The sequence below is a fragment of the Melozone crissalis genome, unplaced genomic scaffold, assembly GCF_028551555.1.
Source record: "Melozone crissalis strain CALT ecotype California unplaced genomic scaffold, PUWL_Pcris_2 ptg000041l_1, whole genome shotgun sequence".
In the NCBI taxonomy this organism is placed as follows: domain Eukaryota; kingdom Metazoa; phylum Chordata; class Aves; order Passeriformes; family Passerellidae; genus Melozone; species Melozone crissalis.
Genome location: NW_026535819.1, coordinates 5,970,989 through 6,242,894, shown reverse-complemented (window position 1 = coordinate 6,242,894; position 271,906 = coordinate 5,970,989). Strand labels below are relative to the sequence as shown.

Genomic DNA, 271,906 nt, shown 5'->3' with positions numbered 1-271,906 from the left:
AGGGAGGTCTTGGATGACAGTTTCCCAGTGTGGTTTTGCTGCTCTGTCTGCTGTGATCATTTCAGTTTTCATTGTTGCTGATGGGTTTCCAGATAAGCGTTGTCACCATTGGCTGTTACATTTCACTTCCCTCAGATTTGTTTTTCCCAGACACCCAGTGTTTGTAACATGCATGGAAGCAGGCAGGAGAGGACAGCATCCTCTCCCTTTCTTCTTCTTCTCTGTCTCTTGAGCTCTCAGATATTCCAGAAGATGCCCATGTTGTCCTGGTGAGCAGAGAAGGGGATAAAGCACTTTTACTTGGACTCCCAGTTCGAGCTCTTTCTGAGAGAGACCAAGCATGGCAGGACAGGGAAGAGAAATCTGCTTTGGGATCTGCTTGTGGCTGGGAATTGGGGGCTTAGAGGAGCACAGGCTCTGTCCAAGAGTGAGGGAGAACGTGTCCCAGCACCGTGTTCTGGCTCTGGCTCAGCACCTCCCCTCCCTTCTCTACAATTGTCTGAAGTCTTCCAAACTTGTCTCGGATATAATGAGATGAAGTCTTCTTTTGTGGTGACTTTTTCCTGTAGTAAACATGGCCTTTCACAGCCCTGGGGTGTGGGCTGGAATGAGTTTGGAAGGATTTGCTCCTCTGGCAAGCTGAAAGGGAGTGAATTCACCAGGCATCTCCCATCAGCTCCATTGAGCATCTGCATGGGCTCCAAGAGGCTTTGTGCTGTCCAGCTCTCCTGAGAGGAGGGGGTGCTCCTCAAAGGGTCCTGTTAGCAGACAGCACTAAATAATTCAGATTGACAATCCATTTTTAATATAGTCCCTGCAGTGAGTTTGTGAATCAGGGGTTTTGGCCTTGCTGAGCTGTGCTGATGTGGCAGGAGTGGTTTGGATGAGGACAGGCAGGCTGATTGTCCCACATGTCCCCGTGTTCTGCTGCTCCCCAAAGTGCTGCACAGGTGCAAGGGGAGTGGTTGTAACTGGGTGACTGCACCAGGGAGCCTCAATAACTGACATTCATGTTTACCTCCTCTCCTCAGGGTTTTCCTGGGAATTTTGGAGAACGAGGACCTCCAGGCATTGATGGGAACCCTGTAAGTCATAACATTTTCCTTTCCTTCCTTGTTTTTTTTTTTTTTTCTTTTGCAGTAGACAGCACACTGTACTGCATCATGCTAGTTTGGTTTTTTTTTAAGCTTGGTGGCACCTGCTGGTTGGTTTTGTCCCTCCTGAAAAAAAAAAAAGTACATCCCTGCCCTGCTGAAAATTCCTGTGTTTGGTTCCTGTAACTGTCAGGTCATTTGCCATCAGTTTTCTGTCTCCATCTCTTGCCTTCCCAGCACCTCATTCATGACAGGTACTTTCTTATCCAGAATGCGTGGCTAGGAGAAAATAAAGAGGAAAAGGGCAAGGATGTTGCTCTGGCAGAGTAGGCAGTGTTGGACCATGTTGTCCACACCACAGGGCACAGATTCCCTGCTCCAGTGTCTGGGAGCACTGAGGGACAGATCCACAGCCCAAGCTGCTTCCTGCCCCATTCCTCAGCCAGCCCTGGGACTGCCTGGGGAGTAAAGTCTCCAGTCTCCTGAGTTCTTGCCCTTCAGTCTTCATCTGACCCCTGCTGGCTTCCTAAGAGTGGGATGTGTCTCCTGGGAATTGGGTCAGGATGGTCACCGAGGTCATTTAAGCAGCTGGGTGCTGATAAAGTTCAATTTGCTCTGCTCTTGTAGCACTAAACTGTGGGGATGTGCTGTGTCTGCCACTGCTCACAGAACATGTCCTCGTGGTCTGCAGCAGTTCTCAGATGTATTAATTATCCTAAATTATTTTCTGAATGACTTTGTTGGTTCTCCCCGAATTAGCATGTGAGCAGCACTGATTCATCTCTGAAATTCCTGCTGCCTTGGTTATTCACACATAATCACCGTGCTGCTCTGGGGTTTGAGGGGATGATTTGTGTGAAGTAACCCAACTCCACATGTGCCTGCAAGCTCCCATTCGTCATGTATGCAGCATAAAAGTTATTTTCACAACAGACTCCAATCACCAAGCCAAGCTCAGCTACAGCTCCAGCCTTTGTGGGAATTCAGCACAAGAATCATAAATGCAGTGAACTGAAAGAATGATGTTCCCAAGTAACACTTCTGCAGGACTTTTCCCATCCTTCAGTCAACTTAAGCCATGGGTCAGAGTGGAATCAGCAGTCCCAAAGTGGAAAACTTTCTGATTGTACTGCTATTTCCAGCCAGCCCACCAGGAAGGGCAGGAACCCTGCAGGACAGGAAGACTTTTTTTTTTGTTTTCCCTAAATAACTTATTTTGTTTTCTTTTGAATATGCAAGTTGTCTAAGCCCCATTCAGAAGATGTTCTCAATGCCAGTCAGCTGAATGGCTGTTCCCAGAGCCTGGGAGAGCAGCAAATGTCCCGTTAATTCATCCAGAAGGATCGCTCCTCTTTCATCTTATCAACGGCTCTTAAATATTAATGTGCCTTGGCCATGGCAGAATGAAAACAGACTGTTTGGGCTGACTTAAAGGGAGGTTCACAGGGTCACAAGTGGAGTCACAGACGCAGAAAAATGCCAGAAAGTCTGTTTGTGGAGCACAGAAATATGCTAGGTTTGGTAGGTTTGGGGTGTGCAGCTGAGCTGTCAGGGGCAGGATGGCCTCGGGCCCGGCTGCCACATCCTCTGTTTGATCCCCTGCTGGCTGGGAAGGCTCAGCCACAGCCTCTGATGTGCTCTGCAGCCCCTCCGGGCACAGCTCCTCCAGCCCAGGGCCATTCCTCCCTGCTGCCAGCTGATGAGAACTGTCAGCCATGGCATTCCAGATCCCACGTTCCCCCAGAGTGCTTCACCACTCCAATTAGGCTCCTAATCACAGGAATTAGACGTGGGAAAGGGCTGTTGGTTCATCTCCTTCTCTCTTGTCCCAGTGCCCGCTCCATGTGCTGCAAAAAGGAGAATGGAGCCTGATTTCCCTCACAGGTCAGGGACTGATAGCCAGGAAAGGCCACTTGTAAATCCTCCATTTCCTAGAGCAGGGAATGGCTCAAATTAACAACTAGTCCTGTCCTCATCTCTCAGGGGAGTCCACCCCCTCCTCTTCCAAGAGGAAATCCTCTTCTGTTAGCTGTGAGCTCATGCATTTCCACAGACAGCCGTTCTCCTGAGGGATAGCAATACGACACAAGTCAGAAAATCTGGGAAATGCCTCTTGGAGCTGTGGGACCAAGAGCTGAGCATCCCCCCAGCCTGCAGCCCAGCCACCCTTCCTGGGGAACCCAGGCCACCGTGCAGCTCCAGTGCTCAGCATTCCTGGGATGCTCCCTCTCCTTCCTGAGCCAGGAATGCCAGGCCTTGGCTGAAGGCTTGAAGCCGACCTTATAACAGTAGCTCTGAGGACACAGAAATCCCACCCATGAGGAACAATTGCTCCACAGATGTCCCAAGTATGCAGGAAAGGAACTGGCCATAAAATAAAAAAAAAAAAAAAAAAAAAGACAATTTTAGGCTGGTTGAGATTATGAAACGCTTTTTTGTGTGTGTGCTTGCCCAATAGTCCTTTACTCCACTTCCCATAAAATAAACACACGTAACCCTTTAGCCAAGGAGCCCTGAGCACATTCAGTCACGTTGCATCCCCTTCTCTCTCCTTCTCCACCAGGCAAATCTTTCCATAAAAGGGGAGCTCTATTGCACTGGAGGGGGCTCCACCAGATGTGCACCATAAACTGAGCAGGGCTGTCAGAGGAAGTGGCCAGCATGATCCAGAGCAGGGCAGGACTGGCTGAGTGAAAGGGAAGTTCAGCATTTCCAATGCACTTGTTCTGAGAGGCCCTGCTGGAGATGGAGGTGTGTCAGAGCAGGTCCTTGCCCTGGCCAGCAGCTCACTGTTAGCATGGCCAGGGAGGCCACCAAAGGGGACACAGGACAGGCTGAGCACCCCATGGTTGCTGAACTGCTCAGGGACCTGGGTAGGTGAGGGTCTGGCAGAGCTTCTCTGCTGTGCTTCACTTGGAGATGTCAGCAGGTACATCCAGTGCTTCTGCATCTCTTTGGAGAGCTCACACAGAGAAAGTTTGTGGTGAAGCTGAGGAGCCAAACCAGCTCCACAAGCCTCATCAGCAGTCTGGCTTGGAATGATGGGCTCCAAGGTGCCAAATACATTCCCAGGACACATTTGCCAGCACCAAAACCTGCAAATTACCCAATTTCATTTTTATGCAGGTCTTCCTTTTCCTATGAGTTTTATTATTGCATAACCACTCCCAAAACTCACTTTTCCCAATGTTTAAGCAGTAGCTTTCCTCTCCTTCCCACCTTAGCCTTGCTCTCCCCATGTGCCCTGCTCCCTCTCCCTGCCAGTGGCTGGGTCTCACCTGGGGCAGACTCCCACCTCTCCCCTGAAATGTTCCTTTCATCCAGCCTGCCCCTGGGAGGGGACTCAGCCCTGGGAATGACTGCCAAAAACAAGCAGCCTGTGTCTTCCCAGGATGTGCTCTCCTGAAAATGGAAGTTCTGGATTGCTTTGGAGGGGAAAGGGGCTGGGGATGGAAGGGGGTGGGATCGTCTTTTCCCTTCTTTTCCCTTCCCTCAAACCCCTGAAACACTGAGCTGCCTTTCAGTCTCTCCTTGTCTATAAAGTGTTCTGTAACCTTGTGGGTTTGTCTTTCCTTTTAGGGAGAATTGGGAGCCCCAGGTCCTCCTGGAGTCCTTGGACTCATTGTAAGTACAAAAACAAATGGAGATCTGGCTTGTCGGGCTTTAACCCTTTCAACCTGCCTGACTGCACACAGATTTTGTTCTTCCTGTGAGCAGGATGACTGTGTGCATGGGGGAGCTGTGGCATCTGGGGAGAGAGGGGGTCTCCTGGTGGATTCAGAGGTGGAGGAGGACAAATCCTTTCCAAGCAAAAGGAAACAGATTAGAAGTCTGTTGTTAGTGTCTTTTTTTTCATGGTAACTTGCCCTTTTGATAGCATTTGCCAGGGTATTTCTTCAAAGATGTAGCATTCTTTCCACACCAGGATCTCTTAAAAAGTAAGTCCCTGTCAGCAGTGACCTCAGGGACACACAGTTCTTGTTCACTGGAGAGTCTGAGGGCAGGAACAGTCTGTCCTCTGGGTAGACAGGAATTTTAAAAGCCCTTTCACCATCCCATCACTAATCCAGGTAATTTTACTCAGCCAAATTCCACCCTTCATTACACTTTTCCTCCAGCAGGAGATAAATGGCTGTAAGGATGGGTGGCAGCTCCTCCTCTGGCAGCTGTGCTGGGGGTTAGTTAATGCCCAACTGGTTTATTTTTAGGTCTCAGCACTTGTTTTAGGTTATTCCCTTCCATGCACATAAATTGGTAGGCTCTGTTACTACTACAGCATTCTTTCATAATGATTCCTCCTCAGCTGTGACAAACCATGGAAACTTGACTTGCAAGGAATGGTTAAAACCTTCCCCTTTGGCCTTTCCATAACTTAAATTACAGGAGTGTGTGTCAGCTTAGATCAAGGCCTCCATTGCACTAGGCATTGCACAAACCCAGAAACCTCACATTCCTGGAAGGAACAGCAGGGAATCTGGTGGAGCACCCATCTTGGAGATGGAGGATTGGGGCAGAGGTGGATTCACAGGAAGGCTTTCCATGGAACCACTAATTAGCTCTGCTTCCCTTCATCAGTTGAGATGAAAGTAGCTACTTTAGCCATAGCAGCAGAAAGGATGTGCTCCTGTCAAAAAACTGGAAGATGAAGATTGCTATTTAAAACAATACCATTGAAGGCATCCTTGCTTTTGGAAAGATTTCTTTTTTCCTTGCTGCTGTTATTTCACAGATATTGTGTTTGTTAGAAAGTGTAAGGTCAGAGATAGCAAACATGATCATGGTCCTCCTAGAGATGATGGAGTCAGAAGCTGCCTGTCCTCCCCTCCACACTGGCCCAGCCAAACTTCAAACTGAGATTCAGGTCAAGCTGAGTCAGATCTTGTGTCCCAGGGTAAGCTGCAGCTCCTGAATTGAGGCTACTGAAGCATCTCCAGTGGGATAGACTGACAGTGACCTCCTCCGTCCTCCTGGGGAGAAGGGAGCACATCCATCCTGCCCTGTCCTCCCTGTGGAGGACAACTGCAGCTGCTTCCCCAGGGTGTGCACACACTGCAGGGCATGGAGAAGGTGACACATTGTCCCCTTTCAGTCTCCTCCTTGCCACCTGCAGCCACCCCAGGCCCAGCCAGGCTCTGCTCACGCACCCTGCGGAGTTTGGTTCGCGCTGTAAGAGAGGCTGAAGAGCAGAATTAGGTGTAACTAAAGCCTCTTGCTCTCCTAATTAGCCATGTGGGCAGAGCTCTGAGCAAATGCATTTCCACAAGCAGCCTTTATGCTGGGAGGTATGAAAAGGGCTCTGTTGGGGTGGCTGCGGCCCAGCTCTCTCTGCGTGACCGCAGGCCTGAGGCTGAGGTTGGAGAATTGCTCCTTCAGGGAGCCTGCCCTGTTTATTTACACACTGAGGCCAGGCCAGGCACCCTGTCACTGCCTCTCTTCATGGCAGGGAGAGCCAGAGCCTGTTTCAACAGCAGCACTGAAGGGTTTCTGTTGTACATCACACATGGGTGCCCACAGCAGGCAGAGCTCTGCTGTCCTCCTGTGTTAGACTGAGTCCAACACACAGTGCCGCTCTGACTTCTCACTGCAGCTGGATGGGACCTCTCTGTCCCCACCTCCTGCCCCCACTCTCTTTTCTTAGAATGCTGCATTTATTTAGGGGCTGTGAGCACATTCAAAGGGCCTTGACTCATGCCGGGATGCTGCTGTTGATATCAGTAGTGCATTTCTTCAGGGACACTGAGGCTAGATATCAGAGGAATTTCACACCACATGCAGGGATCTGTTGGGTTTGCACCTAATGACTGTGGTAATTTTCTTTCTCTCACTAGGGTGACATGGGCCCTGTTGGACCAATTGGCTTTCCAGGACCAAAAGGATTAAAGGTGAGGGAATCTCTGAGCTCTCATCCCTCCATAGCTGTGCTGAAGGTTGTTCTGTTCCTCCCTGGGGCAGAGGTGACTGTCCTGAGAGAAAGGATGGGCAGCAGTTGTGTTGAACACAGCATCCCACTGGTGCTCTCAGTGGAGAATTCCAGAAGCATTTTCCCACATGAAGAATGTGTGATGGAGCACACTTTGGGAGCAGCCTGGCATTGGACCTTGGGACTGTCCCAGACCGGTGCTGTGGGACTGAGCCACCAGCCCCATCAGCAAACAGCAATGTCACAGACCTGAGCAAGTCTCCACCATGGCTCAACCTCACTCTGAACTTTCTTTTCTTTCAGGGGCTGATGGGGAACCCTGGAGAACATGGACTGAAAGGTGATAAGGTGATCTGAATACTCCCTTATTGCACTGTGTTTTAATTTTGCATGTGAAACCCTCTTTCTAGTTTCTTATTCAGCATTGTAGTGCTGGTTCCACTTTAGCCATCTATACCCAATCCTCTCACTCTCCTTCCATTCATGACACTCTAGTTTTGATTTTTCTTTCTTTGATATCTGCCCCATCCCCTTTTCCATGGGGTATAGATAAGTTATGCTCAGATCCTCTTTGGAGCTCCCATCTCCCACTGATGATGACAGTAATGTACAATTACCTGGTGTTCCACTGTTTTTATGCTGTTTATGTGATGGGATGGGGAGGACATGATCCAACACTGACAGTGAATTTGCATTATTGTATTTAGGGGAGAGATGTGGTGTGAAAAAGCAGCTCTGTATCAAGCAAACCAGGTGGATCCCCTGGAAAAACTGTTGTGTGTTGGATACCTCTGCTCCTGTTCAAGGAGCCTCACCTCAGTTCAGCTTCCTACTGAGAGGAAATTGCCTTGTCCCAAACTGATATAAATCACCAGAGAAAAAGCAAAATGGAGAGGGGCCTTGATTGCAGTGATTTAGTGGTGCTGGCACAAAACCACACAGCCCCTGCTAAATCAGCATGAAGCTGTGTGTGTAAATGTCTCACTGTCACGAGAACCCTCCTCCTGCAGATATTCAGCTGGAGGATTTATTTAGTCTGAAGGAGTGGGAGGTGCAGTTATTTATTGCTGCCTCTGATTGCTCAGGAGGGCAGTGGAAAATGACCATTAAGTGTATTCTCCTCCTCCTGTCGAATGTTTTATTCTCTTCTTAGATGTTTGCTTTTAGAGAATGATTTAGCAGCCCAAAACTGCACAGGGGGGAAGTAGTGTCAAACCAGTGATTCAACTTTCCTTATACTATAGCAGCTCTTTGCCTGGAGTCCTGTGTCTGCAATTTCCATTTCTCCCTTGTGCTGCTTTCCCACTTCTGTTGAGAGCAATGACAAGGCAAGAGAAGGGCTTTTTCTTTAGGACAAGCTTAAGACATTGTAGCTGGTTTCTGGACTTAAACCCCAGATCCTGGAGTCCACAGACTCCTCCATCCACTCCTTCGGAGAAATGGTTAAATATCTTAAAAATCACCAAGATCTAAATCATTGTTTAGCAAAATTAACCTTCCTGAACAGTTCAGTCTCCATCACTGCTCTGTTTATGCCCAGTGTTTCCCCAGCCACTGCTGTCACAGTACCCAGATGGTTTGTGGTTCTCTCTGGAGTTATCCTTATAATACTCCCAAGTGCAGAATTATCCATCCTCCCAACAATCTCACACTCCTGAGGTACAGGAAACCTTTCCTTCCCCCCCAGCTGTCTCCCCTGCAAGCTCCAGGCTGCAGTCATCCTGCCTTCATGGGTTGATGAAGATTTAATTGGATGTCTGCAAGCTCCTATTAATCCCATCTGTCTTGGTCACATCCAAAACACGTGGCCTTGTACAGGTTGGGTTTTTTGTAGCTGAGGAAAAATCCCTTCAGTCAGCAGCAGTCAGATGGATGCTGGTAAAACCTGAGAACAGTGACAAGGTGGCTGGATGATTGTGTAGGCAGCAGGAATGTCACTGGATCTGCCACCTCAATCCACCTGGGAGAACTTCCTCACACCACATGGCCAGGTGTGAACCAGAATAAGGGACAGCATCTCACTCCTCCAGCTAAAATCACATCCTTTTATCCAGAATCTAGACAGGCAGACCCAGGTCATCCTTCTGTTTGCATTCCTGTGTTTTCATGGAGGCAAGGAGAGGGGGAAGAGAGGGAGAAGTGGAATTACTGTGTGACTCTGAAATCAAGAGGGGCCTTGAGAAGGCCACGTGGGGTGATGAGTGCAGGGGAAAGGTGGAGGAAGCAGAGGAAATCCCAGCTCCTTGTTCTCACAAAAGAGTTTTATGAATCAGGACATCTGTAACTTGTGGAGGACATGGCTCAGGCAAATACCTCTGGAGCTGTGTGGTGTTAGCTCCCTTTGCATTGCTGAGCAGGAAGTCTTGGGAGCAGAGACTCCACTTGAGGAAAATTGAGGGGATTTTGCACAACAACCTCCTCTGCATCCCCCAGATGCAAACACATCACACAGCTGTGCATTTGGTCCCTTCCCTTGCAGCCCCTCTCTGTTTGTGTTGGGTTACACAAGCCCTGGGGGTGTCTGAAGCTGCATTTCTTTTTATAGGTGAAACATGAAGCACAGGCAACATCCCATGGGCAGGGGCTGTTTGTAATTTCAGATCCTGCATTCCTTTTCCTGCCCTGTGAACCAAGTCCTTGCAGGCTCATTTCGTCATCTCAGCATCTCAGTTTTTAATAACAAACATGCCTGACCTCTTTCCTCTGTAATTTTCCCCTCATATTAAGGACACAGATCCCAAGTCCCAGTTCCAGGGCAGGTAAAAGGTGATGCCCCAGTGCTCAGTTCTGGTTTAAGAGATTGACAGCCATGGATGGACTGTTCATGCCCTGACATTTTGCTATCACAATAACATGTGAACATCTGGTGTGAAGTCCAGCTCAGGTTAAGAGATGAGTTTTGTTTCCCTGCTTCCTTCTTACCCTCCCTAATGCCCATTTCTCAGAGTTGTTTAAAAACTGGCTTCGCTGTAATGCCCCACTTTTCCTAAAGGTTGGAAACAAAAGTTTGTTCCTGTGTTTTGCTATGCTCAGGAAACTCTTTTATTTTAGTAGTTATTACTTAGTGTCCAAGTATTTCTTGTGAAACAGTATTTCAATGGCTACTTGTACTCTCTGGGTAGAAAATTGCTTAATAAAAAATGCAATCTTTCTTCTTTGACCCTCAGAATTGATGATAAAGCCAAATCTCAGAGCCAACCTGTCACTTCCAGAAAAGCTGTTTTCATGCTGCCTTCAGTCAGGAGCCAGAATTAAGTAGATTTCAGTGTTTTAAGCCTTGGACTACATAAAATAAGTAGAAAATTCAGAGAAGATGAGAGGAATCTGTGAAGGAGCTGGGTCACACAGTAGCTTTTTTACCATTTCTGTTCTCTCTAATACTTGGGTTTCTTCCGAACTGAAGCTGTGTAAAGAGCTGATTGTTTCCATTTTGCATTGCCAAAGGAAAAAAATATGGAAAATAGTTCAGATGAAACAAAATGTTGGTTATTTGACTCAAATTAAAATATTTTAGGTTGAAAACCAAATGAGTAAAATCAATTTAACATTTTTAAGAGCAACATTTTAATTTTGCTACGTAAAAGATTTGTTTTGAAGATGGTTCAGTGAAATGTTCTGGGAACATTTGCCAAAACATTTAAGCAAATTTAGCACAAATCCATGAAATGTTTCCATCATTGAATCTGCATAGTTCTTAATTATTTTTCTTCTGAAAAATTGTCTTTGAAAAGTTTTTGCTAACTCAAACCTGAACCGTCCACAATTTGATTATCCCCTGCATGTTACTGAGGTAGTTGCAATTATTTCAGCTCTCTGATGGGTGAGAGTGGGTGGTTTTTCTGGAGTGAAGTGGACTTTCTCTGACATCTCTCTGTGGACTTTGGCTCTGTTGCAGGACTCCATATGTCTTCCATGTGGGCTGTGTTTAAACATATAGCCCTGGAGTGGCTCATTCCCTTGCTGGGGAGCCAAGTTCATGGGACAGAGTTCCTCCAGCAGTTATTTTTGTTGGGTCTTGTCATTGTACCAAGTTATTGTAGTCATTCCTCCCTTGACTTCCCAAGTAGAATTTTCCTTTCTCTGCCCCATCATTGACTCATCCTTTGTTTAAGTAAATCACTAAACACATGAGGCTGGAAGGGGCATCAGGAGGTGATTTGGTCCAGAGCTGCCCATAGCAGGGCTGAGAGCCAAAGCAAGGTAGCCCACTGCTCCTTGGAAAACCTTCAGGGATATTTGGCTTCTGCCCAGGGAGGCAGAATCTGTTATGTTGGTCCAATGAGGGACAGACAGACAGCTTGGTGAGGAAATACTGTCGGTGATGGGCTTCCCATCCCAGTGAGCACCAGCTGACCCCTCCCAGGGAATCTCAGCTCAGAGATTGGCAGGGAGGTACTACTAAAGCATTACCAGAAGTTGCTCTTGTTTTCTTATGGAAGAGGATTGATGTTTGATGTCAGGACTAGGATATGCTCACAGAAACCCTGAGGATTGTTTGCTTTTCTATAGAGCCTTGTGAGAGAAAAGGTTCATTCATTGAAAACTGAGCTCTTCTGTTCAGCTGAATTTAACACTTCACCACCATCATGGTCCCTGTTAGCCAGAGGAATGTGCTCTCTCTTCTTGCAGCTCCTATAGACACACAATGCTGGGGAAATCCTGGTTTTTGCTCTCCTGCAGTTTCCTTCCTCACCTTAGAATCAAGCTGGGCAATCCACACTTTGTTCAGGGTTATTGCTGTGTTCAGTGTGATCTGCAGCTTGCCAGCAGCTCAGTTCTGAGTGAAGCTGCTGTTGAGCCTTTTGCACCTTCTGAGCACCAACCTGGGCATTTTGGCTGTTGCTGTTGCCTGTTTTAACTCTCTGGTGATGTGTACCCAGGGTGATCAGGGAAGAGCAGGTGTTCCAGGAGATATTGGCTTCCAAGGAGACAAGGTAATTGTTTTTCTTTTCTCCTTTGTTCTTTTCCCCTCACATAGCAGTGGCCACCAGTTATCTCAGTTCCTCCACTAGGAGCTGGAATTGGCTGTCAGGTTCCCCTGCTTGGATAGTTCCCACTTGGGGTATGCTGTGCCTTTCTAAAATCCACGTCAGAATATGGATTTTATAGTTACCATAGTAAAAGCAGTTCTGCAGGGGTTTTTGTAGGGACTGTGTCTCCTAGCAGAGGCTGGAAGGGATGGGATTGATGGGGATGTGTGTGAATGTGTGTGGTCCAGAGGCTGCAGACTCAGGAGATTTTGTCTGCTCAATGCAGCAACTTAAACCCTGACCCAGGGAACCACTTAATGCTCTGTATAACTTCTGATCAAATGACTTCTCCCCTGTGATTTAATGTGATACTGCCTGTGGCTGACAAATGTTGCACATGGCCCTGTGCTGGAGCCTGCGTGGCTCTGAGCCACAGCCAACTGCAGCAGTTTGTGTTCTCTGGGGCTAAATTCAGGACTGTCCTCAGGAACATCTCCCTGACATCAGTGCAGCTGTCCCAGCTCCATGCAGGGCTGAGCTCAGCCTTTAGGAGATGCTCCTCATTCTGCAGCAAAGCTGGACCCTGGGGAATTGGAATTTTTTTTTGATGATGCCTCGATGTGTTCTGAAAGAAATGTGTCTCTCTCAGGGCAGCCAGGGTTTGCCTGGGGTCCCTGGGGCACGAGGGAAGGCAGGCCCCCTGGTAAGTGACCAAGCACCCTGTGCTCCCTCACCTCCCTTCCTGAGGTTCTGTGCCCAGCTGGACGGACAGGAAACCTGACAGCCAGCAGCCAGATCACTTCTCCCCATGTTTTTCCAATTTCTGCAGGGAAAAGTTGGTGACAAAGGACCAGTTGGCTTTCCAGGACCACCTGGCCCTGAGGTATGTCCCACCACCTCCTTCTCACATGCTCCCAGCCTCAGGCTTCACTTCTCCGCTGGGATACGAGGGCACATGAGTGGTGATGGGGTGGGAAGAATCAAGATGGGCTCATGACCTATTCTACATCTCATGAAGATGAGATCCTGGTTTTTCCTTCCCCTTTTTGTCATAGATAAAATGAAGGAGTTTTTTCAGTTTTTCCCCCTGAAAACACCATTTAAGGTAGAAAGTCCTCTTATTTCCCTTAACAAAAAAAGGTCACAGTGATATCTTAGATGCAGGATGAGCTTCCCCCAGCACACCATCATTTTTTCTCCTCCCTAAGTGACCAGACGAGGTCTGTAAGATGCTGGAGAGCCCCTTCCAGCACAGCTGATGTCTGTTTTCCCCTCATCAGCGTTCTGGTATTTCACAGGGTCTGGAAGGGCTCTCAGCTGAGTGCTGCCACTTAGCAATCGTTCCTCTTTGTTGCTATTGGATATAAGCAGGGATTCCTTTGTTTCCTGCTCCATGGGTGGGTGGCTGGGTGGGAAGGAGCCCTGCCAGGCTGACGGCAGCTAACGAGGGTGTCAGCACCTTTCCTAATTCCTCGCCTGCTTCCCTTTGTCGCCGAGGCTGCAGCTCCTTTCTGGGAGCACAGAGGTTATGGGCTGCCTCAGAAAGATTAATTAAAACCCAAATGGCTGCTTTTAGCTGTGTGATGACGGGGAGGCATTCACTGCAATAAATCTTGTAAGAAGATGGACCTAAAGGGAGTTAGGGAAAGGCTGCTCTTCCATCAAACTGATGGAGCTGCTCCTTTGTGTCCCCTTCACTCTCAAAGCTGTGGTGACCCCCAACAGCATATAACACACCTTGTCCTTTAGCTTCTGACTAAACCTCTGATAGAGGCTTCACCTCTGCAGAGTTCCACCTTTGCACCCTGACTGTTCCTCATTTCCTCCAGGGCTTCCCAGGTGACATTGGCCCACCAGGAGAAAACGGTCCTGAAGGTCTGAAGGTGAGTGGAGCAGAGACTGCAGCTCTGTGTGGGGTTGGGAGCAGCCAGGGAAAACAAAGTAGTGGGAAGGGGGGAAGAGAGAAAGCCCAGGAGATTCCTAAAGATTGTCCTGGCCAGCATCTCAGCTTGGTCTGTTTGGCTTGAGGTGCCTCCAAGTGCAGCGTTTTCTTTTCTTCAGATTTTTTTTTTTCTGTAACCAAATTGACATTGGATAATGTCCCATGGCTGTGAAAGAGACTTTCTCATTTTAATTGCCCTTCTGAGCTTATGTTTCTATTTTCTGAGTATCTTTTCCTTTGGCTCTTTCTCAGGGAAAGCCAGGAGCACGAGGTTTACCTGGGCCAAGAGGACTGCCTGGACAAGAGGTGAGTGTCCTCAGCTCAGAGGGGGTTTGATTTAAAGAATAATGCTGAATTTTCTAAATTAATGTATGGTGAAACGGTGTTTGTGGTTTGAAATGCTCTGGTCCCTCTGAATTTGGAAGCAGATGCTTATAGTGAGTGATGAGAGACCTGCAGAAGAGGAGCTTCCCCTGAGCTGTGTGATCTCCAAGGCCTGTGATCTTGTGATCTTTGCTTCCAGCCACTGCTGGCATCTGCTGACCCTAAATTCTGCCTTGGCTTTGCTTTTAAAGCCTGTTCCCCACCCCCAGATGGGTGTCAGAGCCCTTTTCCCTGCACATCCCCTTGCACAGACATGCCCTGGCCTGGCATCTGCTTTCTGCTCCTTTTAAGTGTGTTCCTTTTCAACCATGAGACCTGCAGACTCTGCCCTCTCACACAGAGAAACATCCCTCTGTAAAAAGAGAGGGAAATGGGAATTGCTGCTCTGCAGAACTTCATTTGCCCAGCACCACAATTTCACCTCAGAACCTGAAGCATCATTGCCCTTGCAGTCATTAGGAAGGGAACAATTGTCACTGATTTAATTGTACATGATGGGAGCAGCAGAGAATGTCTGGGTTCCCTGTTTATCCTGTTGGAACTCCAGTGACATTGGTGTAATTTCCTCTCACTCAGGCCAGTGTAAGCTGTTTGTCCAGAGTCACGAGACATTGTGTAAATAATACTGAGCACACGCATGGGCAGGAGCTCGTTTTAATAGCACTAATAATTCTTAACTTTTTCTGGGAACTCTTCTGCTTGTTCTCTAAATGGGATTAATGCAAATTAGCTCATTTATTTGCAGTGAAATAGGGGGGAAGAAAAAAATATTCCAGCCAAAATACAAAGGGAATCGAAGCCCTGCATTCCAGGTTCAGGCAGGCGTGACCAAGCTGCCTTCAATTTGCTCTAGTTATTGAGTGTAAAAGTGAGCCCAAAGACATAGACATGGAGTTTGGTGTGAGCTGTGCTGCAGGGCTCAGCGTGTGCAGCAGAGCACAGCACTGTTCTCTCACCACCGCGCTCACCCAGGGCACTGGGTCAGGGCTCTGAATTGAATTGGATCCCTCTGGAAATGGGGCATATTGTGGGTGGCTTGTCTGTGCCCTTGGAGCTGGGTTCCTGACCCCCAGTCCCACCCTCAGCCTGCCAGTGCCCCTTCATTACCAGGGCTGCCCACCCAAATGAGAGCAGCCAGGCTGGGGCTGCCAAGGGCGCTTTTAATTCCTCTCTTGGCAGTTGGGTTTGGACACTTGAGATGATTTTTGTGAAGCTTAATTGAAGGTCTCTTAGAAACTGTAGATCTGATCCTATCACATTAGAAATTGGCGTGGAGCCAAGGGAGAGGAGCGAGTCCAATTGCTGTGTGAGATTTTGTGATAGCTCCATTCTGCAGCATGTGTAGTCTCAGCTGAAAGCAAAAGGGAAACGTTCACACAGTTGCCAAGTGGTTCTGTGGGAAATTTTGGAGCATGCTTTTTTGGGGGGGAAGAGAGAAAAAGTGAACTCTATAGCATTCACATCCCTGCCAAATCAAATGAAGCAGAGTTATGGCAACATGTCCAGGGTACCCCAGTGGCCAAGTCCAGCTCATCACAGACCAAATCAACTGGTGTTCCCTTGGTCACATTTTGGATGGCTTTTACTGGCAGGGCTTGACTTGAGATCTTTTTTCCCTGAGAAACCTCAGAGGCTGCTCTAAGATAGAGAAGGGCTCAGCTGTTAAAATGTGACAGCTGAACACACAGCCTGTGTTTAGCTGCTGCTCATACTGCAGGCATTTCATTCTTGCTGCATGGTGAGTCCAAATTTTGTCACTGCTTTGCCTTTTATTTTAATTTCTTTTCACCTCAGGGAGATGAAGGCCCTTTAGGACCACCAGGAGTCCCTGGTCCAGAGGTAGGTTCCATTCATTTATTCACTCAGTTATTGACAGCACTGATGACCTTGCAATGGAATTGTAGTTAAATTCTCCAAAAGCTTCCACCCTCCTGGTTTGGGAAGTTAATCTGCCCTGCTATGAATTATTGTCTTGTCCAGGGCTTGATTGATTGCTTGATCCAGGATGGCTGAAAGTCCAGGAAGTGCCTTGCACAGGGTGTTGAGTTTATGACTTTCCTGGAGTCTCAAACCTTGAAAAACTCTCTAATGTTTAAACAGTTCATCCTCAAGATAAATGACATTGATTGGAAACCATCTCCATAACCAGCCCTTGTGTTTCTTCCTTAATTTATAGTATTTTTCAATGAGTAGAGGAAAAAGTAAAAAAAAAAAAAACAAACTGAACAGTCAGAGAGAGTCCTTTTGACCTCTGTGATGTATCACAGAAACACAGCTAGAAGAAGCAAAAAGAATATTTTCATATCTGTAAGCTTGCCAGCTCAGGACTTTGTAATGGGTCTGTACATAATTGTCACCTCAGGATAGTAAAATATCCCAAAAATTGGTAGTAGGTAGATCAGAAAATGAATGGTTTATGTTTCTATTTTATTTTACAAGCATGTAAGCAGCACCTGTGAGCAAAGCAGCTGCAAGCTTTTGATGTTTATGGTTTTTCCATGTATTTCAGGGTCGGTCTGGTCGGAAGGGATTTCCAGGAACTCCTGGTCCCAATGGTCCAAAGGTAAGAAAAGAGTTTGTTCCTGATCAGGAAAGCACTGGGTAGAAGGGAGGAAAGGAAGAGGGAAATGTCTTTTCTCACCTTGACCACTCTCCCAAGTATTCATTCCAAAGAGAGCAAGAGAACTGAGGGTTCCTCTTTTTCTCAGAATTTTGGGGTCTCAGCTTCTGCTTCTTTCTTCAAAAAGAATGATGGTGCATTTTTTAAGCTATTATAAACAAATGTTTTCCTCTTTTAATATTAACCAACTTCTCCCTCCATCATCACTTCATTTTCCGTTGCTTCTCCATGGTTTTGTTCTAAAACAATGCACATCATTCCTATCTTTGCTGCCTAATTATCAGCAGGAGCCATCCCAGGGCAATGCAGTCCACAAACCCACACTCGAAAGGGAAGAGAAAACCCAACAAAAACAACCTCTTCAAACAGTCAATAGCAAAAATGTGCTCTGGCAGCACATCTGGAGTGTCTGCCTAGTGAGAAAATACAGCTGCTGTCCTGGAGACAGTGCTGGTTGCTGGTGAGCCTGGCTGGCCCATGCAGGGCACTGTGATTGCCTGCCACAGCTGCCCTGGGCCCTGCTGGGTGTGCAATTCTTCTCCTCCTGCTTTCTCCTTCATCATTTTCATGCTCTGAACTCCTTCTTCCTGCACTAGGAGTTATCTCACATGGGTTCTTGCTGTGGTTTTCCTGTGGGTGCTCCATGTGACAGTAACGTGTGCCCGTCTGAGGTTTTACAACAGAATCAGGGTGCAGCATTGCCTGGGAATATTTGGGTTGTCTTTCCTTCTTATGCTTTGTAAAACTTTGGGATAAAGTAGCCAGGACTAGGCTGGGCCTATACCATAGATATCTTATGTTTCAATGTGGTTCCCTGAAGGTTATTTTACTACAGCAGGACCAGCTTTTGGGGCATTTCACTCCAGAACAGCAAATGTTTGTTCCATGTTTGTGTCAATAGTGTTCTTACTTTGCCTAAGTAAGAAAGTCCTTTCTTCCTCCAAGTCACAGTTGGCTTTATAAGATGTTGTTTCTCACTGATTTTCCCCAATTCACACTTTGCAGCCCAAATAATGGGTACAAAGAGCCAGGCTGTGCCCAGGGTCTGGTTGGCAGCACCCAGTAACCCGTGTGCCTTTGTCTCCTTGTCCTGCAGGGTGAGCCAGGAAACCGTGGCCGACCTGGGAAAGTTGGTGAGCAGGTAAATCTCTCATTTTCCTTGTCTCCTTGATGATCTCCTCTGTACAACATGTCCTGGATGCTCAGAGAGCAGTGACCAGACATTTGTGGCCACCTCAAATCTGCCCACAGCCCTGGTGCTCCAGGTTCCAGGTTTTAATGATAGGATTCTCTGCTTTGGGTGCTATGTTGCTTTCACTTCCCCCACATTTTCTGGGCAGTAGAGGAGATAGCAGCTGAAGAAACCAGACCCTGGGAAGAGAGGCACTGAGCTGCATTTTGTTGCAATCCCATGGAAAGCATTCTGCTGGCATAACCCAGGACATGCACAATCCCTGTAGGCTTTGGGGGAACCACAGGCATCAAGGAAAAAGCAACCATTTTTCCCACATCTCTGTGATTGAAACCAACAAACTTGTCCACCAACAGCCCTGAAAATGAAGCCACAGAGCCTCCAACCAATTCTGTGTGTTCCTGCATGACCACACCAAAGTGGCTGTGGCAGCTGGCCCTGGCACTGTGGGTGCTGCTTCCCACCACTGCTGTCCTTCCCAACACTTTCCCTGCTGGATGGTCAGCTTGGTTTGCTTTGGTTTAGCTTGTCAGCCTCTCTGGTTCTTCTTTGGGTCACTTCTTCAAAGGGTTTCTGACCAAGCAAGTCTACAAAAGTCAAGGTGGATCCTTTTCAGTACCAGCAGTCTGATACCAGCCTCTGTATCTATCAAAGGTGGTTACTTCTCTTTGGAAATTAGAGCCATTTCTGTGACATGGTTGTTAATTTGCTCCTTGAAGAGCAACTACTGAAGGAGCAAAGTTCCCCACATCTGAGTTCTACTTGCAGCTTTATCAGATTCTGCACAAAACACTTCCCAGTGCTTTGTGCCTCAGTTTCCCCTTCTGTGGGAGGTGTGAGACAGCCCTGAGCAGACCTCAGCCCAGTGCCTCCTGTTCTGAAGTGGCACCTGTGGACCTGTGTTAAAAATGAGTATTTAGAAGTGCTTTGAGATCCTTCACCAGACATTGTCCTTGAAGGGCAAAGCATCATTAGGATTATTATTCTTTAACTTCCCTCAGGACTGACCTTGGATGAGAACTGTAGGCACTGTTCATCGAAAAGAAAACACAGCTGGCCTCTGCTGACACTGAAACCAGCACAGTGGTAGGAAAGCTGCCTGTGTTATTCTTAGGCAATTAGTCTCTGTCTAGAAATATCTCCCAGAAAATTTCCATTTCTGAACCAGTCAAGTAATTAGAGCAAAAATGTCTCACCAGAGTAATGAGAAATAACTTCCTCTGCCCTCACATCTCCACTGGACGATGCTGGAGCATTGGGGTTTCCTTCCTCCCTCCCTCCACTTAAACTTCAGCAGTTGGTGTTGGGGCTGGGTTGGATTTTTGCTGAGCCCTTGGCACTGAAGACACCACCACCTCACCCTGTTTTCTCTTGTGGAGACCCTGATGTTTTCTATTCCACAGCAAGGGTGGAAAACATCACACTTCTCAGTCCTGCTGCTCTGCCTGACAAATGGTTTTTCTCAGAGCAGAAAATCTCAGCATAACAGCATAAGAAGAGAGCAGCCATCCATCTCACTGGAGATTTCTCCCCTTTCTTAGGGACATCTGTTTAGGAAAACACGGGAGTTTCTGTGAGGTTTCCGGTGATACTTGAGCTCTCCTTGAAAAATGAGGTTTTAAGGCATAGGGCAGCCCCTGATGTGTTGTTTTTCCATTGCAAGGACACAGACTGGGGAAGATCATTCATGAGATGCTTGTTGTCTCCCTGTGCTGGAAGGATTCCAGCTGCCAGGCGCCCCAGTACCCTGGAAATGTGTGGGTTAACCCTTCCTTGCCTGGAGATGGAGTCAGAAGGATATGAAGAGGAATGCAAGGCCCTTGGCCAGGGAAGCCACCACCCTTTGTGTCCCTGAGCTAGGGAATGCATAGCGGGAGAATGTCACCAAAATGTCCATGCTGAAGGTCAGAGAGCCCTGTGGGAGAAGCAACAGCCTGGAGCAGGCAGGAAGGTGCTGCCATCCCAGGGAGCCCCTGCTTGGTGCTAGAAAATCCCAGTGAAGAGTTGTGCCAGCTGAAAGAGGCTCCAATTGCCTCATGTCTTTAATGGGATTGGGAGGTCCTGTCCCAGCACGAGCAGCTGTTTGAGTCCCTTCCCCTGGACAAAAGTGACAGCTCTGCTCACTCACAGGGCTGTGTCAGGGTCAGCCATGTACCCATCACTCTGTGCCGGGAGGAGCAGCCAAGGCCCTTCTCTTCTCCTTTAAATCAAAGTATTTTGTCTCAATATCGGTATTCTAAGATCATTTGTCAAAGGACAATGGATTCTGATCACCAAATCAGTCTCCCCATCTCTCCCCATTGCCGACACAATGGCACCATGTCTTTCATGCCTTTCCCCTTCCAAAGGAGAGGGGCTGCAATGTCAGGTTTGCAGGTGAGGATGTCCTGATTTTCTTGGCCAAGGTCAAGAGGGTCACCAAGAATGGAACAGGAACTGCTCTGGTGTTTCCCACATGTTAGCACTGCTCCTTTCCAACCCTTCACCTTCTCCTCCAGGGCGTCTCTGACCTCCAGACATCTCACTCAGGGATTTTCAGGCACTGTGGTGTTTCCACAGCACCTCTCCACCTTCCCTCCCCTCACTCCCAGGATGGTGGAAACCCAACCCAGCCCCAGGGCCGGGCTGAGCCCGGTGCACAGAGGGTTAAACCACATGGCTGTTCTTTGCGGGTCAGAGCGTCCTCCTGTCTATAAACCGCGATATTTACTGTTTTACTTTCCCTTTCTTTCATCTGAATGGGAGGATTGTACATTTACTCCCTCCCGTCCCTTCCCTTTGTGCGTGGTTTGTTTTGTTTTGAGTTCTGGTGAACCAGTCACACACAGAGGTTCCCGCTGGGAGCCACCAGCGGGCCTGTCCCTGGGAGACCCTGCTCATGCTGGGCTGCTTCTCCCTCCCAAATGGGCTCTGATTTATGCAAGCCCTCAGTGCTGACTTGCTCTCTGTTGGTGCAGCCAAGAGGGGGGGCTTAATTATGACAGGGCTGGACAATAAATGGGGAAAGCGAGACAGGAGTTAGGAATTACAACCCACCAGTCCCCCCTCCTTTCCTTGCCTCCCCCCCTCCACAAGCCTCCAGCAACTTTTTAACAATCTCCATCCCTTTTCCGCCATGCCCTTGGCTGGGGAGTACAGCAGAGTGAATCACGAGCGACATGGTGAACTCCTGTCTAATATAAATGTTTTACATTCTTTCCTGTATAGTGTGGGCCTTTATCCGGGCAGCCACTGCTGCTGGGACTTCACGTGCATCCTTACACACACTGCCCAGAGCCCTGCTTGGTGCAGGCCCTCTTTTCAACCCTGAGAAAAATATGTTGTGCCGCAGCCATTTTAGTGTAATGACCACAATTCATGTCTGCTTTGATTAAACATTTGCCATTGGCAGCTCTTCTGGTTCTTAAAACCTAAATCTTTCTGTCTTAAAACCTAAATCTCCTCGCCTTTAGTATCTATCCCATTTTGGCCAGTGAGGAACATCATTACCCAATCTTCCCCTGTTTTTTCTTATACTCCTGATAAATTACTGAGATTTATTTGGCGTAGACATATCTATCTCGATTTGTGTCTGCTTGCAGACACAGCAATGTCGGTTAATTTAGCCCAGAGCAGACAGTGCTGGCTGCAAACACTGCAGAGCTACTGTGCTGGAAGCTCCAGGGTCCTAGCTCCGCATCTCACGTTCACACCATGGGATGCTCCTTTGTCGTGGGGAGCAGTGACATCTTCCCCTGCGCATCCCACAGTGCACCAGCACAGGCAGAATTCTCCCTGGGTTTGGGCTGAAATGTTGGCTGTGTTCTCCTTCCCTCCCATCTGTACAGCAGGACCAGTGTTGGCCATGCCAGCAGGTTTCTCCACCAGCTGCCATAACAAGCAGCACATCTGTGACAGCAAGGGAGGTCTACAGGAGGGTGTTGGGGGCTCTTGGTGTGCTCAGATCCCTGCAAACCCCTCTGCAAAGCAGCAACTTGAGAAGCATCACCAGTACACCTGGCTTCAGGACCCAGATTCCTGAGAGGCTTTTTAGGGTGGATGCTGCCATGAACAGTGGGTTTGAAGATTGGGCTTCAAGCCTGAACTTGGATATGCTGAACCCCCTGGAAGGGAGTTTGAAACAGTCTTGTTCTGAATGGGACCAACACTTTCTGCAGAGAAAGGATCCCTCTTCTGCAGGGACTGGCCTAAGGAACCAGAAATTTTTTAAAGACCATATTCCCAGGAGAGTGAGAAAGAGTTTTGTGGTTTTCCAAGAAATTGGAAATGAACAAGAGATGTATTTCTTCTTCCTTTATTGTCTATTTTTGCCTAGCAATGCATTTCCCTGTTGCATCTCATTGCTTTGCCATTCTCTGCCATAACCTTTGCCTTCTTCGTGGCTTTGGGCTGTTGGAAAAATTCAGGAACTGGATGCAGTTGTGTACCTGCACTTGTGTCTTATTGAAAGGACCATTGATCCAGCAGCCTTCAGCAATGCCACCCAGTGGCAACCTTGCACAGGCAGATGTTGCACAGTTTTCTGCTCTCCAGTTGATTCCTGCACTGGGCAATCTGTGCTGAGTCCAGCTCTGCTTGCCGTGGATGTCTGGTCAGTGCAGCCTGGCCGCGATGACAATCCTGTGCTCCAGGACTGCCTCAGCTTCTGACACAAAGGCCATTTCAAAGCACAGACCACTTCAGAAAGGTTGGTGACACCCCCACAGGATAGTGGAGCTTTTCTCTTTGTAGCTGTCGTCCCATGGCTGGTTGGTATTTCCACCATGGCACAGAGGAGACGAGTGCCTGCAGTGGCAGAGGGGACAGCCCCTTGCATCTCCAGAGCCAGAAACCACTGGGGCTGGTAGGGAGGTTGCTTTATCTTAATTCTCAGGAATCTTCTCTTGAGATTGCATCTGTTTCCATCTTCCTAATTAAAAGCAGCTCTGTTTGCCTCTTCATTATCCTGAACATTGTTAAACCCTGAGCTTAGGCTGGAGGTTTGTTCCAAGATGGTTTCTGAGTGGTGTGCGAGATCCACTGCCCTGCTGGCCTCTCTGGCTGCAGGAACCTTTATTTCCTACTGGCATCCCACCAGCACAACACTATCCAGGGCAAAATTAGTCTGCACAAAGGGCTGAGACAGCTTGGATTAACCCAGAAGAAGCTTTCCCAGTCCAGCTGCTAAAATGATGCTGAGTCTCTGTCTCTGTGCAACCCAGGAGCTCCTGGGGAAGCTTTTTTGGGGAAAGCTCACAGAACAAAGCCTCACTATGGACTCAGCCTTCCTTCCTTCACTCATCCACTTCTCTGTGTGTTGTGGTTCTTGCAGATCCTGGTGCTGCTGTTCCAGCTGGCCCCTAAAGCAGAACCAGCTGTGGAGTTAGACATTCCCATGGCCGGGAGCAACTCCATCCGCTCTGGTAGCCAGTAGGAATTACTGAGCATTAGATGAGGGATGCTGTGCTATTGCAATCAGCAAGGTGGACCAAAGGAACTGTTTACTTTCTCAGCAAATAAAACCTGAAAATTAGCTGTGCTCTTCTCTTTCCTCAGGGTCTCATGGGTTTCATTGGTCCAGTGGGGGAGCCTGGAATAGCAGGAGAAAAGGTAAGATTGCTTGCAATGAAATTGTTGTAATTTTTGCAGGATACGGAGGCTGGGGTGGGAGAAGGGTTGTGGAGATTTAAGTTGTGATGTGAGTGCAACACCCAGCTGGGAATGAAGCACGTCCAGGGTGTCTGAGCTAGACTAAGACCAGGCCAAAATCATCCACTTCTCATTCAGGAATTAATATGTGCTGCCCTCCAGGGAGATGCTGTCAAATATTCTTTGAAAAATTAACTTTCCTCATTCATAATATGCCAGGGAATTTGTATTTAACGGTCAGCTCTGGTTTTTATGGGAATGAGGGATCCATCAGCCCTGTGTTGCTGGTCATGGGAGGAGTCCATGGGATTGAGGTTACAGATTTCTGCAGAGGTGTCCTCTGGGTTCCCAGGGGGGTCACACAGGACCAGGGCTGAGCCTGCATTGAACAGGAGGTCTCAGCAATTTCTCAGGTGTGCAAGAGTGCAGACATCCATGAAAGCTGGTCCAAATATTTCCCTTTTTATCTGGTGAGGACCATCCCATCTGGCTGCCCTGGTTGCTTTGGGCGCAGTCATGGCTGGTGCCCTCTTGTGTACACTACAGACACAAACCTCTTCCAGGGGAATGAAAAGGGCTTTATTTCACATTAAAAACGTAAAAGGACGTTAATTTGTTTTCTATTAGAGTGTAAACTTTTATTCAGAGGCAGCTCCCAAAGACAAATCATGTGTGTCACTCATTGTACCTCACTCGCACGCTGCTGGTTTTCATTGGTGCTTTAATTATTCGCAGCGCGGCTGTAAAGATAGCGAGGAGCATAAAACGATGCATTCCACACATCAGTGCTCTCTTTCTCACTTTTATTGCTTCAAGCCCTGTCCTCTGGGTAATGATGTAAAGACTCTGTGACAGTTATACTGTGTTTGCTGCAGATCCATTTTATTGTCTGTCCACAGCAGCCTTTGGAAAGGCCTTTCTGTCCTGTGGGCCCTGGTGGGGCAGTAGCAGAGTCAGTCTCAGTCCAAGCTGTCAAAGCTCACAAGAACTGAAAAGAGTGACATGATGTGGGCTGTGTTTTAGAGAATAAAGAGTGATGTGTCCAGGGTGGTTACACAGAAAATTGGTGCCTGAGTGAGCTGTCTCATTGGCAGCTGCAGCCCTGAATTGAATGAAGAATAAGGTGTTTGCCATGCAGGAGACATGGGAAGATCTTTTCCTCCATTCAATGAAATTCACATTTGTCCCTGTGCTTTCCATGCCAAAACCTTGACCACATGAAGTCTCCTCAACTTCCAGATCAGCTCTGTAATGTGATGATGTTACATCAGTGTCAAGGCAAACCCAGGCTGTCCTTTGAAAATTTGCCCTTGGAGATCCTAAGCACAGCTGGGATTTCCATCAGGCTTCTCTACCAGGACAAATTTAGGGATGATAGAAATAGCTATCATCAAATCAAAACCTCAACCAGGCCTCCAGTTGGCATAGTATCCTACAGCTTACTACGCTCTTGTGAGCTAAATGAAGTGGGAAATATGCTTTCATTAGACATAGCTGAGTCAGCAATCTCCATCCTGAGAGCTGCAAAAGTTAAGACTGTAGCCAGTAGAATCCAAAGATTATCAAAGAGAACAATACAGTTAATACACATTTAATAAAATCCATCCATTCAGGGAGAAAAAAAATCTGTACATTGGTTTACCAGGGCCAACTGGTGACAACACAAACTCTGGGGTTTGTTTTTAATAAGCTCCTTAGGGCCCAGAAAATATTTCCCCTTACACTTTGTGCTGTTGGAAGGTAGGTCAGATTTTGGGCGTAAACTAATTGGCAGCATTTGCTAATTCCTCCTTCCTCATCCCAAACCTAACACACCTAATTCCCAGCGCACCCCTCGGGCTGCAGGGAGACTACAGACAGTTGTGTGGGAATTGCCACCATCTCCCAAAGGAGCTGTTGATGTCCCAGTGCTAAAGCCACAGCTTTGTGTCATCACCTCACATCAGCAGGTTGTGGTGGTGCTGGTGGGGCTTGACCCTCTTGTCTTCTACCAAGGAAATACTCATGGAAAGTGAGATGGTCTGCATGAGGGGATAAGGAAGACTTTAGCAATGAATAAGTGATGTTTTGGTACATTAAGTTCTTTAACTGCTTGTTTTAGAAGGGATCCTATCTTTAGGGTGGGCTGGGGAGTCATCCAGCTCCAAGCCTCTCATAAATCAGACCTCCAGGTCATTGCTGCTGGCACTGTGGTCTCAGTAAGAGCCACAGGACAGGGAGTTACCCCAAACACCCACAGTCTCCTCTGCAAGCACCAGGCAGCATCTCTGGTTTTTTCCAGCTGGATTCCCTGCTCTCAGCAGGGCCTTGTGACAGCAGACTTCAAATCCATGGCTCTGAAAATGCCAGCACGTGTAGGGATTGTGGTACTGCAGAGCAGACATGTCGTGCCTTGGGCGGGCAGGGCTGGAGATTTCCTTGGGTTTGGAATTGAAGGTGATCTGCCTGTTTCCTCCATACCTTGGTGCTTTTGATGGCAACAGTAAAGTCCCCTCTCTTGGAATGTGGAGAATTAGTTAATCCTTATTCTCCCATTACTCTGATGAGATGGATGGAAAGAGAGCAATACTGGAACCATTTCTGGTAGAAAGCTGATGGCATAGACGTGAATTTGTGGATTGTTTTAGCTGTTTCATTGCTCTAGATCACTCTCCCTGTGTCTCTCTCCTAGGGTGACCGTGGCCCAGTGGGACCTCCAGGCCCTCCAGGAGTCAAGGGGTCGATGGTAAGGAGTAAGTCTGCATCCTCTCACTCTTGCTGCCCCCTCTCTGTCTGTCCTAGCCAAGGGTGCAGCTTCTCCTGTCTTTGAGTTTCATGGCAACAGCTGCAATTTCCTCCCCTGTCTGTGGGGATGGGAATGGGCATTTGAGTGAGTGGATATTGAGGTGTCTCCCCAGCAGCTGAGTCCAGCAGTTTTCCCAGCAGTTTGAGGTGTGTTCTGTGGCTCCATCAGCTGAGGGCCTGCAGTGTCAAATGGGGACAACCAGGAGCTGAAGGGCTGCCTGTTCCCAACCATCCTGGCTCTAGAACAGACAGTGCCCACCAACAAGGATCTGTCCAAACTGACCAGGGCAGCTGGAAATGCTTGGGCAGCACAGTCACTGTGCCTTGCTGTGCTCTGCCTTTTAGAGAACTACATTTAGGAATTTCACAGTGGGGGCCTCAGCTGGATCTTGTCTTCTCTGACACTTGTTTCCTGTCTACTACAGTACAAGACCCAAAGATATATTTTTGTATTAATTCAGCCCATTCTCTTCTGGGCTGTTCAGAAAATCTTGCTGCTGATATCACTGGCTGGGTTGGAGCTGGGCTAGTGACAGCCTGGCCATTTCCTTCTGCCCCTGAGCAATTTTACCCTGACAAATATCAGCTCTGCCTGACCTTGCCAGCAGCCAACAATGCCATTTTTCCTGTCTTCCCACTGGGAGGAAGAAAGTCTGTGCAGATTGTGGACATTCACAGCAGGCATGTTGTTCTGCCTTCCCTTTTAGGGGCACCCTGGGATGCCAGGAGGAGTGGGATTTCCTGGGATCCCTGGACCAACAGTAAGTAACACCACATCCTGGGCATGCATGGGCTAAGCCAAGCAACTGTATTCCAGTTTACTTGAGTTTGATACAAACCAGAGATATGGGGAGAGGGATGGGACATGGAAAGAGACACAAAAAAACCACAGTGCTTACTTAAAAATTTTATATTCCTAAGGAGGGATGCAAAAGTCACAATCCAGCCTCAATCTTTTGGCAGGACACAAGCTCCCTAGTTCAAGGTGTTCTTTGCTGGGAATGGCTGGCAGTGTGGTGCTATGTGATCTAGTGATGTATCACAGTGATTTATCATGGTGATTTATCACAGTGACCACAGCATGCAGCGTGACCATCCTGCCTGGTCAAAGCCCTGCTGGCATGAGAGGAGCAGCAGAGCAGCTCCCCCAGACAGCCCCTCCATCTGGCCAGGCTCATCTGGCACACTGCAGCTGTGGCTGGAGCGTGCAATGGCCATGGAGGCAGATTCCAGCCTGGCTCCAGTTTCCCACAGATGTTCCTTAGATGTAGTTCAGGCTCTCCCGGCAGCACAAGAGCTGCTGGAGCCAACAAAAAGGCAGCCCTGGGTGGGTGCAGGGAATGGATTTTGCTCAGTGTGTGAATTCCCACAGTGCTGGTAGCAGGGAGGAAGATCACAGCAGTGAAATGCCCAGAAGTGCCAAAGGTGTGGCCTCCAAATCAGGGTCAGCTGTGCCACTGCCAGGAGCTCCAGGATGCTCTGGGTGCACTGGCTGCAGGCAGCTGGGCACTGACTGTGCAGTAACAAGTGAGTGCAGGTGAGGAATAGAGAAAATCTGAGCTCAAGCAGCACCTCAGGGTGGCCCATCTCTGCCTGGAGAGCAGGAATGTGGCACCAGCCAGGTCCTTGCAATAAAAGCCGCACAATACCACCCACAGCCCCCAGCTCTGAGCTGCTCTGTGACCCCTCATGGCAGCACTTGCTGTTGACAGAAGCCTAGAGGCAGCTGCATATCTGTAGATGTCTCATTTTTAACAATTCCCATCATTAGCTGCCACATTATTTGGGGACAGCTGGAGCTCTGGGCTCCCTCCTGCTCCAGGCCTGTGAGCACCCGTGGCTGAGGCTGTTTCTGCCCTGAGCACCATCCCATGCACCACTAAATGTACCTTCAAGTGAAGCCAAATTTTGTCTGTCTCCACTGGGGCATAACAATAGAAAGAGCTGAGGCATCAGATGCAGGTGGAGATACCAAAACCTCTCAGCAAAGCTCTGGGAGCTGAGGCCATCCCCAGGTCCTTCTGCTTCCTTCAGTTCCCTCCTCTCCTGCAGGCAAATAACAATTTCGTCCAAGCAAAATGTTTGCTCCACAAATGCATTTTAAAAAGTCATAATTCAATAAGCCAAACTTCCCCACAGAGCCAGTAAATCAAATAATCTCCTAATATCAAATCCCCACTCATTAACTCCAGCTGTTTTTCCACCAAACATTCCTTGCTTGCCTTTCAAGCCAGACCTGAGGCATGCAGTTGTTGTTTGTCCTAAACTGTTAAAATCTTTGAATGAGCCTTAGCAATGATGGCTGATAATTTCAAAAATGACTGGAAATGGGGAGCAAAGTCAATGGTAGGAAACTTTGCCCTTTGCCTGGTTTCAGCTTCCTGAGGTTTGTGAATTCCTTTTTCCTCTTCTTACTCACCATTATGGTGCATTTTTTCTGTTTATATACAGTTTTGGAAATAATGTCTATATATAGGAATATTTAAGGTCACTTATCTCATCCTAAACAGTTCATTGGAATTCCAGCAGGGTATCTAGCTATTGCCATCACAATGAATGTTTCTGTCCTTGGACTTTCATAAGCTGTTTGGGATAGGCTGAGACTTCCATAGGAGATTCCAAATACCAGCTAAGGATTTCATTTCAGCACATGGTTATCATAAAAATCTCTATAAAACAGGCCTGTGACACATGCACTGCCTGTGCCAGTCACCACTGTCCTCACTACCCAAACTGAGATGTTCTGTGATCACAAACACAGTTACACTCAGCTGCCTTTTCCATCCTGAGTGAGAACAGCTCAGCATTTGTGTCCTGAACTTACACACCATGCACAAAAGCAGAATCCTCATAAATGGCAGTTGTAGGAGCAGCAGGAAGATCACAGTCCAGTTCTGTTCTGATCTGTGGTGGAGTTTGCAGGGCTGACAGTTGGTAAAAGCTATTAACATGTAAAAGCCAAACTGATGTGGAATGTTTGAGAGCAAGGAGTGAATGTGTCATTTTGAGGTTTTCTTTTCTGACAGCAGAAAGGCACTAACTTTAATATCAGGTTTAAAAGCTGTGATACAGAACTAAATACTGTTAAATAAATATATCCTTTAATTTTTTACTCTGATAAACATTCTAGCAGGGAAAAAAAACTGGCTTTCTGCATTTTCTGTATGCACATCAATGAATCATGTGTGTACAAATCCAGATTAAAAGAAAACCTGAAATTCTTCTGTAATTGTAAGAACAGGATCACCCACAACACCAACATCACATTAAATTAGTATCTATCTGCCAGTATCAATATTTATGCAGCATTAACAGGGCAACAGTTACTTAAAGATAAAGTCAGTATTTGGCTGAAAAGATCAAACTTGGATACTCAAGATGAGGTGTCTGATTTTGTATTTGGACATCTAAAAACCAGATCCTGGTTATTATTATTATTTTTGAACAGATGCTGAGAAACAGCTGCTTTTAATAGATTCAGAAAGGATTCTGGATGTTCAACTTCTCTTCACATCACACCACTGACACAGATAACAGCCTGCAGGTCATTAAGCATGCAAACCTCAGCCAGGATCTTTGGCCTAAATATTCACAATCCAAAGACAAAAAAAAAGCCATTTATAGGCAAGTGAAAATGGTGATGTTTTTAGCGAGTGTTTAATGAACCAATCTGCTGATCAAGGGTCTGCATCTGAGCCCCCTGCAGATCATATGGGAATGTAGGGTCCTACCAAAGCTGCTGCCTTCCTCATTTTGTGTCCTTTTCCCCTTGCAGGGTCCAGCAGGAGCCCGGGGTGCACCAGGGGTCCGAGGGATGAAAGGTCGCAGGGTAAGCACTGAGCTTTCTCCTCTTCCAAAAATTGGAAAAATAATCTGCTGGTTTGGTCTGGGGGTGTGAAGATGAGCAGAAGTTGGACAGCACCTCCCCAGACACGTTTCTGCTGCTGATCATAAAGGTCCTTGAACAAATCTTACCAGGGAAGAGGATGTAAAAGATGTGTAAGGGCAGAGGGGTGCCCAGAGTAGAGGTTATCATGGACGTGGTCCAGACTGTCTTTTCCAGCTATCTGCCATATCAAAACACAGTTTATGGATGCTTCTGGTGATGATTTAGTTGTCTGAAATTGTGGGAAAGGGTGCAGGTAGAAAAGCAGAAAAGGTGCCTTTGTTGCTGTGGGAGAAAAAGTAGCTGAGATATGAAGTGTTGTGATATAACCAGAGGCAGATGAAGGAGAAAATGTTATGTCATGACATAGAATTGAGAGGCAAGGCTGACAGAAATAGAGCTGGGCTGTTCTACCCATGTGTTCCCCTGCAGTCCCACAGGACTGACACCTCCAGCAGGGCTCCACAGGCATGTGAGGAAGGTGTGCCTTGCATTGTCAGTAGATCAAATTATAAATGTGTCCTGTGCCTTTCTAAGGACTTTTTTCCAGCCCTGATTTGATGTGTACACACCTCAGAGTACCACCCTGTGAGCACAGGTGACTCCTCACCCTCCTGGCAAGAACAGCCCATGCTGGGTGCCACTGCCTGGCACCCCTGGCAGGGCTGTGAGTTCCCATTTCCCTCCATAAAGAGCTCACAGACACCCACAGTCAGTTCCTGTGTGGCTCTCCCTGCTCTCTCTGGGTGACAGCTGACAGGACAGTGACCTCCAGACCTGCCAAAGCTGCTTGTTTTCCTGCCTGTGACATCCAGCCCCCTTCCCACTGAGTTCTTCAGTCTTTCTTCTCCAATGGGATATTTATTGCAGCAGCATCCCTGCTTTGGGTTGTTTTTCCTTGTCCAGCTGCTTTACAAAGTATTAATAGCCAGCACACATGAGTTCTGCTGAAGGCCCCAACAACAACATATTTTGCATTTCTCCCCCAAGGATCTGTTTCCTTGTTTCATTTTCAAAGGCACACACTGGAGTAAACTATACGTTTTACCTACTCCCACTCTCTGCTTCTCCTGCAACTTCTGCTTGGGGGATTCAGGACAGCCAACAATTTTGTGTTTCCCCATGCCAGAGTGAATGTTTTCTTCAAATAGGGACCAGCAAAAGAAAATGGAATAACCAGCTGGGAAGCTTTATAACCATAGAGTTATGTACCCTGGAACTGCTCTAAACTTTAAAATCACATCTAGAAGGATGCCAGTAACATCCAAACTTGGCAGATGTTTAGCAGGGTTCATCTTTTAAGGAAAATCTCCCATTCCTCTGTGCTCCTTGGTGGGAAGGGCCATGGAGTTCCCTGCCCAGGTCACTTGCAAAGGGAGTGTAGTTCCTCTGTTCTGCCCAGCAGGATTAACTGGGCTCTCTGGGACATCCATGATCATGTTGGATGAGAAACTGGAGGTGTTCCTTCATGGCAGGCTCTGAATGGATGGTGGAAAATACCCCAAGGTAAAACTGCAGCCCAGGGCTGAGCAGGAAACGCCTTCTGATGGATCCAGGCTGAACAGAAAACACCTACTGATGTGAGGGCTGTGGAGAGGTAGGTCCTCTCAGGGGATCAGGTGCTTTTGCCAGTGCCTTTAATGTTTGCACTGACAGAGAAGGAGTCTAGGAACTGCCTCCTCCCAGCTGCCAGCCAGGGATCCATCCCCATCCTTGTCCTTCTCCTTCCAGCAGGCACAGGCACTGCAGTGTCTGGCTCTGGGGTTGTCCAAGGTTCCCTCACATAAACCTTCTTCAGCTTCTGACATCCATGCTGGCCTCCAGTCCCCAGCCCACAAGGACAGCTGGATTCAGCTCCCGGGACAGGAGGTTGCCTGGTGTCAAACCCTCCAGAGAAATCCTGTGGACCATCAGCTGCCACCAGCACTGTCCATGCTCAGAATGGCACATCCTGCAGCAGAGACCTTCAGCTGCATGGCCTGGCTTTACATTTCCTCTCCAGATGTTCACCCAGCAGGTCCTGTGCCACTCCCTCCCTCTGGAGATGCCTCCACAGACCTCAGAGTGCATCCCAGCCCTGCAAACAGGAATGCAGCAGTGGCTGTACCCTGACAGGCTGCAGTGCCTGCAAAAGTCACCTCAGGATGTGCAGAGCATTGAGGCAGGAAGGAGGCAGTTCCTGGGGAAAAGGGAGCATTAAGGAGTTGGTCTTGCCCTAAGGACACCAGTACTGGGCAAAACTCTGCCTGAAGCTCGACCAGCAAGGACTGAGCCTCTGGATCTGCTGCTGGAGCTCCTGCTCTCAGCTCCCCTTGCTGGGCTGGGCTCTGGTGGAGATCTGGTGGTGTTTGAGCACTGCAGTGATTTCATCCATGCAGAATTTGTGAGGCAGAGAGATGTGCTTTCTGAGATCCCCAGCAGGAAGGACAAACCTGGGCTTTGCTGTGAAATTTTACAGATTTCAGTGGATCTGATGCAGGAAAGTCAGTATTGTAAGAACAAGCAGATCTCCTGCCTGGAGGATTTCTGGTTCAAATCTCTCTCATTCACATTTTCCTTCTCTTCCTACTGTCAGAAGATATTCCAGGCACACAGCATCCTATGTTTGCTTACTTGCTCCTGTGATTCAGGCTCTTGCTTTACTCAGGATGGGGAAATGATCCCCCAACTGTAATTTCAGCCATTACCCTCTGTCTATCCCAGCTCACAGAAGGGATGTAATTCAATTCAGAGTGGAAACATGAATGCAACCCCTGCCAGATGTTTGTGGATTCCATGAGCTCTGTTTGTGGATGCTTCATTAAAGTTATTCTGCTTTTGAAGGAAACGTAAATAGCAAATATGGTTTTGATTGTTAAGAACAATGGAGACTTTTTGGGGTCTGCATTTATGTTGTGATAGCTTTCACAGTGTCAAGATATGTATATTGTAGAAAGAAAAGCTTTTTAGAAATTGCAACCTTCTTTTTAGTCCTGACAGAGCTATTGTTCTTTCACAAGTCTTTGTTTATTCCACCAAACTGATACTGAACAATCTTCCTCAAATGTTATTTCCTTTCTAGTCTTCCCTAAGGAGAAACTTGGTTATGTGAGCCCAGGCTCATTTCCCTTCATCTGTACTCAGTGTAGCACTTGGATATGTGCTTAACATCCAGCTAGTGACAGCTATGTATTAAGCTATGCTAAAACCTAATTATTTAACCAAATCAAGGTTTAAATTTGGAGGCAGTTGGTTCAGCAAGCCCCTTGTCCTATGTCACTTAAATCCTAAAGCACATTTCAGCATAACCAGCTCCTCACAGCAGGAAAATGTGTGGTCTCCTAAGGATAATGTCATCAAAAAGACTGGGAATCTCCATGAAAAGCTGAATATCAACCAGAGCCATGATTTCGTAACCCACATTCCAAAGCTGCACCTGAAATCCTGCTGTAAAGTGCCTTTCCCTGCCCTGTTCTCCTGGCCAAGGTGCCTGCCAATATTTCTAGAATTTTATCCTCTCGCTGCTGGGTTCTGGCTCAGGTGGTACAGGGGAGCTTTCAAATCCCAAAGCCCATTTCTCTTTTCCACTGTGCCATTCCTTCATCCACTCCTGTAAATCCAAGATAAGGGGAGCACACCTGCACTCCAGGCCCTTTGCTGCCACATGGACCCAGTGATCTCCAGCATCACCAACTGCAGGAATTTATAAATGCCAGGCATTTGTAAAGTGGTGTTATCTAAGCAAACCTGAAAATATTTGCCTTTCCAAGCCCAGCTGAGTTGTTGTTCATGGAGAAGTGGAGGGTATTGTTCTGCTTCCAGGGATCTTTCTGGTTGACTGAGAAAGCCTTAGAAGTGTTTGAGGAAAAGCTCTTTTCCAGATCCATGGCCAGGGATGTCTCCCTTTGGCTTCACTCAAGGCATCTGCTTGCTTTTTTGTTTGGCCAGGCTGTGATAGCAAAATGTCAATATTTGGATAACTGGGTAAGGAAGGAGCTCTGGGTTTCTGGAAAGGAGCTACTGCCTGCTGCTTCATGCTGCTGTGGAGAGGCTGCTCACTCTCTGTCTGAGCTCTGAGTAGGGGTTTAACAGCAGGAAATGCAGCACTGCTCTGCAGAAACACCTTGCTGAGTTCTGCAGGAGCACTGTGTGCTTCAGCAGCAGATATATCCCTATTGCCTCACCTGGCCAAAGGCTGGAGAGTTCCCCTGCCTTCCTTTGTGAGCTGTCACCTCCAGCCACTGTGGGAGCCCCTTGTTTAGCCTGGGATTTCTGATAGTGCTTCTTGGTGTGGCTCAGCACAGGGAAATGCTGAAATGCTGTCCTGGCCTGCATTGAGGGTCCCAGGGGAGCCCAGGGGCTGTGCTCAGCCCAGCTGCCAGGCCTGCAGGGGAAGGCACTTTGAGGTCCTTTCAGGAGCCTTGAGGCTCTTGGCTTTGGGATGCACCCTGGACAGCTGCCAAGACCTCACTCTCTCATCTCTAACCAGTATTGTCAGTAAAACAGAATTTTAAAAATTTAGCTAATTGACCAAATGTAGCTTTTCCTGTCAGGGTGGATTAGGGGAAGCCTTTATCCCAGGTTTCAGCCCAGGAGGCTGCAGAAGATGAAGTTGCCACATGCATTTGAGAACAGAGTGTCACTGTCTCCTTCTTCAGGTCAGATGCCAATGGGGTGTGCTGTGGCGGAATTAGGCAGGTGACTGCTGGGAAGGGAGATTGCCCTGGCAGATCCTGCCATGCTCTGACAGGGCTCTGCTGGAAGAGATGAGGATCCTGTAAAAGCCTCCCCAGCCGGCCCTGGTGAGAGCCACAGCCACCACTGAGGGTACCCAGCAGCATCCACCAGGCTCAGAGCAGCTCCTGCACTGGCAAAGGGCTGGACAGGGCAGGACAGGCTACAGAAGATGGGCCTGGAGAGCCCAGACTCATTCCAGTTCCCTTCCCACTCTAACCTGGGTCATCACTGTAATTTCCATGTCCCTCTTGCTTCCTGTTCCCTCTTTCAGACCTGAGCTAAGGAATCTTTGCCCTCTGCACATCCTCCCCCTGCTTCTCTAGCAGCTCACCACATCCTCTCAGACAGTAGAGATGTAATTGCACAAAATATCCAAGTGGCTGCTCAAAGAAGAGGGGAACAGTTTGTTTTCCAGGGAGGATGAGCATTTGTTTGTTGAGGGTGCTTTGCCAGAGTGCCAACACCACACCCATGCTGCCACCTCCCTCCCCAGTGCAGGTCTGGGTGTTTGCTGGCTGTCCCGTCACCCCAGGCAGCCCCAAGCTGCCTCCAGGCCCTGCTCCCCCACCACCCCACAGTAGCAGGGCTGTCTGACTCCTGCTGTCATTTACCCAGCTTTTAAGTGACCTTCTGGTCTTTGTCATTGTGCTTTGAGGTTTACAGGGACAGGGATTAATAAAACTTTTGGTCTTTACTGCTCTCTGATCTAGGGGCCAGCATCAGCCACAGCACTTGGGATGCTGGGCTGGTGAGAGGTGCTGTGACATTTGTGCAGCACAGCCCCAGCTGTGAAACACCCCTTTGGTTGTGGGGGTCCCATCTGGGGCACAGCCCTCTGTCTGTCTGTCTGTCTGTCTGTCCTGGAGGCCAGGCTGAGCACTCTTCAGAGCTGTGCCATACTGGCAGTGCAATGCAGGCTCTTGGTTATTCAGTCTCTGCTCCTCTGAGCAGCACAGGGCTTTGCCAAGCTCAGTAGGAGTTTTTGCATTATTTTATATTGACAATGTTTGTCTGCTGTAATAATTTGGCTGGGGTTCCTATACATTTCTGCTGTACACTGCTTTTCTTTGTGAGTCTCTCTCTTTGCCTGTCATCCTGGAGTTGCTTTTCTAACACACTGGCTCCCTAGCCCTGTTATTACTTTTGGCACTGCCTTTGCATCCCGATTAAGCACATTGGCTCCTGTTTTCTCTTTCTGCATTGGCCAGCTCTCAGAATTCCTCTTACCACTACGTCCTAGCACTGCTCTGTGCTTATATTTATTATTTATATTGCAGTAGTGCCTAAGAGTCCTAACTGAGCTCATGAACTGATTATGAACATGATGTCTGTTCATAGAATCTCTTCATACACCCTTTTTTAACTCTTATTTTCTCTCGCTGTGGCTCTTTATTATCTGTCTGTGTGACACACTGGTCTCTGAGGGTCAAATGGTGCAGAAGGTTGTGTGCTCAGCTTTCCTGAAATAAGCTTGAAAGATAGATGGTCTTTAAAATCCCTTTCAACCCAAATGAATTTTTCTGTGATTCTCTGATCATATCCTTACCCTTTTCCCAGGGCTCTCCTCACTTGGAACCCTCTGAAAGAACAAGGATGCCCCTTCCTCAGTGATGCCCAAGCTGTACCATGAATTGTTTGTTTAATTTTAGCTACTCACACCTGCTCATTTGCAGCAGGGTGTGTGTCCCACACACCTCCTGAGGCCCCTGTGCCCATCTCACACTCACACACCCAGGCATGGCACTGGACCCTCCCCACCTCCATATCCATGAGCACCTGCCTGGTCCTTAACAGCAGCCAGATCTTTAAATATCACTCAGCTGTAGCTGAGGGCTTGGAGTTCAGCTGCCAGCAAATACACCTTTCCCTTTGGGAGGAATTTGGGGCCCAATGTGAAGGTGCTGGGGGTTGTGCACCTCTATACCACCACTGGGACCATGTGACAGTGTGGTGTGGCAAGGGTTAAGGGCAAGGGTGTTGGAAAAGCAAAGTTTCTAGTAAGGAAAAGGTTTGGTGTCAATAATGCTGGAACTGCAAGTTTGTGCACTACAAAACTGTTGTGATGTAACCATTGTCTGAAAATAAGGTTGTTCCTGGCCTGCTTTTCTCCTCTGGCTTGGGTTAGTGGTTGGTAGTTGGTTTAACAGGAATAAAAAGTGCTGTGTGCTGGTAACAGTGAGGCAACAAAAACACAGAAAGAGGCAACAAAACACAGAAAGAATCCTTTTAGTCCTGGGCTCTGAGCTGCTGTGCTCAACCCAAGCAGGTACAAGTTGGCTAAGCCAGGGTTGATCTCATGGCCTGTCCTGGTGGCCAAGGCCAAAGTGACAGCTGGATTTTCCAGTGAGCCATATCCTCTGTGTTCTTATTTCTGCCTCTCTTTTGCCTCCTCCTAGGGTGCCAGAGGGCCTGATGGCCCCGTGGGCGAGCCAGGGCCACGAGGTGCCAAGGTGAGTGCCAAGGCTGCTCCCAGCCCTGCTGTGAATGCTCTGGGCAGGATCAAGGCCACATCCTGCCCCAGGAACAGGGATGTTCAATTGCTCCATGAGGATCAGCCTGTAGGGATGAGTCTCTTACAACCAGAGTGAAATCTAGCCAGCATTGGTGTCAGGGCCTTTGCCCACACTCCCAGCTGGTTGGGTGTTCCTTGGGGCATTATCCCAGGTATTTGGCCTCTCAAAAGCTACAGGGATCTGGAAGGGAAACGATGCATAAAAATGCAAGGGGAGATGGGCTGGGGCAGAAGAGCATCACCCACAGCTCGTGCTCCTGCTGGATGTGTTTTTGTCTCTTTGTTTTGCAGGGCAGAGCAGGGGAGCCAGGCAGGGTGGGCCCAGATGGGCTGCAGGTATGTCCTGTGTGAGAGCCACAGCTGCCAGCCCTGGGCACAGCCACGTGTCCTCAGAGCACCTCAGGTGTGCCAGCACATCCCCAGGTGATAACTGCTGTAACTGTGTGTTCACAGGGCAAGATGGGAGACACTGGGGAAACTGGAGCACGCGGCTTCCCAGTAAGTGTCCATCCCTTCTGCTTCCTTTCACAACCTCAAATCCCTAATTTTCAGTCCTGGTCCAGGTGGAAGAATTTGGACCCTGTCTCACACTTGCAGGGCCACCTCTCCCCTCCTGTCACTGCAGCACTTTTGAGGTGCAATTTCTGCTGAGAAATGTGGTGGATTGCTGCTGGGTAGGAGCTGACCCTGGTGTTTTTAATTTTTCTAGGGTATCCAAGGACCTTCTGGACCTCCAGGAGCAAAAGGGGCTCCAGGAGACCCGGCAAGTGTCTTATCACTCTCTCTCCATCTGTCTTTCCTTGCACACAGAGACATTTCATTTCTTTCTCGGTCCCTTCCCACCACTTATCCCATCCCCAGCTTCTCTGTCCTTGCCAACTCCAGCATGGTCAGAGATGGGAAAGGTGTGGCTAGAGTCCTAGGAGCCAGAAGGAAAGACAAGATCAGACCCCTGGAAAGCCAAAGGGAGCCATGGATCTAGCAGGGAGAGTGTAGGATCCAGCCTGGGGTGGGTTTTGGAAGGGAAGGTAGGAAAGAAGGGCAAGGTTGGGTCTGGGACAGGGTCAGATGTAACAGGAGGAGTTGGAGTGGAAGCAGGAGCAGGAGGGAGTCTGATGGTGTCAGAACTGAGCCCACAGCTTTGGGGGAGTCACTGGGGACAGACAGAGCTCAAGGAGGGCCAGCAGTGCTGGACTGTGAAGGGAGAGAGTAAACCAGACACTTTCAGATGAGCCACTGCAGTTGTTTCAGATGGGAGCCAGGAAGAGGAAGGTCTTCTGAGCTCTTTGCCTGTTAAGGTGCCTCAGCACACCTACTGCTGGTCTCCCCATCCCTCTAGCCAAATCTTGCACAGTGAGAGCTCCTCTGAGATGTGGGAGGGAACTGAAGCTTTACCTTACAGACCATGGAAGTGATGGCCCTTCAGAAACAAAAACATTTGTGTGAAAAGAGCCTTGTGTCTCTATTTTGCAGGGTCCCCAAGGACCACAGGGGCCACCCGGGCCTTTGGGAGAAATGGGGCAGAAGGTAGGTCTGAGCTTTGCTGCTTTTTGCTTTCCCCTTCCCTCAGGAGTGCAGGACTGAGGGAGCAGTGACCATGCAGGGGAACTTCCCTCCACACCTTGCAAGGAAGGATTTCCCTGAAATCTGACACTCAGCTTCCAAAACAAACAGTGAAAATCAGGAATTTGAGCACCCTTTCCACCACAGTCCACAGACACCCAGCTGGTCAAAGTGCAGACCCATCTTCCCAACAGAAGATGCATTTCAAAGGTGACCACAGCAGGGACCAACTTTTGCTCCAAGGGGCAGAGCCAGGGAGCCAATACAAGCACAAATCAGACTGAGTGCCAGTCCTTCCCTCTCCCTGGTGCTGTTGCTGACACACCCAGGTTTGCCCAGGTGGCCGAGGCAGCCCCAGCAGGAAGCTCAGAGACGCCTTTGCTGCTGACAGTGCTGCTGCTGGGCTGGGGTTGCCATGAAGCACTGACACAAACACACCAAAGCCAACCAGCAGCTGCCAAACACTGCCCCAAAGGGGTGCAGGGGATGCCTCCATGGTTTCCCCCAACTCCCCTGCACTTTTGGGTTTATTTTACTCCTCTTAAAATTACACAGTCTTGGCTCTTTTATCACGTGTGCCAGTGCCCCTTGCACAGCTCCTTTCTGTAGGTCCTGAGCTGTAACACAGACATGAAGGTGGCTTTGAATGCAGTCTATGCAAAGTGTGTGAGTCATGAAAGTTTCCATTCTCATGGCTGCTGGACTGGATAGAGCGAGCTCTCAGCATGGTAAACCACACTGGGGAGCTGGAAAGCTGCTCTGAGCCACTCTGGATGCTGCCAACCAAGAAAGTACAGACCTTCATTCAAATCTGTAACTTTTCCAGGAGCCTTTCTCTGCACTGGCACCTTTGGAGAAACCAAAGCAGGATTTTTGCTTTCATTGGAGCTTGAATTTTCTCATTGCGTGACACGAGCGTTTGTTCACAAACTCAACACACACCCTGCTCCCTCCTCTGCTTGAATCCACTCAGCAAGCCAGGAACTGGCTTTATTCCCTGGGTAGCTCCCTTGACTATGTGCTCTTTTTTCCTTTATTCCCAACTGTAAAGAGAAGGGAGATTGTTGTCTGGAATGCAAATATCATAAGTAAATAAACCACTCAAATCCTTTAAAGAGAAGCTTTACTGTCCCATCTTTGGGCTGGTTTCACAGGCTCTCATTCCCCATGCTTCTCAGAGGTAGGAGTAAATGTACAGAGATGAAAGCTCCCAATAGATCTTGGGACTAAAGATAGTGAATGACTGTGACCCCACTGTCAGGGGCTGCACATGGAGCTGGACTCAGTGAGAACAGTTTGCAAGGTCATTCTCACATCTTCCATCTTTCCATCTTAATTCCTATTTTTTTCCAGGTCAAGCACTCATTTTTGGCTCTTTGAGGGGTGCCAAACCCCTCTACCAGAGTCTGTGCTCACACAAGAGGGAGAAACTTTCTCTCAGCCAGTCCAGCCTGGGCTGTGGATTTCAAGTCTGAGCCCCGGTGTTGGTCTTTGGATATTTGCTGGCCCTGTACAGCCAGAGACAGCTTGCTGATGGATGTCAAGGCTAATCTGGCCAAAATTTGTGCTGGAGGGCTCAGTGTCACCTTGCTCCCTTTAGCAGCAGCACCATGGTGCCCCTGCCTCTCTGGGAATGTGGGCAAAGCTCATCTGGAAGATGTGGGGCAGCTTTCCCCTCATCAGGAGGAGCTTGTTGGTGCAGAGCATGTGCTCACACAGGTGGGAATGGAGAGGTGGAGCTGCAGGGAGCAAGAGCAAGAGCACAGCCAAACGTTCCTGCTACCCCCTGCACCAGCCCAGCCTGCTGGACCCTTGCAAAGAGCACCCAAATCCAGTTCTGGACCTTTTCCCTTCCATCCCAGCTGGTTCCAGTGCTGCTCCCTGCTGGGGTACAAACCTCAGAGAGCAGAGGGACTGCAAGGAGCAGAGAAAGGCTGGGGAGAGGGGAGGTGTGAGAGCTGCCCAGAGCCCTCCCAGGCACCAGGGGCCTCTTTGATGCTCTGGACCCTGAGCCAGCTCCAGGGAGGTAATTGCATTGCAACCAGGGCTTGGCTGTCCCAGGAGAGCTCTGCTAAAGGAGTTATGGCTTTGATCTTGCTTTCTGCTTTGTTACAATGGCTTTTTTCATTATCTTGTTGGGTTTTTTTTGTTCCCAGGGACCGCCAGGCTCAATGGGACAACCTGGTCTTGCAGGTGAACCTGGCATGAAGGTAAGGAAAACCCTGAGTGTGGTTTCTCTGTCAGACTGGGGGGATAAATGTAATTTGTGTTCCTGAGGGACTGAGTGACATTGCAGGTTTACCCTCCAACATATCCATATCTGCTGGATATCCCAGCATCCCAAAGCAGATAGTGCATTCAATAAAAGATACAGGTAAAAAAAACTAAAACTGGGTTAATTTTAGCCATTTTTACAAATTCCTGAGCCCCATCCTCAGGGACAGGCTGTCAGTGCTGGGGAGATGCCCCATCCCAGGGATCTTGTGCCTCAAGAGCTGTGAAGGGCCTGGGAAATGAAGCTCAGCTCTTTGCAGATCCCAAATCTCAATGGAGAGAGGAGTCCTTGAGACTCAGAGATCCAGGCAGCCTTTAATTCAAAACCAGAAGGGTCTCAGGAAGGTCTCAGGCTTAAAAATACCCTCAGACAAGGTCCTGCCACAGTTTCCAAGGCTCAGCTCTCTGGGGACTGAGCTCCTCTGATGGTTAAGGGGGAAGGGTGCCCTGCTGCAGACCATGAATGCACCTTCTTGTCCACATAAAAGCCATCTCTTTGTTTGAGCAAAATCCCAGTGCTGGGCAGCTCAGAGGGGATTTTATTTCATCCTAACCCACTTGCTCTGAACATTTGCTCGTGTGAGCAGAGCTTTTGAACAAACTCTGTGTGGGGATTAAATGCAATTTCCTCTGTGCTGCTCTTCCCTCCCACCCCCCAGCCCATCCTTTGCCATGTTTTCCTTGGCAAATCTTCTGACACTTCACTGGAGCTACCGTGCCTTTGGCATCCTGACACTGCAGGAGTGTTTGAGCGTTTGAGCTCCAGTGCTCCTGGCTGGCCCTCCTTGGAGCAGGACATGATGATTTGCACAGACACCCCCTGACCTGCTGGCCTTGCTGGGAAGCTGTGGAGTGAGAGTCCTGTCCTGCTCCTTCTCCAGGCTGGAAGGAGCTGGACCAGGACTGGTCTGTGAAGGGCAGTTTGCTGGGGGATGAGGTTTATGGATACCCCAAACCTTTTTCCCTTGAACTTATGGATATTATGGAATTTATGATTTATGGTTTATGGATATCTCAAACCTTTTTCCCTTGAATTTATGGTTATTATGGTTATTATGGTTATTTTGGTTATGGAATTTATGGATATTATGGTTATGGAATTTATGGATATTATGGTTATGGAGTTGATAGTTTATGGATATCTCAAACCTTTTCTTCCCTTGAATTTATGACCATTATGGTTATGGAAGTTATGGTTATTATGGTTATGGAATGTATGGTTTATGGATATCTCAATCCTTTTTTCCTTGAATTTCTGGATATTATGGTTATGGAATTTATGGTTTACAAATGTCTCAAACCTTTCTCCCCTGAATGCTCTGCATTTCCTGAGCTCTCCTCCATGCAGGGCAGGTGGCTTGGATGAGCACACATGGGAGAGAGCTGGCCTGTGGCCATCCTACCCCAGTGCCACGTTGGCAAGATCCATTTGTTTGCTAGCTCCTTCTGTTCCCTCTTTTAACTGCTATCAAAGATTCTGATTCTTCTGGAACTGAGTGAACTGCTATCAAAGATTCTGATTCTTCTGGAACTAAGTGAAAAGAGCTGCTGGGTTTTGTCCTCCCTCACTCTGGTCATGTCTGCCACCACACCACATTGCACCCACCCTGGTACTTGTCTGTGAAGTGCCATGCCAAGAATTCCTTCTGGATCTGCAGCTTCAGGCAGCTCAGACCCTCTGTGACCCCTGTCCTGTCCATCTTTGCACCATTGCAACAGAGCCTGTGAGATGTGTCCTTCTTTGCTGTGTTGGGCCTTTGAAGCCCCTTTGAAACCTCAGCTGAAGGTGTTTGTGTGGGAGAAGGAAAGAAAGAGACAAAATTAGGAGTGCAATGGGAAGCACTTCACACTCCCTCGGTGTCAGTAACCAGCTCATCCCCCTGTCTGTGCTTCCTTCCTTTAGGGTGATCCTGGCCAGCTGGGGATCCCTGGAGAGCAAGGCCTCATTGGCCAAAGAGTGAGTATGGACACCTCCTGTGCCTCATCATTTCCTGGCCACTTTCTGTGCCTCACCACCTCCCCAGGGTTCTGTCCTTGCTGTCCCCAGCCTGTTCTCTGCATCCCTCCCTGTCGGAGCCCAGGGAATTCCTCTAGCTGCCCTGGAGGACTCAGGACCCTGACAGGGGGCTCAGAGACCTTGGCACACAGCACAAGACCCCTGTGCCTTTGATCTTGACCCATGGAAAAAATTACCAACCTTATATGAGGATTTACAAACCATGAAAGTTTAAGTAGAATGACAGTGAATTTATCACAGGGTGAAAAATAGATTTTTGAGGTTTTTAGAATGGGGGCTCTGGGTCCCAAGATGAAGGGATTTGGATGTACCTTGTCCTTTTTCCCTCTTCTTCTTGGCCTCCATCTTCTGGGTGATGTTGGCATTTTTAGATTGGTTTAGAGTAGAAGCTCACTGTCTAACATGAGTGATAGGTATTGGGAAGTTATGGTAAATAGTGTACAGGTAGTTTTTAGTATAAAAAGACAACACCAGAGTGCCTCAACCCAACCTGCCAGACAGACCTTGGCGGGCCAGGAGGAAGAATTTTATAGATAAGAAACAATGAACAACCTTGAGAAGGAGAACAGAAGAATCCTGACTCCTTCTTTGACAGCCAGGCTGGGGAAAAGAGGCTTTGTAGCTATCTCAGAGTCACTGTGAGATTTGAGACCTGCCCCTGTTCCTTCCCCCCAGAGCCCATCAGCCCGAGCCCAGCAGGGTCTGTGAGCCCCTGAGATGCCCAGTGAGTGTGAAAGGGGCAGTGTGGGAGCACAGGGGGAACAGACCCCTCCTGTTTGCCAGGGGCTGTGCAGGCTGGAGCGGAGGCAGCTCAGCAGGGAAACACTGCACACACTGTGTGGGCATCAGGGGGATGAATGCATGGATTGAGGCTGGCAGGGGCTCTGTCCCTTCCCAGGACTGAGGTCAGTTGTTGGAGCAGGAGGAGGAGAGCCCAGGTTAAATGAATTCAGCCTGAGCTGACTGTGGGTCCATGGAGGAGAAGCTGGCTCAGAATAGAGCAGGAGGCTGAATTCCTGCTCCTGCTCCTTGTTCAGCATCAGGACATGAAGCAGGACATGTGTTAGAGTGCAGGGCTGGGCTCCCATCACTACTACAAAGCACATTTGGGCACAGCCTTATGGTGTTTGCTCTGTCCACAGGGAGAGCCGGGGCTGGAAGGGGACAGCGGGCAGCTGGGGCCAGATGGGATCAAGGTAAGCCTCACCCCATGGAGCTCCAGCTCTCACACACACCTCTCTGCACTCAGGTCCCTGTGATTCCCAGAGCCAGCATGAGGCTGAGGGATTATTGGGTCCTCTCTGGAATAAACCTTTGCCCTGCAATCTCTCTAAGGATTTTTTTCTGCGAGCGCACATAACAAACCCCTCCTGTTTCACTCCTCTGCCCACGTTTTTTGGCGTCTGATCAGATCTCCAAAAAGGTCAAGTTCTTCAAAATCTGGTTTCCAACAATTTGTCTGTTTTATTTGAGTCTTTACAGATCAAATTTCCAGCTAATCAGGAATTCCTGGGCCTGGCAAGGGAAATCAAGGATTGTCCTTCACTCTCCCCCTGCACCACTGACCAGAACAATGTTAGAGAGTAAAGAAACCAGATCCTCTTGCCTTGGCAGAGCCCCAGGATCCCAGGATGCTCTGTCTCTCACTGCTGGGAGTTTGCTACCTTGCCTTTGGAACAGGGCTCTGATTCCTGCCCTGCACAGCCAGCCTTTCCAAACAGGCCAACAATTTTGTTCCATGGAAAGAAAGAGCAGCCCATCCCACAACAATGCACTTTATTGCTTCTTTCTAGTTAAACTATTTGCCATGTGTCTCTGCTTCTGCTTATCTCTGAATGTTGGACCAAAAATCTCTTCCTTGAGGACAATCAAGGTTTCTGTATTCCCTTGCACTGCTGGCTGTGCCCAGGAGCTCTTGAACCAAACCAGCTCTTTCCACCCCAAATGTGTCTCTGGACACTCCAGCAGATGTGTCTGTGCTCTTTAACCAGATGGGATCTTGTTCAGCTCTCCCAGCACAGGTGCAAGAGGAAAATCGTTCAGTTCAAGGCTGCTTGGCTGCACATGTTGCTCTCAGTATAAAACTGCCCTTTATCATTGTCTCCCTATAATTTTGAGTGGTAGTAATGAATAATACAAAATATTTACAATATTGTATTTATTTTGATAAAAGAAAAGCAGCTATAAATTTGCTTCTTACGCTTCTATTATTATATTTCTGGTCTGTGTTCCAGCTGGTTGATGTTGCCAAATACTGAAATTTTATCATCTGCTAGATTTTTTCATAAATTTCAACGACTGGTTTCACTAGGGGAGGTTTAAATGGGTATTGGGAAAATTTCTCCACTGAAAGGGTGGCCAGGCATTATAGCAGGAAGTGGTGGAGTCACTGTCCCTACAAGTGGCACTTGGGGACATGGTTCAGTGGTGGCCTTGTCAGTGCTGGCTTGAAGTTTGCATTAATTCATCTTAAACATCTTTTCCAACCCAAACGATTCTTTGATTCTGTGATTCTGCAATTGCCAGAGCAGTGATTTGACAGCATACCCACTGCTCAGGCCATGGATGCTTTGCAGGGCACAGTGACACAGTTCCAGAGTGTTTATTGGAGCCCTGGGCTGATTTCTGTTTGGCAGCAGGAGCTGAGCAGCTGTTCCAGACAAACCCATCCCATTTAAAGTCTTTCAGCATCCCAAGCTCAGGGCTTCTGGATGAGGCAAGGGAGACTTTCACATCTTGTCTGCCTGCCTCATTCACGTGGGAGGTTCAGGAGAAGCAAAGGGGTTCAGGTTACTCTGTGTAATGGGGGAGTTCTTTCTCCTTCAGCCAAGAGATTTTAAAGAAAAGAAACCTGGGTTTGCTCCTTTTTTTTAAATGTCAAGTGTATTATGACTCATCCTCATTCATCCCTTTTCTTGCAGGCTCTTTTCCTCTCAGACTCCTGAAATATTAATTATGTGCTGGGGTTTTCCCTCACAAGACCTTTGCACCCACGTATTGTGTGGATATAAAAACCTCCCACCCTCCTCTCTTCCACAGGGAGACAAAGGAGAGCAAGGCCCAGAAGGAGAGAAAGGAGAGAAGGGCAGTGAAGGGCTGAAGGGGAAGGAAGGAGCTCCTGGATATCCCGGCATCCCAGGTGTCCGAGTGAGTCTGTGAACCAGCCCTGGGCACCCTGGGCTCCTGCTCTGATGGGTTTGTGACCCAGGGCACTGCTCAGGAACTCAGATGTAACTTGTCCTAAACATGATGGTAAAGTGTGCTGTTTTTAATGAAAAACTATGTCCAGGAGATGGTTTGGTTTTTGAGCTAGGATTCACACTTGAGAATGGGAATCTGATCTGCCACAGGCTTTGAGAAATGAGGGATGTGCCTCCCTCTCACACCTCTGTGAGATGTGTACAGGGGGAGGTCCAGAGGACTGAGAGGAGTTGATTTTTCCCTGGTTCCCACATCTGGCTTGAGCCTGGAGCTTGGAATTGGCCACCTTGTGTCTTCATTGATGGTTACTTGCTTGCTTCTGGGGATTTCCCCATTAAATATAGAAAACAACTAGAAGAAATCAGGAGGATATAACTCCTGAATCCTCAATTAATATCCTGGGCATGTCTGGTTCATTTGGAGGTCTGATCTTGGTGCTGTAGACAGAAAAAGTTTGATTCTGGCTCTGAGCTGAGAGGAAGCAGGGCAGTGCCAGGTGGAGGAAGGCTCTGCCCAGTGCCCCAGAGGGCTGCTCTGCAAGTCAAAGCATTTCTGCTTGAGATGTGGAGTTTGTCAGGTTGCTGGCATGGTGTATTCATTGTGATTGTTGTCTTGGATCAGAGTTACCAGCAGTGATGGCTTTGCAAGGCTCACAGAGCAAAGGGGCAGCCCAGCTCAGAGGGATGCTCTGCTCCCCTGTGGCACATGGTTTACCCCTCATGAACACCCCAGCTCCAACCCCACACTCTGTGGAGAAGGAACAAGAAGCTCAAGTGTAAAAGCAGCCCTGAAATCCCATCCTGGGCTGGGTGTGCAGCAGCAGGGCCAGCAGGTACTGCCGAGCCCTGGGTGGATGCTCCATGGTGAAACGTTGATTTTCCTCTTGGTGCTGTTGTGGCTGGCTAAAAGGAGGGCAGGGAGAAGGGTGTGAGGGGATGGAAGCAGCAAAAGAAATGGATTTATGTTATTTTTGGGCTGAGGTTGGGATTTGAGCACTGACTCAACTAGAAAGTGGAAACATTGGCTTAATACTGTAGTGCAGCACCATAAATGTACAGAAGTATCCCTGCCCCAAATTAGGCCACCCTTGGCCACAGGCCCCTGTCCCCAACAGGGAGCCCTTTCAGGATTGGGATCAAGCCACAGGCAAGGGTGGTCCCCAACAGCCCAGCTCCTTCCCAGCTGCAGGCTGGCACAGCTGGACAGTACCTCCATGTGCTGTACTTCTGGCTGCTTCACGTGTTTATTTTGTGTATGTTTGAAGAACCAATAAAAATACTAAAATCATGCAAAAGCCATATTAAGTTATAAAGTATAAAATACAGATTCTGTCAGACTCTATCCCTGCTGTTTGCCAGCATGTCCCTGGGAACATGATGGTGTTTTCTGTTTTATTAAAAAAAAAAAAAAGGCAGTCAATAGAGCCAAGATTCCTGCTCATAATCACTCCCTTTCGGTTTGTTGGGTTTTTTTAACTGCAAATTGCTATATTTCCATCTACTGTTTTAATATACTTCTTTGTATTTCCTTGTGCCTAAGCTCAGGCAGACTTTCAGACTTGCACAGCCTCCAGATAGTGCTGCCTGCCCTGCCAGACACTGTTACCTAATGCACAGCCTGCTGTTCCTGTGCTCACTGAGCTCATTTAAATATGGAAGTCCTCTGACAGAAGCACAAATTATTTTCCTCTTCCCATTACTGAGAATTTCATTCTACATTCCCATGGGGAGTAAAAATATCAGTGGGATCTTCCTTAGATTTCTGTCAAGATAAGGTTTACAACTCAGATGGAGATAACTGCAGGCCCCTCTGAGGGTCAGAAGCTGGAATATCCAGCCAAGCCATGCCCTGGAGGACGTGCTGCAAAGGCCAGCACAAACTGCACAATGCTCAGAAGTCTTTGAGGCTGCTGGAATAAGATAACAAAAAATCTGCCATGGGGAGGTAGTTAAGGTTGTTCACCCAAGGGCAGATATCAAGGTGACAAACTCCTGTCCAGGATTTGTGTGGTGGCACAGAAATTGGTTGGGGAAGGTGTCGGAGGTGCTTGGATTGCAGGGAGAGGGAGCATGTTGGGTTTGGATCTTCAGGTACTGAGTGATTCCACACCACCCTGTTGTGAATGGTTCTAACACTTCTGATGTGGCAATGTTCTGCTGTCCAATAATCAGTTTAGATGGTGGTAAGAACTTCATCTTTGGCTGTTGCATCTCCATTTGTTCTCTCCTGGCATCTGTGCTTCACCACATTCCTGCCTGCATCCAGTGATGCTTTCCTGGGCTTTTCCTCAGCTCCAGCACTTGTTGGGATATCCTGCTCAGTTACAAAGGGCACAGGGAAGGTGTTGATGCTTCTGTGCCCTTAGGAGAGATGCACACACAAGGATCTGTGCAGTTACCTGTGCCAACAAACTCCAGCTCCATTTGGGGTGTGAAGCTCATCTTCTGCTTCTGGAAGTCAGTTTGAGGAAACTGATGCCCATCTGGAATTGTGGACACCTAAAATGTTCTCCTAAACCTTGGCTTGTCCCTGTGTTACTCCAGAGGGAGCACCCACAGGGATATTCTCTCCATGGACAGCAACAACCTCTGGAAAAACCCCTTTTCATCACAGGGTTCTGCAGCCACACCATGTCCTGAAGGTTTGTCCTTAATGCCAAGGAAATGTTTAGTCTTAATCTTTATTTTGCTTATGTCTGCAGGAATGTGACACTTCACTATCAAGTGTCCTTGTGACAGATGTAGGAAATGAGGTGCCAGATTGCTCTGACAGGATCTGACTTCACTGCTGGTACATTTTCAGCCTGATTTGTGTATCCTGGCTGCAGCACAGGCTGGTGCTGGCAGAGCAGGCAGAGGGCTGGGGAATTTGGCAGCACCAGCTCACACCTAACATGGCAACAGGCCAGCGTGAAGGATGGTAGGAGATTAGAGGCTCTGCAGTGCTGGAGCTCCCTGGAGATGGCAGATGAAGGGATGGACCCCAGAGCAACTTGGAAAGCTGGAGGAAGCTGTGTCTGTGCTGCTTTTTTGGGTCCTGCACAAGAGAGACGCTCACCTGGTGATTGATGGGTCAGCACAGGCACATCTGGCTTTCCTGAGCAAGGTTTCATTTTCCAGAGGCTCATCCTGATGCTGATAGCACATGAGCACAACCAAACTTCCCTCAGTGCTCAGGGAAGGTTTTTCAGAGCTCTTTACTTTCACTTGGCTCAGCCATTTCCAGCATTAACATATCTGCAAACCAGTTTCCACTGTGGTTTTGAGTCTCAAACAAAAAGCAGCAGGGAGGCCCCAGTCGAGTCTCCAGGGGTGGTTTGTACGTGTTTCAGCACAAGTGGATTTCAGCAAACAAACCTGGCAGCTGGGATGGTCCATGAGCTTCACAGCTGGGGCTGGCAGGGCTTGAGGCAGCTGGAGCTGAGATAAATGAGTATCCTCTATCTTTTGGTCACTTTGTCCAAGTTCACACTGCTCCTTTCAGTGGAGGAATGGGCCAATTGTCCCTCTGGCCATAAGAGAGAAATCAGAGCACCAATGCAAGATGCAGTTGGAATTTCCAGAGATGTGCACCTTTCCTGAGCTTCTTGGCCACGAATTATCTCCTCCCAGTGGTTTCTGTCTTCTAACACAAACTCACTGCCTTCACCTGACCTTGATTCTCCTCTGAGCATGGCCATTTGCCCTCTGGTTTGAACAACAGAAGGCTGAAAATCCCTTTCTCTTGCAGAGCACCAGGGGCAGTTTGGGCACCTGCGTTCAGAGAAATTGGTGGAAATCCAGACTTTTGTATGGGCAAGGCAGAGCAAGGATATTTTCCTCACTGTGTGTGGACACTGGAAAGTACAAGAGCCTGGTGAACTCTGGCAAAGCATCCCTCAGCAGTGCAAGTGTCATGGAGCGGTTTGCCAAAATAAAAAGATCATTTGTCTGCTCATCTGTAAGGCTGTGAGGGAATAGTGCCACAGAGCCTGAAACACCCAGAGAATATCCCTGGAGAGTAACCTGCCCTCACAAAGGATCTGACTGCCCATCAGAGGATGAAGTCACTGGTGTGCCACCAACAACCTGGTCACAGACAAGTGGATTCTGAGAACAACCTCTTCCCCCAAAAAGTGCTTCCTTCCTGTGCTTCTCCTCTGCAGTGACAGCAAATGTGGCATTTCAGCCCTTCCCTGGGAGGATGGCAGACGCAGCAGTGGCTGAGGAAGGCCCAGGCCAGTTGGAGGAGGGAGGTGATGGGTTTCCAGCTGCGCTCTGTGGCTCTGCACTGTGGTTTGTGTAATGTGCTGGTTGCCATACATGGCAGACATCTGATAGCAAGGGGTTTACAGTTCCAGGAAAGCAATTGGAGAGCCTGGAAGTACTGAAATACAACATGCTCTGAAACAAGAAATTCCCTCATTGTTCAGCAAAACTGGGAGTCGAGTTCTTTCCACTTCAATTTCAACCTGAAATCCTATCTGCAGTGTCATTTGAGCCATGTCAGGACTCTGAAAGCTTCGAGCCAGACACTCCAGTGCTCTGAATTGCCATAAACAATTACATCAGAGCAGATCTTGCTGCCTTTGCCGGCCCTGTTGTGGCATGCAGATGTGCACCATCAGCCCAGAAGAGCTGGAAGGGCTGTAAATCCTTTTGCTCTGGTGCAACAAGATCCAAAGTCCTTTCGTTTGCTCTTCAGGAGGGTAGACTGATAGGGCTGGGCTGGGCTGGGCTGGAGAGCTGAGAAGGTTTTTTGAGGGAACTCACAAGATCAAGCCGCTCTCCAGCCCAGTGCAGAGCGTGGAGTGAACTCGTGGCTCTTGGCTCTGGGCTCTGGATGGTGTCCTGAGGATCCTTCCCACCACATTTCTGTCCCTCTCCCATCTCCAGGCTATAATCCCAAGTGGAAGGATGACTTGCTGGCCAGGATGGACAAGTTGCTCTGCAATGCCAGGCTGCCCTTTGGGCTCTGCAGTGCCAGGACAGAGCAGCAGCATCTTCTCATCCAACACATTACTCTTGTACAATGCTGTCCAAACACCACTTACAGCAGAATTTGTCCCAGAGTGGTTTTTGCTCTTTGTTCTTTTCTGTTTCCTGCCACTGAAAACATGATTCAAAGGTTTTCTGCAACAAAGGCCCTCGCTCTGCTGCTGCTGCTGCTGAATCCAGCCATTCTCTGCATGCACATGAGCTCAGCCACAGCTGGCAGCACCACTTCCATGGCATCCAGCTCCCTGAAAACACCGAGGACAATCCTGGAGTCACCCCTGGTTTTAATCTCTGCTCTCCATGCAGAAATTTTATGGGGGTTTTTTTGATAATGTACTGAGCTGTTGTTTCCTGGAAAAGCTGGTTTTTGTGCCCTGGACCATGGGCTGTCTGTGCAGTAATTACTTGAATGAAATTTCTTAAAATCCACCAGTAGAGAGAGTGGGGTGACCCTCTGACTGAGCAGAGGAAGGAATGAAGAGCACCAGGCTGGGTGTGCAGGGGAGGGCAGTGTGTCTGTGGTACCAGCGAGGTCCTCACACCCTAAATCTTATGAAATGAGTGTGTTACTCCAAATTCTGCCTTGAATAATGTGTTAGGAGCAGATGCACAGGACAGTGAAGTGGCTTGCCCAGGGTGATGCAGGAGGTCACTTGATGGCAGAGAGGGTCACAGCAGGCCACCCCCCTGCCCTACAGCCTGTCCTTTCCAGTATCAGGGGGCCAGTTCCTATCCTGGAGCCCATTTCCCAGGCCTGAAGGTGTTTGCACTTGGCCTTGGTGTGTCCTTGAGTTACAGCCCTGGAGTATCATTGCTTGTGCAAACCAACACTCAGGAAAGCCATAAGCAGGTATTTGTCCTGCATCAAAAACCAAAGGTGAATGAAGTTGCTCAGAAATGCAGTCAAATATGCTGAAAACTTCTGCCTTGAAGAGTTTGAGACCAGGAGTCAGGGCAATGCCTCTCTGTGGAGCTGCAGGCCTGGGTCTCTCTGCTTCCCCTCCTGGACCCAAGGTGAGCATCCCTGGGCACCTCTGCCCAGAGCTGTAATCAGCTTCTCCTCTTTCTTTAATAATCAGTGCTGGTGGCCCCAGGGTCAGCCTTTCCTGAGCACCCACTTAATGCAGAGCTACATGCTGGATTTTGTTGTTTGGGTAATATTTGGATATTATTGTGTGGGACTTTTCCCCCCTTTTTTGCCATTCTGCTCTCTGTGGCTCAGCCCAGCAAATCCTCTGACACCTTTGGAGCAGAGCAGGGTTGCCTGTGAGCCCTGAGCATCCTGCAGGGAATCACAGAGCTTTCCCAATCCCCAGGGAACTGCTGCTTGCAGCAACTGAGGCTGCTCTCCAGCAGCTGAGGGGCCATTTGGCCCTCGCAGGCTCTGCTGCTGGGGAAGGCAGCCTGATCCCAGCTGGTCTTAGTTTAGAGTTAATAGGAATCAAAATGAGCCAGAATTTGAAATAAATCCCATTGGCTTGGCAGGGTTTCTTTCCTGACTCAGACGAAGGAGACACACTTTTTTGGGCAGTTGCTCCAAGATTCCCCTCCTTATTGCAAGAGAGGATTTCATTCCCCTCCTCTTCCACAACCCCAGGGCATCTGTGTCCTTCAAAAGGAAGATATTAACCCTTAGTGTTTGGGGGAGTGTCAGTCAGAGCTGTGCTGCTCAGGTGCTCTCTCTATTCTTTTTTTTTGTCCCATTGTCAGATTCCAACACTAATTTTTTGGAGCATTTTGGTTTCATTGTGTATGAAAGCTTCACAGCTCAGTGGGGATGGGGCCTTGCACTTTTCCTACACTTCCCACTCATCCATCAAGCATTTTAGTGGCATCTTGTCTCCTGTGCTTTCTTAGAGATGAGGAAGTAGAGGCAAAGAGAGTGGGGGGAAAAAAGGATTATCCCAGGAACAACTTAGTGGCAGTTCAGGGCTGTCAGACTGAACCAGAGCAGCTCAGAGCACACAGCACTGCCCTGTGCATGACTCTTTGCTGCCTTACACTGTGGCTGCTCAGAAAAATCAAGTTAAATAGACCTCCTCCTCCTCCACAAAACTGAAAGCAGCAAGTTTCAGAGCAACAGCTGCATGCAGATAAGAGTTTGCTCTTAAGCTGTTCAGGATACACAACTTTGGGTTGGATTCCCATTTTGAGCCGAGGAGCTCAGCTGAAAGGTAAGTCACAGCAACTCTGGCTACAGCCTTGCCATCCAAGACCTTTTTATAGGATTTCCCCAATTTGCTGATTCTTTGAGCACAGCCAGCTCTACCTGTACTCCCCACTCGGGTTTCCACAGGCAGGCCAAGGGCCCATTGCTTCCCAGTGCTCCCAGTGAAACCCTCACAGCACAATCAGGTCTTTCTTCTCGAGAACAGTTGAGTCTTTCTTCTTTCCCCATACTCATTCAGGAGCTGCTGCCCTGTCTCCTCCCCTTCCAGACTACTGCTAGGCAGAGTGATTATGAAATGTGTTTCTTATAAATCCAAAACATTTATGTCTTCAAATGCCCGGCCTAAATAATCCCACTAATTTCCTGAGTGCTTGTGAACTGTCCTCCATGGGGGAAGGCTTCTCTCCATCAAAGTTTATTAAGTGGAGGTTCTCATATGGAGACATTGCTGAGCAGTAGGAAATTATATGGGGCTTTTTCATTTCCCTTTAAATGAGCTCACTGGCTGGACAATATGGGCATGGTCATCCTATGGTTCATGCTTCCTACCTTTATTGCTGCTTTTAGTTTTCCTGCCCTTTTTACATCCAGTGCCTCAAACCATCTTATCTTTTTTTTTCCCTGTCACCATGTCACATTTCTCCTTTGCTCAGTAGCTTTATTGTGGTGGTTCTGTTTCTTCCTGCCTTATTTTTGGGAGGGAGGAGTGACCTCAGACCTTCACTCAATGACACACCAAAAAAACAAAAAAAATAGTTTGAAAATAAGCTCCTGCTCCACAGCAGTCCTGAGCAATCCTGAAGCAACCTGAGGCAAGCTTTGTGAAGCTCTCCCAGCAGTTCTGTGCCCTGAGAGCTTCCTTCCTGTGCTGCAAGGAAGGCAGGAACACATTTGCCCTCTGGAATGCCAGCAGCCAGAGCAGGATGGTGAGTCACATCTCTGTTACCACTTCCCCGACCCATTGCCTGCAGCAAGAGCATCACTGGCTGTGGGGAAGTTTGGGTCAGGATTTGAGCCCTGTTTGTTGTTTGGCTCTGCTCAGGGCATATCTCTCTGCAGTTCATTCAACTTCCTTGTTTTGTTTTTCTGGATGCTGTTGTCAGAACATAGATTTCAACTGTTGTTGTCTGGAGAATTTAAAGCTGAGCTGCTCATCTCTTTGCTCCCACTAAACATTGCTGTTGTGCTGGGCAATAGATCTGACTTTTCTGTCAAGGCCATCAGCAGCTGGAAGTCTCTTTTTCTTTTTCTTTAAAAATTAACCAATTTGCATTGGAAAATAAACCATTCTTCTTTCCCTTAGGGGAATATCTAAGGCTATACTAAAAAAAATCCTTGTAAATCTGTATCCTTACTGAAGATGACGATGAAATTTTAAACATGCTAGACCTAAGACTATAATTTTTTTTTGCTTTCCTTGGATATTTTGGCATAGCTGAAGGCATGTAACTTAATAAAACTGCTGCTTTTCACTGTCCCTGGTCACAAATACCATCATCATCTGGAGGTACTGATATGCTTCTCTAGTGAACACTGCAGCATATAAAGAGAAATCACCATTTAAAAATAGCCCCACTGATGGAAGAAGCTTGGAAAGAAGATATATTTTCTCAGCAAACCAGTAACCCAAGGCATACAACAAAATGTGTACAAACCTTGGGAACAAAAGCACCGAGTGTTCAGTGCCTTGGCACAGTGACCCAACTGATGTGAGTCCAGCAAAGGGAGCTTGGATTTCATTATTTGGATGTGCAGGCTTTGGTACATCTTCTGCCCTCACTCCTATCTCTGCTAAAGAGAGAAGAAGTCTTAGGAACCTGAGGAACTTCACACTGCAGTAAAAGAGGTACCAAAAGGTGCTGCATTCCCAATGTGCCTTGGGGAGAGCCTGGATGAAGATACCATCTCATTGAATTTTATTTTTATCCTTTCTTGTTTTCTTCCTTTTCTGGCCCTGATGTTTTTTTTATCCCTGGACAGATGAGTCAGAAGAATGGAGAGAAAAAGGACGGGACTATTTTTGCAGGCTACCAAAGTTGTTGCTGGGTTTTTCCTTCCCTGTGCAATGTGTGGAGTGGGGCAGTGCAGTGATTTCTGGGAACTGTGCAAACCCCTGCATATCTGCCCTGGGAACATCTGGGATTGCAACAGCAACCACATCTGGATCATCACAAGCAGAGATATCACATATCTGGGAACCCCAGACAAGTGCTGAACTGCCTCTAAATTCATCTGGGCAGGATTCCTGTGCAGTTGGAGAAAGCATATCCAGGAAAATCAGACACATGGTAGGCTTCCCACTCACCAGCACAGCTTGCTGGCCAAAGTCCTAGAAAGCGTGCTGGGAGAGCAGGGAAATGTCCCTGACTGATAGAGCTCATTCCTCTCGAGGAGGTGACTCAGGAACTCAGAATCTCAGCCACGTCTCTGCTCGTGCCGTCGCCAGCGTGGTCTGACCCATTTTCTCACACCAGCCAAGCTTTTAGGCAGTGGATGAGAGTCAAGAACAGCAAGGGAGGCTTGGAACGAGGTCTCCATGGCTTCTGTGAGTGACAGCTCCTCTCCCTGGCACTGACAGGAGATGGTGATGCTGCCAATGTTGGGGGTTTTTTTCTCCATTAATGGAGAGAGAGCTGCACCCCAGCTGGAGGACCCAGGAGAACCTTCTGGAGCAGATGAACATCCCTGCTCCCCGAGGCTGATGTGTCATAAGGGGAAGATGGTACAAGGAGTTTGCTGGAGCCCATATCTCTGTTCACACCCACCACCAAGGGAAAAGACAAGCTGAAGGAGGCCTGAGAAAGTCTGAAAAGCTGTTTGTACACAGCACAGTCTCACTGTGGGTTGAGCTCAATTTTGTGAGCAGGACTTGGGCTGTCAGAGTTTGGTTTTTATTGTTTACCCTCTCCCAGATGATTCTATCTGTACTCTGTGATGGTGAGTGCAAGCAGGAACTTGAATGCTGGCAGATTTCAGGAGCAGTGTGGAAATTTTGTTTCTCAGATGGGAAAATTTAAAGCCTAAACTTGTCTTCTCGAAAAACAAAGACATTTTCCAAGGCAGGGTAGAATTCAAGTTTCAATCTTGAAACACCCATGGGAGATGTATCCTGGTGGAGGGAGCCAGGCTGTACCTCAGACTCTTCTGAAGTATCCTGAGATCCTCATGACCTCCCCATGAACAGGGTCCACCTGCTCTGCCCAGTGATAAAGAGTGTGTCTCACCTGCTATCTGCATTCTTTACGGACAATATAACACTTTATCAGCCTGGGAATGGAACCTTTGCATGGAAATCTTTGTTTTATGAGCTGCCACAGCACTGCAGTTCCAGGAGCACATCTGAGTGTGCAAAACGGCTCTGCTGGAGAAGACCAAGGCCTTGTCCATCACTGGGTTAGAAACAGATCTGGCTTAAAATGGGCTTTGTCCCATCTGCAGGAAGCATCTACTGCTTGTGCTTCCACATGCTCTCAAAGCACAGTCCAGGGAGACTGATGGAAAAACACTGTGCAGCTGATTAAAAACCCCAGTTGTCTCATTATTCAGTCACATCTTGTTTGACAGCAAAGCTTTTTGACTGATCCCACCATTCCCTCTCCAAATGTTTAAGCCATGATGTGCCAGGGCACTGCTGCAGAGCAGGGGCTGTGGAGTTACTTCAGGTGCTGAGTACCAGTGAGCTGCTGTGGAGCTGGAAGGGTCTGGCCATTTCTGATGCCTTCATTAGTGAAATCAGTGCTTTCATTCTCTGCACTCCTGTCAGAAGTGTAAATCTTGTGGGTGATGCTGGAGGCTTGGCACCCTCATCTGCTGCGGCTGCTCGGCATCTGTGGGAAAGCAGCTCCAAAAGTGATCTCTTGGAAAGGGGCAGCAAAAAATAGCACACACACAAAAAAAAACCAACCCTGAGCAGTATGGAAGGGACACAGAACAAGGCTCATGTGCTCCTCTGCAGGGATCTGTGCTTTGTGAGGCCTAATGGTGTTGGCAAGGTGGACTCCTGAAATGTTTGACTTGGGTAAAATGGAGCTATTCCCTCTGGGGAAGTGAACTGGCACAATCCTTTAGGGCTGGAATGAGGCTGAATTGCTCCTTTGTGTTCAGAGCAGGCACTTCTGAGGCCCATGTTTCAGATCAGAGTGAAAACCCCCCGATATGTCTCACTTTAAAAGTTGCTTTTATTCAGCTGAGACTGCAACACCAACCATGATGAAAATTATACCTTCCTAGCTGGGAGGAAGGGAGCAGAGGGTGAGAGGTGGTGCTGGTGTGGAGATGCTGTTGAAAAGTTTGTCACAATTGCCAAAAAGCATGAGTTATTTTCTTCAGTAATACTTTTTGCTTCTTTCTGTCAAATTCAAAAATATTCTGTCTCCCTTGCAGCCAACAGGGTCAAACACTGGAAAAAATGAGTTCCCTGAGGTCCCTGAGGAGAGGCTGCTGTATTTAGCTGCTCATGGTAGCACATGCGTGTGGTGTGGGTGCGAGGAGGGGCAGCAGGTTCTGCACCCACACTGGGTTCTGAAAGCAGCTCAGCATTCCTGCCTCTGCTTGCCATGGCTCCCACCCCAAGTTTTGCATCCCACTGCATTTCTAGAAGCCTGATCAGTAGATTGTGGTTTCTGTGTGTGGCAGTAGTAACACAAATAGAGGGAGGGGGTTTCACTGGGAGCAGGAGGTTGTATGTGGTAGGTGCATAGAGAATGAAACCATTGCCTTTTTCACAAGGTAAAAAATTAGGACAACTGGTATGGAATCAATGGTTCCATTGATAGGGTCCTAAAACTATATTAAAAGTTTTGACACCTAATTTAGTGCCAAAGTTGAGGATACAACTGTTGGTAGAGTCGTGGTGCAGAGATGGCAGCTCAGGGTCAAACCAGAGGAATCCTTTTGTGGTTTTCCACATTTCAGCCCATTCTGTAGCAGAGGCTGGGTAGGTGCGCTTCTGGAGATCCTTCTTTTGCACCCTTGGAGACAGATGGACACAATTTTCCATGACCCACCTGTCTTCAAGGAGTCATTTCAAAGTCATCATCATCATCAAAATTATCACAGTATCACCTTTCAGCTGTGCCACCTGAGCACAAAGAGCTTTCCACCTTTAAGCAATGAGTTTTCCTCCATCTGTAGCACCTGTGGATTGTGATCTGACCTTCATAACCTTCTGACCTCCTTGTTGGCCCCCAGGTGTGGGTGAGGATGCTCTCAGGTTTGTGTGTGCTAGGGAAACGGCTTGGGAGTGCTGGTTGGGATGTGACTCCTTTGCTTTCCCATTCCAACAGCCTTTTATTTTTTTTCTCCTTCCAGGGACCGGAAGGGAAACCAGGAAAACAGGGGGAAAAGGGCAAGCCTGGCCAGAAGGTAGGAACATCTTCTTGATGCCATCACAGCCTGTGGTTCTCCCTCCCCTTCCTCGTCTCTGATGTTTTCCTGCAGAAGGAGTTTTGTCCCACACTGATGTCAGTGCCTTTGCTCTGCAGGGCAGCAAAGGCTACCAGGGGCAGCTTGGAGAGATGGGATCCCCAGGGAAGCAGGGGCCGAAGGGGAACCAAGGCCCCAAAGGATCCCGAGGTACCCTGGGACCGATGGTGAGAAGAGCTCTGCAAACGGCTGAACACAACCCACAGAAACCTGGCACTGGTGGGCACGGGCCTGGCTGGGGCACAGAGCCCAGCAGAGCCTGAAAAATGCACTGAAAAATGCTTTAGATGGGTTTAATTGGCCAAAACAACTTAACCCCTGTCCCAAGCAGCACAGAGGAGAGTCCATAGGGGTGGCTGGGTTGGTGCCCCGTGAGCCCAGCTCACGTTGCATGGAGGCAGCTCTTCACAACTCCCCAGATGGGCTGAAATTGCTGAAATATTGGGGATTTTTCCTCAGCTGAGTGAGCTGATAAGCTATTTTTTGCTAAGATCTTCCCCTTTGAGACTGCACACTCATGGCAAGAGCAGCTTCCAAGTCAAGCTGTGTTGTTATAAGGAACTCTGCCTTGGATTTCTGCCCTGTTTCTACACCCACTCTTGATCTACTTATCTAAAACACTTGGAGCAAGAAGAAGCATGGGAAAGGGTTTGAACTGGGTACTGAAGGTGAGGCTTCCAGAGAGAGCAGCCATAGGATGGCAGAGAGGGGAGAAATTAATTTGCTTTAGGCACAAGAGATGAATGCATCAGGACAGCAGGGGTACATAAAAGTGCCTCTCGTGCATTGCAGACTGGGTAGGAAACTTCTTGCACTCTATTTGATAGAACTTAGTGCAAAATTATTTATGAACTAGGATTAGTGGTGATACTTCAGAACAGTAGCAAATGAGTGATGGAGTGATGGTTTTGATGATAGTGTTTTCCTGCACTAAAAATTGTGGCCTCACCACATATCCTCCCTTAATAGTCTTTGGCAAAGCCTCCGTGGATTATTTCACAAGGAAGCAAAGCAACATCTGAGCAACAGTCTATTGGAGTGGACATGTCTTTGTCTTGTGGAAAGGTCTTTATTCCATGCTAAATGGGATTATATGGAAATTCTGTGGCTCACTTTAATGTGATGATCTGATTTAAACCCCTTTGTTCACTCTGCTAAGGGTGTGAGTCTGGTCTGTGGAAGTCTGGCGGACCTCCTAGCACAACACTAATTTGGATATTTGGATATAGGGGCGTGCAGGAGGGCAGGTGAAGAGCACAGAAATGCAGCCATTTCTGACAGCAAATCTGAGTGAGGAGGGGAATCTGTTGCTGCAGGCAGGCAGAGGCAGGGAAAGGCCTCCTGGCACAGCCCTCTGCATGTGTAAAAGGTTAAAGCCAAGGAGAAGCCATCAGGTGCTGCAGCAGAGCTCAGGGGTGGCCAGGACAAGGACTGGCCACACTCCCACATGTGCAGAGCTTTGCTTTGCACAGCCCAGTGCCTCCTCCCCTCATGCCAACACCACTGGCTGCTCTCTCAGTGCCTCTGTCTCTGCCTCTCCAGGGAGCTCCAGGAAGGATGGGTGCTCAAGGGGACCCAGGCTTGAAGGGCTACCAGGTAAGGGTTTATTTTCACCTCCCAGCTTTTACCTGTTCTTAAACACAGCAAAACTGCCACTCCAGGGTGCAAATTGTTCTTAAACCGTGATTTATTTCTGACCTCGAGTTTAGTTCTCTTCCAAGTCCCCATTTGCACCACCTGCATTTGGTTCATCTCTGGATGTATCCCTCCAAAGCTGGCATGCACCACCCAGGGCTCGTGGGATCAGGGAACCAGGGAGGGCTTTCGGTCCCACAGCTCTTTCCTGGCTCCTCACGTGCTCTCTGCTCCCCACAGGGACATGCAGGACCACCAGGGCCAATTGGACCACCAGGGCCAAAGGGGGAAAAGGTAAGCTCAGGGGGTTTGGCCATCTCATTTCCCCTTCAATGAGACAATTGCTATAACTCCCATGCATCTGCACTCTGCTCACCCTGAGCTGAGGGAGAGGTGCCTCCTTGACCCCACAGCCTCTCATACACACACATAACCCTTCAAAGCTGCAACCTTGCCTGTGCCAGCCCATGCCAGGACCCCCATGCCACCAGCACGTCCTTCCCAGACACCACGTGCCCTGTGCCAGGGCTGAGCCAGCCAGCATGGGGCTGAGGATGTGCTCTCCCTGCATCCCCAGGAATTCAGCTCCATCCCTAAGCCTAAAGGACTCAGACTCGTGCCTTTCTGTGCTCAGGTCACAGTAACTCCCTGCACAAAGGAGCAGATCTGCAGCTGCTGGAGATTCCCCTCTCCATGGCCCTTGCTCCACGTTCCCTGTGCCCCACCTTCCCACAGCCCCTGGCTGCAGCTGCCCTGACTCAGAGCCCTCTTTCCACGGTGGCTTTTCCCGGGAGTTTTCCCCCTTTTGCTGAGTCAGCAGAGCCATAACCAGTCCAGGCTGGAGCAGTGAGTCACTCCTCAGTGGTTTCCTGTCGGCTCCAGGGCTGCTTGGCTCTCCCAGGGCTCATGGTGTCCTTCACATGCCTTCTGCAGCACGGCTCCCTCCCTCCTGAGAGCTCTCTGCAGAAGGCCCTGGGGAGAGCGCCTTGTGACCTTCCAGTGCTTAAAGGGGGCTGTCTAAAAGAGGGGAGCAGCCTCCTACAATGGACAGGGAGAATGCTTTTAAAACAAAAGTGTAAAGATTTTGGTCAGGAAGTTCTCTACTCAGAGGGTGGTAAAGCAGTGGCTCAGGTCTGGGCTGCCCTGTCCCTGGCAGTGTCCCAAGGCCAGGTTGGATTGGAGCACCCTGGTGTGGTGGAAGGTGTCCCTGCCCATGGCAAGGAGTGGAATAAGATGGGATTTAAGGTCTCTTTCAACCCAAACCATTCTGTGATTCTCCTTTGGTGTTGGAAGGGAATGGTGATGGGGACTGGTCAGTTGTGAGGTCCCCATGAAGAGGAAAGGTGCATGAACTCTTTCTGCTCATTTTCTACTCAAGAGAGCATTCAGCTCTTCCTCTGCACACAGGTGGGAGGGCAGCTGCAGTGCAGACAGGATCTCCAATGCTTATAAAATGAGTTTATAAGGACTTGCCCTTGCTGGGGCTTTGAGTGGATCCCTTCAGGCTCCTGGTGTCAGGATGCCCTGTTCACACCATGCTCTGCCTGGAGATTCCCCCCACAGCCAGGAGTCACTGGGGCAGGGCTGTGGTGTTCCACTAAGACATTCACACACTCAGAAATCTTTCTTTGGGGGTGAACAATGGCCATTGTGCTTTTTCTCCCATTTCCTGCTGCTGAAACACATCCATGGAGGAACAGCTGCTGATGTTCCTGCTGCTCCCTATCTCCATTGCTGCCCTGCTGAACTTCCTGGCAGGTGTGAGACAAGCACAGCCAGTCCAGGATGATGTGAGAGCTGATGATCAGGCTCTGTCAGACCCTGCCCCAGAGTTTCCTTACAATTCCACTGTCGAATCTTGAGCATCCTGGCAAAAAGTTGTGAGTCATGACCAGCAAAAGCAAGGTCAGCCATTGACCCTGCAGCCACTGAGGTGTGCAGATGTGTATGTCTATTGCTGAAATTGCAGCTGTAGTTTTATTTGAAAACATTTAAAGTTGCCATCTTGAAAGCTCTTGTAATTTCAGTAGCAAATGATACCCAAATTATTCATCTTAAGTGCTCAGTGGAGCAATTTGCCCTTCATCAACAAGATGTTACTCTGCAAAAGGACACTGGAAAAGCATTCCCTGAGTGGATCTGGTATCAAAAGAGCACAGCAGTGTTATGATAAATTAATTCTACATGCAAGTATCCAAGCTGAGGCCTGATGAAGCCACCAAAGTGTTCAATGCACACTGCTAAGAGCAGTGAGCTCTGTTAATGACCACTGACAGCTGGATCTCCTCACTCATGTTCTCCTGGAAGGCCAGTGGGTCTTGCTGGGGAGCAGAAGGAGAAGATGCTGAACCAGGAGAGCACAAAATCATGTACTGAGCCTCCAGCACCCCTTCTTGCAGCATCCAGGTGCTCCACAAAATCTTGCATCTAAGTTTTCCTATCCACCCTCCCTCATCTCCCGAGAGTTGCCTGGATCCCAGCCTAAAGACAGACAGATTCCTTCTCTCCAGACATCTGGAACCTCTCACAAGAGTGTGAACACAAAAGTGGAAGCCTGACAGTGAGAAATAAAGAGAAAATGGAAATAGGAATGTGAGCACTGTGTGAGCTGTAAGTGACATGGTGGATGGAGCCGTGCTGAAGAAGGAGGATGCAATGATGGGGAAGGTCTTCCTTCCCTTTTTCAGAGAGCAAGGTTTGGAGAGAGGCTCTGCTGTGGAATCCTGCTCCCTTGTGCCATCCCAGCCAGCCACTCCACCACATTTCCTACATTTGCAGCTCCTCAAAGAGGCCTTGCTCAGAGCAGACGCCTGCTCTTGGCAGCTGCTTAAAGCAGTCCAGATGGGATCCTTTTAAAAATTACAAACTGGTGTATCTCACTTTGGGACAGCAGCCAACAACAACAAGCCTTCCCTTCTTCTCCATGCATTTTCCATTTGTATCCTAACATGTTTACTTTGCTGCCCTTTACTCTAACTTTTTTTCACTGCAACTTTCTGAAGAATGAGCACAGAGCTTTCATCTCCCTCTCAAGCAGCTGAGGCACCAGGAAGCTCTGGAGGAGCTCGGATTCACAGGCCTAGAGCTGACCAGGCTGCAGGATTTTCTCAGGCAGGAGACAGAGAACAAGGTGGGCATCAGCCTCAAGGGGAAACAAAGCCACAATGGAGAAAATCTGTGAGTCTTGATGCTCTTCAAGGGTCTCCAGAGTTAGGAGCTTTCTCTGAGTTCCTCACACTCATCTCAGGTCCCAAATGGCAAAGGTGTGCACATCCTGCTTGGGAAGAAGTAATCAGTGCCAAGACTTTTGCATAGCAACAGACACACTGGGATGATTTATTTTTTCCCTGAGAGATGAGAAAGGGTGGCTTTGTTTCCCTTCTAGGCAACATTCCTTAGATAGTGGCTGGAAGGCAAACCAGTTGCCAGGTATTTTGCTGCTGGCTTCCAGCAGCAAGTTCAGTAGCACTGGAAATGTTGGCAGAGCCTGTGAGGGTTTGCTTCCCCTCCTCTCCTCTCCTCTCTGCCACCCAAGTTTCTCTCAGAGGCAGGCAGGCTCACCAAGAAATTTCCTTACTATCAGCAGCTGCAGCTCCAACAGGAGAGCAGCCCAGAGAGAAGGTCAAAGAGAGCTGTAAATACACCAGAAAGGGCTGGTGCAACCACTGAGAACTGCACAAGTCTGTGAAAAATTTGCAATCTGTGAAGATTGGATGTTCAAGGCTTCTTGGAGCACCCAAGCACCTCCACTGTGCCAGAACCCCCCAGATGCACCAAAGGAGCTCTGAGATGTGTTCATCCTAAGGAGCCAAAGTGCCAGAGACTGCTGCGGAGTAGTGAAAATCTGGAGGAGCTGGAATGTTGCATTCTTCCATGGGGAGCTGAGAAACAGCCATCTCTGAGCTGGGCTCCAGAGAAAACAGGACACCATGACCCTGAGTGACTTTCACAACAGAATTTAAAAGGATAGTGTCTCTGTTAAGTCTTAAGGGATCTCTCTGTGCATGTTTTGGAGAGACCTCAGTCATAAATAAGCTGAGTGATGTTATCTGCCAGCCAAACCATGAGCTCTGAGCTCATGCTGTGGAGCATCCCAGCAAGGACAGGGCTATGTGAGAGCATCCCAGCAAGAACAGGGGTGTGTGAGAGCATCCCATCAAGGACAGGAGTGTGAGAGCATCCCAGCATGGAGAGGAGTGTTTGAGAGCATCCCAGCAAGGACAGGGGTGTGTTAGAGGCTGTCTCGCCTGGCTGATGGTAAAACAAGCCCACAATGGTGGCACACAACCCAGGAGCCCATCCAGACCACCCCTGCTCCCAGGACAGCCCAGGCAGCCCTCAGTGAAGGTGGGGAAATGTTTGATTAAAGAGTTTGGTTGAACTGTCAGCAATAAAACTCAGAGGCACAGAGCTATTTCCCATGTTGTTGTAATTACATCCTGCTTGCTGAGAATTAGGAGTTGTTGAAAATAACCCTTTGCACCTGGTTACTTAAGGAGGAGAGTTAGAGCAGGGAAAAACAACCACCAGAAATGAGGAAAGCAATGTGGAGAGTCAGTGAAACAAACAACACAAAAATTTGTTTAGTCTTTCTTTGGATGAAAAGGGAGTAAATTCAACAGAGGCTTTGACTTCCCATGATATGGATTGGGTCTGTAGAGACACATCTGCTCCAAAATCTGCTGTTTATATTCATACTAACATTTTCCTCACAGGGACAACAAGGTGATGACGGGAAGATGGAAGGCCCTCAGGGACCACCTGGAGACAGAGTAAGATGTTAAATCCCTTCTCTAATCAATCCTGGAGTGATTTTTGGGTGGTGGATTAGCTGGGTTGCTGCCTTATGCACAAGCCACTGAGATATTGCAGATGACACCTCAAGTCTTTGTTGTGCTCTTCTAGGGCCCTGTTGGTGACAGAGGGGACCGAGGGGAGCCTGGAGACCCTGGTTATCCTGTGAGTCTTAATCCAAATGCATGATTGAAAAATGTTTGCCTTGGAGAAGTGCTCCCAGTCCACATCAGCCTCCAGAACTGCAGTCCCAGTTCATAACCTGCTGCTGTCCCTGGCCAGCTGCTGCACACAGCTGTGATTCAGATAAGGAACAATTCAGTTATCTTTACCTAAAGCATAAAAACAGTGCTGAAGGCAAGAAAGTCAGCACCTCAGCCTGCCTGCACCTGCTGAGTGAGGCTAAAAGAATGAGCAGGACCATTTGGGCACAGTTCTCTGTGATTGTCAAGCAGACATCCTAGACAAGATGTGTGCATGATGGACAAATTTCAAGACTGATGTGCCCATGGCTGTAGATCCTTCCATGGGAAGATCTGTGAACTTTAAGGTTTGGAAGCTTCCAAAATCTTTGCAAGATTTCCCTCAAAAGCAAAACTAGGGCTGTGAAATGTCCTGCTGTGCTCCTTATTCCCCCTTTGCAGGCTCCATGAATTAAGGGTTACCTCCATTCAAAAGCACCTGGTCAGAGTGACTCATTATAGTAATTAGAAGATTTTTAATTCATCAGGGTAGCAGTGCTGCTGCTTTATTTTCTAGGACAGCTGTCTCCAACTGTTCCCTTCCATTAGAGCTGTGTGTATTTTGGGATGCATTAGAACACCTTCTGTGCTGCTTAGCTGGTGCTGAGCAGTTCCTCTTTCCAAAGCACATCCACAGGATTTGGGCACTCCCCACAACTTGCCCATTTCTGTATCAGCAGAATGCAGACATGTGTCTTCTTCTGCCCCTTAAATCACTTTACATTCATTTTTCTTTCTCATTGCCACAAAAGAACAAAGGCATGTTCCCTCTCTGTTTTTTATTTAAGGGTCAGGAAGGGCTTGATGGAGAAAGAGGAAAACCTGGGCAGCAAGGCTCACCGGTAAGAGATGCTGCTTTATTGTGAGGTACCCAATGCCCCAGGCACAGGAGAAGCAGGGAGGTGGGAAGGGCTGCAGTGGGAGTGTGTGGGGAGCTGTGAAATGTGACATTTCCATCAGCCAGGCCTATGGCATGGGCATTTTGAGCCATGTTTGAGACAAATAAATGGGTGACCAAACAGGGAGCACTCCCAGTGCCTGTTTCCAAAACCATCCTTCCTGAATGGTCCCTGAGGGAATAGAAATCTTGGAGATGGGTGATGGGATGACAGTGGAAGTGTCTGCTTGGAAATTATCCATTTGATGTGCTGCTGGTGAGGTGAAACCATATTATTCCACTTGCAAGATGTTTCCTCTCAAACTACTGAAGGACTTTGTGAAAGGCTAAATTAAATCCAAACTCCAGGGAAGGACTTTTTATTCCCTTGTTACATACAGTAGCATTTAATCTTTATATGTGACTATTGCAACTGTGAGTGCAGCAGCACATTAAATGTAGTTTGTATTGGGAAATAAAGTTGAATCAATTCCCACTCTTTGTAAGTATGTTGGGAAGAACAACAGATTCTATTTTGGGTTTAAAAGGGTAGTGCTCTGTTATATGGCCCAGAAATGAGTAGAGCTGCTGCATTCCCCAGTGGATGCAGTTTATTTGGGGGTTGGTAACCCCTCAGATGATTCAGATGGATTGTCTTTAGTAGAGATCCATTAGAAACGTGGCTCAAAAACAGGCTGAAAAGGGAGAGCTCTGCAGGGAGACCTTCCTTTTACCATTTATTTGATGTTAGTCCAGAAATTGCCACTGACACAAATACCAAAAACCCAACCTGGCTGGCCAGGAGAAAAGACTGAGATGGGTGTGATGGGGAAGAGAGCAGTGAAACACCCTCTCTGCTTTACCCCATAGGCAGTTTTCTAACACCTGATCCCCAGGTGAAGCCAAGGCAAGGGCTGCAGTGCTCAGGAGGGAGGAGGCACCCGCAGTCACTGTGTAAATTCCTCATTGTGCACACAATTTCTGCACACAGGCTCCTTCCTGCCCACCTCCCAGCTCTCCAGGCACCATCTGGAATGTGGTGAATGATTTCCACAAATTCAGGCACCACCCAAGCGAGGGGCAGAGTTGTTCCTTCTGCAGTTGACACCCTGTTAATGCTCTCTGGAGACAGCTCCCTGCTCCTTTTTCCCCTGGGGCCTGTCTGAGTACAGGCAGTTTCCCTGAATTGGTTCCATACAGTCAGTGTTATTAGGGCACAAAAAATGCTGTTCTTTGTACTTTGTGCAAGATGCTGCCAGAAGAGAATTTTAAGCAGATTTTTCTTGTTTCTGTTTTGTAGGGAGATCCTGGATCACCAGGCAAGCCAGGAGCAAAGGGATCCAAAGGTGATGTGGTAGGTTTCAGCAGGGTGGATTTGCAGTGTCCCAGTTTAAAGATTTAAAGAAAATCTCTAATTAAGAGGACTCTCATGGTTTTGCCCAGCATGGGGAATTTTTTTCAGCCTATGCTCTATGCCTGGAAAGGCTGTGGGGATCCTTGTGGGAGGGCTGTGAACATTTGGGTGTCCACGCCCAGAGGTTTGTTGGCTTTGTGGGGCTGGAGAAGATCAGATCAGTTGCACCTCCAGCATGATGGTGACTCTTGGGCAGATCTTTGGTCCCTGCCATGGCTGTGTCTCTTTCCTGTGCCCTGTTTGTGCTGTGTGACCGTGTCCACAGGGATCTGAGGGAGGAGATGAGGATCTGACTCCGTGTTTCAGAAGGCTTGATTTATTATTTTATTATATATATTATATTAAAACTTTACTAAAAGAATAGAAGAAAGGATTTAATTATAAGAATAGAATAGCAAAAAATTATAACAAAGGCTTGTGGCTCGGCGCTCTGTCCGAGCCAGCTGACTGTGATTGGCCATTAATTACAAACATCCAACATGGGCCAATCACAGATCCACATGTTGCATTCCACAGCAGCAGATAATCATTGTTTACATTTTGTTCCTGAGGCATCTCAGGAGGAAAAATCCCAAGGAAAGGATTTTCCATAAAAAAAGATGTCTGTGACAGTGCTGTCTCCAGCCACAGCTGGCTCCTCCATCCCCAAGGAGGGCTGAGCCAGGCAAGAGTCTGTCCCTTCCACTTGAACCATAAACTTTTCTGGCTTGGAACCTTCTGGGTTTGGAGCCCATTTATCCATGGAGATGTTTCTTGGAACAATCCCTCTAACTTTTTGTCCTTATTGAGCAAGAACACCCAGGGCACGTGGGTTCTTGAGGGTTCACTGGGGCACTCCACACCTACTCCTACCTCCACATCTGCCTGTTATGGCAGCTTGCTAATTATTCTCACAGACCAGGGGCTTTATTTGCTAAAACAGAAGTATGTGACCTCAATACTCAGCAAATTCCTGCTCTCTCTTGGCAGATGTCAGGGTTTTTTATCTGACCTTGCTGGGGGTAATGCCAGAAGATAGTTTGAGGTCTTCTTGGCAAGAGGTGTACCAGGTGATAAGAGAAATAAACCCTGCCCATTGATGGACAATCTGGAACTGTCTTTGGGTCTAATGAATAGCAGGGGAAGCACCCCCAGGAATATTTATTTTATGTAGCTGGCCAGCCTGGTCCTCTGCAGATGGAGAAACAATGCACAGAAAATGAGTTCTTCAATTTAAAAGTGCTTTAGTACATGACCTCACTAAGAGAGCCCTGGTGAAGGTGATGAGGCTGAGTTTTCCATTCTTTCTGCACAAATTAATCCTTTTTACAGCTAATAAACCTCAGGAGTATTTATTTTCTGCCTTTATTCACAAAGCAGCATTGCAAATTTCAGAGAGAAGACACCTTTTTAATTTCCATTAGCTCTCCAAAACAGAGTTATTTCTCAGAGAGAAGCTCCCCCTGAACCCCTCAGAGGACTCTCTGGGTCCTGGGTTTGCTGTCAATGAACTGAAGGGGGACTCAGGTTTTTAGCATCTTGTTCTAATGTTTGCCAGTGTACCAAATCCTCCCTCGAGTTCATCCTGCCTTTTTTTTGTCCTCATCTGCTCTGTATTAGGAAAAATGCAGGTCCTTGCCTTCTAGCTATTCATTCCTGCCCTAGAACTCTCAAGACATACGAAGAATCACTTGTAATAAAACCAAATAGCAGTTCATTCCCCAGCACTGGAGCAACTGACTTTATAAATGTCCCTTTTATAAAACTCTTTCCAATCATTACCCAAAAGCACACCCTGAAGTCACAGTCCCAGGTGGAGCTGTGCTAGAACTGCTGCAATTTTAGATGTCTCTCTTTTTTTGCCTTGCAGGGTCAAAAAGGAAAGCAAGGAGCACAGGGCAGTGCAGGGAGCCGGGGCTCACCGGTAGGTGAAAATTCAGTTTTCTGCCCCAGGAAATGCTGTCTGGGAGCTCCTCCTTTAACACCTTTGTGATTTTAGGGCATCCTTGGGCTGCCAGGCCCTCGAGGAGTGGTGGGAAGGCAAGGACAAGAGGGTGCCCCTGGAGTGGATGGAGTGCCTGGGAAGGACGGCGTGCCTGGAATGCTGGTAAGCTTCAACTGCAGCAAACACAGCCCTGGAGCTGCACAACTGCAAGGCAGCACAGGACAAATAATGTGATCCAGCTATGGATATTCCAGTTTGCATGCACCCAGAGCATATCTTCACATGTCACTTGCACACAGAGCTGCCTTTGCAGATCTGTGAATAAAGGGGGGGTTTGTAGCCTGGCAGACACACACGTGCACACAACTCTGTCCATCCCTGCAAGCCTGTCCCTTCTTGCTGAGGGCAGAATCCCACCACTCCCCTGGCCCCCAAGAAGGGGAAAGGGTTTTGTTTCTGACCTCTTGTGTGTTTCTTTCCTAGGGAGAGCAGGGAGATGATGGGGAGGAAGGCGTGACCGGGATGCCAGGCAAGAGAGGGAACCCTGGCGTGCCAGGACTGCCAGGGGCCCAGGGACCACCAGGATTCAAGGTGAGCTTCTGACTGCCTCAGATGCTGCTGTGAGGGATCCAGTCTGTGAGCCTGATGCCTCTGAACTTGAGCTCTCCAAGGTCTAATATAATCTCAGCTCCTGCTGCCATCTCTCACTTAGCCAGAGGCTTTGTAGATCTTTCTTCTCATCCATCCATCCATCCATCCTTCCATCCATCCCTCCATCCATCATCCATCCCTCCATCCATCCACCCATCCATCATCCATCCATCATCCATCCATCCATCCATCCATCCCTCCATCCATCCATCCATCCATCCATCCATCATCCATCCCTCCATCCATCCACCCATCCATCATCCATCCGTCCCTCCATCCATCCATCCATCCATCATCCATCCCTCCATCCATCCATCCCTCCATCCATCCCTCCATCCATCCCTCCATCCATCCCTCCATCCATCCATCCATCCATCCATCCATCCATCCATCCATCCATCCATTCATTTTCTTGATGTACACAGCAGCTGAATGTCCCAGAGACCTTTCCTCCCTTACCAAAGGAGATCAGGAGCCTGCAGACACACTACAAACACTTGAGTGTTTCATCATGAGAAACCTGGCTAGAAAAAACATGGAGAAGTTGCAGACGAACTACAGCCAGCTGTAGGATATCCAGAATGAACAATTCCATGGGAGATTCAGGTGTTCTACTGCTCTGCAAGACCTGAACTGCTGGAGGGAAATTTGTGCTGCTTGGTTTTTAGCATATTTACTGGTTAGAACAACTGGAGCCAGTATGGGCTTGGACATCACTCTGGGTAGAAGCAGGGACAAGCTGCCTTTGTGACCTTGGGGTTTCTTCCTGATCCTTGCCCTGATCCAGGCTCACCACAGGATCTAAACTGGACCCACAGCAATTCAGTCGTTTGTAGAAAGGCTCTGTAAATAGGAAAACTCTGTAAATAGGGAGATTCTGTAAATAGGAAGACTCCAGCTGGGTTTGGAGAGGCTCTGGGATCTGATTTAAATTAGGGCTCCATAGCCCTTCATCTGTCACTTGCTGCCCTCCAGCTGCCTTGGGCAGTACAACAGGAGGTGACTGAGACTCCGTGTCCTTGTCACACACTCACTCCCTGCCCCCAGGGGAATTTGTCGCCCCTTTTCTGGCTGTTCCACCATCCTGGGCTCTCCCTGCCTTTGCTCCTCTCTCCCAGATTGAGCAGCTGGAGCTTGTGCTGCTCCTGGAATTTGGCAAGGGGAGCAAAGTGTGGTGCTGGCTGGCAGAAGGCCTCTCTGGATTGAAGCTGTAGGGTTAACACAGGGGAAAATGTTGGCTTTGCAGCCTCTGGATTGAAGTCCTGCTCTTGGCATGCCATCAGCATTTTCCATGAATTAATCATCAATTGCCAGCCTGCCGGGGAAAGAAGAGATTATGGGAAACTGCAGGGCAGACAGAGAACGTAGGAAGTGCAAAGAGAAAGCATTTGCTGCCCTTTCTGTCCCCATGCAGGTGGGACAGCTCTGCTGAGCCCAGGAGGGAACAGAGCCATGCCCACCTTGGTCTCACCCTGAGCATCCTGCCCCAGCAGACCTGGGGCATCCCCTGATGGAGCCACATTCCTCATCCCATCTCTGCCAGCCTTCCATCTATGGCTTTCTCAGCAGAGTGCTGTTATATTCAGCTCCTCTCCTTTGGAATTACTTGAATTCTGTTCTTTTCAGGGTGAAAGAGGATTGCCTGGACAGAGTGGCCAAGCAGGGAAGCGAGGATCCCCGGGAGGAACGGGCCCTCCAGGGAGCCCTGGAGACCCAGGAGCCAAAGGACAGCAGGTCAGTGGTGCTGGAGCCAAAGGACAGCAGGTTGGTGTGGTGGGGCTGAGCAGAGCTGAGCCCTCAGGAGAGGGTGCAGATCCAGCTGGAGCATGACTCCAGGAGAGGGATTAGGACTGATACTGTCAGGAAAATTAATCCACAAACACCAGAGGTTTATGTCCAAAAAGGAGACAGAGGAGTCCTTTTACTTTATTCCAATAAAGGGAGAGGCCATGGGGCATTCCCCTGGGATCTCTCACATTTTTGGAGGACGCAGCCTCCTTTTTATCCCAATTTCCCAAACACATTTCCCTTCTCTCTTTCCCCATTGGCTAAGGGACTTGAGATGTACAGACTTCCCAAAACACCTGATATCAAAGATTTCCCTCTAAGGTACAACCCTCCCTTTTCATTTTTAATTCTTATGGAATTTAGGGGGTTTTCCCCATTGGCTGAGGTACTTGAGAGGTTCAGACTTCCCAAAACACCTGATACCAAAGAATCCCCTCTAATGTACTACCCTCGCTTTTATTTTTTAATTCTTATGGAATTTATGGGTTTTTCTTCTCCGTTGTTTCTTTCATCTTTCAATGTCTAATTTCATTTATCAGCACACCTAAAGTTTATTTGTAAAAGCAAATATCTTTTTCCATTCATCAATCAGTGGAATCCTTCCCATTGCTCCTTTTATTTCCCAGTGCTGGTTTTATCTGCCAGCAGACCCACAGCTTGTTTGTAAAGACAAATCCACTATTCCTCTCAATATGAAACAAGGCACAGAATGAACCCGAACTACCTCAATCAAATGCACTTGTTTGGCTGTTTTATATAAAAGCTGGTGTTAACAGTTTTCAGGCTGAAAGGCAGTGACCAACACCACCGTATATCATTTTTTAATTTGCCATAGATCAATCTCACAGATTATTTTGTCTCTGTGACACAAGTGACACATTCCTTTGCCCCATTTTGTCACTGCCTGATTTGCTGCAGGACCAGTGACCTTGTGTCCCTTTGGCTGAGATGACTCCATGACATTTAAACCCTTCTGATTTTCCATGTGCTTTTGCCTGAAATTCCTCTAGAGAGAAGCCTTGGTTGATTCCCCTCATGCAGGAAAGACCCCAGTCCCCTGTTAGTAGCAATTTTCCTTTCCAGAACCCAGAAATGGGCAGTTAAATCAATTTGCATCCTTGGAAAGTTTCTTGCACTCCACCAAGTCCAACCAAGCCCTTTTTTGCCAAGCAGTTTCTCACTTTCATGGCCTTTTTCAAAGGAAAACTTCCTAAGGATGAGGTTTCTGGGCTGATGCTGGAACAGCTGTGCAACAAAGGGGGTGGAAGCCCCTTCCCTTGGGTCATTCACAAACCCCAAAAAGCACAGTCAGGATGGGTGAGACAGTCCTGCCACAAGCCTTATCTGTCTCTGATGTTCCTCACACTGGACAAGAATCATCTGGTGAAGGTTTCTGACCCCTTTCTTTTTTTTAAACGTTGAATCATCTTGAATTTTGACATCTGAGAAGCCCAAAAGTATTAAAGGATGATCATCTCCAGCATGGTGAAAGGAGGATGTTTACATAAGGACATGCTGCCCAGGGTGGGTTTTTTATTCTCAGAGCACATGCTATGTGCTGATTCAAGCTTGATGGTCTTTCAACTATTTTATTATTATTTTTCTTACAAAATTGAGGGAAAATCCCTGCAGAGTTGAGTAGGAAAAGAATTAGGGATATGCATGGTTGTCCTGGGCTTGAGTGGGAGGTTGTGTTGTAGGAACATGCACTTTTTTAACAGCTTGAATGAGCACAGTTTAAAATCACAGTTTGAATTAGAAGGTCAGTCCAGTTTGTATTAGAAATAAAAGAGGAGCTTGTTTTAAAGAATTTTGAGGCATGAAATTCTCAGAGTAGCTGCTCTGCATCCTGCTTCTGCTGGGCCAAGCCAGAGAAGCACCTGCCAGGAATAATGGGAATAGTGTAGGTTTGCCTCCCATTTTGGGGGCAGAAAGGTGGCCTTGGTGAGCTCTAAGGGATCAGGTGAGTTGCTTCTAGCCTGATGTTTGTGCAGCTCCTCCTCCAGGTGTTTTTCATTCTTTCTCATCAGGGCTGCTTAGACTGAGGGATGCTCACAGATTTCTCTGTCTCTGGAGCTGCTGAACTCTGGGTGCATCTCTGAGTGAGATCTGCAGCCACCAGTGAGAATTCACTGCTGTGCTTTGTTCTTGTGTTTGTCTTGGCTGTACAGGGAGACTTTGGTGAGGCAGGATTCCCAGGGATTGCAGGACTCTTTGGGCCAAAGGTAAGAGGCTGCTGGGGACCAGCTGCTTTTCTGCTCTCACTTTACTGGGGACAGGTCATGCCACACTTGTTGCATTGCTAGCAGCCCTGCTAGCAATTCAATTCCTGTGGAAATTTAATTTTGATCCCAACTTTCTTTAGTTTATGACTCTTCATTTGTTAAGTGAGTGTGTGCTTCCCCATGTTTGTTGGAGGAAAAGGGCAGTCCTAGAGATTCTGTGGCTGTTTTCCCCCTTTCTGACATTTGTATTTCCAGCATCAACCATCAGCCTGCACCTGAGACACCAATGTGCATCCCTAACTCTGAGAGCCTTACCTTGAAATTCAGACTCATTTTATCACCATATAATTTCCCTGGTGAAGAGGAAATTGATTGTTTTTTTTAAAAGTAAAAGCCTTGCAAAACAGGAGTGGGGAAAGAATTTGGAACAAATTGGGTCTTCCCTGTCCCACAGACAAGAGGCAGCAGCCCTGTTATTAGAGCAGAGCTGTAAGCAAGGACACAAACTCAGGGTTTGGTTAATTAGTGGCAATATTTAGTAGCATTTACCTCACATCTCATTTTTTTGCAAACAGGGCCCCCCAGGAGACCTTGGGTTCAAAGGCATTCAGGGACCACGTGGGCCACCAGGTCTCATGGTGAGTGTTTCTCCAGTTTGGGACTTTGGGAGGATTTTTCTCCCTTCACCCCCATCTCTGTGAGGCTCCAGGGGCTGTGAGGAGCCCAGTGCTCCAGGCCATGGCAGCACCTCTGAGCCCCACACCTGCACAGGGCTTGGGGACAGCCACGCTGCACAGAGCACTCCAGCCACACTGAAATCCTTTATTTGTGCAATTTCTGAGGTTTAACAAGGCTCATGGCAACCACACTGCGAGGACTTGTCTCTTTGGAAATGGTTTTTTATTCCAGATACAGCAATTACCACCAAAAGCAGTAAAGCAGTGAAGATTCAGAGTCTTCACTGAGTGAAAATGAATGTCAGGTCCCACCTGGTGGCTCACAAGTGTTTTCTTTCCTAGGGAAAAGAAGGAATTATTGGTCCTCTGGGCATTCAGGGTCCCACAGGAAGCCCTGTAAGTATCCACGCTTCTTTCCTGCCTGTATTTTTTAGAAGGGTTTAAATGCATGAGATCCAAGATGTTTGAGGCCAGCACAAGTAACCCCCAAATCCTGCTGTAACCAGGAATATAAAATGGGTTTTAAGATCAGCAGCTTCAGAAAAGTGCAGGCTTAGTCTCTGTCTGCATAGACAATTTCTGGGAGATTATTAGCTCTGAGAAGTGAGGAGCAGCAATGCAGAAGTGCAGGGTTTTCAATAGACTGGAAGAATGTTATTGCAGATTTTTGAAATCCAGATTTTCCAAAGAACCTGGCCTGGGGTGGGGGGAAACACAAAAAAAAAAACAAACAAACAAAAAAAAAAAAAACCAAAAAAACTTTTTTTAAAATATATATTAAGCCGCGAACGATTTTGGGGAGTGTTGAAAATCCCTGCCTGCCAAAAATGCCATCTGAACACAGATGGAAGATCAGATCAGTGCTTTGTGAAAACACAAATATGGCACCACTCAGAGCTTGGTGCAGAGATAAAAACCAGCCAGGTGAGCTCAGACATTGCCAAAACAGCCAGTAATGGGGATGGGGAGGCCAATATGACAACCTGAGCTGGTGAGTTAGAGGTGAGCCCTTGCCAGGAGCTGCTGGGGCAGCAGGGCAGCCTGTGCCTGGTCAGTGACAGCACCTCCTGTGTTTGCAGGGCCCCAAGGGAGACAAAGGCAGCCGTGGGGACATGGTAAGTGCTGCTCCCACCCCAGTGCCCTCAGAGTGGCTCTGAACAGCCCAGGGTCACTCTGGGCTCTGCTGTGACTCCCACGAGGGCAGGACACTGCTTACAGATGTGTACACACATCCACACCCCTCTGCTGGTAACATTTTCATTTCCTTAAACCAACAACACTTCACCATGCAGTCCACAGCTGTGCTATCTCCTGCCCTTGCCTTGGTGTCGCAGACATCTTTTCAGGAAAATCCTTTCTTTGGGATTTTTCCTCCTGAGAAGCTGGGAGGCCTCGGGAACAAAATGTAAACATTGATTATCTGCTGCTGTGGGATGCAACAGGTGCATCTGTGATTGGCCCATGTTGGATGTTTGTAATTAATGGCCAATCACAGCCCAGCTGGCTCGGACAGAGAGACTGAGCCACAAACCTTTGTTATCATTCTTTTTCATTCTATTCTTAGCTAGCCTTCTGATGAAACCTTTTCTTCTATTCTTTGAGTGTAGTTTTAATGTAATATATATCATAATTAAATAATATAAAATAAATAATATAAAATAATAATTCAAGCCTTCTGAAACATGGAGTCAGATCCTCATCTCTTCCCTCATCCTAAGACCCCTGTGAACACCGTCACTCCTTGGGAGCAGCACATGGGTGTACAGGGAGATTTTGGGCAGTAATGAGCATTTTCTGACAGTTTCCGCACTTTTTTTTTTCCCCTGCAGGGTCTTCAAGGTCCAAGGGTAAGTATTTGACATCCCTTTTTCTGACTGATGTCTTGTATTTCAATGAAACAGCTGCTTTTAGCAAGTGTAAAGCTGCAGGGTGGGTAATTGCACACCTGGAATGGGATGAGAGCCTGGGGATGTGGCATTGGTGACAACTGAGGAGCTGAAAGGGCTGGGAACAGGGGATGCAGCAGGAATAAACCAGGTATAGACAGATGTACCCAGAGCGGGGACAAAATGGGGCCACCCCCTCTCTTTGAAGGTTCTGAGGGAGAGGCTGCTGTGAGGTGAGAAAATTCCAGCTGGGAACAGATTCCTGCTGGTAAAAACCATGAGAAATGGAAATAAAAACTGGAGATGTTTCACTAACTGATGCCTCTCTGTCTTTAGGGTCCTCCAGGCCCACGAGGACACCCCGGCCCTCCGGTAGGTATCTGAGGGAAGAGTTCATTATTGAACCAAGCTGAAATTATTGCCATGACACTCTCCAGAGGGACTGCTCCCTCCCTGGAAATCATGGCTTAGCCCCATCCCTCACATGCAAAACCACGTGTGTGAATGCACCAGTGTTTCTTGTGCTTTGCTCCAAACCATCCCCAAGAGTTCTATAGAGACAGCATTGCTGCCTCTCTCACTTCTGTGCACTGAGGGGGATTTCAGAGGCCATGGCTGAAATCTGTGCAGCAGTGACTGAGCAGCCTCCTGCCTGATTCCCCTTTTCTCCTCTGATTTCCAGGGACCACCAGGAGTTCCAGCCTTGTTTGTAAGTTGCCATTCTCTGTATGTTTGTTTGCAATGATGATCACAAGTCCTGCAGAGCTGAGGTGCTGCTGGGACCCTGCAGACACACGCAGAGCAGTGCTTGAGCTGCAGCCTTAGACTGAGAAGTGTTTTCTTGCATCAGGGCATGCTCAGCTTCTAACAGTCTCAGTTTCCATCTTTTTCACACCCACCAGCAGCAGGATGGCTTTGGGGCAGCTTTCCAGACCCTGATGGACTCCAACACTGCGCTCAAGAGAGAGGTACGAGGGCATTTTTGTCTTTACTTGGGTTGGAGACTGGGAATGGTCCCATCAATGCTTTCTATGTGCAGAAGGTTTATACAGAGCCCTGATTTGTCACTGTTCTAGTGGAATATCTGGAATTTATGCAGGCAAAGGTCCCGCTCTGTTGTGTCACTGATTTGTGAAGCTGCAGACCTCCTGACTTTGCCATTGTGACTTTGCCAGCAATGTCCTGTTTGGGACAGCACAAGGCCTGTGGCTCACTGGCCCCAAGCCACCACAGCCTGTCTTTAACCACTGATTTTTCTCAAAATTATAGAAATCCTTATGATTACAGCCCTTGGTGCCCCCAGGGCACCCCTGACCTGCCATTTTTCCCTCCAGGGTTACCAACATCCAGACCTTCTCATGCTGGACCATGGAGGGGAGATCTTTAAGACTCTACACTACCTCAGCAACCTCATTCAGAGCATCAAAAGACCCCTGGGAACCAAGGAGAACCCTGCACGCATCTGCCGGGACCTCATGAACTGTGAACAGAAGATGACTGATGGTAGGAGGCCCCAGATGTGCAAAGGCTGCATCCCCCTCCACAGGGGCTGTTTCACACACTCTCCTTCCCTGGGACCAGTCACCAAGAAACCAAAACTGTCCTTTTGTCATTCTCAACAAAGGTGAGGTGTCCTTGTTAATCCCAAATCCTGCATTTCCTCAGGTACCTACTGGATTGACCCAAACCTTGGCTGCTCCTCAGACACCATCCAGGTCATCTGTAACTTCACCAATGGTGGCCAGACGTGTCTCAGCCCTGTCACTGTCTCCAAGGTAGGCACAGCCCAGCCCCAGAGCAGCATTGCCCACTGACAAATATTGACACAGCCTGTGCTGTCCCAGGACACTGGACAGTGACCACAAGGACACAGCTCACAGGCTGGGGGAGCATTGGGGTGACACTCAGAACTGCTCTCAGGAGTTTAAAAATACACCCAAGGCTCAAGACAAAGCTCTGTGTTCCTGTGGTGTTTAATGAACCCATAACCTTAATGTGACCAGTAATTTCACAAACATGCTGCTCCCAAATCCTTTATTGACTTTTGACTTATGTTTGGGTCACTCTTGCAGTTTGTTCTCTGCCACCTGGAGAAGTGAGGTCAGCCTAAATACACAACTTTCCAGTGAAGTTATTGCTGTGGGATTTTTGTTGAGGAAGTACCTGTACTAAAAATACAAATAGCAATATCTGGGCTCATTTGCAGATGAACTGGAACCTGCTTTGCAAGTGTATTGAGTTTGAAGTTTACATTTCTTTTCCTCCTGCTTAAGGGCCTTCGAGTTTGTTCTGCAAAGCAAAAGATCTGCTTTGCAGAACAAACTAGAAAGTTTTGTGTCACAAAAACTTTCCAAAATGAGTTGGCATCTGGTCCTTATGCCCATACTGACATCAGCTCCAGCTCTGGGCAGGGGTGCAGAATGAAGCAGAGGACAGGGACCCCCTTTGCTCCCCACCCTCAGCCCCTGTGCAGGGTGTCCCCATGACCTCTCTGTCACCTTGCAGCTGGATTTCGACATCGGGAGAGTGCAGATGAACTTCCTGAGGCTGCTGAGCTCGGAGGTGGTGCAGCACATCACCATCCACTGCCTGAACACCTCCGTGTGGAGGGAGGGCTCCTCCGAGAGCCCCTCGGAGCGCGCCCTGCGCTTCAGGGCCTGGAACGGGCAGGTCTTCCAGGCCACGGGGCAGCTCAGGCCAGAGGTGGCAGCTGATGATTGCAAGGTATGTTGCTGTGAAGGAGGGAAAAAATAAATGGAGAGAAATGCCAGAGCCTGCCACTGTCATATTTTCTGAAAAATCCCTTCACTAGGGTTTCTTCTCCTGGGAAGATGAGAAACCTCAGAGAATAAAACAATATTATCTCATTTGCTTCTCCCTGTTTTGCTGCTTTGGAGTGTGGTCTGGACATTGTTTTTACTTAATGACCAATCACCATCAGCTGTGTTGGACTTTGAGGAGTCAGTCACAAGTTTTTCATTATCATTCTTGTTAAGCCTTTTGTCTGTATCCTTTATTCAGTAGTACAGTTTTAGTATAGCTAGAATAGAATAGAATAGAATAGAATAGAATAGAATAGAATAGAATAGAATAGAATAGAATAATAAATGAACCTTCTAAAAATCATGGAGAGAATAGAATAGAATAGAATAGAATAGAATAGAATAGAATAGAATAGAATAATAAATGAACCTTCTAAAAATCGTGGAGAGAATAGAATAGAATAGAATAGAATAGAATAGAATAGAATAGAATAGAATAGAATAGAATAGAATAGAATAATAACTGAGCCTTCTAAAAACATTGAGAGAATAGAATAGAATAGAATAGAATAGAATAGAATAGAATAGAATAATAATTTGGCCTTCTAAGAACATTGAGAGAAATAGAATAGAATAGAATAGAATGGAATAGAATAGAATAGAATAGAATAGAATAATAAATGAACCTTCTAAAAATCGTGGAGAGAATAGAATAGAATAGAATAGAATAGAATAGAATAGAATAGAATAGAATAGAATAGAATAGAATAGAATAATAACTGAGCCTTCTAAAAACATTGAGAGAATAGAATAGAATAGAATAGAATAGAATAGAATAGAATAATAACTGAGCCTTCTAAAAACATTGAGAGAATAGAATAGAATAGAATAGAATAGAATAGAATAGAATAATAATTTGGCCTTCTAAGAACATTGAGAGAAATAGAATAGAATAGAATAGAATAGAATAGAATAGAATAGAATAGAATAATAAATGAACCTTCTAAAATCGTGGAGAGAATAGAATAGAATAGAATAGAATAGAATAGAATAATAAACGAGCCTTCTAAAAATATGGAGATAAATAGAATAGAATAGAATAGAATAGAATAGAATAGAATAATAAATGAGCCTTCTAAAAATATTGAGAGAAATAGAATAGAATAGAATAGAATAGAATAGAATAGAATAGAATAGAATAGAATAGAATAGAATAATAAATTGGCTTTCTAAGAACATGGAGAAAATAGAATAGAATAGAATAGAATAGAATAATAAATTAGCCTTCTAAGAACACCTCGTCCTGGGGACCCCTGAAAATACCACAAGAGCCCACTCTGGGGCTCCAGTAACATCTCTGCCGCTCATCCTACAAGGGAGAAGGGTCAGGTTTATCACTAATTTTCCAGTTCAGGATGCTATACAGCTCCTGTGAAGCAGACAGCCTTCAAATAGAAAGCAAAAGATGAATTTTTGAAGTTCTTTGTCATGGATAGCAGCAGTTAATGGCAGAAGGGAGAATGGCTCCCCGTGGATGGTGACCCTGGCTCTTGTCTGCTGCCACACAGAGTCAGGAGATGCAGAGCTGCATTCAGGCTCACAGCATTAGGAGTTTGTCTTGGTGGTACCACCCAAGCTCAGTTTTCACCAGCCTGGTAAAGGGTTCCCCAAAATGCTCTTTAAACCCACCCCAGCCCTGCTCAGCCCAAGGGACAGTCCTGTGCCTCACAGAGGGATTTCAAGATTTACAAGTGATTACAGAGTCCTTTTATCTATACTGGTATTGAATACCCAAAATACAAATACATATTCATAACTTTGGTACATCTCATTCCCATTATGGATATTGATCTGGTACCAATATCCAACTGTGATGGACAAAAACTCTAACAGTTTAGAGTTATAAAGTGAATGTTTATTGTGGGATAGGTCCCAAATACACACCACAATTTACAAGTGATTTACAGAGTCCTTTTATCTATACAAGTATTGAATACCCAAAATACAAATACATATTCATAACTTTGGTACATCCCATTCCCCACCCCATATGGTAATTAGTTCAAAAGCTATTAAGCATGGTGATTAGTTCCTATGCTGTTAAAGATGTGTAGCTTGTTCCTTGAAATGGGTTGGTGGTTCCTTCCATGGGGAGGGGTCCCACAATGAAGAAGTAAATGAAGTTTTCCTCATTCTGACCTTTCTACCTTTTGCAAATATGACAAATGAACCCTTGGTAGAACTCCCATTCCCTGTCCTCAATTGGTTTCAGAACAGAGGACACCTACAATTGTCTTATGTTCCTAAAAGCTATTTATCAGTTTCTATATTCTTCATTATAAACCCAGCTAACCAAACATGGTGCTGACAAGCAATCAATTATTAGTTAACTACTAACTCTTACTAACTCTACAAGGGCTACCCATTTATTTTAATTAACTCTGATAAAGCTTGTCTCGAACTTTAAGGAATTTAGAGATTTTAGAGGATTTCGTTTAACTCCAGTAAAGCTTATCTGAAACATTAAGGAATTTAGAAATTTTAGAGGAGCTGAGCTTTCAGTTACTGTCTCACCCCTCCCCACACAGATCAAGGACGGACGCTGGCACAGGACCCTCTTTTCCTTCCGGACCCAGGACCCTCAGCAGCTGCCAATTGTCAGCATCCAGAATCTGCCCCCCTCGCAGCCAGGACAGCAGTATCACCTCGAGGTTGGCCCTGTCTGCTTCCTCTGAACCCAGCTGTGGCACCAGGCTCTGAGCTCCATCCCCAGCCTGGCCTGTGCTCACAGGGGCTCTCTCTGCCCCTCTCTGCAGCAGGGACAGCTGGGCTGTGCCTTTTGGGCCAACTCCTGCTCCAGCTCTCCGAGAGCCCGCGATCTGCTGAACTCAGCCAGTTGTTGGAAAAGGAGGAGGAACAAGGACGTGGGGGAAGCAGGCATCAGTCAGGAGTGAGCAGTGCAAAGGGATCAGGGGGCTGGGTGTTGTGGTTCCACACACACAAAGCTTTTTCCATGACCAAAGAAAACATTGAGAGAAACCCTCAAGTGTCTTGCAGCGCGTGGGTTTTTTTGTTCTTTCCCCCCACCCCCATCCACCCACCCACCCATTTTTGTCTGGTTCCTGAGTTACCAAATGTTCTTTCCATTGGAAAAAAAAAAAAAAGATTTAAAAAAAAAATAGAGCTTCCCTCTCAGAGCTTGTTGCCTTCTGGACAGCCATGTGCTGCATCAGGTCTCCCAGGCGGAGCTGCAAGTTGAATCTGGCTGCTCTGTGTACAGGAAGCATTTTGATGTGCAATATTAGAAGAAACAAAATATATATATTATATTATTTAAAGCAAAAAGAAAAAGGAAAAAAAAAAAAAAAGAAAAAAAAAGCCAAGTTCCTCCTTCCATGAGTTTAATCAAGACTCCCTCCCAAGGTGAGGTGTTGGAGTAGGGGAGAGTCAGGAAGCAAGGAAGGGGGAATGGAAAGAGGAGAGGGGAAGAGATTGGTGCTAAAATAGAGAGAGGGAATGGGCTCATCTGATTTGTTTCTACCTCTCACTGTGAAATCTCTGGTGCTCTTAAAAAAGTGTGTTATTTTATATATATGACTTTATTTAAGGTTGTGAAGGTGCTACAATGTCTTGCCACAGACCCAAAAAAACACCAGCCCCATAGAATCATCTCTCTGGGAAGAGAGGAGATTATGTTCTACAGCTAAATCAGAGAAACAGCCACCTTACCTTAAAAGGGATCCTTCAGTGGCCATGGGTGTCAATAACACAACTCACACCACAGCCAGCATCACTTACGGGATAATTTGGTTTTTTGTTCATCAGCACTTCACTGCTTTGGGAGGGGAGTGTGGGCCACAGCTCATCTGGAAGTGTTGAGCCTCAGAGAGCTCCTTTGGGGTTGGTTGGGTTGGGCTGCCCTGAGTTGCCCACAAGACTCCCTGGACTAAGCTCACGTTCAACCCCAGCTCTGCAACTCTTCCCTCGGCCCCTCTGTCAAGACTGACATGATGGTACCTTGTTTCAGAACCCAGCCAAGCTTGCCAGGGTTTTGTTAAGTTTTGTAGAAATTTAGTCTCTATATGTAAATTTGGAGGATTTTGTTTTTTAAAGAGGATAATTATGGTAATCTTTAATTCTATATAAGGAATAATATTGATGTAATCAGAGCTGTACTGTATCAGAAACTTTTCAGTGCCTGTTTGGAGTTTTCATGTCTCATATGGACTATGGATTTTATTTTTTTGAGGGGAAAAAAAATTATCTGTGAGTCTCTCTTTGTGTATTTTTTTTGTTGGGTTTTTTTGTCACTACTGCCTGCTGGTTGGTTCCCAATCACCATCAGAACAGGTTAACAGGATCTGTCCCTAATACCTCGCCCTCCACGCAGCCCCTGCCAGAAATACCTCATCCCCAGGCCAGAATCACCACCACCCATCACTCACTGCCCCCTGCAACCCCCCAGATCCCTCCATTTCTCATCCCATGCCATTGGTTTTGTGTTTTCTCAAGGCTGCAGTTATCATTTGTTCTCCTTAAAGCTTTTTTTTTTTCTCTCCTTTTCTTTTTCCTTTTTTTTTTTTTAACTTTAAATAAATATTTAAAACTGAGGCAACGGAACAGGACTGGTTTGGTTTGGTTTTTTGTTTTCTTCATAAGAAACTAGGTGGGCAAGAGGTGCAGAAACACCCAATATCCCAGGGGCTCCCCTAAATGATCTGAGGAGACAAACCCACACCCCAAACCTTCCTGTGATGCCAAATGCACAAAATTGGGATCCCCTGGGCTCCCAACTGCTGTGACACATCCCTGTCCCCATCCTGCCACGGTGATGGGGAGCAAGAGATGGAGGGGAAAGAAGAAAAGGGAAGGGAAAAGGGGGGGGAAAAAAAGGGGGGGGGGGGAAGGGGGGGGTAAATGGGAGGGAAAAAGAGGAGAAAAAAAGGGGGGAAAAAACAGGAGGAAAAAAGAGGAGGAAAAAAGGGCGGGGGGGAAAAGGGGGGGGAAGGAAAAAGTTGGGCTGGGGTGTAAAGCAGGAGGGGGAAAACTACGGGAGAGAAAAGGGGAAAGACGAGGGCAACAGCAGGGGGAGGGGGCAAAAAAAGCGGGCAGCAAATGGAAAGAAGGAAGCAAAATGAAAAAAATCCTGGTTTTTGGGGACAAAAAGCGGCGGAGCTGCCTTGGCCGGGGCAGATTGCGACAGCGGCACCGGGAAGGGGCAGAGCCGCCTCTGCCCAGCCCCGCTCGGCCCTTCCCGGCTCGGCCGGGCTGGGGCTGCACCGAAACCCGGCTGGGTGATTGTGCCCCCCGAGCCACCGGGATGGAGCAGCTGCTGAGGGCAGCGTGAAGGAAAATATGCTTAATTAATTAATTAATTAATCACCACGCTTAATTGCGATGCCAACATTAGGGGAGCTGCACGGCGCTGTTAGACAGGGAAGTGCTGCATTTAAAGAAGTGGTAATTTATGGTTTTGTAAAGGTCTGAGCCTAATTTATAGTTTTTTAAAGAAAAGAAAAAAGAGAAAAGGTCAGTGCCCTCTGCACTGATGGGTTCCCTGCCTCTCGGCCAAGGAAGCCCCCATGGACTCCCCATGGCCCCTGCCCTCCCAAGGCACACCTGAGCCCTTGTGCAGCCCCTGTGCCACCAGGTGAGTGTGCACCAAAGCTCTCAGAGCTGCCAGCAGCCACCTCCACCAGGGTTCCCTTGCCCTGTGAGGGAATGCCATGTCCTGCTGCCCTCAGTGTCCCCAAGCTCTCCAAACACACCTGAAGCTGCCGAGCGCTTTGCCAGGCACCCACAAAATTAATTGCAGTTTCTGAGAACAAAAGCCTGCATTGGGGAAGCATTAGGCTGGGGCAAGGGGGGGCTGTTTCCCCCTTTTGTGCTGGAGAAATCCAAGATTTTGCAAGTTGGATTTCCTCCACCTGCTGTTGCTTCATGCCTGAGCAAACAGCCCAGCAGCAGAACGGGGACGTTGGTGCTGGGGATGCCCAGCCTTGCTGGCAGCCCTATATAAGGGGCAGGGCTGAGCTGGCAGAGCAGGAGCATCCTCCTGCACAGCCAGGACATGTTGGCCACCCTCACCCTCCTCCTGGGGCTGCCCCTGGCCCTGGCCACCGAGCCCCAGAGCTGCGCCCCACTCGTCCCTGTCACCTTCAACAGCAGCACCATCCCTCAGGTAAGCCCTGCCTCAGCCAAGGACCATCCTCTCCTTTCCTGTCAGCCCCCAGCCCTCATGGACACAGGAGAAGGTCATGGGAGAACCATGTCTTTATCTCATTGCCTGTCCATGCTTGTTTTCCTAAAATAATCCCCTTCCCTGTGAAGCCTTGCAGCTCTGCACCCATAATCTCATGACCAGGCATTTTTGAGGGGTTCCTGCTTCCATCTCCCAGCCAGCCAGGCTGGGCAGCACCATCCCAGTGCCTCACCACTCTATTTTAAGTCCTTCAAGTGGTGGTGGCTCAGGTCAGGAGTCTCCATCCGCAAACCCTTCACTGCATAAACAGAACTGAATCCCTCGGGAGGTTTTAATGGGAGGGAAGCAATGACAGCCTGGCCTGGAGCAGGAGAAACAGCACTGCAGAGAGAACTGGCCATGCTGGGAGCTGGGGCAGTGCCTCAACAGAAGGGAGACAAAGCCCAGGGACCCTCACCAAGCCTGGATCCCACCCTACCCCTGCCCCTGGCCTGGGACTCAGGCACAGCCTCTGCTTTCCCTCAGGGGTGCCTGGGGGTGAACCTGGCACAGCCCCACAACCTCCCCCTCTCTGCTCCCCTCTGCAGCTCCTGGGACAGTGGTTCTACATCGCTGGTGCCTCCAGGTACCCCCCTCACCTGGCAGAGCTGAGAGCAGTGACGTTTGAGGCGTTTTCCTTCTCTCCTGGCAGCCACGAGGACGAGCTCAACATCACTGAGATCATCAGGATGTAAGGACAGGGAGTCATGCCCTGATCTGATTCATGCTCCCCCATCCCCAGGGGCATTTCCACCCTCTGGGCTGAGACACCCCACAAATTCAGGACTGGAGAGCAGCTGTGCCTCATTCATTGAAGCTCTGCAGTCCTGTTCATGTCCCAAATCCCTCAGGTTTGCTTGGGGCAAGCTGGGGGGTGTTTGCTACCTCTGACCTCTCTGCCCCACAGGAATGAGACCTGTGTGGTGAGGAACTTCAGCAAGATCCAGGTCTTCCAGGAGAACTCCACCCTGGTGCATGGTAAAGATCCACTGGGATGGGAAAATGGGAGTGGGAAAATGGGGGACTCACCCAGCCCTTGAACCCTCCTGCTTCTGCCCCCAGTATGCGGCACCCTGAGCCTTTTACACCTAAAATCACATCTGGAGGTGGGGAAATAAATTTCTTCCCCCACTCAGCACATCTGTGGCAGCACTGTGGGACCAGAGTGGTCCCCACTGGGATGAGGGGCAAGGATGGAAGGTGATGAGGCTCAGCGTGGGGTGGGTCCTCACTACTGGGGAAATCTCACTCTCTCCATCCCTTGCAGTTGATGATAATGGGGTGGCTTCCACGGCCAGACGGATCCAAAGCGACAAAGACCTGCTGATCCTGAACCACATCAACATTGACTCCCCAAATCTGAGTCTCTCAGGTGAGCAGATCAAGGGGCAGGGACACCTCCAGTGCTCACAAGCAGGGCAAAAAGCGCCTTTTCCCCTGGTACAGAGAGGGGAAAGATGGGAACAGGCAGTGAGCTCCCCATCTGCACTGCAGGGATCACCCAGGAGCAAAGAACCCTAAAACTCCATTTCCTTCCTGCCTTTCCATTTCTCTGACAGCACGGACACCCAACGTGAGCAAGGAGCACCTGGAGGAGTTCAAAGCCCACCTGAGGTGCCTGGGCTTCACCGAGCAGGAGGTGTTCCACGCTTCCACAGAGGTACCAACCCCTCCTGGCTGGGTGAGCCCCAGCCAGGCTCTGTTCCCAGCTGGGATGGGGCTCTGGGGGATTTTGGGAGTTTAGTCCCTCACAGCACAGCTTCCCTGCTGGGCATCCTCACTGCCCCTGAGCCCCTGCCCGGCCATTCCTGGGGTTTGGGGTGAGCCCCAGGAGCTGACATCTCCTCTTGCCCAGGAGCTCATCTCTCCTCTCTCCCCCAGCACGCCTGTCCCCTGCCCAGGGGTGAAGACAATGCAGATCCTCAGCTGGGGTAACCCCAGGTCAGCTGCTCCATCCTCATCCTCCTCCAGCCCCAGCACGGCCTCAGAACTTCCTATCCTATTTATCCCATCCATGTTTTGATTTTTCCTCCTGCACTAAACACCCGGTTTCACTGTTCTCATGACCCCAAAATAAAGTCCTGTGTTTCACCCACTGGCTGCTCCTGCTCCATCTCCTCTGGGACACCCTCCATGCCCTGCCCATGGTGCTGCATCCCCAAACCCACCCAGGGATGAGAATAAATAATAACCCAGACAAAGCCCAGCCAGGGCCAAGGGTGGGCACAGAGGCACAGCCCTCAGCCAGCTCTGGGGTGCCAGGGGACCCTCCCAGCCTCAGACATTGGGACAGGAGCCCCCAGCCCTGAGGGTGACACAAATCTGCCAACCCCCTTGGGCCTGCCCTACCACAGCACTGCCAGCACCTCAACATCCCCACCCTCCATTCCCAAACCCCACCAGGCTCCATCTACACCAATCTCATCTCAAAGTACAATTTTTTATCTTTTTCTGATTCTCCTCACCCCACTGCAGAGGGCTGTGGGGCACCTGAACAAGCAGCTGCAGCATACGGCATTGGCTGGGGCTAACACATCATCAGTTATTCTATCAAGGGTAATTTCCAAAAGAAATCCCCATAAAGTTAAAAAAGGAAAACTCATGCAGTGGACACAAACTGTGTCCTCTAAATATTTTTTTGTCTTGTACTAAATCATTGCAAATACTGACTCTTTTGAGAGCAACAGCCAGTGAATGGGAAACCAGTGACAAGGATTCTTATTTTAGCATAAGGAAAGCTAACTTTACTCTCAGATAAAATCATCCAGGGAAGAACAATTACCTGTCAGCATAGAATTGGTTTCTATTTTTCCCAAACCATCTCTTCTTTAAGTAATTGGCTTGGCTGAGAAATCAAGAGGATAACAATTCCTTGTTCACGTCTTTCCCGGTACAGCATCGGTGACAAGAGGTGACACTGCCCCTTCCCCTGGTGTCCCTGAGGAGGGAAAGGGGAGAGGATGGGGAAAACCAACACCCAGAGCCAGAGCAGAGTGCTCAGGGAGGCTCCAGAGAGGAAAAGCACAGCAAATGCCAGGGAACAGGACCTGCCTGTGTGGCACACAGGGACAGCAGCAGGACAGGGACGATCAGGAGCTGCACTGGGAATGTGCCCAACAGGACAGGGGTGACCCTTGAGACCCATAAACACCACTTTTAATGCCACTTTTGGCAAGGACAGCAAAAGCACCTTCTCTCCAAAGCCCCCTTGCGTGGCATTGCAGGCAACCCCAATAAGGGAAGAGATGAGAACCTTGACTCCAGGTTTCAGAAGGCTGATTAATTACTTTATGATATATATTATATTAAAATAAAATTATATTTATAATTTATATATATATAAAATTATATATTAAAACTATACTAAAAGAGTAGGAGAAAGGATTTCATCAGAAGGCTAGAAAGGAGTAGAAAGGAAAGGAATGATAATAAAATTTTGTGACTGCTCACAGCCTCAACAGACACAGGTGGCTGTCATTGGTCATCAAGTAAAAACAATTTCACATGCTGGGTAAACAATTCTCCAAATCACATTCCAAAGCAGCAAAACATGGAGAAGGTGAAACTTCTCAGGAGAAAAGATTCTAAGGAAAGGATTTTTCATAAAATATGTCTGTGACACCCTTGGGCTTTGCCTGAGACTGGGGAGGGGGGTCTGCAGCCAAACCAGCACTGGGAGAGGATGCACATCTCAACAGCAGAGCAAGAGGCGACCACAGCAGCTGCTCATGGGGGAAATGGGCAGATTTAGAGCAGGCTGAAGTTTTAAATGCAGTAACTGCATCACCAACTGTGGTATCCACATGCCCTCTGAACAGAGAGAAGAAGGCAAACAATTCTTAGCTCGCTTTCCTGTGCCTGTGTTGTGCTAAAGTAGAATGCAATATGGAGATTGTTCACCCAAAGTGAGGATGTTTTGTTCCCTTGGCCTGTGTGTGTGGGACTATCACAGGACAGACAGGAGAGAATCAGAGATGATGAGGGCAGTTCTGAGCAGTGTGAGCAAGAGCGAGTGCAGGGCAGATTCAGTTTATATACAAGGTACATAGTACATCATAATAAAGTAATTAATTAGCCTTCTGATGATGGAGTTAGATGCATCATTCTCTCTCCCCTTTGTCCGAGTCGCCTTTGATTTGCAATACCCAGCCTACTGATTGATTCGCAATTACCAGCCTATTGATTGGCAATCACCAGCTCACTGATTCATAATTACCAGCTTATTGATTGATTTACAATGACCAGCCTATCGATTCACAATCGCCAGCCTGTTGATCGATTCGCAGTCCCCATCAGCCCGCTCCCACCGCAGCCCCATCCCGGCCGGGGCGGGCGCCAAGCCCGAGGCGCACCCGGGCACCGCTTGCGACACCGGGGCAGATCCGGCCGGCCCATCCTGTCCCCTCCCAGCAGAGCCAGCAGCTCTGTCTGTGTGTCCGTCTGTCTCGCACAGCCATGGGCCCGGCACTCGCCGCCGTCCTGGCGCTGGCTGCGCTGCTCCCCGCGGATGCGCTGCCCTGCGGAGCGCAGCGCCCGGACAGCGACACGGCAGCCAAGGTAGGGGGGGAAACAACGGGGCTGGGGCTGCCCCCGCCTGCTGCCAGCCCGGGGGCTCTGCTCAGACTCACCGTGTCCATGGGACAGGGAAAAACCCCGCCGTCTGCCCCGGGAAAGGAAAAAACCCCACCGTGTGCCCTCTGCTTCCCCGAGGTACTGTCGGTGGAACACCTGCAGCAAACGGGAAAGGTTTGCTGTGCAGAACACCTGGAATGACCCCGTTTCCTCAGGTCCCCAGAAACAAGGCGGGCGGGTTGGGTGTTTTTGGGTGCAAATCCCCCGCGACAAAGCCAGGCTGTCCTGTCCCTGTCGGTGCCAGCACCTTTCCCAACCCCCACACCCAGCTGGTTTTTTTTTCATTTGCAAATATTTCACCTTATCGCTGCCAACGCAAGAGCCCTAGCGGAATATCCGCGAATATCAATTTTGCCCCGGGGAGGGTGGAAATCCCAGGGTTTCTCCTGCAAACCCTCCTGTCCCTCCCCACCCACAGCTGCCGGGGACCTGGCTGTACGTGGCGGGGGCTGCCCAGTTCCCCCAGCACCAGGTGGAGATGCTGCTCATCGACCACGCCTTGCTGCGCCTGGAGCCGGGGCCCGGCGGGCAGGAGCTGCTCATCAGCCACTTCGTGGCCGTGTAAGATGCGGGCCCCGTGCCCCGAACCCATCCCCTGCCTGCTGCTGCCCTGAAATCCTCCAGCACAAAACGCGAGCACTGTTCCAGAGTGGTTTCTCCAAAAGGAGTCGCTGCTGCCTGCTCTGTGCACCCTCTTCCTCGTCCCCTTTATTTACTCATTTATTTCAACAGATCAAACAGGTTCAGACAAGTTTTGCAGGGCACAGAGGTCTCACGGGCACCAAGCCCTGCAGGCAAGGAGAAAACCTTTCCACAAGTCCCTGTGCCATGGCTGCTGACCCTGCCAGCAACCAAAGCCTGTTCCCCCACAGGGTCAGAATTTCGGGGATGAATTTTTCTGTGCCAACACAGGCAGCGCTCTGAGGTTTCAGTTATTCCAGGGTGGAAAACGCCTGACCACCAAGGGGTGGGGGAGCAGTGGCAAGGCTGGGACCGTGAGCTGCCACTGCAGGGAGAGAAAGGCCTTGATTACAACAGCGAGAGGAATTAACCCTGAGGAGGAGGCGAGAGGCGCCCGGGGCAGGGCTGGGGCTTTGCTGCTCCTTCCACACAACAGCATCGCCCCCTTCCCCTCTCTCCCCAGCGGGGACCAATGTTATACCCACAACCTGACCTACCTGGAAGTCACTGCCGGTAACGCCACCCTGGTGAAGAACGGTGAGTGGCACGGAAGGGGTTAACAGCCAGCCCACGGGTTCAGACGCACAAAGGGCCCATTTCCCTGTTTTACATTATCTGATGTATCTTATCCCAGAGTCTCTGCCTGTTTGAAGCCTCGGTGGGCTCCAAACCCGGGGGCACCCAGGTTATTCCTGCCCCTGGGGGGCACCAGGAATAAAGGGAATAGAGGGACCCAGCCCAGAATTGTGATTCCCCAGAGCTGTGTGCCTGATGGGATTGCAAGGTGGAAATCCTGTTAAGGATATTGTGAGGCTAACACAGGGAGCAGTTGGTTATACTGCTCATTTATTTGCTATTCTAGTAATTTTAGATTACTACAACAGCAAATAACACAGGGATTAGTTGGTTATACTGCTCATTTATTTGCTATTGTAGTAATTTTAGATATTAGCCTTACTAGTATTGGTGTTGTAACTTAGCTTTTATGTCTTAGCAGCCTTTCTGATATCCATAAATGTAGGCACAGCTGCTTTATGGTTTCAGGTCAGCACTTTATGTCAGAAACCACAGAAATGAAGGGAATTTGATAAAGGTTTTGATGAGTGCTTTAAAGAAATTAATAACTTTGTTAGCTTTAAGCAAAACAGATTGGTCACAAAAATAAGAAAAAAAATACTAATATTCTAATACTAATATTCTGATTCCTATATAACAGCATCCAGAACACTACTATTTTAGAAATGAGCAGGTGAAGAAACTCAGAAATGCTGCTCCTGGGGCAGCCCAGGGTCACAGCCCTGCTCTGCAGCCACATAAACCCCCAGAGCAAAGCTGTGCCAGGAGCCAGCCTGCTCCCACCCCTGCAGGAGAACCCCATCCTGTTTGTGATTTCACAATCCCTCGGGGGCAGGAGGGAACACCCAGGGCAGGTTTCAGGGATTAATGAAGCCTCTCTGGTTCTGAGCTCTTCCTCCTTGCTGAGGAGGTGGGGTGAGCCAGTCTGGGGTGGGAATTGCAGCCCCGGGACATGTTTGCACTGACCCCTCACACCTGAGTCCCAGCACACCCCATCCCTCAGCACATCCCAAAAGCAGGACAGGAGCTGGGGGACTTTGGCTCTTTCACACCCCAGCCCCATTTTTAAGAAATACAATTTATATAAACCAAAAGCCAAAAAAAATCACCCTGTTTCAGGACATTTTTCCTGAAGGCTGAATCCCAGGGACTACTAATGCTACCACACCTGGAGCTTATTGCTGCTGCAGCACTGCAAATCTGAGTTATTGTGTGTTCTGTCTGTATCTGTTCTCTCCAAGCCATGACCCAGCAGACTGAGGGGATGCTGATGAACACGAGCTCTGAAAACCTTTTACTCATCCAGTACCAAATGCAGAGGGAAAGGACCTATTTGGGGCAGTATCTGTACGGTATGGAACTCCATCCTAAAGTCATTTAAATCTATGATGGCACACCCACACACAAAGTTATCAACTAAAGCCATAGAGCAGCTTGGTCTCACCAACAGTGACTTCCCTGAGACCAACACTCCATGGGTCAGGGGATTTGCAAACCCCATTAAACCCCACATCTCTTGGCAGAGCAGGAAAAGCAAGTTAAAGACCAAACCCACTTACAGCATAAATATTCAAAGAACAGGAAGCAAACACAATTCAGCATCGATATCATTGTAAAATCTCAATATTTTCAAGCCAACCATGATGTTTCGGTATTTACCTCCCAGGGCAGAGCACATCAGATGGCTTTGCAGTGCTAAGGCTGATCAGATTTAACCACAAACCCATAAAGCAGCAGGTTTTGACCCTAATAGGGCTCCCCATCACCTTGCCAGGCTGCAAAGCAGTTCCTTAAGAGATTTTGAAGGCACAGCTGGAAAACTGCCTCCATATTCCACCTTGGTCCCTCCTGACACTTCAGGAGCATCAAACCATCCTGCAACCCCTTTAAGCAAGCAGGACCAGAGTTTTTTGGGAGAGGGGTAAAGGAGTGATGCTCAGGGTTGGTTTTGTTCAGGTGGGTTCACTGTGGGGATGAGAGACCTCCACACAGAGCACACCCACTGCAAGCACTGCTGGGGATTGGGGCAGCAAGGACAGGGACACCAAGGGCTGTGCTGAGGCCACCAGGCCATACCTAACACCTGACACATCCTTCTCCAGCCAGGAACCTGAGCCTGAGCACGGCAGAGCGGGAGGAATTCGAGCAGCACGCCGAGTGCCTGGGGCTGAGGGCAGAGCAGATCGTGTACGCGCCCTGGAAAACGGTACTGAGCCACCAAAACCACCAAAAACCACCAAAACCACCTCCAGGCAGGGCTGCAGGAGCCCCCTGCATCCCCAGCTCCAAAATGGGCTCTCAGACACGTTTTCAAGGTGTTGGAAGTTATTTAGAGGGTTAAATCATCACAGGCTCTCTTTAACTGAGGTCTGAAATAGCAGCCCTAAAGCAAATGCCTGCACTGAGCATGTCCTCTGGCAGCCCTGCTAACAGCCTGCCATCCCTGCCAGGGGGAAAAGGCAAGGCATTTTTGCCCTGAGTTACTGATTGTGCCTTGAAATTCCTGGTTTTGCCCCCCAGCAAGGGCCAGCTGCCCCAGAAGCTGCAGAAAGGGCAGGAAGCTCTTGGGATTTTTTCCTTCAGGTTTTCCACTAAAACATTAACCAGGTCCAGTGCTCACTCTGCCACCTAATTTAAGACATTTTATCCTGGAAATAAACCAGACCCCGAGTCAGCTTGGCAGGGGCTCCTGTTTGCAAAGTGAAGGTGAAGAACATCTTACCTTTGCTGCTCTGTGCTGGTCACCTGCTCACCCACATCTGCAGGCTCTGAGCTCTCAGAGGTGCCCAAACCCCACTGAAAGCCACCAGGCTGGATCCAACATTGTCCCCAACACCTCTCCAGCCTCAGGAGCTGCTTTTAAACCTGCCCCAGAAGTTCAGGGGAATGGAGAATAGGACAGAGGGTGGAACCCTGGGAATGGGGCTGCACCTGGGGCAGGTCTCCTCTCCAATTTAGCAAACAAGCAGCACCTGGGAGGCAGAACCCAGCTCGTCTACATTAACTGCACACAGCTGGGGACTGGGGGCGGGTTGCAGGATCACAGTTAATCTCTGGATCACATTTAAATATGGGCAAAATGAGGGGAATTAGTCAGGAGTGTCTGTGCTTACAAGCTCTGGTGCAATTAGGGTTGGCAGTTACTGGCCAAAGTAAGCCATTGCACCTGAGGAGTAAAAAACCAACTAAACAAACACAGAAAACATTTTGGGGCCCTTTGTGATCAGGCTGAAGGAGGTGGATGTGCGCCGAGCACAGGAGCAGCTTCACAAAGCCCCTGTCAGCTGCAGGCATTAACAGAACCACAAGGTTTTTACTTATTTCCCCCAAAGTCTGAGTTCTCCCTTTCCTTCAGAGCACACATATCCTAACTTGCCCCAGAAACTTTTTCCTCTTTCTAACACAGGCCTGGAAAATGGCATCAGCAGGAGCTGAGTGCCTGGGCAAGCATTGTCTGAGCCTTGGACAGGACAGGAAAGCCCTCTTAGACATTATCAGCTAAAAGGAGAGAGGAAAATCCTTCTTTCTTGAGTAAATTTTGTCTTTCTTGAGTAAATTCTGTCTTTCTTGAGTAAACTCTCTGTTGCTGGCAGCTTGGCAGATTCACTTCCCCTGTTTCTGTTGTTTTGACAGGAGGTGTGTCAAGTGAAAGCAGCCGAAGGCAGCAGCAGCCCCCACCCAGAGCCCGGGGCTGCAGCCACAGCATCCCCTGCCCCAGGCACCCCCCGGCCTGAGAGTGCAGGGAACTGACCCCACACACGCCAATAAACCTTTCCTTCAAATTAAACACTGTTTGGTGCCCGTTGTTTGAGAGAAAATGGTTCTGAAGATTTGCAAAAAAAGAACAAACACCCAGTTCACCTTGTGTGTCATCCAGCCCTGAGCTGGGAGAGTCAGCCTGGAGCTTCCCTCTGAGCCTGGAAAAGTGCTCTGCCAAAAATCAGCGCTGCGGTGCAGCAGTAAGAGAGACCAGCCAGGAGAGGGCAATCATTGACTATATTAAACAAGCAAACCACGCATTTCAGGAGTAACTGGGATATGCGGAAGGTGGAAACTGAGCTGGAACTGCGCAGCCTGAGGAAAAGGGGGTTCAGCTAAAAGGGAGCACCCAGTTCTCCTGACAGCTGACTGCCAGGAGGGACAGATGTTCCTGCCCAAAGCCTCTGGACCAGGCAAGTGCTCCCTGGTCATGTCCATCCACAGCTTGGTTTGCACACCATGTCTGACACTGAGAAATTACCCCCTGCCACAGGGAAGGGGTACTAATCCAACCCTGCCTGGAGTTTTAGTTTTCAGAGAAAACGTCACAATTCCTGATTTCTCAGCAAGCTCAACACCCTGGAGATGAGAAGTGCCAAGGCTGACATTGCTGTCCATGCTTCCAGCACACCCCTGCCGGCATCAGGCATCTTATCCCAGCCCCAAAGGGGGGACAGCACCATCACTGCCATTGTAAAATGGGCACCTGCAACTAGAGACTGCTGCTGCTGCATGGCTGGAGAGTAATTCTGTCTCAGCTCTTAATTAAGCACTGAAAATATCTCTCTTCCTTAAAAAGGAAGAAAATGAGAGAAGCCAGAGGGAAGGCTGCAATGAGCTCTGTGACTCCCCCTGGAGCTCCAGGGTGCTCTGTCTCTGTCCAACTGCCTTTACCAGGCAGAATTTCAGTGTTAAGGCTTTGGAGCAACTGCTCAAGCAAAAATGAATTTTATAAGATCACAGAATCATTAAAGTTGGAGAAGACTCCAAGGTCAAGTCCAACCTGTGACCAATCCCTCCCCTTGTCAACCAGAGCAGAGCACTGAGCACCACTCCAGTCACTCCTTGGACACTTTCCATGGATGGGGACCCCACCACCTCCCTGGGTAGCCCCTTTTAATCTTGACAAATCTTTCGGTGAAGAAATTCCTCCTGATGTCCAGTCTGAACCTCCCCTGGCATAGCTTGAGGCCATTCCCTCTCCTGCTGCCCCCTGTTCCCTGGGAGCAGAGCCTGACTGCACCCTCCTGTGTCAGGGAATTGTAGAGAAGGTGCCCCCAATATTGCTTTCTGCAAGATAAAAAATAAGTCCAGCCCATTCCCTCCAGGATTTGAGGCACAGGGAGCCAGCCAGCCCTTGTTTCACCCACCTCTTTATCAGCTTGTGATGTGAAACACAACTCCCACAACCTCTCCTGAGGGCAGGGGGCTGAGGGGATGCTGGCAGCACCTTCAGGGCTGCAGTTCAAGGGCCCATCTCAGCTGACACCACTGCAGAGCTGTGGCTCAGATTACAAAATCCCAGACTTTATGAGCAGATTTATAGCTGAATAAAAGCCTTGAATTACAGTAGGAGACATAAGGAACAAACAAAGCCAGTCTGGCCCCCAGAGCAAGTTTTGTTAACCAAATCAGAGGCCACTTGCACTACCAGCTGTGGCTCCTGAATGACCTTCAAGGGCAGCTCCTGGCTGGGTTGTTTTTCATGAAAAAAACTTGCACAAAAAGCCTTTATTTTGGAAATGGTATAAGCCAGGTTCTTTCAAGGGGATAATTGGACTGCAGAGCTTTGTTTTTTCTGGGAAATTCACTTCTCTGAACAGAGTGTTGTGGATACTGCAGAGGTGAGCAAAGTCCAGCAATACCCAGAAAGGTAAACAGAGTCTGAACATCCCTGACTCATCACCACTATCACCAGCCTTGATCTTGCTGGCTTTGTTTTTAAGAATTCTGCTCTCCCATGTCCTCAGTGAGAATCCTTCTCACTGGCAGTGTCCTTGGTGAGAATTACCCCAGGAAGAGTCTGGCCCCAAAGAGCACCAATAAACCAGAGAAAGAGATGGAGACACGGTATCTCTTTATCAGACCTTTATTAGCAGACTGTTCCCTACATGAAGAATCCGAGTTAGATTTGCATTATAACAATTTGTGGTTACAGCTACAAAGATGGTTGTCATTTTGCATTGATTTTTGCATTCTGATATTCATATTCTCATTAGGCCACACTGGTAGGAAGGAGCCACTGCAGAATTTAGGTCTCAGGAAGAGGGGGGTGAAAAAAAAATCATATCACTAATCCATTGTTGGTTAGATTTCCACGTGGCTACAGCACTGAAAGTGAAGGCAGAGTCTCACCTGGGAGACTCCATGAACCACCAAAATCTGTCAGAAACAAAGCAGCTGTTTGAGTGCTAGCAAATCCTTTTCCAATTTCTCACACACATCTCCACAGTGTCCTCCTGCACGTGATGAGCACTGGCTCAGAGCAGGGGCTGCTGATTCAGCCTCGAAGCACAACTGTAGCAGCTCGTGTCCAAGTGCAAGTTTCCTTCCATCCCTCTGGAAATGTGTATTGTCTTTAGTCCCTGAGATTTCTCTCTTCCCCCTTTACCTCAAAACTCCCCCAAGCTCTCTTAATTGACTGTTGTGACATCCAACATCCACACACCTTCCACTTCCCACCTTCAGCCATCCCCCCAAGCCCTTCTGTGTGCACAGAGGCCATTCCAAGCTAAGGCGAGCCTCACAGTGCACCCTCTCCCCAAGCTTCTGCTTCCTCATCTGCTCCCTTCTCTCCTATGGCTTCTTGCTACACAATTTCTCTGGGCTGAGGTCCTCCAGCAACAAACCCAGACGTGGGAAAGGCAGTTCCAGCCCCACAAGTGATTTCAGCATCCCTCCCCATGACTCAGCTGTGTGATGCAAAAGAACTAATAGAGAACTTCTTAAAACAGGAGAAATACAAGCACAGTAACAATATTTAAACAAACCTATAAAAATAGTCTGAAATAACTCTGTTCAAATAAATACAAAATAAATATGCTTTAAGCAGTAAAACAGTGGAATGCAACGCTGGTCCATTTTACCCAAAATGAAAAGTTGGGTGAGGATCTCTCAGGCCTCAGCAGCTGGATCCTATTAACTAAAGCAGCCCATAATGCTATCAGAGAAATTTTAAAGCCATCTCTTTCCCTTAGCCTTATGAAAAGCACCCTTTGAAAGGCAAGCAAGCATGTCCTCAGGACTGAAATCTCCCCTCTCCCAGTGACAGCCCCTCTCCCTAACACCCCTTCCCACAGCAGACATTCCTGACTTGGGGCCTGCACGGCACCAATGGAAACCTGAACGTGGATCTACCAAGAGGTCTAAAGAGATAAGATAGCAGCATAGGCACGGGGTTTGGAAAAGGTTCACGAGCTCTCCTTGGCACCAGGCAGGCTGGGATGGTCCATGCAGTGCTGTGCAGGGGCTCTCCTGTCGTGCTGGGAGCACAGCTGCACAGGAGCTGTGCTTGTTTTGTCTTTGTTCACCAAAGCCATGCATCACAGTGCCGGGCAGCCCAGGGCTCTCCTCCTGCCCCTTTCCAAGCCCCTGCAGAGAATAAGACAAGCCAACCCCGGCATGCAAAGGATACAGGCATGCAGGCTCTAGTCTGCTGCTTCTGTTAGTAAGTGCATCTTGTTAGTGGGTTTATGAGACACACTTAAACCTAGAAAAAATAAATAATCCTAATTCTTCATCAGGCTGGCTTAAGTAACCTTCAGCCTGGCTGGATAAACCACTGCCCACCAGCCCTCCAAACCAGTATAGATCAAAGTTACATTTCATGTCAATTCTTGGAAGCAGAACATGAATGTCTCCCACCCGAAGGAATATTTGTAAACATAACAAGCCTGGTGTGGCAGCAGCTCCTACACAAGGTTTGTACAAATTTTAACAATGGGCAGGAAGTTAAACAACTGAATGGAAAAAGCAGCTCTCTGAATGGAAAAAGAAGCTCTTTCAGCAAGTCAGAAGGTGCTCATCTGTAGGCAAACAGCTCTGTACAGGCAACACGCCGAGAGCAGACCTGTAACCCAAATCTTTGCTACTCTGTCATACTGCTGGGAACTGACCTCAGCAACTCCCAGGAGTTCAGCTCCTGGTCTCCCAAAAGGCCCAACAAAAAGGACCCCATGATGGTTTATGTGGAGCTCTGAGTAGCAAGATGGCAAAGGACACCAGATCCTCCCCTCCCCGTTCCTTACTGACTCACAATCTGAGATTTCACAGCTTTGCTTAGTCAGCTTAGTGTCGACACATTCACAGAATGAGAGATGGCTTATATGTCTTGGGATTGCATCCCAAGATTTCAGAGTTCCAAGTCCTCAGCATCTCCTGGTCACCGTGAGTCCACGCCCAGAGTCATCTTCAAGTTCTCATAGACCACGTAGCTGATGCTCACAGCTGGGATCACCTTCATGAAGTTGGGTGCCAGGCCCCGGTAAAGCCCAAACGCTCCCTCTGTCTTCAGGATGTGTTTGAACAGTCCCCTCATGGTCACTTCAGGAGCACCCTCCACTGAAGCTGCAATAGGGAAAGCCACAATAAATAATGCAGCCTATGTGGTGAAAACGCTTTTGTTTCCAAGAGCAGTACTGATCCATGTGCTTTCAGATGTTCCCAGAGCAAAGGTGCTTTGTGGGGGACAGCATTAATTTCTCAGCTGCCCATTCTGTGCTGCACACTGCAAGTATTTTCTCAAACTGCTCTGCAGATGCCCTCAGCCCAGAACTGCTGATCTGAGCAAAACAGAACCTCTGTCCTGGAGGTCCTTGAGCTCAGAGGTCAGAAGGGCAGCACAAAGTCCAGTGTGCCCTTGCAGCATCACAAACAGCCCTTGGCTCAGCTGTGGGGGCCAGCACAGGCTATTGTTGCAATGCTGACACTAAAAAACTTAGCCTTGCTCAAAAACAAAGGCAGGAGTTTGTAGCCATGACATTTTCTGAAAAATCCCTTTGCTGGGATTTTTCCTCCTGAGAGACTGAGAGGCCTCAGGAACAAAATGTAAGCAATAATTATCTGCTGCTGTGGAATGCAACAGGTGCATCTTTGATTGGTCTCATGCGATTGTTTCTAATTAATGACCAATCACAGTCCAGCTGTCTTGGACTCTCAGTCAGACACAAGCTTTTGTTATTCATTCCATTCTTGTTCCATTCCCTGCTAGCCTTCTGATGAAATCTATGAAATGTAATCTAATGAAATCTTCTATTGTTTTAGGATAGTTTTAAAATAATAATATATTAATATATATTATATAATATATAATTTTATATAAAATATAGAATAATGTATAATAAAAATAATAATATAATAATATATTAAGATAGTATCATTTTAAAATATATATTTTATAAAATAATAAACCAGCCTTCTGAAACATGGAGTCAGCATTCTCATCTCTTCCCTGGGGGTCCTGGGACCCCTGCAAACACCACCACAGCAGCTCCCACTGTTCCAGAACTCTCACCTTGGGCCTGCATGCGTGTCCTCACAAGGGCCAGAGGGTAACTGGCCAGCTGCCCACAGGTGCTGGAGATGGTGCCACAGGCCAGCAGGACAAAGACCCCGGGGTCAGCGCTGTTGACGGCGTAGCGTTGCAACCAGGTGTTTTTTAGTGTCTGGAAGGAACAAGGCCAAGGTCAGCAGGGAAGAGGCAAGTAAAGGAGTATCACATTTCATGAATGATCTAGAGTAAAGGCCCAGAAAGTTCCAGGCAAGTTCAGCCAAAAGCACAGGGTTTCTCAAATCTTTTTGAGCTGCTGTTGCTGTAGTGCCTGGGGAAAATCCCTCCTTTAATTTTCTGCTGCAATTTTCTCATGAAGAAAAGGAACAAGGGGCCATGCATGATGCTGACTATGGTTTATGAACTAGAATAACCACATTGGATTATCTTTTAAACCATTTTGGGGTAAAAAAAATACATTTGTGCCCACATAAGTTGTTCAAGTAAGCTTTGATAAATTACTTGAACTCCTGTTGTGACTGATAGGTCTGACAGTGATAAGGCCACACAAGCAGCACAGCCCTACAATAGGCTAACAATAACATAAAACATAATATCATAATTGTTAGGCTTAACCTAACAATAGGTTAAAGGCTTCATACCTCATAGACTGCCAGGTCAATCCCAGCATATGGAATGATTCCCAGCATGTTGGGGATGTAGCCTTTGTAGAAGGCAGCCATTCCTTCCTTTGCAAGGATGTTTTTGGCACAATCCAACATGCCTGAATATTGCCCTGTCTTTCTCAGAGCCATCCGTGTTTTCAGAACCTGGAGGACAAGAATAAATAGCATGAAGGCCTACAGGAGAATCAGCAGGAGAACAATGTACAAAGTCATTCCTAGGAGCACAACTGTCAGGACCACAGCAAGTGTCCTGCAAGCAGTACTGCTTGGTACCACCTCTGAGAACTCATTAATTAATTATCACAGTGATGGTGTGATAATTTTCCCACATTTTCCCACCCACAAGCCTCCTGGGCTGGACTCAGCCTCCTGCCTCACCTCCATGGGGTAGATGCTGCTCTGTGCAATGGCCCCAGCCAGAGAACCAGCCAGGAGCCTCTCGTGGATCCTCAGCATTTCCTGGTCGGTGCCGATGAACCGCTTGATCTGCACAAACCACAACAGACAGACAGACAGTGAGACAGACTGATCTCAGCCATCGCTTTCTTTCCAGCTTGCTCTGCACTCACAGCTGAGCCCTCACCTGCTCATAGGCCATGAACTTGATGGCTGACTCGGGGGCAATCTTGAGCACGTTGATGCCGTTGCCCCTCCACAGTGAGCGGGGGCCGCCCTCGCGGATCATCTGCGTGAAGCCGCCGACGATGCACATGTTGTTACTGCGCGAGGCGTGCACCTGGACAGGGACAAGCCACAAGCCTGCATCAGTTCCAGCCCCACTACGACAGTGCAACGTTTTTCTGTAATCCAGGGACAAAAGGGCGCTTTTTTGTTTACCCAGAGAGCTGCCAAGGCTTTAATCCCTTCCAGATAACTTCGACAATGGGAAAGCAAGCTTCTTTTCTTTTTTGCCAAGTCTAGCGTTAACTAATCAATCTAATCAATATCTCCCTCTGGAATGGGAGGAAAGGTTAAAAAGGCAACTGTCTTGGCTTTTTCCCATACCTAGCAGAGGATCAACTACCCATCAACTTCTCAGCTGGTTCTAGAGCAGTGACAAAGCAGGCGAAAATCAAAATTTTCCAACTCCTTCCTAATGCTGAAAATACTGAATACAAGCTCTGCCAACTGACCACCACATTCACTTCAACTCTTATGGCCTCAAGGTCTCTCAAATGAACGCAGGATTTTAATCTGTTTCACCAAAACCCAAGTTTTCCATATTATTACCAGCAATTTTGACATGTCTACCTCAAAAAAAATTCTCTGTAATTTTTCTAGTCAATGAATAATAACTTTTTAATATTACTTTGATCACTTAAATAATTCAAAATGCTTTTAAAAACAGTAATAAAAGAACGACAAGATTAACGTTGGCCAGAGTGCTGCACTGTGTTGATGAACATTATTACCATAACTATTAAAGGAATCTGGTATTTAAACAAACTGGAACTGCTCCATCTTACCTGCATGAGCACTTTCAAACGGTCCAAGGGAGCTGTGCAGGTTCTGGACACGGCACCTGCACCTCCACCTGCAACCAGATGTCTCCACCACATCCCTGTCTGCCTCTCTTCCACTGTGAACTCATCAGGGACAGTCAAATTCTCTCCCACATCGAAGATCTGCAAAAGGAGAAGGTATTGAGAAATGCTTCATCAGCCAGTGATCTTGCTGAAGTTTTACTGCTCTTTCCTAGCAGCAGGTGCTCAAGCACAGGATCTGCTTATTCCAGGCCAGCAGCTTATCTACAGCCACTAACTGCTGTGCCTGGCCACAGGAGCTGCCATGCTAGGACATGTCACAGGGGAAACTGAGTTCTGATTTCAGGATTTCTCTCCAAGATCCTGGCAACTGCTGAACATTTGTCTACACCAAAATACTGCAGGTATTTAGGAACAAACTGACCCACGGCAGGCAGCTGCATGGCAGAAAAGCTGGACCTCTCCAGAACCTTCCAAGCTGGCAGCCTGCTAAATCTCATTAAGTACTATTCACAAACAGATAACTCCAGGAAGGATGGCTGCCTCTGGAATCCGGTTCTAGTTTTAACAGGTCCTGAACCAGCTGGGGCTGGCCCCTGGCAGGAGCTCCTGGAGGTGCACACCAAGAGAACACCCTCAGCTCCCTGCAGTACTGCAGTCATCATCGCCTGTGCCAGCACCTGTGACAGTGATATGTGGCAAGATTACAGCAGAGGACAGGAAGCAATTGAGCTTCAAGGGCTACAGGGAAGCTGTGAACCATGAAGAGAAAGATAAGAACTGCTGATAGCAGCTCCTGGGGGCCAGGACTTGGACCAAGAAGCTGGGCAAAGACTGAGACCTGTTTTTCTTACCGTGGAGTGCTTCCAGTACAGGATGATTTCAGGAATGTTCTCCACGGGGTGCAGCAGGTGATAGTCTCTCCACTCATTCCAATCAATTGTCATTGTCCCATTTTTATCCATGCTAAAAAGATTGATCATCAGGTGAGTACAGACTCCCACTGGGTGACAAATTCCTCCTCCCCTTCCCTTTGATTATGCAAGCCTACACCAAATAGAGCTTTGCAAAGCAACCACTAAAAGACTTCTAAAGAAACACAAGACAAAGCTAGGAAACCTTCTGTTCACCAAACAATGCTGAGGTAGAAGTGGGCTCTCTCTTTCCTCCCCTCTCTCTCCCTTCTAACCAGCCCACAACAATATTTGCAACCCTTCTACCAAATTCAGGGACATAACTGACACTGAAGGGAAAATAATACTTACTAGGTGACAGGACCCCAGAAGTGTCCCGTCCTTATTCTGACACACAGGCAAACAGACAGAGGGAAGGTAGCAGAGGAAAAAAAGAGGAAAAAAACAGCACAAATAAGTGGTTGTTAACATGTTAGTGCCACATGCATAAAGCACTTAGCATTTCCAAAGAGCAACTGCACAGTCCCTCTCCACAGCAGCAAGCTCAGGGCAGCAGGACAGTCAGACAGGGATGCAAATCAGCTTAGGTGCAAGCACTTCCCCTCAACAGGTCAGGGAGAGGCTCTGACAGTAAGTCTCAATAAAGCATTATGATTTTATATTTGTATGCCAATTCACAGGGAGAAATCAAAACAGAAAGTAACAGGAAAAAAGGGAGGAACCAAAGTCTCTGGAAAGTGCATACAGGGGGAAAAGGGAGGCTTCCATGTCCCTATATTTCTTTCTAGTTCCCTTGACATAAAACAGAAAAACCAGAGGAATCTTCACCTCTTCAGTATTTTCTCAGCCTGCTGTTCAGAGATCTTGACCCCCAGGTCCCGCAGGGACTGGACAATCTCCTGGGCATCGATGCGGCCTGGGAAGATAATCCAGAGAGCTCAAGGATACACATCACAGGCTGACACGTGCACCAGTCCACCCTGAGCATGAGAAAGGTGCCTACCATCATTCTTTTTATCCAGACTCTTGAAAACCAGTCTCAGCTTCTTTTCATGGTCCTGGAGATAGTGAACAAATTCCTCAAAATCCAGCTGTCCATCCAGGTCTTTGTCTCCAGCCTTCACAATTTTCTGTTCAGAAAACAACCAAGAACTGTCAGTTCCTTTGTTCACTCAGACAGATCTATCTCCCCTTCTACCATCTTTAAAACATTTCCCACACAACTTTGACTTTTTCTCCAAAAAGTAGCTGACAGAACTGTAATTCTTCTAATAGAGTTGAGCAATGCCATAGCATACAAAAGTCACCTGATTCCAACTGTTTCCCAAAGTCCATTACACAGATGAAATGCCTCATGTTTTTATGAGGGATATTATGCTAGTGTCCTGTGTCTAATCTCAGGACTGTACCTTGATTAACATATTGCAAAGTCCTTGTGGAGGTTGAGATTCTAGAACTAAGTATGAGTCAACAGATCTGCATAAAAAGTGAATCACAAAACTTGAGCTTATAAAAATAAACTGAACAGGAGAAGGAATTCCATGCCTACTACAATCCTTAGAGAAGTAAGCTCCCTCTGGCAGTAACTAACTCCAGCCAGCACAATCCTGTCCAGCTCTAGTGAACACAGCCAAAGATAAAAACCTTTTGTGAACTCGTTTAGGCACCCTGAAGCTACGTGCTTTAATTACACAAGTTTCCATGAGATGCATATAGAGCAAGAATCGGTTCTTAGTAGGACAAAGCTAAAATCAAGATCAAACTGTGCCAGACATCTAGGACAAGGTAAATGACTAATTAACTAACTGCAACTCAGTGAGGCAAGAGCCCGTGGACTGTCCTCTCTAAGGGCACATGGCTGCAGGTTGACAGGTGAGGTGATCTCCAGACTTCAAGAATGTGGCTCAGGGAGTTCCTATTCCCCTTCTGATTCAGTCACTTGCCTTTGACAGCCTTTAAGTCTTGTCCAACATCAGTGAGCAACACTCAATTAGGTGTGATTCAGTCTAGTGTATCACCCAAAGTTTTGTTTTAATTCTTGTAACATTTATGTTAATAGCAGATGGGTTGTTAAGGAAGCTCTGAGCTGAGATGAAATGGGTTAACCCTCTGTTCACCAATATCTTGTTCAATATTTATCATTCAAAGTATTAGGCAAGCCTAAACTCACTGTGATATGTGCTCGGTCTATGACCACTGGTCCCCTTCATAAGCCGTAAGTCTTTGTTTCAATGTCATTTTAAATTACTCCAGTACTAAATAATTCGTTATTGAAACGCTCTCCCTCACCCAGCAAGTCCTGCCTCTTTAGCCCTAATGCTAGGAGGATTATTCCTAATCACTTTATGCACCTTAAATAAGAAAGTGCTGTCCCAGCTGCCCTGACCTCCAAGGCATGCCCAGTATTCCCACCCTGCCATTTATCATATGACTGTTGTGAAGTTCAGATACGACCTCACATTCAACTGGTGGGCTAAATATAGACCAACACCCCTCTGCTGTCAGCACATGGCTTGAACAGCTGAATCAGGGCTTCCCTCTCACTGGCAACCCCCAACCAGTTGACAGGCATTCATAATTCGGAGGCACTGTAACAGAGATGTGACTCTGCAACTGCTCCCTCTCTCTCAGCTGCAAAAATGCAGCCTGAGAGATCAGAGACTGCAGGCAATAAAAGCTTTGCCCTTCCTCCCCCACAGCCAGAGCACAGAAACGCTGCCTGCATGACAGTAACCCTCAGCACACGTGTGAGGGGTGAGAAAGCCAAGCTCCCAGCATCTCCTCTGCAGGTGTGAACAAGTATCTGCCTGCACCTCTTCACTTTCAACATGAAATCTGGCTGGCCATTAACAGCTATTTTGGCTGCAGAAGTTCCTGTGGTCACCACACACCTTCCAGCCTGCTGTCCATGTCCTTTCAGAGGTGTAAAAAGCCTCCCCTGCTTGGCTGATCAATAATCAGCTCTCTGGGCTCTTGACAGCCTGAGCATGGAAAAAAAAATAGCAGCAAGATGAAAGGAAGAGCTGTGACACACCAGGATGGGAAACTCCACGGATTTAGCACATGTCCCTTGCACAGCAAAGCAAAAGGGTCTTGCATAACCTTCCCCAGCTCAGCCCACCCACCCTGGCTGAGTCACTCGCTGAGCTGCTCTCCTCCTCCCAGCACAAACCTGCTCACCTTCCCCAGCTTCAGCTGACTCCTCATTCCAGCCCTGCTGTCAAGAGGAGGCATGTGGAAGGATGTAAGGAAGAGGAAGAGGATGTGAAATGCTGTATCTGAACAGACTCATAGAAGCAGAAGACTCCATAGTTTGGAAAACCCCTTTTTTCTATTTAACTCACATCAACTGTTTTAAACAGTCTTATAGGCACTGAGACCTCATCCAATTCAAAACAAAAGAATCAAAAAGAAAACAAAAGAATCACTCCACGCTGGTTCAGCAATCCCTGCCAAGGGGCACGAGAAGCATTTCCATGCTTCACTCAGTTATTACAACAGAGCCATCACAACCTTCTCCCCCTCTCAAGCAAGCCACTAAATGTATTAAACACCACCTCCTTCCCTTCTATCCCTCTCTTACGGCCATACCTGCTTCCACTGGCGGTAGGTGGAGAATTCCTGGGAAGGAATGAGGAGACTGAGTCGGAAGATGGATTTGAGTTCGGCCGGCAGCCCCTTCGACTCAAAGTACTCAAACTCCGTCTGCCTCTCCCCGAACACCGGCACGTACAGACAGAGGCAGAGCATCTTCGGAGCCCAGCACTCGCTGCCCTGCTCACTGCGACCGGCGAGGAAGGGACGTCAAAGTGAGCGATTCCCCGGAGCTAATTTCAGCAGCGAGCGGAAAGGAAATGCCAGCGAGTCTCATGACACACGCCTATGAGCGAGCCGGCTCCGGCGGGATTGGCTGCACAAGCCCGGCCCTTCTGCTTAAAAGGGAACCGGGGCCGCCGGTCCCGCCCAGCGGTGCCGGGACACACGGGACACACGTGAGCGCTGCCATTGCCCAACACCCGGCTCCCCTCACACCTTACATCACAGCCCTGCGCTGAACTCTCACTGCGGGCCTCTTAACCCGCGGCCCCTGGCCAAGGGCCAGCACACTCTGGCTGTGCCTTACAGCTGATCAGTCCTTTCCTGATCCTGTTCTCACCTCTGTGGGGATTTGTACAGGTAGCAGTCTTGATCACAACCTCTCCCGTCACAGTCCCATCAGGAGGACTATCGCTGCCTTCCCAAAATTATTTTTTAAAAGTGCAGTAAGAACAGGATGCCAGCCACTTACTGTTTGAGCATAGCCAGCTTAAGCAGAAGTCTTCCACTTTTACGAAGTTATTTTATTATGCCAGAGTTGACTGGCTTTGTTTGCAAGTTCTCCTGAAACCACTTGTGCCAGCTAAGAGCAGACAACCCCTGCACACAAAGATCTCTCCCCTCTGTAGCACTCCAGTTACCAACACAGCAGCAATAAAGCCTGTGGAGGTTTGTCATCGAGCCAAATACAGAGAAAATCACCCAAATCAAGGGCGGCCTTCAAAACAGCCCCAGCTGCTCCTAAGCCTCCTAGCTAAGCATCCACACAGCAGTTACACCAGCTTAATTTTTTTCATCCTCTTCTGACTCCAATTAAACATTGCAATCATTTGTGTGCTACAAGAAGTGTCCTGGGCAGAACAATTTTCCAGTTTGTACCCTTGACAGTTTAACTGCTTTGTAAGCAGTTCCTGAGCTCTCATTAGGAGCAAGCCAGGCTGGAGGGAGTGTGGCACAAGCACCATTTAGTGCAGGTATAATTACAGCTTCCTGAGCATTTGGTGGAGTCTGAGGTACAGATAACACCTAGCTCTCCAGAGAGAGTACCAATGTGCAGGAGGTAACAATGCTGTTCAGGACAGAATCACTGACTGCTGACATCATTTTTAAATAAAGTTACAGTCTTGGTATTAATCAAAGAGAAGTTATCACGCAGGGAAGATGCAAAAAGCCACAGCCCATAACCCAAACACTGAAATCCTATCTGCAGCAGAAGTAACAAAGTGTGTTTGCTGAACTGGTTCAAGCCAGCCAGGATAACAGCCTTGCCCAGTGCTGCGGACACAGCAACATTTTCGAGTGCTGGTTGTGTTTGAACAGCCTGCCTGCCCGAGCAAAGTCCAAGCAGCTCTCCCCTCCTCAGGCCCTCATGCCCAGGGTGCCTGCACGTCTTTGCCGTGGTGTTTTGTTCTCTGCAGCAAAGCCAAGGTCTGTAATGAGCTGCTCATGGAGCTGCATGTCAATCACACCAACTGGGAATATTTAATCTCTGGCTTCATTTCAAGGATTTATTTTTTTTAAAAAAAGCTTAATGGATCACGACCCACAGCAACTCAGTACCCTTGGGATTCGTGACCTACAGTGGTGTCCTCTGCCCTTCCTGGGGCACCTCACCTACCATGGCACCACGGCCAGGTTACCTAACTAGGCTTAACCTACTCCCTGCTGACGTCTCTCTGCATGAAAACAGGATCTTCTCAGGGACTCCAGATCCTCTTAAAGATCAGCTGCTGCAGCAGCTCGCTGCATGCATGCCCACAGCACAGCCCAGCCTTCCCACCAAGGCCAGTCCCACTGCAAGCAGCCCCCTAATGATACCTACACCCCACTGTTCAACACCAAACACCCCCAGAGAGGGGAGCAGAGTGGGTACCCCCAGCAACAGGCAGTAAGTGAACAAATCTAACTCAGATTTGCTTCACAAAGCCTTAAGATCCTCCGTAGTCCTTCCCACGAGTTGCCAAGCATCACTATTATAGCTGCTTGGCAGCTCAGTTGCTATGCCAACATGATGCAGATTTTCCTAAGAAACTCTGTTTGGACTTGGCAGCTAGAGACAAAAGGCAAAATCGGCCACATTTTAGGAAAAAAAGCCCTTCTACCTACGTCAGAGGAAAGGAGAAAGCTAATGAAGTTAAAGCTGATTTTAAGCAGGGTATTAATTACAGAACAGTGAGCTAAGAAGGAGAGACAGATTACAAATGAAGTTTATACCAGCAATTCAGGTTATAATGACAAAGGGAACTTAAGTATTAAGAAGTTTTTATATTTCAGCTTTAAAAATCCTGGTAAAGCTGGAAATACTCAGGAGCCAGGCAGCTCTCCAAAGCTGCAGGGATCAGTGCTGCTGGGACACTGGCGTGGGGTCAGTGGCCACATCTCAGCACACACAGAGCCAGTGCCACTGCCCCAGCACCTGCAGGCAGCAGCACACACAGCTCAGGGCACCAGCTATGGACAGTACATCCCTCATTAGCTCTGTCTATTCCTGACCAAAGCAAGGACAGGGCACAGAGCTCAAATGAAGTCACTCCTCCCTGATATTTCCATCCACTGATCCCGACACTGAACCCACACATTGCTGGGCCATGTGGAGCCAGCCAGGCTAATACCCTCTGCAGTTTCCTTGATGACAAGAAAAGTGAGCCATGAAGGAAGGCAAACACAGCTTTCTCCCTTTAGCAAACTCATTTTCATTTTATTTATAGGATTTGGTTCTCTTAAATGCTGCATGAGGTACCAGTTTCCATACCCTGCCATCCCTGCTAACCTTTACAAGTCTTTTGGACACTTCTGGTCATCTGCTTCATCACTGGTTTACTACATCACCTCCAGAATGCACCTCCCAAGGGATGGAAAGATGCAGCCATACAAGGAGCAGGAAAGTATGCTGTTTAATTTTGAATTTACTTTGCTAAAAAAAAGGCTCTAAAAATACCAAGTACCAGCAAGCGTCACAGTCACGTAACATCCTCCTTCAGAGGCAAAACAGCTCTCTGGGCTCCAACCCCATTGCTAGAAGGTTTCACTGGGTTCTGCTGACTTGGTCTTTTTCAATTTCTGGAAACTAGCTTATAATTAATTGGACAGTACAGAAAGTCCTCACAAAGCACAGAGAGTGTACAGTGTATGAAGGAGGGGAGTTAATGATTTAAGAGACCCCAGCAGAGTAAAGAGCTGCAACCAGCCCAGCTTTGCCAGGGGAGGGATAAGAGAGCAGGCACAGCAGAGAGCACTATGTGATATTCGACATAAAGGTGACCAGGGAAGGTGACCTGTTCCACCAACAACACACGGATCCAAAGTTACAAGTCCAGATGGTGACATCAGGGGCAGATCATGCCTGTTTCCTGTGTACACAGATCCAGGGCCAGCATAACACATTTGCAATCAGTGTTTTCTCCCCATATTTGCAATAACAGCCTCACGTTGGAACAGCTTGGAACAGGTAAACATCTGAGGAGGAACACAGCAATAACAAGACTGAAGAACCAAGGCAGGAAGCCCCTCCAGTGAAGTTTATGGATACACATCAATTCCCTACAGAAACCCCAGTACCAGGTGTGGTATTTTGTGTGGTTTTAGAAGAGAAGTAGTAACAGGTGTTTTTACAAAATGAGTGGCCTATCAATCAAGAGACTGCTCCCAAGGTTACAGTCAGCCAGTGGCAGAGAACAAAAGCCCCCATTTTCTATTAGCACTAAATAACACTCTTTGCTCACTGTGCTTTATTATCTATCCCTAAGGCTGTATGAGACTTTTCCCAAAGTCTCTTCTCCTTCAGCCAAGTAATTGGAACACTGATATCTGATCAAGCACAAACAAGTCATTGCATCTTAACAAGTTACTTACTGTCCATCAGCTGAGCCATGGGCTGGATGAAGCATAAGCCAGCCTGAATTGCAAGGTGAAACATATCTGCATAATCCTCAACAGAAGAGCTTTACACTGCACTTTACTTTACAATCAGGGCAAGCTAAAATTACACAGTCACAACCTCCTGGCAGATGGGCAGTTACTTGCTAAGATGCAATAACTCCATTTTACCACATCTTTATCCTCTAGGTATTTCTCCATCAGCCAATCCTACGGTTCCTATGCAGCAAAACTTCCCAGGGTCACACAGGAAAGAGGAGATTGGTATCAGCTTTCAGAGAAAGCTTTATTTCCAGGTGTGAGCAGATGGACTCTCCCTGACAGAGAGACCATTGTTCTCTGGAAGACACCAGAGATTTTCAGCCCTGTAATTCCAAGGTTTTCGTCAGCACTTCCTTCAGTTCTGAGCCTCTGTCCTTCTTCAACCTCTGTGCACCAAAGTCCTCCTGAAAACGCGCATGCTCCTTTTTTGGAAGGGGATGCACAGTGCTAACTGCTAAGGATAGAGATGAAGGCAAAAGTCCCTGCAGATTTTTCAGCCTGATTCAAGCAGGGAGTGGCTTCTGCTCCCCAGAATGTGAAATGCCGCCCTGCTTGTTTCCATTCAAAACAGCAGCAGAACAGATATTAATCCTCTCTACAATTTAAACCTGTTCATCCCCCAATTTAAAGAGAAAGCTCACAGCAACAACCATGTTAAATTCCCTGTGAAATAAACTGGATTCTGAAAGTCACACACCCCTATCCTTGCTGCAGCCCTTCAGTATCATCCCCACCCTTCACAGGCCTTACACCCAACTCCTTCCTCCCTAATCCCAGCTCACACCCTTGGTTTTAAACCACATGTAGTCAGAGCTGACTGCACCATCCTCAGGGGACACAGACAGCACTCCCTCCATTAAATAAGCCAGAAATGCAGTCGGCCAGCACTGTGATGGGAGCTCCAGCACTAAACTAAGCAGCTTTTGTTCACCTCCCCCCAAACAAAGCCTCACCATTTATTCTCTGCCAACTGAGTGCCCCCACCACCTCCCCACTCTCCCATCCCCTGGGAACTTCCCACCCTCACGCAGATTTCAGTCTCTCCCTTATGCCACCCGCTCCCCAGGGACAGTCTTTACTCTCTTCCGGGCTCTGCCATTCAAATAATTCAGCCAGTTATTCATTTGCTCAAAATATGCAAGTTTTACCAAAGGCTTGCCAAATTACCAGAGACTGACTCCAGAACATTTTAGGATGCATTTGATTCTTTGCCGGTCTGGGGTGCAGGGGTGGGACTCGCCACTAACCTGCATTATCATTCCCTGTCCTCTCAGTCATGCTTTTTACAAGTTGCCCAGGAACCCTGGAGGCCCCATATTCCCCCTTGCCCCTAAACAGCGTTTTTCTCCCACACTTTGAACATCGTGTTTGGAGGGTTAGATCACCTCCTCTCTTCAGTCACTCCCCTGCCCCCCGCCCCCTTCCTTTCTAGCAAGCACACGCGTTAGACCCTGCTCCCTTTTCCTGTTCCTCTCCCCCCTCCCCAAATTCACACATACACAGCTACTCACACACTCCACCTGCAACAGCCCTTCTCCCAGCAGACCACACACTCACTGTCATGTGCACCAACCCCTCCTCAGGCCCCTGCATATCCCATTACCTTTGGAAAATGCTCTGCGGGTCCAACCACCAGTAGGATAGTTGGTCTCCTTTCAGTGGGATCAGTCCCTCTGTCCTGTGTCTTCCCCAACACCTTTGGCCCTTTCTCCCCGGGGCCTGGAAGTGGGGTGGTGTTTCTGGCCTCATCCTCTTTTTCATCTGCAGGACCTTGGCATATGGCCCTGGGAAGGAAGCTAGACAGAAAATGCCACAGGGTCTGCAGCATTGCTGCTCCAGCGAGCATCCCAGGCAGGGAAACCCTGAGCGCTCAGGAGCTGCCCGCTGCCAAGGATGATGTGACTGCACTACCAAGCACCCCCGAGACGGGAACCGGCACGGCAGCCAGCGGGAGCTTCAACCCAGCGACTCCACCGGCTCCGATTCTTTACAGACCGCTCCTGCGGACGCTTCCTGCCTTTTGAAATTGCTGCTACTGCAGTCGTGCCTGGCCTGACAAGCAGCTCATTGTACCAGAGCCTCAGAAATCTGATGGCAACAGACAAAGCACAAGCCCCCGCGGCACGGAGAAGCCGAGACTGCTCGCGCAGAGAAGCCGAGACGCCCGAGCTAACGATGAACCTCTCCGACAGGAGCCTCTCAGAGCTGCCAAGCGAGCGGCGCGTCCCGGCTCCCGGCGATGCTGAGCACCGGGGCTGCGTCCCCACTGCAGCAGTGCCCAGCCAATCCGCGCTCCCGACACTGCGCTGCTCCGGAGCGCGGCCGCGCGCGCAGCCGCCCGGGAGCGCGCCCCGGGCGCGGGAGGCCGCCCGCAGAGGAGCGCGCCCGCGGCCCCGGGCACCGGCACTGACTGCTCCGGCAACCAGCACTGCCCCGGGCACCGGCACTGGCGGCCCCGGAGCGATGGGCACCGGCCGAGGGGTGCGTGTGCCTCCCCGGCTGCGGCTCTTTGTTAGGGCGGCAGATGGTTGTGCAGAGAGAAGCCGGCTTTGCCCAGCCGTGGCCGCATTAACCTCTAAGCGCACTCTCTCTCTCTCTCCCCGGTCTATTATGGTCTCATCCGTGCCTACAATAGCTCTCGGTGCTGCATTGTGCTGCCAGCACAGCGCCCACGGCCATTCATCAGTGTGAGAGAGAGCTGGGCTTAAAGCATCGCTGCTTGGCCGGCTGGCCGAGCTCTGCTGGAGGAACCTAGGCTAAGGTAGGATATTGATGTATGTAAGCACAGGGACACATGATATTGCTTGGATTTCCACAAGGGATGCCACAGCAGCATTTGTTCATTGATTAGTGAGCTGTATCGGCCTCCCACCATATCCCACCCTGCATTTTCCATTTTACAGTTCATCAATTTACTTCATATTCCCAGATTCTCTGTGTCCACAGAGGGCACTGCATGCCTCACTTCCAAAGTACTGCAATTCTTCCCTAAGTTTTGGCAGAAAAAATGAGTACAAACCCACAGCTTCCATCACCTGGGGCTACCCAACACAGCACAGCAAGAGCTACCAAGGACCTCAGTTTGCAGCTTTTAACTTTTGAGAGTGGCAGACTGCAGGGCACTTCCAGTATACAGATATTAGATGTGAAATACAATCCAAAATCTAAAAGGTCTGAGAGCCTTAAGCAGCCAAACTGCACATAAATTTTGAGATGAACATCACTTTTGGGAACTTGCTGTCATTGAATTCCTACAATGAACCTAAGTAATGGAAAAAGTGAGAGACAAGTACATAGAAGACACCACATTAAAAAAAATTCTTCTGCACATACACCAGAATTACTTAACAAGAAAAAAATGCTTTTTAATCACAAGGTCTATGTGCAGTATGCAACAAAGTTTTTTATCTTGAAATTTGACACATACCAACAAGTAACCACACATAAATTTTTTTTTAATTATGGGGCAGCACCACTGGGGTGAGGGTGTGGGAAAGCCCAGTCCCTCTGTGAGGAATGGCACAGCCTGGTTCTAGTTGGGATGCAGTCAGCAGCTCAGACAGAGGCAGAAAAGCCTGAGGAATTCTTGTCATGCCTCCATTACCCTGAGCTGCTGTCAGTCATCCCAGCTACAAGCACAAAAGTTAAACTACTTTCTAACACATAGTGAATCAGATCCTTTAAGATGACATTTGGAAGTTTTTAATGCTCTCAAGCCAAAGGAACAAAGCAGATTTTCTGAACTGGGCACAGTTCTTCAAAATCAGCTTCTATTAGCCTAAGGCTGTGGTTTCACAAGCAGCTGTGAACTAATCTCAAGCTTACTGCCACTACAAGTCATCTCACACATCCACTTAAGCCCTGCTCTTACCTTGCCCCCATGCTCTTCTGAAACCTCATGAACCCAGCCAAAGCCCTGCAGAGCTTTCCTGCTGAGGTAACCAGCTGAGGCTGCTCATGGATGGGGTCCAGAAAGCATGGAAAGGGCATCTGAGCTGCCTGCAGCAACAGGCAGGCTGCCCTGCCACTCACACAGCTACAAGTCACCATGCAGAAGGCAAAGCAGCCAAAGCAGAACTTGAGATTTGTCCTCTGTGGTCACTCAATACTCACAAGGCCCCATTTAACAGCTGATGTTACCTGACACTGTTACAATTGTTCCCCTGCATTTGTTTTAATATTAGTGGTGTGTGCACATCAGGGATCCCCAATCTTCCTTTGTTCATGCAGAGATTTCATAAGAAAATAATAATTTCTGCAAGAAATTACATGGCTGGGGTGTAATTAAAGCAGAAACTTAGCAATGCTTCTTTGGCCTCTGTCCTCACTAAAGGAAAGCTCAGAGGAATTCTGCCACCACACTAATTCTGCCTTGAGAACAGGCAGAAGTTTCTAATCATATTTAAGAAAAAAAAAAAATTAAAAAGCATTTATTTTACCAAGTGGGGAATTTTATTAGGCCGGAATTATAAACCTAGTAACAGCAAGATGATTATAGCTAGAAGCAAAACAACTGCACTCCTACAGGGAATTTGTAGGGAAATATTACTCTGCCAACACCACCAGGAAGCAAATCATTGACACAAAAAAGATGTAATAAATACTGAGAGTCCAGCATGAAAGGTGACACAAAGTCACACGAGGAACAAGAATTCACTTTTTCTGGAAATCATGAATGATCACCTAGACCACAGTGAAACAGCTTTCCCAACCTCAGCTCCATCAGGAGACAGCTATTCTGCAACTCCAGCTGCTGGCATGACCCAGACCTGGGGTTTAAGGCAGAAAAAGCAGGAGGGCTGATCTGAACGCTGGCTCCTGGCCAGCACACCAGCCATGGGGACAGCTGGCCTCAGAGCCCTGCACACCAAAATGGGGAGCCATTAGATAGCCTGGGCAGAAGCTGACAATAAAGAGCTGTAATCTATCCAAATGGAGACAAAAGAGAGAGAAAAAAGCAAGAGACTGACATGTTTGGCTCAATTATTTTTCTCAGTACTGCAAGCTGGCAGAGGGAGGTTCTGCATAAGCCATAAATTCAGGTATCCTGGTACCCTTTTCAGCCACATCATAATACCTGCTGAGTCTAAAACTCCACTTTTCAGACAGACACTTGCCTTTTCCAGGCTGGTACACTGGCAGAAATTAACTTTTGCTTTAAGATGGTTTCTAGAAGACTTTTGAGTAAATGCACAGTGTGAATTTGTGAGCCTCATCACCCACAACTTGCTAACATGTAAAAACTGTGAGAGGGAGGGCAAAAAGAAAGGGGGGGCAGTGACCCCTCTCCTCCTCCAGCACAGGAAGAGCTGCTGGCATCTCTGGTTCCTTGAGTGACCCTGCAGGAATGAGCAGTGACTCATCTCCTTGGGAGCCTCCTGGAAGCACCCCCAGGAGCCCTGCTGCCCACATGGGTGTGCACCCAGCCCCCAGCTGGGATGGGCCACCACGACTCTGCCAATCACCTCTCATCTTTTCAAATTTAACTTCTGAAAGAGGAAAGCGTTAAGCATGTCACTACTTCACACTTCTTAAACAGTTGAAGTTAACCCTGCACGGTGCTTCTCACACCATGACATAAAATCTCAATGCCTTGGCCACTGCTGCTTAAATAATTTAAGTGTCTGGTGACATTCAAGTACTTTCATATATTAAGGTGACACAGCATAGCTCAGGGAACACTACACAGCAACCCAGGTCTCCTTGTTACAGAAACCCTGGCACAAGGAATGAGCTACCCAGGCTGATCTATTCAGGCATCCACAGCCAGTGCCAAATGCAAAAATACAGAGAGAGCTGGCCAGGGACAGGGAGCACAGAGCCACTGCCCAGGACTGAGAGTTCCACCAAGGTCATATCATGTTATATGGAGAGAGGGATTAACCAAGAGACAGAGCATCCTTAATACTCAGAAATTAGAGAATCAACTTCTTGCTGCACCAGACAGTTAAGAAGAAAGCAGGTGGTGAGGAAGGATAGCCCTGGCCCAGGCCTGCCCCCACACAGCTCTCCTCAGGCTAAACTATGCAGGTTCACATACCAAGCAGCTCTGCCTTTCCAGGCAACTCATGATCTAAAAATTTCAAATATTTCTCTTAGAGCAGAATTCTCCACTGCAAACCACTTTAGCTGCCAGAAGCCTCCCTGCAGCTCATGACTTGGGAGTTCGAAAAACTCAGGCATCCCAGCTGCCTTGCCATGAGTTATCACAGCTATGCTTCTTCACCCAAGACAAAGGCTGGGCCATCATTAAACTGTGCTCATGTCCCACATTCACAGGGACAAATATAGCAGTAGGACATGAACAAGAACAAAGGCTCATTTCCCATTTGCTACAAGTAGGGCTGTAGGAAAAAGCTCCCTCCCCCTTTTCCTCCTCCCAGCACTGTATCATGTTATGCTGTGTGCAACCAAGGGCCCAGGGCTGCAGCTTCACCATCTTGTAGGGCTCTCAAACAAAACACCAAGTCCTTATTGTGGCTTTGATGTCTTTTATTAATGCTCACCAACCATTTAAAGGTTCTGTTCAATATTCAGCTAGATTTTAAAAACAAAATTTAAAAGAAACAGTAAATATGCTGAAGTCTGGAGGTTTTTTACCTGCTGTTATCTCAGTAATCTGACACCTCCCTGAAATAAGGTTTTAGGAAGTTAACCTCTTTTCCAGAGTAATCAGCAACTGCACAAGAGGAAATGGCCTCAAGCAACACCAGGGGAGGTTCAGGTTGGCCATCAGGAAGCATTTTTTCACTGAAAGGATTGTAAGGCACTGGCACAGGCTGTCCAGTGAGGTCACCATCCCTGGAGGTGTTCTCAAAACAATTTAGTGCTAGATTAGGTAATACAGTGGTGCTACATCAAATGTTGGACCCTATCCTGGAAGTCTTTTCCAACATTAACTATTCTAAAAATCTGTGCAGATGAGGGCAAGGAGATGTCCACTACTTACCAAGGCATTGAGTGCTGGTCACTAAAACATGTCCCACAGAACACACTGAAAGACCAAAGCCCTGCTGCACATTCTACACAGGCACAATCAGCTGCTTTGGGTGAGTTCTGTTGTTTCATTCCACTCAGGCTGAGGAGTTCCCACAGGCATTCACTCCCTACACAGTTCAGAACAGACCCCATCCTGCAGGAAGCAACGCTGTGAGGCCACATCAGTGATATTCAGGATGCCCTTCTACTCACACAATGCTGACATTTAAAATTTCTATGCTCTAGTCCAAGTTGCACCTACACCTCTCAAAGGTCAGCCAGCAGCCCTTGGTCATCAGCACTGTGCAAATAGGACAAAGGTCTCTGCTAAATAAACCAGAGAACCAGCAGGCTTCTCCAATTTTCTGCAAGATAGGACAAAAACAATCCTGGAAGAACAAACATCCCTCAAGAGTTATATGCATGGTCCTATATGTAAATAAAGCAACACTTGTCTCATCTGCAGTTGTTTGTTTATATGTAAGGAAAACATGCAGGAGCAAGTTTCTCCTGTGCAATATTAAAACCAGCCTCCCCTCAGAGCACTGAGTGGACACACTGCCCATTTCAGGCATTAATCACACCAAGGCAGGGCTGAGCAGGCACCAGGTGTGGGTAGAGCCTTTCCCCAGGACAGGCTGAGGCTCCTGCCCCCAGCTCCCCTCTCCTCCTGCTGGCCCTGGCAGGGTCACAGCCCGTCTCCCTGGCATCCCCTGTCCCAGAGCTCTCACTGCAGGGCTGCTGGCCAAGGCTATTAATAACCAACACTAGAAGTTTCCTTGTGCCAAAGCCAAGGCCTGTCTTCTCCAAGTCTTTTCTGCAGCTGTCAAGAACTCATGTGATGGATTTGAGTTCATTTGCGTCCTCAGCCTGAATCAGAGAAGGCAACAACCCCAAATTCATACCAACCAACCACTCACCACAGATTGGAAAGTTTTATCTACAATTAAATCACTGACCTACAGTTCTGCTCTTGCTCAAGTGCATGAGAACAGGGTCTCCATCAAACCACACATTTCATAATTACAAAGAGCAAGAACAGGCCTCCACTCCCTGCAGATCCAGCAGATATGATCTATTTTGTTTATTATTTTAATAAACATTACTCATGAATGTGTGAATTTAATTAACATGTTATTGAAAATGGTTTCACCTTGTATTAAACTGGTTTGGGGTATTCACAAAAGGTAATCCTTTGGGATTGGTAAGGAGATGGGTGGATGAGAAGTTGTTGGCAGCAGAGGGAAGGCTATCAGTTGGAATATCAAACTGTAACAGGATTTGTCTGATACAACCTAGTGTTGCTTAACCCTTCAAGGTGAATTACAAAAGCCCAGCTAAAAGCTCCACAAGTGCCCCAGCAGGATTCAGGGCACACAAACCATGAAAATGTGATAATGCATAAATGTATATAGGTTTGGAGATGTATCATGAGATTTAAATGAGAGCAGGAGAGATATTCCAGTCCAAATCACAGAACAGTGTTAGAATTTTGCTCTTTTTATCATAAACTGACTTCTGTAACACAATCAAAACTCAGGTCCTCCAATTCCAGATGGCTGTGAATGGAAAACAGGTGAAAGCATCACACTGGAAAAAGTCCCTGGAAAGGGAAAGGAAACAGGTGAAAGGAAAAATTCCCTGCTCCTTCTGCCCCTTACTTGCTCAGAATTGCAGTACACTGTGCACAGTATAAAACAGAGTATTCCAAAGTGCTGAAGAACAAAAAAACAGTTACAGAAACAGAGCCTGGGAGGAAGAATGAAATGACGTCACCACAGAAGATAAAGCATTGATCAGAAACAAGATTAAATTTTTTTACGATTGCAACTGCTACAGTAGAAAGAGTTTCTCAATCCATCCATGGAGCCACTTGCCAAAGAGCAAACTGATTTATTGTCCCAGAGTGGCACGGGCACAGCTGGAAGAGTCCAGGGACACACTTAAAATGCAAAGCTGCTCAGGAGAAAAGCCTGACGCAAACAGAACACTGCAGGAGCACAGCTCTGCTTTACAGGACATGGGAAAAGTAAAAAACAGACCTTGGAGGAAGTTTGGACAGCCAGGACCTGAACATCAGAGTGAAGATATGAGGCTAAGGAAGAAGTGATGAAAGCAGATTTCAGCAGCCTGGGAGCTGATACAGTTTTCCACGGGGAAGCTGATTCCAAGGGAGCAATCACAGCTGAATACATGAACTTAGGAGGGGAGAGTATCACAAGACTAAGGAGGACATCACTGTTAGGGTAGAGGCAAAGAGGACATCTGGGACTGAAAAGAGACAAGGGTTATGTTTTCTCTGTTTCTTAAAGTGAACAAGTCCAGCAGAAGATGCTGAGCATTACAGAAGAGGCAGCTGCAGACAAAGTTCACCACTTCAGTCTGTCTCTAGGCAGCTGGGGTTAATTCCACCAGTTCAGACTGTCTGGAACTTCAGCAGCAGAGATGAAGTTTTGGAATGGCATTCCAGCCCTGCAGTTAATCAGGATCAGTAGGAAAACAGTTATATTAGCAAACACACAAATATTACCATCACACATTCTTTCAGCAATAGGACATCTACAGACACAAAGCAGGAAACAATTCTCTTTCAGCATATTTCCATTGAGTGCATATTTCAAGCTCCATAGGTCTATATAAAGTCAGAAAGCAACAGTAACAGGACATTTACCATCCCAGAGGTAGATGAAATTTAGCAGTAAAAGACTATCCCTCCACACAGTAGAACAAAAAAGGCTTTTAAAAAATTCTTCACATGGTTATCATTTTACTGCCCAAACAGAGTGAACTGTGTGGATTGCTTCATGCTGACCAGTGCAAACAAGCATTTCGTTACAAGGCTCACTGGTTTGGCACACTGGTATTTGTCAATTGGTTTAAAGATAACAGCATGGCTTAAAACAAAAAAACAAAAAAACAAAAAAAAAAAAGAAAAAGAAAACATCTTTTACATAAGCAAATTCCACCTCAAAGGACATCTGAGTGCAAGCCCTTCTCTCACCCACCACAGAAGGCCACCTCTGAAAGAGAAAGCAGCAATTTTCCAGGAATGCCACAAAGGGTTTTATCTCGGCAAGAACTCACAAGCATTGAAGGAGCCAAAATATTGCTCATTTTCTTTTCAAGTTCAGCCCAAAAGTTATTGTTACCACGAGGACTTTTAGCCCACTGAGGCAGGGAGATCAGCAGCTCACAGCTAAGATGGGAGATAACTTCACTTTACGAGCCCAATGTTTTCTCCATCTGCTCCCAAACATTAGAAGGCAACTCCCATATCAAATGTACTGCTGCATGGAAGGAAAAATAAAGTGCACCACAGGCACCAAGTAATTTACTAATCACAAGCAATCCATGTGATTTATGCCCAAATTAGTCTCCAAATACCGTGCTCGATAAATCAGAAGGGTTTTCTATCTTGACACTTGAGCACTTTCCCTGAGCGTGACCTCACATTAGTTGGGCAGTGAGATGCCATAATTAGCTGAGGATGGAGCAGAAAAAGGACTGACTTATTAATAGAACTGCCTTGCAAACAGGAAGTTTATCTGATTTCCCTAAAAACTGCTCGACACTGAAGTTTGCTAGCCAGCTGAGGGCTGCTCCCACATTTTTAACTGGAACTTGAGAGTTTTGAACTCTGCATCCTCACTCTCAATGCTTTCACTCTCCATGGTTATTACCCTGCTAAAGGGGATGCTTTACCACAATAACAATGCTTTGCAAACTCTAGAATGTTTTGAGTTGGGAAAGGAGCACCCAGTTCCAACCCCTTGCTACTAAATTAAGTTGCTCACTCCAGCCTGGCCTTGAACATTTCCAGAGATGGGGCAGCCACAGCTCCTCTGTGCACCCTGAGCCACATTTCACCCCTCTCACTCTATTGATGTGGAAAAAGAGTCAGAGGAAGGAAAAGGCAGAGGAACAATACTGACAGACAAGGGCTTCAGCAGAAAGACAGGATTGTTAAGCAGCATCCAGGCAGGGCTTCCCTCGGCAGCGAGCTCCGGTCCCCACAGAACGGTTCCTCCATGTCGCTCCCACCACACAAAGAAACTCTCTGCTGGGAAGTAAAAATGCACTTTGTGTGAAGGTGCTTCCTCCTGGGCTGCAGAATGCTAGGCTGGACTGAACTGCATGCAAAGAGAAGGGAATGCAAACAGAGGAAAGCGTGCAGGTGTAAGCACAGAACGTTCTGGGTCACGGGGGATTTTTACCAGAGGTCAAGGATTGGCCCCAGAGGTGGCAGCAGGTCAGGGTCACAGGGCATGCACAGTGACTTGTGGTACAAGCAGATCGACATAGCCAAATGCACCCAGCAGAACTCATGTTTTTTCTAGAAACAGCACAACTGAACTACTCACAAGATCACACTGCCAAGGAATTCTCGTATTTTACAGCAGCTAGGAAGATGCCAACCAAAAAGAAATGTCAGAAGTTAAGATGCTGGAGAATCAAAGTTAGAAAGGGACTAGAAACTCTGGAAAGGACTGTGTAATTAAAGCACTCAAAGTGGGGCACCACTCCCAGAACAGGGAGAGAATAGGAGCTGTCACTTGAATTAAGTATCTTTTTAGTGACTCAGAAGTTATTCTTAAACTCTTCTTCCTTCCTGTACAACTCAGGCACTCTGTAGTGGCACATCCCTGGCTGCACCCATGTGTTTATCTCCTATCTTCACATGATATTCAGTTTTTTATGGCCCTGCACATAAAATACAAGTGACTGGGCAGGGGAAGCCTGTGCAGCACTAAGGACAAGCCACATGGACATGTAAATCACACTCGTCACAGTTAATAGAGCAGCATCACGTTGAACCTTGGAGCCCCCAGCATACAGCATCACACAGAGCGGTGAGTACAGAAAGCTCCCTGGGCTGCATGTTTTATATGTGCAAACTGTACAGTACAGCAGCCTCCCGACGTTCTAAGATATTTCCAAACCCATAAAGTAAACGAGTCTGGCATGAGCCATCCTGGGCAAACATGAGAAGCAACACGCTGCCAGACTCATATGAGGAACACAGGGATGGAATGAAACCTGCACAATTATCCTGACTGCAGGAATCACTCCCAAAGGACCATCCACTAGTATAAGCCAGCATGCAAGTTGCCCTGTCCTGACTCCTGCAGAAACACGATTTCCTTTATGGTTTTCCCTGCCCAAACACTTAAGTTTTAATCTTATTAACTACGGGCAGTTAATACCGTGCATGCCTACAGGCAGCAAGCAAGCCGATTCCTCCGGGTCCAGCGTGGAAGCCAGCAGGGTGGCTCTGAGGCAAGGACCCTGGGGAGGGGAGCGGCCGTGTCGGATCCCAGCCCCGCTCTCGTTCGGGGAACAGGACGCTAAAGGACCCAGGCATTGTCATAGTGCTACCGCTGCCCCGGCGGGACACAGCTGGAAAGCCTCCAGAGTCCGCGTCCTGCTCCCGAGACAAACACAGAGAGGGCCCCGGAGCGGACACGGGACGCGGGGAGCGGCCGAACCCTCCCTGAGCCCCGGATCGCGGGCGCGCTCGGCCCCGCCGGGCCGGACCCCACCGCCCGCCGCCGCTCACCAGCAGATCCAGCTCGGAGCGGTGCAGCCCGAGGCGGCCCAGCCCCACGGCCAGGTCGTGGATGCAGAGCGCGCCGTCGCGGTTCACGTCGAGCTTCTGGAACAGGGTGCGGAGACGCCGGTCCTGCTCGGAGGCCTCGCACAGCGACCGCCCGCAGGACCCCGCGTTCCCCCCGCCGCTGCCACCGCTGCCGCTTTCCACTGCAGATCCGTGCGGGGACCCGCACGGGCAGAGAACGCCGCTCACCACCGGGGAGGCGAGAGAGCGCCGCGCCCCCGGCATGGCCGCGCCGGCACCGAGCACCCCGAGCACCCCTCACGCCCGCGGCACCGGCAAATGGCGCCGCTTCCGCCTTCGCGCCACGCGCCGTCGTCGCCACGTGACGCCCCGAGCCAGCCAATCAGAGCTGGCGACACGCCCTGGGACACGCCCCCTGGCGCCTACCCAGAGAGGCGGGTCGTGACGTCACGGGGACGCCCCCGGCTGCACCAATCAGGAGGAAGCGCCACGGTGTTTCGGAGTGCGGCACAGGGGGCGGTGCAGGCGCGCGGGACAAGCCGCGATTGGCTGAGCTGCCTGTGGGGGCGGTGATAAGGACACCTCCTCCAATCAGAGCGGGGGCCGGCAGGCAGTTTGAGCTTGACGGACGTCATGCGCATCCGGTAGGTCGGAAAGCAGTGCGCGCTCTGAAATGATGGACAGGAGAAGCACCCAATGGAATTACAGCAAGGAAATCCACGGGTGGGCCCAACCCCTCAGCGGCCCCACGCAGGCCCAGTGCCCTGAGACCAGCGGCGGGGCGGGGCCGCCTCTTCACTGTCTGATGGACACTGCTGTTGACCAATAATAATGCGGTATTGCAGGCGGGAGGCGGGCAATTCGTTTGATGGGCAGGCGGGCGAGCCAATCAGGCTGGCAGGAAGAGGGGCCGATTCTGGAAGCCATTACGCCAGTGCCGCAGGGCGGGGGCCGTTGTGCGGGGCTGCCGGGCGAGCGCCGTACGCAATTTGCGTATCGTTGGCGGTGCCAAAGGGGGAGCGGGGGGGACCGACCCCTCGGGGCCCTGAGGGGCCTCGGGGCCCCCCTGTTGTCCCCGGCCCCGGGGGTGGGGGGCCCCTGCCGCCCCTCGGCCCTGCCCAGCCTCCCCCAGGCCCCCCAGGTGTGACCCCGTGCCCCGTCCCCGGTGCCCCCCATGGCCATGGCGTCGCCGCCGGCGCCCCCGGCCAAGAAGCGGAAGATGAACTTCTCGGAGCGGGAGGTGGAGATCATCGTGGAGGAGCTGGAGCGGGGAAAGCACCTCCTCGTCAACCACTTCAACGCGGGCGTGCCGCTGGCCGCCAAGGCCGCCGCCTGGCACGACATCCTGCGCCGCGTCAACGCCGTCGCCACCTGCCACCGCGAGCTGCCCGAGGTCAAGAAGAAGTGGTCCGACCTCAAGACCGAGGTGCGGCGCAAAGTGGCCCAAGTGCGGGCTGCCATGGAAGGGGGAGGCGACAGCCAGAACGGCGGCGGCAACGGGCCCGAGGGCGAGGAGCCGGCGGGCGCCGCGGCCGCCCCGGTGATCCTCACCCCCATGCAGCAGCGCATCTGCAACCTGCTGGGAGAGGCCACCATCATCAGCCTGCCGAGCGGCGACTGCGGCGCGGGTGACGGGAGCGACATCCCCATCACCGCGTCGGCCACCACGGTCACCCTGACCCAGAGTGAGTGCTGCGCCCGCCCCAGCGCTCTGGGCTGGACTGGAGGGTCACACAGAGCCCCTGACACCCCCCTGCGAAGGGACTCCGAGCCTTGTGTGGGGACAGAACCACAGAATGGTTTCGGTTGGAAAGGACCTTAAAGAGCACCCGGTTCCAACCCCCTGCCATGGGCAGAGTCACCTTTACTAGACCAGGTTGATGCATCCAGCCTGGCCTTGAACATTTCCAGGGATAGGGTGCCCACAAGTTCTTTGGGCAGAGAGAAACCCCAACAAAAAGAAATCCCCACATCTCTGTAATGAAATGCTCCTCCCAGTCTGCCCTTGTGGTGTAGGGGAGTGGCCGCAAGACAGCAGCTTCTGAAGGTCAGCTTTGACAGCTGGACTCAGCCTTAAAGGGCAAGGGAATCAAGGATCCTTTGCACCTTGGGAGATTCTTCAGTCATTCTCTGGGGAGAAACATCTTCAGGGCTGATTTTCCAGTGGCAGTGCCCCAAAGAGCAGCTCTGCTACCGACAGGGACCATTCGGGGTCTTTGCTGTTATATCAGTCAGTTAATGCTGCTTGGAAAGATTGTTCTAAACTGGAAATTGAGAAATGATATTGTCTAGACAGATAAGGCATTCCCTATTCCTTTGGATTGTGCAGCCCAGAAGGAAGCTCGACTGAGGGTGGAGTAGACTTAAATAGGTCATTTTGTGCATTGCTGGCCATTGTATGTTATCTCACTGAACAGGCCGTATTCCTGTGATATTCACTGAATAGTCCTGCAGATAAAAATCCTGTATCCCAGTTCCCCCTGACTCCCTTTCTGCCCTTTGTTCTCAGTTCCTGCAGAGACAGCCTACCACAGCCTGGAGGACGGCGTCGTGGAGTACTGCACCACAGAGGCCCCCGCCACGGTGACGGCCGAGGCGCCCCTGGAGATGATGGCCCACCAGCACGAGGTGTCTGCCAAGCCCCAGGAGCTGAAAAGCCGCATTGCCCTCAACTCAGCCAAGCTCCTGCAGGAGCAGCGAGTGACCAACCTGCACGTGAAGGAGATTGCCCAGCACCTGGAGCAGCAGAACGATTTGCTGCAGATGATTCGCCGCTCGCAGGAGGTGCAGGCGTGCGCCCAGGAGCGGCAGGCGCAGGCCATGGAGGGCACGCAGGCGGCTCTGAGTGCCCTCATCCAGGTCCTCCGCCCCATGATCAAGGACTTCCGTCGATTTTTGCAGAGCAATACGCCCAGCCCATCGGTCACCACTGAGCCTGGCCAGACAGGGCAGCAAGATGGTATGATCCAGTGAAAGAAACAGTGGTGGGAGGGGAGCTTTAGATTGATTGAATTAGGAAAAATTTCCTCCCTCAAAGGGTTGCCAAGCCCTGGCACAGGCTGCCCGGGGCAGTGGTGGAGTCACCACTCCTGGAGAGATTTAAAAGATGTGTAGATATGGCACTTGGGGACATGGGTGTCGCAGACATTTTTTCATAGAAATCCTTTCTTTGGGATTTGTTCATCTTCTGGGAAGCTGAGGCCCCAGAAGAAGAATGTAAACAATTGTTATTGGCTGGTGTGGAATGTAACAGGTGCAGGGGTGATTTGGCTTCTGTGAGTGTTTGGATTTGCTGACCACTCACAGAAAGAGTTTGTCCTTGCTTTCTGCTGGACACAGAACTTTGTTATTCATTCTTTTCTATGCTATTCTTAGCTTAGCAGCCTCTGCAACTTCTCTCCTTATTCTTTTTAGTATAGTTATAATGTATTATATATCATTTATCAATAAATCCAGCCTTCTGATCATCAAACAAGATTCTCGTCCATCTCTCACCCTGGAGACCTCATCAGGTCGCTGTAATACATGGGTTAGTGGTGGATGTGGCAGTGCCAGGAAATGGTTGAACTCAGATCTTAAAAGTCTTTTCCGACCTAAACAATTCTGTGATTCTATGGGACATCTGCCATGCTAAAAACCTACCTGTGCTGGCAGAGAACACTTGGGAGCATGGGGTGCTGCCTCTTCTCAGTGTGAATGGCTCCCTTGGAGTTTGGCTGAGTCTAAACAGGTTTCTCTGCCAATCTTGTGCTGATCTGCCCTTTCAGACTCTCATACAGAGCCATAGCAGGATGTGTAATAAACCAGCAACTTAGCATGGATTGCTTTAGTTCCTCAAACAATAGATTTATATTTTTAAAAGTTATTTTTTAATTTCTGTTTGATCTGTCCTAATTATGACACCTCTCTTTTCTCTTTCTCTCGATCTATAGGCTTTAAAACTGACTTCTAACATGGAAAGTTCTGTCAGGACATCAGTGCTGCAGCTGCCAAGGTACAGTGATGGTGAACCCACACAGTGAATGCATTTCTGCCTCTTGCTGCAAGCATTTACTGGAAACGTGGTACCGGATGTGGTAGAACCTCCCCTCTGCACTGAGAGCCCTGGATCCTGCTCCTGCAGCCTCACATCCTGCCCATGCAGACCAGCACCCAGCCTCTGTGCATTCTCACTCCCCTGAGGATCCCAGTGGGATTGAAACAGTGCATTCACCTCATGTTTCATCTGTGTGCTGTCACGAAATTTCTCTATCAACTTGGGAGATGTGCTGAAAGTTTCATGTCTTGGGTACCAGAAGCTCTCCTGGGATGCATCTTGGCACAATGTCTTTATTTGTCACAGCCACCCAAGGGCCTGGATGAGTTTCCCTGGGGTGGATGGAAGGGTGAAACTCCATCTCTGCTTCATCTGCATTGTTTGTTACCTCCAGAATACCTTGATCCATCAAAGAGGACCTGGACTAAGGTCCTGGACTAAGCTGCAGCCACACAGGAATTCCCAGTGTCGAGGAGTTTGTCAGCCACTGATTTGAGTGAATTTTGGGGCATTACTTGGTTCTGCTGCTGGTGGTGTTTGTTTTGTACTGTTTGGGAGCTGGAAGCCAGTGCAGCCATTCCGTGTTTGTCTGCTGGCTGGCCTCATCCTGACAAACAGAGCTGAGCTTCTCCTCACTATCCTATAACATTATACAGGGTGAAACAACATCACAGCCACTTCTGGGGCAGTCTGTGGATCTTGGTCCTTGATGAGAAAGCCTCATTGCATAGGTTGGTCAACATGATTCTCACAGACTTGCAGTAACTTCATAAACTTTTAGACTAAAGGTCCACTGGTACCTGCATGGAAGAAAACTTAGGGAAAGAAAACAAGGAAGTGTAAATCTTCTCCTTCTGCCTTGCAAAGTGGCTTACATTTTACAGGCTTGTTGCTTGCCAGGTTATTACTTTTGAAACTGAACTTTTCCAGAGCTGGTATTTACTTGCTGTTAAGTCTCCTTTAGGGCTGAGGAGGGAGTGAATTTGCACAATCAAATGAAACCTTTACACAGCCTTTAATGGGGAGATGCTGATGGGGGACCCCTGTTAGAGCAGTAGGTGACAAGGTCACTGCTGCAGTCCCTGGCCTTTACTCATCTCCTCCTTTCTACACATCTGATGGGGGAGAAAAGGACACCACAGTGGGAAGGGTTTGGTCCCTGGAAGACTCCCAAGCCCTTGGGACTGACACCTCCAAGCTGAGTCAGGGTGGATCCTGCCTTGTCTGGCATCTCACCACATGAGTAGCACTTGCCTGACTCTTCCTCTTAGACTTTGTGGAATCAAATCAATTGCTGAACTGAAATTTATTTTTAGAGTGAGAACTATGTCATATGTGTTGGTTTACCTCATTTGTGTAATGATCTCTCCTTTACAAATATGAATTTTAATAAAAAATACATTTTGGTAAACAGGCTGTTTCAGTTCATTGGTGTGTGCAGAAGTGAAAATGAGTTCATGACAACAACTTTGCAACACAGAATCCTCACTGTGCAGGGACCAAGGAGAGCTGTGAACAATCACAAGTCACAGGAGCTTTTCCTCTTGTTTGTGAGTCTTGTGGCCTTGTATTTACATAATTACAGTCTTTTTCAAATCATAGCTTTTCCAGGCTTACCTTGGAGCACGAGTTATTTCACAGTGTCTGATGGAATACTGAAATACAGTAATACAGTAATCTCCCAGCTGCTCAGAAGATGCCACAATAGCCTAAAATAATGGTAGAAATACCAGCCTTTGGCTTTAAATTGCAGTGTGCATTTTTTCAGTGACTAAGCACTTCAGCTGTGTTGCTTTTCTAGAGGACTAAACGTGTTGCCATTGGAACCACACATTTTTCCTGTCTTTTCAGGATAAATGCAGAGCTGAGTCAAGCCAGCAACATCCAAGCATGTGTTCTGTGTAACAGATTTTTGTCTCATTAAAAAGATGTGGTAACATTTTAAATACAGGGTGAACTGTGCAATGAGGGGCTTGGTTGTTGCTCATGAAGCAGTCACCAAACTTGGGGGGGACAGAGAAAAGTGTCCTTTAATGTTAAAACCAGGATGAATAGGTGAACAGGACACTGAGAGGGCAAACAAGAACACAGGACAACCAGCTGATGCCCAAACAGAACAAAAGCTAAGGAGGAATATTTATAGATGTTTATTTGTTCTCCTCTAGTGTTCTTTTTGTACCTAGAGATTTGTATTCAGCATCCAGACTGGGAAGGAGCCATGCAGAGCTGTTCTGCCACAGGGTGCCTTGGACATGGGGCTGAGCAGCATCTTCGTGCCTGCTGGGGAAGGGGAAGTTTGGCAGGGGACTCAGTGGTGAGAAGAAAATATTTTTCCAAGCCACCGCTGCTCCCTCCGGAGCAAAGCTGCAGCCTGGCTTTCCAGGAGGTGGCACTGCGCGCCGGGATCCCGGGCTGTGGCACTGCACCGTCCCGGGAGCCTCCCCTGAGCTCCAGACCTTGTGGGATCCTGCTCGCACCCTCCACTGGCAAATCTTTTCATGGCTGAGAGATCTGAGAGGAGGAAATTCAAAGGGCAGAGCGCAGCAATGACATATCCCTGGAAAAGTCGTGATGCCTGGGGACTGAGACCAGGTCCCTCTGCTTCCCAAAGACATGGCAGGGTACAATGAGATGTCTGCCTTTGGGATGAGCTCACTGCAGAACCGAGTGGGCAAACACAGGATTTAAAAAACACAGCAAGTCCTTCATTATAAGCAAAGGGACAGGTATTAAGGTTTTTTAAACAAGTTTTAAGGGGTTTTTAATGGGTTTTTTTTACATGTGTCAGTTTCCCACCACTGCCATCACCGCATCGCAGTTCTGGGAGCAGATCCCCTCCAAGGGACAGGATGATTTGCCCCACACACTCACCCAAATAACCTCTACTTCCTCCAGCACGATTTTAAAGTTTTCCAGCCTGTTTTGGCAAAGCATCCTTCTGGGGATGGTTTGTGGGTTTTTCCCTGTTGTCACTGAGAGGTTGTTGCCAGCAAGTATTGTCAGCAGAAGGTGATCAGGTCAGTGTGAAAATTAAAGCATTTAATATTCTCTGTCTCTCTTGAAAGCACATGATAAGAAGCTTCGTGAGACTGAGGAGCTCAGCTTCCAGCCCATGTTTTGGGTGGGGGAATGAAGTCAGTATCACCTGCAAACGGGTCCCAGAGTGCAGGTGATTAACCCGAGGCAGAATCCCAGCGTCAGCAGGGACAGTTTCTTTCCTCTGTCACCTGGGATCCCAAATTAGAGGTTGCTGGATCACGGGGTACCACAGACCTTCTGTTGTTTCTGATGTATTTGGGGTAACAGCAGCATTTGCAGGCAGTGGGGCAGACCAGGCCACAACCAGCAAATCTCTTGTGAGCACAACACTGAAGGGAAGGAAGCTGGGCTACAGACACAGGATAGGCTTGATAAACACAACAAGCCTTGAGGCAAAGCAGCTTCCAAGTCTGCCGATTTTGGAAGGGGCAAACAAGATCCAGTTCCACCCACAGACCTCACAGAACGAAGCAGAGAGTTCTGCTGCACATTCCCAGGACACACTGAAGCAGACATGGAAACCAGTGAACAAAAAAAGCCAGGCAGCTGGATCTTCAGGTCTAACCACATTTTTGAGGAAAGGAATCCACTGACTCCAGATTCCTGGGCTCCCTTTTTTCAATAACAGGATTCCCAGTGCTGGCAGGCCAGAAACCCACCGTGCAGGTGTGTCCTCTGCACATCCAACAGGAAACCCAGCCTGGCACAGAAAGTGAAACAGTTCCTGGCCTTTATGATGATGAGTTCAGTCAAATATGGAACAAGTGAAAAACACAAGCAGGTCAAAGTGCAGCTCACAGCCTGTTATTAAACTGAGAAGATGCAAGTTTGGAATAACTCCACACCATGGGATAATCCTGTGCAGTGGGGACAGGTACCCATTCCCCTGACAGGGGAACTGGCAGCAGGCACTGCTGTGGTGTCTGCACCCCCTGCCCATTTTGGGAGCTCCCCAGCCTGGACCTGTGCCTCTGGGGAAAGCACCCACCCACTGCAGCTCCTACCCACAGCTCCAAGAATGCATTTACAGCTTAAACTGACTGTGATAATCTCTTTTCTTTTTTTTTTTTTTGATGATGAGGCTGAAAGCTCATTAAGGCCATTACAGCAGAGGCACAGGTGTAACAGAGAACCATTACTGTGTTTATGCTCTTACAGCAACGTGTGCAATTTAGTTTTAAAACTTTAATCATTTGGCTGCCAGGACAAATGAATTAGTGTGATGATGCTTTGCAGAGGAAGATGCTGATGATGTAGTTTGCAGGGCTTGTGCATCTGGGATTCCCTTGGGATAAGAGATAGGATTTGAAGGCTTACCAAATGTATTACAGGATCTACCTCACTTCACCTCACTGAGTTTTGTCCCTCCTGCATTTATCTCACCTTGTTTCTCCACTGCTGCTTTATCTGTGTCCTCAGAGCAGAGAGGAGGCAAGACAAGGTGTGTCTGATGGTGCTGACCCTCAGAGCACAGCACTCCCAGCCCTGGCCAGCCAGGCACACCTCTCCAGGAGAGCAGAGGTGAGGCCCACACTTAACTGCACAGCACAGACTGATAAAAATATCCCAGACTGATAAGACAGTGCCCTGAGCCAGCAAAAGTTGAGGAAGTCGTGGCAGCACTGGGGAGTGGCCTCAGGAAAGGCTTGGGGCAGGAAGAGCACAGGGCAGGGATGTGGCTGGGGCTCAGGGAGCAGAGGTGAGGTGGGCACAGCCATAGGGAAATCCATAGCATGTGAGTCTGGGATGAGCAGAATCCATGTGTATCAAAGCACCTTGGTCACACACACATGGCCCCATGCATTGCACCTGGAGCAGCAAACAATACAAAGCCAGAGGGATGGTGGAAGGATGAAGATACTCTACACCCACATTCCCTCTGTGGGAGGCTCAGACTAACCCATCCCCTCTGTAAACAGGAGCTCTGTCCCTTTAAACCATGTGAATTTCTCCAGAAACAATTATGCAGCAAAAACACAGCAAAATCAACAGGGTGAATTCTGAACTAATAAAGATTTAATCTCTCAGTCATGAGACTGGGTTTGTTAGGAAAATACACACATCCCTGAGACTGCAGCTCTGGTTGCTACACTACACACTGCTCAGCAGCTCGCTGGGCATGCTTCCAAACCCATTTATTTTTAACATCAGTCACATTATTCAATTAATTATAAAAACACTGAGGTTTTCAAGAGATGTTTCTGATAAAACTGCAAAGTAAATATGCGTGAGAACAGCAAGGATTAAAGTGTCTGTAAACTTTAGCATTGAGGCTGTTGCTATAAACAAGAGAAGCCCTCGAGAAGGTTATTTACCAGAGTGAATCATAGCAGATAGCAGAGTCTCCTCCCACACCACACACAGGGATCGTTTGTCCTTTACCTAGGGATGCAAGCAGAGCATCCACACGTCTGTCAGCATGTGCTGGGGCAGGAGAGGTGTGAGAACTGGGCTGGATTCTTCAGATGCCTCTGGCATTTCAGCAGCACAGCTTGTAAATATCAAATATTTAGCAGGCTCTTTCCTAATAGGCTGGAAACAGAAATCAAAAAATACCAGCCCATCTCCAGCAGTGCCTCAAAGCCTTGAAAACACCAGATAGGAATTGATGGAAGGATCCAAGGCTCACCTGTAACAGCAGCCTGCAAACCCTGCTGTTTCCTGGTAACTTGGTATGTCCTGTGATGGTTTCACTATACCAATACAAAATGTTTTCCCAGTCCAAAGTCTGTGTAAGCTTAACCTGGTAAGCAAAAATCATAATGCATTTGGCTTGATCCAATTTTTCACTTTTATCCAAGGACATTTCTGTGTACTTTTCCTAGCAGACTCTTTCTTTTTTCTTTTTTTTTTTTTCCCAAGGTTCACATTGTGGTGGAATTATTTGATAGCTCTGATATTGTCTGCATAGATGGCAGATTACAGGCAAGGAGTCTGGGCATCAAAGCCTGGCAGAGAGCAAGGACTCCCAGGCTTTCATCCAAGCTTTGCATATCAGCCTTGGGAACAGTCCCTCCCACATGAGCCTCAACTCCTCAGCCACAGAGGCTCTTGGGCAAACACCTAAGTTTTAAATCCAGGCAAATCACGTTGATGATTGCAGCCTCCTTCAGGACAAGGAGAGACATTTTGTTCTGCTTGCCCTTAAAGGATGGAATCCAGCCTAACCAGGGATCCCAGCCACAGCACTGGATGCAGCAGCAGCAGCAGCACATAATGACAGGGAGCCATTTTGATGAAGGGATGTGCCCAGCTTGCCACATCTCACTTGTGGAGGGTGAGATTCCAGCTCTGGGCCCTGCCTGGTGCTGCTCCCCAGGGCTCTGTGCTACCTGGGGCTCCCTCCTGCTCCAGCCAGCCCAGGCAGTGCTGGCCTGAGCCACAGCCACACTGTGGTGCCCTGAGGGGACAGCACGGTCACAGCGCTGGGTGGCCTGAAGAGCTGAGTGCCTGCAGGACACGCTGAGGAGAGGGATGTCACCTGGAGCTGCTCGGGCACTGGGAGGAGTCAGGGGAGAGCTCCTGGCTGTCAGGAGGATGCAGAGACAACGTCACCAAACCACAGAATGGGTCCACAGTGGGTGATCTGGGCCCATCTTCCTGCTCAAGCAGGGTTGTCACAGACATATTTTATAAAAAATCCTTTTGCCAGGATCTTTTCTCCTGAGAAGATGAGAAGCTTCAGCTTCTCCATGTTTTGCTGCTTTGGAATGTGATTTGGAGAATTCTTTACCCAGCATGTGAAATTGTTTTTACTTGATGAACAATGACTGCCACCTGTGTCAAGGCTGTGAGCAGTCACAAGATTTTATTACCATTCCTTTCAAGCCTTCTGATGAAATCCTTTCTTCTATTCTTTTAGTATAGTTTTAGTATATAATTTTCATTTAATGTAATATATATCATAAAATAATAAATCAGCCTTCTGAAACATGGAGTCAAGATTCTCATCTCTTCCACTTCAGGACCGTGTCCAGACATTTCTGGAATATCTCCAGTGAGGGAGACTCCACAACCTCACTGAGCCAGTGAGCAATCACTGCATAGAAAAGAAGTTCTTCCTTATGTTCAGGTAAAACTTCCTGGGCATCGCTTTCTGCCTATTGCCTGTTGTCCTTGTGGTTGGCACCACTGAGCTGAGCCAAGCTTCATCTTCTGGGCACTCCACTTTAGGTAATTATACACATTAATGAGGTCCCCTCTCAGTTATCTCTTCTCGAGGCTGAACAGGCCCACCTCCCTCAGCCTTTCCTCATAGCAGAGATGCTCCAGTTCCCCAGTCATCCTCACTGCCCTCCGCTGGACCCACTCCCAGGAGCTCCTTATGTCTCATACCAGAGGTGACTCTGCCATCATCTCGGCCGAGGCAGGGACACCCCAACCGCAGGTCTGTGCCAGCAGAGGGGCTCCAAGACACCGCGTGGAGCAAGAAGCCCAGCGCCCCAACTCCCGCTGAGGGGACACCGAGGACCCCGCTTCCCGCCCACCCCCTCAGGCAGGGGGCGGGGCTTGTCCAAACCGGCAGCTCTCTCCTCCAATCCTCGCGCTCTTTTCCCCGCCCCCTGCCGGAATAACCAATCACTGCCTCGCAGTGCTCAGCCCGCCTCTTTGCTGCTGTCCAATCGGGCGGCGCCGCTCGCGTTTTCTCGTCTCGGGGGAGGGCGGGTGTTACGTGCCGTCGGTATTCCCGAAGCGCGGCGGCGCCGCTCTCGCCGCGCGTTCCCCGCGCACCGCCTGCGCTATCGGCGTAGCGGCCGCAGTTGGCGTAGCGCGGGCAGAGGCGGCCGTGTCGGGGAGCGGCGGCCGCCGTGCGAGGAGCGGGCTGGAGGAGCGGGCAGGGCCGGGCGGGCACCGGGCCGGGACCGCGCCGCAGGTCAGTGGAGGGCGCTGGGAAGCGGGCTGAGACCTTCCGTAAGGCAGCTGGTGATGGGGGGCCGGGAGAGGGGTGAGATCGGGCTGCACTCGGTGTACGGACTGGGAGGGTGCTGAGCCCGGGCTGTAGCTCGGTGCTCGGGCTGTGGGACCGGAGCGGGGCTGCAGCCCGTGTATGGCTCGGTGCTTGGCCCCTGGGGCTGGGCTGCGGGGCAGTCGGGGGTTCGGAGGGCCGAGAGGTGGGCTAAGATCTGGGCACAGCTCGGTGCCCGCCTCAGAGAGCTGGGACCGGGGCACAGCTCATTGCCGGGCTGGGACCGGGGCACAGCTCAGTGCCCGGCTCAGACAGAGAGCTTGTACCTGGGCACAGCTCAGTGCACAGCTTGGACAGGGAACTGGGACCGGGGCACAGCTCATTGCCAGGCTGGGACAGGGAGCCGGGACCTGGGCACGGCTCAGTGCCCGGCTGGGATAGGGAGCTGGCCCCTGAATGCCATTCAGTGCGTGCCCCCGGAGTGCCAGGGGACAGGCTGTGACCTCACAGTAGCCAGAGCTGAGACCTGGCAGCAGTTTGGCACAGGCACTGCTCGTGGTGTGGAGCACTAACCTGTCTCCCCTCTCTGCTCCGAGGTGCCTGCGGAGCCCCCGTGGAGGTGCCCGGGCCCTGGCAGAGCCAGCGGGCAGGAGAGGGTCTTTAACCAACCACCCACCCAGCCACGCAGGCAGCTCCCAGAGTCAGTGCGGATTGTTTACTGCCCGGTGCTCATAACCTTGTCCCTTTGAGATGTTAATCAGCTCCTGCCTCCCTGGTTTAGGTGTTTTGTAAATGTGTAACGAAATCGCTGTCTGCAGCCCCAGATCTGAACTGTGCAGCGCCGGTGAAGGCAGCATTCCCGGTGGGCCTGGCCATTGCACAGCCAGATGACCTGATTCGGTTGTTATGCTGTGTAATCTGGAGCAGCCTGCTTGTTTTTTTCCTCCCTCTCTGCTGCTTTCTCCATTTATAAGATACAGGTGCTAACACTTAGGGCTGGTTGGAAATGCAGGAAAGAAACATATTTTGCATTTCTTGAGACGGCTTTTCCTTCCTCTTCTTAGTCTGCGCATTAGAATGATCTTGTGCTGTAAACTGCTTCTAAATATGATGACTGAAAATAGAGCAAATTTTTATTAGCTGCTTTGCAAAACAGAAATTACAAGGGGGATGACAGCAGTGAAGCTTGCTCTAGGCAAAAAGGGGAAAGAGGATGTTGGGGCTGGGCTAATTGGGGCCATACCTCTTCAGACTGGAATGAGTCTGGACTGAATATTACCTATCCAAACAGGTTTTAGAGCAGGAGGAGGAGTCCGAGACTGGCTGGAACTAATTTACTCATTTCCCTCCCAAAGGCTGACCCAAAGACCTGTATCAAAGAGTTGCACAAGGGATAGAGACTGGAAGCTCTTTGAATGTGCTGCCCGAAGACTTAAGGCCTCTCCTGGGACTCGAGATGACTTCTCACAAGAGATGCTTTCAGGAGGGGCTGTGCTGAAGACAGAGCACTGCAGCCTCTAAATGGGACAGCTCCTGCTGGTCTGGAGCTGAGACCCAGCTTCCCTCCCTCCCTTTTCCCTTGGAGATGTTGCAGAGATTTAATCTGACCTCTCCCTGCTCACCTGAAGCCTGCCGTGGCGATGATCCCGCAGCCAGATCCGACCACCAAAGAGAAGAGAATTGTGAGTTTGAGGCTGGGCCCTCCTTGTAACTGAACTGGAATTCACCCCTGCTTGTGCTCCCACAACGACTGCCCTTCCTCTGCTCTGTTTGTGCTGTGAGCCACCTCTCCCTGATCTTGTTTGGAATTCCTGAGCTCTCCACGCTGAATTTGCCCATGGCTTTCTTGATGAAGAAGAAGAAATTCAAGTTTCAGACGAGTTTTACTCTGGAAGAGCTGACTGCTGTCCCCTTTGTCAATGGGGTTCTGTTCTGCAAAATCAGGCTGCTAGATGGAGGAGACTTTGCTAGTTTATCTAGCAGGTAAGACCCTGTCTGCAGGCTTGCTGTCTGCCTGTGCTTCTTTCCCTGGTTATTCTTCCCTTGAGTGGTTTAGCATATGGCAACCACTTGCTTACCCCTTGATGGGATTTTAACAGTTCTGTCGTAGGGCCCCACATGCCCTATCATTCTCCAGAGCAGGGGAAGTGCATAGCTGAGAGCTCTGAACCTGGGTGGTGTTGGCTGATTCGAGCTGGATTGAATTTTTCAGAGATGAGGGGAGGGAGTGGGAGGTCACTCCTCTGAAAGGGGATTAAATCCTCTCTTCTCTCTCCCCCTCCTCCTTGCCCAAGTTCTCACACACTGTTTCAAACCCCGTTCTGTGTTGCCTTCATGCCTTACTTGAAACTCAGCTCTGTAGGAAACTATGTCTAAGCAAATCAACCCTTCCCGACTTTGCTCTCCCCTTTGATACTGAATTCCTCCTCTTGGTAAGGGTGGAAGTAGTTTGTTTTGCATTGTAAATTGCTGTGCAAGGGAAAACTGCTGCCTGCAGTCAGAGTTGTCAGTGTTAAAGACCCAGTTTATCTCCTTGAACTGATGCCATTGCATTTCCCACTTCAGAGCAGCAGTGTTTTCTATGTCCTGTTGGAATCCTTCTGCTACACACATTATAAGGTTCTGCCATCCTCTCTTGGCATTTCTCTGCCTCCTTCAGGCAGGTCTGTCCCCACTCTTGTTACTAATTGCTAATAAAAACGTGCTTTGTTTCCAACTATGCTCACAGATTATCACGAACAGTATGCAAACACAAATTCCATAACAGCCCAGACTTGCTTTCTGCTTCAAAATATGAAGGAAGTCTTCGGTGGCTTTCAAAACTTGTTTTTTTACTTTCCTGAGTGACTGCTCTGTTTTAAAGGCACAGGATTAGTTTGTGCTAGCTGTTAACTGCTTTATCCCAGGGCTAAAGCCTGGTTGGGTCTGGTTTTCTTCTTTGTAATGCTTTGTACTGGAGCAAAGCACTACATTTCTCATTTCAGGAGAGAAGATTTTATTGGGCAAGCATGAAACATTTCTGTCTTGCAAACAGAAGTGTTAGGGCAGTGCTTGGGGTTTTTTTTTCCAGAGGCACAATGCAACCTCATCTGAAGCCCATAGAAGCCGAGGGTGTGGAACACCTCCAGAAATGGACTTTGAATTAATTTCTCTTTTGAAGAAAATCTATCAAAAGAGCTTTTCCTTAGTGTTCTCCCCTGGGGCTAGATCCTTGGGTTTGGTGGAAGCAGTTTATCTAAGGAATTCAAACAGTATGTGAACTTGGGAAGAAATTAACCCTTCCACTTCCTGCAGTAAGTGGCACTGGAGGGTGTCTCAGGAAAAGCTGTGCAGGGAAATGTCCATCTCCCTCTCCTTGTCCCTGAAAGCAGCTCCTGGGAGCCATCCCTGGGGTGTGCTGGTGCTGCCAGCCGTGTGGGTTGCTTGCTGAGCTGGCTGGGGTTCAGGAGTTCGCTCAGCCTTGCAGATGTGTGCCAGCAGCAAAATCAACTGTAATTCAAAACCAAACACACACATAGCTCTGAAACGAGCAAAGGCAGGAGGGCTGGGGGGTTTCCCGCCTTCCCAACCTGTCTGTGCTCTAACTGAAAGCACATGGAAACCTGTTCCTGCTTGAAAAGTTACAGCTCTCAGTGGTATTGAGTCATTTGACCTTTTCCAAATATTTTTCCCTGTTGCAGTTAAAGAAACTTCAGGAGGGATGAATTTCCCGAAGAGTTACTGTGTGGAGAGGCTCCCAGGTCATGCCTTGGCTTTGCTCTGTACTCCTCTCTTCATCTCTATCACCTTTTTGATACTCACTGGGAAAGGTTAAAATAAAGGAGATACTGTATACATATTTTGTTAGAAACCTGTAAGTTTAGAATCTATGATTGTTTCTCTGAAATCAACCACTTCCAAAACTGATTGGATTTGAGGCTGGAATGTCTGGCTAGTCATCTCTTGGGAGCTGCTTGTGTCCAGAATCTGGTGTTTGCTCTGCAATCGATTTGGGCTTCTGTGATCTGGGCTCTTTGGAGGTCTGTGGCTGTGACTGAGCTGAGCCGTAGCTCTTCATGACCATGAGTTTTCAGAGAACTGATCTGAATAATGTGTCCCGTGTCACCTGGAGTCTGTAAACTGAGGCTAGAAGTAGGTATAGGAACTCTTCACAGGAAACATTAAATCAGTTTTTGTAGCTGTCTGTGGAAAGAGGAGTGTTGTACAGGAACCTCCAGGGACAGATTTTTCAGGTTATTTACACTAAGCTTACCTGACACCTCATGCATGTCTGTGGCAGGAGGTGGGAATATGAAATTCCCCATGAGTTCCAGGTGACACTGGGATCATTCTGACCTGGGGACAAGGCAGAAGGAGCAGCCTGCAGTGCTGGCTCCATCAGCCTGTCCTGGTCCCCAGTCCAGCTCAGCCTGGTGCTCTGGCTCTGCTGGGACACACACCGGGCTGGGACCCCCTTCGCAGGCTGCTCACCCTTCTGTCTAGAGGGGAGCCTGTCTGAAATGTGTTAAGACTAAATGATGTTAGGAATTTAAGGATGTGTGGAAAAGGTTCAGGTCCTGTCAGCACATTCAGCTTTGGGGATCTGCCTCTCCTGGGTTTTCTGGTTTGTTAGGGTTTTTTACAAATTGTTATTTTCTTGCAGGCAGCTACTCTTATTGCCAGTGTTCCTGTGCTCAGGCCTTGCATTAAACTATAGTATTTTAATGACTAAAGCTTCAGCTGTAAATCTTTTGGTTTGTCCTTTCCTCTCCCTTTGTGAAGTTTCCTTAGGCTGTTCTGGGGCTTCTGAGGGATAAAACTCACAGGTTTCACTTTACAGTGCTCAGTGTTAAACCCACAGACACAATAGATACTTTTATCACCTTGCAGTTGGATTACAGAAGTTGGGCATCTGAAAAGGCATCTGAGCCAGGTGTAGGCCAGGCAGATGCTGTATTTCCCAATATATTGAGAAGTACCAATATATTCCTTGAATATTTTTAATCCAGAGACTTAAATAGCACAACCACCGTTGTGAATTCAGTTGCCTCCCAAGTATGTTTAAAAATAGCAGGCACAGAGAAGTGGAGATGTATTCATGGCAACCGTTTTTGTGGAGCAGGTGGGCGGCTGCATTTTGTACCAGTCTGAAGCTTTCTGGGGGGGGGGTGGTGCATCTTTGTTCCTAGAGAGATGAGACAATAAATTCATCAGGCAGTATCCCATCCATGGATCAGCACAGGCTGAGTGTCCAAAGGAGTGCCTAAAGCTACAGGCTGATGTACTAAGTTCATGTACATCTTTGGGTGTCCCAGAAGAGGAAGACTCAATTAAATTCCCCCTCTCTGCTTGCAGTTCATGTTGAGTGACAGCCAGATGCTCTTTGCTTGGTGCTGAGTGATTTCTGGCTCTGTGTTGGCAGCCAGCGTTGCTGGCACACAGTGTGAAGGAAGTGGAAAGCCAGGTGTTATCCACAGACTCCTGACGCCTCATCCTACATTGTTCTGTTAGCCTGCCAGCAGTTCCACTCTGGTGTTTCTGGATTTGAAGGAAGGGATTGTACTCTGAAAGCCCCTGTCTGACTCTAGAGGCAAGACTGTTTTGCATGAGTTGAGCAGCTTTGAGAGCATTTCCCACTTTCCTCATTGTCTTCTGAAGGCACCTTACACTGTATTTTTTTGAGACCATGCTTTTCCAAGCATGTGCAGCATTTCAGCTTGGTTTTCTGATCCTGGCACTCATTGCAGGAGTGTGAAACAATGGATGTAGCTTGTCTCCTGCAGCCCTGCCCTGTTTGCATGTGGGCTGGGTCTGGGAAGACCTGACCCTGTTGGGGTGGTCTGACCTCCAAGTGTGTCAGTGCTGAGCCTGAACCCACAATGTTCTTACCCTTGCAGTTTTTGATTGAGTCACTATGAAAGGCCACTTCCTGCGCTGCATACTTGATTTATTTTTTGGGGGTGTAAAGCTTCATCCAGAATATCAGAGGAACACTGATATTTGGGAAGGCAGCTCACACTGACAGCTCCCTGTGCACTGAGGTCAGCTTTTGTGTAAGTGTGGCTCTGTCATCATCGTGTAGGCACAAATGAGCTGAAGCTGCTTGCCTTTGGCAGCTGGTGGGATAAAAAGCATTATAATGCCTTAGTGATAAACAGAACTTATTCACTACTGTAGGACATAAATAAAGGAGTAAAACATTGCCCTGCTAACACAGGGCTGGTGATTCAAAACAATTTGTGAAGGGAGGTGCAAGTTGTGCCACCTCCAGAGTGCAGCTCTTGGTGGTGGGAGTTAGAAATCAACTACTTCACTGTCTTTACATAAATAGTCATTGTGCCTGACACTTCAGGTAATTAGGCTGACCATGTTTAGCTTTTTCAGACCGGAAAATCGTTAGCTGTTTGTTTAATCAGAGACTGAAAGACTGGTTCAGCCTGGTTGAGATCTGAATCTTGACCACTCTCAGCCTTAAAAAGCAAAGGTTAGGTAACTAAATAGTTTCTTCTAGAGTCCCCAAGAGGGAAGAAAACTGGCTGTAGTGAAAAGGGGATCACTTGCTGAGTGCTGCCTTTTGATTCCAGTGGGATTGTCAGAGTTTAATAGAGCAAGGAACTTGATTGTGACTTCAAACCATTCTCCCAGTTCCATATTTTAGGACAGTATGTGCTTGGCTCTATCCTCTGCTAGAGCGTGTGGTATGTTAAGGTATTTTAAAAGTACTTTTGTTGCAAATGTGTCTGGAAATGCAGACCTTCCCTATGTGTACAAATACTCCTATTATCCAGATCAATAGACTTAGTTTTCATGTTCCAGAGCAGCTTCACATAACATCCTTCCTTCCTGGCAGAGCCTCAGGAACAGGCTGGGGCTGTTAATGGAGAAGTGATTTGAATACAGCCTCTAGGAGTGATTTGCAGTAAACGTGACCTAGTTCAAGATAATATTCAAGCACAGTACCTGCAGTGCCTTGCATTGTGAACCAAATACACAGAGTACAAAAAGGGGGTTCATTCCAGGAGTGCAGCTAAATGTAGGTGCAAGTTGTGAGAGCAGAAGCAGCGAATGAGGTTAAACCTCTCCCAAGTTGAGCGTGTTGATAAAATTGCAGAAGTGATGGAGCACCGCAAAGTCCCCGGCACAAACCATATTAAGTTGTGCTTTGAGTTTGCAAAGCACTTTTAGTAGCAGCCTTTCCTGGCCTCTGTTTGCTACACCTGCAGGGTGTGACAGATGCTTTGGAGCAGGCTGATTTGCTTTGTGCTGTACTTGCCTCTTCCTGTCACCGGTCACCGCATCGAAGCCTGTCACAAGACTGGCAGAATTACTTTAAACCTTCCTGCCACGGAGGCTGTATCCTGCTGGGTAAAGAACAGTCTCTGTTCATGGCCTGGCTCTGTCCTGGCTGCTGTGGCTGAGGCAGAGGCTGCTCTGCTGACCAGAAGCTGTGATGTGAGGGCTGTAAGCGATACGCTGTGTGTGCAGCATCAGTAAATACGGTCACATACAGGCGGCTTTCAAACTTCCCCCTCAGCGCCGACTCTGAGCTGGCATTGCTTTGACAGCTGACTCTTAGCAACAGCCTTATCTGTGTGACTTAAACAGCCCTTGGCTCAGAGAAATTACTCACTGAAAATTAATGTTCTACTAGGAAACCAGGGCTCTGTGGCCCACTTAATTTGCAGGGTGACAGTACCATCAGTTCTGGCTGAGAATCAGGGTAGGTAGGCGAGAGTGGCCCTGTTCCTTTAAGACATGTATTTTTTTCCTGAAATACAGGGAAAGACCTAAAGGGCTTCCAGTCCCTTTATTCTTTGTGCTCTTGAGCTGCCATTAGTGTTGACTCTAGCTTTGTAGCTGAATTTCTGAGGAATTCATGTGTGCAGAGAGACCACAGGCTGCCCAAGGCACAGCAGTTGGTATTTTAATAGGCCATAAGTTGCCAGTGGCAAGTTGTTGTGTTACCAGCTTCTAGATAAATGAGGCAGGTACAGATTTATTTCTTATTATTATTTTATTGCAGGAAACTACATCTGGTAGTGTTTCAGGAAAGAGGCCAGCGTCTTCTCAGATCAGAAACCTCCCTGCCTTCAGGCCTGGCAGGGTGGGATGGTGAGCTCTGCAGCATCCACCTGTGTGTGGGGCTCTGTGAGGCCTCATCCGTGCGAGGACAGGCGGATGTGGCTCTGTGTGTGACCTCCCTTCTTCAAACAGGATGTGTTCTGCATCCTCTGTGGGCTGCCAGCTCTTCACTTGCTTGCAGCCTACTCTGAAATGGATCAGAAATTATTTCATAGCTGGGTTATTGTATAATAACCAGAAGCCTTTAGAAATTCCCTGGACCAACATTTGGATCCGCTAATTTTTTCTTTAGCGTCCTGTGAACGCGTGGCAGTAATCCATGCTGTAAAGGTGATCATTTCAGGTGTTATTTCAGGATGTGTCAGCCCACCCCAGTACCAGCTGCTTGCCCTGCAGGGTGAGAGACTTTATTTTTTTCCTCTTGCAGTTTATTCACGTTGTGCCAAGTGCACTTGCTGGGAGACACGATGCACGTCGCTGTTGTAACTGCGGGCTTGGCATCATCGTCCCTCTGGTACCATACAGTGGGACTCGGCATCTCATCTTAGTGCCTGGGTTTGAAAGGCACTTCCCACCAGACAAACAGTTGTGCCAGTGTTCCCTGCATGAACAGCCTTCTTGTTTGGTGTATTTTTAATCTGATGAGCAAGAATGGGAATTGTTGTGCGCGATTCGAAATCGCTGATTGTCGTGGGTATCACTGTCACGTGCTCCACGTGGGTCACCCCTGTGGCTCAGTGGATTAGGCCAAGGGGCTGGGGTGGAGTTATGGGGATGAGGAAGACAATGAAGAGGAAGCACATGGAAGCTAAAGGATTGGGAGGAGGCAGATGTGGGAGTGACAGGATGTTCTACATAAGCAGTATGGTATAGAGAGGCCACACTCCCTGCGGACAGCGAGTAGCTGAGCTGGCAGGAGAGCAGGATTATGCCTTTCCTTTGGCTGAGTTTATCCTACCTCATTGCTGGGAGGAGGCCTTGAAGGAGGTCCCATGTTGTAGTAGGAGATAGGATGAAGCTAAAAATACTTTTACTGCTGTATGCTGTACTTTAAATAAGAAATGAATTCTGTCTGTTCAGCCTGAAAGCACTGTCAGTGCTTACATGGGAGGAAGGAAAAGAATGTGTGCATTTACTGTCCTGGAAGGGCTAGAAAGCTGCAGCACTAATTAGCAATGCAGCTTTAGAGACCTACAGAGGTCATGTGGTTGGGTTCTCTTGTTCTCTGTCTGGTCGCTTCTGTTTCCAGTCTTTAAGGGATAATATTGTTCATCAAAATAAAGATGCAGATGGCCAGGAGAGGAGGAAGGAAGCACTTCTCTGCAAAAAAAAACCTGGCATAGGGAATTTTTTTTTTTTACCTGGTGTTGTGTCAGACTTTGAGGCTTTATCTATGCTTGAGACAGCAAAGGTGAGGTGGATGTGGCATCATGGTGTTCAGTGGGTTTTTGTTTGCATCTGTGTAGGCTGAGGAGAGGGTTTCCAGTTTAGTTGTGTTTCCATCATGCCTATTTCTCCTGTTAGCTCCCATTCTTCCCATCCTTGCTTAGGCTATGCCTGCATGTCAGAGAATGTGAGGGAGGCCTGGAGGATATTTATAATTCAGCAGTTTTTCCAGAGCTGTTAATGCTCCGTTGCTCTGAGATGAAGCAATCCCATTTGCACTTAGGCAGCCTTGCTGTAACCAGTCAGCCCCAGCTAGTGCAGCCTCCTGCTTCCACTCTGAGCAGCAAGGCTGAGCAGAGGTTGTCTGCTTGCCTGTGTTACAGATTAATTATGCAGAAACCCCTCTGCAGGGAAGCTTTCCCTGGCTTCTGTCAGTGGCCTGTTCTGGTAACACCAGGATATTGCATCTGTATAAATGTCAAATTCTTTCAAGCACCGTGCTGCTGGTTTGTACTTCAGTAGCCTGCAGTGCTCTTTGCTGCAAGGGAAACTGTGCTGTGGAGGAGTGAATTTCCTACAACTGTTGCTGTGCTTTGCTGCCTTTCTGCTTTGCTGAACACCCTTTTTGTGCTGGACAGGGAGTAGCTGATGATACTGCAGCTCCTGCTGTCTTTAAGGTCCGTTTCTGATGTAGGTTTGTAGTGATGACTTTTCCTGCTGTAAGTGCAGCTACATCTGTTCACTCAAAACAAACCTGTTGTGTTCCCTCCAGAAGTGATGCATTGCATCTCCAATGTCATTTGCTCTCAGCAGGGGAGAATCAAGGGAGCATGTCTGAATACAGCTTGTGGTGACAGCCACACAGGAGGTAAAGCCTTGCTGATCCTCAGAAACCTGCTCCTGCAGTGGGATCCTGTGCTCACATCTCCCAAGGCCTTAACCAGCACTTGCTGCTGGCACTCAATGCAGAGCTCTGCCAGATTCTGCTTTTAAACAAGATGTAATTTATGAAAATACCTTTGTCTCATTAGGACAAGTGGCACCATGAGATATTGGTCATTCTTAGAGAGCTGTGTTTGTCTGCAGCTCTGGCTCCAGAGGAGAAAAATCAGCTCTAGCTGCTGTGTCTCAGACCCTTTTATCTCCCCTCTTGCTGGCTCTGATGCTGAAACTGGGGCAGAAGGGAAGGGAGAGTTGGGAGAGGCTGAGTTAGGAGTACCAGCCCCAGTACCAGTGTTGAGTCAGGGGTCAACAAGCTTTCCTCAGCAGCCTCTTCTCATCTGCAAACCTCTCCTGCTGAGTGGCCTTTTGCTGATAAACACCAGCAGTGATAGATATTGATGGAGGGTTCAGAGGTTCAGGGAAAACATGTTTGAACCTTGTCCATAAAACCAACCAGTCACCTGGTTTGTCCTGCTGAATGGTGCCTCTGTAAAGGAGCCATCCCAAAACACCTGTGTTGATCCTGGAATGAAAAAGTTGCTGTTAATATAGAAAGCCCTTCTCCTGGGCTATTGTATTTGTTTTGGGTAAATGTGTACTCTATAGAAATGACTCACAGGGAAACACGTCTGAGCATGGCTGGGTGTTACCTCTTGGGTAACTAAACCTACTTTTAGCACAGGGTTGACTTGAGGCAGCTTATTTACTGAAAGTCTCTTCAGCATGTTCGAGCCAAATTGCAGTGATGTTACATCATTCTGTATTAATGAAATTATTCCAGAAATGAACTTGGCCTCATGTGCAGGTTAATTGGCACTATAAAGACCTCTCTGGTACAGCTACGTTGGCAAACTCTCCCAGCTGAAGCAGGGTTGATATTGGCAAAAAAAGTCACTTAACTATTCTGGCATCATTGTCTTCATGTGCCCTAAACCTGCCTTAGAGGCAAAAACATTTGTCTGCACATCACTTGTGTTAGTGATGTTGTTCCTAGTCTTGTGTTCATTCCCTCTGAGTTTTCATTTGCCAAATTTACTATCCCAGCAAAGCCTTGGCCTATTGAACTGACCCATGTCTGGATTTTTCTCATATTTGGGGGCAAGTGTTGAATTTTTTTGGCTTTGAAAGGTGGCTTTTTTCTTTTTAAGTAGCTTTTTCTTCATAAGAGCATCTTGTGTTCTAAGTTAGCTTTCTTAAAATACAGCCTTGTAGCCATGTCTTGTGCCCTGTGAGGGGGGCACATTATCAGAGTTCTCCTTGGTGCAGTTTACATTGCTGTCTTTCTTCACTGAGAGTTTAAATTTAGTCAGCAAAATCCAAATCTGGAATCTCTCAGAATGACAGCTAACACTTAGGGGATGAAGAAAGTTTATAAATATACACCAGCAATGGATAATCAGCAAATCTTCATTTTACATCTGTGCTCTGCCAAAAGTGAAAAGGCTTTCGAGAAAAGCCGTGCTGTGATACAGAAACAGACACTGGCTCAGAAATTTACTGTATTCTAACTTAATCTTGTAAGCATCTGTACAGAGCCAAATTCAGAGTTTTTCCAAAGTGTTTGGGACCTTCTGAAACTTAAAAATCTGTTAGAAGCAAAGGAGAAATTTGTGTTGTGATTTTTCCAAAGGGCCAACAGGCCCTGGAAGAGTTGGGATTTTCTTCACTCTATTTTAAATTTTGTGGGGTTTACTATACAGTTGTTGGCAATGAGCCTGAACACCCCTCCTTCTGTGCCTTCCACCCCCCAGTAACAGGGAATTCTCTCAGCTTGGGTTTTTTCATGCCCCTGTGAGTCTAGCTTTATGGACAGGAGGTGGGGATTAGAGTTCATTAGAGGTAACTTAGTTAAGTTGCCCTCATGCCTGTTTTATGCACATTTGATTGTAGTTGTAGTTGTGGAGTATGAGATCTAAGAGGTATTTAGGCCCAGAGTTAGACAAGTTCTTCAGAGTGTGGTGGGTGTGAGCTGCAAGGTGGCACAAAGCAAGAGGAACAGCACATGTGAGCCAGGCTGGGAGCACTGGCACACAAAACCCTGAGTGTGGGGCTGGTGGCTGACCTGGGCAGAGCTGCTCTGGGTTCCTCTGGAAGTTAAATGCTTGTGGATTTGCCTATGGGAGGAAAGCACTGGTGGTGGGCTTGGCAGCCTGGCACATGGCTCATTCTTGGCTAACCCAGCTCCAACAGAGTCTATCAGAACAATGGAAGTAGGAGTTGTGGGGTGACTCAGTGCATGATGAGAGTTCCCAAAAAGCAAATGCGTCTTTCAGCGTTCAATACGCACGTTATTACAGACTGGTGCTTTAGTAACCGACTCATCTGGCCAGTTATTCCCTGCTTTACACTCAGGACTTTGGTAGTTCTTTGCTTGTGATGTTTTTGCTCCTGGCACACACCCCTGGCCTCAGACCAGGAAGAGCTCGTGCTCTGTGGATGTGGCAAGAAGTCCTTGGATATTTGTTGCTTTGGGTTGGTCTGCCTTAGCACAGTGTGTAACAATAGATTGCACAGCTTTTGCTGTTACACTCCCTTCTTGGATTTGTTTTCCTGATGTCCAGCTTTTCTTCTTTGCTTCCAGATGACAGAATGTAAATTACAAATACCTCAAAGCAGAGTGGCTCTGCTGGGCATGTCCCATCTTTAAAGTGCCATGTACCCATCCCTTGCTGCTTGCAGCCAAGTCTGTTAGAATTATTTCTCCATGCCTTCTCCCTGCTCCACCCTTGCTTACCCTTCCAAAACTTTTCTGACTTGTTCTATAACTTAAGTTCTAAAGGGTCATTTTTCTGTGACTTACTTTCTCCATTTGGCACAATTTTTGTTTCCTTATGCAGCTTTTCCTGTAGCACTTGGTCACCAGCTGCATGTGATTTTTTAATAACCTCCATTGTTTCATTTCTTAGAGTATTTTTAGCATAATTTATGTTACAAGGAGCTTAATAGTTTTAAGATTTAGATACAAGGAGTGGTTGGAAATATTTCTTCTAGGATAACTCCCAGTGGTTTGAGAAGCCCTGAATGTACTGGAGAGCCTGGCTTACCTAGAGCAGTGATCTGGAGTACCTGGGATGCACTGCCCTGGGAAGCTCCTGCCTGTGGGACATAGTGCACGAGGTGCAGCATTTCATGTCTGTCCCTTCCAAAGGACACATGGCTGGGTTCGTGTGGCTGGAGTGCAGACAGAACTGAATGACTTTCAAGGAAGCTGTTAATACACAACCAGGGATGCTGATGCTGGAGAGTTTTGTTCTGGTGACTGACTGACTGCCACTGCCATTCTCCAGGAGGAATTCTCACTCCCTGGCTTGTGCTTGGGCCTTCATCAGGATTGATCACTGCCTCGGAGGGATCTGTAACACACAGTGCCAAAGATGTGCTTTACAGAAAAAGGCTTTCCTGGAAATAAAGTTAACGCCATCAAAAAGATACCAGCTTACTCCTAAGGACAATATCTAAATAATTATTTGAATACTGTGTTTATTTCATGCTTGCCTTACTGTTTTTGCTCCAATTCTTTCCTCAGCTGCCTTTCACATACTCAGTGCTGTCATCATCATCCCCTGTCCCCCAGAGAAGCTGCCTTGACTGTTCCTAGCTTGGTTTCTCAGTTGTGGCTGGAGTGTCTCCCATTAGCTTTTTTTTTTTTCCCCTGTACATTTGCCATTAATCCTTTTTCCTGTATTTGTCTCATGTCCAGTCAAGCAGGGATTAGGCAGCCCGTGCTCTTAACTGCATCAGTGGAATCTGGTTTTGAGCTGACTTTCCCCTACTCTTCCTTCCCTGTTCACTCCTCCCCAGCTGCCAGTGAGGAGCAGGAGTGGATGTATGTCAATCCTGCTGGGAGACAGCAGGTGAAGCCCTGCAGAAGCTTTGAGCTTGCCTTGTTCTCCCTCAGAAATGCTGGGTTGTGTGATTGGCTCATTCTAAAAGCATTGGTGTACACATTTAGCATTTAGGGAGCCTTTACATATCACTGCCCTGGTGCAAATGAAGAAAATTTAGTATTTAGGGAGCCTTTACAAATCACTCTTCTGGTGCAAATGAAGAACTGAATCAATATAAGCTGACGCCACAAGGGAGATGAGGGTAGGTGTTCTTCACCATGGGCCATTGGAATGGGTTTGCTGGGAGTTCAAAAGTTAATTTTGTGAGTAGCTTGGTAGATGCAGTGACCTCACTGCTGAACCCTTGTTTAAAACACTTGCAGTGAAACATCCAAATAAGACTTGTTTCAGATGACAAAGGCTTGCTCAGTTCTCTCAGTGACACAGTCTGCATCATCTGTCTCTGAGCCATTTTTCCATCATAACTGCTCATGTCTGCTGAACAACAACCAGCACTTGTCAGCTGGAGAATGCAGGGCTGTTTGCAGAGGGGGAGATGTCCAGCTCCTTGGGCTGGCAGTGGTTCTGGCCAGTGATGTAAGCTCAGCACAGCAGAGTGACTTTATTGTTGGGAGTTCCCTGCAGCCCTTGCCCTGCTTCTGCTCAGGGAAGGCAAAACCCCTCTGTGTAAACTTGTAAGGCACATGTCAGCCTCCAGGTTAGACTAGGATTGCTTATGTTGTGTATCCAGCTGGTTTAATGGTCTTCCCCAAGGGATGTGGTGTGTCACTTCTCAATTTTCCTGGGATGTGTTCCCACTGAGCTTCCCAGCGCTTATTGCTGCATTGTGTTTGCTTCTGCTTCTCTACCTGAGCTTGACAACAAAACTGAGCAGATGCTGGCAGCCCTGAGCTCCACTGATGTGACCTGTTCCTGGTGTCTGCCCACAGTTCATCCTCCTCACTGTGCATTCCTCTCCTTTTCCTTGCCAGGCATCAGGATGGCAAAGCCTCAGAGCTGCATTTTTCTTTAATAACTGCTGTGAAGTGCCCTGTCCTAAGCCCTTTATTTGGAGATACCTGCAGGTTCTGGATTGTAACTCTAAACCAGCTAATGGCTAAATGAGGGCTTGCTTTGTGTTACATATGTATGTTCACCCACTTTTGCAATTCCTGTGTTTTATAGGCAGTGATTAGGCATTGTTTGTGGCAGGGCCTGCTGTGTTTGTAGGATGGGATGTGTTTTGGTGTGCTGTGAACAACGGGGTGTTCTGGTTCCTGAACATCCTAGAAAGTCAGTTTCAAAACAGGCTTTTCAGGGATTTTTCCTTGCACTTACCAAAGGTCTCTCCTACTGCTTTGCACTAGATAACCTAGTTGAAATAGTAACTGTCTCCTCTGGAGCAAAATGCAGGATTGTTCCAGGCTTTTCCAAGCTATGGGAGTGTCAGTGAGTCTGCTCTAATTCAGCCTTTGGAAGGGCTGGGGGTTAGATGGGGCTGTTTTACTGTGTCTCTGCAGATGAAAGCAGAGCTCTGTAAAGGAATGGTGTAGAAGATGCCTTTGAGGTGCAATCTGCTGAAATAACATGATATTTTGTCTCTCTTATTGAGGGGATTGTACCTGCATTGCAGGGATTGTGTCCCTTACTCCCCAAAAGAGACACTGCTGGTGTATGTCAGGGCCCCTTGAAGGGCTGTTTTTCACTGCACTTAAAAGAATCTGAGCTGGGAGTTGGCTTGGCAGCCTCTTTAAAATGGTATTATCTCTCCTGTGCCTTATCAGATAAGATGCTGCTGCAGTGGTGAAGCAGGGAGGAGGGTGCAGAGGACTGGCTCTGCTGAGAGGGGGATTAGTTCTGCTTGAAGGCTCTGACACAGATCCACATCTCAGAAGGGGGACAGTGAGCATGTGGACTGAGCATCAGAAACAGGAAAGCTTACCCTTCCCCTCTGAGGAGGAGGAGGAGTAAATCTGAATAAGAAGCTCTTTGTGTGTGCTTATCTCTACTGTCCCATTTAGCCTGAGGTTTTCCCACATTTGCCCCATGCATGAAACATCAGACTGAGACATTGCTCTAGTGAAATGTTTGACATTAAAAGCTATTTTTTGTTGCTGCAGCCCTTTCAGTAAGGCTGTGGCCTTTTTATGACACTGTCTGATGTGTGCCATAAAGCAGGAGTGAAACATCTGCTTTTCCAAATGCTTCAGCAAGGCCAAAGTGTTTCAGGGGGTGGTGTTGGAAGGTTGATACCCACAGCTCAGCTCTGAGTCTGTAAATAGAAGTTTTAATCTCTGCTCTAGTGTTTCATTAGCTGGGTTTTCATGTGGGAGAGAGGTTCACAGTGTAGCCCAAGATAGCACGGGTTGGATATGTGGCCTTTTTCTAGAAGTGTTTGCTTTACCAACTTGAATTCAGAGTGAGCCATTCAGAGTGCTGGTCTGTCCATGGCACTTTCAGCACAGCTGGAAACATCTCTTCTTTCAGGTCTGTTTGTTGTGTGTTTTTCTGCCTGTCTCCAGAGCTGTGTCTGAGATCATAACCCAGAGTGGCCTTGGAGGCTTCCCTGAGTTCACTGCTGCCCCTCCAAAATCAGGCAGAGCAGTGGGTCCCTGCTGGGCATCATTCCCATCACTTGAATCCTCACCATGCTGTGGTGAAGCATCTCCCAGCTGCTCTTTCCCTGGTGAATCTTCTCTTGAGAGGCAGAATGAGGGGTGCAAAAAGCTCTTCCTCGAGCTGGAGGTAGATGAGCAGCTCCAGGATTAGAAAACCTCACAAAGCTCTTTCCAGAACTCTGCTTCTCACAAAAGCTGCCACAGGATTGCACTGGTTTATTCTGAGGAGGTATATTTAGGTCTGGAAAGAGTAATTACACAGCTTTGAATAAGTCTGAAGTCAGAAGAGGGCAAAGCTTAGTTTGGCAGGAATTCAACCTTCTGGGAGTCTTTTTGCAAAATGATACAGACAGCTTTTTTAAAATAAAACTTCTGAGGACCCGTTGAATTGGCACCTAGACCTGGGATTGGTGTGAACTATTTCTGGTTCTCCAAATACAGAGTGAAACTTAAAATTAGACACTTCTGGTTTTAAGCTGTTCATTTCTGCTTTACTTTTAGTTGCCTTGTGATTAGGATGAAAGAAAAATTCTCTCAGTGCAGCCCTCACCATGCTGCTTGGGTGGTTTTTTTTGTTTCTGTATGGTGGTTCATAATTGTACATCAGAGAATATTCCAGGGCTAAATACAAAACTGCTCATCATCTGAGTTCTCCTTTTTTTTGTCCCTTTTTTAGTGTTCTCTAATTACCAGCCTAACTTGAAGGGAGGTGGGTAGGCAAAGCCCATTTCTTCTCCACATGCCATCTTTGGGAAATGTGGAACTAATTTTTTAGAGTTCGGTTTGAAACAATAGAGCTGTTGCTTGTTTGTCTAGTGATACAGACCCAGCCCCCACCCTTTAAAATAAAAACCCAAAGAAGGTTGAAATTCATTATTGAATGATTGTGAAACTTGTGACTGGAAAGCAGCTCTGGATTTTGTCTTCTAAACTCCTCCTTGCCATGTGCAGGCTGTTCCAAAGGCACAAAACCCCTAAGCTGTGTGTGCACCTGCAGCTGAGGTTCATGATCACAGTGCTGTGGGTAACATAACACCCCCAAATCCTTTTCCTAATCCCTTGCACTGTGTGGTATCTGCAGCAGTTCTGGAAAGCCAATGTACATCCTTAATAAGAAGCAGAATGTGTGTTAGAGGAGCTTAGGCTAAAGGCAAATTAGCTCTGGGGCTCTGGATTGCTAATCAGGACTTTTTACCACGTTTGGAAGTAATTAGCCTTCATTGGACTTAGCAGCATCCAGCAGATGCTTAATCATGGCTGTATTGTAAAAGGAGCAAGAATTCCTGAGTAAGGAAGCTCAGCTCACAATGCTGGAGCAGCTCTTGATCCCACTGAGGATCCTGCAGCTCTGGGAGCTGGAGGGAGCATCCCGTGAATGCTCTTGTCTGGCAGGGCTGGGAACCAGGTGTGCTGCTGGGTGCCTGAGCAGCTTTCACTTGGAGCTCTGATGTCAGTAGTACCTTTACCATCAGCTTTGCTTTCTAGAAAATAGCAGTTCCTTTCCAAAGGTGACTAATGCTCCTAAAATATTCAGTGTTTCCTGCATCCCCCTGTACCTGCCTTGTGTTCGCAGGTGGTTTTCCATTCTGTTGCATACCTTTTCTCATCTGTATCTTGAGTTTTTCCTTCCTTCAGGCCATTTAAGATGCTTATTATTGAGGCAGGTTTAAGGCACCCATATTTGAAATGTAACATGCCTAATTTGGCTGGCATGGTGAATATTTTATTACAGACAAAACCTTTTTAATCCCTCTGGATGTGTTTCTTCCTCCTGTCTGAGGGAGCTGGGGTGAGTTGAGTGAAGTAATGAGAACCAGATCTCATCTTGAATTAATAATCCCGGATTCAAAGGTATTTTTGGCACTTAGATGTCTCACTTTTTACTGACTTAATAGTGAGCCTGAGTTCTGTCTGGAAGGGATTTAAGTTCTCTACCTTGAAGGAATTGTTGCCTTCTGTTTTCTCTTGTTTTAAACAGGGATGATCAGCCTTTATCTGCATTACAGAGGATTACAGAGTTCAGTTTTTTGTCAGCTACTCCTTTTCTATTCTCTGTGTCTCCCTTGGCTGGCACATTTGGTCCCACAGAATGTCTTGGAGGACCAGCAGGGACCTCCTGGCTCAGGGTTGAGTCCCTGGATTTGTCCCCTTGGGCTCACCTCGAGGTTGCCCTAATGGAATGTGAGCTACAGCTTCTTCCCCTTCCTTCCCAGGAAGAGGAGACACAACCAAGGCTGATCACTCTCCCCTTTGCCACCATCCCTTTGGCCTGGGTCAGATGGTGGGAAACCTCCCTTTCCCTGCTAAAGCAAACAGTTTATCAGCTGCCCTTGCACCTTTGTCCTGTGCTAGGAGGAGAGATAAGAGTCAGACTTGCTTGCTCACAGCTGTCAGTGCCTTCCCTTCCTCCCCTGGCCTCATCACTTTGAGAGCTGGACTGGCTGAGGGCCAAGCTCTGAGCCTGTAGAGGCTCAGTAGGAAACTAGAGCCCTGTGGAAGGACCCACACACCTTATTTCCAGGTTCCTTTGAATCGGCTTCCTTGGAATTGTAAAATCCAGTTTCCCCTGAGGGCTGTGTGGAAGCCAGAGCTGTAGCTGAAGTGATTCCTGCACTCAGGAAGGTTTCTTCTCTTCCTCCTGCAGGCTCAGGCCATGCCAGAGCCATGTGTTCCCCACTCAGCCTGGAGATCAGGATGGTCTGCTCGGAAGCTGTGCAAGCAAAGCCACCTCTCCCCTGGCTGAGCCCCTGCAGGATTTGAGCAATGTTTGCTTGGTGTGACCATGTCTGCTTGCCCCAGGAGCATTTCCACATGTGTTTGTGTCCTCCTTCAAGCTGGCCATCCTCACTGGCTGAGTGCCAGCCCCAGGAGCAGGGAAGGACAGGCCATCCAGGACACAGAGCACTCTGCTGTGCAGAGGCTGTACAGACACATGCTGGGGGAGATAAGTTTGTGAACCTTCAGCCCAGTTCAGGTGTGGAGATTTGCTGAATGCAGGCTGGACAGAGAATGAGCTAAACCGGCTGAGCAGGAAATGTCAGAGCTTGGGAGAGTTTTAAAGGCAAATTCTGTTGATGAGATGATTAGTATTTCTGTAACCTGGGTGGATTTTACCTGTATTGACTAGTGAAAAGCTTGATGCTAACTTAACACCTTTCAGTTTCAGGTGAACCAAGCTGCTGCAAGGGATCTTTATGGGCTAGGATGCCAATCATTAAAAAAGATACTTAATAGCTGGTCTTGATTTAGCTTTGTACATTTATTTGAGTTTTTTTTTCTTCTCATTCTCACAGAGAGGAAGTCCAGGAGAACTGTGTCCGCTGGAAGAAGAAATTCACCTTTGTGTGTAAGATGAGTGCCAACCCTGCCACGGGGCTCCTGGACCCCTGCGTGTGCCGAGTGTCTGTGCGCAAGGTGAGCCCCAGCCTTGCTGCTGCCAGGTACCCCCACACCAGTGCTGTGCTGGCAGCTGCTTACTGACTGCTCTTTGGCAGCAAGAAAAATTGTGTGGGCTGTGGTGGGAAGGAAAGATGGTTTGGGACAGGATATGCTGGAATGGAGCCTCTCTCTCCAAGAAAAGCCCTTGATGGAGAATATGGGAAGCAACCAAGGTGGTGGTAACTCTTGAGAGAGAGGCTTGTGAATCCTGAGAGCAGATTCCAGGACTGAGTAATGAATTTTCCCCCCCTGTTGCCCCAGCACATATAATAGCTGCTTTTCCTGTTTTGTTTCCCAATATAGGAGCTGAAGGGCGGAAAAACCTACTCAAAGGTAAGAGCATAGAAAGGGCAAATACAACAGAGTGAAGATGGTCTTGTCTCCTGCAAGTGCTTTACACCCATTAGAAGCCAGTGGCTGCTGAGTGGACCAATCTGGAGAGATGTTCATTTGTTCTTAGTTTGAGTCTGAGCTTAGAGATTTCCCAAAAAATTCGACTTGCTGGGACAGGATCCAGATTGCACTGGATATGGATTTGAGATGGGGGTTGGAGAGATGATCTGCATGTCCTCAAACTTTGGGGAAGTTCTGAGTCAGATGTGAACTCTCTGGCTTCTGGCAGCATGTCTCTAATAAAGAAACAGGCTCCAATTCTGTTCTGCAGAGCACAGCAGCCAGCTGGGGCAGGCACCTCAGTGCCTCAGGAGAGCAGGCAGGAGCCCTCAGCAGAAATCACTGCCTGCCAGAGCACAGGAGACACCAAGGCCAAAGCCAAATGGATCAGCAGGGATCTTAGTCTTGGTTTCTCTTCCTCACATTTTCTTGCCTGTGCTGTGGGACAGACAATGGGCCACCCCCTTCTCCTCCTTGTGCTGGATCAAGAGACAATGTTGGCTTAGAAGCTGAGCTCACACAGTGCCCAAAATGATGTTTGCTTGAAAATGAGTCACTGCTGCTGGCTTCTAACAAACAGATGGTCACACACAGCCATGTAAGAATCCCTTCTCATCAAAGTCCTTTGAGGCCATGGAGGCAACTGGCTATGAAAGGTCCACTGCACTAACTTCTGTGTTCTGCTGTGCTGGGTGGGAGAAGGCATTGTGGCTTTGTTCCTTTTTTGTTGTAATTAGGACATGGTCTCTAGGGCCATCAGTCTCTTTTTCACTAAATTCACACTATGGGAAGGTTATTCACCCTGCAGAGCTGCATGTCCAGGGAGAGCAGCATAGCTGGAGGAAGGGACATAGCAAATGCATCAGCCTTTGCCTCCTGCAATGTCTATGCTGAAGCTTTCTGCAGGGTTTGGGAAGGCAGAATTAAAGGAAACCTGAAGGCACATTTCTATGGTGGAGTTAACCTGGAGACCTTATTCAGGTCATGTTCTAACCTACTTCCTTTTTGCTCAGTCTTGAGTTTTGTTTAGTGGCATTTAACAGAGACTGACTTCCTCTAGCCCAGAACTGGAGACCAAATCTCAAGTACTTCTTGTCTCTTGGGCTGGTGTCTTGCTTGGTCTTCGTGAAAAAGACAGGTGTGTTCTCTGAGAAGATGATCTGAACCAGCTCAGAAATGAGAGATGTCACACCAGATTGCAGTCTTGCCCAGTGAACCAGGCTTGTTCTAAGCAGGTTCTCATGACAGAACTGGTTTGGGCTTCCTGATGTTTCTAGCAGAAGTCTGTGGTGCATGTCCATGCAGCTATTTTCTTATTTTACATCACGAGTCCCCACCCTTTTAAACTCTCCAAATTCAGCTGAGAACTCCTCCAGTCACAGCAGCAGATGTAGAGGAAGATGAAACTTGTGAATGCCCTCTGCACTTGGCATACCTCATCCCCATGAGCAGGGACTGAGGGTGTTGGGGCTGTTTGTGCTGCAGGCAGATTCCAGTGCCTTGCACACCTTGGGGTTTGACGTGAATGTCACCTCGGTGTCAGGGGTGACAGGGCGGAAGGCGACAGGAAGGACTGATAAAGCAGAAACTCTTTCCCTGAGCTGGGAGAAACACCATCAGCTGGCTGGAAAACTGAGGAAACTATTCTGGAAGGTTATATCTGAAAACATCCTTTTGTTAAGGGATCTTTCCTCTATATACTGGGAGTCTGCTTCCTGAAAGAGTTTCTGACCTCAGCACATCATGTGAGCTGCTGGAGGGTTCTCCCACACTCTGCTCCAGTGCTGATCTCCTCTCAGAATTCAGTGCTGTGGTGGAGGAAGAGGGATCTGGGTCTGGGCCACCCCTGTGCCCTGCTGTTCTCCTGGTGTGGTAGTGCTGTGTCTTTGTCACAGTGATGGATTGCAGCTCCCTCTGTGGCTTTCCTCTGTCCTGTTTACCTCTAAGAGATAAAAACTTTTTTCCTTATGGGTGAATAATTAGCAAACAGCATAGCCCTTGGCTAGAAGAGACAGAGAAATTTCTGCAGCAAGGGCTGAAGAAACACTTGCATTAAAGGAATTCTTAAGAAATGAGAAGAGAGGAAGAAAGGTTTGGGGTTTTTTCCTGATAAAAGGTTCCCTCTCTATCCCATTTTTTTTTCATTTGCCATCAGAAGTTGCCCTTTGAGGATGGGATGAAGGAAGCAGTGACATTAATCTTGCTGTTTCCCCCTCAATCATGTATCTTGATCAGACTGTGATTCTTGACTTGGAGCAGTGGGAGCCAGGGGTCCTCTGGCAGTGACTGTTTTGTGCTGGGACTCTCCATCAGCTTCCTCAGCACCACAATTCCATAGCATGGTGCTACTGTTGGGGCTCTCTGTTCAGTTGTCATGCAGCTGTCAGCAGCAGGGCAGAAGGGGTGTGCTGCAGAGCCCAGGAGGACAGAAGGACCTGCTGCTGCTGCTGCTCCACCTGTGCTCCCTGCTCCCCTGGGAGCTGCCCTGCCCTGCTGTGACGCAGATGCTCCACGCCTGGATGCTTTGGCCACATACAGAGTACAGCATGTCCTGCTGATCAGATGAGATGGGACACAACTGCCTTCTGTTCCTAGAGCTGTGCATAAAACAAGCTGTAACTTTTTCTTTGAAACACTGTGTTAATACACCAGGGTTTAGGGCAGGAAAACAAAGGTGCTCTTCATTGTGTGTGTATTTACTCTGGAGGCATCGGTGCCCTTTTAAAAAATGCGTGTGATCTTCAGCTTTGTCACCTTCCCTGTTTGTTAGAGAAGGTTTAGAGAGCTCACAACTAAATCTCTCCAAATATTTCTCTTTCCTTCTGTGTGCCAAACCAACTCCTTGCTGGTTAAACCTGAGCAGCGTTGAGGAGGAGCTGCCCAGCCCAGCAGCTGCCTCTGCGGGGTGAGGCTCAGGCAGCGAGTGCCACATGGCCCTGGGCCTCCAGCTCCCCGTGCCCATAGCCTGTTGTTTTTGTCAGGATGGTGTCACTTTCCCCTGTAACAATATCCTTTCATCTCCTGGTTCACATGCTCCACTGCATTCTGGGATGGCCTGATACAAAGAGTGCCTTATTATGTTTGTGTATGTGTGATTCTGTTTTTTCCACATTGTTGACCTGGTGCCTTCCATGTCCTTGGTTATGCAACGGCTGCAGGCTGGTTAACACTGTCCTGGCCACCGGCACCACTGTACACCCTTCCTCCACGTGGGCTTGGCTTCCTGAAGGTCTCCAAGTGTCCATCTAGCTCAGGGTTAGGAATGTGACCCTGTCCATCCTCAAGAACAGGGAGTCTTCACAGCCACCACTCTGTGTCCTGGCTCTGCTCTCTGCCTTTGGTCTGTGTGACACTGTGTGTGCCTTTATGGAGTAATGTCTGTTTTCTCACCTTCCCCTCCATTGTTTTCTTGGCTGCAGCTGGGCTTTGCTGATCTCAATCTGGCAGAATTTGCAGGCTCTGGATCCACTGTCCGTTGCTGCTTGCTGGAAGGATATGATACCAAGAACACCCGACAGGACAACTCCATCCTGAAGGTACAACAGCCAGAACCTACACAGCAGAAATCCTACTTTGGGGAGATCACAGCACAGTGCCAGGCCTGGGAGAACGTCCTGTTGTGTACAGAGACAGGATTTTGCTTTTGTGCTGCCAGACTGACTTGGGAAGTTTCCCATTATCAGAGTTGCCCTTTGATAATTTGGCATTGATTTGGCCAAGCAGTGACCCTTGACAAAAAACCCAGGAACAGGAGGGAGGGAAATGTTACAAGGCACTGTCAGCATGACCCAGCTGGTGTCCTGCTGAGCCACTGCCACTTGGAGTTAGTGATGCAGGGATTTGGGGCAGGGAGGGAGATACTTTGCTAAATCCCTGAAGCTGATTTCCCTGGGAAAGGAGTTAGATCTAGCTGATCTTTACACCTAGCCCTTGAGCTCCTGGCTGCTGTGAAGTGAGGAGCTCAGTGCAGCATGGCTGATGATGTGCCTTGTGTCCCCTCTCCAGGTCACCATCGGAATGTCCCTGCTCTCTGGGGACCCCTGCTTCAAAACGTGAGTTCCTGCCTGTACCCCATCCTGGGCAGACACTAAAACTGATGAAGGGAGGGGAAAAGATGCCCTTGATATTGGGAATTACAGTAAAACTGGTTGAATCAACCAGAAAAGCACAGCCAGCCTGTGCTGTTAATTGGTTTTGCTCTCTGCTCTGGCTTTCCCAGCTCTCATTATTGCTGTGCAATGTATTTTCCCTGCTGGTGCAACTCAGGTTTTAGAAACGAGTAGATTTTGATTACAGACTTCATGTTTTGCATGAAGGATGGAATTTCTCATGGCTCTGGGCTTGGTTTCACTGACCTCCAAGAGGAGAAAGGTCAATAAAGAAAACAGTCTTGGAAGTGGACACGCTTCAGCACATACCATAGGGGATAAAGATCTCAGATTGAAACAGCAACAAAAATACTTCAAGGCTGAATCACTTTAACTTTTTTTTTCCTACAGGGCTCACAACTTGTATTAATTAGCAGAGAAATTGCAGTAATGTGGGTTTTTTTTAATGCATAATGATAGGAAAGGATAAGTACAGTTAGACTGGGGAGCAGTTTTGCTGCTTAAAGAATTGTTGGTGAATCAACAAATATCCTGATCTCCCAGCACAGTGCAGCATCACAGTCCCAGCCCTGCTGGGTGTGCTGAAGGTGTGTGACTGCACAGCAGGGCTGCCATGTGCCCAAAGGAATATTTCATGTTGCCTCCCAGCAGAATAAGGGAAGAAAGCTTTACCTTGAGGCCAACTCCTGTAGATCTAATTTTAGGAGCTAGCTTGGAGTGCATAAATTAGCTCAAATTCTTGGTTAAAAATGCTGCATAATTTTTGCTTTGTGAGTGGCTTTTCATAGTGCTGCAGTATTTTCTCACACTTCTGAACCCAACATCAGTGTCATCTGATTCTGACGAATTTCTGCTTCAGAAGAAAGTGTAATATAGAATATAGAGTATCTTAAACCATAACTTTATAGCAGTAACAGATGTTCTAAATTTAGGGTGCTGGGATGTCTGGTAATAATGTCTTACAAAAATACCTGTTGCTACTTTGCAATGGAAGCAAGTCCCACTCTAAGAATGCCTGAAATTACACAGAATAGGATATAAATACCCATTTAATGTAAGTAGGTTCAGTCTGAAAGTCAAGCCTAATTTTCTTGAAGGATTTTTGCAGTCATTCCCACTTTTCCCTTTTATGTTGATGATGTGCAAATATCTAAAAATAGAAACTTTGCATGTGGAATAGTCCTTGATCAGTGGAGCTTCTGGTAAATGACACTCATTAGAGGGTTAGGCAGGAATTAAACTGTGCTGGGAAATCACTTCCAAGCACTGATTTTCTGCAGCACTCCATGAACCTTCTCCTGCTGGGGCTGTTGAAAGGGGCAGAGCAGCTGAGCTGACAGAGCAAGGGGCTGCTCCCACAGCTGCTGCAGGAACAGTTTGCTTGCTTAAGGTTGTAAAAGCCTTAAAAACCTGTGCAGCCAAGTCCCCAAAGCACCTGGGTGCATGCAAATCACTGATAAGGTGATTAAGGAAGGTTTTTTTCCTGGTGAAGGCATGCTGTGAGTTTCCTGAAAGCTTTATAGCCATTCAGCTGCCCGCATTAAATATTCTGCCTTCCAAAATACTGCAGAGATCCCCTCTCATGTAACATCTTCCCTCAGAGCTCTGAGGGAGACAAAAGGTTTTATTTCTCACTCCTCACTTAAAAACCATAAAATGATTCTTTAGTTCCAGTTAAGAACTAAACTCTTCAGGCTGCAGAGAGGTTAGGGCTCCAACAGGAATATTCACTTTGCCACGCTGCACATGCTGTGGCTTCCACCCAAAAGCACTTCTGGAGGAAGGGAGGGGGCTCCAGGCACTCACAGATCTGCCCTGCAGTCAGCATTTACAAAGGGATGTTGCAGGCTCACAGAATAACCAGAAAAATAATTCTGACAGCTGGAAAAACACTTTAGTTTCACTGAAAAGGAGTTTAATAGTCAGTTAAAACAGGGAAAGGTTATTTGATTGTTGCAAAAGTGCTCTCATAAGGGGGACAGAGTTGCTGGGATAAAAGGTTTCATTTTGGCCAAAGAGGTGTAAGAGAAAGGAAGCTGGATTTGAGAGTGGGACAAACTGGTTCCTGTTTGTGGAGCCAGCTGGGCATGGACACATGCTGGGGGTAAAGGGCAGCTCTGGATGTGTCCTGGAGGACAGGGCAAGTTCTAAACCTGCTGTCCTATGTAAGTGAATAAATGGCCCCTTTTTGTCTTAATATACCTCAAAAATTTGTTTTTTCTTGTATTGCAGTCCAAGGTAGGGAAGACACCAGTCTTGCAAACAAAACCCAACATCCCATTTGAGCTGCTGGTCAGAGGGCTGCCAGCTTCCCCCTGCTGACAAGGGTGGGATGGACAGAATGATGGCTGCTCCCTGCCTGGCTGTCTGTAACCTCCTTCCCTTCTCTTCCAGGCCTCCTTCCACTGCCAAGTCCATCACCATCCCAGGGCAGGACTCCACTCTGCAGCTGACCTGCAAGGGCGAGGGGACCACCAGCAGCAGCAGCAGCTCCTCCACCATTGGCTCCCTGCGCCAGGCCAAGCCAAGAACTGCCATCCTCAGCTCAGGTCTGAATGCCCACCCTGCAGCCAGGCCATGCCTGGCTCTGCCTGGACACTCTTTTGTTTTTCCCAGCAGTTACAAGCACAGAAACTCTTTAATTTTTCATGTTTTCCCACACCCGTCCTCAACCCTCATTGCTCATTCAGAATATTGAGAATAACAAAGCCATCTAAGTGTAACTGAGGAAGGTTGAATATTTGCCACGTGCATATTTCTGTTAGTGGAGATAAAGCAATTTGTTCTTTTTGCTGGGGATTTAATAATTCATGCACTGCACTCATCCCTGCTTTCCACTGTGTTCAGTGATACTTACCATTGTTCTGCACTCAGCTATTCTGTTGCTCAGACTTATCTTCTAGAAAAGTTCCTCTGAAGGTTTTAGAGGTTGGTTTAAGGTCTAGTGGCCTTGTTCCAGCTGCTGATGCAGTTCTTTGCCTTCTGTATGAGCCTGTTTTCAAGGGCACTGCATTTTCACATCAGTTTTTTTTCCTTCCCAGCACATTCCAAATGTGCAGGCAGATACACTGCACCAAAATAGCACTGGAGTCTCATCCCCTCAGTTGACAGAGCACGTGGTGCAAGTGTTGTTCTTAAAAAGCTGGCTAATGTGTTACATTTGTGCACTTCTGGATAAGCTTCCTGCAAGAGACACAAGCAGGGCAAAGGAGCAGGGCTCATGCTGAAGTGTCTGTGGCAAATTCAGAGATTATTTAAATGGTACAGGCTCTCTCAGAAGTAATAGAAAGGGAAAGGTGCTAACAGAAGCACCCAGAGGTTGAAATATTTTACTGCCAGTGGCTATTTGATGCTTACTGAGCTTGATGCTTTTAACTATGGATAGTTTCAGACACTATTTGTCCTTCTAGATGCTACAAGCCCCCAGAGATGTTTGTAAATTCATGTGTTGGATAGAAATAGTGATAAACTTGACAGAGCTCACTATGGTCTTCTCTACTCCCTGGGTGTTTCTAAGCCCTGTGCTGGCCTTTACAGCAGGACTCTGGCCAGTAGACTGCCCTTTCCTTGATCTGTCATTCCAAGATCAGTCTTCCCTCCCAGTGATCAGTGGTTGTGGTGTAAGCAGTGTCCTTTTTCCTTGGCAGGTGTCCCAGAGGAGTCAGACCAGAACCTGTCCAGCCCGGAGGAAGTTTTCCACTCGGGGCACTCGCGGAACTCGAGCTATGCCAGCCAGCAGTCCAAGATCTCTGGTAACCACTGATCCACACAGCTCTGCCATTCCTTTTTCCCTTTTCCTTCCTGCAGCAAGCCCCTGTGAGAGAGATTTGCAGCCATCTCTCTCTGTAATACTCATAATTCCAGCCTCCTGCTCAGTCTCTGCCGATGAGCTCAGAGATGTGTAAACCTCTGTGTGCAGGGGCAGAAGTGCAGCTGTGGAGCTCCCTGCCTGTCTCCTGTGCTGCCAGGAGTGGGAGCAGCAGCAGCTGAGCTCTGTGCCCCTGTGTTGGCAGGTTACAGCACGGAGCACTCCCGCTCCTCCAGCATGTCCGACCTGACCCACCGCCGCAACACATCCACCAGCAGCAGTGCCTCGGGGGGGCTCAGCATGACTGTGGAGTACCCTGAGGGGGGAGAGAGGGAGCACAAACTGGAGAAGCCACCTCGGCCCCCCAGACCACCCCTGCTGCTGGACAGACCCTCCCGGTGAGTGACAGTGCAGCAAAGACTTTGCTCTGGGAAGGAGGGACAGAACCTGCTCCTTTGTCTCCAGGCAGCAGTGGAATTGTGGCCACTGTGGCAAGCAAAGCAGGGCAGTATGTAGAAGTCTGTGTCTTGAAAACCTGAGTAAGTTTGTCCTGGATTTCTTCTTGGCAGGAGGAAAAAGGATTCAATGGAGAGTCACCCAACGCGAGTGGATGACACCAGGATCGATGCTGATGACATAGTGGAGAAAATAATGCAGAGTCAGGACTTCACAGATGTCAGCAATACTGAAGGTGAGAGGAGAAGCCTCAGAGGGGATGTCTGGGTTGTTCCTTTTGCAGGCTGCCAAGTGTTTGCAGTCAGATCTGATCTGCCATGGGCTCCCTTCTCCTTTGACAACTGTTTGCCTTCAGTGCTTGCTGGGTGTTTCTGTGGTAGATAAACCATGTGGGTTTGAGAGCTGCGCATGTATTTACAGATAGCACTTGCTGTTGTTCCACACATGAAGCAGAGATTGAATGGTAGCTCAAACATGCAGGGAGAGAGAGGAAAAACACTGATTCTTAGCACAGTGGAGATGAATTGCATCAGCTGTCTGCACAGCTCCAGTGGCCTTTGTCCAGGGTCAGGCCAAGGGTATTTAGCAGAAGAGGAGAGCACAACTGGAGGGAAAGGGTACATCTCTGCAGAAACATGGATTACCATGTGCTGGTGATCAGGTCTGTTGAAAAGCTTAAGAAGGAGTTTTCTCCATTGCAGTCACAGCATCTGTTAGGAGAGAACTAATAATGTAACTGCTTTTGTTTTCAGTTTCATTTTCCACTTTAGCATAGAAATTGACCTCTAATCTGATTTTTTTTTTATCTGAGGTTTTCCATTAAGTTTTAGACTTGAGCCTAGCTTGTTATCTGTGCTTCATTAATTTACCATTAGTCACCTTAAATTGTTGCACATGGCAGCACTCTTATCATGTGGGGAATTATACCTCACTCAGTGTGGGTTAGACCCAGACTGGATGCAGCTGCCTCTCTGCAGCAGAACAGGCTGAGTTTCTCCTCCAGTGACTCTACCAAAGCAGTGTGAGGCCCCACATCTAATCTGTTCAGATGTGCATAAGCTGACCAAGGACTTGCAGCCATGGAATTGCCTTAAAACAGGCAATGAATGAATTAATATCTCTGTCTTTCTTCTTCCAAAGCTGCATTTTGAGGAGGCTCCCCTTTGGAGCAAGGAAAGGGTTCCCAGGGGCTCCAGGACTGTGGGAACACCACCAGGCAGTGTGGATGTGCATCTGCTGAGACACACTTGTTCTGTGCTGATGGTGTGTCTGGGAGGGGAGTTCCTGGCAGCCTCAGCAGTTCTGGATTTTGTGGTCTGATTTCTCTTTTGATTTCCTTTTCTGTCTACAGACAGTAACCTGAGGTTGTTTGTGAGCAGAGATGGAACAACTACTCTGAGTGGTATTCAGCTGGGAAACAGGTAGGTTTCCCAAAGGGCTGGCAGCCCGAGAGGCTCCAGAAAGATTTGTGGGCTCTGTACCTAGGAAACTTGCACTTTTTGCTGCAGGAGAGATTTCTAAACATCATGTGCTACATGGTAACTTTATTCCACATTAACAGCTCTGGGATCCCTATGGTGGCAGGCTGGAGTTGCACTCGAGTATGAGTGCAGTTCTCAGCAGGAGCTCAGAGGGATAATGGGATCCTGGTTGCTAGACCCAGGAACAGAAGTGAGGAGTGAAAGGACAAAATGGTAGAGGCTGGTTCCCATTCGTTCCTGAAGGAGGAGCTTTGCCTCCTGCTGGCCCGCAGCAAAACTGCAGCAGAGCAGCGTTACTGTCCCTTTTCCCTGCCTCTTACTGTCCCTTTTCCCTGCCTCTTACTGTCCCTTTTCCCTGCCTCCTCCATAACCATCGAGGGCTTGTTCTCTCATTAAAGCCTTCTGAAGCCATAGAACTTTTTCTTGCCACTATAGCACTTAGTACAGCTCTTGGCCAGTTGTGTTTGAGGCTTTGTTGCATCTTTCCATTGAATTAAAAAGAGCAGTAATGGTAATGCAAAGATGTATCAAGCTGGAAACAAAGCTGGGAGCACAGCAAAGCCAGGCTGGCTTTGTTCTGGGTGGGATGCTCCCCCTTTGCTGTGTCTGTACAGAAGGGTTTGTGTGTCACACTCAGCCCTCTCCAGGGCTCTGTTGCTGATTTGCCACCTCTTTGTCCCCTCTGTATTCCAAGGACTGACTTCCCACAAGGCTGACTCGTTACTGGCAGTGTTCTGAGCGGGCTTAGATGATGTTTGAAAGTAGAGAGCTCTGAATCACAACTTGGTTGCTGAAATGACTGGAAAATAACCAGCCCCTCTCCCCCTCTGCCTCCCCAGGGTCTCATCTGGAGTTTACGAGCCAGTGGTGATTGAAACCCACTAAATGTGAAGAACAGGGTAGAGCTGCTGGACACAGGCCCCCTACCCAGTCTGCTGCCACCTGGATGCCAACCTTACCTCTCTTCATGCAGCATTCCAGAAGGGATTTCTCCACACCCCTCCCCGTACGTTTGCACTGCAGAACGACTCCGAGACCACTCCAGAACATGCACTTTCCCTGCATTGGCATTGTCCTTCTCTGCTTCCTGGTCCTCCCAGTGCATGCCTTCCCCTGTTCCTGCTCAGACACGAGGTGTCTGTGGGATTTATCCTTGGGCTAGTCCCAGAGGATGTTGCTCATCTGCATCCCTCATTCCACCCATTCACTTGCAGCAGGGGACGTCTCAGTTTCTGTCTCCCCAAAACTTTGGGTTATACCACTGTGAACTCTTCAAACCACTGGGGGTGGGGGAAACCATTCTAACCAAACCCAGAGCTGCTTGTTGGGGACATGGTGACATGGCCACTTGCAGGATGCTTTATTCCATTGACTCTGCAAGGGAACATCACCTCCCAAGGCAATGGTTTTACTGAACAAGGTATGCTGTGGTGTACACTTCACCTTCCTATCCTCACATCCCCAAACAACATCTTCTCATAGGAAATACTTCCCAAAAGTGCATTTCAGAAAACTCTACTGCAATCCAGCTGGGAGTTGGTGAACGGTTCAATGTGAGTGCTCATCACACCACTGACTGCAGCAGCCCTTCCACTGCTGGGCATGGAAGGGGGTGTTCATCAACTAGCATTAGCAGGAGCACTTTAGAGCTTATAGATTTTACCTGGAGGAGGCTTCTACTCACTATTCCAGGAGTTTAATCTGTGTTTGCTGGACTGATTCAGCAAATAGTCCTGTTGGAGCTTGGAATACAAAGCCTCTTTCTTTTTTTTGTTTTTTTTCCTTGTTTCATTGGCTCAGGAAGGGAACTGCCCTTCTTGGACTGTGAAAGGAATCTCGTCTGACAGCCCATCCCTGGGCCAGAGCTGGATGCAGTTGACTGCAGTGGTTTCTATTGAGGTGGTGATGTCAATTGTCTCTCTTGGCCTGGGCCAGTAAGGGATTTGGTGTTGCTTGGCCTTTCTTATCCTGTCAGCAGAGATCTGTGCCTGTGCTGGTTCCTCTTGGGGCTGGGGAGAAGCCACTGTCTCTGCCTTCAAGGGTAGGAGGGGTGTTTGCTGCTGCATTAGCCACAGCAGCTGATCTGACCTGCTCTGTGGTGAGTGAACTCTTGTGACAAGGCTTCAAAACTGTTCTCTGGTTATCTTTCAATTGCTCTTCTTTGGGTTTGGTTTCTGCAGTTGTTTGACACTTTTCCCTGCAGTGTGTGGCAGAGATGTTCATCCCTTTCAGCTCCCACTTGGAGATCTCTCCTGGCAGCTGAATTTCCAGCGAGGATCTGGGCAGGCTGTGCTTGCAGCCCTCCCTGTACAGAGCCCCTCAGCTGATAAGCTATTTCTGTGTGCTGCCCATTCCTCTTTTGCCAGTGTTCTGTGGCAGCCATGCCCTCTGCAGGACCTGGCTCCCCTCTGGCACTTGTGGCTGTGTGTCCAGGCACACACTCACTGCTCAGCAAGGAAAGGCTTGTAACTGATCACGTTGTTCAAATTCTGAGTTATTGTAAAGCCTCTTTTAAAGGAGGAAAGAAAAAAAGCATTAACTGTGGTCTCTTTGGCCAGAATGCATGCAGATGAGCTGCTGGAAAAGGGAATCTGGCAGAATGAGAAACAAGGAATGAAAGGGCCTTGATTTAGCTTTTTTTTTTTTACCCTTCTAGCTAAGGATGCTGCATGGAGAGAGTGCCCAGCAGTGTGGTAGAACTATACAGTTGCTTACTCTGTTATGATGGTTTCTCTCTTGGAGTCAAGAGGGTTTTTTCTGTGTTTGGACAGACCACATATAGGATATGCATCTTTTCCACCCTTTCCCTTCAAAGGGAATTAAATTTGAATTAGGGTAAAAAGGGGATACAGACAACACCTTGGTTTGGTTAATGTAGGGGAGAAGTGTTGGATCTTTTTGAGACGGTCTAGAACAAAAGCTCTTTCACACTTGCTAGGTTTTTTTTAATGGTGATCTCTTCTTCATTCAGCCTGGGTAGGTTTGGCACTCCCTTGCAGGCTGCTGAGCATCCTGCCCTGTTCCTGGGGTGCCACGTGGCTGCAGGAAGGACAGAACTGTTTGTCTTTCTGTCTCCCTGGGGCAGTGCCAGAGAGCCAGGCCTGGCCTGACCGTGTGCTCAGGTCAGGGTGAGGGCAGCAGGGGCTGCTCTGCCTCTCTGTGGCTGCTCTGCCTCTCTGTGCATGGCCCTGCAGGGCTGAGAGCAACTCTGGCTGCTCCCCAGGGGCCAACAAAGCCCCTCAGGAAATCAAATCCAACCAGGACTTGAAAGGAGCAAGCATAAGCCAGGAAAGAGGCTAAAACCCAGCTCATTTTGCTGCTTTGCTTCTGTTCCCATGAGGAACAATGGCAGTCGCTGTCAGAGCAGTTGGGATCCCAGGGCATTCCAGGCTGGGCTGCTCCGAGGCACTGGCAGCTCGGAATGTCACGAAATCAGTGGGACAGAGGAGGAATATCTTCCAGCAAAGCAGGAGAAGCAGTTGAGCTTTTGAGAGCACTGGTCTCTTCTTCCCAGGCTGGCAGAGGCATAACCTGCTCCATCACATCACTGTGGCCAAGCTGGGCATGGCTTTGGCTTCTCTCCAGTGGCTTGGCACATCACTGCTTGCATTTCTGATAACCGTGTCCCATAGGGCATTTCCTCCTTGTCTCCACATTAGTCCCTCCACAGATTCTGATCTTTGTGTGGCTTTTTAGCTCTCCTGCCCCTGGTTTTCAGTGAGTAGTCCTGGTCATCCAGCCTTGTGCAGCACAGCTGGGTAGCTGGAGCAGGCGTGGAGGGAGGGAGGAGCAGTCTGTTCCTGTTTGTAGATCCCGTGCAGAGCTCCAGCACAAGCAGTGCCCAGCAGTCCCTGGGCAGCACCCGAGGTGGTGGCTGTGGGGTCCTGGTCCCACACACTCACTGCTGCCTCAGGAAGCTGCACTCATGAGCACTTTTTTCCTTGTGGCATCCCTGCTGCCTGCTCCTTGTTGGACTTTGAACATTTAAGAAGTGAATCAGTTTCCAGACCCAAACCGCTGGCTAGTTTCCTTTGGGTTCTTCTTTTTTGTTGTGAAGTTTATGGAATTTTTTTTTTATACAAACCCAGCAGGCTGGTGTTTTTTTTTGACTGCATTATTGTTTCATTGATATTTTATTTCAGGGGGGGCTTAGAGGGGGAATGTTCTTCCCCACATTGTTCCCCTTCTCAGGGGATTCAGAGGTGGCTTAAACAAGTAACAGAATCTTATTGGCAAGACTCTGCATCCCCTGGGGCTCTGATGCTGACGAGCAGGGCTGCTCATGCCTGGCTGGCCCTGGAGAGCAGAGCTGGCTCTCTGCTTCAGTCTTGGGATCAGGCAAAACATGTGTGGGCTCTGCTCCTGGTTTCCAGACCTTTAGTTGGTGGAAGCACATTGCAAAGCGTTAGGAAATTCAGTGTAGCTTTTTTACTAACTTCTTTTCTTTTTTTAAAACCAATATAAAACTGAGTGTCCAGAAGAATAGGCTTAGTCGTTTCTTGGTGAAGGAGATGGATTTCAGTTGGAACTTGTGATGGGAAAAGGGAGGAGAAGGATGTTGCTCCCTCATCATCATCTTTTGCATGGTCAGCACTTTAAATGGGGGCCTCGTGCTGTTCTGACCCTTGGAGTGATGGGCAGCAGGCGTGTGATTTCTCCCCCCCTCATTGCCACATCACTTTGCCCCCTGCAGAAAGGTTAACAAGCCCTTTTAAACATTTGCTTCAGTTTTTAGAGGGTTCCAAACCAGGTGGAGGCCTGAAGAAATAGTATTTCATTCTCATCTAAATAGGAGGGGTTGACTTTTTTTTTATTTATTTTGTCGTTGCTGTTTCTTTTTAAGCGGGTGGCAGTGCAGCTGGTCTCTGCTCTGCTGCCGGGAACCTCTGGGAAAACCTCACTCCAGGTACGCTAGAGCACCACAGTGAAACCCCTCCTGGTGAGGGGCTCCCCTCCCCTCCTGGCTGCCTTACCTGGGGCTGCAGCCCCCCCTGGACCCCTCCTGCCCCTCCCTGCTGCCCCACCTGGTCTCTAGCTGAGCTCTTGCTCTGGTGACCGCGCCCTTTGGACAAGGCCGGTCCCCAGGGACAAGTTCCTACAAACTCTGCCTGGTTGCAGGTGTTTGTCCTTGAAAAGCCACTTTCCCTGGCTGTGGGGAGGGATTGATGAGTGCAGAATTCCCCCCATTTCCCTGCTGAGAGCTGTGTCCATCAGCCCCCTCCCTGCGCCCCCCATCCTGCTGCACGCAGAGCAGCAGGAGTGGAAACCTGGGAAATGAAAAGGAATTTGGGGATGAAGCTCTGAGCGAGGGATGAGCCTGGGAACTTGCCTCAAACACGTGGAATAATGGTAGAGCCCGTATTTTTCTGGGGGGAGGGAGGGGAAGGGGAGATCATGTTTTATTTTCTTGAAAGTGAATTGAGCTTGGTGACCTTCGGCTGAGGCGCACTCGATTTGTATCAGATTCTATAGAGAGATGGCTGATATTTTTGGAAAGGGAATGGGTCTATGCAAACTTCCAAAATTGCTTGAAAGATAGTTTAACATTTTTTTACTTTGAAAAATCTAAAGATAAATCTAACTTTTGTCTTAAAGCAGAAGTGCGTTTAGAAAGAGAAGCTACTTCCACTGCTCTATTTTGATGATGATTCTTGGAAAGTTTGGGCTGGAGGGAATGACTATTTTTCACCATTTCTATCTTGCTCCTCTAGTTTTTTGTTTCTTTTTCTAACGGAATGCTGTGCCGTCTTTGATTCAACAGATCGTGTTTGTATTTTCTGTATCTGGTTCCTAATGTAGAGAAATAACAAATATATGAGGAAATCAGTATAATGTCAAATGTTGTTATGGTTTGGGGGAAAAATAAAGGTTTTTTTGGTACTTCACACTGATTGGTTTTGCTCTGTTTCTTGTTTTAAATGCTGTGGGGTGAGTGGGGCATGCTTGACCTAAATAGTTTGGTTTTAGGATGGCTGGGGCTGGTGTCAGGATCCATCACCACCCCAGGTCCGGGCATGGGTGCTGGATGCAGAGTGCCCCGTTCACGGGTGCAGGCAACGGCACCGGGAGCAGCAGGAGCGCGGAGCGGTGACAAAGAACCCTCCGTTAACGGGGTGCTGAGTGCTGCTCTCCCGCGTTCCCCGGGCCAGTCCCGCACCTGGACCATCCTCTCCGGCCACGTTCCCGTCCCGTCCCCGCCGCTCTCTCTGTCCCGGTCCGGTCCCGTCCCCGCCGCTCTCTCCGGTCCCGGTTCCGGTTCCGTTCCCGTTCCGTTCCCGGCCCTTTCGCGGCTCCGGGAGGTGACGGAGCTCGGGGCGGGGCCTGGTGCGCGCCCCGCCCACCGCCGCCGCTGATTGGCCACTCTTGGGGCGGGGTTGGCGTACCGCTCTCTGATTGGCGGCCGCGCCGGAAAGGCGGGACCGGCGGGGAGGAGTCCAGGGCGCCATGGTGAGTGCGGGCCCGGCCCGGAGCGAGCGGGAGCCCGCGGCGGGGAGGGAGGGTCGGTCCGGTCCCTGCTCGGCCCCTGCTCGGCACGGCGGCACGGGGCGCTTGGGCCGAATCGCGGCCCGGAGCCCTGGCCAGGCTCCCTGACTGGAGAGACCGGGCCCGGCCGCTGCCCGAGAGCGGCCCCCGGGATGCGCTGTGTGAGCCGGCTCAGGGAGCTGTGACGGTGATCGCAGGCGTCTTAGGATGAGGGAAAAGATGAAGATCTGACTCCATGTTTCAGAAGGCTTGATTTGTTATTTTATGATATATATTATATTAAAACTATACTAAAAAAATAGAAGAAAGGATTTCTCCAGAAGGCTAGCTTAGAATAGAAAAAGAAGGAATGAATAACAAAGGCTTGTGACTGACCGAGACAGTCCGGACAGCTGGACTGTGATTGGCCATTAATTAGAAACAACCACATGAGACCAATCACAGATGCACCTGTTGCATTCCACAGCAGCAGATAACCATTGTTTACATTTTGTTCTTGAGGCCTCTCAGCTCCTCAGGAGAAAAAACCCTAAGGAAAGGATTTTTCATAAAATGTGTGTGTGGACAGGGCCTGGCCGTTCTTGGTGCATCACCCCTGGCCGTGCCGCTGTCCCCGGTCACTCTCCCAGCGCTGTCCCCGGTCACTCTCCCAGCCCTGTCCCCGGTCACTCTCCCAGCGCTGTCCCTGGTCACTCTCCCAGCCACAGAGCCCTGAGCCGCTCGGGCCCCGGCGTGCTGATCCTGCTCTGTCTCTCCCTTGCAGGCCACAGCGACGGACCAGCTGGTTGGGTTTGGCTTGGTCGCCTTCAGCCTCGTCCTCTTTGTTTACTACACCCTCTGGATCATCGTTCTGGTACGCGGCTCCTCTGGCCAATATAACCCCAGTCATTCCATACTCAGATGTTTCCCCGCCCTTTGTTCAGGTGATGATGTGGCTGTGTGCCCGAAGGACTCTTGACTTCTGGGGTAAAAATGTCAGGGCAGATCTTCCTCTGTGTGCTGGCACTGTCCTTGTCCCATCTGGGTGTTCCTGGCCTTGCCTGGGCAGGACCAAACATTGATTGTGGTGCCCAGCTGCTGTTCCAAGCCAGGCTGACCCAGCCAGGGCTGGATGAGCCACTGGGAAGAGCTGAAGCCTGGCCCTGATGGAGGTGTAGTCATCAATGTCCACATCCCCCAGATTCCTGGTTCTGGTGGGAGATGACAGAGAGAAACATAGAAAGAGACAAATCTTAACAAATCTGGTCGGGAGGACACGAGTTTGGGGAATGCAGGGCTCTGGGAAAGTGAGGCTGCCCATTTCTGGGGACACATCAGCTGAGGTCACTGGTGATTTTCTCCCTGGAAAGAAACTTCTCCCCACAAGCTTTCCAGGCATGAGAGGCCAGGTTCAGCTTTGGACTCATGTCTGAACTCCCACCGGCTTTCCCTCCAACTCCAGGGGGTTTGAATTCCCCTCCTGCATCACTCACTCTGCTGCCTGATCTGTGTCTGTGCTCCCGGCATTCCCAGAGCTGTAGGATTATTCCCACCCTCACAGTGCTCCCAGAGCTGCAGGAGCATTCCCATCCTCACAGCATTCCCAGATCTGCAGGATTATCCCCATTCTCACAGCATTCCCAGATCTGCAGGATTATCCCCATCCTCACAGTGCTCCCAGATCTGCAGGATTATCCCCATTCTCACAGCATTCCCAGATCTGCAGGATTATCCCCATCCTCACAGTGCTCCCAGAGCTGCAGGATTATTCCCATCCTCACAGCATTCCCAGATCGGCAGGATCATTCCCATCCTCACAGCATTCCCAGATCGGCAGGATCATTCCCATCCTCACAGTGCTCCCTGGTGTCCAGAGCCTTCCACAGCCTCAGCACGGGGATCCTGCTGGGATAACCTGGAGCAGAGCTGGTGCCAGCTGCTCCCTTCTGCAGGGCAGAGGGACAGGGACAGGGATTTGCTGTTCTGCACCAGCAGCTCTGCCCACCCCAAAGCCCCGGGGCTGTGGGACCCAGTGCCAGCCCCAGAGCCCCCCCTCATTGTCCCCTGAACCCCAAACCTTCAGTGCCCACCCCCTCTTGTCTCTGTGGCCGAGCCCCCCTGCAGGTCTGGGCACCTTTTTCAGCCATCTCACTCCAGACATTCCCATGTTTGTCCCAAACCCTCGAGGCTGCCCTGGAGGTGTTGTGGGCCCCTGCTGATCCCCTGTGTGTCCCTGCAGCCCTTCATGGACAGCGACCATGGGATCCACCAGTTCTTCCTGCCTCGGGAATACGCAGTTATCATCCCCGTGGCAGCCGGGCTGCTGCTGCTGCTATTTATAGGTGAGAGTTGTTTCTGTGCTTCTAATTAGAAACTTCTAAATTAGGAAGAGAGAAGAAGGTTGCTGGGGTTTAGTTAATGTGTGACACTCACAGCACTCTCTGTGGTTACTGTTGCAGCTTAGCCCAGCACGGGGGCTGTGTTTGTGTGTGATTTTTGGCTGTTTCAGCCTCTGGACAGCAGAATTTTCTTGCTCTCTCTGCTGAGATTCTGTTTCGCATTGCCAGGTGTTGTGGAATTAAAAGTTTCCTACCTGAATTGGCTCTCTCTGTCTTGGCAGGTGTTTTTATAATGTTTGTCACGTGGAAGAGCAGGAAACCCGCCAAGAAATCAGACTGAAGGCCCAGCTGAGGAGATGGGGAGGTGCCCACGCTGCAGCATCAGAGCCAGGAAAAGACTTTTCCTGCAGCTCCAGGCAGACATCTCCAAGGTGCCCAGCACTGAGCTGCTCCCACGTTCCCTCCTGCAGAGACTAAACCTGTAGTTTACAATTCACTGACCAAAGACAAGCAGGATTCATCCAAGGCTCATCAAGTGAGGGACCAGAGCCCGGGCTGAGGGAGCTGCTCCCCAGCTGGGGCTGCCCTGCCCACTCTGGGCACTCCTTCCCTTCAGCTCTGGCTCAGCCCAGTAGTTTGTTCCTTCTGGGAATTTTATTTAAAAGTTTACCTACACTTTGTGGGGTTTTTTTGATTCAAGTCTGAAAGGAGAGAAATGACACTTTGGGCTTGGAAAGGACAGGTTTGCCTTCTCCATTTGATTCTGGAAGGGCTGATCACGGTGCTGAGGGCTCTTGCCCTTCTGAAGAGGGACCCCCGTGAGGCTGGGTGTGCAGAGGGAGCAGGGACAGTGCTGCCCTCTGTGTCCCACCCAGCTGAGGGGTGGGGAGGAGATGTCCTGGATCACAGGGAGGTGCTGGGTGTGGTTCCCACCACAGCTCTCAGTCCTGGCTGGGTTCCTGCCCTGGGTTCCTCCATGTGCCAGCCAGGCTGGGGCTGAGCAGGCAGTGTGGTGGCAGTGTCCTTTCCCTGGGGGGTTCCTCTCCTGGGCCACAGCAAGCAGGACCACTCTCAATAAAGGTCTGCAAGGTCTCACTCCCTGTCCTCTGCCATGCCAAGGGGTGCCACAAGCCTGCCAGGGTGGGCTCAGCTGCATGGCCCTGGCAGTTCATGGCATTATCCTGCTGAAAAGTCCTACTGGGGAGGTCAGGCAGGGAAGCACCAGAGACAACGTGGCCAAAAACGCTGGTTCTGCCCTGCCTGGGGCTGCTGCACCCTGCCTGGGTAGGGCAGATCTGGGGCACTCCAACCCTTCTTGTATGTACTGTGAGCCTCCTGCCAGCAGCATGTCCCACAGTGGGGACATCCCATCCTGGCTGGGCTGGTGCTGGTGGCTTGGGACACCCCGAGGGCCACAGCTGAGCCTGGCTGCAGGAGCCAGCAGAGGGGCCAGAGGTGAGGCTCTGCCTGGGGTTTGTTTCCAGCTCCTGCAGAGGCTGCCAGGCCGTGCTGAGCTGTCGAGCCCCTTGCTGCCCTTCCTGCTGCTCACCTGCAGGCTCAGCCCATCCCTCAGGGCTGGTTTTGGGCTGGGCAGAAGGAAGCAAAGAGTGGAAGAATTCCCTGGTGCCTGAGCAGCTGTCGGTGTGACCTCCCCCTCCAGCCTCGCTTCCTGTGCAGGAGCCCAGTGCTGTCCCTGTCACTTCCTCTGTGCTCCCAGGCCTGTTCAGGACAATGGGGGGGGTGGTTTCAAGGTTACATCTCACGTTTCTTTATCTCCAGTGGGAGAAATCCGATGCCCCCCCAGGCCAGCAGGCAGCTCGCTCTGGAGACACTTCCCATGGGTTCTCTGTGACCTGAGCCGGTCAGGAGGGGCGGCAGGTGATGGGCCTGGGGCCGTAGGGTGGGCTCTGGGCTGCCTCACCTGCCCTGCTCCCACTCCTGAGCCATCCCGGCTCCTCGTGGTGTCCCCGGGCTCATCGGGAGCCGCGGTGCAGGAGGTGAGAGAGCCCAGGGCACAGGGAGGCTGCGGGAACCCGAGCGAGAGGGGAAGGAGCCCTGGGCTGGCTGCCGAGGCACACGGCGGGGCGAGCGGCGGGGATCGGTGCCGGGACACACGAGCTGGTTGGGCTGATCGGTACCGGGACACACGGGCTGGTTGGGCTGATCGGTACCGGGACACACGCGCTGGGTGCCGGGGTCGGTCCCGCTGCGCCGGGCACGGGCACGGCGGGCGCGCCCCCGAGGAGCGGGGTCGCGGGGCGGGGCGGGGGCGGTCCCGGTGCCGGTTCCGGCAGTGCCCGCTCGGCTCCGCCCCCCGCGGCCCGGCAGCCCCGCTCCGGGCGGGATGCGGGAGCCGCCGGTGGAGCCCGGCTCGGTGAGTGGGGCCGGCACCGCCAGCCGGGGATGCCGCGCTGGGGAAACCCCTCGGGCTCGAGCCCTGCCCGGCGGGGCGGCACTCGCGGGGCACGGGGAGAACGGCACTCGGAGCGGGGAACTGCACACGTGGGGCACCCCGGGAAATGGGAATGGGATGCGGGGAGGGATCCCGGTAGTAGCCTTGGGGGGGTCCCGGCACGAGGCGTGGAAGGGAACCCCGGGCGCTGGGGACCGGGGCGATACCGGCAGCCAGATCCCGGATCCCGGGTGCCGCCGCTGAGCCCGCTCTGCTTGCAGGGTGCGAGCCCCCGCCCTGCCGGTGACCCCCACAGCCCGCCCGGGGATCCGCCAGCCCCCCGAGCATGAAGACGCTGGTGAGTACCCGCTGGGCAGGGCCGAGGGGCCGGGGGGCTGAGCCCGGCTGCTGCCGGTGCCGCGGGCGGCACGGAGCCCGTAGGGCACGGAGTGAGCCGGGCCCGGCACCCCGCACACCTCAACACCCTCCGAGCGGCAGCTGCCCCATGGCCGCGGGGCCACCGCTACCGGCACGGGGCCGGTGCTCGGGCAGGCCCGGAGAGCTCCCCCCGCTCTGCTCCCAGGTCCGGCTCTTCCTCACGCTGGTGTGCGCGGCCGTGGCGGCGGTGCTGTACATCCTGCTCGGCTCCCACACCCCCGTGCAGCGCTGCTGCTCGGCCCCGGCGCTCCGGGACAGCCCCGCCACGGCCAGGGCTGACAGCGTCCGCAGCTTCCCGGGCTACAGCCGCGTTCCCGACGGGAAGGTGCGTGCGGATGGGGCAGCGCTGGGGCAGCTCGGCCCACCTGTGCCTCAGTTTCCCTGACCTTTGGGAAGGGCGGGCAGGGGCTGTGGTGTATCCTGGAGGGAAGGAGGAACTGACGGTGTATCCTGGAGGGAAGGAGGAGCTGACGGTGCCTCTCCCCACAGCCGCTGGAGCGAGCACTGTGCCGCCAGTGCGCCATCGTCTCCAGCTCGGGGCAGATGCTGGGCTCGCAGCTGGGCCAGGCCATCGACGGGCAGGAGTGCGTCCTGCGCATGAACCATGCCCCCACCGCCGGCTACGAGCAGGACGTGGGGGCCCGCAGCACCATCCGGGTGGTCTCACACACCAGCGTCCCCCTGCTGCTGGGCAACCAGCCTTACTTCTTCCAGCAGTCCCAAGAGACCCTTTACTTCATCTGGGGGCCAGCAAAAAAGATGAACAGGGAGAAGATGGGCTCAACCTACCAGGCTCTGGTCAAGGTGATGGAGAAGTACCCCCAGCTGCAGATCTACACCCTGACCGAGGAGAAGATGACATACTGTGACGATGTCTTCCAGAATGAGACAGGGAAGAACAGGTACTGCTGGCTCCTGAGGTCAGGAGGTCTCATAGGGTCCTCCATCACGCACCCATAGTGGTGGCACTGCCACCCAAGGGGGTGCCACCCACTCCAGTGTGACTATGATGCCTTTCAGGATGAAATCCGGCTCCTTCCTGAGCACGGGCTGGTTCACCATGATCCTGGCCATGGAGCTGTGCGAGCAGATCTGTGTCTTTGGCATGGTCAGCGACAGCTATTGCAGGTGTGGGGTGGTGGCAGGGGCAGGTGAGGGGTGCTCTGGTGTCCCACAAGTCCCACACTCACCCTGTGTCCTCCTGCCAGGGAAAAGAACCACTCCAGCGTGCCATACCACTACTTTGAGAAGGGCAGGCTGGACGAGTGCAGGATGTACCTGACGCACGAGCAGGCTCGGCGCGCCGGGCACCGCTTCATCACCGAGAAAGCTATCTTCTCCCGCTGGGCCAAGAGGAGGAACATTGTCTTCAACCACCCATCCTGGGCAGGCAGGTAGGGCGCTGCCACGGCGTGAGGCGGCAGGAACCTCGGCGCAGGGCAGCTCTCATCCTGCAGCAACACGTCCCAGCTGTGCCGGTGGCACGGCTGGACACCTCCTGCCAAGCCCTGGAGCAGGGAGTCTCCCTCTCTGCACAGCAGTGCCTGTTTCCCAGCTGGTGGAGGGGCTGGGAACCCCCTGTTGGTACATGGGGGGCATGAGCTGGACCCATGCAGCCCCACCAACTCCAAACGCCTGCCTGGATGGAGCCAGGGAGACCTGGTTTTCTGCTCTCTCTACTAGGAGGAATATTTAATGCAGGATTAGACGTGCTGCTGGACTCCAGCAGGACATGGGGCAGAAATGCTCAGCCCTGCCAGGGCCACAGACCTGTGCCTCTCACAGGGACGAAGCTCTACTGTGTTCCTTGCCCCACCTGTACCCTCTGGACAGTGCTGGGTGTGGGGTGCAGGCACCTGGATCCAGACTCTGCCTTCTGCTGCTTGGTGCCTGCAGCCCCTCAGCTGGAAACCCTGGAGCCACCTGTGCCCTAGGGGCTATGAATTGCCTTGTCACAAGTGTCCTTGGATTCAGACCAAAGCAAACATGGCCATTAAAATTGTTTTTAATTCAGCGGTGCCCCTTGCTGTGCCCCTTGTGGCTGCAGGACAGGACAGGGAGTGAGGGAGGGGGACACTCAACACCTCCTCACAGGATGTCAGGCTATAAATAAGAGGGGGAGGTGACAAGGGGGTAGAGCTGAGCCTAAAGATGGAAGAGGGTGCTGAAAGCAGTTGAGGTTATTTGGAAGCCAGCAGCTGCATCTCTCGGGATGGGTGCTGGGTCTGGGGATCCTCAGTCCCACAGAGCTCAGTGCTGCTGGGCTGTCACAGGGCACTGGCAGCTCCCCTGTCCCTGGGGAGATGGGACAGGCCATGGTGGTGCATGGCCCTGAGCCCACTGCAGCCCTTTGAACATGTAAACAGATGCCACATGTTTGAGGTGCTGTCTGGGGAACAGGGGTGACAGGAGGAGCAGAGATGCTGGGGTGTAGTGAGGAGCGAGTGGTGCAGAACTGGGGGTGCTGCCAGGGCTGCTTCCTGCAGGGCAGTGCAGCACAGGAGCCCATGGAGCTCACAGCTGTCACCTCAGCTTCCCCAGCCCTGCGCAGGGCAAGGCATCTCCGGCACAGCGGGGCCGCAATCGCTCTGGACACGCCTCAGGGGTGCCGGTCCCTGCCAGCGGTGGAGCTCTCCCCGTGCGACACGAAACCTCCCCGAGCGGGGCCCCGAGCGGCGCGGGGGAGACCTCGGCATGCCAGCAATGCGGGCAGGCACGGCGGGCTGCTCCTGGCACGGGCAGCGCTGCCGCTGCCCATCCCCGCTGCCCGCACCGGTGCCCTCGGGGGATCAGTCCCGGTCTTTCCCGACGGCTGTCCCGATCCCGGGAGGGCGGCGCTCGGATCTCCCCGGGATCGGGAGGGCGGCACTAGGACCCGGTGGTGCTCCCCCATCCCGGAGGGCGGCACTAGGACCCGGCGGCTCTCTCCATCTCGGGAGGGCGGCACTAGGACCCGGCCTGGGCGGCGGCAGCGGCGCGCTCGGTATCGGCAGCGATATCAGTAACGGCCGCGGTAACGGTACCGGCATCGGCAGTGCTATCAATATCGGCAGCGCTATCGGTATCGGCAGCGGTACCGGGGCGCTCTGCGGGCCGGAGCGGCCGGTGGAGCTCGCGCGTCCCCGCCGGGCCCGTTCAGCCGGTGCAGGGGCGGAACGCGGCGGGGAAGCGGCCCCTGCCCCCGGGGCCGGTACACGGGGGATGGAGGGGCAGGAAGGGTCCGGGGATGGAGGGGCAGGAAGGTGCGGGATGGAGGGTGGGAAGGGTGCGGGAGTGGAGGGTGGGAAGGGTCCGGCTCCGTCCCGTGTCGCCGCGGCCGGGGGCGGGGGATGCTCCCGGGGCGGGGGAGGACTCGCCCGTAGGAGCGGCGGGAGGTTCGCACCCCGGGCCGGGCGGGTTTTCCCTTCCCGGAGGGCGGGAGGGTTCGCATCCGGGGCTGGGGGACCCCGGCGTAGGAGGGCCCGGCTCTGGAGCAGCCTTTTCCCGCAGAGCGACGATGTGAGCGCCGGTGCCGGCATGGCCGAGCCCGCCGGAGGGCCCGGGCAGCTCCCGCCGCCCGCGGGGCGCAGGAGGTGACGGACTCCCCATGAGAGCCCCCGGCAGGCGAGGTAAGGCCGCGGGGACCCTCCGGGGGGCTCCACATGGCCCGAGAGCTGCAGGGAGCGAAGTGGGGTCCGGGAGTGGGGGTCCCACATTGTCCCAACCTTTGCACAACGAAGCCCCTCAGCATCACCGCACCGGCCTGGGCGCCCCGGGCAGGCTGGTACCTGCTGGCACCGCCACCGGCCCTGAGAGCGTTCCGAGGTGTCAGCTCCCCCCAGGGGTTGATCTCAAGCTGTTGCATAATTTTCCGTGTGACAATTAGTAAAGAGGAGGCTTCAGTGGGTTTTAATTTCCATTTGCTTGGAGCATTCCAGGAATGGCTGGGGCTCACTAACCAGGGCTCCCAGAGCTAAACTGGATCAGTCCACTTGGAGTGGAAGTTAGAGTTGGTTCTGGGGATGCAGAGTACCTGCATGTCTGCTGGATGCAATCCCATGCATGCACTGAGTGGGGTGAGTGGGTTCCTTCCATTCCCTCCTGTTCCAAGGCTCCTGTGGCGGTGGTTTTAATGGAATTTCACTGCACGAGCAGCAGGTTGACCCTCCCTAACCCTGCGGTTTGAGCGGTTTCATCCCCACGAGGGGAGGATAATCCTTCCCGGACAGAGCTTAACGTGGGGATTCCCCAGGCTGGGTTTGGCTCTTCCACACCCCGGAGTCTGCCCAACCCCTGTCAACAGCATTTCTTTCCCCCTCGTAAATTCTCGTACAATCCCTCGTAAATGGGGATTGTTCTTCTCTTCAGAGGGGGACCTGGAGACTTGTCCTGTGTACCTGTACCCCCACCAGGCTGGCTTGGGGACAGTGGGCCAGGCTGGGGGTGACCACACGCAGGTGCCAGGCTGGGGTGACCACACTCCTTGCAGGGCCAGGCTGGGGTGACCACACGCCTTGCAGGTGCTCGCGGGACGCCGGCGATCGCTGTGTGCTGAGGCTGGCACAGAGACATGAGTGGCAGCACGGTGAGTGCCAGAGAATCCCCTCGGGGCCCTCCTGGGACAGCAGGCACCTGCTGGAGATGCCTTGGGAGAGGGGTGGATGCCCCCCCGCGGGTGGGGCAGCGGCTGACGCTGTCCCCCCGCCCGCAGAGCCAGCGCGCCGCCGCCCTGGGGGTCCTCTTTGCCCTGATCATGTTGCTGATCATCTACAGCTCCGGCAACGGGAGCGAGGTGTTCCCCTACAGCCGCCTGCGGGGCAGAGCCCGCCGGCCCCCCGACCTCAAGAAGTGGGGCGTGAAAAGCGGGTACCTGCCTGTGTGCGGGAACAAGGTACGGGCTGGGCAGCGGGGCCGGGGCTGGGCGGTGACACAGGGGCTGTCCCTCTGCTGGCATCCAGCCCAGCTGTCCCCTCCCGAGGACAGCGGCTCCGCAGGGAACAGTGCCCTGCCCACGGTGACACCAAAAGTCACCTGCTGACGGCATTTATCATCACCAGACCCTGACCGCCCGCTGCCACCAATGCGTCATTGTCACCAGCTCCAGCCACCTGCTGGGCACCCACCTGGGCACGGCCATCGACGGGGCTGAGTGCACCATCCGCATGAACGACGCTCCCACCACGGCCTACAGTGCTGATGTGGGCAACAAGACCAGCTTCCGTGTGGTGGCCCACTCCAGCCTCTACCGTGTCCTCAAGCGGCCCCAGGAGTTCGTCAACAAGACCCCAGAGACCATGTTCATCTTCTGGGGGCCGCCCACCAAGATGCAGAAGAGCCTCCTGAAGATCATCCAGCGCGTCTGCGCCTCCTTCCCCAACATGACAGCCTACGTGGTCTCCCCCGGCCGCATGAAGCAGTTTGATGAGCTGTTTCGGGGAGAGACAGGGAAGGACAGGTACCTCAGAGCCACCTCCTGTGCTCTGCCCCCTTTTCTGCAAGTTCCCAAGACAGAGCTGACTGTCAGAGCTGCAGCATTGAGCTGGGGGGTCCCTGAGGCACGCTGGGGACACTGAGGGGGTCCATTATCTGCATCACCTCACTGTTGTTTTTCCTCTCCAGGGAGAAGTCTCGCTCGTGGCTCAGCACTGGCTGGTTCACCATGGTGATCGCGGTGGAGCTGTGCGACGCCATCCACGTCTATGGCATGGTGCCACCCAGCTACTGCGGGTGAGGAGACCCCCAGGGCTCCCCCTCAGCCCCCTGACCCCACCATGGGGCTCACCCCACGTTTCTGTGCCCCCTGCAGCCGCCACCCCCCACCCCGCCGCCTGCCCTACCACTACTACGAGCCCAAGGGTCCCGACGAGTGCACGACCTACATCCACAACGAGCGGAGCCGCCGCGGCAACCACCACCGCTTCATCACTGAGAAAAGGGTCTTTGCCAGCTGGGCCGGCCTCTACAACATCACCTTCTCCCACCCCTCCTGGACCTAGGGGCTGCCCCACGCCTGCTGGGCAGCTGGGATGGATGGGGGGTTCCCTGCATCCCCCTGGCAGTGGTGGGGTCAGGCGCCACAGGACCGCTGCTGTTGTGCATGGTGGCTCCTGGCACCTGGGATGTGTTGGGTTTTGAGCTGTGTTTTGGGGATCAGGTGGTGAATGTAAAACTTGGGGTGTCCCCCCCCTCCCTGTGCAGGATACTTGGGGGTGATATCCTGCCCCATCCTGGTCCATGCACATTGCAGCCCCTGTGAGGCTCTAAGGGGGTTCCAGGTCCCCTCGGCTCAGTTTTGGTTTGCAAAGCTTCTGGGGTCACCACAGAGACTTTCCCCCAACTGTCTGGGTGAGGAGACCCCTCTTGGAGCTCAGCCCCCCACCCCTGCCATCCCCAGCCCCTCATTCCAACCCTCAGTCATCCTTCCCACAGCAGAACCCCACAGTTTTTGGTGGGACCCCACAGGGGTGACATTACCACCCTCCCTGTCTCAGCACCCCAAAAACACCAGCCCCTCCCAGCACCGCTGTGCCCCACACTGCCAAAACCTTCTCTAACTGAAAGATGGGATTTTTGGGAGCTTTTTGCAGGTTTTGGCTTTTTTTCTCCCCACTTCTAATCCTGGGGTTTCTGCTTGGGTTTCCTGGATGAAGGAGTGAGCAGGGGCTGCTCATTAGTGGAAACAAAATGCCAGCAGCTGCTTATAAACAATTTAGAAGTGGGCAGGTAGTGAGGGGCAGTGGTGCCTCTTGGCACCCTGTGGCTGGGACAGGACTTTGTTATTAATTTCTCAGCAGCAGAGAAGCTGATCTGGGGAAAGCACCTAAATATGGCATGTTTGGGTGCTGTGCCTTGGCAGGAATCCATTCCTCAGTTTCCCTCTGGCTGTGGCTGGGGTTTTGGGGGGCTCAGTGCTGGGGGAAGCAGTGGGGCACCCATGTTTTGTAATTGTTTGTACAGGAATAAATATTGCTGCAGTCTGGTACCTTGAGCCCTGGCTCTGGACGGGTTTTTGGGGATGATGGCAGTGACCCCAGCAATACTGTCCCCCCTGGGCACTCAGGTGACCAACGTGTCCAGGTGGGATCCATGTCCAGTCCCTCACTGACTCCAACTCTGACAGTGACAGGTGACACCTGAGACCTCCCCAGCTTGTGTCACCTCACCCCCAGCCAGGTGCCCTGGGGTCACAGGGTCTTGGAAAGGGGTCTCTGCAGCCACAGAGGAGGAGGAAGGGCAGGCGAGTGCCAGGACTGAAAGATCACCAGTGCCTGGCTAAGGTTTGGTGGCACAGAAGGGCTTTGCCAAGAGATGGGCACAGAAGGGAGCAGAACCATGGCACTCAGCCTGGTCTGGCACATCCTGGCAAGCTGTGGAGGGGCAGCTGCTCCTACACAGATCACTGATCAAACAGATCACCCCAAATTATGGGATAGACAGCACCTGCAACCACTGAAGCTCCTCTTCCACCTGCTGGATTCCCAAGAGGAATTTGAGATAAGATAAAGGTGGTGCTATCGTCCGAGCATTATCTCAGATTAGGGGTGGTAAACAAAACTGGAGGAGAAGAATGTGTCACTGATAAAGGACACAAAGACTCCACAAGGAAAGCCAGCCAGGTAACTGGTGGATGGGATCAGCTCCAGCTGGGTAGAAGGTAATTCTGGCAGGGGGAGATAACAGGGTCCGGACTGGAAGAGAGACTGACATGGCATTAATTAGCATTAGAAGAGAGGGACTAATTTAACCAATGGAATGAAGGAGCTGTGTAGCCAATGAGCATTAATGCCTTCATGTGCAAAAATGTATAAATAGTGAGAAGTTTTTAACAACCTCGGGACCCCCACCACCATAAACACCAGGGGGGGGGAAGGACCAAGGGGATGCTGAGGGATCCACAGTGTTGACAAATCGGCTGCTTACCCAATCTCTCTCCCCCAGATGCACAATCCCTCTTTTCTATTTCTTTCTCTACCTCACATTTTATTGTTAAATAAAATCTGTACAATTGGCTTTGGCATCCAGCATCTCTCAGTGCGCAGATGTCAACAAGGACACAACACCCGCGGGGTTTTACACGCCTGGAGCTGAGGGAGAGGGGTGTGTGAGCTGAGGTGGGGACATGGGGACATAGGGACCTTAGGGACAAAGGTGGTGACACTAGGGATGGGAATGGGGACATAAGGACATTGGGGACAAGGACGGTGACACTAAGGATGGGAATGGGGACATGAAGATTGGATGGGGACATTAGGGACGGACATAGGGATGGGATGGGAGCATGAGGGTATTAGGGACAAGGATGGGGACAGTAGTGATGGGATGGGAATGGGGTCATGGGGGTTGGATGGGGACATTAGGGATGGACATAGGGATGGGGGCACGAGGGTATTAGGGACAAGGTTGGGGACAGTAGGGGCAGGAATGGGCACTATGGATAGGGATGGGCACTAGGGACAGGGATGGGCATTAGGGAAAGGGATGGGGACATGAGAACGGAATGGGGGTAGAAGCGGGGAGGCGACACGAGGCCAGTGACACGAAAAGCGTTCCCGTCCGCGGAGCTGGGGGCGGAGGCGCCGCGGAGCCCCCGGGCCGGGCCGGGCGGGGCTCCCTCCCCTCGCGGGCGGCCCCGCACCCCGAGCCGGGAGGGTTTAACCGCGCTCTCCGCCCCGGCCGTGCCCCCCCCCACCCCCGCTGTGCTCCCGCCCGTCCCTCCCGGTGCCCCCGCGCCGCTCGCTCGCGCCGCCGGTGCCGCGCGCTCCCGGCGTGCCCCGCGCGCCGCCGTGCTCTATAAATAGCGGTACCGGCGGGCCCGGGCGGCGGCGGCGGGGCAGTGCGAGACCCCCGGGCCAGGGCAGTGCGAGACCCCCGGGCCAGGTCAGTGCGGGACCCGGTCGGTGCGAGACCCCCGGGCCGGGGCGGTGCGGGACCCCCGGGGCCCGGTCGGTGCGGGCACCGAGCCAGGGGCGGGCCCGGGGCAGCGCGGGGGGCTCGGCTTGGCGCTTGGGAGCGTGGCGGGGGCACCGCAGCGGCGCTGGAGCCGCCCGGTGCGGGGCCCGGTCCCCGGGAGGGGCTGCGGCGCGCGTTCCCCTTCCGTTCGATGGGATGGGAGGGGTGGATGGAGCTGAGATCGCTGGGGCACCCCCGGGTGCAGCCCGCACGGGCCTTGGCTGGGGGGGCACAAGGGCACCCTGAGCCCCCTCCCCAGCCCCGGCCCCAGCGGGTCAGCGCCCCCCATCCCTTCTGGAGCGGTCACCTGCACACCGCCCTCACCGGCGCCCCTGGCACCGCGCTGGATCAGCACCCGGCTCGCCCTGAGGGCCGCAGCCCCTGTCACCCACCAGCACTGCTGCCAGCTCTCCTGGGGCTCAGCACCCCCCCAGTCAGGGACCCGGGGGTCCCGCGCTCCCCAAACCCCCTGGGGGACGTGTCAGCACTTTGTCCCCGCGGCGCCGGTGGGCTGTGACCCGGTGCCGGTTTCAGCGCGGCCATTCTTAGCCCCTGCCCTTTGGAGGCTGTAACACGACCTGCCAGCGGCTGCGGGTGCCCCCTCCCTGCAGCCCGTCCGGCCGGTTCGGGGTGACGCACCGTGCCCAAGCAGCTCGGGTGCTGCGGGGCTGGGTGTGGGCAGGTGGGGTGGCCAAACAGCCCTCGAGCTCCTGGGGGTGCCATGGGTGCTGCACCCCCTCCTTGGGACACCCCCTAAACCCAGCCCGTGGGGAGTCAGGGTGCTGCCTCCATCCCTCGGTGCTGCGGTGGCACCGGGCATCCCCCGCGGGTTTCCTGCTGCCGGGCAGCACCTCAGGCATTGGGATGTGGGCAGGGCAGGGGAGGAAGCCGGCAACGTCACCGCGCGTCACCCGGCATGGGGATGCCCTTACCGCAGCCGGATGCGGAGGGTGACTGCTGGAGCCAGGTGAGTGATGGCCGCAGAAGCAGAGATCCCTCAGCTCTCTATTCCAGGGCCGAGCCAGGAGTTGTGTCTTCTGTCCCATCCCCCCAGTCTGGGCTTGAAGCTGGGCACCATCATGACCGAAAAGGGTGGCCCTTTTTCTCCCCAGACTGTTGGTGGTGACATGATGTGCTGAGTTGTTTATCCTTCTCTTTCCTGGCAGCCTTAAGTGCTTCTGTGCCTGAACCATCAGCATGGCGACAGGTGAGTGATCCATCTCCCTGCATGCTTCTGTCCCCTCAGTGTCCCCTGCATCCATTCCCTCTGCATCTCCCTGTCTGCCTTGTGTCCTTTTCCTTGGTTGTCCCCTGCATCAATCCCCCCCCCCCATGGAATTAATCCCCTTTGCCCCCTGCACCCATCCCCTCTGCATGCCCCTGTCCCCGTTTTATCCGTCCCCTTGGTCCCCCCCATCCATCCCCTCTGCATTCCCCTTCCCTTCCTGCCTCTGTCCCCTGCATTTGTCCCCATTACGTGCAGCCCTGGTCCTCTTTGCCTTCCCCCCTCCACGTGCCCCTGTGTCCTTGCCTCCCTCCCTTCTGTCCATCCCCCATGTCCCTCCAGCCCCCCCACATGCCCCACATCCCATTGGTCCCTGCCAGACTCTTGGCTCCATCCCCAGCTCTGGGGAGTGCTGGGTGCCAAGGAGTTGAAATTTCATCCAGCTGTAATCAGGAGATGGGAAAGTGGCCCCAGAGCAGCTCAACTTTATTTTTAGCTCTGCTTCCCCCTTCGGCATCACACCCCGGCATCGCCCCACACCACGGCTGGTGCACAGACCCCACAGGTGCTGAGAGCCCTGTGCCAGGTGCTGGGCAGGGGATGGGGCGCTCAGTGCCACTTGCACAGCGGCCACCAAGCCCAGGGAGCTGCCCTGGGGTCCTGCCGGGGTTGTGCCAGGCGCTCGATGCCACCCGAGCCTGCCGCGGCCCCAGTTAGCCCAGCGGGGTGAGGAGCCGGCCGCAGGGATGGATGAGGCCAGTCCCTGCCTGCAGTGGAGCCGAGGACAGTGAGCACCTCTGGGACACCACGTGGCACTGGAATTCCACCCCATGGCCGAGGTGCCGTGGTGTCTTTGTGCTCAGACGTGGCCACACATCCCAGCCTGCCCAGGTGACCAGGACACACGTCTGCTTCCCTCTCCATCTTCCCCCCAGGACTCTCCTGGATCGGTCCCCTCTATCCCCAGGGATGCCTGCCCTGGATCTGGCACCCCCTGGGGACATCTCACTCCCTGTTGGACTTTTTGGCTTTTGATAATTATTTTTTTTTCCTTTCTCTTTTCCAGAAAAGCTCAAGCAGCACAAAATCATCTTTGTGGTGGGTAAGTCTGTGTCTGGATCCTGTCACTGGTGGGGTCAGCCCAGGCCTTTTCCCTGTACTCCTAGGCTGGGGAAACAGGGCTGGAGGCTGAGGGTGGGCTATTCCCAGGCACTGTGGGATGGCTGTGGCTCCAGCTTGGCTCCTTGAGTCCACATGGGGTATGGTGGGACCAGGAGGGCACTTCTGGCCAGGCATGGGGTGGCAGCATCTGGGGTGATGTGACAGTAAACCACTGGGGGTTGATGTGACAACAAATCCCTGGGAGGTAATGTGACAAAACCCTGGGTGGTGATGCCCTGGGTGCCATCCATCAGGGTGTGGTGCCCACATGCCAATTCTCAGCAGCCCATGTCACCCCCAAGCACTTGGGCAACCACGAGGAGCTCTGTCCATCCCCTTGGTGCTGGGCTTGGGGACACCAGCTGCAGTGTCACTGAGCTCTGAGGGCTCGTGTGTGTCTGTGCTGCTGCTCCCGTGTACCCTCCCTCTCCTTACCCATGGCTGGGGCACACGTGTGCCTTGCAGGTGGCCCTGGCTCGGGCAAGGGGACGCAGTGTGAGAAGATCGTGCAGAAGTACGGCTACACCCACCTGTCCACGGGGGACCTGCTGCGGGCAGAGGTCAGCTCGGGCTCGGAGCGGGGCAAGAAGCTGCAGGCCATCATGGAGAAGGGAGAGCTGGTGCCCCTGGTGAGTGCCTACCAGCTGCCACATTAGGGGGTGTGCAGGGCTGGCAGTGGGGCCACCACAGTAATGGCTGGCACACAGCTCAGGCATCTCTGGCTCTGCCATCCCAGGGTGGGGTTTGCAGCAGGGATGCTGCAGGGACCCAGGGATGCTGAGTGGGTGTCCTGTTGTCCCATGCCAACTGTGGCAGTTCTGTCCTCCCTCTCCAGGACACGGTGCTGGACATGCTGAGGGATGCCATGGTGGCCAAAGCAGACGTGTCCAAGGGCTTCCTCATCGATGGATACCCCCGCGAGGTGAAGCAGGGAGAGGAGTTTGAGAAGAAGGTGAGGACTGGTGCTGTTCTGTGCTGTGCTGTGCTGGGCCGTGCCACACACCAGCTTAGCACAGAGACTCAATGCAGCAGCAGCCTGGGCTCCCCATCCCAGCAGAGATCACATCCCAGAAGGGTCTAAACTGGGCAGCAGGTCCCCCTGCCTGGGGACAGCCTGTGCCCAGAGCACAGGGGGAGGGACCAGGGTGTCCTCAGGCTGACAGAGCGTGACAGCAGTGCTGGCATGATGGTGATGGCAGAGAGCCAGGGCTTGGCTGCAGTGTGCCTTTGCCTTCCTCTACATGGAAGAGTGTCCTGGTGGCTCCCAGACCAAAGCGGTGGGAGGCAGGACATGGCGTGGGGACATCTCTGTGTCCTGGTGGCCCCCAGACCCATGTGGGTGGAGGCAGAGGGTTGTGTGGGGACATTTGTGACCCTCATGCTGACCACCACCACCCCTCAAGCCAAATCAGAGCCACAGCAGCTCAGTGTGGTGACAGCCACGTCCCCTCTGTGTACAGATCGCGCCCCCCACGCTGCTGCTGTACGTGGATGCGGGGAAGGACACGATGGTGAAACGCCTGCTGAAGAGAGGAGAGACCAGTGGGAGGGTGGATGACAATGAGGAGACCATCAAGAAGCGTTTGGAGACCTACTACAAGGCCACTGAGCCCGTCATTGCCTTCTACAAGAGCAGAGGCATCGTCCGCCAGGTAAGCGGGAATGAGACCGATGCCAGCTTGGGGCTTGTGTCCCATGGGAGGGGAAGTGATGGATGGGGATGATGAGGGAAGCAGGAAAACTCAATCCTGCCTAGTTTGGGGTGGGCCTGACCCCTCTCACTCCCAACACAACCCCCTCCAAGGATGGCCTGCATCCCTTTGCCCTAAACGAGCCCTGGTCTCTTCCCCATGGCCAAAATGCATCCTTGGGAGAGTTCCAGCTGCTCTCGGGTGAGAGCCCTCGGGCAAGTCCCCCCGCTGTCCCCTCTGTACCCAGCTCAACGCCGAGGGCTCTGTGGAGGAGGTTTTCCAGCAGGTCTGCACCCACCTCGACTGCCTGTGAGCAGCCCCCGGCCCCAGCTCCCCCGGTGCACTCCAGCAGAGACAGCGGAAGCGGCTTTATCCTGTTTTCGTGGACGGAGCCGTGCGGAGGAAATTTCAAGGACATTGTGTTTGGCTCTTTCCCGTCTCTCCCCAGTAAAGTTCACTTTAATGAATCCAGACTTTATCTTTTTCTTCTGTCGCAGGAAATGAGTTTTTCTTTCCAGAGGTTTTTTTTTTTTTTTTTTCTCTGCCTCTCTCTCCCCCCCAGCCCCTCTGGAGCTGATTAAGGGCAGGAAGCGGGTGTTTATCCCGCCGGGGCAGCGCGATGCTGCGCTCAGAGGAAGGGAGGGAGCATCCCGGCCGCTCGCCCCGGCTTCCCAATCCGTGCCTGCAGGGAGCCTGCGCCTGCATCCTCCGCCAGTCCCGGCTCCCTCGCCGTGTCCCGGTTGCTGAACCCCCTGGTGTCTGGGTGTGTGTCCTGCACATGTCCCAGCGCTCCCACTGCCTGCCAGGAGCTGGAGGCCACCGGATTTGGGATGGGGATTTCCAGCGCTTTCATGCCTTGGCATTTCCTTGTTTCTGTTGGCTGTCGGGGATTTTTGGGGTACGCGGTGGCTGCGCTGTGGTGGTTTGTGGTGGCACAATGCCCTGGAGTGGGGTGTTCCCTGTCCTGCTGGGCCTGGACACTCACTGCTCTTACCCCAGGGGATAGGGAATGCACTGGGGACACCCAGATGAGCCCAACCACCAGGCTGGGTGTCCTCCAGGATGGGTGGTGAATCACAGGACCCCAACAGATGGGAATTTGGGGGTGCTGGTGTGGGGTACAGGGGATGTGGGGGCTCCCCAGCACCCACAGAGCCACACAGGCATAAGGCCATAGCAGAGGGGCTGCGGTGGAGCTTGGGGACAGGGTTTACCCAGCCACAGTGAGGGCAGGAGGCAGCAGAGCTGCACCCCCAACAGGGCCCCCCACACTTCACTTGTGGGCCGCTGGAGCTGGGCACAGAGCCAGGGGGCTGGGAGGGCAGGAGGGGCGGCAGCGCTGGGGTCAGCCAAGGCCACGGGGCCAAGGAGTCAGAGCGGAGAAAGGAAACCAGCAGGGAAAAAACAAAACTCCCCAAGACGAAAACCCAAACTCACCAGTCGGGCCGACGTCAGGCCCGTGCTCCGGGGCCGCGGGCAGAGGCGGGGCACGGGGGAGGCAGGCGGGCAGGAAGGATGCAGCCATCCGGCCAGGCTGGGACACTGCCAGCACAGCCAGCCAGGGCTGGGGCCCGCCAGGGCCTGCCTCGTGTGGGGGGACAAGGGGGCAGAGGGGTCCTGTGGTTTGGGACAGCACGGCCTAAAATTGGGGAGTGGGGAGAGACATCTCTGTGCTGGCTCCTGCCCTCTGTGGGTGTGCTGTGAGTGTGCCTCAGTTTCCCCAGGTGGGCAGGGAGTGGGACAGGAGCCCTGCCCTGCTCCCCAGCACGGCCCTGAGTGCTTGGTGTTGATGTTCAGATGCTTTTCCTCTGGTTTGAAATCTCCAGGCCATCCCATATGCTGCAAGGGGCGAAGATGCTGGGCTGAATGGGATGCAGGGTGCTGCACATGTGGCCACCCCACAGCCACAGCCACCCTCCTTCTGTCACACTGTGGCTGCCACCATCCCAGTGTCCATCAACGAGGGTCTCTTGGTCGTTGTCCTGTGGTGTCACCGCGGGGAGCGGGGTGTGAGGGACGCAGAGGATCCCGTGCCAGGTCCCGGTCCCCATCCCCGTCCCCATGCCCGCGTGAGCACCGTCCCCGCGGTCCCCAGGAGATGGCAGTGCTCTGTCATGGGACATGGCTGCTGCTCACCCCGGTCTCAGGCATCTCCGGGGACATCCCGGCTGCTGGGGGCAGCCGTCGCTGACTTCCCTGGCACGTTTCCATTCTGTCCCCATGCCCCTGAACCATGAATCGACCGCACCCCGGGGACCCGCGCCCACCCCCGGTGAGAGGGTCGCAGCCCCACTGATCGCTGTGTGAGGGCTCCCACCTGGGCCAGCAGAGGTGTGGGGAGGAATGGGGCAGGAGTGCACAAGGGGGTCCCTGGTGCCCCTTTGGCCGTGCCCAACTGTGACCCCCTTGCCCGTGACTCCCTCACCCAGGCCCCCTTGTCCCACGGGATCTCCTGATCCCCCAGCCCCCCTGCCATGTGGGGGTGTCAGGGCAGCCCCAGCTGTGCCCTGGCCAGGGGTACAGGCAGGGCAGGCAGCAGTGCTCGGGGGCTTCCAGCTGCCCACCAGCGTGGGCATCCATGGGGCAGCCCCCAGCCTGAGCCCTGTGGCCCTGTCAGGGCGCTTGCTGGGACCAGGGGGGCTGAATATCGGGGGCAGCCCCTTCCCCATGGCCTGGGTGGGGTAGCTGGGAATAATTTGTGTGGGTGCACCCCACCAGAACCCCTGTGTCCAACCCTCCACTCATTATTGCCAGCCCTGGGCGGCCCTGGGGACACCTACCCGGGTACCGGTGCCCTCCCCCTGCCCCTCCGGAGGCGCAGCCTGCAGGGAAACTGAGGCACGGCGCCTCCGGGGGAGGGGGGGTCCATCCTCTCCGCCCCCCCGGCCCCGCCGGCCCGGCCCCAGCGCCGCCAGCGGCATTTCCTCCGCCGCGGACCCTCCTCCGAAGGGAGTCGGTTTCCTGCCGCCGCCGCCGCCCGCACTCGGCGCTGGCTCCCGGGGAGCGGCCGCCGCGGACATGGGCCCCCGCTCCGTCCCGCTCCTGCCGCTGCTGCTGGCGCTGCTCGGCCGCCCGGGTGAGTGGGGACGGGGAGACCGGGGAGCCGCAGCCCGGGGATGAGAGCCGCGGGACGGGACAGCGGGATGGGACACCGGGATGGGACACCGGGGACTCCGGACGGGGCCAGAGGGGTCCCGGCGGTGCCCGCACAGGCACAGATTGTCACCCCCGGGAACCCCCGGGAGGGGAGGTTTTGGGGAGCAGCGTCCGTGTGGGAAGGGAGGAACCCACCCCGATTCCCGGAACACAGCACAGCCCTGCCGCTCCCTGGGACCCCCAAATCCCGGCTGCGTCACTGGGCGTGGGACGTGTTGAAGGCGCCGCGGCTGAGTCCTGACCCAGATGGTGGCACACGGGGGGTCTGGGGGGGCTTTGGCACCCCGGAGTATGGAGGGGTTGACCAGGAGATGGGGAGGAGAAATGGGTGAAAACCCTTAAAGCCTCACATGGGATGTGGGACTGGAGCTGGAAAGAAATGGGAAAAAACCCTGAAACCTCATATGGAATGTGGGGATGGAGCTGGAGGTGAGAAATGGGAAAAGCCCTTAAAACCTCAAATGGGAGCTGGGGGCTTAGACACCTCCGGAGCAGTCAGAGCCACCCCGAGATCCCTGCAAAACCACAGGGGGATTTCAGGGAGGGACCCCAGTGCTGATGGAGCTGGGGGACTCAGGGACATTGCCTGTGGCAGGGGGAAGGGAGCTGGGGAGGCAGCAGCAGCCCAGAGAGGCTGGGGCCAGCAGCACTGAGTGTCCCCGCTGGGTTGGTCCCTCCTGGTCGCCTCAGGGGTCACTGCTCATGGGTGGTGCTGGGGTGGCCCCGCTGCCAGGCTTGGTGCCCACTCTCTTATATCACAGCCCTGTCTGGTGGCTGTGCAGTGAGGCTGTGCCATGTCCCCTGTAGTTGTGCCATACAGTTTCCATCCTTGTAGATGTACTGTAAGTCCTGTGTCCTGTGTAATTGTGAGGCTGGGTGCCCATCCTATAGCTGTGCCACTGTCCCTGCCCTAGGGCAGTGCCACGGTGTCCCTGTCCTGTGTAGATGTGCAGTAAGGTTTGTGTCCTCTGCCACTTTCTTGTACTGTCCCCATCCTATATCCATGCCGTATGCTCCACATCCTGTGTTGGTGTGCCACAGAGGCCTTGTCCTCCCTGTCTGTGATGTACAGTCCCTATACCACACAGCTGTGCCATCTGGTCCTCATCCCACACAGCTGTGTAATGTCCCCTGTGTCCTATGTAGCAGTGCCATGTGCCCATGACCTTTATATTCACCCCCAACAGTCTCCACCCTATGTGGCTGTGCCATACATGCCCTAACAGGGCTGTGCTGCATGGGCTGAGTCCTACACAGCTGTGCCATATGGTCCCCACCCTGAGTGTGTGTTTCTGTGGTCCCTGTCCTGTTTATCTGTGCTGTATGATCTCCATCCAATGTAGCTGTGGCACACAGTCCCTGTGCTCTGTAATGGAGCCATACAGTCCCTATTGGATGTGTCTGTATGGTCCCTGTGTCACTCTGCCATACAAACAGGCCACCTCCTCTGGCCATACCACCCCTAAGGGATGCAGCTGTGCTGTATGGACCCCATCCTGTATGACTGGGCCATATTGTCACTGTCCTGTGTAGTTGTGCCATCCTGAGTGCCTGTGCTACACGCTCCATGTCCGGGGTACCTGTGATACATGGTCCCCATCCTGCCCACCTGTGCTACTCACCTCATCCTCACCAGTGGCTTCTTCTTCCTCACAGGGTCCTCTGGGGCTGGGAGCCCACAGTGCCATGGAACTGAGTGCCCCATAGCAGTGGGCACAGTGCCATGGGACTGAGTGCCCCATAGCAGTGGGCACAGTGCTGTGGGGCCGGGATGTCCATGGTGGGCACAGTGCTACGGGGCTGGGATGTGCATGTTGGGCACAGTGCTATAGGGCTGGGATGTCCATGGTGGGTGCAGTGATGTTGTTCTGGGGTGCTCTAGGTGGGTGCAGTGTCAGGGTGTCTCACAGACACATCCAGATTCCAGAGGGGGGGACTTTGTGCCCCCCTTGACAAGGGCCAGCAGTGCTCCCCGTGGGGTGAGCATGGTGCTGGGCCACCCCTCCCATCTCTGGGGAGAAGCTTCTTGGCACCTGTCTGAGTTAGAGAGTGGCAGGAATGATGTGGTTTGTGTCAGGCTCGAAGCCTGGACCCATCCACCCCATCATCTGCCCCCCTCAGCATGGTCCAAGAGCCAGTGGTGGTTCAGAGGACGCCAGTTCCCTCTCAGTGCAGGATCCATCCCCATTCCTGTCCTGGATCATTACACAAGTACCGAGGCAACACTGCCAGATGCAAGGATGCCAAAGTGGTGCTGCCCATCCCATGGGCATCCTGCACTGCCAGAGCCACCCTTGCCCTGCACCCCACACCCCAGCTTTGCTCTCTGCTCCCAAAACCCCAGGAATTTGCCCCCCAGCCCCTGACCCACGGGGGAGCCACAGTGGGACCACCCCTGCTCCTTGATCTCAGCGACACCAAAGCAAGGGAGAATGCGGGTTGGAAAAACATAAAGTGGATTTTCTTTCTTTCTTCCTTTTAAATTTTTTTTCCCTTTCCTGGAGTACAAAAATAACAGTGCCCTTATCTGATCGCCCCGGCGGCCCAGCTGAGCCCCCTTATCTGATCCTGACATAATGCTGGAGCCTTCCCCAGGGACAGACAGACAGTGCCCGCCTGGCACCCTCCCCTCGGCTGGCATCCCTGCCCTGCCGGGGGCGATCCCGGCCGCGGCCCCTGGCCCTGCCTGCGCTCCCAGGGGGACGCTGCTGCCCCGGGAGCCCGTGTCCTGCCCGTGCCCTGCCCGTGCCCGGTGCCGTCGGGGCAGGAGTGGAAGGGAAGAGGGACGCGGCCTGCGGCGCCCAGATAAGCCGCTGTTTATCTTCCTCCCGATGCTGCGGCCGCGCGGGGGGGAGGAAGCACCGGACAATTGGCGAGCCCACGGCGGCGTCACCGGGGGTCTGTGCCGTGACCCCGCCGCCGCCACCGGGCCACCCCAGCGGGGAGACGCGGGTCAGGGACACCGTGATGGGACAGAATGGCACTTTGCCTGTTGCTGCATCCCAAAATCTCAGTGAGCTGGAGCATCACACTGTGACCGTGCTCACAGGGGTTTCAGGATGAGGGAAGAGACGAGGATCCCACTCCATGTTTCAGAAGGCTTGATTTATTATTTTATGATATAGAATAAATTAAAACTATACTAAAAGAATAGAAGAAAGGATTTCATCAGAAGGCTAGCTAAGAATAGAAAAAGAAGGAATGATAACAAAAGCTTGTGGCTTGGACAGAAAGTCTGAGCTAGCTGACTGTGATTGGCCATTAATTAAAAACAACTAACATGGGCCAATCAAAGATTTACCTGTTGCATTCCACAGCAGCAGATAATCATTGTTTACATTTTGTTCCTGAGGCTTCTCAGCTTCTCAGAGGAAAAATCTTAAGGAAAGGATTTTTCATAAAAGATGTCTGTGACATATCACTTTTTAGCCCCACTCCTGATAGGGGTGGCTGGTGAGTTTGGTCCAGCCACCTCCCGGTGCATTGGCTGGAGACAGCAGGGATGGAAAAATTTGAAGTGGGAAGGAATAGAACTCAGTGGATATCTCCAAAGGAAACACAGCATCCCAGGCCCTGTCTCCCCATAGAAAGCCCAGCTGTGACCATGGGGGTCTGTCCTTCCCAGCCCCCTGGAAGGGAGCCCCCCTGGATGCAGACCGTTCCTCGGGGCCAAGTTAAGGACACCCCGGCCACAGCAGGGCTGCCTGAGGCAGAGAGGAAACTGTCGAGGCACGTGGGGATTTACAGGATCAGGCCTTCAAATGGCTGTTTGCGCTCAGGATTTCCCTTGGCAGCCGCCGGCCGGCCCCGCTCGCCGCACGCCGCCGGGGGCTGTGGGCTGGGGCAGGGCTCACGCCGGGAGGATGAGCTTCACAGCCATTCCATACCTGCGCTTCCCCCTTTCCTGCGCCCGGGGAATGCGGGGGGGCTTCCGCCGCCGCCCGGCCCTGGGGGCGGCTGGGTGCGAGTTCTGGCACGGGCAGCGCCGAGCGGGGACAGCGGATTTTTCCAGCCCGGATCCCAGGGTCATTCGCGGGGTTGCGGAGGGGCTGGCGGGGCGGACACGTAGCCGATGGTCCCGGGGGGGCTGTGCTGACGCCGGGCTGGGGCTGAGGGTGATGGGGCAGTGCCGGTGCTGGCAGGGATTCAGCCCCTCCTGCACCGCGTCCCCCCGGGCTGTGTCACCCCACATCCGTGCGGCGGGGACTGACCGTCTCTTGTTTTCCGCGCAGACCCCGGGAGAGCCGAGGGCTGTGACCTGCAGCCGGTGACAGCAGAGCCACCCATCACCCTCTCCTATGCCACCAGCACGGTGCCCCGGGGCTGTGTCAGCAACAGCTCCCTGGGCACCGACCGTGAGGTCCATGTGCTCAGCGTCAAGTGGTCCAAGGTGAGCATGAGGGGTCCCAGAGCATCCCCACAGAATTTCTTACACTGTGCTTCACACTGTCACCACAGCACTGCCATCCTGTCACTGCCCCAGCAGGCAGCGTGTCCCAGCTGTGAAAACCTTCCTCTAATTAAGGAGCAGTGGATTAAATTCCTCCATGGCACCTTGTCCCAGCTTCTCCTCCAAGCACAGCCTTGGGCATCTCTGCCCCTGATGGGAATGTAAAGACTTAGAGGCAAATTCTCTAATAGCCCGTGCTGCCAAGGCAGATATTGCTGTGCTGGACACCTGAGGACCCTCCATTTCCATGGGAAGGTGGCCTGGCTCTGGCTCTGGCTCAGGAGCTGGGCAGAGAGAGGGAGGGATGGATGGAAAGTGGAAGGCAGGGAGGGACGGGAGATAGAATGGAGGAAGAGATGGAGGAGGACATGAGAAGAGGAATGAAGGGAGGGATGGAGGAAAGAGCGGAGGGATGAAGGAGGCACATAATTTTAAGGTGTTCAAGCAAGCAGAAACCTGTCTGCCGAAGTTGGGGTGATAACCACACTGAGGGTGCTTTGGGGCAAGGGCGGTGCCAGGGCCGGCGCTGGCACTGCTGGGTGGGTTTGCACCAGCTCACGGGTTTGCGTGGCAGCTCTGCAGGACAGACAGGCTTCCCTCACGCTGGCTGGGGCCCAGCACCCGATTTTGGCCCAGCCCTGGCGCCACACTCCCCCCTCGCTGCCACCTCCCAGCTCTCCCAGTTCTGCTTTTGCAGCGGAGGGGGAGCCAGACCACGAGGCGCTGGGGAGGGTCGGTTCCGCAAGGACCCTCTGGCCCAGCCCGGTGTAACCGGCCCTTGGCATCCCTGAGGAGCGCCAGGGCCGGGGGTGCCTCAGGGTTGTCACCAGCGGCGACAGGGGACACGCACTGATGTCACGGCTGCGGCGCTGAGCCCCGCGGCGCACGGGGGAAGCTGGGCAGGGACGCGGCTCCACTTATAGAAGAATTACTGGAAGCTGCTTTCTATAAGCAGATCCCCACGATGAAAAAAAAAAAAAAAAAAAAAAAAAAAAAAAAAAGGAGAAGAAAAAGAAAAAAAATAACCCGAAAGGCGGCGGCGGGGAGCGCCGAGGCTCCCGCCACTCGCGCAGCCAAACAATGGAGCGCCACAAAACACGCGGCAGGAAAAACAGCCGCCAGCTCCTCCCCGACACTCGGGGCCACGCGGGGTCCCTGGCCACCCACGCTGGCCACGGGGCCACGGCCAGGAGGCCGGGATGCCCGCGGCATCATCCCGCTAGCCCTGTGCAGGGCACGGGAGCAGCCTCCACCCGCCCCGTCCCCGGCTGGCTTTCCCTCTCCTCTCTCCTCTCCCTCTGCTCGGAGCTTTGCGAGCCGTTTTCCAGGCAGAAGTTGCCAAACTTAGCGCCTGGAGTTTTGACTTCCCCATCCGGATTTCCGGCTAGAGGCCAGCAGGCAGTGCTGGCCACGAGGAGTGCTGTGTGCCACCCCTGTGCCCAGGCACCTCTGCACTGCAGCACGGACACACCTGAGCCTGCAGCGGCTGCACAGCGCTGGGATGGGGCTGGGAAACCTGCCCGGGGGATGCCCCAGGGCCCGGGGTGGGGATTCTCCAGCTTTCAGTGGGAGACACCCCAGAACTTACAGTGAGGATGCTCTGGTGCCCGGGGTGGGGATGCTCCAGTCCTCAGTGTGGGGATACCCCAGCCCACAGTGGGGTGATTCTCACACCCAGTGCAGAGATTGCTTAGTCTCTAGTTCAAGGATGCCCTGGTCCGTAAAAAGGGGGTGCCTAAACCTCACTATGTGGGGTGTCCTGGACACCAGTGTGGGGATGACACCATGTTCCAGGTGGGCATCCCGCTGGTCCCTTGCTTAGGGGAGCCAGTGTAGGTACACACGGCATCCCTGCCCCTAACCCCAGCCATGGCTCATCCCAGGGCTCTCCCTGCTCCCTCTGGCTCCAGGGGCAGCCAGGGAGGTGGCAGCAGCTGGGTTTGGTGGCCGCAGCGGTTTCACTCTCCTCTTCCCCCCCAGGTCTCTGCTGCCCCTCTGACGGTGACAGTGACCCCAGGAGCCGGTGCCTGCAGCCGCCCAGCAGTGCTGATCCTCCTCTGCAGCCGCTGCCCTGCCAGGATCACCTCCCCGTGCTCCAACCTGATCCTCCACACCGTGAGTGCCACAGCCCCACCACGGGAGCGATCCCGGGGGGCAGCGGGGCTCGGGTCACCCCTGGGGATGTTTGAGGGGGTCACTGGTGGTCCCTCTGATCACCATCCACGGTGCCTGTGGAGCCCCAGGGAGGAGGGGACGCTCCCGGCATTGCTGGCGCGCTGAGCACGGCGCTGGCCAGGCAGGGAATGACGCACAGGGCTGGAAAAAGCTCCCATTTCCTCCGGCCGGCGGGAGGAAGGTCAGGGATGGGGTTTGGCTCCAGCGAGCTGAGCCGGGGTCGGGCGCTTTGTTAGCAAAATAAACCTCCTGCTTTGTTTGTGGCTAATAATAAAGTGGGCTGAGCCCTCCCTGTGCCTCCAGCCACTCTCCCTGCTCCCAGCTCACGGCCCCAAAAACCCCCCCTCATCCAGGGTGACCCCCAGCCCAGGCCCCAGGGACACTCACCTGTTTTAGGTTCACGGAGGGGAAAGGTTTAAGGTTTTCCTTGCTTTCCCCATGCCAGCCTGTGTAAGGGAGGGATGCACCTTGCTCCTCACCCCGGCTCAGGCTGTCTCTTGGCCCACAGGACGCCCACCTCATCCCAGAGAGCACCATCAGAGCACCAAACCCCGAGCCATCCATCGTCTCCAGCGAGGAGGAGCTGCTGGCCTGGGCTCTGGATGCCTATGGGGGCATCACGTCCTACAGCGAGCTGCAGGACCCCCGCAGGCTCCAGCTGCACCTGGGGGAAGGTGTGTGGGGCTGGGGAATAGCACTGGGGGGCTGGATGGGCAGGAATGGTCTCCCTGTTCCAGAAGGGTGACAACCTCCTGGGGCACCTTCCCTGGGAGATGCCACGGGGACTGACGCCCCTGGCCCTGGGCATCTCCCCACATTGAGCACAGTGTTGATCACCCTGCCACCCACACAGATGCCCACAGCCCTCCAGAGTGCGTTCCCCAGGAGAACTTCAATGCCATGCTGCACCTGGAGGCTGAGGTCTTCTTCCACGGGGTGAAGAGCTGCTCACGCAGTGATGCCCAGAGCACCAGGGCTGCCCACATCATCCATCTGCAGTCGGAGCCCAGGTACCACAGTGCCAGCAGTGGGACAGGCAGGGGGATTTGCTTGGAGATGCTTGGGAAGGTGCTCTGCTTCCCAAAAGCAGAGCCCCACATCCCGAGCTGGGTGTGGGACTGGTTGGTATGGAATGCTGAGAATGGGGGTCTTGTGGTTTTTCAGCTCCTCCATCACAAGGGTGAACCTGTCTCTGAGCTGTTCTCAGAACTCTGCTGGCAACCAGATCCTTATCCTGCAGAGCAAGGCCAACTTCACCTGGTTCCTGTCCGCAGAGTGCAACATCCAGTTACTGGTAGGCTGAGAGGAGCTTGTGTTCCCCACCACCCCTTCCGAGGGCTCTGCCAGGTGCCCAGGAGATGCTGGTGCCATGGAAAGGTGGCAGGAGGGCACCTGCAGACATTAGACATGGCCAAGTGGCAGCCCCCTTGCTGCAAGCCCTGATTATGGGATGGACCCTGCCTTGTGCACCCCCAGCTGTCCCTGTCTCCACTCAGCCCCTCTGCGTTCCCCCCTTTCCCCCTCACTGCAGGTCTCTGGGAGTTACAAGATGCCCCTTTTCTCCATGCTGCTCCCTGGGAATCCCCTGCCTGACACAGAGCAGGGCCTCATTGCTGAGGCCTTTGAGAAGAACTACAGTGTCATTGCCTCCTACTCCGCCATCCCTGCCAGCAGCCACATCAGCCTGCAGATTCACGAGCACGGTGAGGCCCCAGCAGCCCAGGGCTGGGTGGGATGGGGGTTCCAGCACTCCCACTCAGCACCCCCATCTCCCTGTCCTGCAGGGACGGTCGAGACGCCCGTGAGCACCACCCCCATGGTCATCACACAGCTCCCAGACCTACCCCACCAGGTGCTGCGCACGCTCAAGCCCTGGAAGTGCACAGATGAAACCATGGAGATTGTCATCATCAGGTCCTACCTGGAGGTGAGGGGGTGGAGAGGGGTGCCAATGTCCTCCAAAATCACTCAGAAGTTTCATTTTCCTCTGGGTGCTTGGGGTGGGTGGCACAGGGCTGTCCCCTGTCAGTGGGTGACCACAGTGTGCTTCCCTCCCAGCCCATCAAGGACGTGGTGAACATCACCCTGAGGGACATCCGCTGCCAGGCAGAGAAAAATGCCACCCACTTCATGCTGAAAAGCCCCCTCAGCCACTGTGGCACCTCGCTGGAGGGCAGGGGCTATGCCAACAATGAGGTGAGAGGGGGGCCAGCTGGGGGTGTTGCCTCCAGCCCCACTGATAGCCCATGAAGTGGGGGGGGCTTCTCCACCAGGACCTCCTTGCTTTTGCATGGCTGGAAACATCATAGTGCAGCCCAGGGCTGAGATGGACAGGGAGTGTGGGGGGGGACCATCCCATTATCCCATGCCATCCCATCCCATCCCATGCCATCCCATCCCATCCCATTATCCCATCCCTGGGTACCACCTGACTGACCCAGCCCTCTCCCTTCTCACAGCTCATCCTCAGCCTGGCCAAGGACGCCGTGCTCCGGAGCGTGCGGGTAAGGCACGGCTTTCCCAGCATGTCCAGGGGTGGGAGAAGGTGCAGATGGCACTGCCAGCTGGGTGCTTCTCGGGTTTCATTTTGCTGGAATGGCTCCCGAGGTGTTAAAGAGTCTTTTTTCCCAGCCCTGAGACCAAAGAAGTTGAGATTCCTCAGTTCTGGTTTTCAAGGTTTATTTTCTCTTATCTATCACATTCTTTCTCTGACCTGCTGAGGTCTGTCCAGCAGGTCAGGTTGAGGCACAGTCCCTGCCCTTGGGGTGGTGTTAGATTTTTATACTAGAAACTACATGTACTTTATTTACAATAATTTTCCAATACCTATCACCTATGTTAGACAGTCTGTCTCTACTCTAAACCAATCCAGAAGTGCCACCATCACAGCAGAAGATGGAGGACAAGAAGAAGGAGAAGGACAGGACACACCCAGATTCCTCCATCTTGCCTCTTGAATCCCCATTCTAAAAACCCCAAAATTCTACATTTTCACCCTGTGACACATTAGCTGTCATTCTACTCAAACTTGTAAATCCTCACACAAAGTTGGTAATTGTTTCCATGGGGTCTGGAGCCATGCAGGGCAGCCAGAGGAATGCCCTGGGTTCTCACAGATGCTGGGTGCCCCCTGAGTGCTGCTCCCCTCTTGCAGGTGGGTTTCCAGTGCGAGATCCCACGGGAGCTCTTCCTGCGCCTTTTCCCCACCGCCGACTTCAAGGCGCCGCAGACGGAGCTGGAGATCAACAAGGAGGCCTTTGTGCAGGTACTGCCACCGTCCCGAGCCAGGCTGGGGCATCAGCCCTGCCTGGGCACCGACCCTGATGGTGTGCCCCATTCCCGCCCCTGCAGGCGTCCATGCGGTGGATGGATCACCCGGCCGACCTGCAGCTGAAGGAGTGCTGGCTGGTGGCCTCGGAGCGGGAGCCGGTGCTGCTGGTGCAGGGCGGGCAGGCGCGGGGAGCAGGGGTGGCGGTGCTGGACGGACCCCCCAGCAGCCACGGCAGGAAGGTCTGGCGCTTCCGCTTCACCTACAGCGTTCCTGAGGGCGGCCACATCCCCTTCTCCGCATTCCTGCGGTGCAAGGCCGGCCTGCAGGTCAGTGTGACCCCCTCCCCACCTGGGATGCCTCCAGGCTGGTCCCCATTGCAGCCTGATGGGTTTGTCCCACAGCGCTGGGTGATGGAGCCCATCCATGATGGAGCAGCATTCCCTGGCCTGCAGAGCCTGGGGGTGCACATCCCCCTCTCACCCCAACCTCCACTCCACAGAATGACACCATCTTCGAGAAGGTGCTGGAGGTGAGAGTGAAGGATGCCTGGCGGCCGCTCAACTGTGAGTTCAGGGCAGGGAGGTGGTCAGGATGGGAATGGAGGGGGAGAGGGACTCTCCCAATGCTGACAGCCTCGTCCTCCCACAGACCGTGGGCTGGGGCTGGGCGCTGTCCTGGGCATCACCTTTGGCGCCTTCCTCATCGGGGCGCTCCTCACTGCCGTGCTCTGGTACATCTACTCGCACACCCGTGAGTATCCAGCACCCTGGGACCCCCGTGGTGGGATGGGGGGGCCCCCTGTGTGTCCCTTACTGGGTTGCCCATTTTTCCCTCCTGGCCAAAGTCCCCAGATGAGCCAGAGACCAGGCTTTTCCACTGCCCTCGTGTGTACAGTGCTAGAGGGGAATAACCCTGCTCCAGGTGCCTACAGCTCCTCAGGGTCCCCTCTGCCATCTGCCCTCCCTCCTTCTCCTGGTGCATCATGCTCATCTCCATCCCCGGGGCTCAGGGCTCAGCTGGGGAGTGACCCACAAGGGCTGGAGGGTCCCTGGGGCTCAGCCAAGGCCACCACTGTTGGCCCTGAGTGTGGTTTCCCCTTGGTGTTCCCGTGGCGGGCGGTGCGAGCCAGGTCCCATCTCCAAACTGCAGCCAGTTTCCAGCACGGCGCCAGCCTCGGAGAGCAGCAGCACCAACCACAGCATTGGCAGCACCCAGAGCACCCCCTGCTCCACCAGCAGCATGGCCTGACGCCCCCGGGCCCCCCCGAGCCCGCACAGCCCCCGGCCAGCGGACTTGGGGAGCCAGCCCAGTGCCATTAAGCTGATTTTTCACCCCAAATCTCAGGCCGAGCCCAGAGGGGGCCTCCATTACTCATTCAGTGAATGCTTTGGCCCCCTGAGGGCAGCCCACACCCGGGGGGGAGCACCCTGCAACCCCCCTGGGCTCCCCCGCTGCAGTGGGGAGGCAGAAAGAGCAGCTATTGCCAAAAGCTCCCACGAGGCTCCCCATCAAATGGGGGGGGAAGGAGAAGTGGGTGGCCCTGGACATGCCCCAGCACTTGGGGTGACCCCCGTGCCCCTCCTGCCTCCCCCCAGGAAGGCAGCAGGCACCAGTGGGAGCAGCAAGAGGTTTATTTGTGGAGGACGGTGCAAGGCTGCTGCCCTCCCACAGGACGATGGGCAGAACCCACCACTCCCCCCAGCTCCCCGTCCAAGTTACAAACTCTTATCAATAATAATAAAAACCTTCCCTATGTTAAATTAATTGCGCCCTGACGCTGAGCATTGCCACTTGAGCGTGAGGCTCCCACCTACCAGGCACTGGAGCTCATCACAGCCTGGGGCAGCCCCCCAAAGCCTGGGGGTCCCCCCAGTCAGTCTGACTAGGGCGGGGATGGAGACCAGGAGCATCCCCCCACGGACAGTGTCCCGGGAAGGGCACAGGCAGAAGGCACTGGGGTGAAAACAGCCAAGCCAGGATGGGGTGGGGGAGCCCCACATCCCCCTCCAGACGCCTCTGAGCATCACCGGGGGCTACACCGGTGCTTCATGTAAACAGAGGCGCCCGTCACTGCGACAGGGAGGGCTCCAGCAGCCGCAGCGCTCCCCCCACCAGGTGCAGGCTGCCGGTGACCAGGACGCGCACGGCCGCCGCCTCCCGCAGCAGCACGGCCCCGCTGCTGGCCGCGGGGTGCGGGTGAGCCCCCGAGGCCGTGGGGGCGGCCAGCTGGGGGTCCCGGCCCTGCGCCACCCACCGCAGCGCCTGCGCCAGGCACGGGAACACCAGCGCCGGGGAGTTGAGGGGCCGTGGGGCTGGGGGCACCAGCAGCAGGGAGCCCCGGGCCGGGGCCGGCTGCAGCAGCCCCCCCACCCGCAGCGGGGAGGGCAGCCAGGGGTCCTGCCCCACTTTCTCCTCCAGGAGCCTCGTCCACGTCCGCTGGTTCTCCAGGCAGCGCGTCAGCGCGTTCTCCAGCGTCACGTTGAAGTTCTGCTGGTCTGGGAGGGATGGAGAGAACAGTCAGGGATTGCAGGGGGAGATGGGAGGGAGCAGAAGGGGAAGATGGGGCAGACCCTGTCTCCTCAGCACGCACCTGCGTTGTTGGCCACCGACACCTCCGTGAAGTTGGGGCAGAAGACAGCATAGTCAAAGTGACAGGGCTGCAGAGACAGCAGGGATCAGCACTGTGGGAGCCCTCAGGACCCACCCACGGGATTTCCAATGGCGCAGTCCCACACCAGTGGGGTTACAGGGGATGATCCAAGTCCCTCCCCACACCCAGCACAGTGAGACCCCTTCAGGGAACAGTTGAGGTGGGATACACCCCGGGACAGCAGGATGGCTGGACAGACAGACAGACAGGGTGCCAGCTCCACCTCGTGGCTCCCTGCACCCACAGCAAAAAGCAGGTCCCAGAACCGGCAGAGAACCCAGACACCCGGGCACAGTGACCCCCCCGGTGCCCCCAAACCTCACCACCAGCAGCTTGAGCAGCGCCGCCGTGTCCCGGTCGCCTGTGGCATTGAAGAGCAGCACACGCACCTCAGAACCACTGCAGGGAGAAAGGGCAGGTGGCCCGTGCCCCCAGGGGACTGCAGCAGCAGCACCACCACCACCCCCCTGCAAGGTATGCCCCCCTCTGCACCCCCTCCTTACTCATGGGGCTTGTCCTGGCTGAGGGCGGCCTGGCGGAACCAGCGCACGCAGGCCTGGATGCTGCTGGTGGTGTGAGCTCCATCGAGGTACCAGGTCACGGCGCCGTGGGACAGCACCTGGGTCCGGCCCAGCCACTCTGTGTCCCGCAGGCCTGGGGGAGCACAGGGCATGGCTGGGACCCCCATGCCACCCCCAGCACCGTAGGGATCCAGTGTGGGGCTGTGCCCTCCAGCATGGGGTCCAGCATGGCCCTGCTATGCCCTGTGACACGGCGAGGGAGGGTCCTGGCATGGCCATACTGCACCTTGGATCATGGCATCGGTCAGTCGGAAGGCAGGAGCCAGTGGCACCGGCCCCCCCAGCAGCTCCGTGCTTGGTGGCACCTCCTTCAGCTCCCCCAGACCTAGGCAGGACAGGCATCCCAGTGAGCCCTCAGGAGCCCTGGTGGGCTCTGGCCCCATCCCCATCCCCATTCCCCTGCCTTACCCTGGCAGCCGCGGCTCTGCAGCCACGTCCGTGCCAGCTGTAGGGCCAGGGCGGCGTTGGAGCGCTGGTGGGCACCCGCCAGCCCCAGCTCCAGCGCCTGGCAGCCCTCCTCAAAGTCATCCAGCTCCGGGCAGAGGTACAGGGGACACTGCAGAGGGGAGAGCTGGCTGAGCCCCCCGCCATGGGATGGGGTACCCCCCAATCCACACCCCAGCAGCAGCTCACCTTGCGCTCCTGGGCTCGCTCCCTCAGCACCTCCAGCGGCTGCTCCGGCTGCGCCACGGTGAATGCTGGGACACCGGGCTGGGGAGGACATGGGGGTGCACAGGGACATGGGGGTGCTCAGGGACGTGGGGGTGCTCAGGGACGTGGGGGTGCTCAGGGACGTGGGGGTGCTCAGGGACATGGGGGTGCTCAGGGACGTGGGAGTGCTCAGGGACGTGGGGGAACACACCCCCAAAACACAAGAGGAGACAGAAGACCAGATCTCCCTACCTTAAAAATGCCCCCCTTCTGCCAGGCGATCTTCTCCATGGTGTCCCCCAGGATGCTGGTGTGGTCGATGCCCAGGGAGGAGACCCCACACACCACCGGTGTCCTGGGAATGCAGCATGGCAGTGTCCCTGCTGTTCCCCCCTGCACTGTGGGGACATCAGGCCCTGGCAGCCCTGGGGACAGGCTCAGCCCTGCCAGCTCCTACCTGATGATGTTGGTGCAGTCATAGGTGCCGCCAATGCCAACTTCCACCACTGCCAGGTCCACCTGGGGACACGGGGACATCAGAGCCATCAGAGCCAGCAGCAGGAAATGCCCCCATGGATTCAGGGATGTGGGTGGAGACAGGTCCCTGCCACCAGCCCTTCCAAACCCACACCTGAGCACACCCCTATTTGTGGGGGCATCATCCACCCAGCACAGCATCCCATTTACAGCCATGACAGCCTGATCCACACAAATTCTGACCCAAATCCCCCCTCCCTGAGGTCCCCACCAACCTGACATTTCTGTCACAAGCTGGAGGCCACCACCACTGACCTTCTCCTGCAGGAAGACGTGGAAGGCCATGATGGTGAGGAAGCGGAAATAGGCCGGCATGCTGGCGTGTGCTGGGTCCTGCCGGGCAGAGCAGGGTGAGCAGGGGAGCGGGGGACCCGAGGGAGGGAGCACCCCCACAGCCCCTGCTGCCCCACCTTGGTCTCCTCCAGGCGGTTGTAGACCAGCCAGAAGTACTTGTTGAAGAGGTCCTTGCTGATGGGCTGCCCATTGATGCGGATCCGCTCGCGCACCTGCACCAGGTGAGGGGAGCTGGGGGTACAGAGCAGGGGGCAGAGTCAGGCACAGCCCCACTGGCCCTTCAAAACCCTCCTGACCCCCTGCCCACCTGTAAAAGCCTGTCTTCAGCCCGTAGTTGCGGAGGATGCACTCAGTGAAGGCGCACGCTGAGCCCTGAGGAGAGAGCTGTGTTAAACCCGTTCCAGAGCAGGGCAAACAGAGCCACAGACAGCAGCAGTGCCCCCTGAGCCCCCCACAGCACCGTCCGCCTCACCTTGCCCTTCGTCCCCGTGACGTGGATGATGTTCAGTCGATCCAGGTCCTCGACCTGTAAGAGTTCAACCACCCTGTGAGACCCCCATGGCAGCCAAGCATGGCGGCACTGCCACCAGGACAGGGGGAACAGGATGGGGATCAGCCCTTCACCTTCAGCCCGCTCCTCTCCAAAAAGCCCTCCATGGCTTCCAGCTGGGCCTGGGGGTCACCGCGCTCCCGCTTCACCTGCTCCAGGTAGCTGGCATTGGTCTGCAGGGTGTTGAGCATCCGGATTGCATCCTGGAAAGACGCCCAGGACAGTCGGGATAGTGCCCAACACAGCAGCCCTGTGGCCGCTCTGCCCAGAGCCCGCTGCCCCCTGACCCACCCCTTCGGGCTCAGTCCCCTCGGCGGTGCCATTGGTCCCCCAGGCGGGCAGCATCTCTGCCATGGTGCCGCGGGATGTGATCCCCAGATCCCGTCACGGGGCCGGGCTACTTATGGGCAGGGGTTACCCGCCCCTCGCCAGGCGCCCCTTGGCCCCGCGCTGGGGCACGGCACGGGCCAGGCCGGCACCCAGCGCTGCCCACGGGGACAAGGTCGCCGCCGGCCGGAGCGGGCAGCGCTCCAGGGCTGCTGTTTAATGAGCGGCGCTAATGAAGCAGCAACGCTGCCCCGGCACGGCACGGCACGGCACACCTGAGAGGTGACCATTGTCACCGAGCCCCCCAAAGCCGCGCCGAGGGGACGTGAGCTGCAGGGGGGACCCGGCAGTTGGGGCACCAAACCAACCCGTGTCCCCAGTGCGGGGACACTGCACCCAGACAGCGGACAGACAGCGGCACTGACACCGGGAGCGCTCAGCTCTGCCGAGCGGGACCGCTCCCCGCCGGGCACCGCCGCCATCCCCACGGCATCCGGCGCAGCCGCGTGCGGCCGGGACACGCCGCGATCACCGCTGCAGGCCGGGCTCGCCCGCTGCTGCCGCAGGGCTCAGCGCTTTGCGGAATGACCGGAGCAGAAAGCGGGGACCGGTGGCGAGCAGCAGGCAGTGCGGCGGGGGGCCGCGGGGGGCGGCGGAGGGGGTCAGGAGGGGACGGGGTGCGTTGTCGCCGCCCCGCGCGGCCCCGCAGCCCCAGCGCTGGCGCGGCCCCGTGCCCGCCCGGCGCGCGGCCCCGCGCGGTACCTGGTAGTCGGTGGCGGGGGCGCGCGCGGGGCGCGTGCTGAAGCGGCGCCGCCCGGCCCGCAGCGCCCCGCGCAGCGCGCGCAGCCCCCGCGCCACCATCCCCGCCGCGTGCGCGCCACCGCCCCCGCGCACCGCGCGCGCCGCCCAGGCCAGGGGGCGGGGCCGTCCCGGCTCCCCCCTGACACCACCGCCGCCATCATTGAAGCTGGCAGCGCGCGCCACGTCGCATGGGGGAGGGGGCAGCGCCATCTTTGCGAGCGGCAGCCAGACCCCCGCCCCCGTGGCCAGCCGGACCCCTCCGCACGGACACCGGGGTCCCGGCCGGCCGCCCCGCTCGGAGGTAGCATCAGGCACAGCCCGTCTGTCATGTCAGCACAGGGACATGGCCCTACAGCCCCCACCGCCCGAGCTGGGGCACAGGGCCCCCGGAGCTCCGCAGCCCCCGGCCGGCAGCACCGCCCCGGCCCGGTGTCAGCGGGGCTGCCCGCAGCAGCAGTGCCCGTGTGTTAATGGACGGCAGCGCTGATGGCGCTGAGCCCCCCCAGCTCCCCAGGAACCGGACGGGGGTCTCACGCTGCCCGCACCCGCTCTGCCCTCGGGAAGGGCCGGTGCTGTCCTGCAGGCTCCCAGTGCTGTCTCCGTTCAGGCAGCACAGCGACAGGAGGGTCACAGCAGCTGTTTGGGACAGGACCGTGTTTATACACAGTGGCACAAGTCAACTGGCTTATTACTCATAATCGACTATTTCTCCAAAGAAACAATGCCCCCCCTCCCCAAACCAGACACTGTTTCAGAGCCCCAAACCAAGACAGAGTTACCTTGTACATGCCTTTCATCAAGCCAGAGAACGGCCCCACTCAGCACCACTTCCTCATGAGACTTTACACTACCAATGGCTTTTGTCAGTTGTAATTGTTAACAGACAAGTTACCAAGTGCCAAATGCTATCAACCAGCTGCACACCTTGAATGCTGGGATCCTGCCATTCATGGGGCTCAGGGAGAAGACGGCTGGCTAGAGCCAATAGCCAGGAGACACTGTGCAGCTGTGGAGGAGCACTTGCTCTCTATGAATTGATCCTGATGAGTTCTGACATAAAGTGTGCACAGGTGATCCCAGTGGGTCAGGCTAGTCACTGCACCCAAAGGAGGCTGGGGTCTTGTTCTAGTCTCTCATGCAAAGAGCTCCAGGAGAGAGCAAGGGACACATGAGCGTCCCCGTGCTCCCAGCACAGTGACCAGCCCTGCCACACTATCCTGAAATCCCTGCAGACAGCAGGACAGGTCTCACCTGAGGCACAGGGCAGTGCTTGGCTGCAGCAGGTTGGGTGTATCCAATATACAAACCCAGTCATGGTTTGCAATTAAGAAAGCATGGACGCCATGTGCTGTCACAGAAACCAGCTATCCCGGTCTCCTGGCTACATGGAGCATCCAGCTCTGCCAGCCACCTCTCTGGTTTGCCCAATAAGCCCTTTTTTAGGCTAGATCCCAGTCTCCAGGGAGAGCTAGTCATTCTGTCTAGGGTGACTCTGCCTTCCCCAAGACATCTGATGACTCAGAAGCACCTGCCTCATCCTTCACCAGCGTTTCAGTGCTCAGAGCATACTCCATGCAGGAGCTGTGACAGACCAAGAGAGCTGAGACATCTCCAAGCAGGGCCCAGTTTGGTCCCAGGGCAGCTACTCCCAGTCCTGGTACCATTTGCCAAGAGCATGGATGGAGACACTTTTTCCATCACCAGATCCATAACAATTGATCTGCAAGTTTAATGTATCCAATACAGACTTTTGGGGGGGCAAAAACAAGTTCTGAGACAGGAAACTGGAGGGAAACAACATTGAGCTCACAGGAATCACCTCCCCAAGTCACACAGCTCTGCGGTGGCCGAGGAGATGGCCAAGCTCTGACAACACCATCAGTCAATTCACCTTGAAAAAAGTCCTTTCCTAGACAAAAAGACCTTGCCAGGACATCTCCACTCAAGGTGGGGAAGCCCAGGCAGGACCCCGCCGGATGTCAAAAGACTCTGTCGAACTCAGTCTGGTTGGTGGCCGCCGGGTTCCTGCCCTGGTTCGCCGGCTGCTGGGGCATGTGCCCGCCCCTCCTGCGCGGCGGGGCCAGGTACTCGAACATGGACTGGTTGTGGGTGGACAGCATGTTCTTGAGGTCTGAGGGCATGGGGTCAGACCAGAAGAAGTCGTGGTTGAGGGCGTCATCGCTGTCGATGCGCTGGGCGGGGTCCAGCACCAGCAGCTTGTCGATGAGGTCCAGCGCGTAGGGGTCCTTGACGTAGGCCTTGAGGCGATCCTTCACCTTCCGCTTCTGCCCCTTGGGCAGGTCCAGCTTCTCGTACAGCTCGTACTTGTCCACGTTCGGCCACACCTGGCAAGGGTAGGAAAAGGGGTTGGGAAGAAATTATGGAAGTTCCAGCAGTGGGAACTGTCACTGACCCTAAGCATCCTCCTAACTGCACGAAACTTTTGATTTGCCCAAATAACCCCCGACTCAGAAAAACTATCCCCATATGAATGCAGATTCAACCTCCTAGGATCTGCTCCACTCCCCTTCTCAATCTGCTTCTTCCTAGTAGCCATCCTCTTCCTCCTACTCAACTTAGAAATTGCCCTACTCCTCCCACTACCACGAGCCACCCAACTACAACCTCCTACCACCACCCTAATCCTCATAAATGTCACCACCTGAATCCTCAGAAATGTTATCCAGTGCCTTTGCTTTCCCTGGATCCATCTGCATCCAGCTCCAACATTATCCCAAAGAATAATTAAAAGGATTTCCAGCTTTTTTGCCCTAAGAGGCATTTCCAGGAGGAGCATCCATGGGGTATAATTTGATTATTTTGGGAAAAAACATGGTTTTTTTCTTTTAGCTGCTTCTTGTTGCTGATGGGTCTTTAATGACTCCTTTTAGGAATGTCTTTTAATTAAGGAAAAATAATGACAATTTCTGGCAGGCATCTCTTACAGCTCCAAGGGTTTGCTTTAGTCAAGGAAAACCTGATTTATTCCTAAACTTTATTTTTATTTATGGAATTACTGATTTTTTTTTCCTGTTAAATTCTCCAAGTGGTTTTATCCCACTTGGAGATTGCCCTGAAAACTTGAGGCCCTGAAATGATTTCCTATGGCTTTGGAAAGGGAATTTAAAATTATCTGTACATCAGAAAAAAAAATCTTATGAGATTATTCCTTAGGATAACACAGGCAGGGCTGGGAAAGGGAACATGAGCTCTGGGTGGGGTAGGATGGGGTTTATTTGGGATTTCTGGCACTGCTGGAAGTGGAGTCAGCAAGAAGTTATGGCAAGGACAAGCCATTTTTGGTTCAAACACCCTCAGGCAAACCAAAATAACAATTCTATTTTATAGCCTCCACGCTGGCAGACATTGTTCTCACAGCAACAAAGAGGAACAAAAGGCCTGGAGACACGTGGATAACTCAGGAGAGTCTTCCTGGTGTGGAAATGATGCTCAAGGATTTTGGTTCCCCTATGAAAGAGAGCATGGTTCTAGCCAGCTACCACATCAGAAAGATGAACTGACAAAACTGATTGCTAAATAATCACCTGGATGTGGCACCTTTTATCCTTAGAAAGCAAAGGCTGCTGCAATCACCAGCACTTATCTCGGTCTGGGAGAACCACAGCAGGTAGCTACTTGCAAAGAAAGCACCTTCAGAGTATTTACATAATGACTGTGACAGCAGGATGAGGACGGCAGCTGCCAGCACCACATCCTGCAGATCCCAGGCTGGGCTGAGATCCCTCAGCTCGCTCCCCACAAGAGGGCAGGACGAGCTGCAGATGAAGGAGGAGCTGAGGAGGGGCCGGGTGCTCACACCACAGCCGGTTGATGCCATAAATCACAAGACAGAATTCTAGAGGCTTTTCAAGGTGACCAGCACAAAACACCTGAGAATAAAAACCCTCACCCTTCTTTAAGCAGAAATTGAGAGTGTTTGTGTGAGAGACAACCCCAAAAGGCAGGCTAGAGATTCTGCAGCCTCCCTGCCAGCAGCAGGCACACTCCACTGCACAGTGGGCAGGGAACAGGCCTGAGTGCCCAGACTGTGCCCACACTCGTGCTCTGCACAGCCCATCCCCGCTCTCATCCTCACCTCTGGCATGATGGAGCCGCAGAGCTGGCTGATGAGGGTGAGCTGGTGCTGCTCCGTGTTCCCCTGCATGATGGGGCTGCGTGTCCACATCTCTGCCATGATGCAGCCTGCACCCCAGAGATCAATGGGGGGGCCGTAGTCGCGCTCCCCTAAACGGAGATGCCCAGTTAGCCTGACAGAGGGCCTGGAAGGGCCACGAGGCCGGCAGAGCCCAGCCAGGGCTCCTCCTACCTAGGAGCAGCTCTGGGGGCCGGTACCACAGGGTCACCACGCGGTTGGTGTAGCGGTTGGGCTGGCTGTTCTTGGCCAGGCTGAAAGCTCGAGCCAGCCCAAAGTCCGCCAGCTTCAGGACCCCATCCCGCGTGATCAGCACGTTCGCTGCTTTCATGTCTCGGTGCAAGATCTGTACAAGGACACACATTGAAGAGCTGAGTGAATGAAGTGCCCTCCTTGGGTGCCTTGCACCAGCACATGCTCAGGCTGCAGAGGTGGGAAACAAGGATTTCCCTCCAGCCTGTGCTAAGAACAAGGAGCAGGTGTCTGCCTGCTCCTTGGAAAGCCACCCTCTTGTAGCCATGATATTTTCTGAAAAATCTTTTCTTTAAGATTTTTCCTCCTGAGAAGCTGAGAGGCCTCAAGAACAAAATGTAAACAATGATTATCTGCTGCTGTGGAATGCAACAGGTAGATCTGTGATCAGTCTCATGCAATTGTTTCTAATTAATGGCCAATCACAGTCAGCTGGCTTGGACTCTGTCCGAGCCACAAGCTTTTTGTTATTCATTCTTTCTTTTTCTATTCTTAGCTAGCCTTCTGATGAAATCCTTTCTTCTATTATTTTAGTATAGTTTTAATACAATACATATCATAAAATAATAAATCAGCCTTCTGAACCGTGGAGTCAGATCCTCGTCTCTTCCCTCATCCTCAGACCCCTGTGAACACGGTCACACCCTGTGAGCACAGCAGGAGTCTGTGCCATTACCTTGTTCCTGTGGATGTAGTAAAGTCCATTCAGGAGCATCTGCATAACTTTCTTGATCTCTGACAGCGTGAACTTGACATGGGCGTTGCTGAGCAGGCCAGCCAGGTCGTGCTCACAGAAGTCAAACACGAGGTAGATGCTGCCCTTGCACCGGTTGTACGGAGAGGCTGCAGGAGAGGCACAGAGGCTGCCAGTGAGGGACCCTTCACTGCATCACAGCTCCTCCTGCCTCCCACCACCCTGCAGCTCATACAACACCCCCACACAGAATCTCAGGGCACAGGAACACAGAGAACCAGACAGCCTGCAGGCCTCAAGGTCCTTTTTAAAGAAGAGCTGAGCAAAAACTAGCAACACAAGATGAGGGTTGGTGCAGCAAATGTCATCAGACAGGCAAGGAAAGGGCATGGCAACCTTTGAAAGCTTCACTTCGTGCTGCTCTGGGCACATAAGGGCTGTGGGGTTTCCTCCTTGCAAGCTGTGGCTTCCAGCCAAGCATCAGAGATAGAGGAGGCACCCACAGACAGCCCCAGGAAAAATGCAGAAACACAGACAATCTGTCTAATCTCACATTAAAAAGTGAGATTTCCTGCAACCTCAAACAGGATCTGCAAAAAAAGACAGATCTTGATCAAAGCGATACAAAACTCCAAGTGCAGTTTGAAGCCAATGACAGCAGACTTTAAGTGAAGAAATCAATTTCAATCTTGTTCCTAGAGCACCCACACAAAACGTTATTAAAAAGAAAAGCTGATTTTTATCAGTTGTCATCAGCAAAACCTGCTGATCAGCATCTGCAAGTGGAAAAGCTTAGCCCCCAGAGAAGCACACTGCTGTGCTCCCCAGCCAGGAGATTTGCAGTTCCTCACACAGACATTGCCCAAACACACCTTTCAAAGTAAAAACAGAAAAGCCTCACGTTTGAGAACAGTAAATGAAACATTTCTACTTTACTGCAAACTGAGGTCAAGGTAGATTTGGATGAAAACTGGAATACAAACAAAACATAAAAAGGGAACAAATGACATGTCTACAAAAATATTTACTTTTGGTACTCCAGACACCCAATCATCACAGCTCTTTTAATCACAGAGTGAATTAAAAATTAACTTGTCACTGGTGTTTTTACTCATACCTATTCAGACAGCAATTTACACACAGCTGAGTACTGGAGTATCTTGAATTTCCCATCAGTGCCCATTCAGTGACTGCACTTTTTAAAAAACACCAGATACTAGTCAGCTTTGTTTTTATTTCACTGACATGACTGGCTAGGGAAGGGCAGGCTGTAACATCAACTGTCCCTTTCCAAAGTATTTTTCCAGCACAAATCCATGTGAGAGAATGATATATAAACTCTAGCAGATGTTAAATGGCAGTTTCACTGTAAACAGAGCCAGGCCAGGTTGCTGAGCCTGAGAAGCAGTGGGGACACCTGGGATCAGGTGGGAGGGAGGAGGTGGAAGAGCAGCTCAGAACTGCCCCTGTGGAGTCCCAGCCCTCCCAGCACAAGCAGTTACATCACCCACAGAAAGAGATGCTGAGTGAGCCTCAGCTGGAGCTGTGTCATCAGCTCAGAGCTGCCAGAAACCATCACAAGCCAACCAAGAGAGGCTGAGGAGCCTCTGCTCCAAAGTCTGCCCAGTGCTGGTTCATTTAAAGCCTCTCAGAAAGGAGTTTCCCAGCACAGGCACATCCTGACAGGACTATCACAGCTTTTTCCATCTGAGCATCAGCAACATCCTGACTCATTTAGAAACTCTTTTAAGTGACCTGTCACCCCATGTCCCAGGCAGGAACAGAGGCCCATGCTCAGCCAGACCACCCCACTCCCAGCACAAGACACCAGCCTGCTCAGCAGGGCTCAGAAAAGCCATCATTAACACAAAGGAGAGCCTGCAAAGTACCTTTGGTCCTGCAGATTTCTATGAGGTTCACCACGTTCTCATGTTTGAGCAGCTGCAGGATTTTAATCTCTCGCAAGGCTGTGATGGGGAACTGGAAAAGAGAAAGGGAGAATGGAGGCTGGAGGTGCAGGAGGCCAGGCCACCTCTGCCAGAGAACAGGAGAGGTGTGACCATGCTTGGCAGCTCCTGCCCTCCTCTCCTCACACCAGGACATGGCACAGCCCAGCCTGGGCTGCAGAACAGCCTCTCTGCCTGCTGCCTTTGCTGTTTAAGCTGTCAACTCTGTCCCCAACCCCTGAGCATGTGCTTCACACATCACCCAGCTCCTCCACACACACAGCCAGTGTGGGGCCTTGTGCTGGGGTCCCAGAGGAGAAGAAGCACACAGAAAGTGTCACCTCCCAGCAGCCATCCCCTGCAGCCCAGTCCCCTCTCTGCTGCCACATGCCTTTGCAGCCCAGGTGACAACAGGCCCGACCCAGCCGTGCCCCACACTTACCCCTTCCTTCTCATTTTCCATCAGCACCTTCTTCAGTGCTACTTTCTTGCCTGTTTGGCGATGTTTGGCTTTGAAAACTTCCCTGTAAAAAAACAGAAAAAAAATCCATGAGCAGCACACAAGGAGAAAAAAGCCAGGTGCCTCTGACAAGGAACAAACCCAAACAAAGACACACTAAAGCATTTTACAAAGATCTCTGTGCTGAGCCAATATAGCCACATTCCCCCTCGGCCAAAGGCCCTCAGGACTCACTGAACCAACAGAGAGCCCAGAGCTCTTGCAGCTTTATAAGGATTTTCAGTAATGTAGCACATTTTGAGCAAAAAATTGCACATTTGGAGCCAAGCTGCACATTTGAAGCCAAGTTTCAGGTCCCCACCCTAACTGTTTTCATGGTTAACTCTGCTCCGCCAGAGCTGGGACAGAGAGGGGTTTCAGGTTGGGGAAAAGAGGCACCAGGAGCCAGACTGGTTCTCTACAGCCAGAGGGGTGACCGGGGAGAGGACACGCGAGCACGGAGCACCGGAGGCAGGCACGGATGGGCCGCGGGGCCGGGCCCGGCTGCAGGCCTGAGCCGGGGAAGGCCGGGACCGCGCCGGGCCAGGGAGGGCCGGGGCCGGCGAGCACTCACCCGAAGGTGCCCTGGCCGATCTTGGCGAGCTTCTCGTACTTGGAAACCTCGTCGCAGAAGGGGCACTCGACCATGTCGTACTGCTTGGCCATGGCGGCCGCGCCGTTGCCACAGCACCGCGTCCCGCCCGTTCCGCCACGTGACCCGGCGACACCGCCACGTGACCCGGTCACCGCGCGGGGCCTTGTGGGTGTTGCAGTCCTTGGGGACACCGCCATGTTGTCCCTCCTCGTGGCCCGGGAACACCGAGCGGTCCCCGCTGCCGGTGGTTCTAAAGCGCGTTGCTGTGTGCCCCGTGTGTGCTTAAACACGTCAGGAGTTAAACAAAGCTTCTGCTTCTGCGGCTGTGGCTGTGATGTAGGGAGGCCATGGCCAGGCAGGAGGACTCCAGGGTCTGGTTCAGGGGAGCCTGAGTTCCTCCCCCGGCCATGGCTGTGTTCAGGTGCAGCACAAAGAGCTCGATCTGAGGCTGTTCGAACCTGGTCCCCAGGGTGGACAGCACCAAGGACCGAGCTGTGGCAGAGGTGACTGCCAGTATCCTGGTCATGGGAACCACCAGCCCCCTGGGAAACACAGACACCAGACCCCTGCTGGGTCCAGGCCACCTTGGTGTCCTCCATGGTGACACTGTCATGGAGCACATCAATGTCCCCAGAACGAGAGAATGGCTGGTGGGCAGTGCTCCTGCTGGCAGCGAGACATCCAGGGGATGCCATCCAGCTCCCACCCCACAGGGGCTGAGCACGAGGTGTGCATGGCAGAGTCCCGTCTGCAGGGCTGGAGCCTCACCCACAGAGATGGCAACCTCACTCACAGGGCCGTCACACTCCTCTGGGGCTGCCACCTGCTTCCATGAGGCTGCCACCCTCTTTTAGGGCTGCCACCTTCCTCTAGAGCCAGCACCCAGAGGTTTTTGGTTGCGCACATCTGGCAGACATCCCCAAACCGGGGAGGGATTTTTTGAGGTGACTTTTGAGCAGCCAGGCAGGTGTGAGCAGCCACAGGGAGTGCAGGAGCTGTGGGGACAGCATGAGGGCAGGCAGGGACAGTGGTGAGGAGAGCACTGGGGAGGAACAGGGCAGGGAGCAGGGGAGAGCACTGGGGAGGAAGCGCCGAGCGAGCGATGAGTGACTGCAGGGGGGGCAGGAAGGGAGGAGCGGGCAGGGAACGGCTTCACAGTTTCAGACTTGTCCCTCTCGGTCCCTGCGGCCTCCGAGCAGCGCGGCCATGGCCGAGGGCCAGAAACGACGGGGCTTCAAGAAATTCAGTAAGTGGCCACAGGACAGGGAGGGTGGGCAATGGGGTGCTCACCTGGACATCTCGGTGGGTAGGAGGATGTGAGAGAGTTGGTGTTGAGTGTGTGCTCACAGGCTCTCTGGGTCATCCCATCCAGGGATGGAATCATCCCATCCAGGGATGTTTGGAGCTGTGACAGGCTCTGCCCTCATTAGAAAGCTCATTGGGGTGAGGGGCTTTGGAGGTTTCCATCCACAAGGCTGGGTGCTGGCTCAGGTGCTGGGTGCTGGGACTGGGACCACTGTGCTGCAGCCCAGCCCTGTGCTGGATGCTGGGATGTGACCAGAGGGATGCACAGCAGGGTTTGGGGGTCTTCACTCCTTAAATCACACCTTTCAGGGTGCATGGCTTGGGTACAAGCTGGTGCTGGGGGCCAGGGGTGGCTGGGACCCTCAGCCCAGGGTGCTCCTGCAGCACAGGGATGGGGGTGACACAGAGGAGCAGGGGAGGGAGCCTGGGAATGGATTCCCACTGGCTCTTCAGGGAGGAAGTGCTCGATACCCACCGGGAGCGAGCTCTGCACTTTCTCACAGACCTCAGCTTCCCCCAGAGCCCCGGGGGCAGCTGCAGTGGCCTTCACCCCATTCCCAGCGCTGCCTGTGCTCTCTTGCATTCCTGCCTGGGGCTGGCGCCAGAGGGGGGCCAGTCCCTCCCCTCCCCCGGGACCCCTGCACTGGCCAAACACAATCCCCATCCCAGCTGGGATTTTCCTTTGTGGTGGAGTGCTGGGGAAATGGGGAAAATCCCCAGTGCTGCCTTTCCCACCTTGCAGCAGCCCCAGGAGCAGCAGGTAGCAGAAGATGCTTGGATCCCAAGGGGATGGATGTTTAGCACAAAGCAGTTTTGCACTCAGGCCATGAGGTTTGTGCCTCGCAGAGGGGCTTTGGGGATGCAGCTCCTCCAGCTGCAGGGATGCCCTGCAGAGCCCATGGGTGGCAAGTGGAGGTGGGAATCAAGAGCTGAGCAGCCCGGGACACCCCGCTCCTTGCTCAGCACCTCTGCAATGTGGGAATCCAAGGGCTGAGCAGCCTGGGACATCCCAGTCCTTGCTCAGCACCTCTGCAATGTGTCGCTTCCTGCCCCAGCAAATCCGCCGAGCTTCGCAGAGCCCCAGGGCAACATCAGCATTGCAAAACCCCCGGAGGCACGCAGGGAAGCGCTGCTCAGCAGCACTGCAGCCACAGGCTGGCTCAGCCCGAGCGCTGACACCGGCACCATCCAGGGGCGCTCAGGGCTGAGCCGGGGCTGAGGTGTGAAATGCAAAGCCGCCCTCCGGAGTTATAAATACTTCTCTGGCGAACATGTTCGTGCTCAGCACTTGCAGGTGGCAGCTGGAGCAGGCGAGGGGCTGGGTGAGGAAGTGGGGAGGTTATCTCCCGCCTGCAGCAGCACCCGTGGCTGGTTCCTGCTCACCGTGCTGGCGAGACACGCACATGGGGGCAGGTCAGGGCCTGCAGGACCCCCATTCCCTGGGGAGATGCCGGGTGTCCCAGTTCTTGCATCCTGCAGGGCTGCCCTGAGGCTGTGGGGATGAGCACAGCCCTGCCCAGAGTCCCCTGGAGGCAGTAGGCAGGCAGAAATAATTTCTAGAGCTGCCTGCTCACGGGGTTGGGTGTTTCCTCCGCCCCTCAGTTGTGGTGGGGAGATGCAGCTGCAAGATTTGCCAGGCACAGGAGACTTCTGCTCCCCAAGGGACCAGGGCAGAGTTAGCTGGTACCCAACAGAGATGCCTCAAGCAGCATCGTATACACCTCAGAGCAGAGCGATGTCGTGCCAAGCTGGGCCTGCAGATGTGGGTGTAACACAAGGCTGCAAAGAGCCCCATGATCACCCCAGCCCATGATCAGGGGCTCTGGGATCTCCCATCATCACAGCAGTAACCCCACACTCATCATTCCTTTCTCCTTGCCAGAGTTTTTCAAGTTCAAAGGCTTTGGGAGCCTGAGCAGCATCCCCCGCTCCTTCACCTTCCGGCGCACCTCTGTGGACCCCGAGAGTCTCAGCTCACATCTCCCACCTGCCCATGGCTTCCTGGGAGAGCCCTTTGACAGCACCCAGGATGATCTCAACACCGTGCCCAAGAGCCCTGGCTCCTATGCCCAGTCATCCAACATGTACTCCCACATGGGCACCATGCCCAGGGTCAACCTGGGCAAGGCAGGGAAGAGCCTGGGCAAAGACAAGAGCAGCCAGAACTGCTGGGACAAAGGGACTCCCAACAACAAAACCCCCCAGACAGCCCTGGTCCCCTTAAGCCTCAAGTGCCCTGACGTGTCCAGCAGCCCTGACCATGGCACAGACTCACCCTCGGCTGCTGGAGAAGCAGAGCAGGAGGAGGAAAAAGCTGAACCTGGGGACACCCTGGAGGCAGCAATGGCCAGGACAGACCAGGAGCCTGCAGGAAATGTCTCCTGCCCTGGGACAGAGGCACCAAGCTCCAGCCTGGCTCCAAACCCCAGCCAAACCACAAGCCCTGACACAGCAGCTGGAGCAGACACCACTGATGGGGATCTGCTGGAAAAGGGACAAGAGCATCCTGACAAGATCTCCCCAGACAGGTATAGCCCTTGGGGTTTGCTCTGCCTTCTGCTCAGACCCCCCTTTTGCCCCTCCAGGGCAAGAGGAGGGGGCTGGGACAAACCAGGGTCACTGCCATGTTCCCCCGTGCCCGCAGTGCCAGCGGGATGCACCTGGCCGGTGGGACAGCACAGCTGGAGCGGGCTCAGGTCAGCGGCTCCATGGGAACGAGGTTTCCTGTGGGATTTCTGCTCCCTCCCGTTTCCGGACGGGCTGGAAACATCTCGCAGCCCCGCTCTGCCCCGGCATCTCTTTGTCCTGCGGCGGCCGCGTTCCAGCACCGGGATGTGCTGCTGCTGCGGAGAGCTCACACCAGCCTGTTACAGCCTCCTCCTCCTCTCACTCTCCTCTTTTCCACCACCTCTGTCCTCTCCCCCTCTGCCGAGCAGCACTGCCTCTCCCAAGGCACAGGGGCAAATCCTGAAACCAAACACTCCGTCCCCATTTCATCAGTAAACCCCCACTCCAGGCACAAATCCCCCCACTCCAGGCACAAATCCCCCCACTCCAGCCACAGTCTCCCCCTCCGGGGGAATTTGGAGGTTCAGCCCTCTGAGATGACGGACAGATTGATTTTTTGGAGGGTTTTGACCGCAGAATCAGCCAGTGGGATTTTTATCCCCCAGCCCCACGGCATCTCTGGGTGTAAGGGGCCAAACGCGACCCCAGCCCAGCAGAGTGTGCGGGACTGGGGGGGACACAGGCAAAGGCGACCCCAAATTTCTCCCGAAAACATTTCTCCCGCTTTCCCTGGCCTGTCTCTACTCTGTGCACTCCTGATGTCCCTGTTTCCCCTGCACCGCCCCGGGGCCGGGGGCTCCTTTTCCTGACTTTGAGCGTTCCGGAGCTCCGGGTGGTCCCGGCAGCGGGGCGAGGAGGAGAAATCCGGCGGTGGGAGCGGAGCACACACTGCTGTTGGCCCGAAGGGTGGGCCGGAGGAGGGCCGGCACGGGAAGGAGGAGGGTCCGCCACCGCCTTGCGCGCCCCGAAGTCGCGGCGCTCAGTGCGAGGCGGGAGAGCGCGGGAGAGCCGCTCCCATCCCCGGGCCCATGACAGCGCTGGGCAGGAGGTTTCCCACCCTGGGACAGGGCAGGTAAGGGGTCCTGGCCCCCCGGCCGCCCCGAGCACCCCGGCACAGCGGAGGGGATGGGGAGGGACAGGCTGCCAAGGGGATTTGCTTGGGGCGGGCACAAACTTGGAGGCAGATGCCGGAGCTGAGCCCTGCTCGGTGCCGAGGCCACCGGCCCGGGGTGGTGTTTTCCTCAGGGAAAGAGCTGCTGGAGCCGCACCAGGGGCTGCGACCGGGGGTTTGGGGGGCTGCTGGCGCTGTCGCATCCTTTGGCGAGCACAGAGTGGCAGAGAGTCCCCAAGGAGGCTGCAGAGGGCTCACCCAGCCCCTGTGTCTCCCAGAAATTCCTTAGATCCCAAGCCAGTGTGGCTGGGAGCCAAGCAGCAGTGGGACATGGGTGGGTCACGTGGGCGTCTTGAATCTGGATAATGGGTTCCCAAAAATTGGGGGTCAAATGCATTTTTGCATCCTGTGGGGTTTCCCCGATGATGGGTGTAGCCTTGCTGCTTGCCAGGGAAACTGAGGCACGAGGGTGACCAGAGCAGGTCGTGGCATCAGGGTTATGTCTGTTGCTCCACACTCTAACCAGGAGCCCCTGCCACAGCCCCTGGCTCAGGGAACAGCCGTGCCAGAGCCATCCCAAGGCCAGGCCCTGCTGTGGGGCGAGCGGGAGGAAGTGGGACCGGGACAGAGCTGCGCCCCAGCCCTTCCTCCTGTGCAGGCACATCCCTGGGCTTGGGGACAGCCTGTTCCTGCCAGGCCATGCCAGCAGCATGTTCCCTGGGGGAGGGAAACAAATCTGGCCCTGGGGCACATTTCCACCTGGAGTATTTCTGGTGAGGACAGTGCCCAGGAGAGGGTGGGTGAGGATGCTCCGGCGCAGAGGGCTTTCCCAGAACCAGGCCTGTGAGGGGGGAACTGTGCTGTGTGGGACAGGGAGGGGCAGGCGGCCTGTGGAGCCTCTCAGAGCAAGGCGGTGGCCGTGGCTCCGGCAGGGACACGCTGACTAACGGGAGGTGGCCGCTGGCAGCTCCCAGGGCGGACGTGACTCGGTTTCCCCGTGCGTGGCCGTGCACAGGGCAGGGGAAACGCCGCTTCCCGCAGGCACTGCCTGACACTCCCTGCACTGCCAGCCAAAACCTCCCTGGAGGCAGCTCCACAGAGGGGGAAACTGAGGCACGGTGCCCACATTTGGTTCCCCCGGGGTTCAGCCTGCACCGGCGTCCCAAGGAAAGCAGAGCCTCGGCTACAAACCAGGGCTGGACTCACAGGACCCTCCTGGCCTGTTCCCAGCAGCCAGCCCGGAGCTTGGCACATCTGTGAGTGCTGGTGATGCCTTCCCCAGCCCACCCCACCGAGCCCCCACTCCCCAACTCCATCGCTGCAGCTCTGGGTCTCAGCAGCTCAGCCACGGCCGCGCTCCAGAGGCAGCCCTGGAATTTCTCCCAGGCTCTCGTCTGCCCCCAAAAATGCCGTTTCCTCCAGGAATGTGCAGAACCAGGGGGGCTGCGGTCCCAGCTGCTGCCCTTCCCCGGCGCAGGGGCCTCTCCTGCTCGGGCTCTCCAGCGTCTCCCAGCTGCTCCCATGCTCCCGACTTCCTGCCCAGAGGCCCCCCGTCCTCCTGCGGGTTTTTCTCACGGCTCTCGCAGCACCAGGCGGCTCTGCAGCGTGTGAAGGGCAAACAGGCTGGAGAGGCAGCCCGCAGCTGCCCGGGGGAGTCTGCATGCATCCCGCTCTCACACGCTCTGCTGTTTTCTTCACCTCCAAAAAAGTATGGGCTTGATTTCCAGCCCCTTTTTCCCCCCTTCCCAAGCTGGACACCAGGGGATGTGGTCTGCACTGTGGGCTTGGGGAATCACAGAATTGCTAAGGTTGGAAAATACCACTGAGATTGAGGCCAAAAGTCAACCCGGCCCTGCTGTGTTCAGCACTAAAGCGTGTCCTTAAATGCCGTGCGTGAGGCACTAGAAACGCTGCTCCCATAGGCACTGCCTGACACTCCCTGCAGACCCCTCTGGCAGCCAAAACCTCCCTGGAGTCAGCTCTACAGAGGGGGAAACTGACGCATGAGGTGCCCATCCGCACCTTTTTTAAAGATATCCGAGGGTTCCAGAAGTGGGAATTGTCTTCTGGATGGTTGGACACTACGAGGGGCTGATGCAGACTCTGTCACAGCCCACTGTAATGCCGTGGGGGATGTCCTGTGGAAAAATGCCTGGCAATGGTTGCCTCTGCTGTCCCTGCTTCCCTTTGGGGAGGCCACCAGGCACCACCTTCCACCTGGAGAGAGCCACAGAGGAGGAGTTTGTCTCCCCAGGGTTGCTCCCAGTGTGGGTCTCAGGGAGAAGTTGTGTGCAGGACCCTCAGCAGTTTCCGTCTGACGTATGTGTCCCTTCCTGGCAGGGAAGGGACATCCCAGGTCTATGATGACCTTGGATTTGGTTATTCCTTAGTTGCAGCTGCCTGTCCTGGTGTGTCAGCCTGCCATCCCCAGGCCCCTGCTGCTGCCTTGTGCCCAGGCAAGCAACCTTGGCAAACAGCAGGATGCCCATACTCAAGCTTGCCACTGGAGAGGCAACAGGTTCTGTATTCTGGTTAAAGACATCTGGATTTTTGTGTTTTATTCAGAAAGGTGAGACCTCAAGGTAGCCTATCCCAGCTCAGGCTGTTAAAGCCTGTCTCCTTTTGAACTCTCTGTTTCTCTGGGACTCTTCCATATGGACACTTATCTGGACCCCTAAGAGCATGAAAAGCAGTCCCAGTCAGGACATCAAAGTTCAGGCCTAGCTTTGGTGGGAATTTGAATTCTGTACAAAGCCATAAAGTCAAAAATGCTTGTCTGGGTGGTGTGTCCCAACTGCTGCCCACTGGGAATGCAGCTCTGCCAGGGAACAGGAGCTCCCCCTGGCCATGGATCCCCCAGCACTGTGACCTGCAGGGACCCCAGCCCGGCTGCTGGGTCTCCCTGGTTCAGCTCACAGGGTCCCAAGCCGATTTGGGGCGAGATCCTCTAAAAAGGCTTCATTCTGCCCTGATCGCATTAGGGAGGATAAGCCCTGTGCTGAGAGTGGGCACAGAGTAGGCAGGAACAGTGCTGGGGCCCTGGGAACCTCTCCCAAAGCCATGGCCATGCTCTTGGCACCGTGGCAAGACAAGGGGCACAGGCCCCACTCCCCCAGCTGTGCCACCACTGCCTTTGACCTGCATGTCACAACTTACTGCCCTTTACTGATGTATTTTTATTGTCCCTCTTCCTTTTAGCCACCACGATGGCCTGGAGTCTGGCAGCGAATACGTGAAGGTAAGACACAAAGTGTGATCTCATCCCGTCCCAGCTGGGTGCCAGGGGTGGAGAGGGGATGGTGGCCCTGGAACTGCCCAGGTCTTACCCCAGCAAGCTGCTCAGTTCTGCACCCCTCCTCCTCTCTCTTTTTGCCCCTGGAAGATATTTCTGGCAAGGCCAGGGAAGACAGAGGAGACACAAACCCTACGTGGTCGCCCCAGTGCTGTTCCCACAGGAGCTGCTTGCATTTCATGTTCCCAGCTCCTTGTGAACGCCCACAGACGCAGCCTCCTCCCTCCGCCCCCACGTCAAGAAACGGAAGGGTTTGAGCCACTTTCGTGGCTGTCACATGAAAGTTGGTGTAAATCTCTCCAAATCTTTTGCTTATCCTCCAGCAAACTATTAACATTCCTGAGGACTCTTCATGTCTGGCCAGAAATTCATTAGTGAGGCGCCTGGCTCTGGAGGAGAGCGGCCCTTTTGCAGGAGGCTGCTGGCACGATGGGGCACTGGGCAGGCACAGAGCAGCGGTGGCAGGGGTGCTGTGAAGTTTGGGCACAAAGCATTGAAACCCACTGAAGTGGTCACTGCCATGGCATGGCCTTTGGGGTGTTTGTTTAAGGAGAGTTGGAGCTTCCTGAGTCCAGTTGCCCAGTGGGAATCTAATCTAGTCTGCCACTGGGCACATGGGGTTCTTGAGAAGTGACTTGAGGTGCCCAGCTTGGGTGGTCTAATCAGCAGAGCCCTGCACCTTCATTTTTTGGACTTGGGGCTCCTGGTGGTGGCTGTAGCCAGACATGGAAATGTGGGAAGCCCCTGTGGCAGCACCAAATGGCAGGCTTGGGAGAGAGCTGGCTGGACCCTGAGCTCATCTGCTGCCTCCAACAGGGGTCATGTCCATCCCTGGGGCTAATGAGGACCCCACATGTGGAGTCTGGCACTGGCAGCCTGTGGGCAGTGGGGTCAGATGAGGTTTTTGTTGTGCAGCAGAGTGACCCTGCGGGTGGGAAGCTCTCCTCTCTGTGCCCTAAAGCCATGTGGGACTGGCAGAATGGAGCTCACAGGGCTGGAATGGGACCTGTGCCAGGACAACAAAGCTCTGACTGGGCGCATTGGGTCTGGCTGTGATGTAGTTCATTTAGTTCATTTTCCCCTGCAAAGCCAATACACTGGCCTCTGCAGGGCAGGGCCCTGGTATGGGGACCTCAGGATATGCAGAGAAACTCCTGCTCACACAGGCAAGTCCTGTGAGGGCAAGGAGGGGGTGAGGGGAGGAACAGAATAATTGGGGGTGTTTTCCCTGGCATTGTCAGTGTGTGCACCCAGAGATGGACACGTTTTATGGCTCATGATTTAATAGACTGAAGCAATACAGGTGGGGAGCAATGGATGTGGCTCTGCCTTTGGGATCAAATACATTTTGGTGAGCCAGGAAAATTGCCTACCATCCAGTCAGATCCCAGACCTGATCTATCTGGCCTTTATTTCTCATCCATCCCTGTGGTGTCCAGAAACAGCCCACGGGCTGTGATTTATACACCACTTCCCTTTGGTCAGAGAAGCAACTGATGGCAGCAGTGACAGCAGCTATTTTAGTCAGATCAGTAATTATCCAGAGTGTGAGTGACCGGGATGACAGGGACACTCCAGCTGATTGCAGCGCTGTGCCTGGCTGGCAGCCCGTGCAGCTGCAGGGTGCTCAGCACCCAGCAGTGTCCAGCCCCAGATCCTGCAGGATTTGGGGTGGGAAGGAGGCTGCTGTACCTGCCTTTGGAGCAAGGGAGGATGGGGATGGGATCTGCTGCTGGTTGGTGTAGCTGGGAGGGAAACAAGCAGAGGGAAACACTGGTGAGGGGTGAGCAAAGGAATGACAGGAAGAAAAGAGCTGGTGAAGGAGAAGGTCAGGAAGAGGGAGAGGATGTGTTGCAAAGCCCTCATGAGCAAAAGCTGACATGCTTTGTCCAGGTGGGCACCAAGGATCTGCCAAACATCAATCCTTGAGCTTCAGCTGCAAAACAGCCAGGGCTGGTGCTCCCGTCATCAAGCCTGGCCTGACTGGATGTGCAACCGGGAGCTAGAGAGGGTTGGAAAGCCAGGATCAATAAGCACTTGGTAATTAATGTGCTTTAATAATAGCCTAAGGGCTGTTATTTCCAAGCTGCCTGGGGATCTGCACACCCAGCTCTCTATTTCAACATCCTAGCCACCCCAGCTTTGCCCTTTGTGCAGGTGAAGGAGCTGCAGAAAGGTGTTACCCTTCAGGAGAGCAGCGAGCAGTAAAGCTGTCACACGTCCTGTGAGAGCTCAGTCAGGGGTTTCCAGCTTCCCTGTGAGGAGGGGCAGCACAGTCACAGCTGAAGGACTTCACCCTGCAGCACCCCGTGAGGCTCCCGCTCACTTGTTGGTGAAGGGCTCGGTAGGAAACCATGGGGAGAAGCTCCATCACAGGGGAGAAGCCCAGGCAGGAGGATGATTCACCACTGCATCTTTTTGGAGCAGCATGTCCCTGCACAGTGCCATCTGCTCTGTCCCCAGGCAGGAGATGAGGAGGAGAGTCCCTGCCCATGCTGGTGGGGCTGCAGGCACCCGTGGGACCCGTGGGACCTGCTGCCCCATGTTCCCTGCCCCCAGGCTGTGTGCTGCCACCAGTCCTCCCATGCCTCAGCCCTCTCCTGCTGTTCAGCCGTGCTGCTCTCCTGTCTGCTCTCTCCCCTGCAAATCCAGGGGCAGAGTGAGAGCCCGGCCAGCGCCTCTGAGCTCTTTGTTCTGTGCAGAAGGGCTGCTTGCTCAAGCAGAGACCTGTGTCTCATCAGCCTCAGATGCTGTCTCCTTGCCTGGTGATGTGAGGGGCTCGTTTGAATTAATTAGCAGGGAGGCTGCAGGGTTCTGTGCTCGGTGGCAGCAGGAATACCTCTCCGAGGTCACAGTGTTGCCTGGGAGGCGTGGGGCTCCTCCTTGGGCCGGGACACGCTTTGCAGATGGGAGGGTGAAGCCCCCAGTCACTGAAGCACAGCCAAATCCAGGCCGTGCAGTGCAGGACAGATGTGGAGGGAGAGCAGCAAGGTGTAGGTCCCTGTCACTGCCAGGGCTGAGGGAGCCCCTGCCTGTCTCCAGCACAGCTCCCCACAGCGGGTTCAGGCAGGGTTTGGGGGATTTATTCAAAAGTCAAGGCTGGAGCAGTGCTTTGAGTCATCAGTGCTGCCTTGCACATCCCATACGTGATACTGTGGCCTTAATTAAACCGAAGCAGAGCCTTAATTAAACACAAGTCAGAGACAGCCTACACAGGAAACAGGCAGCTGGCTCCCTGCCAGCGAGGTGGGCACTGGTGTATCTCCCAGAAAGGTGTCACCATGTGGGGCTGAAGGAAGACAGGATGGGCAATAGGGGACAAGGCTGCCCCTGACCAACAGGCATCACTGGGGAGAGCAGGCAGGTTTGGGATGGGGAAAAAAGGGGTGCTGTGTCCCCTTAGAGTGTCTGATCCCCTCAGAGGAGCCAATTTCTCTCAGAGCACCAGCAGCCAGAGATGCTGGTTCCCCTCAGGGGTGTCTGTTCCCCTCTGAGGAGCTGGGTCACCTCAGAGGAACCAGCCCCACTCAGGACACGGTAACCGGGGTGCCAGTTCCCTTCGGGGATGCCCGATGCCCTCAGAGGTGCCGGTTCCCTTCAAGGCACAGGCACCTGGGGTGCCCGATGCCCTGAGCGATGCTGCTTCCCCATGCAACACAGGATTGCCGCTTCCCTTCAGGGGTGCCCGATCCCCTCAGGGATGCCGGTTCCCCTTGCGACATGGGAGTGCCGGTTCCTCTCGGAGGAGCCGGTTCCCGTTCCCCTCAGAGCACAGGCAGCCGGAGTACCCGATCCCCTCAGGGATGGCGGCTCCCCGTGTGCCATGGCAGCGTGGGTTCCCCTCGGAGGAGCCGGTTCCCGGTTCCCCCGCAGGGCGCGGACAGCCGGGGTCCCGCTGCCCCCCGAGGTGCCGCTTCTCGGTTCCCCGGAGCCGGGGCGGCCCCCAGGGGCGGGCCGGGGCGGAGCCGCCTCACCGCGCCCGCCCCTCGCAGCCGACAAGGGATGAGGTAATCGGGGAAGCGGCTGAAATTGAAGCCCGGCGGCGGCGGCGGAGGCAGCGGCGGTGCAGCCCGGGCCGGGGCAGCCCCCGCCGGGCGCGCCGCGCCATGACGGAGCGGTGCAGTCTGTGGAGCGCCCTGTCCGCGGCCGCCTGCTGCTTCTACCGCGGCTCCTTCATGCAGGTGCAGGTGAGCGGGGGCGGCGGAGGGAGCGCACCGGGGGGAGCGCACCGGCTGCTGCCCTGAGCCCGGCGCGGAGCCCCCGCCGGGAGCCGCACGCGTGGGGAAGGCGGCGGGGGCACGGGGAGGGGAAGCGTGCGGGGCACCCCCGGCCACGCACCCGCCGGGGGCTGCTTGGAGAGCGGGGGAGCCTCCCCGGGGAGCCCTGCGGTGCCCCCGCTCACACGGAGCTGCTGCGGGCAGCGAGCGCGGGGTGAGCCGAGCGCCGGGTCGGGAGGCACAGCTCGGCCCCCCTGCAGCCAGGACCGAGCAGCCAAAGCCACCAGCAGAGCCAGACCAGCGCTTTGACAGGCAGAAAAGTCTCTGCAGGCAGCCCTCACCTGCAGCAGACCTCGTGAAGGGGAGCATTTAGCATCCCCCAAAAGGTGGCATGTGCCCGGAGCATCACTGAGCACAGGAGGGAGATCAAGCCCAGATGAACACTCAGCTTTTTGGCCCGGGTCTTCATCTCTGTGCTGCACTGCACAGGTCTGACTGGTGGGAGAAGGCTGGGATCCATCTGTCACCTGTCCTGTGGTGGTTCCAGCACTGCCACTGTCTGGGCACAAGTCTAGGTGTCCTATTTTTGGACTCTGGCATTTGCACAAGGGGGACACGGTGGTGGGAATTGGTTCCCTCATTTACTGAGTTTGAGAGCAAAGGTGTTTAGGACTGCAGGAGCCAAGCAGGCTCTGGTCTGAAGCACGAGCTTTAGTATGCTGCAAGTTAGAAGGGAGCCGGCAGCCAAGAGAGCTGGCAGTGTTTTTCAGTACTCCTGCTGAGTGAGGTGGGTGCTGAGCTTTAGAGATTATTCTGGGTAAGACGGAGCCCAGGAGCAGCATTTCAAGTCTTGTCATGATTGCAGCTGATCTCAGCGCAAAGCCAGGGATTTTGATTGCTGGTGGGGGTGAACAGGGAAAAGCAGCAGAGCTTTTTCCACTTGTCCAAAGGCCACTGAGCAACACGGGGACATGCCCTTGGGCTGCACATTGCAGGGGGTGAGCGGCTGCTTTCAGCCAGCTGCTGCCACAACAAGGCAGGGACAGGTGAGCATCTGGCTCTCGTGCGGGGATGTGAGAAGGGATGAAGGGCACTCCATCCCAACCCCGGAAAGAGTTAAAAGTGAAGCCCTAAGTGCTCACCTGGCTCTGCCAGATCTTTCACCATCTATTTGTGTCCAAGCGTGCCCAGCAAACACACACTGAAGTCCCCATGAATGACTGGAGCACTTCCAGCTGACAGCCGCATCCCTGCTCACCGCCAATGGCGGTGCACCCAGCCTGGGAAGCACTGACATCATCTCTGGCCAATAGCAGCTCCGAAAAGGGATGCAGCAGCAGCCGCTGCCGCCGTCTTGGAGTGAGATAAGTAAAATATAGATGGATGGAAATGTGTGTATACACACAGACACCATCACTGCATTGGAGAGCTGCGCCCCCGGGGTAGCAGTAGCAGCATACTCCACCGCCCTGCCACGCAACCTGGGGTGCTTGTCCCACCTTAGAGCACCCAGATGTTCCTGGCCATCAACCCCAGCTGCACCCCACCCCTGCCAGTGAGATAGAATTGCTCCAGAGCTGCCACAAAGGAGCACAGGCAAGGGGAGAGGAGAGCATGAGGGTAGCCAGGACTAGTCCTAGGAAGGTCTTTGAACTCCAGAACAAAGATCTTGAGCCAAGATTTGCCTTCAGTGGGGACTGATGGAGATGTGACATAACCAAGAGATGCCTTCAGTCACCTATGGGATGACAGATAGGCTGATGCCTTCTCAGAAGCCATTTAGGTTCTTAGCCTCATTGCAAGAGAGAGCAGAGGAACAAGGGTTTTCTTTTCCATATGGATATCAAGATCAGCAGGACAGACTGGCTCACAGCAGGACATGCAAACTGAGAGCAAGCCCATAACAACCTGGGCATTGTTTATGGTGGGGTTTTCTCATGGTCAGACAGGGTGGAGTAATCATTTTTGGGTGGTGCCTGGACTGGTAAGTCCTGCAGCAGTCCTGCATCAGTCAGGCAGGATGGTTCTTGGGTTTGCCATGATGATGCAAGGATGTTTGCTCCAAAACACACCACTGAAGTAGCCCATTGCCAGGTGTGGAGGAGGCAGAGAAGACCCCTCATGCAAGGCTGTGTCTTTCCCCAGACACCTATTCCCAATGGCTTGTTACTCCATTTCCTCACAGTTCTGCTTCCCAGGCCCCAGAGCTGCTCCAGCAGCCAGAGCAGGGGTGGAGAACTGCAGAAGGAGCTGGGATTTCCCTAGCCATGCTCCCAGCACAGGGTAGGCAGCATGAGCAGGAGGGAGAACAGATGTGCTTGGTGCCTTGGGGTTAGTCAGATGTTATCAGCAGGGTGGGGTGTGAGTACACCTTGCTCTCCAAGCTGACTTCATCCTCATCTGCAACTCCTCCAGGTTGGGAGGGAAGAGCAGGAAAGCAGCATGGAAATCACTCCAGTTTCATAAGATTTCCTCTGCAAGGATAGAAAGCCAAATGCCAGCCTTTGAAGCTCTCCTTAGAGCAGGCAGAGTGACAGCTGCTGGTTTTACACACACCACAGGCATCAGCACCCTCCATCCCTGCAGCTCTTACCCTTCCACTACCAGCTCCAGTCCTTGCCACTCAGCTGGAAGCACATCCTCCATCAGGAAAGCAGCACAGAGAGTCAGGGAAGCAGGCAGGGTTGGAGAGCCTCAGGAATTGCCTCCTCATGGCTGCTCCAGAGGATTCCCCAGCCCCAGGACTGTCAAACAGCCCATGAGGGCACTCTCCTTTCTCCAGCCAAGCCAGCTTGGCTGCTGGTTGGGATTCCTCAAGCAAAGCTTGGCATCATCTCTGGCACATTTTGAGCTGGTTCATCTGGTGCAGCTGGTTTGGAGAACCACTCCAGTCCCCATTTTCTCCTTCTTGGCTGCAAGATGCCTTGGGGTTCTTCATGCTAGAGCTCAGCATAAGATGGGGTGCTAATGGGAGTCCAGGCTTTTCCCCACACCCAACCCACAGTGTGCAGCACCTCACATGGGGCTGTGCATGGTGAGACATTCCCTTGGCACAGCCGGGAGCGCCAAGCGCGGCATTTCAGCGGCGCTCAGACATCCGCTCACACCCTGCCATGCCGTGCCATGCCAGGCTGTGCCAGTGCCTCGGCACCTGGCCAGCTGGCAGCTGAGAGCCTGGCTCCTTGGGGACACACTCCCAATGGAGCAGGGGAAGCTCAGGTGCTGCTGAAGGGCTCTGGAGGGAACACGGCCCTGCACAGCACAGCTCATGGGGAGCCCAGCTCCCACACAGGAGGGGAGCACACAGGTGATTTTGGCAGCTTGTTGGATTAGCATGAGAGACTCACAATAAGGACTGGGCTCAGTTACATCACACCAAGGAAAAGGGCTCCCCGTGATCAGCCTCATGCTGCCTCCCCAGCCATTATAGCCTGACAGTCACTCCAAGCAGTGGATTCTTGGTGGCCATGCAAATCAGCTGCTCAGACAAGGAGCTGAAGGGACAAGCCCTCCACAAGGCTGGAGAAGGTGGCTCCTGACACTCTCTGCTCACAGCTTGGCTCCCTCCCCCATCTGCAAGATGCAAAGCCTTCCTTGCCTCTCCCAAACCTCCTGTTCTCTCCTGCTAGCTTAGCTCATGGCTCCTGGCATGGATGCCAGCCAGCTGCTGCCCAAATCTGGGCTTGGAGACACCGGGCACTGCTCAGCTGGGCTTGTGTTTTTGTTACCCTGCACATTTGCATGGGGAGGATTTGGAGGAAAACCCAGATGTACAATGCTGAGCAGAACAGGCACTAATCCCTGCTCCAGGGGTGGTGGGGGAGAGCTATAATCCAAACTGCTCCCAGCTCAGCTCTGATGGCTTTCACCTGCACAAACAGCAGAGGTTCCTGGGGGGTCCCTTGATGCCCCAGAGTTTGGGGGAACCCTGTCACAGAGAGGGTGCTGCAGGCTGGGGTCCCCCAGCACCCCTCGGCCAGGCCAGGTCTGCTCTGTTGCAATGGATTTGTCACCATGGAAACAGCATCTGCTCGGCCTGGGCCCCCCAGGAGGCAGCTGGACCCCTGCAGCATCCAACAGCCACCATTTATTTTTAATCGGGCTCAGCAGCACCCGGTGCCTTTGTCTGCAGGAGGGCCCAGAGCAGCAGCCAGTGCTGAGCTCCCTGCAGCCCTTGGCCAGGGGGGACAATGCAAAAATCCCTGCAGCTCCAGTCAGCAGGACCCTCTCTCAGGGAGAATAAACATGGTTGGATGAGCAAGTCAGAGTTCAATCCACACTGTTTTCATAGGCTGCCTCCACTCTGCCACCACCTTTGACTTGACAGGAGTTGGGAAAGGAGGAATAAAGGCAGGTCCAGGCTGGTGAGGGCAAGCCCTGGAGAGCACAGTCCAGGGCACAGGCCCTTTGCCACTGCCTCCTTCCATCTCCCCAGGCTGGAGCAGGGTCCCCAGGACAGCATCTCTGCCTGCTTTGGTGAATGAATGCAGCTACCAGGAGGGATGGAGCATCTCTGGGCAAGGAGAGGCCTGGGGTCAGAGTCCTGCTGAGGGACTCTGTGGGGTCCCAAGAATGCCACAAGAGCAGTAAAGGCAGGAGAGCAGCTCAGTTCTCTGCACTTTCCCTTGCTCACAGCCAGTAGAGGAGCAGAGGGAATCAATACAAGGCACAGAGCATGAGGCACTGGGCAGAGAGGTCAGCTCCAAGGCAAGTCCCTGAGCTGTTGGAGTGAGGCTGCAGCCCCCTGTGCTCTGGGGAACCACACAGGGTCAGCTGTGAGTGCCAGCCTGCTCCTCTGGCAGTGCCAGAGCAGTGTCAGCAGGGCTTCAAGCCCATGCCTGTCCTGGGAGACAATACCAGAATCCTGCCCCAACAGGCACTGGGAGCTGGGCCAGCCCTCACTGCGTCCTTAGAGCTGGCACTGCCACCACAGGGGAGCCAGACCACCGGCCACCCTCACTCCTGGCAGCACAGGAACAGGGCACCCCAGCAGCCCCATCCAGGCTTTTAGTCCATGGCAGTGGCACACGTGTCCCCCTCTCAGGACACCACACATCTGGGAAATGGAGGGAACCCAGAGCCTTGGCTCCCAGCCCTGCTCCATCACGCAGCTGTGTTGGTGCCACAGCAGGATCACCTCAAAGCCACTGTGTCAAACAGAACTGGCCTTGTGAAGCACACAGGAGCCCCAAACCTGTGCTCCCATCCCCAAAACATGCTCCACCATGCCAGCAGCTGCACTCTGGGAGCACTGGCCCAGCAGCAGGCAAGGAGGGAGGCAGGCAGGCTCCAGCCAACAGACACGTGAAGCCATCATCCCTTATCTCTCCAGGGGAAAGGAGGGGGCAGATTGCATCCTCCAGGCTCAGGTGCACCAGTGCTGGTGAAAGCTAATTTCTAAAAGCTAATTTCAATGCAGAAGGTTCCCTTTACATTTGTCATTACTGTTTATGCTGCCATCAGGCTAAACACAGTGAGTTAACCCTTTGAAAGAAAAATTGTGGTAGATATTTAAAGGAGGAGCAGTAATGCAGGTTTCCTCCTGAAAGAGTGCTTCTCACAGCAGTTCAGCCCCAGAGATGTTTAAGGGGTTTTCTCCTGCCCAACCATGGGCAGCACACCAGGCATAGGGTGGCCAGGCATGACAGGGATGTGCCCCTCTGAGTGCTCCTGGTGACAGGACCTGGCCATCAACAGGCACATTGCCACACATCCTTTGCCACAAGCGGTAATCCTCACACACGGCTGAGTTACCTGGCCTTTGGGGACAGCTGTGCTCCTGGCAGGTGCCACAGTCCCCACATGGGGATCCTTCCAGCCCTTCCCTCCCCAGTCCCTGCACTCTGCACTGCCTGACACTCTCTCTTCTCCTGTACAGTTCTCCAAGGAGAAATACATCCTTGACTCATCACCAGAAAAGCTTCACAAGGAGCTGGAAGAGGAGCTGAAGCTGAGCAGCACCGACCTGCGCAGCCATGCTTGGTACCACGGCCGCATCCCCCGGGAGGTGAGATGGGGAAGGGGGTGGCTCTGGGCACCCTTCACCCTTCACTTGGAATGTTGTGGGAGGCCACACAGAACCACCAGCCTTCCCTCCTGGGAAACATCTGCTCCAGGGCTTCATTGGCTCTGAGCTGTGTGATTTTCCCACAGCAAATTCCCTCTTGTGGCTCAGATCTGGGGGCAAGGGGAACAACCAGCGCCCCAGATAACACCCCAGCAGAGCATCCCCTCCTGCCCTGTGGTCCGTCCAGCCTGGCTGTGGCTGAGCTGTGCCCTGTGCCCCTGACAGGTGTCCGAGAGCCTTGTACAGAGGAACGGTGACTTCCTGATCCGCGACTCGCTCACCAGCCTGGGTGACTACGTGCTGACGTGCCGCTGGCGCAATGAGGCGCTGCACTTCAAGATCAACAAGGTGACGGTCAAGTCCAGCGATGGCCACAGCCACGTGCAGTACCTCTTTGAGCAGGAGAGCTTCGACCACGTGCCCGCCCTGGTGCGCTTCTACGTGGGGAACCGCAAGGCCATCTCGGAGCAGAGCGGGGCCATCATCTACTGCCCCATCAACCGCACCTTCCCCCTGCGCTACCTGGAGGCCAGCTACGGGCTGGCCAACGGCAAGCACGGGGGAGCCCACAGCCCCTCCAGCCAGAAAGGGCACATCAAGAGGAGGAGCATCACCATGACAGACGGGCTGACCGCAGACAAGATCACCAGGGCTGAGGGCTGCCCAACCAGGTGAGTGTGTGTGGTGTCGTCCCGGCTCAGCTGAGCCGAGGATCGGCCTCGGGAATGAGGGAGGGTGGGCTCAGTCACTGCTCTGTGGGTGCAGAGCAGAGGTTGGGGTTCAGGGATGGAAGAGAGAGACCAGCAGAGGCATGGGGGGAAGAACCAGTACTCGGCTGGAACTGGGTTTTTCTCCCAGGCTGGCTGCCAGCCATGCTGAGCTACCACAGCAGACGCCCAGCGAGCAGACATGACTTTAGCATCTCAGGCCAGAAGCCAGAGAGTGTTTTACAATCACCCAGTCCAGGATTACCAGCATGTCAGGGCTTGTTAGAGCCATGGAGCTGAGCTTTCCCAGGCAAACATGAGAGGAGAGTCACTCCCAGACACCAAGACAGCATTTGTTGTTTGGTTTTGAATGGCCCTTTTAGTTTCAGAGCCCTTTCCATTCAGCATTTGCAGGGAGTTACCAAGCAGGGCTGAAAGCCTGATGGGCAGGAGGAGACTGATGGGTCTGTGCTGATGGAGTCTGAAGGATCACAGCCCTCACAAAGCTGAGCTGTTCACATTAACCTTGGCCAGCTGGGCTTCTCCAGAGGTGGAGGAGGAGACTTCCTTTGTATGGCTCACTTTTGGCAGTCCCAGGCTGGCCAGAGCCCTGCAGGGAAGGCAGGGCCACACACATATCCTCACATGAAGCAGCAGCCAAGGGCAGACCCATCTACCCCTGCTTCCAGCAGGACACAGCCTGTTGTTGAACCAAGCTGCTTTCTCACCACCCTGACCTTCTGAGCCCAAGGGCAGGGTGAGAATGCACCAGCAGAAAACAGGCAACCAACTGTTGTGGCTGGGAAAAGGAAAACACTCAGACTTCCAGAAGAGCCCAGATCCATCAGTCTTTCCTCATCACTCACATTTTCCCCAAATCCCTTATCACCACCACTGCTGTCCCATTCTCCTCCCACTGCTGAGGCACAGTGCTCAAGACCAAACACATCTCAGCAGCCCAGCCCTCACCCACAGCAGGGAGGGCAGTGAATTACCTGCCATAACCTCCCTGCACTCAGCAGGTTTTGCAGCACCATTGACACACAGTGTTTGCACCAGGCTGCCACTTGCTGCCCCACCAAGACCTCATTGCTTGTTATGTAACTTCCTAAGTCCCGTTTCCAGGCACTTTCCAGCTCTCCTAAACTCTGGGTCAGAGCAACACCTAACTAGCCCAACACAGCTCCCAGGTAGAAATAGAGTAACACAGTGTTAGATACCACTTTACAGCAGAACCCTAGGAAACAACTGTCCATGACTTCTTTGCTAGATTCACTTCCCCACAGCACCCTAGAGTGGACCAAATTCATCCCATGCCAAGCAGCTTGGCTTGGCATGGTGTATGGTTGCATTGCTCTGCTCTCCTCTGTAGGACCAGGGTCCCTGCAGGCAGGGGTGTCTCTGGTTTATGGGGTCAGTGGGTAGTGACCCCCTCTGCTCCCAGCTGCTGCAGGGAGCTGCTGCTCTCTCCTTCTGCTGAGCCTGTTATGGGTTGTTGTGGAAGGAGGTGATGATCCAAGGGAGGTGTTGGGGCAGCAAACCCTTTAAGGGACTAACCTGTGCCGTCTGTCCCCTCCCCAGCGTGTCCCTGCCCCACCACAGAGACATCATCCGCAACTGTGCTGTCAGCGTGGACCAGATCCAAGACCTGCACTCCCCCATGTCCCCCATCTCTGAGAACCCAGCATCACCTGCCTACAGCACAGGTAGGCATTGCCCCTCCATCCCTCTGGGGACAGTGGGGCTGTGGATCAGCCTGGACTTGGCACTGCTTTGATGCAGGGACATGAGGAGGGGGACTTTAGGGACAGGACCTCAGCATCATTATGCAGCTGTCCTGGGATCAGGTGGTTCTGTTTGGGCAGAGGGGTTTTCCCTGAGCCCCGTGTCCCTGGGCTGCTCCATCTGCAGTCCCTATGTGTATGTGCATCTTCAGGCTTTGATCAGTGTCCCCTCTGCTCCCTACAGTCACACGGCTAAAGCCACATGCCTGCCAAGCATCTGGAATCACCCCGGCCTCCCCGGTCATAAGAAGGTCCAGCGAGCCCCAGCTGTGCCATGGGAACAGCAGCAAACCTCTCACAGACCCTGCCCACAGCTCCCACTCCACTCCCTGCCACGGGTACGCCCGAGCCTCCCCCTCTCCCTCGGTGAGCAGCTACAGCGACCCGGACACGGGGCACTACTGCCAGCTGCACCCCAGCTCGCCCCTCAGCAGGGACAGGCCGGCCCACGACACCAGGCAGCCGCCAGCAAAGAGCTACGTGGAGAGGCTAAAGGTGGAGGAAGGACAGAGAGGGACTGTGGAGAACAGCTCTGGGGAAGCAGAGGCAGGGCAGAGGCTGAAAGCAGAGCTGGACTTCAAGGGCTTTGTGCCCCCCACCATGGAAACAACCTCCTCCTTCAACCCTGCTGCCTTCCAGTCCCTGCTCATCCCCCTGGATAACAAACCTCTGGAGATGACTGTGCTAAAGAAGGTCAAAGAGCTGCTGGCAGAGGTGGACGTGAAGACACTGGCCAAACACATCACCAAAGTGGATTGCCTGGTATGGCCAGGGCCTGGAGGGAGGGATGGGTGCTGCTGCCATCTGATGGATCTGGGCTGGCAGGGATCAGTGCATCCCTGAGCATTGGAGCATCCCTGCTGGGCTCTGCCTTGTGTATCAGCCAGGGCAGGCAGGGGCTGGGCTGGGGAAAGAGGCTACCGAGAACACTTCAGCCTCTCCTCAATTAACAAAGCTCTAATTAACTTTCACCTTCCTTGCCAGGTGGCCCGGATATTGGGTGTGACAGTGGAGATGCAGCAGCTCATGGGGGTGAGCTCTGGCATGGAGCTGCTCACCCTTCCCCACGGGCACCAGCTCCGCCTGGACCTGCTGGAACGGTACGGCACGGCACGGCCTGGCCAGAGTGAGCCCTCTGGGCTGCCCTGCACGGCCTCCTCAGCCTGGCACAGGCCAGGGGACAGGACTGTCTGAGCCCCCAGAGCATCCCCTGTCCCTGTGCTGACCCCGCTCTGTGTCTTGCCCCCGGCAGGTTTCACACCATGTCCATCATGATCGCTGTGGACATCCTGGGCTGCACAGGCAGCACGGAGGAGAGGGCAGCCCTGCTCCACAAAACCATCCAGCTGGCTGCCGAGCTGAAGAGCACCATGGGGAACATGTTCAGCTTTGCAGCTGTAATGAGCGCCCTGGAGATGACACAGGTATGGGGACACTCCTTTAGTGCTCATGTCCTGGGCTCAGCTCCTGCTCAAAGTGAATCCCTGTATCCTGCAGGCCCCAAGAGTCACTGGGATGGGTGAAAGGGGAGAATGCCCCGGGTGGGAGGCATGGGGCCACATCCGCTGGGATGCAGGCAGGGAAGGGGAAGAGCCATCCCTCCACGGAGCAGACAGCTTTGTCCCGCCAGGATCCAATTGTTTTTCGGTGGTTGGGCTCTTTGTTTTGTGCTGGGCTGTGTTCCTGGGAGGAAATGAATCTGCCCTCCGGTACAATACAAATCAGTCTCAAGGCTGTGGCAGCAGCGTCTCTGGGCCACACTGCTCCCTTTGGAAGATGAAAGGAGATTAAAATTCAATTTTAAATCGAGCCCAGCTGGGAAGTCTTGCTTCCTGCTTGCACAAAGGAGGTGGAATGGCTGCCCCCTCCCTGCATCTCATCTTCAAGGCCGCTGCAACGCAGGGAGGTTGCTGTCCTGTGGCACGGGCAGGGGAAGAAATCCTAAGCCCAGCCTCGGTGCCAGAGCTGTGCTGTGTCTGGCCATGAGCACTGGTGAAGGAGGCTGGTTTTGGGAGAATGAAGCTGTTTTTGGGAGCATCAGGCACTGAAGGAAGCTGTTTTTGGGAGCATCACCCCAGTGCAAGGCTGGGGACTGTGGCTCCAGGGTCAGGCTGTTCTCCTGGTGTCTGGAAGCTGTGCTGCCCCAGCACCCTCTACCTGCCCCATCTCCTTTCAGATTGCCCGGCTGGAGCAGACCTGGATGGTGCTGAGGCAGCGGCACACCGAGGGTGCAATCCTCTATGAGAAGAAGCTTAAGCCATTCCTGAAGAGCCTGAATGAAGGGAAAGGTAACTGGAGCAGTTACCCTTGTCTCACTTGCTTTCTCCTTCCCACGTTTGTCTGGGCACAGCGTCACTGTTTGAGAGCTCTGACCCTGTCCCAGCCAATGCCAGACACCCTCTGGCTGCTGAGCCACCCCAGCACTCAGCAGAGCCTGTCTGGCCTTGTTTGCCCCTTCCTTCCCAAGGAAGCATTTCATAACTAAATAAAACCAGCAGCTGAGCCAAACCCTTGTGCTCGCATGGCAGTGAGTGCCAAACCAAGGGACAGGGCAGCCAGTTGGAAAGATGAAAAGCCATGTGTCTCTAATGCCTGGTGCTCTGTGGTCTGCAAACCTGCTCCTCATTGCAGCCCCGGGAAATGCAGCCTGAGCATGGCCATCAGCTTTCCCTTCCCAGAAACCCCGGCTGGGAGGGGCTGGTGTTGGACAAGCAATGGCCCCAGGCACAAACAGCAGCTGCTGTGTCCAGCTGAGCCTTGGAGCCTCTCCTGGGAGCATGGTGGCAGCCTGGTGTCACGGCAGCGTTTGTCACACGAGCACTCCACAGGGAGATGGGGAGGGGGATGCAGGTCATGGGGCCATGTGGGGTCCTAAGAGTGCCTCTCTCCCCAGAAGGACCACCGCTGACCAACACCACCTTTCCCCACATCATACCCCTGGTGACCCTGCTGGAGCGGGATGATGCCCTCACGGAAAGCCCCGAGCCCTGGGAGGCCACTGACAGCGGCGTGGAGGTGGTCATGGCCCACCTGGAGGCAGCACGGATGGTGGCCCACCACGGTGGGCTCTACCACACCAACGCCGAGGTGAAGCTGCAGGGTAAGCAACAGGGACAGCAGAGCCCCTTTCCCTCTGCCACATCCCAGCACCAGGATGGAGCATCATCCCACGGGTGCTGGGGGCGCCATCCCAGGGAACTGACCCAGGGAACTGACTCTCCCTCCTTCCTGCAGGTTTCCAGGGCAAAGCAGAGCTGCTGGAAGTGTTCAGCACCGAGTTCCAGCTGCGGCTGCTGTGGGGCAGCCGTGGGGCTGAGAGCAGCCAGGCTGAGCGCTACGAGAAGTTCGACAAGGTGCTCACTGCCCTGTCCCACAAGCTGGAGCCAGCAGTGCGCTTCAGCGAGCTGTGACCCCCCCCAGCTCCCAGCCTGCAGCCCACCAGTGGCTCTGGGGCAGGGAATGGACCAGGCACCCAGTGCCAGGAGGAGGAGAGATGGCCCAGAAAGGCACAGGCGTGGGTCAGCAATTTTGAGACAAAGAGGAGGAAAAGCGGCCACCTCAAATCTACACCCGCCTCTTCAGGACACAACAAGCCAGCGGTCCACAGTGCTACTCTGAAGAGTGGGGACAGTGTCTGGGCCATCCAGCGCTGGCCTCCACACCCAGCCCTGCCGAGGTCCACATGGTGCCCCTCGCCTCACCCTTTGGTTTTGTTTTTTTCCATCTCCATCTTGCCCACAGCTGCTGGATCCTGCGTGTAAATATATTTTCATGATGACTTCTTGATGTACAGACTTGTGAAGGACAGTCCTTGTTGTAAATAATTAGGCTTATTCATTTTGTCATGTAAATACATGTACATACCTCATGGGTTTGGTTCTTACATACAATAAACTTTTATCTCGTTCTTCAAGGGGACCCCCTGTCCTGTGGGTGTCCTTTAAAGGAGCCCCCCCAGGGGAGCAGAGCATGGGAAGGGCTGATGGGGGGAATCACCATGCTGAGCCTGGCCCCAGACCCCATGGTGGCCCAGTGACAGACAGCCCTTCTGAGGGGGGCTGTGTGCTGTCACAGAATGGTTCAGGTGGGAAGGGACCACAGTGGGTCCTCTGCTCCCACCTCCCTGTGGACTCCACGCCCTCTCTGAACAATCTGTTCCAGTGCATGGTCATTGCACTGCACTGTAAAGAAGTTTTTACTTGTGTTCAGGTGGAACTTCCTGGGCATCAGTTTCATCAGTTTCTACCCATTGACTCTTGTCTGCAGCACCACTGGGCAGAGCCTGGTTCATTTGGTTCATCTTGGCACCCCCCCTTAGGCATATAAATACGTGTGTGTGTATATATATATATATTTATATATATATATAAGCAGAGATGCAGGATCACCTCCCTGGCCAGCTGGCAAAACTCTCTCTAATCCATCCCAGGATCCCACCTTGTTGTCCCTCAGGGCACACTGCTGGCTCACAGACACTTGTTGTCCAGCAGGACCCCCAGTCCTTTTCTGCAGAGCTGCTTTCTGTATCAGCCCCCAGCCGGTACCCGTGCTCAGGGCTGTTCCTCCCCAGGTGTAGGACCCTGCATTTGTTGAATTTCAGAAGTTGTTCTCTGCGAGAGGGTTGCGGGTCCCCCAAGCACGAGGGGACAGAGGGGACGGGGACCCTGCCCAGGTGGGAGGCGGGGCGATACGGGACAGACCACGCCCCCTTTGGGCATGGTCACGCCTCTTTCCCATGGCGGGTCTTTCTGGTCCCGCCTCCGCGCGGGGCACGCTGGGAGTTGTAGTGCGGCGGTGCGGAAGGCGCGGCCGCCATGGCCCCCGGAGCGGCCCCGGCCCCGGCCCCGGTCCGGGTGCTGCTGGTGCTGCTGGCGGCCGCCGCCCGCCCCGCCACCGCCTGGGACCTGTGGGCGCTGCGCTGCGGCTTCTCAGCGGACTGCGAGTGCGGCTTCGGGCCCGACCTGCGCGGTCAGCGGGAGCGGCCGGGCGGGAAGGGGGTCTGGGGGCAGGGGGACCCTCAGGGGTGGGGGGCGCGCAGCTGCCGAGGCCGGGGGGCAGCAGGGGAGGGGGTCCCGGGAGGCAGCGAGGGTCTCCAGGAGAGCCTGCCCGAGGGGGTCCCGGGAGCCAGCGAGGGTCTCCGGGGAGCCTGCCCGGGGGCTCCCTTGGAGCGGGGTCCCTCAGCCGGGGATGAGGGGCCCAGCGGGGCGGCCCCAGGGACGGGACAGGCAGCGGTGACAAGCCGCGTTCTCCAAGTCCTGGTTTCACTTCGTTTCAGGGCTGGAGTTCGACTTGGCTACAAATCTGGTGGGGCAGCCCCTGGTGAGGCAGCAGGTGATGAAGGGGCTGAGGGGCTTCCTGGAGAACCCGAACCCAGTGAAACCCCTCGTGATGTCCTTCCACGGCTCCACAGGAACAGGCAAAACCTACGTGAGCTCCATGCTCATCCGCTACCTCTTCCAGAGGGGGCTCCAGAGCCCCTATGTTCACCACTTCTCCCCCATCGTGCATTTCCCCCACGCCGAGCACATAGAGCAGTACAAGGTAAGGGACACTGCTCAGCAGTGCCACTTCACTGGGGGGGTTTGGCTCTGTCTGGGTTGATCCTCAGTCCATATGCATTCAAGCTGTTTCCTGAAGTGCAGCAGGAATAAAAGCTCTTTGTTTTAACCTCTCAGACAAACATAGCTGAGAGAGTGGCTCCGTACACTGGCTGAAGGATGCACTAGTAACTGCAATATACTCAGTTATTACTTTCGTCCTCTCCACAGCAGTCCCTGCCCTGATGGTGTTCTCATTCTTAAATATTTACACAGCTCTTTGAACACACAAACAAAAGTGCTTGGCTTAGATGAAAGGCACTAAAATTTTCCCATTGCTTTCCAAACAGCCTGATGCCTGTAAAAACCTGCATATCACTGGACTTGTAATCCCCTCCTCACAGAGCACACAGCTCCCTCACAGCAGCTCCAGACTCTCCATGGTGCCATTCTGTCTCTTAGAGCTGAGAAAAGAGAGAAATCAAAATGCCAGATTTTCAGCAGAGTGGGAATTCAGCACACCTGGACCTTTAGTTTCTGTGTGTTTGGAGAAGTTATTTGTTGTATTGTGTCCTTAGAGGAAATGCTTTTGGAAAAGTAAATCCCTTCCCGGCTGAAGTGCTTCAGTGAGGAGTTTCACATGCCCCCAGGCAATGTGAGTGGTTTTGTGTGGGCTGGGAGGTACCTTCAGCCATGATAAAGAGCTGTTCTGGGTCAGTGCAGGCACATGTTTCTGCATCAGAACAGGAGCTGGCAAGAAGCTGGGAACTGTGGATACAACAGGGAACGAGAGGAACATGGGGAGCTGTAGGAGTCTGAATATCCAGCTTTAGTGTGCTGCCTCCTCCTTTAAATCTGTATAAAAAGACCTACAATGGTTTAAAAAAGCTGATAAACACCACTGTGTGAAACCCAGAATAAAGGGGTTTCAGCTCCACGTGTGTCGTGCTGTGCAGGGACACGCTGCTCTCACACCTCTGGCTGTGTTGAGCTCCTGCTCAGCCTTTCCTGGGGTGTTTGAGCCTTCCTGGCCCTCTCACTGCCTCACACTTGTGGGCTTTTCCCTAGGAGAGCCTGAAGCGCTGGATCCAGGGGAACCTGACCAGCTGTGGACGCTCAGCGTTCCTCTTTGATGAGATGGACAAGATGCACCCAGGCCTGATTGATGTGATCATCCCGTTCCTGGGGCCCTCGTGGGTTGTGTACGGCACCAACTACCGCAAAGCCATCTTCATCTTCATCAGGTGAGAGAGGCCTCTCCATGGGCCCTTCCAGCTCACTGCTGCCCGTTTGGGCATAGGTCACACCTACCTCAGGGCACAGCTTGTTTTGCCTTTCCTTCTCCAAGCCTTGAGCCTCTCCAAATGCCAAGAGATGCAATCTCACAGTGAACAGACAGATCTGGAGAGTGTGAAAAAGCCTCCTCTGCTTGTTATTTGGCTGCCTCTACAGGAGTTATTTTGGGCCAGGCAGCTGGGAGCTGCTGGCTTGCACTCTGCAGGCTGGTGGGTGTCAGGTGCCACCTGAGACACCGTTTTCCTGGCTGCACAGTGGGTAAGGCTCTCATTCTTGTGCAGCAATGCAGGAGGGGAGCAGATCAACAACGTGACGTTGGCTCTGTGGCGTGCCCGCAAGGACCGGGAGGAGATCAGCCTGCAGGACCTGGAGCCAGCCATCTCCAAGGCCGTGTTTGAAAACCCTGAGAGTGAGTCCATGGAGCTGAGCTCCTCCTGTAGCTCCACAGCCCAGCACAGGCAGCCAGGCCTGTTCTAGGAAGCCACCCACACCACCTGCTACCTCCCAGGCAACCAGAAAGGGACAGAGGGGTTTTGAGGAACTGGAACTGTGAGCCCCTTGAGGTTTCCTTCCTTCTGAGCCAGCAGACCTGTTGCCATATTTAGCAAAGGTCTTGGGAGACAAGGTGTGTTTGCAGCTGGGGGCTGGCAGACAGAACAGCACTGAGCTATATTGATCCCCACTGCCTGCCTACATCTGCTTGCCTTTCCCCTAGCACAGGGAGCAGAGCTTAAATTCTGACTAGACAAGCTAAATCCCCCCATTCCTGGGGGAAGAAACTCTGTTTGGGGGGGAGGTGACAACTGATGGGTTCAAAACCAGCAAGATCTCTCTTCAGCAGGGTATTTTGGCTTCACACAAAGCAGCTCTTTGAATTGCAGGGACTGCAGAGCCTCTCTGAAGGTAAAACCTTCTCTCCCTTTCCTTGTGCAGGTGGCTTCTGGAATTCTGGGATCATTAATGAGCATCTCATTGATTTTGTTGTGCCTTTCCTCCCACTGAAGCACCACCACGTGAAGCAGTGTGTTGTCAGTGAGCTCATCCAGCAAGGCCTCGAGGTGCGCCCAGATGTGGTCCAGGAGGTGGCTGACAGCATCCCCTACTTCCCAGAAGAGGAGAAATTATTCTCATCAACAGGCTGCAAAACAGTGGCCTCTCGCATCAGTTTTTTCTTCTAGTCACTGGCAAGGGCCTCTCTGAGATCCACGTGGAGCTGGAAAGCAGGCAGGGCTGGTGGGATGTGCAGTGGGAATGGTGTGTGTGTCACTCCCCACAGCACAAGTGCTCTCCTGCTGAGCTCTCTCCAGCTCCAAGGAGCCCGCTGCAGGATGCAGCTGCAGGACAAGTGCAAATTATGTAATTTAAAGCACTTTACTGATTGACTCTGGGCCAGGTAAAGGTGGATCCACCACCTGAGACATGTGTGATGACATGGGGAAGATGCTGAGAGGGTCTGCAGTGTCAGGGAGGTTCTCACCCTGTCAGCAGCACCCCTCCAGAGCTCTCCCCACTTCTGGCAGCTGTTGATACCCAATAGGTTAAGATTCTGAGCCCATATAAAAATATTTCTTCCTTACAGCATTTTAACAGGTTTTTTTAAACCTTTTTAAGCATAGCTGTGCCTCAGCTCCTTGGCACAACCTACTGGTGCTGACTCCTGTGAACACCTCAACATGGCAACCAGGGTTTCTTTTCAAGGAAGTTTTAGAGCCACCCACATTCCAGTTTCCTTTCACTGTGAATAGGTGCTTGGTAGCTTCCACACTAATGAGAGGGGTAATGTGGGAGAGGGGAACACCTGATCTGCCATGAGCCAGACTCCCCTACCACCCCTTCATCCATGTTTCCCCTAAGGGCCAAAGGATTTCCCTGTAGCAAACCAGGAAAACAACAACAAAAGACTTCTTGCTTGTTTTATCAGCCGTGAAGAATCTCATCCTACCTCCAGGGGAGCCCACAGTGCTGCTAACGGTTTTGAAAATTCCTTTTATTCACTGATGGTTTCTACAGCAGAGTTGGTGCTGTGAGCTGTGGAGCTCCTTGTACATCCTTGTGCTGGTCAGACCTTGCAGGCTTTGGCTGGGCCAGCAGCCATTCAGCTTCTGGGGAGTGTCACAGTGGGGACGTGGGGACAAGTTAGAGAAGCTTAGTGCTCCAGACTGCCAAGCAGGGGATGCACAGCCTGGCTTTTGCCTGGATTTTAATGTCCTCTATGCTGTTATGGAATAAGAGGTCAGGGGAAGCAGAGTCATTAATTCTCTAGGAACAACCTGCTCAAGGGATGGGTGTAAGGACACTTTGCAAATCTTCCAAAGCTCTGCTTGTTCCCTGTATGGAAATGAGCTGCCAGTGCTTGGGGACCATGCCAGCTCCAGGCCCTGAGCTTTGGGGATTTTAGACACCACCCAAGAGCTGGCCCAAAGACAGAGGCAAAAATTCTGCCTCTTGCAAAAATACGAATTTCTAATTTTAAAATAAATCTTATAAGAACGAAACAGTTTAAGTGTTTACATGGATTCCTGACTGCGGGTAGTGTGGAAGGACTTGGAAGATTTCCAATTTCCAGTACAGCGATGTGCTGCTGGGCTGGAGAACTGTCCCGGTGCCCTGGAACAAAGCTGTGCCCTGCTGGCAGGGTGAATGGAGACGGAACGGGCACCGACAGACAAACCGCGGGGCCCAGCCCTGGGCATTCGCTGCTCCCGCGAGTCCCCCGGGGACGCTGCAGAGCCGCTCTCGATGAGAGGGGGGGTTCCCAGGACGCGGCGCCCTTTAACGCGCCTCACCGTCCCCACCACAACCAGCCGGCCCGCGGGGCATTATCACAGCGGCGACACCGTCCCGACACCGCGAAACCACCCACGACACCGCCCCCGACACCGCGACACCGCCCGTGACACCGCCCTGCCGCCCGCTAGAAAGATGGCGGCGCTGCCCGTAACCAAGATGGCGGCGGGGGAGAGGCGACGTGGGCGGGGCGCTGAGGGGCGCGGGGCAGTGACGTCACACGGGCAAGGAGGGCGATGCTGGCGGCGGAGGTGGCGGGGAGCGCGCGAGCGCTCGTGGGGCGGGCGGGGCCGCGTGCTATGGTGAGGGCGGGGGGAGCGAGGGCGGGGAGGCCGTGAGGGGAACGGGGGGAGCTGGAGTGTCAGGGGAACGGGGTTGTGAGGGGAGCACATGGAGATGGACTGTGAGGGGAATACGGGGAACGGGGCTGTGAGGGGAGCACATGGAGATGGACTGTGAGGGAAACGGGAATCGGGGCTGTGAGGAGAGCACATGGAGCTGGATTGTGAGAGGAACGGGGGAATCGGGGCTGTGAGGGGAACAGGGTGGATCAGGACTTTGAACGGAGCAGACGAAGCAGGGCTGTGAGGGCAGTGCCGGGGAGGATCAGGTCATGGGCGAGCACCGGCAGCACGATCAGGGCTGTGAGGGAGGCACCGAGGGAAGAGTGAAGAGAATGCTGTGGGGATCGAGGCTGTGAGGACCCGGCCAGCTGCGGGGAGCATGGAGGGAGCTGGTGTGAGCCATGCTGGAGGGGATCAGGCCCGTGCAGGGGCCAGGGGCCTCATGGTGGCCCGTCAGAGCCCTGTTGACAGCTGTCATGCAGGTGGCCGGCCTGGGCAACTACGGGATGCGAGGCACACGGCACAGCGTGGGCATGGAGGTGCTGGACCGGCTGGCCCGGCAGCTGGCGGTGGCCGAGGGCTGGCGAGTGGACAAGCGGTGCTGTGCTGATGTGGCCCTGGCCACAGCCCACGGCCTGGAGCTGGTGCTGCTCAAGCCACGGAGGTTCATGAACCTCAATGGGCTCAGCGTTGCCAGTGCTGGTGAGCAACTGGGTCAGCCCCACAGCCTGCAGTGGCACCAGCCCCCTGTGACAGCCCTGCTGTCTCCTTGCCCTCCATGGCTCACTACAGCCCCACTCTGCAGAGTTAGGGCCTGTTGAGTCTGTCTCACCTCACTTCTTAGGTTGTATTTCTGTTTCCAAAGCTGAGATCTACAGCCTTGGCCCCGGAGACATTTACCTGGTTCACGACGACCTGGACAAGGCCCTGGGCAAGGTGGCAATCAAGCTGGGAGGCAGCGCAAGGTATGGGGTAGCCCCAGCTCCCTGATGGTGTGAGCTGGTTTGAGGCTTTAACATGCCCATACACGTTCATGGGCTGTTTTTGGCTCCAGCCTTGCAACGTTTCAGCTCTTGTCCTGGACTCGATCTATTGCAGAGGCAACAGCTGGCTGTTTGGGCAGCCTCCCAGTTCCTGCCCTGGCAGGGAGGGCAGGGAGCCTCCTGGAAGCAGCTATGGGCTGGATTCAGCCCACATGGGTTTTTTATAGCACTCTGCCTCCACTGTGCCTGCCCAGCACCAGACATTTAACCTAGGAAAGCTTCCACTGCGGGATGGGGCAGGTACGGTGCTGGGCCCCAGTGCTCAGTCATACATGCACCAGCTGTGGCAAGAGCTGACACACACAGAATGTGCTGTCCTAGCCCTGCTTCCCTAAATCCCCCAGCCAACTGCTCTGAGCCCCCAGGGCTGGATGTTCCTGCAGCACCAGGACATGGGGACTGCAGCCCTTGGCTGGGATCACATTCCCAACATTCCTGCAGCAGGAGACCCAGGGCTATATGGGGAGGGTGTCTCTTACAAACTAAGTGTGGATTTTCTCTTTCTCTCTCAAGGGGACACAATGGGGTCCAATCCTGCATCAGTGCTCTGCAGTCCAACGTGAGTGGGTGTCAGGTGAAGGGGATCAATCCTGTGCCCCCCTCAATGCACGGCTTGTTCCCCCACTCCCAGTTTTCTGATTCCTCTTAGACAAGAGCCCCTGCTCCCTTCTCCCCCTTTTCTCCTTCCCCGTCATCCTGGAGGGCTGTTGTCTGTTTGGCCGCCATGGAGGACATGGAAACAATTAGCTAGGGTGCCTCTGCCAGGCCTGGCAGGAGCCTGAGATCTCGGCACAGCTCAGCTAAAGCCTCTTCCAAAATTATGTTTCTTGGAGCAAGCACTCAAAACCACCTGGAAAACATGAGGAGCTGCTCCCTTGCTGCCCAGCCCCACTCTCAGCACTGTCACTGTGCCTAACTCTGCCTGCACACTTGAGGGGAAGCTCCCCCAGCTCTCTCCCTTCCTCCCCAGGAGATGACCCGGCTCAGGATCGGCATCGGGCGGCCAGAGGGTGACGTGACAGTGCCCAGCTATGTCCTGTCTCCGTTCAGTGCTGGGGAGAGGGAGAAGCTGGAGCAGATCCTGGCCCAGGCAGTGACCTGCCTGCTGCAGCACATCCAGAGCCGAGCACCTGCAGAGCCGGGGGACAGGGGCTGACACAAACCCCCAGGACCCTTTGGCTGATGGACAGGGTGCTGCAGGCACTCCAGACTGACCAGGGAGCTGGAGCAGAGCTGGCCCAGCCTGGCAGCCTGGCTGGGAGCTGGGGCAGCCTCCTTCCATGCCCACACCAATCCAGGCAGCTCGTGTCCCACTTGAATCCTGCAGAGGCTCTGTGCCTCAGTTTGGCACAGAAATTAAATAAACCCTCACCCTGACTCTGGCCTGCTTCTGCCTCTCTTCCATGCGCCGCTTGCCAGGCTTGGGTTGTCCTTGGCACTGCAGCTCAAATCTGTGTTCCCATCCCTGTTTGACCAGCACAGCCTGGAGGGAGGCTTCTAGTGAGAAATGGGGAGCAATAGGAGCTAGCTCTGTAGAGTCCAAAGGCACTTCAGCTTTGCTGAGAAACTGGCAAGCACGGAGAGCCTGGAATCCCATAGCGTGCTGCTCTGACTGAGCTGCAGCAGTTTCAGGGCTGGCCTCACAGTGTTTTTGAGTTCAGTGGTTTTGGCTGAAACTGGAGTTTCCAACAGCTGCAGGAGTTCTGGCTTCCCGCAGGCCCGTTGCAGGTCTCGTGGAGAGCACAGACTGAGGCAGCGTGTCCTCACCACTGCTGTGTCCCAGAGTCCTGGGTGTGCCAGCATGGCCTGCCCAGCTCTGTACCCAGGAACACTGAGACACCCAGCAAAGGCAGCTCCTCTCCTGCATCCCAGCAGGATGGAACAAGCACTGGGACACTTGCTGGCTGACGTATCCCACAGTGTTTCTGTCGCTTCCATGCTCTGCTCCAGCTGGCACCAGACATTCCTCTGCTCCATCCCCACTGGAGCACTGAGGCTGCCTGGGCCAGGGGAAAAGCTGGGAAGCAAAAGTGTGTCCAACCTGTCATCCCTTCCTCACCCATGTCTACACTGGCTGGGACCCTGCACTTACAGAACAGGCACTTGGCCTTCTCCTCCCTGTTCTCCAGGAGATCCACTTGGCTCTTCAGGTCCCGTGTGATCTGCAGCTGGTTGTTTTCCTTCCAAAGGTCCCTGCTGTAGCTGTTCAACCTGCCCCAAACTAGGCTTTCCTGAATCCCTTGGTAGTCTCAGACATCTCTCTGGGTGTCTGCTACCAAGGCCTCCACCTGCTGCTCCATCACCTACACTCCAGGGGAGAGCTGAGCTCCGTGAAGATGCCACCCACCTTTCCCACCCAGACCCCAAGGGTGAGCTTCAGTCTTCCTCCCCTCCCCACCCCACCTCTCTCCTTCCCTCTCTTCCCCCCTTACAGATTTTATTCCCAAAGTTCCCAGCTGGGGGAACTGCCAGACCCTCACCCCTGCAGCACCGAGGTGACCCTCGGGAACTTGGGGCAATGCCAGCACCCAGCACACCAGCTCAGTCAGTCTGCTTTAATCCTCCCTGGGCTTCCACCCAGGCACGGCACGAGGGACGAGTCCAGTCAGTGGCAGGAGGCCACCACGTGTGCCAGCCCAAAGTCCACTCCCCAAAGTCCAGGTTGGTGGAGATGGCAGAGGTGGCATCGCTTGGGACTGTCCTGGAGATGTGTCCTCAGCAGAGATGGAGCACAGCGCTCCTCTGGTCTCCACTTGGCAGGGAAAGGCTTTCCTGGGGCAAATCCTGCCTCGGGTGGATTTGTCACATGCAGGTTCAAAGAACCCTGTGGGGCTCTGTCCAGGGCAGCTGCATCTCCTGAGTGGGAGAGGGCAGTAAAAGGTCCTTGCCCATGGTGCTCCCAGCTGGATCACAGTCCCTCATCCCTAGGAGGCACGGACACAGACATCAGAGGTCACGGCAGGAGCAGCCCCAGCGTGTTCACGCCTGCAGTGAGGCAGTGGGAGGGCTGTGTTCCAGCCTCCCCCGGTCTGGCAGCTCCCAGGGCACTTCTGCTGCCAGGACAAGCAACCTCAGGCAGGGAAAGTCTGAGCCAGCATTAACTGTGTCCATGCTGCCCTGGGGCTGAGCCAGTGTGGGTCGCCTGCCTGCCTGCGTGGCCACAGCCCCAAGGAGACCCACTTCTGAGGGGAGCAAGCAGTGCTGGGCTGAAACGTTCCCTGGGAGATGCCCCAGCTCTTTCCACACTTTTGCAGCAGGAAAAGGAGCATTCTCCCTTCCTCACCCAAGGGGCTGGGGAGCAGCATGGACTCAGGGGGATGGAGGGCCCTGTCCCCAAATCCCCTCCAGCCCAGCGCAGCCCCACATGGGACATCTGTGTCCCCACCCCTTTCCCCACCTGGAAGAGACAGTCTGGTCTCTGTTTCCCAATGCTTTGAGTCTGACAGGGAGAGCTGCTGCCCCATGACAAAAACAAGCTAGGCATGTGGGACACATCTGAACATGGCATGTGCAGAGAGACACTCCCCAGCTGCCATGTCCCCTGTGCCCGGGTCTCACAGCCTTGCTCACCATCAGAGCTCGTCACGGGCCGTGGAGCGGAGGTGGCCAGCGCTGCCCCGTGAGTCCCTCAGTGTCTTTTGTGAGCCAGCCCAGTCAGTCTTCTTGGCATCATCATCCCAGATGGTGGAGGTCTCAGTGTCACTCAGCCAGTTGCTGTCCCCAGCGTAGTGAGTGGGATAAACCAGGAGGGGGTGAGCTGAAAACACCAGCAAGTCCCGTGGCGAGAAGTGCCGCTTGTAATCCTCGCTGGGGAAAGGGGAACAGACCCAAGAGAAAAAACTGGCTTACAGAGGAGCACACAGAGGAGAAAAGCACTGGGAAAATCAAATCAGCCACCCAGGGAAGGCTCCATGCAGGAGGAATAGGGAGGGATGTGGGGTAGCAGGCATGGAGCCGGGGCTGGGCAGGGACTGTGGAGGGATTACAGAGAGGACAGGACCTGTGGCTCCCCACCAGCTGGGGCCGGCTCTTGGCACAGAGTGGGTCTCTGGCACAGCATCCAGCTGGCCCTGAGACAGAGCTGTCTGGTGCTGTTATGCCTGAAAGCAGGGGGCTTCCAGCTGCTGCTGGTGCATGTCCAGAGCCCTAATCTGTTCCTCCGTTCACCTCCAGCCTGCCTTTTACATGCCCGATCCATGTTTTTCTCCATCCTGCTCATTGGGTTTCCCAATCCCTTCTCTCCCAGGACACCCACCCACCCACCCACTGGTGCTCACTCACCCCCTAAATTGCCTCCCCCTCCCCAGACAAAGCCTTTCCACTGACCCCCACCCCAGAGAGGGGCATGAAAGGGCTCCAAATCGGGGCTGAGACCCTCAACCAGGGGCAGGAAACCGCACAGCCCCCCAGCACTAGGGTACAGGGGGCTGCTCCCTGCCCCTTGCCATGGGGCCAAGACCCTGTGCAGGGCCCACACCAAGCCCCAGCTCCGTTCCCATTCCCCCACCCCATGCTGGCAGAGGGCCATTTTCCAGCAGCCAGAGGCCAGGCAGCGGCGAGCTGAGAATGAGCTCATGCTACAGATGTTTTTCTCCAGCATGAGTAACGCCTGCAAGGGGGGAGCTGGGTGAGGTGGTGATGGCAGAGAAGAAACACATTGTCCCACACTGGCATGGCCAGGCCAGCACCCTCCTGCACAATCTGCTCCTTACTTGGGGTGCTTGTCATACATGATGGGCAGATACTCATCCACAGGCAGCATTTTGGAGAGGGGTTTGGTGGCCAGCAGCTTCTGTGCCCCGTGGTGGGAGATGGCGTAGGCCAGCGTCCAGTACGAGTACCCGGCCACCACCAGGTTCCGCACGCCTTCCACAGGCGCCTCATCCTCGTCGTTCACCTGCTTCCTCCCCAGGTAGCTGTGGGGTGGCCAGGGAGCCATGAGAACCAGCCTTGGGGCCCCCCACCCCACATCCCCCTGGCCCCAGCACCTACATGAGGTCCCAGTCCTGCTGTGCCCGCTCCAGCTCGTCCATCAGCCGCTGCAGCCGTGCTGGGAAGGCAGCCTCGAAGCGCACGTCATCCTCGAACACCACCGACCTCTCCAACCCCCGGGACACGATCTGGGAGAGGGGACAGAGGTGCCAGCCCATCCCAGCACCGCTCTGGGCCATAGTGGGGCCACTGACCCTGCAGGACACCCCTTCTCCCCAGGTCCTCCAGACAGCTGTGATGCTCACAGGTCCCTGCCCACTGCTGGTGGCCCTTAGGGACCCTGTGGCTGCTGTGGCCCCATACCTCCTTCCAGATATTGTAGTGGCTGAGGAAGCAGCCGACCTCACCCTTGGTGAGCGTGCGGCCGGAGAAGGGATCGTAGTACCCGGGTAGCAAGTCCACACCCAGCACCTTGATGTCACTGCTGTTGAGGGTGCTGCAAGGCAAGGGGCTGCATCAGTGAGGTGTCCCACCAGACACTCACTGTCCCCTCCCCATGGTGACACCAGGGGACTGGCTGAGTGGTCCCCCCATGGTCACCTGCCATCCACAGCATCCACCACCCGTGGAATGATCTCCAGCTCCTGCAGGGATGCCAGCATTCGCTGCCGCCGGTCTGGCCTCCGCACCAGGTTGATGAGGAAGATCTGGGGAGGAAGAGGAGAGCCCCAACAATGAGACATGTTGTCATGGGGGACACACAGGCTACTGCAGGATGGGGACAGAGGCTCAGCCTTTGTCATGGATAGATGCAGTCAGAGAGATGGACACAACCAGAGGGATGGACAGGGGAACACAAGCAGCTCCACTGAGCACTTACTTCATCAAAGCCCATTTTTGTGAGCGGCCTGGGCAGGAGAGAAATGTGCCTGGAGCGCTGCATGGGGGGACCATCCACTGTGGAGAGAGGAGACAGTGGAGCCCAGATTCCCCTGGCTGGGAGCTGGGGCTGACAGCCCTGTCAGGACCTGGAGGCCTCCAGGACCTCTCCACCCATGGCACTCACCCATGGCCTCCAGCGTGAGATGTACAAAGTTGGCATGATCATCCTCCAGCGTCTGGTGGGCCTTCACAGGAACATTGATGTAACCAAAGTGATGCTGGTTGCACACGTGGACCTCCACACCTGCCGGATGAGACAGGTGAGCAGCACAACCCCCCCAGCCCCTGCACCCCCAAAACCCCCATCACCCTCACCAGCCTCCTGGCAGGAGTAGGCAAAGACAATGATGTCATCGAAGGCCCAGGTGTAGTTGGGGTGGGGTGGGTAGAAGGCCAGGTGTGAGGTGTCCTCCTTGCGCAGGTCGATCAGGAAGGTGGCGTAGACCATGGGCACGCGGAAGCAGCCCCGGCGCTGCCGGTTCTTGGTGGGGAAGTAGTCGGGTGTGCGGCGATAGAAGCCCTGCAGTATCACACCCCACAGTGCTCCATGGCAGAGAGCTCCTCCACCACGGGGCTGTCTCATTCTCCAGGGCGTTCTGGGGACCCACCTGGGGTGTGATGCCACACCAGAAGTTGGAGTAGAAGGTCTGCGAGTCCAGCATGGGGGCCACCACTGACTTGTTCTGCGCCATGAGGAACTTGAGGGTCTGGTTGTTGGTCAGGATGCTGTCAGTGTCCATGAACTGCAGAGACAGCACAGGTTCTGGAGACATGGAGAAGCCCACCTCAGCCCCCATGCCACCAGTGCCCCAAGTCCCTTACCAGGATGTAGTCTGCCTGCCGCTCCCGGGCATAGGTGAGAGCTTCCTGCTTCAACTTCATCACGTTTTCATAGCGTTTTTCACTCCAGTGCTTGGGACCAAGCTCGTCAGGGTAGGAGCTGGGCAGGGGGAGGCAGGGGTTAACCTCACTCGCTGGGAATGCACAAACTCGGTGCAGGCTGTTGGTGCCGGCAGGCTGAGTCAGCCCCACTCCGCTGAGCTCCTCCTGGTCGCTGGCCAGGGAGGGTTGATGCTGCTCCAGGAGCCCCCCAGCCCACACCTGCCCCCATCCAGCCTCACCTGGGCTCCTCTTGCACCTTCAAGGCCACCGAGTGATAGTCCTGCCCCACAGCCCCCAGCCACTCCTGCAGCATTGCTGTCGTGTTGTCCGAGTTGTGGTCTGTTGCACACCTGGGGTAAGGGGACATCAGCCTCTGGGGGTCCTCTTCAACCAGGACCTCACCCTGCACTAGAAATGCTCATGGGACCACAAGACTGAGCCAATGACAGACTTGCTAGGAATGTAACGTGTAATTTGAAGGAACCAAGGCTGTGCAGGCAGGAGGGGGAACACTAACTGCTAATTTCTTCCTTGGTGCCACCGCCACCCTGGCTGTTCCACAGCTGCCACCCTGCATCTCAGTGGCAGCCCTGGACGTGTTCTCCTCACCCCAGCCTTGTGGCTGCCCACCATGAGCACAGCAGCACAGCTGCTTTGTCCCCCTGTCCCTGCACCCCACAGTACCCCTGTGCATCCCACTGTTCCAGCAGCAAGAGGAAAGGACTCAACAGCAAAAAATCAACAGCAAAAAACCTCCCTTCCTGAATATTCCCTTGCTGGGCACCATCACCTTTCCCAACTCTCCCACCCGTCCTCAGAACAATGCAGCACAGACAGAGCTGAGCCCACCTTGCACTGGGCCAAACCCCAAGTTCCCACACTCCTCGACCTGTCAAAGAGCCCGGGACATTCCCCAGGCACTGGTGTCATGGGGATTTGACAGATTGAGGGGAGAAGGCAGGATCTGTGTCCCCCCAGCTCCACGGGCTGCTCTTGCAACACCCTGCAGGGTCCTGCGGCCGGGGGCTCCCGGTGAGGACCCCCCTTCCCCTTCCCCTTCCCCTTCCCCTTCCCCTTCCCCTTCCGGCAGCCGACCCCCGCCCCAGCCCTGCAGGATCCCCCGCCAAAGCAGCTGCAGAAAAGTTTCCGACAAGTTCAGGCGACAGACGGCAGTGGCGCGGCGAGGAGACAGGAGACTCCTCTTCCAGCCAACCCCCGGCACGGTAAAGGGGCTTGGGGGTGAATTTGGGAAAGGGGGCCCGAGGGTGAGCCCTGCGGGGAGGGGGAAGGCAGCGCCTGTCCCAGTGATGCAGAATCCCCTTGTGCCCGGGAGTCCCCTCCCTCATCAGCCCCACGGCTCCATCAGAGGAAAGGTTGGGGTCCAGCCCTGCACCGTGGGGCAGCCCGAGCCCCTCCCGCTGCCCCGCGGGGTCCCACACACGGGGCAGAGCCACCCCTCGCATTGTGGGGCTGGGGACGCTGCCACCAGCGGGGTCCCTGTTCCTCCCAAAGGTCCCTGCCCCCTAAAGGTCCCCATTCCCCCTAAAGATCCCCATTCCCCCGCAGTTCCCCATTCCTTCGAATCTGTTTTGTGCACCCAAGAGCCCCCAGTTCCCCCACTCTCCCGCGTTTTCCTCCGGGTCCCTGGTATCCTCGGCTCTCCATTCCCCTCACAGCCTCCCCTAATCCCCGGACCCTCCTTCCCCCCCCATCCCCGTTCCCCGGGGCTCCCCGCGGTCCCTGTGGCTGCAGCATCCCGCTCCCCCGCGATGCCCATTCCCCGCAGCCCTGTTCTCCCCCAGGACCCGTGCCACTCTCTGCCCGCTCCCCGGGGTCCCGCAGCCTCACCACAGGGCGATGCTGCCCGCGGGATAGTCCAGGCGCTCCAGGGCTCCCAGGCAGTGCGGCAGCGAGTGCTGCGCGTTCCGGGCCAGGAGGGCGAGCACCAGGCGCGGTGGGGCCGGCCCGGTGCCGGTGCCGGTGCCGGTGCCCAGCAGCAGGAGGAGGGCGCAGAGCGGCCCCGCGGCGCCCATGGCGGAGGCGGCGGGCGGGGAAGGGGCGGGCTGGGACCCGCCGTGCTCAGCGCACCCCCCGCCCCCGGCCCCGGCCCGGCCCCGCCGCCGCAGCGAGCCCCGGGGGCCGGGCTGGGTCGGGCTGCCTTAAATAGAATCGATATCGGTGCAGAGCCCCGCAGAGCCCATGTTGGGGGGCGAGACACCCGGGACCCCCTCCCGAGGATGCTCCAGGGCATCCCCACGGCACACGGGCGAGTCCCCACGGTGCCCTGGGTGGGTGGGCAATGGGATGGGGGTGGGTGTGGTTTGGGGCAATATGGCCAAGGGTTGCCGGGGGCAGCATCGCCAGGGGGCTCATGGAGAAGGGAACACGGCCAGAGAGGTTTGTGGCTGAGGGGGGCTTGCATGGCGAGTGGGGCTCCTGGCTGCCGTCCTCACCAGGGCAGCCCACCCCTGTGAGCCGTGTCCCCATGGCTGTCCCCATGGCTGTCCCCATGGCTGGCCATTCCCAGGCCCTCAGGCGTGTCTGCGACGTGTCCGAGCCGCGGGCAGGGGCAGGCCCGGGGCCTGTGGGATGTTTGACCAATCCTTCTGGTTTTCCACCCAATCCATAAATACATCCGTCAGCTCCCGGAGCAGCGCAGGCCTGGGGTGCTCGTGTCCTGCAGGGCGGGCGGTGACTCCGCGCTCCCCACAGCAATGCCGGCCCCTCTCACTGCGCTGGCACCGAGCCCTGCTGAGGCACGGGTGGTGCCACACGAGGCCGAACTGTGCCCACCCGTGCCAGGGTCAGGGGTGCCCGGGCAGCTGCTGTCCCCCCGGGGCTCCATCGGGGCGCAGCAGAGGGGTCGGGAGGCGAACAATCCAGAACACCTGAAAGAATCAGCAGAGAGGGCGGGGGACTCACAGGACCCGGCAGCGACTGCAAGGAGAGAAAAATGCTGTTTACAGCCCCGCTCGGACAAGTATTTCGGGAAGGGCTCGGCGCCAGCGCAGCCGGGAATTCCCAGCCATGGAGGAGCTGCGGGAAGGGACGGGAGCCCGAGAGCCCAGCAGGGCCGGACCCACCCGTGTCCGTGTCGGGACCCACCCGTGAGGCTGAACGAGGGGCAGCCCCGCAGCCCGGGAGGGAGAGAGGGCGGCAGAGAGCGGGAATGCCCCGGGACACCCCCCGGCCCTCGGGGACACCCCCGGCACCGCCCCCGCAGCCCCGGCCGCTGCTGCCCCCTCCCGGCCCTCGGCGGGGAGCCCGGGCTCGGCCCGAGCTGCATCCGATCCCCACGTCCCTATAACCTTCTCTCCCTGCCTTTCTTCATCGCTGCTTTCCATCATCCCAGTATCCCTGATCCCCACACCCCTCCAGCCCTTCACCCCTCCGTCCCTTCATCCCTGCTCTTCTTCATCCCTGCACCCCTTTTCTTCTTCATCTCTTCATCCCTCCATCCCTGCATCCCTTCCCTTCTTCATCCTGATATCCCCACATCCCTCCATCCCTGCATTGTCCCTCAGGGTCCCAGCTGGACCTGCCCTTGCCCTGGCACCCCACACAGCTCAGCCAGCCAAGCGCAGCCACGGCCCCACTGCCCTGTACAGCCCCCACAACACTCCCCAGCCGTGGGTTCCAGAGCAAAGAGAGGGGGGCCCTGCCCTTCCCACAGCCCCTTCAGCCCCAAAGCAGGCAGAGGAAGGGGGGCTGCACCTGTGACACAGGGAAACTGAGGCACGGGCCAGTGAAATGTGCTGCACACAGACAGGCTGGGAGTGGCAGAGGGACAGAGCACCCTGTGTCTGCCCTCCCAAGCTCTGCTGGGGTCAGAATTATCCCTGCCTTTGCAATCTGCCTTCCCCTCACATCCTGGCTGCTCACAATGGACCCTCAGAGCCCACTGATGGCCAAGAGGCACCTTATGGGCAGTTTGGGGCAAAAACAACCCTGGGTGAGCTCGGGGAGAAGGGGGGACATGGAGATTCCTGTCAGGGCTCCTGCTGTGTGCCCCTCAGGGTGACAACCCACCCAGCTCCCTGCTGTGGCTCAGCATCTCCATGTGCACCATGACTGGGCTGTGACAGCTCCTGTGCCCCAGGAGTGGGACTGAAGGGCAGCTGGCAGGTCCCCACAGGGCCCAGGGTGTCCCCATGGGGCTCAGGACACCCCACAGCTCCGTGCACTCATGGGGATACCTGCAGTACAGAGCCAGCATCAGCCTGCAAGGATCCTGCCTGGAAAACACCTCCATCCCCAAGGCTCCAGGCAGGAGCAGCCCTGCACAAAGTTTACAGGAGTATGTTTTCTTTTTTTTACAGGAAAAAGTTGCTCTTGGACCCAGGGATGAAGATTTTGGTTACCTCCCACCTCTCTCCACCCCTTCCTTGAAATTTTCTAGGATTTTCAGCAAAGCTTTGAAAAGCTCCAGTTTCCTCAAAGGTCCTATTTTTCTGCTTTAAAAGGATCAACCTTGGCTGCAAAAGGCAAATATATAAAGATATGTGTGTATATATATGTATCTATAAATGCAGAAATTCAGTGTGTGTTCATGGCCAAGGCCACTGCAAGTCCCTTGGTCAGCAACAAAAAAAATTATTCATCTTTTTTCACAAGAAAAAACATCCAGGGGACCCAACTGGCCGTGCAAAGTCCATGGTACTCCCAAAGGTCTCCATTTCCAGGCTGTGACATTGCCCAAATGATGCTCTCCCCCCCAGACATGCTTTCTCCAGACCTCCCCTGGCTTACCCAACCTCAAAACATCAGCCCTATTTCCTGTGGGGAAACTGAGGCACAGAGCCCTCCCTGTCCAGGGGGAACTCTGGAGCCAAGGGAGTGCCCGTGAATCCACCACACCCTTGGCAATGCAAGCCCCTCATCCTGCACCACTCCAGCTGTTCCAGATGTTTTCCCCACCTCCCAGCTGTTGGGTAGCTCAGGAGGCCAGCGCTCCCCTCTCAGCTGCGTTTTCCTTCCAGGTCTCTGCTAAACCCATCACATCCACGGGCTCTGCTCCACTTTCCTCCTCCCAGGCTGCTTCTGCAGCGAGCAAAACCCACAGATCTTCCCACACAGAAAAATGCAGGGGAATTTCCGCCATGGTGGGGGGATTTGGGCCATCCTGGGAGGGATTTTGGCCACCCGGGGGGATTCTGGCCCACCCAAGAGAGGCTGTGCCAGAGGAGCTGGAGGAGCTGATGGGAGCAGCATTCTCATCCTGCCTGTGGGGAAAGGGAGATTTGTGGCCCTGTAAATGGGGCAGGGACACACTGCCAGCGTCCCCCAAACCCCAACCCACTGGGAGACCCACTGGGGTATTCCTGGTGGGATTTCCTGTGAAATCCTGGGGGTGCCAAGGCTTCCTGGGGGTCCTTCATGGAATCTGTGCTCTGCTCCACCTGCAAGGCACTGCCACCCTTGGAGCCCCATCCAAGCCCTGCAGTGGCCCAGTCCTGCCCCTCCTGGGTGGCACAGCTGGCACAGCCTCAGGATGGTCCCTTTGCTCCCCGGTCTGCACCACACCTTCTGCCATCAGGGCCAGCAGCGCCCTGGTATCAAAGGGACCCCAGGCACCTGTCAGTGGGCACAGGGACACCTCCCACAGCACGGGGAAACTGAGGCAGGAAACCAGCGCTAGGAGAGGCTGCACACCCTGAGGGACAGCAGGGAGCTGCCCCGTGTCCCCCCAGTGCCACAGCTCAGAGGGACAGCGACAGAGGGGTACCCCAGGACCGGGTCCCCCCGCAATGCACTGACCGTCCCCTCCGTCCCTCCCTCCTCTCACCCCGGTGGGGCTGACGGTCGGTCCCGTCCCAGCCCGGGGCAGCTGTGACCGCAAACAAAGCTGTCCCCTCCGGCACAATGCCCTTCTGTCCCCCCCAGCTGCTGACCGCTGGGGTGGGCAGCGGCCGGGCTGGAGGCGTCGAGGGGCCGTGCCAGGCCCCCGCTGGCAGGGGACAATGTTGGCAGTGATGGAGAGTAGGTATTTCAAAAGGTTTTGTTTTCGGGCTGACCCGCCGAGCCGGCGTGACCCCGCAGCCCCCCACCCAGCCCCGCTCCTCCGTCCCAATAGAAACCGGCCACATTCCTGACCTCGAGGGGGGGGGAGCTTCAAACCTCCCCGGGAAGGAGACAATGGGGGTGTCAGGGCAGTGATTTAGGAGGGGGGGGGCTCTTTCCATCACAAAGGCGAGACAAAGGCGCTCGGCGCTGGGAAAGGGGCTTCGGCGGCGGCTCAGGAGAGGGGCCGGGGTATTGTGCCTGGCCAGCCGGCCTCGGCAGCAGGGCTGCCAGGGCCTGCCGGGTGCCTCTGTGTCCCATTGCATCCCACCGGGTCCCACCGGGTGCCAGCAGGTGCCACTGGGTCCCATTTGGTCCCACCCGCCCCTCCAGTCCGTACCGCAGCCTTCCCGCGGCCACCCCGAGAGCGCAGCCCGGTGGCTCCGTGGGTGTCACCGTGCCCCGTGCTGGGACGGAGGGAGAGTCCCCATCCCCACGTGGGATGGCTGGGGCATCCCCTGCTCCCCACAGCTCCCCATTCCCCGGGGACCAGCCCATGTTTTGGGGGTCAGATGGGGCCAGGCCCCCATGGGCAGCTGTCCCAGACCCAGAGCCCTGAGCTCCCCTCCCCGCCAGCCCTGCCGGGTGCCCAGGGCTCCATCCTCCCCTGCAGCGCCCATTCCGGTTCCGAGGGCCGGCCGGGGATCAGCAGCTCCTCTGTGAGCAGCTCAAAGGGGCTTTGTGCACCCCGGGGCTGCCGGCACCCAGCACCGCCGGCACGGGCACCACCGGTGTCCATCCTGCCCGGTGCCCGCCCTGCCCCGTGCCCATCCTGCCCGCCCTGCCCGGTGCCGCCCTGCCCCGTGTCCATCCTGCCCGCCCTGCCCGGTGCCCGCCCTGCCCGGTGCCCGCCCTGCCCCGTGTCCATCCTGCCCACCCTGCCCGGTGCCCGCCCTGCCCGCACCTCGCAGCCTGCGCCCCCCACAAACCCCCCTGTTTGCAGCTGCCCCCTGTCCCACCCTCCTCCTCCATCCCCGTGCGTCTCAGCCCCTAAACCGTGGCACAACCGCCCCACAAAAAAAAAACAACAAAAACAAAAACAAATCAGGAAACTGTTTAAGTAGGCGACTTACGGTGTCTTCTGCTGCCGAGCTGAGACCGAGTGTCCGGCGTGTCCCCGGGACGGCGGGATGGGAGCCTGCACGGAGAGGGGAGGTTTTTCACAGGAGTAATGTTTTTCTCCCGGTGCTGGACGGCTGATCCGAAGGAAAAGCTGGAAACAAGTTCATTGGTTTTGCTCTCGCTCCCTGTCCTTGCCCTAATTTTTTTTTTTCCTGGCAGCTGGCGGGAGGAAGGGAGCTGGCAAGGTGATGCTTTTAGGGGAAGTGGGGAAGTGCTGGTGAAAGAGGCATTGACCGCCCCGGAGCCCGGGGGAGCCGGGAGGGCGGCAGCGATGCCCGAGCGCTCAGGCTGTGCCCGGCTGGGACCATCGCTCCGAGGCTCCGCTCCTGCCGAGGTCCCGGCCAAGCAGCGCCCGCGGCAGGTGGAGGGGCGCCGCGGGCTACACCAGAAAGCCAATGACATCAATGACATCATGTTGTGGGTTTGTTGGTTGTTTTTTTTTTTTTTTTCCAGGATGAATTTTGCAGACAACTTCCCCGGAGCTGGGGCTCCGCGGCGAGGAGCGGGACGGGTCTGCTCAGGACACCCTGGCGCCCATCGAGGGAGAGCAGGGCTCGGCCAGGGCTTTATTTTTTCCCCCATTTTGGGTTAAAAGAGCTACATTTTAATTTGTTAACTGGCTGGAGCCGTGCGAGGGGCTCTCCCCAGCAGAGCAGAGCGGCCCCGGCGCCAGCGCCCCGCGGGGACCCCCCAACCCACGGCGGGGCAGGATCCATCCCCGGCCGCGCAACCTGCGAGGGCTCCTCTCGCCTCTTCCCTCTTAATTTTGTTTAGAAACTTGTCAGGTTGGTAGATAAAGGAGGTGGAAAGATCAATCCCGGCTTTTCATCAGTGTGGGAAAAAGTATTTCACTAATCCATATTTATTGGTGTAAGGAACCGGGGGGGGGAAGGAGGGCAAGAGACCCTAATGGCCAGAGCAAAGGACAGAAGGGACAGTTTAAGGCTGCCCTTTTCCGAGAGGTCACATGTCACCAAAATCTTTCGGTTGTCTCGGGATTGGTTACATTCTGTTCTCTTTTTTTCTATTGAGGTTGCCAAGCAACTGGCTAAGACCAGCCAAGATATTTTCTTTATTACAAGTGGAGCAGAAAGCAGCAAGGAGGAGAGAGATAAAAAAGAAAAAAAGAAAAAAAAACTAAAAAAAAAAAAACGGGGGAGAGAAGAGAAGTTTAGGCAATTAACATTTATAGGATCACATAACTTCATTAACTCGGCTGAGATTTGGGAAAGAGACTTAAAAAAAAAAAAAAAGGAAAAAAAAAAAAGGGTGGTGGGAAGCGTTAGGAATTAAAACAAGTTAAAAGGCCCGGGGCTAAAACAATGCCAGAACACCCGGAGCAGCAGCGACAGGGGCTTCCCTCGCATGGCTCCTGCTTCCCAAAGAGTGCCAGTCCCAGGCAATGGCTGCAACCCAGCTCAGGGCCCTTCAGCTGCTGCTGCTCTTTTTTCTTTTTATTAAATGCTGGCTTTCTTTTGGTTTTCACACTCGTAGGAAGTGGGTTTATTGCTACTAGCGCTGGCAGGGATGTGCTGGGATGCAGAGGAGCCTTTCCAAGGGAGGTGCACGGCTGTGGCAGGAGCTGGGCATCCCCCTGGCCCTGGCCCACGGGGAAGGGACTGTGAGGATGGGGCTGCTCCCAAGCCCTGGGACACCTTCACGCCTCTCCAGGGTGGGCAAAACCTCCCAGGGAGGGAGCGAGACTCTGTGGGAAGCAACGTCCAGCCGCAGATCCCTGCCCTGTTGGTTCCTGCTCAGCGTTTGGGCCTGACAGTCTCTGACGCTTCCCCTGGGCTCCAGGGGTGAGGCCTAAGGCAGGGGACACTGCTGAGGGCTGGGGACAGAGGCTGGGGTCACCCTGCATCCCTGGGGCTGCGGGAGTTTCTGTCCCAGCACTCACCAATTCCTGTCCCCGTGTGCCCAGTCCCGGTGTGAGGACACGAGGGAAGGCGAGGACAAGCGGGATCTGCACGGTGACACTTCCAGGCTCCCGTCCAGCCCTGCCCAGGGACCCCTGTGACACCCCGGGTGGGGACAGGCAGCCGCGGAGAAGGCGCCGGACACCTCCAGGCTCTTCCCTTTGGCTGCGGGGCCCTCGGGCAGGCTGGGGCTGGGGGTCCCCGGCGATGTCCCCGCTCCTCCGGCCGAGCCCGCAGCTGCCGGCCTGGCACCTCGGTAATATTCATTAGGGCAAAACAATGAGCATTATGTATCCCCATCACTTTCCCTGCCGCTGGGGGGCCGAGTTGGGGTGCAGGTGACCCCGTAGCCCGGGGGGTCCCCGGGCAGGGTCGCTCCCGCGGCAGCAGAACCGAGGGGGTCTCCAAGGGGGGCCGAGTGGCTGGGAGGGGACCCCAGGCCCAGCTCTGCCCGGCGGCTCGGGGGGATCCCCACAACCCCGAGTGGGGCCGAGCGCGGCCGTGCCCGGGGCTGGGCGCCGAGCCCCGGGGGCAGAGCGCACCCCGCGCCCCGGGCCCGGCGGAGCGGCGGCTGCGGGCCGGGCCGGAGCCGGGCTTGGGGAGCTGTGTCTTTAAGAGATGGCTGGCTCCAGGTTGCAGCTGCTGTTTCTGTGCTATAGAGACAGTGGAGATTCATTACTCCTAAAACACAATGGGCATTTATCACCCCGTGGTGTTATTCAAATCCAGTACCAATTGAAGGTCATCCCCATTCTTTTCTCGCCGGCTCTGCAACACATTTATTGTTGTGCCGTTCAACTAAAAGCCCTGCCCGGCCCCGGCGCAGCCCGCAGAGCCCCGGTGTGCGCATCCCTCCCGGGCGGATTTGGGACCCTCCCGGGTGGATACGGCGTGGAGGAAGCGGCGGAGCCGCGGCAGCCCGGCCGGGCTCGGGGCCGGCAGCAGGTGCCGCGGGAGCCCCGCCGCTGTGCCCCGCCGAGCCGCGGGGGCCGCCGCTCCGCCCCCGCGGGACGCACTTTCCGCGCCCCGTGGAAACTCGGAGCCCCGTGGGCCGCCGGGGCCGAGGGCGGCTCGGGCAGCCGGGGTTCCGCCGCTCGCCCGCAGCCCCCGCCTGCTCTCGGGGCGACCTGGCCGGCCCCGCCGCGGAGCGGCCGCGGCCACCGGCACCGGCACCGGCATCGGCGGGGGAAGCGCCGGCAGCGGGCCGGGATTTTCCCCGGCTGGAGAGGGGGGATTTGTTCCCAACTTCGTGGGCGCCGGTCGGTGAGGAGGGGCTGGGGAAGAAGCCTGGATTTTTCATCTTTTTCCTTTATTTTTATTATTATTATTATTAATATTTCCCCTCCAGCGGTCATTTATAAATTTCGGAGATTTGTTCAAAGTGCACGAATTTTGAAGGCGATCCGCTTGGAATTGGTGGATTCTCCAAGGCAGGAGCGGCGCGGCTGCAGCGCGGGGCCGGAGTCGGTGTCCGCAGCATCACCCCCGCGGCTGCCGGAGGCACCGAGCCCCGCCGCGGCCGCCGGCCCCGGCGCACCGAGCCCCCGCTCCACCGGCGCTGCTCCGGCAGCGATGGATCGTCGCTTTTCGTTTTCTATTTTTTTTTCTTGTTCCTTTTTTTTTCTTTTTAATTTTTTTTATGTTGGGCTTTTTTTCTCTCTTTTTTATTTTTTCTTCTTTTTTTTTTTTAATAGGGCTGCTTTTAAAATTTTTAGTTTTTTAAAAATTTTTTATTTTTAGGGGTAAGAAATAAGTAGATAAAATTAAACTCCTCGCGGTGCCATTAAATGGAACCCGGGATGCGAAACGCCGCGGCTGCGCTCGAAACTTGTCGGGGCTGGAGCAGCGGCTCGGCGGGGCCGGGAAGCGGGAGCGGGGGGCGGCGGGAGCCGGCTCAGGGCCCGGTGTGTCCTTCTTTTCCAGGCTCCAGCCGGATTCCCCCTGGAAGATCCCGCGAGCCCCGGGATGGGAATCTCCGCTCCTGATTGTCCAAACGCAATTCTTGTGCGATGGAGCCGTACGAACCAAGAATTGTGTCTGGACATCTGTAGCAGAGGTTTCGCCTCCTCCGGCGGGGCTCCAGGACGGTGCTCGGGGCACAGCGCAGAGGACGGACCCTCCCCGGGCCCGGGGCACGGCAGGTAACCGCTCCCGGGGCCAGCATTTCAGGCGAACTAAGGAAACACCGGCGGCGGCTCCGCTGTGCTCGGCGCGGCCGAGGGTGCTCGGGTTTACTGCGTCAAACCCGGGCGGATCGGCCCCGGGACGGGCACCCCGAGCGGGCAGCAGCGACGGAGGGGCCGAGCCTCGGGCACCGCGCTGGGCCGGGGCGGTGGGGCCGCAGACCGGCGGCGGGCGGGCACCTCGGCCCTGCGGCTCCATCCCGGTTTATCCTTCTTATCTTTATTTATTTATCTATTTTAACATTGCGGCTTCATTTAATTTAACGTACTTGGCGTGCCCCCCGTGTCCGTGCATTGGGACGCTCTCCCGGTCCTGCTGCCGCAGCCCCGGCTGGCCCGGGCACACGGAGGCCGCTCCGGTCTCCGCTGGGCCGAGAATCGGCCCCGCCGCCGCTCGGGCACCGGGCGGGTTTGGCCGGGAGCGGCTCCAGGCGGCGGGCACGGCTCTCATCGCCGCTCGGAGCGGAGCAGCCCCCGCGGAACGGCGGCCGGAGGAAGGCTCCTGCTAACAGAGAGGCTTTATGAATCCACCAGCCAAACGGCTCGGCCGGGGCTGCCAAGGAAACCCAGGAGGAGGAGGGAAGCATTACAAGATCCGAGCAGAATTTCACCAAGAGCCTATCTAGGACAAAGCTGGAGGGGAGAATGTTTTAAAAGGCTTTTATTTCAGAAACTTTTTGTTGCTCTTGTTGTTACAGGATTTTGCTGTACCCCTCTTCTCCATCCCCCTTGGCTTCCTTCATCTTCCCATTTCTAGCTTTTTTTAGCAGTGATTGACAGCTTTTACTACAGCGGGATCTAAGCCACCTGGGTCTACCTGCACTATCGAGGGTACTAACAGCTCCTGGGGAAGGAACCCATCTTATCTGAGCAAACAGCTGGGGGGGATGAGAAGAGACAAGCCCAGCCTGAGGCAGAGGCAGGGTAGAGGAAGGGCAGGCAGCAGTGCTGAAGATGAACCTGCTTTTTCCCATTGTGCTTCAGTCCGTTTCAAGCTGCACGCCACACGGGTTCCTTGTTTTTCAGCCAGCTTTTACCATCACCTGGAATCCCCTTCCACTGTCCTGGCCCAGCTAAGCTAAGGGCCAGGAACTCAGGGCAGAGAAGAGCCTTTGGCCTGGCTGTGTCACTTACAAATGGTGTGAGCTGGACCCAAGTTGCCGGGGCTGGATGTGGAAAAGGCTGAATATTGGTTTGGCAGCAGCAGTGGGTTGAAGTTGGGGCTCCTCAGGTGCAGAAGCATCGTAGGCTGTGGGTGCTTTTTGAGGCAGGTTGTGGAGGGGCAGACAGAGAGGAGTCAGTGGAGAAGTCAGCTGAGGGAATCACTCTGTGCATCAGAGGAGTTCCTGTCAGGCGCAGCGCGGGAAAGGCTCCCTGTGCTGCGCTCGGTGCTGGGCCAGGCTGCCCGAGCAGGGCTGGTGCTCCAGGTGCTCCCCAGCTCCTCAGCAGCTCCTGAGCATCCAGGGCTCTTAGAGCATTCCTGGTGCAGATCAGCTCTAGAGGCACCCACTGAGCTCCACCACAGCCGTGGCTCAGGCAGGAGCTGCTGCAGGGACCCCGCGTGTGCTGGAGCCGTGCGGAACAGGCGAGCGGGGCAGGGGGAGAGCAGGAGCACAGGCCTGGTCAGGCACTCCTGGCAGCCCATGCTGCATGTTTCAGACCTGTTGGTGCCAGTGCTGTCTTCCCTGAGCCCATCCCTCTGCTCCTGCCGTAGCCTCCTGGCTTGCAGGGGCCAGTCTGTCTTTGTGAGGAAACTTCTGGAAAGCCAACAACAGCCGTGCCCTAGCAGAACCCCAGACAGGAATTCCTCAGAGCATGCAGCAAGAACCTTCTCCCTCCCACTGACACAACGGGTTAAAAGCCACTGACTTTCTCAGCTCTTGGCACTTTAACTGTGCATCTCCAGCCCCAGCCAGACTGCAGCTCCCACCTGCACAGAATGCAGTGCAGCCTGATCAATTCTGTCTATCACGGTGACAGAAAGATCATTTGCTGCCCTGATCACTCCGTGCTGTCTCAGGCCGGGTGAGGGTTTGTTTCCCCTCCAACCAAATCATTATAAATTGACATCATTCATGGGCCAGTACTTCACTCTGCCTCAGCTCTGGTATGAAAGCAGCATGAGGGATCAGAAATACCAAACCCAAAAGGCCTATTTCTCTCCTGCTTCCCATAAATAAATACCATGACAAGG

At 52.7% G+C, this 271,906-nt stretch overlaps 17 protein-coding genes across 30 annotated transcripts in view; 13 read left to right on the top strand and 4 right to left on the bottom strand.

The window, feature by feature from the left end:
• Positions 1-83,183, top strand: part of LOC128941990 (collagen alpha-1(XXVII) chain-like) — a 145,257-nt gene extending 62,074 nt beyond the window's left edge. The window contains exons 13-62 of one of the 2 annotated variants that reach the window (XM_054284130.1): positions 1,032-1,085; positions 4,674-4,718; positions 6,923-6,976; positions 7,318-7,362; positions 11,895-11,948; positions 12,634-12,687; positions 12,814-12,867; positions 13,814-13,867; positions 14,179-14,232; positions 16,105-16,149; positions 16,820-16,873; positions 18,027-18,071; positions 23,658-23,711; positions 26,422-26,475; positions 27,242-27,295; positions 30,310-30,363; positions 37,533-37,586; positions 37,940-37,984; positions 38,102-38,146; positions 38,358-38,411; positions 39,122-39,175; positions 41,368-41,421; positions 43,389-43,442; positions 44,645-44,698; positions 46,542-46,649; positions 59,160-59,213; positions 59,333-59,440; positions 60,816-60,869; positions 61,149-61,202; positions 65,624-65,680; positions 65,814-65,867; positions 66,733-66,786; positions 68,122-68,175; positions 70,085-70,138; positions 70,214-70,321; positions 70,643-70,750; positions 72,437-72,544; positions 74,770-74,823; positions 75,399-75,461; positions 75,843-75,896; positions 76,580-76,615; positions 77,330-77,347; positions 77,723-77,758; positions 78,069-78,095; positions 78,289-78,354; positions 78,721-78,889; positions 79,052-79,161; positions 79,892-80,110; positions 82,737-82,859; positions 82,965-83,183. In XM_054284130.1, coding sequence (XP_054140105.1) covers positions 1,032-1,085; positions 4,674-4,718; positions 6,923-6,976; positions 7,318-7,362; positions 11,895-11,948; positions 12,634-12,687; positions 12,814-12,867; positions 13,814-13,867; positions 14,179-14,232; positions 16,105-16,149; positions 16,820-16,873; positions 18,027-18,071; positions 23,658-23,711; positions 26,422-26,475; positions 27,242-27,295; positions 30,310-30,363; positions 37,533-37,586; positions 37,940-37,984; positions 38,102-38,146; positions 38,358-38,411; positions 39,122-39,175; positions 41,368-41,421; positions 43,389-43,442; positions 44,645-44,698; positions 46,542-46,649; positions 59,160-59,213; positions 59,333-59,440; positions 60,816-60,869; positions 61,149-61,202; positions 65,624-65,680; positions 65,814-65,867; positions 66,733-66,786; positions 68,122-68,175; positions 70,085-70,138; positions 70,214-70,321; positions 70,643-70,750; positions 72,437-72,544; positions 74,770-74,823; positions 75,399-75,461; positions 75,843-75,896; positions 76,580-76,615; positions 77,330-77,347; positions 77,723-77,758; positions 78,069-78,095; positions 78,289-78,354; positions 78,721-78,889; positions 79,052-79,161; positions 79,892-80,110; positions 82,737-82,859; positions 82,965-83,102 — 3,330 coding nt within the window. In that variant the 3' untranslated portion in view covers positions 83,103-83,183. Of the gene's footprint in view, positions 1-1,031; positions 1,086-4,673; positions 4,719-6,922; positions 6,977-7,317; positions 7,363-11,894; positions 11,949-12,633; positions 12,688-12,813; positions 12,868-13,813; positions 13,868-14,178; positions 14,233-16,104; positions 16,150-16,819; positions 16,874-18,026; positions 18,072-23,657; positions 23,712-26,421; positions 26,476-27,241; positions 27,296-30,309; positions 30,364-37,532; positions 37,587-37,939; positions 37,985-38,101; positions 38,147-38,357; positions 38,412-39,121; positions 39,176-41,367; positions 41,422-43,388; positions 43,443-44,644; positions 44,699-46,541; positions 46,650-59,159; positions 59,214-59,332; positions 59,441-60,815; positions 60,870-61,148; positions 61,203-65,623; positions 65,681-65,813; positions 65,868-66,732; positions 66,787-68,121; positions 68,176-70,084; positions 70,139-70,213; positions 70,322-70,642; positions 70,751-72,436; positions 72,545-74,769; positions 74,824-75,398; positions 75,462-75,842; positions 75,897-76,579; positions 76,616-77,329; positions 77,348-77,722; positions 77,759-78,068; positions 78,096-78,288; positions 78,355-78,720; positions 78,890-79,051; positions 79,162-79,891; positions 80,111-82,736 lie in introns of both variants that reach the window. The other variant, XM_054284131.1, reaches the window with a different exon arrangement.
• A 3,035-nt stretch (positions 83,184-86,218) lies between these two features.
• Positions 86,219-88,324, top strand: LOC128942197 (alpha-1-acid glycoprotein 1-like). The gene is made up of 6 exons (XM_054284504.1): positions 86,219-86,329; positions 86,938-87,080; positions 87,297-87,367; positions 87,657-87,761; positions 87,949-88,049; positions 88,271-88,324. Exons 1-6 carry the CDS (start codon positions 86,219-86,221, stop codon positions 88,322-88,324), a joined length of 585 nt encoding a protein of 194 aa, XP_054140479.1.
• A 2,039-nt stretch (positions 88,325-90,363) lies between these two features.
• LOC128942196 (alpha-1-acid glycoprotein-like) lies at positions 90,364-96,028 on the top strand. Its single transcript, XM_054284503.1, has 7 exons — positions 90,364-90,430; positions 90,843-90,946; positions 91,440-91,582; positions 92,166-92,239; positions 93,520-93,630; positions 94,381-94,484; positions 95,912-96,028. Exons 1-7 carry the CDS (start codon positions 90,364-90,366, stop codon positions 96,026-96,028), a joined length of 720 nt encoding a protein of 239 aa, XP_054140478.1.
• A 4,128-nt stretch (positions 96,029-100,156) lies between these two features.
• On the bottom strand, positions 100,157-125,196 carry SLC25A25 (solute carrier family 25 member 25). Of its 7 annotated transcripts, XM_054284138.1 has the most exons (13): positions 124,879-125,196; position 124,666; positions 123,254-123,378; positions 105,613-105,739; positions 105,438-105,525; positions 104,961-104,996; positions 104,550-104,661; positions 103,678-103,836; positions 102,795-102,947; positions 102,590-102,697; positions 102,188-102,355; positions 101,550-101,700; positions 100,157-100,603 (listed from the first exon to the last, which is right to left on the bottom strand). In XM_054284138.1, the coding sequence occupies exons 1-13, from the start codon at positions 125,158-125,160 to the stop codon at positions 100,419-100,421; spliced, it is 1,695 nt and encodes a 564-aa protein (XP_054140113.1). In that variant the 5' UTR covers positions 125,161-125,196; the 3' UTR covers positions 100,157-100,418. The 7 variants fall into 7 exon arrangements, with proteins under 7 accessions (XP_054140113.1, XP_054140107.1, XP_054140109.1 ...); XM_054284132.1 differs by lacking the exons at positions 123,254-123,378; position 124,666; XM_054284134.1 differs by lacking the exons at positions 123,254-123,378; position 124,666; positions 124,879-125,196 and adding an exon at positions 113,947-114,620.
• Positions 125,197-125,871: 675 nt separating this feature from the next.
• NAIF1 (nuclear apoptosis inducing factor 1) lies at positions 125,872-130,319 on the top strand. The gene is made up of 3 exons (XM_054284143.1): positions 125,872-126,581; positions 127,406-127,855; positions 128,829-130,319. Exons 1-3 carry the CDS (start codon positions 126,071-126,073, stop codon positions 128,846-128,848), a joined length of 981 nt encoding a protein of 326 aa, XP_054140118.1. The 5' UTR covers positions 125,872-126,070; the 3' UTR covers positions 128,849-130,319.
• Positions 130,320-136,773: 6,454 nt separating this feature from the next.
• On the top strand, positions 136,774-173,287 carry EEIG1 (estrogen-induced osteoclastogenesis regulator 1). Of its 3 annotated transcripts, none has more exons than XM_054284139.1 (12): positions 136,774-136,844; positions 138,233-138,860; positions 157,005-157,125; positions 157,453-157,482; positions 160,962-161,078; positions 161,548-161,594; positions 164,046-164,200; positions 165,299-165,403; positions 165,665-165,857; positions 166,029-166,150; positions 167,267-167,336; positions 168,236-173,287. In XM_054284139.1, the coding sequence occupies exons 2-12, from the start codon at positions 138,715-138,717 to the stop codon at positions 168,279-168,281; spliced, it is 1,152 nt and encodes a 383-aa protein (XP_054140114.1). In that variant the 5' UTR covers positions 136,774-136,844; positions 138,233-138,714; the 3' UTR covers positions 168,282-173,287. The 3 variants fall into 3 exon arrangements, with proteins under 3 accessions (XP_054140114.1, XP_054140115.1, XP_054140117.1); XM_054284140.1 differs by having other exon boundaries at positions 136,814-136,844; positions 138,169-138,860; XM_054284142.1 differs by having other exon boundaries at positions 136,826-136,882.
• Positions 173,288-173,819: 532 nt separating this feature from the next.
• Positions 173,820-177,292, top strand: DPM2 (dolichyl-phosphate mannosyltransferase subunit 2, regulatory). Its single transcript, XM_054284144.1, has 4 exons — positions 173,820-173,843; positions 174,643-174,732; positions 176,098-176,200; positions 176,479-177,292. Exons 1-4 carry the CDS (start codon positions 173,841-173,843, stop codon positions 176,535-176,537), a joined length of 255 nt encoding a protein of 84 aa, XP_054140119.1. The 5' UTR covers positions 173,820-173,840; the 3' UTR covers positions 176,538-177,292.
• A 1,581-nt stretch (positions 177,293-178,873) lies between these two features.
• ST6GALNAC4 (ST6 N-acetylgalactosaminide alpha-2,6-sialyltransferase 4) lies at positions 178,874-181,040 on the top strand. The gene is made up of 6 exons (XM_054284365.1): positions 178,874-178,947; positions 179,173-179,352; positions 179,517-179,929; positions 180,048-180,155; positions 180,236-180,421; positions 180,711-181,040. Exons 1-6 carry the CDS (start codon positions 178,936-178,938, stop codon positions 180,721-180,723), a joined length of 912 nt encoding a protein of 303 aa, XP_054140340.1. The 5' UTR covers positions 178,874-178,935; the 3' UTR covers positions 180,724-181,040.
• A 958-nt stretch (positions 181,041-181,998) lies between these two features.
• ST6GALNAC6 (ST6 N-acetylgalactosaminide alpha-2,6-sialyltransferase 6) lies at positions 181,999-185,374 on the top strand. 2 transcript variants are annotated; one of them, XM_054284366.1, is made up of 7 exons: positions 181,999-182,088; positions 182,517-182,635; positions 183,527-183,591; positions 183,718-183,897; positions 184,064-184,461; positions 184,626-184,733; positions 184,813-185,374. In XM_054284366.1, the coding sequence occupies exons 3-7, from the start codon at positions 183,577-183,579 to the stop codon at positions 185,000-185,002; spliced, it is 891 nt and encodes a 296-aa protein (XP_054140341.1). In that variant the 5' UTR covers positions 181,999-182,088; positions 182,517-182,635; positions 183,527-183,576; the 3' UTR covers positions 185,003-185,374. The 2 variants fall into 2 exon arrangements, with proteins under 2 accessions (XP_054140341.1, XP_054140342.1); XM_054284367.1 differs by lacking the exon at positions 181,999-182,088 and having other exon boundaries at positions 182,473-182,635.
• A 2,468-nt stretch (positions 185,375-187,842) lies between these two features.
• AK1 (adenylate kinase 1) lies at positions 187,843-192,499 on the top strand. The gene is made up of 7 exons (XM_054284268.1): positions 187,843-187,883; positions 189,122-189,162; positions 190,247-190,282; positions 190,807-190,970; positions 191,177-191,293; positions 191,802-191,993; positions 192,280-192,499. Exons 2-7 carry the CDS (start codon positions 189,153-189,155, stop codon positions 192,343-192,345), a joined length of 585 nt encoding a protein of 194 aa, XP_054140243.1. The 5' UTR covers positions 187,843-187,883; positions 189,122-189,152; the 3' UTR covers positions 192,346-192,499.
• A 2,519-nt stretch (positions 192,500-195,018) lies between these two features.
• Positions 195,019-206,332, top strand: ENG (endoglin). The gene is made up of 15 exons (XM_054284078.1): positions 195,019-195,108; positions 199,421-199,578; positions 201,619-201,753; positions 202,322-202,487; positions 202,667-202,823; positions 202,978-203,107; positions 203,345-203,516; positions 203,598-203,740; positions 203,872-204,009; positions 204,273-204,317; positions 204,968-205,078; positions 205,165-205,410; positions 205,584-205,647; positions 205,733-205,834; positions 206,214-206,332. The coding sequence occupies exons 1-15, from the start codon at positions 195,051-195,053 to the stop codon at positions 206,330-206,332; spliced, it is 1,944 nt and encodes a 647-aa protein (XP_054140053.1). The 5' UTR covers positions 195,019-195,050.
• Positions 206,333-207,151: 819 nt separating this feature from the next.
• Positions 207,152-211,492, bottom strand: FPGS (folylpolyglutamate synthase). Its single transcript, XM_054284079.1, has 15 exons — positions 211,437-211,492; positions 210,422-210,550; positions 210,270-210,323; positions 210,105-210,169; positions 209,914-210,028; positions 209,759-209,836; positions 209,424-209,485; positions 209,219-209,321; positions 208,949-209,026; positions 208,724-208,871; positions 208,542-208,640; positions 208,238-208,388; positions 208,058-208,133; positions 207,675-207,741; positions 207,152-207,579 (listed from the first exon to the last, which is right to left on the bottom strand). Exons 2-15 carry the CDS (start codon positions 210,536-210,538, stop codon positions 207,152-207,154), a joined length of 1,641 nt encoding a protein of 546 aa, XP_054140054.1. The 5' UTR covers positions 210,539-210,550; positions 211,437-211,492.
• A 1,688-nt stretch (positions 211,493-213,180) lies between these two features.
• CDK9 (cyclin dependent kinase 9) lies at positions 213,181-219,715 on the bottom strand. Its single transcript, XM_054284171.1, has 7 exons — positions 219,594-219,715; positions 218,963-219,044; positions 218,464-218,554; positions 216,557-216,723; positions 215,803-215,974; positions 215,572-215,720; positions 213,181-213,820 (listed from the first exon to the last, which is right to left on the bottom strand). Exons 1-7 carry the CDS (start codon positions 219,683-219,685, stop codon positions 213,455-213,457), a joined length of 1,119 nt encoding a protein of 372 aa, XP_054140146.1. The 5' UTR covers positions 219,686-219,715; the 3' UTR covers positions 213,181-213,454.
• A 1,105-nt stretch (positions 219,716-220,820) lies between these two features.
• Positions 220,821-244,574, top strand: SH2D3C (SH2 domain containing 3C). Of its 2 annotated transcripts, XM_054284398.1 has the most exons (12): positions 220,821-220,860; positions 222,802-223,447; positions 227,797-227,836; positions 237,986-238,114; positions 238,400-238,845; positions 240,463-240,587; positions 240,850-241,427; positions 241,650-241,765; positions 241,918-242,089; positions 242,842-242,953; positions 243,559-243,765; positions 243,900-244,574. In XM_054284398.1, exons 1-12 carry the CDS (start codon positions 220,821-220,823, stop codon positions 244,073-244,075), a joined length of 2,787 nt encoding a protein of 928 aa, XP_054140373.1. In that variant the 3' UTR covers positions 244,076-244,574. The 2 variants fall into 2 exon arrangements, with proteins under 2 accessions (XP_054140373.1, XP_054140374.1); XM_054284399.1 differs by lacking the exons at positions 220,821-220,860; positions 222,802-223,447; positions 227,797-227,836 and adding an exon at positions 231,945-232,077.
• Positions 244,575-245,839: 1,265 nt separating this feature from the next.
• TOR2A (torsin family 2 member A) lies at positions 245,840-249,740 on the top strand. The gene is made up of 4 exons (XM_054284220.1): positions 245,840-246,206; positions 247,271-247,446; positions 247,780-247,907; positions 248,432-249,740. The coding sequence occupies exons 1-4, from the start codon at positions 246,000-246,002 to the stop codon at positions 248,674-248,676; spliced, it is 756 nt and encodes a 251-aa protein (XP_054140195.1). The 5' UTR covers positions 245,840-245,999; the 3' UTR covers positions 248,677-249,740.
• Positions 249,741-250,752: 1,012 nt separating this feature from the next.
• PTRH1 (peptidyl-tRNA hydrolase 1 homolog) lies at positions 250,753-253,038 on the top strand. The gene is made up of 4 exons (XM_054284370.1): positions 250,753-251,331; positions 251,495-251,594; positions 252,186-252,231; positions 252,643-253,038. Exons 1-4 carry the CDS (start codon positions 251,031-251,033, stop codon positions 252,826-252,828), a joined length of 633 nt encoding a protein of 210 aa, XP_054140345.1. The 5' UTR covers positions 250,753-251,030; the 3' UTR covers positions 252,829-253,038.
• Positions 253,039-254,222: 1,184 nt separating this feature from the next.
• On the bottom strand, positions 254,223-260,420 carry CERCAM (cerebral endothelial cell adhesion molecule). Of its 3 annotated transcripts, none has more exons than XM_054284191.1 (13): positions 260,277-260,420; positions 258,668-258,778; positions 258,369-258,486; positions 258,155-258,289; positions 257,862-258,066; positions 257,671-257,790; positions 257,485-257,561; positions 257,205-257,311; positions 256,968-257,100; positions 256,665-256,792; positions 256,385-256,588; positions 255,243-255,479; positions 254,223-254,596 (listed from the first exon to the last, which is right to left on the bottom strand). In XM_054284191.1, the coding sequence occupies exons 2-12, from the start codon at positions 258,739-258,741 to the stop codon at positions 255,245-255,247; spliced, it is 1,536 nt and encodes a 511-aa protein (XP_054140166.1). In that variant the 5' UTR covers positions 258,742-258,778; positions 260,277-260,420; the 3' UTR covers positions 254,223-254,596; positions 255,243-255,244. The 3 variants fall into 3 exon arrangements, with proteins under 3 accessions (XP_054140166.1, XP_054140168.1, XP_054140167.1); XM_054284193.1 differs by lacking the exon at positions 260,277-260,420 and adding an exon at positions 259,318-259,352; XM_054284192.1 differs by lacking the exon at positions 260,277-260,420 and having other exon boundaries at positions 258,668-259,299.
• Positions 260,421-271,906: the final 11,486 nt, after the last annotated feature.

What these genes read in the sequence shown, in the direction of transcription:
- LOC128942197 (XM_054284504.1), top strand. Translation starts at nt 86,219, where the DNA reads ATGTTGGCCACCCTCACCCTCCTCCTGGGGCTGCCCCTGGCCCTGGCC. An exon ending in GAACTCCACCCTGGTGCATG is followed by an intron (nt 87,368 to 87,656) that starts GTAAAGATCCAC and finishes CATCCCTTGCAG; the next exon opens with TTGATGATAATGGGGTGGCT. An exon ending in TGTTCCACGCTTCCACAGAG is followed by an intron (nt 88,050 to 88,270) that starts GTACCAACCCCT and finishes TCTCTCCCCCAG; the next exon opens with CACGCCTGTCCCCTGCCCAG.
- LOC128942196 (XM_054284503.1), top strand. Translation starts at nt 90,364, where the DNA reads ATGATGAGGGCAGTTCTGAGCAGTGTGAGCAAGAGCGAGTGCAGGGCA. An exon ending in ACAGCGACACGGCAGCCAAG is followed by an intron (nt 90,947 to 91,439) that starts GTAGGGGGGGAA and finishes CCCCACCCACAG; the next exon opens with CTGCCGGGGACCTGGCTGTA. An exon ending in TGTACGCGCCCTGGAAAACG is followed by an intron (nt 94,485 to 95,911) that starts GTACTGAGCCAC and finishes TTGTTTTGACAG; the next exon opens with GAGGTGTGTCAAGTGAAAGC.
- SLC25A25 (XM_054284138.1), bottom strand. Translation starts at nt 125,160, where the DNA reads ATGCCGGGGGCGCGGCGCTCTCTCGCCTCCCCGGTGGTGAGCGGCGTT. An exon ending in TTCTGGGGTCCTGTCACCTA is followed by an intron (nt 104,662 to 104,960) that starts GTAAGTATTATT and finishes CAATCTTTTTAG; the next exon opens with CATGGATAAAAATGGGACAA. An exon ending in AGTTCATGGCCTATGAGCAG is followed by an intron (nt 102,698 to 102,794) that starts GTGAGGGCTCAG and finishes TGGTTTGTGCAG; the next exon opens with ATCAAGCGGTTCATCGGCAC.
- NAIF1 (XM_054284143.1), top strand. Translation starts at nt 126,071, where the DNA reads ATGGCCATGGCGTCGCCGCCGGCGCCCCCGGCCAAGAAGCGGAAGATG. An exon ending in CACGGTCACCCTGACCCAGA is followed by an intron (nt 126,582 to 127,405) that starts GTGAGTGCTGCG and finishes CTTTGTTCTCAG; the next exon opens with TTCCTGCAGAGACAGCCTAC. An exon ending in CCAGACAGGGCAGCAAGATG is followed by an intron (nt 127,856 to 128,828) that starts GTATGATCCAGT and finishes CTCGATCTATAG; the next exon opens with GCTTTAAAACTGACTTCTAA.
- EEIG1 (XM_054284139.1), top strand. Translation starts at nt 138,715, where the DNA reads ATGGCTTTCTTGATGAAGAAGAAGAAATTCAAGTTTCAGACGAGTTTT. An exon ending in AGGACAACTCCATCCTGAAG is followed by an intron (nt 161,079 to 161,547) that starts GTACAACAGCCA and finishes TCCCCTCTCCAG; the next exon opens with GTCACCATCGGAATGTCCCT. An exon ending in AACTGCCATCCTCAGCTCAG is followed by an intron (nt 164,201 to 165,298) that starts GTCTGAATGCCC and finishes TTTCCTTGGCAG; the next exon opens with GTGTCCCAGAGGAGTCAGAC.
- DPM2 (XM_054284144.1), top strand. An exon ending in CCCTCTGGATCATCGTTCTG is followed by an intron (nt 174,733 to 176,097) that starts GTACGCGGCTCC and finishes GTGTCCCTGCAG; the next exon opens with CCCTTCATGGACAGCGACCA. An exon ending in GCTGCTGCTGCTATTTATAG is followed by an intron (nt 176,201 to 176,478) that starts GTGAGAGTTGTT and finishes CTGTCTTGGCAG; the next exon opens with GTGTTTTTATAATGTTTGTC.
- ST6GALNAC4 (XM_054284365.1), top strand. An exon ending in GCCGCGTTCCCGACGGGAAG is followed by an intron (nt 179,353 to 179,516) that starts GTGCGTGCGGAT and finishes CTCTCCCCACAG; the next exon opens with CCGCTGGAGCGAGCACTGTG. An exon ending in AATGAGACAGGGAAGAACAG is followed by an intron (nt 179,930 to 180,047) that starts GTACTGCTGGCT and finishes GATGCCTTTCAG; the next exon opens with GATGAAATCCGGCTCCTTCC.
- ST6GALNAC6 (XM_054284366.1), top strand. An exon ending in TGCCTGTGTGCGGGAACAAG is followed by an intron (nt 183,898 to 184,063) that starts GTACGGGCTGGG and finishes TATCATCACCAG; the next exon opens with ACCCTGACCGCCCGCTGCCA. An exon ending in GGAGAGACAGGGAAGGACAG is followed by an intron (nt 184,462 to 184,625) that starts GTACCTCAGAGC and finishes TTTCCTCTCCAG; the next exon opens with GGAGAAGTCTCGCTCGTGGC.
- AK1 (XM_054284268.1), top strand. An exon ending in AGGGAGAGCTGGTGCCCCTG is followed by an intron (nt 190,971 to 191,176) that starts GTGAGTGCCTAC and finishes CTCCCTCTCCAG; the next exon opens with GACACGGTGCTGGACATGCT. An exon ending in GCAGAGGCATCGTCCGCCAG is followed by an intron (nt 191,994 to 192,279) that starts GTAAGCGGGAAT and finishes CTCTGTACCCAG; the next exon opens with CTCAACGCCGAGGGCTCTGT.
- ENG (XM_054284078.1), top strand. Translation starts at nt 195,051, where the DNA reads ATGGGCCCCCGCTCCGTCCCGCTCCTGCCGCTGCTGCTGGCGCTGCTC. An exon ending in GGTGCAAGGCCGGCCTGCAG is followed by an intron (nt 205,411 to 205,583) that starts GTCAGTGTGACC and finishes TCCACTCCACAG; the next exon opens with AATGACACCATCTTCGAGAA. An exon ending in TGCCTGGCGGCCGCTCAACT is followed by an intron (nt 205,648 to 205,732) that starts GTGAGTTCAGGG and finishes GTCCTCCCACAG; the next exon opens with ACCGTGGGCTGGGGCTGGGC.
- FPGS (XM_054284079.1), bottom strand. Translation starts at nt 210,538, where the DNA reads ATGCTCAACACCCTGCAGACCAATGCCAGCTACCTGGAGCAGGTGAAG. An exon ending in AGAAGGGGGGCATTTTTAAG is followed by an intron (nt 209,027 to 209,218) that starts GTAGGGAGATCT and finishes TGTCCTCCCCAG; the next exon opens with CCCGGTGTCCCAGCATTCAC. An exon ending in AGCCAGGACAAGCCCCATGA is followed by an intron (nt 208,134 to 208,237) that starts GTAAGGAGGGGG and finishes TTCTCCCTGCAG; the next exon opens with TGGTTCTGAGGTGCGTGTGC.
- CDK9 (XM_054284171.1), bottom strand. Translation starts at nt 219,685, where the DNA reads ATGGCCAAGCAGTACGACATGGTCGAGTGCCCCTTCTGCGACGAGGTT. An exon ending in ATCGGCCAGGGCACCTTCGG is followed by an intron (nt 219,045 to 219,593) that starts GTGAGTGCTCGC and finishes GTTTTTTTACAG; the next exon opens with GGAAGTTTTCAAAGCCAAAC. An exon ending in GCGGCTCCATCATGCCAGAG is followed by an intron (nt 213,821 to 215,571) that starts GTGAGGATGAGA and finishes TACCCTTGCCAG; the next exon opens with GTGTGGCCGAACGTGGACAA.
- SH2D3C (XM_054284398.1), top strand. Translation starts at nt 220,821, where the DNA reads ATGGCCGAGGGCCAGAAACGACGGGGCTTCAAGAAATTCA. An exon ending in ACGGGGCTTCAAGAAATTCA is followed by an intron (nt 220,861 to 222,801) that starts GTAAGTGGCCAC and finishes TCTCCTTGCCAG; the next exon opens with AGTTTTTCAAGTTCAAAGGC. An exon ending in ACGGCCGCATCCCCCGGGAG is followed by an intron (nt 238,115 to 238,399) that starts GTGAGATGGGGA and finishes TGCCCCTGACAG; the next exon opens with GTGTCCGAGAGCCTTGTACA.
- TOR2A (XM_054284220.1), top strand. Translation starts at nt 246,000, where the DNA reads ATGAAGGGGCTGAGGGGCTTCCTGGAGAACCCGAACCCAGTGAAACCC. An exon ending in GCCATCTTCATCTTCATCAG is followed by an intron (nt 247,447 to 247,779) that starts GTGAGAGAGGCC and finishes ATTCTTGTGCAG; the next exon opens with CAATGCAGGAGGGGAGCAGA. An exon ending in CGTGTTTGAAAACCCTGAGA is followed by an intron (nt 247,908 to 248,431) that starts GTGAGTCCATGG and finishes TTCCTTGTGCAG; the next exon opens with GTGGCTTCTGGAATTCTGGG.
- PTRH1 (XM_054284370.1), top strand. Translation starts at nt 251,031, where the DNA reads ATGCTGGAGGGGATCAGGCCCGTGCAGGGGCCAGGGGCCTCATGGTGG. An exon ending in GCTCAGCGTTGCCAGTGCTG is followed by an intron (nt 251,332 to 251,494) that starts GTGAGCAACTGG and finishes CTGTTTCCAAAG; the next exon opens with CTGAGATCTACAGCCTTGGC. An exon ending in TCAGTGCTCTGCAGTCCAAC is followed by an intron (nt 252,232 to 252,642) that starts GTGAGTGGGTGT and finishes CTTCCTCCCCAG; the next exon opens with GAGATGACCCGGCTCAGGAT.
- CERCAM (XM_054284192.1), bottom strand. Translation starts at nt 258,795, where the DNA reads ATGTCCCCTTACCCCAGGTGTGCAACAGACCACAACTCGGACAACACG. An exon ending in GGTGTGGCATCACACCCCAG is followed by an intron (nt 258,067 to 258,154) that starts GTGGGTCCCCAG and finishes GTGATACTGCAG; the next exon opens with GGCTTCTATCGCCGCACACC. An exon ending in ACTACAATATCTGGAAGGAG is followed by an intron (nt 256,793 to 256,967) that starts GTATGGGGCCAC and finishes CCCCTCTCCCAG; the next exon opens with ATCGTGTCCCGGGGGTTGGA.